This window comes from Cydia splendana, chromosome 15, assembly GCF_910591565.1.
Source record: "Cydia splendana chromosome 15, ilCydSple1.2, whole genome shotgun sequence".
Classification (NCBI taxonomy): domain Eukaryota; kingdom Metazoa; phylum Arthropoda; class Insecta; order Lepidoptera; family Tortricidae; genus Cydia; species Cydia splendana.
The window spans coordinates 9,568,376-9,816,257 of record NC_085974.1 but is presented as its reverse complement, the minus strand read 5'-3'; the positions used below and the strand labels follow the sequence as shown (position 1 = coordinate 9,816,257).

General features: G+C 37.7%; 17 protein-coding genes and 3 long non-coding RNA genes across 26 annotated transcripts; 10 read left to right on the top strand and 10 right to left on the bottom strand.

The window, feature by feature from the left end:
- Positions 1-8,279: 8,279 nt before the first annotated feature.
- LOC134797585 (2-hydroxyacyl-CoA lyase 1) lies at positions 8,280-23,578 on the top strand. 2 transcript variants are annotated; one of them, XM_063769869.1, is made up of 12 exons: positions 8,280-8,413; positions 8,592-8,701; positions 9,215-9,356; positions 10,779-10,936; positions 12,452-12,598; positions 13,821-14,040; positions 16,437-16,597; positions 17,398-17,583; positions 19,966-20,151; positions 20,847-20,949; positions 21,389-21,521; positions 22,953-23,578. In XM_063769869.1, the coding sequence occupies exons 2-12, from the start codon at positions 8,654-8,656 to the stop codon at positions 23,170-23,172; spliced, it is 1,704 nt and encodes a 567-aa protein (XP_063625939.1). In that variant the 5' UTR covers positions 8,280-8,413; positions 8,592-8,653; the 3' UTR covers positions 23,173-23,578. The 2 variants fall into 2 exon arrangements, with proteins under 2 accessions (XP_063625939.1, XP_063625938.1); XM_063769868.1 differs by lacking the exon at positions 8,280-8,413 and having other exon boundaries at positions 8,482-8,701.
- A 525-nt stretch (positions 23,579-24,103) lies between these two features.
- LOC134797584 (DNA-binding protein RFXANK-like) lies at positions 24,104-31,501 on the bottom strand. Its single transcript, XM_063769867.1, has 5 exons — positions 31,230-31,501; positions 30,961-31,153; positions 30,059-30,188; positions 24,987-25,134; positions 24,104-24,317 (listed from the first exon to the last, which is right to left on the bottom strand). Exons 1-5 carry the CDS (start codon positions 31,459-31,461, stop codon positions 24,268-24,270), a joined length of 753 nt encoding a protein of 250 aa, XP_063625937.1. The 5' UTR covers positions 31,462-31,501; the 3' UTR covers positions 24,104-24,267.
- A 2,954-nt stretch (positions 31,502-34,455) lies between these two features.
- Positions 34,456-38,661, top strand: LOC134797583 (uncharacterized). Its single transcript, XM_063769866.1, has 3 exons — positions 34,456-34,660; positions 35,353-35,422; positions 38,428-38,661. Exons 1-3 carry the CDS (start codon positions 34,569-34,571, stop codon positions 38,593-38,595), a joined length of 330 nt encoding a protein of 109 aa, XP_063625936.1. The 5' UTR covers positions 34,456-34,568; the 3' UTR covers positions 38,596-38,661.
- On the bottom strand, positions 38,657-79,925 carry LOC134797582 (EF-hand domain-containing protein D2 homolog). The gene is made up of 3 exons (XM_063769865.1): positions 79,667-79,925; positions 41,845-42,009; positions 38,657-39,376 (listed from the first exon to the last, which is right to left on the bottom strand). Exons 1-3 carry the CDS (start codon positions 79,834-79,836, stop codon positions 39,124-39,126), a joined length of 588 nt encoding a protein of 195 aa, XP_063625935.1. The 5' UTR covers positions 79,837-79,925; the 3' UTR covers positions 38,657-39,123.
- LOC134797332 (protein piccolo-like) lies at positions 53,670-57,308 on the bottom strand. The gene is made up of 3 exons (XM_063769554.1): positions 57,218-57,308; positions 55,770-56,853; positions 53,670-53,781 (listed from the first exon to the last, which is right to left on the bottom strand). Exons 1-2 carry the CDS (start codon positions 57,306-57,308, stop codon positions 55,784-55,786), a joined length of 1,161 nt encoding a protein of 386 aa, XP_063625624.1. The 3' UTR covers positions 53,670-53,781; positions 55,770-55,783.
- Positions 79,926-81,762: 1,837 nt separating the features above from the next.
- Positions 81,763-90,412, top strand: LOC134797617 (pickpocket protein 28-like). The gene is made up of 14 exons (XM_063769932.1): positions 81,763-81,932; positions 82,325-82,519; positions 82,796-82,925; positions 83,242-83,381; positions 83,689-83,794; positions 84,130-84,284; positions 85,982-86,099; positions 86,305-86,397; positions 87,316-87,455; positions 87,733-87,863; positions 88,135-88,194; positions 88,477-88,693; positions 89,198-89,371; positions 90,181-90,412. Exons 1-14 carry the CDS (start codon positions 81,916-81,918, stop codon positions 90,266-90,268), a joined length of 1,764 nt encoding a protein of 587 aa, XP_063626002.1. The 5' UTR covers positions 81,763-81,915; the 3' UTR covers positions 90,269-90,412.
- Positions 90,413-91,809: 1,397 nt separating this feature from the next.
- On the top strand, positions 91,810-100,607 carry LOC134797611 (inhibitor of growth protein 3). Of its 2 annotated transcripts, none has more exons than XM_063769925.1 (11): positions 91,810-92,012; positions 92,325-92,400; positions 92,481-92,674; positions 92,878-93,019; positions 94,040-94,139; positions 94,261-94,350; positions 95,627-95,738; positions 98,174-98,240; positions 98,746-98,844; positions 99,691-99,826; positions 100,405-100,607. In XM_063769925.1, exons 1-11 carry the CDS (start codon positions 91,985-91,987, stop codon positions 100,522-100,524), a joined length of 1,164 nt encoding a protein of 387 aa, XP_063625995.1. In that variant the 5' UTR covers positions 91,810-91,984; the 3' UTR covers positions 100,525-100,607. The 2 variants fall into 2 exon arrangements, with proteins under 2 accessions (XP_063625995.1, XP_063625994.1); XM_063769924.1 differs by having other exon boundaries at positions 91,811-92,012; positions 92,325-92,396; positions 92,477-92,674.
- A 3,498-nt stretch (positions 100,608-104,105) lies between these two features.
- LOC134797258 (uncharacterized) lies at positions 104,106-104,795 on the top strand. The gene is made up of 2 exons (XR_010145061.1): positions 104,106-104,567; positions 104,601-104,795. It is a non-coding gene; the product is annotated as an uncharacterized LOC134797258 (long non-coding RNA).
- A 750-nt stretch (positions 104,796-105,545) lies between these two features.
- On the top strand, positions 105,546-108,137 carry LOC134797548 (calcyclin-binding protein). Its single transcript, XM_063769836.1, has 5 exons — positions 105,546-105,739; positions 105,893-106,118; positions 106,696-106,902; positions 107,496-107,661; positions 107,958-108,137. Exons 1-5 carry the CDS (start codon positions 105,719-105,721, stop codon positions 108,055-108,057), a joined length of 720 nt encoding a protein of 239 aa, XP_063625906.1. The 5' UTR covers positions 105,546-105,718; the 3' UTR covers positions 108,058-108,137.
- Positions 108,138-108,226: 89 nt separating this feature from the next.
- On the bottom strand, positions 108,227-111,880 carry LOC134797518 (zinc finger CCCH domain-containing protein 13-like). The gene is made up of 3 exons (XM_063769764.1): positions 109,970-111,880; positions 108,876-109,669; positions 108,227-108,438 (listed from the first exon to the last, which is right to left on the bottom strand). The coding sequence occupies exons 1-3, from the start codon at positions 111,668-111,670 to the stop codon at positions 108,393-108,395; spliced, it is 2,541 nt and encodes an 846-aa protein (XP_063625834.1). The 5' UTR covers positions 111,671-111,880; the 3' UTR covers positions 108,227-108,392.
- A 4,621-nt stretch (positions 111,881-116,501) lies between these two features.
- Positions 116,502-123,172, bottom strand: LOC134797517 (large ribosomal subunit protein uL13). Its single transcript, XM_063769763.1, has 6 exons — positions 123,072-123,172; positions 122,575-122,705; positions 122,130-122,239; positions 117,790-117,935; positions 117,294-117,416; positions 116,502-116,626 (listed from the first exon to the last, which is right to left on the bottom strand). Exons 1-6 carry the CDS (start codon positions 123,090-123,092, stop codon positions 116,543-116,545), a joined length of 615 nt encoding a protein of 204 aa, XP_063625833.1. The 5' UTR covers positions 123,093-123,172; the 3' UTR covers positions 116,502-116,542.
- Positions 123,173-123,553: 381 nt separating this feature from the next.
- LOC134797515 (group XIIA secretory phospholipase A2) lies at positions 123,554-127,420 on the top strand. The gene is made up of 4 exons (XM_063769761.1): positions 123,554-123,904; positions 123,995-124,240; positions 124,644-125,164; positions 127,261-127,420. The coding sequence occupies exons 1-3, from the start codon at positions 123,673-123,675 to the stop codon at positions 124,787-124,789; spliced, it is 624 nt and encodes a 207-aa protein (XP_063625831.1). The 5' UTR covers positions 123,554-123,672; the 3' UTR covers positions 124,790-125,164; positions 127,261-127,420.
- LOC134797516 (myotrophin-like) lies at positions 127,415-130,526 on the bottom strand. Its single transcript, XM_063769762.1, has 4 exons — positions 130,354-130,526; positions 129,871-129,981; positions 127,965-128,048; positions 127,415-127,840 (listed from the first exon to the last, which is right to left on the bottom strand). The coding sequence occupies exons 1-4, from the start codon at positions 130,420-130,422 to the stop codon at positions 127,754-127,756; spliced, it is 351 nt and encodes a 116-aa protein (XP_063625832.1). The 5' UTR covers positions 130,423-130,526; the 3' UTR covers positions 127,415-127,753.
- Positions 130,527-138,341: 7,815 nt separating this feature from the next.
- LOC134797514 (serendipity locus protein alpha-like) lies at positions 138,342-145,077 on the top strand. Its single transcript, XM_063769760.1, has 9 exons — positions 138,342-138,466; positions 138,542-138,733; positions 138,858-139,109; positions 139,619-139,738; positions 140,176-140,563; positions 141,175-141,356; positions 141,793-141,985; positions 143,505-144,164; positions 144,604-145,077. Exons 1-9 carry the CDS (start codon positions 138,401-138,403, stop codon positions 144,900-144,902), a joined length of 2,352 nt encoding a protein of 783 aa, XP_063625830.1. The 5' UTR covers positions 138,342-138,400; the 3' UTR covers positions 144,903-145,077.
- Positions 145,078-150,117: 5,040 nt separating this feature from the next.
- Positions 150,118-165,343, top strand: LOC134797512 (neuropeptide-like precursor 1). 2 transcript variants are annotated; one of them, XM_063769758.1, is made up of 6 exons: positions 150,118-150,369; positions 159,658-159,753; positions 159,826-160,630; positions 160,717-160,867; positions 162,616-162,648; positions 164,029-165,343. In XM_063769758.1, the coding sequence occupies exons 2-6, from the start codon at positions 159,658-159,660 to the stop codon at positions 164,384-164,386; spliced, it is 1,443 nt and encodes a 480-aa protein (XP_063625828.1). In that variant the 5' UTR covers positions 150,118-150,369; the 3' UTR covers positions 164,387-165,343. The 2 variants fall into 2 exon arrangements, with proteins under 2 accessions (XP_063625828.1, XP_063625827.1); XM_063769757.1 differs by lacking the exon at positions 160,717-160,867 and having other exon boundaries at positions 150,122-150,369; positions 164,029-164,293.
- Positions 165,228-166,219, bottom strand: LOC134797513 (uncharacterized). Its single transcript, XR_010145092.1, has 2 exons — positions 166,123-166,219; positions 165,228-166,082 (listed from the first exon to the last, which is right to left on the bottom strand). It is a non-coding gene; the product is annotated as an uncharacterized LOC134797513 (long non-coding RNA).
- Positions 166,220-176,950: 10,731 nt separating this feature from the next.
- LOC134797257 (uncharacterized) lies at positions 176,951-178,074 on the bottom strand. Its single transcript, XR_010145060.1, has 2 exons — positions 177,885-178,074; positions 176,951-177,614 (listed from the first exon to the last, which is right to left on the bottom strand). It is a non-coding gene; the product is annotated as an uncharacterized LOC134797257 (long non-coding RNA).
- A 5,496-nt stretch (positions 178,075-183,570) lies between these two features.
- On the bottom strand, positions 183,571-184,562 carry LOC134797256 (uncharacterized). The gene is made up of 2 exons (XM_063769478.1): positions 184,416-184,562; positions 183,571-184,100 (listed from the first exon to the last, which is right to left on the bottom strand). The coding sequence occupies exons 1-2, from the start codon at positions 184,449-184,451 to the stop codon at positions 183,741-183,743; spliced, it is 396 nt and encodes a 131-aa protein (XP_063625548.1). The 5' UTR covers positions 184,452-184,562; the 3' UTR covers positions 183,571-183,740.
- Positions 184,563-196,554: 11,992 nt separating this feature from the next.
- On the top strand, positions 196,555-202,599 carry LOC134797359 (proline-rich protein 36-like). Its single transcript, XM_063769581.1, has 5 exons — positions 196,555-196,581; positions 198,097-198,999; positions 199,133-199,756; positions 199,793-202,426; positions 202,487-202,599. The coding sequence occupies exons 1-4, from the start codon at positions 196,555-196,557 to the stop codon at positions 202,415-202,417; spliced, it is 4,179 nt and encodes a 1,392-aa protein (XP_063625651.1). The 3' UTR covers positions 202,418-202,426; positions 202,487-202,599.
- A 956-nt stretch (positions 202,600-203,555) lies between these two features.
- On the bottom strand, positions 203,556-228,503 carry LOC134797542 (protein gooseberry-neuro-like). Of its 4 annotated transcripts, none has more exons than XM_063769823.1 (7): positions 227,700-228,503; positions 225,977-226,149; positions 221,220-221,357; positions 216,245-216,353; positions 210,592-210,791; positions 206,799-208,964; positions 203,556-203,725 (listed from the first exon to the last, which is right to left on the bottom strand). In XM_063769823.1, exons 1-6 carry the CDS (start codon positions 227,734-227,736, stop codon positions 208,254-208,256), a joined length of 1,368 nt encoding a protein of 455 aa, XP_063625893.1. In that variant the 5' UTR covers positions 227,737-228,503; the 3' UTR covers positions 203,556-203,725; positions 206,799-208,253. The 4 variants fall into 4 exon arrangements, with proteins under 4 accessions (XP_063625893.1, XP_063625891.1, XP_063625894.1 ...); XM_063769821.1 differs by having other exon boundaries at positions 203,558-203,725; positions 221,220-221,360; XM_063769824.1 differs by having other exon boundaries at positions 203,558-203,725; positions 221,220-221,360; positions 227,704-228,503.
- Between the last annotated feature and the right edge of the window lie 19,379 nt (positions 228,504-247,882).

Genomic DNA, 247,882 nt, shown 5'->3' with positions numbered 1-247,882 from the left:
GGCGTTTGTCGTTAACAGAAAAAATGAAAAATTATAAAGTAAAACCGGCGCCCGCCATTTTCACTTGAAATTTAGTTGTATCAAAATAATTATCTTAAATTGCAACTGTAAGAGTGTTATTGTATTAAATGAGTTATTGTGATTAATTTAGGCAATGTAAATCAACGCTGAACGTAGTTTATAGTGCTGAATAATAGATAATACCTATACAACATCATTCAAGTTCAAGGGAAAATTCGTAAATGTAAGTGTAATACTCATGTTACCAATATTTGTTTTATTGTGATTTTTTCGCAAATGTATTAAAAAACGTCGTTCAATGTACGTGTCAAAGTGTTATTATTTACTTGTCCCGTGTCTTTTATTCGCTTACGGCTCATAAAAGACATCTCGGGACTTGTAAATAATAACATACTTTCCACACTTGCATTGAAATGTGTTATTGCCACTCTTGTGGGCAAAATAGTACATTACTACAGAGGCCGGGACGAAAGGGGTTGCCGGCCGAAGACATATAGACGGCCGAGCGAAGCGAGGCCGCATAGGTCTGAGCGCGGGCAACCCCATTTCCCGCCGAGGTATGTATAGTGCTTTTCTCAAACATGCAATGAAATAAATAAAATAAAAAATCCACGAAACCCAAGTTTTATTTACAGAAAAAACTAAAAGTAAACTACACCCAAAATATAACCAACACGTACCTATATCATTATCACGCGTATGTTTTACACGAGTCGTGTATTTTTACTACCCGTATATTTTTATGTATCTTTGATTTTTTCGCCTTGTATCCGTCTGACTGTCGTTTTCGTCACATAAGTTTACATAGTCTTTCATGTTGATATCATGTTTCACATACATCGTTGCTTTATGCATGGAGTAAATAAGTATAATTTCCACAGTGTTGACGAGTTTGTAGTTACATTCATTTAAAATATGCCTCAAAACTGTTTCTAATAAACTGTAAGCCATTTTTCTTAGTTTCTCAAATAATAAAATTGCCATAAGCAACCATATACATACTTCGTCTTTGACTTGGCGGCAGAGGCAGCAAGTTATTAAAATCAATTCTGCTTACGCTGCCAATTCCAACACCTACGATTACAATTAATATTAATTTCATTATGTCGTCGGAACTCATATTAAAGTCAAAAAATCAACAACGCACCATAAATCCAATAAAACAGAATGAATATTTTTCAACTTTACCTCCATAACAATTTAAAAAATATAACTACGCGTGTTTGAGTAGACCTTTTTACCGCTAACGTTTAGATGAAATATTTTAAATGTTTTTATTTGTGTAGTTAAATTTATAATTTAAAATTATAAAATTATTGAATGTATTATTTATTAAGTTCATGTTGATTTTATACAAATAAAACTGCAAATTATAGCAAACATTGTTTTTTGTTTTTTTTTTATAGGCGTAGTGGCAGAGTGTCATTACGAACCATAAAGCAAATACTGCCTCTAGTTTTTTTTAATGGATGAATGCCACGATGCTGTGTCACAAATATCTGTGAAATGAAAATTAAAAAAGAGGACTTTGCCGGCCTAGGCCTGCAAGATGTGTATGAAATTCCATTAACGACCTTTTGTCCTAGCCGCACCTGAAACGTCATACTTCGCAGCCTATTATAAGGAACATAACATCAATATTTCATTGCATGTTTGAGAAAAGTAATTTTCCAGACAATTTTTAAAGAAAAAACAAAGAGACGAGCCTTTCCAAAATGGTGTGGTGAAAACGACGCCTACTAACGACTTACCAAATTAAGATTTTAAAACATTTATTTTTATCTTTAATATAGGTAGGTACCTACTCTTATCGGTAACTGTATATTTCGAAAGCCGCGCGCAACCGCGCATTGGTCGTTCCTCTCGCGTGATACTAAATCGAAAGGAGGAAAATATAAATAGGTATGTACATAATATATCATTTAAAAAACCCGCAAGTAACCTACTAACCCTTCAAAAAGAGACTTCTTACTGCAAGGCTTTACAGAAATCGTGTGGTGATCGTGTGGTGGAAGGTAGGGTAGAAGGGGATATTTGAACGTTAAGTCAGAAGGAAGAAAGTTCATATTATTTTTATGAGAAGTCGTAACATGCCGAACTTATTATGTATAATGATACCGGTCCCGGAGAACTAATACAGAGCGTCTGGGGGCCGATTTTTTGTGCCACTCTGCAGCGGCGCCACCATAATGAAAATCAATTAATTAAATGGTGAAATGATGTACCTGAAACGTACATCATGTACCTATTAGAAATGATATTAGCTATTTTTTAGGGTTCCGTACCTCAAAAGGAAAAAACGGAACCCTTATAGGATCACTCGTGCGTCTGTCTGTCTGTCCGTCTGTCACAGCTTATTTTCTCGGAAACTACTGGACCAATTTACTTGAAATTTGGTACACATATGTAAATTAGTGACCCAAAGATGCACATGTTTTTTTTATAATTTTAAAATACATAGGTTCGAAGTTATTTAAGAAAATAGCCAAAAAATTACCATTCCCCCCCGCTTTATCTCCGAAACTACTGGGTCTAAAATTTTGAAAAAAATTCACAAAGTAGTTCTTTACCTGTGGATGACAGGAAAACCTATTAGAAATGTGCAGTCAAGCGTGAGTCGGACTTATGTACGGAACCCTAGAAACGCGAGTCCGACTCGCACTTGGCCGGTTTTTTTCTTATGTAAATTCAATGCTGTTTATTACGTACGTATTGAAAATAATCATTATTATCATTAATTATTTATTTTATTTACTTACTTTCATTAATTCCGCGCCGCTGCAGCTTTTTTTTTAATTTCGAGTGGTCACCCCCTCACTCAAAAATCACCCCCCTGTAAAAGGTTTGTACGCACAAAATTTACGATAAGTAAGTAGGTAATTGTTTTGGCGTCAAGCAGTTAACCTTTTACCCCCTTATTCATAAAACTTTACGGGCCTGATTTAGTTAAATTATGTTTTATCCCTTTCTTACAAATACACAAGTCAAAGTGACCGATAAAGACAAATGATTATTAGCTAACCGAGGTTTGTAGCGCGTTTATGAATAAGGGGGTTAGTCCGTATTAGCGGCAACATACTTGCAATCATATTTAAAGCAACAACGCATCTCTGCAATAAGAATTACGGTTCGAAATCGAATAACTAGAAAGGAATGTCAAATGATTAAAGGGTTAATTAGATTGAACACACTGTGTAAATTTAATTTTGTTATACCACAGCTAAGGTTTATTATTGCGTTGTGCAGTGCAACTCGGTAAGAAAAACACGAAGTCAACTCAGCTACGGTAAAATGCAGGGTGCACAGAGTCACGCCCATCGGCTCTACAAAGAGCCACACAAGTTGACCTATCAACAGTGGGGAGACACTCCTGACTACGGTCGAACTCGGCTCCGTTTGGCTCGGCATTGCTCCGAGCAATTATTAGGGTTGGCACCACTTGCCTTCCTTTTGCGTGCACGACCACAGATAAGATAATCACTTGATTTTGACAACCCTAAATAGCCGAAAGGGATAGTGCCATATGTTAGAAAGGGATAGCATGATTCGACCCTGAACCGCTGTCAAACTTCGGGTTTGTAGGAAGTGTCCTTTCTGTACGGTCATAGAGAAATATAGTAAGAAGCAGGCCGCGTAGCCAAGATGCCAATCGCTTCCGCTCCGTAGCGATCGAAACGCAACTGTCACTGTCGCACTAATATGGAAGAGTGATAGAGAGACACAAAGCAATTCGATGGCGAAGAGCAAGCGATCGTCACCTTGGCTAGGCCGGCTGTACTGATAATTCCGCTACTCGATGCTAGATGTCGACTCCGAAAATAATAGTCGTTTTGGTACTAAAACTGATGTATGGAGTGAGCACTCTATGTATTTTTTTCTCTATGGTACAGTAGTACTATTATTTCTTCTGTGCTATCAATTATTTTCTTATTTCCTTTGATTCACTATTTGCATCGTCCTCCACTTCAATAGGTCAGGGTCTCAGGGTAAACTGGTCATTCCCATCTATTACTATATTAATATGTTGCCTTCGTAAAATGGCAATAGTTACACCTAAGTACTCGTAATAAATTATTTTGTGTATCCGGGTTTTATGAGTAAGTACCTAAGTCGTAATATAATATGACTTCGTCTGCGTGGAATTAGTGACAGCAGCTAAAGTAGATATAGCGCCTGGATAATGCTAATAGCAATCATTCAATTCGCGCATTGCTTACTTCAATTATTATGCAATGCATTAACTCTTTCAATTACACCCCCCCCCCCCCCCCCCCTTTGCAATCTCTTCAGGGATGACTTCTGACATAAAAACTATCCTATGTCCTTATGTCCTTATCCGGGAGTTAAACTATCTCTAATATCTCTATGCCAAAATTAAACTAAATCCGTTCAGCGGTTTAAGCGTGAAGAGGTAACAGGCAGACAGACAGACACACTTTCGCATTTATAATATTAGTATGGATTATATTATAAATGTAGCCTCACTGTTTAAGGCAAGCCCGTAGCAACAGCAACAGTCCCTAATCCTAGCTTTTTTCTTAGCCGTACCACTCCTGCCACTTTCGCATAGCCTTGTTAGATTATTTTTAATTGACCTTCTTATATAAAATTGTAATGCCCTTGATGTCCATTATCTAATGACTTTCCACGGCTTTTTACGTCTAGTCTTTTGTTTTTATGATTAAGGCAACGCATACAATTATAAAAAGGAAATTAGCATGACTCATGGATAATAAGATCGTCATTTTCTTTTGAATTTAACAAAGTTCGATTTAAGATTATTGATAAATAACCTTCCTTTCTTTTTTCCTTTTTTAAACTTTCAAGCAAAGAGCGTAAGTCCCATCTTAACCGTCGGCAGCGCACTTTAGAACCCCTCTGGTGTTGCGGTTGTCTATGGGCGACGGAAATCGCTTACCATCAGGCGATTCGTCTGCTCGTTTACCTCCTAGCCCTCCTATATCATAAAATAAATAAATAAACTTTCTTAATTTCCTAATCATGCTAAAAATACTGTGGTGATGTGGTTCCCGGAAGCGACACCCCGTGTGATAATCGCCGAGACCTTGTTATTATATTACGCCTGTCATTGTCATTTGTGCAAATTTGCGTACCCACATGTCAGAATAGAATAATATTTATTTACAGTACCTAATGCGATGTTTTAGGATTCCACAGCCAAACTAAAACGGAACCCTTAGAGTTTCCGCATGTTCGTCTGTCCGTGGCACTCCATAAGTCCATACACACACTACTCGTAGCTAAAAATGAAAAAATAACACATGAATAATAATCAATGTGTGATCCACCATCCAATAGGTATTTAGAAATAACTGAAAGATTTCTAAAATAGCTACTTATTGTGCTTCTAACTTTTGAGCCGGACATAAAAAATTATAACGAAATTAAAAAAAATATATAATAACCGATCATGTTCGTTCTTACGCCCGTATACCATACGCCTAGGCTTTTTTTATCGTATGAAAGTACGAACCCCTCCATTATGCGTAGTCTGACACGCACTTGGCATTTTTATAAGACGCACGCCATAGAACGTTGGACGCAAGACTCGATCTCGAGATTCTCGAGCCATCGCGTATCAAGCGTTATACTGTTTAACCATGGTTTAATTGGTTTAACCATGCGTAAACTGTTACTGCGTAGCGTACGAAACGCAACAACTGTCACTGTCGCACTATAGTTCGTTTTATTTAGCATTAGAAAGAACTTGAAAGAAGGTATTCGATCTTGCCATGTCTTTTAATTGAAAAACGCTTTTTAAAAATCAGTAACTATTACTTATGGAAGCAGAAGAATATAAATGATCGTATTAGATTAATAATTGTTACATATTTGCCGTAACTTATTTTTAAAATGTGTTTTTCAATTAAAAGACACATCAAGATTACTTATTTCAAATGCTAAAAAAAACGAACTATAGTTTGGAAAAGTGATAGAACCGTAATGGCTCCTCTACACGATGGGCCAACGCCGGCCAATCCAAGGGACGCATTTATGCGTTAGAGGGAGCAAGTGATATTGCTATCTCATTCTACCGCATGGCTGCGTCCCTTGGAGTGTCCGGCGTTGGCCCATCGTGTAGAGGAGCCATAACAGACTGCCGCACCGCACCGCGACCTTTGTGCGCCGCACGCATAAGTGAGAGCGAGAAAGAGGTTACTGTAGTAGTAGTAGTAGTAGTATAGTAGTGTGGTAGTCTGTTACGGTTAATAGAGAGACATGACTACGGTACGCTGCGGAGCGTTAACGATTGGCACGTTGGCAACGCGCCCTGATGGTCTAATCATGGTCTAATATGAAAAAAATCATGAAAATAGTGCTTAAAAAACTCAATCAAATCAAATTAAAACTAACTTGATCAGTTAAGCCGTTTATGAGTTATCGCTAAAAGTCTTCCCTTCTTATTTTAATTAAAAGCCTGGCAACCCTTATTTGTGACCGGATTTTCGCAGGCAACCCTATACTATTGTATTTGCAATAAAATTACCATCAGTTTGATGTATAATTCAAGCGTCATACAGATGAGTGCAATTATCGATATAAAATCACCTCTTTAAACACGGCAACCACATAATAGTGACCGGAAAAAGATAGGCAACTTAGATGATTTATGTTGTACAAGTTGTATATTTTCCATTGAAACTTATTTCGTTCGTCAGACAAATCGGTGAAATTTGCCGAAAAAAAATTTTTTTTTTTTAATTTATTAAAAATAGTCTTGACCATATTTCTTTAGGCCCCATTCGCACGACAGCTTAAAAAGCGTTGCGTTAAAACCCGACGTTGGCGCTTTTTTACCGTTTCCAATATTTGTGTTCATATGAACGCTTAAAAATCACTTGTGAGTCGTACTGCCTCGTACGCATCTCAGAAAAGCCATACTTTTTTGCTATTACTACATTTACTACTAATATAGCTAGAATATTTCAGGAATTTGTAAGCATAAGTTAACATTTTTAAGGTGAAACTAATAATAATTTTGACGATTGACACCAAAAATTGACACTTGACAGCCAACTGACAGCAGCGCCGGCGCTTTTTCAACGCTTGTGAGAACAGATACACGGATTTCCGTATGGTCTATTCAATTTGACGCCAACGCTCAACGCCGAAAATCGAACAGTGCTCGATAAAAAAGCGCCGCGCTTAAAAACCGCCTTCGTGTGAATGCATACATGGTTATCCATTTGTGTCATTCAAACGCTTTTTTAACGCGCGTTGAAAAAGCTGCCGTGCGAACGGGGCCTTAGGCAACCCTATTTATTTATGTTCTGGAACATATTTTGTTTCATATTTTCATAGTTTCATCCGTCAGACAAATTGGTGAAGGTCGACCATATATGTGGGATCTCCTACTATCAGCTACCAAGTTTCTGGATCCAGTAATAATAGTAATAGTACCTATTGTACCTGACACACTAACTAGAGAGATTTGGTTGTTACCCAAATAGTACAATGGACGTCAAATATAGTTATATGTTTTACAAGGGGGCAAAGTTGTTGTTTAACCGCTCGTGCTAATATTGATACTCGAAAAATGGAATCTTGAGCGTTGCGAGGGTTTCAAAGCACAATGTCTGATAAAGTCAGAAATATTGACGACCGGTCTGGCCTAGTGGATAGTGACCCTGTCTGCTAAGCCGATGGTCCTGGGTTCGAATCCCAGTAAGGGCATTTATTTGTGTGATGAACACTAATATTTGTTCCTGAGTCATGGTTGTTTTCTATGTATATAAGTATGTATTTATCTATACAAGTATGTATATCGTCGCCTAGTACCCATAGTACAAGCTTTGCTTAGTTTGGGGCTAGGTTTGATCTGTGTAAGATGTCCCCTAATATTTATTTATTTATTATTTATTTATTAACAAAGTGCGGCCCGCGTCAACTTACTCATCGTTAACTACGCTACTAAAACTACGCAAAAAAAGGTTACCGACCGCTGATTTAGAGTATAGAACACCTTAGCCTTACTACATTTTTTAAATGTTTTTTTTTTAGGATCCGAGGCCGTATCGCGAAAAACTAAAATCGAAATTTCTGTTTCTGTCTCTCTTTCACGCTATAATATATATAAGAGCAATAGAGAGGCAAATAACTAAATTTCGATTTCGGTTTTCGCGGTAAGTTCACTGCTGTCAAAGTGACAGTCTTCACAGTCTGACAGATATGATAACACTAACAATAAACTTGCCGATTCCGATACTGGTGATAAGACTGATAAGCTTAATTTAACAAACTAAGTTCAATTTTGATTAAATTCGTAGCATGATAATGTTGAGATAAGAAATAATATTATCCCACTACGCAGAGTTTATTATTGTCTGATACGCCGACCGGGTTGTAAATCGTATCGCTAGCGCTGTCAAAAGTAAGTTTGTTGTGACATGATTAAACTGTGATAATATAGCTTTTCACGACGTGTTGTTATTCCAATGTTATTCAGTTTAACGAGTGCTTTGTCATTTTGTTTTGGGTTACCTAAATATAGCGTGTGTTTTTGTACCGCTCCTTGGATTTTTTTTGTGAGTCTGTAAATATGTTTTTAGGTCGTCTAGCACAAGTTACTTTAAGAAAATCAATTCAGGTTTCCCCAAAGTTAAGCAGAAGTATGGTGACTGACGGGAATACTATATTAGCCGAAAGTTTAAAGAAACAGGTAAGTTTCAATGCCATTTTTTACTATTAATTTGTTATTTTACTAAGCTATTACTTATGAGGAAATCTTAAAGAAAGGTTAGTTTTGTCTTAACAATGGACTTTGTCCATAATCATAAAAAAAGTCGTGTTGTTTGTTACTAGGTAGTCATTCTTGTTATCAAGAAGTGTTACCTACATACCTATAATAAGCAAGTGTTCTTTCACTTAAATGCAACACATGATATAAAATTATTTTTTGATGTAAGTTCCTACTCTATACTTTATTATAAGTTAGTTAGTTATTACTTATTACGCAGTTTTAAAAATGAATCTAGCGTACTAGGTAGTATTCCATCATCTATAAGTATAATCAGTTCCTTTGAAAGCATTACTGGTGAATGAGACAAATAACTGTATTTAAAGCTACTTCAGAGGAAACCCACAGCAATTTGTTTTAATTCCACTGCAAAGACTAAAAACTAGTATAAAATCTACTGAGGAAGCAATTAATGTTATGTCTACGTAATTTCAGGGTGTAGAATATGTATTTGGTATTGTGGGTATACCCGTAATAGAGACCGCAATGGCGTTCCAAATGGCGGGGCTCAAGTATATTGGAATGCGCAATGAACAGGCTGCCGCTTATGCTGCACAGGCTATTGGATATCTCACAGGTACAAGATTTTGATTGAATGTGATTTCTAATGTTTTTTAAACCTTATCTATGTAAGAATTTCAAAGTTATCATAATTATTCATGATAATTAAAGATAGCCATTGATTGATTTAAACTGTATATTATTATCCAAAATATAATATTGTACTTAGTGGTGGGAAAATGCCGATGACAGGGTCGAGTGGAGAAAACGAGGGGAGGCCCTTGCCCAGCAGTGGGACACCAAAGTAGACTAATAAAATAAAAAAATCTTAGTTATGTTTCTAGAGTTAGTTACTTCTTTAACACATTCGACACCGCGTACCCGACTCTCGGGCACTCGTAAACTTTACTCAGATGCCGACATACCCGCTAGTCGGGCAAGAGCTATAAACCTACACGCGATGCCGAAGTGCCCGACAGGCGGGCAAGCATTGCATCTTCACTACCTCAGGGCTGCCACTGCCACTAACAGAAAAAATTGTAAGTCTTCTGATTATTATGTGGTCGAAAAGTTGGTACAGTTGATTATTATATTTTATTACTTCACTTTGTATTTTTATTTACTTTACCTAATGCGATTACAAAATAAAAATTCTTATTAGTTGGTTACGTGAAATTGCATACACGGGTATGTATCAGTAGGAGTTAGAATTAGGAGAAGAACAAAACGGGGAGCCTAAACAGATGAGACAGCAGATTTAATTTTATCCACGTACTTATACGAAAGTTACTTGGCACAGCCCTGAGCGTCCGCCGCTTGCCCGACTAGCGGGTTCGCGGCGTGCGGCATTGAGTTGCACGTCGTTGCCCGACTAGCGAGTACTGTCGGTTTCTGGGGTATTGTTTGAAATTTTGCCTGGTTGCGAAAGTGTTAAAGTCTTGCCGTCATGTACAGTCAGCTGCAGAGAGAGGTGACCCCCTGCATAAAAATTTGGGTGCAGGAGGGTCACCTCTCTTTGCAGCTGTCTGTACCTACATATTATCTTAGTTTGACTACAATTTCATGTCTCTCTCTCAATTGCTTAAAGGTTACCTGGAAGAGGCCCACATGTTGTACACATTTACTGTATTCTCTCTCTGTTATGTACCTACCTACTTGTTTTGTGCATTAGTGTTTACTACTACTACTACTATTATATGTATATTATTTATTAATTAGGTTGTTTCTGCTCATTAGACTATGTATGAATACTTACACAGTTCAGGCTTGCTTTACTACCAGAGGCAAAAGGCATGGCATGGTACAGGATATTTCTCATCTCATATTGATATTAAGAGATGAATTTTGGTATTGCATCTTTACAATAAAATAGTAAAATACATGTTAGAAACTTCCAAAGGATGCATTATTGGATGATAATTGATGAGAATATCTTTTGGGACTGCAGATAATTTTGATTGAACACCTTTTTTTAAATGTGAATAACTCTGATCTACAGGAAAGCCAGGAGTATGTCTGGCGGTGTCCGGTCCAGGACTGCTGCACTGTGTCGGTGGCATGGCCAACGCACAGGTGAATGCGTGGCCGATGCTGGTCATTGCTGGCTCCTGTGCAGAGGACCATGAGGGCATTGGAGGATTCCAGGAGTGGCCACAGGTATAATAAGTGTTCCATGAACAAAGTTTTGTACGGAATACTAAAAATGTAGTAAATGTACGAGTACTACATAGTAAAAACTGTATTTGATAGAAAATGTTTCAAGATTTTCTGTTTTTCTCCAAATCTTACAGAATAACAGGAATAATATCACTATTTTACAAAATAGGACCTATCCTCCTTAGGCCTAGAAGCAATTGTTTTGTTATTGAATATGGAACCCTTAGTTACATATTAAAAGTTCGGAATAGATTGTGGAATATGTTCAATAATTTGTATGCAGGGTCTTAGGAAGTTATGTGAGTGTTACACTAGGTACCTATCAAATATGCATATCAAGTTGATTTGTAAATTATTATTCACAATGACGGGACGTAATCGTGTAAAATTGAAAGTTTAAATCAGTGATTTGTAAATTAACCTTTAAACAGAACGATAATCGTGCCTTTAGGTGGTAACCAGAAGGACAGATATGATAAAGTATTTCTATAGTTATTGATTTAGATTAGTGTTATCTAATAGATAACATAATATTACACAATGAATGTACAAATGAGCAATGTTGGGAATATGTTTCGTATTTTAAATAGCATGGTATACTTTTATGCATGCAAACTGATAATCTAACTCAAATTACCTTTATAGGAATAATTTTCCACCTGATTTTGAACTTTATTTAAAAGTGATAGAGTTCAACTTTGCACCACCCTTTTATGCCTTATAAAGGGTTAAACCTTTATAGTTGAATGTTATCACAAACGTCGGACTATAGGGGGCAGTTTGAGGGCAAGGTAAGGTTTACAAAAAAATCTTAACTTACGAGTATTATAATGTACCTAGTATTTGTAACATAGTTAATTAAATTAGTTACCCGTTATCATTTATTCATCTTTAATGTGTAAATACTCTTTGAAGTGATGACTGGGTAGCCCACTGAAGTGGCCACTTAAAAAACAAATAAATAGCTGACATGCGTCATTATGACTGTTGTTCATACTTATATTTGGAATTTCACATTATAAATACTAGGTACCAAATACTAAGTACAAATACTGGAAAGTGAATCGATTGATTTGCGAACTTTACCTATCATTCTGACATGCCACGAAAATGCCCGCTGGAGTCCGACGTAATGAGTTATGTTAATGTCAGAAATATTTAGGCAAGCAAGAACTTTTCTTACTATAAGTGAGTGTAAGTTAAGTCTATAGGCAGCTTAAAGCTGATATGTGTACGTACATCAATGTCCACTTGTGTTTTGCAGTGAAATATATTATTTAGCAACACCATCAGCATCACAAACCACCATCACCACTTTTGATTGCAGATTTAAGAGTCACAAGAAGAAGAGTTACGCTCTCATTTTAAAACGACATGCAAATTTATAATCATTCGTTCAACAATCATTTAACATGAAATTTGGCAAATTATATGTCTGGCATTAGTTTCTTAACGTAGCGCCGCAGTATATGGGTACTGAACTCTTTTTCACTTGAATAATGTATGGCACCTCAGGTAGACTCGTCGCGGCTGTACTGCAAGTACGTAGCGCGGCCGCCGTCGGCGCGCCTCATCCCGCTGCACGTGGAGAAGGCCGTGCGCCTCGCCAGCGCCGGCCGGCCCGGCGCCGCCTACCTCGACATGCCCGGCACGCTGCTGCTGGTGAGTGTACATGTGTCAGGTGGACTCGCCTGTACAGTCAGTACGTATGCTCCGTCCACGTGGAGAAGGCCGTGCGCCTCGCCAGCGCCGGCCGGCCCGGCGCCGCCTACCTCGACATGCCCGGCACGCTGCTGCTGGTGAGTGTACATGTGTCAGGTGGACTCGCCTGTACAGTCAGTACGTATGCTCCGTCCACGTGGAGAAGGCCGTGCGCCTCGCCAGCGCCGGCCGGCCCGGCGCCGCCTACCTCGACATGCCCGGCACGCTGCTGCTGGTGAGTGTACATGTGTCAGGTGGACTCGCCTGTACAGTCAGTACGTATGCTCCGTCCACGTGGAGAAGGCCGTGCGCCTCGCTAGCGCCGGCCGGCCCGGCGCCGCCTACCTCGACATGCCCGGCACGCTGCTGCTGGTGAGTGTACATGTGTCAGGTGGACTCGCCTGTACAGTCAGTACGTATGCTCCGTCCACGTGGAGAAGGCCGTGCGCCTCGCCAGCGCCGGCCGGCCCGGCGCCGCCTACCTCGACATGCCCGGCACGCTGCTGCTGGTGAGTGTACATGTGTCAGGTGGACTCGCCTGTACAGTCAGTACGTATGCTCCGTCCACGTGGAGAAGGCCGTGCGCCTCGCCAGCGCCGGCCGGCCCGGCGCCGCCTGCCTCGACATGCCCGGCACCTTGCTTTTGGTAAGCTCTTAATTGCTGGAAACAGTAGAAACACATGTTGTGTTGTGTCAAGGAACTTCCTTCTAGACTGAACTTATCTGATATAAAAGCAGGTGTGCGAAACTCCTCCCTTCGGGCAAACTCGGCTCCGTTCGGCTCAGCATTCCTCCGAGCAATTATTAGGGTTGACACAACCTGACATCCCTTTGCGTGCACGACCACAGATAAGATAATGGCTTGAATTTTGACAACCCTAAATAGGCGAAAGGGATAGTTCCATATATTAGAAAGGGACAGCATGAATCGACCCTGAACCGCTGTCAAACTTCGGTTTTGTAGGAAGTTTCCTTTCTGTACGGTAGTACTATTATTTATTCTGTGATAAAAGACACTTTTATAGAAGCGTGCGTCGAAAAGTCAAAAGCCGGGATGATTAGAAGTGAAAGAACCACCACGATTTTCACGAATTATTGTAGAAATATCCAATCCTGGAACTTCTGCGTAGCATTTCTTTACCGAAAGGATAAGACATAATATTTCTATCACTTCTACTTTTAGAGCGAAGTTGAAGAAGAAAAAGTACCCGAACTCTACAACGCAGATCCCGTCAAGCTAGCCCACCCCGACCCGGCGTTAGTAGCTCGCGCGGCCGAGTTACTCGCCAAAGCTGAGCGACCTCTGGTCATCGTAGGCAAGGGAGCCGCCTACGCCCGAGCTGAGAACGCGCTACGAAAACTTGTGGCTGACACCGGGCTACCCTTCCTGCCTACTCCCATGGGTAAGTCACTAGTGAAGATAGCGGAGCTGTCAAATATCATTTTCATTTTTTCATTTCATTTCATTTAATCCATTGTTCTCATGCTCATCAGTACAATAGGTCTTACATTTTAGTCTTCGTAGGTGCATGACACCCTGCTAGGGTATACAATACAGGACATGTTACTTAATAACTAAACTTAATAACTAAATAAAATTTACAATTACAGTAATTATAATAGCAAAGTAAATGATTTAAACTTTAAAGTAATTATCATGCAATACTAGGTTTAAACTAAATTCAAACACTAGATTACCTACTTGATGTCAATTAATTTTATACAAAAAAGAAAATGTAAATGTATATGTTATTAATAAATTGATTGATTAATATTTGAGGAATATTTAATAGATAAGGCGTTCTACGCATTTGATGAATTTATGAATACAAACAATGTTATATGTGATTATTGAAATGAGATACTTATTATTGTTAATATAAAATAGACATAAGATGTAAATATGTATAATAAAATTGACATGTAACTTACGTTATGAATAAAGAAACTGAACTGAACTGAAACTGATTGAAAAAAATAATAATAATAATGTTTTATGTCATGTCATCTTCTAAAAATTCGTCTATGGTATAATAACATTTCTCGATAAGCATCTTCCTTAATTTATTTTTAAATAACTTAATGTCGCTTAATTGTTTAACAGTCTCGGGGATTTTATTCATTATGTGGACACATCGATAGAAGGGACCATTTTTAACTATGGCAAGCTTGCTAGGCGGTAAGATGATATGATTTTTTCGTCTACTCTCAGGTTTGAATACTTCCGTTCCGTTAAATAAATATGGGTGGTTCCTGACAAATACTGCTGCCTCCATAATATACATAGAGGGTAGTGTTAATATTTTATGGTCTCTAAAATGCTGTCGACAACTATTTGGAATGCGCGTATTGGTCAGAATGCGGACGCACTTTTTTTGCATAACAAATAGTTGGTGAGCATCGGTGCTCGCACCCCACAGGACTACGCCGTAACTCAGCCAGGCGTGCGCGTACGCATAATAAGCCGTCATGGCAGATTCTAAATTTGTATTTATTTTTAAAACACTAAGGGCATATACAAACTTTGCCAGTTTTGATTTTATATTTTGGATGTGCGATTTCCAGTTTATGCCGGAGTCTAGTTTAATGCCTAGTAATTTAAACTCAGTGACTTCTTCAATTGGGCTGTCATTGATATCTAAGTGCAAGTGCAACGGTTTCTTCTGAGTAGGTTTAAACTGAATTACTTTTGTCTTTGTTAGGTTAATGTCTAAATTGTGTTCATGTAGCCAGGTGGTGACCAGGCTAATGGTTTCTAGTAGGCGCGTGTTGCATTCCGCACTATCACCACAACTTAATAATATTGACACGTCGTCTGCAAACATAACGCACTGCGTATCAATATTTTTAGGTAAGTCGTTGATGTATGCTAAAAACAGCAGGCAACCGAGCACACTCCCCTGAGGTATGGAGCATGAGGTATGCCGCATTCGCGAAGTGATTATATGCGTTTATTCATCATAGTCATCTGTGTCATATTTAGTTGATTCTTATGCTCTAAATCAGCGGTCGGCAACCAGCGGCCGCAAGCCTCCCTGGCTATTTTGTATGTAATATTGACAAATGACAATGTCTGATAAAGTCATAAATATTAACAAAGTGCGTCCCGCGTCCACTTCGTTAACTGCTATGTGGCCCTTGGCTGCTAAAAGGTTGCCGACCGCTGCTCTAAATGCTCTGCTGAATCGGAATGTTACCGATACTGGGTTATACCTGCCTACTGCCATGGATTAGTCTCTAGCAAAGCAAGCAAATCAAAAGCAAAAAGCAAAATTTAGCAAAGCTAGTTGCAGGGTCGTACTACCCATTTACCCGCGAGAGCTTTAGTTATTGTTGGCAAGTGGTTGGCAAAGTTGCCGCCTATACTTATGCATAGGACACACTTGAAAAGTAACAACAGATTCTGGGTTGTCATTGCTAACTACTCCCATCGCTCTGCTCTGACACTAGTGAAGTTAACAAGGTCGGCTAAGTCGATTTTTTGACCCAAACTGAACGATCTGTAATACTTATAAATATTTGACTGTAATGAAAATAAATTATTTTACACCATGCATGAAATAAAGCACCAGAAGGATAATAGAAAAACGTAGACAGCAGTTATTTTTAGACACAATTTCTATTTTCAATACCCGTATAAAACTATAAAAGGTAATTTGATTGTGACGTCAAATGCTATGTGATGCTAGTGAAATTCCATAGTAGCAAAATCGTTTTGACAGTTCGAAAAAAGAAACTGATTTGACTAGTAGTCAAATACCCTATTGATAGAACTCACCCTAATGTTACCGTCCCTCAGGTAAAGGCGTAGTGCCGGACACCTCCGCGCAGTGCGTGTCCACCGCTCGCACACAAGCTCTTCTCAAAGCTGACGTCATACTACTGCTCGGCGCGCGGCTCAACTGGATGCTGCACTTCGGCCAAACCCCACGCTTCGACCCCAAAGTCAAAATCATTCAGGTACATATACATACATACATACATATAATCACGCCTATTTCCCGGAGGGGTAGGCAGAGACCACGGATTTCCACTTGCTACGATCCTGACATACCTCTTTCGCTTCCTTCACTTTCATAACATTCCTCATACACGCTCACCGGTTTAGGGTGGAAGGGTTGACCTGGCCTTTCTTCAGGTCTACCCCTTCCAAGTCCCACTTCCACTTCTCCCTTATACACTCTCTTTGTTAGCCTTCTTTCACTTATTCTTTCCACATGTCCAAACCATCTCAAGATACCTGTCTCAATTCAGGCATTCAATCATTATCTGTACCTAGGTGCAGTCGCCATCAGACATATCGGAGCGGCTAAGGTGCATTGTCAAGACTAACGCCTAAGTGCTAAGTGCTTCTTCAGATATTGTGAACACCTTGGCCGCTCCGATATATCTGATGGCGTCCCTACTTCAGTGTCCACTTCTGATAGTGGGTGTGACTGAGAATGCCCACGGTCCACTTATAGATTGTACTGTGTCAAATAAGGTATTTCAGTTAGAGGCGTCATAATTGGTATACTTCTGAAACACATTCAGTTAATAGAACTTCAGTGTCAATTCTTGAAAGCAATTTCACAGCTACAGAAATGCAAGGTCAGGAATGGTTCCAAAAAGTTAGAAAAATTCTCGGAGAATTCAGGAAAATTTCATAAAATATATAGTTTCCATTTTGGGAATAGAAAATTTTGTTAAGCCTCAGAAATTACTTCATGTGGAAATTTCACACATCAGTATTCACAGCTAAAAGACACATACACTTTTAGGTGGACATCAGCCCTGAAGAGTTCCACAACAGCGTGAAATCAGAAGTGGCAGTGCACTCGGACATCCAGCCGTTCGTGGAAGCGCTGTCGGCTAAACTGAAAGAGAAGAAGTGCTCGCTGTCTCCCTCGCACGCCTGGTGGCAGGCTCTTGCACAGAAGCAAAAGGCTAACACGGAGTTCGTCGCGGTAAGGATTTACTCCCTTATTCATAAACGCGCTACAAACCTCGATTAGCTAATAATCGTTTTTGTCTTTATCTGTCATTTTGACTTATGTATTTGTAAGAAAGGGATAAAACATAATTTAACTAAATCAGGCGCGTAAAGTTTTATGAATAAGGTTTAAACTCAATCATTTAGTCAGTTGTGATTTAAGTGATTGCACTTATGGCTATAGGTATTGACCTATAGCAAAAATTGCTAACGAGAAATTTATGAGATGAAAAATACAATGACATTGTCTTTGAAATTATGCTTAGGTATATCAATTATTGATATAACGTTTCCACGGATCGTCAAACAAGGATATGCTACCAAGTCGCAACTTCTCAAGCCTACTATGCTCGCGAACATCGAATTTTTTTCATCTCCCTCTCTAGAATACGCAATAATTCGAGCGATAGATAAGCAGATACTGAAATTTCGATGTTTACGGTAGGCCGCTTATTAAGGTTACTGTGTGAATATTGTGCGATGGGTGGTCGATGCGATAGTCCCATTAGGATATTAAAATAAAACATATAACCGTAATAACAATAACAATATATTTATATCATTTGCATAATGATTAAGTTATTTATAATTAATCTCAGAGAAAAAAGTAAACTAGATATGCACTTGAGAGTCTTTAGACTTATGGCTTCCTGAAGTTCCAACCTCTGCAGTCGCCTTATCCTTTTCCAATGCTTTTTTTTCCTTCAAAGTGGGTTCCACGTGCTCTTCAAATGACGAATGATTATTCTCCACCCACTCGACAAACTCCTTAGACAATTTCACAGCAATGCGTATCATCAGTTGACAGTCGATATCCCCTTTGTGTGCGTCTTCAGGCTTACATTTCAGCACTCTTTCGTATATGTCGATCAATTTGTAGCTTTTTGAAGGTTTATTTTTCTTTTCACCCCATGGAAATCCGTTATTTTTCTTTACTCTATCAGCCTTCGCCTGTCTTAGGTTTTCCAAGCGTTTTTTACTTCCTTCTAATGAATCATCTAGATTGGAATTAGCAAGTTGGACTGTGGTATTTTCTATGGCCGCATCAATACCTCCAGATTGCTTTTCTAATATGTCATAGAAGCCATAAAAGGTATCCGCACACATGACATCTTTTGAAAATTTCTTGCCTTTTAGATGTCTTTTTAATATCGGGAAATCAAAGTTGAACCCATTGTGAGCGATCAAATATACAGGCTCCGTTAAAATGCCAAGAAAGTTGTCTATTAACTCGAAACATTCGTCAAAAGATTTTTCTGGTTTCAGTTCGGCGATTTCGAAGCCTCCATTCAGTAGCTCTTCTAGGCCTGGGTTGAAGCAGAGCGTAAGTTTGAGTTGGACTCTTGGAACAGGAGGCGTGTTTTGATGCCCAAAGTCGTCGTCTTCGTTCAAAAACTCGTAAAATTCTCCGGAATCTATGAGGTTGTCTCTTCTGACCGCCGCCATGCTTAATTCTGTTATATATTTTATATTTTTGTCTTTGGGATCGTTGACAGTCCCTAAGTCCATGAATACGTACGTAGCGTTTGATGCCATTGTTTAAACTGATACTGTTTACAAGTTTTGCTGCGACCAGACTTGCAATACATAGACCATCTAAAGCGCTAAAAATAAAATAACAATCTTGTATATCAGAAAACATGTATCTGTTCGAAATTGAGACCTAGCCCATTGTGTTAGGGTTTAGAGTCGCACGGAGTTGGTATTGAGATATGGCCTTTTAGCTAAAAATATTGCAAATGAGGTCATCGTGCTATGCGTCATTCCCGCGAGTGGATCACCCGGGCAGTCAAGTACGCATGATAAGGTGTGTGTTTTGTTTTAGACCTTATGTCTGGGAAGAAGAGTTCAATATTGTATAAAAAAATTAAACTCGGCATGTATGCAGGAGGATAATGATTGCAAAATAATGTGAAAATATTGTAAAGCAACTACGGAAGCTAGTATTTTCAAAATCTTTATTTCATTCAATTCTTTACGAAATTACAAAGATTTGTTATTTTTTTTACCGGCACTATAAATAAGTTTAATGACAAAAAAATACTTTCTAGAATAATATATACCTAGGTATATAACCGCCGACTAGATGTATAACAAAACTCACAATCACTCCCCTTGATGGTATGGTAACGACCCATCGCCTTATCATTATCAGCATGGTTCCATATGTAACGTGTTACGCTCCGCTTGCTTTTACCTACCTGATTTCGCAATACATGATACAAATTTGCAACATATTGATAAAAATATTAAACAAGCTTTTCATAAACCACAATTTAATTTTATTCACGCAACGCAACTTTAAACACTTGTAGTATCTCAGTAAAGCGGCTTAAGCATATCATTTATTTCCCAGGCTCAAGCCAACGACGTGTCAACTCCACTAAACTACTTCGCGGTGTTCAAGGCGGTACAAGAAGCCATTCCCAAAGACTCCATCATCGTCAGCGAGGGCGCCAATACGATGGACATCGGGCGAGGCCTGCTGCTCAACGACTTGCCGCGGCATCGTCTCGATGCTGGCACCTTCGGCACCATGGGGGTACATCAACCAAAATTATTTCATCATCATCTTTTTTATGCTTCTTTCTTTATGTTTGGTAATACCAAAGAGAATTTAGACTAGAGCATCATCTTTTCGAGCGATGGCGCCATACCTTCGGCCTACTCTCGAGTAGATGGCGATAATTTTAATCAACCAAAATTCTTTCATAAATTTTTTTATGTTTTTCTTCTTTCTTTATGTTTGGTAATACCAAAGAGAATTTAGAATAGAGCATCATCTTTTCGAGCGATGGCGCTATACCTTTGGCCTAGTCTCGAGTAGATGATGATACTTTTTGACATTTAACAAATTTAACACACGTCGGCGTGGCGTTTTTAACCTTTTGAACGCCAAACGGCGCATCCATTTGCCGTGCCACTGACGCCAAGGGGTTAAAATTTAGTTTTGTGAATAAATAATGCCAACCTAAAAGTGGGGTGATTTTCAGTACATATTCATCAAAAAACGATCGACGTCAAATGCCGTCTTTGGCGCCGTTGTCACGATTTTGCGTTGACGTCAATTGCCGTCTGTGGCGTTCAAAAGGTTAAAGTGTTAATCATTTGTGTCGAAAGATGGCAGTAATTGCACTGACTACATAATTTACTTTGACAATATTCCTCCATTTCAAATTCTCTTTGGTAATACTGCTAGATTTATATGCCTTCAATAATCGAATGATGTTTTGTCAGGTGGGCCCCGGGTTCGCGGTGGCGGCGGCGCAGTGGTGCCGCGACCACTCGCCCGGCAAGCGCGTCGTCTGCGTCGAGGGTGACTCCGCCTTCGGCTTCTCGGGTCAGATGCTTTCCATATTGTACTAGATACTAACCAAGATTACATACTTAATTGAACTTTATGCCTTTTATAATAAGGTCCACCGATGGACAGTTAAGAGTTGCTATTTGTACGAATACGTCGTCAAAACTTACGTTTATTATTTATTGAAATTGCGTTATATGGGTAAACTGTATGTCACCCAGCAGCTGATGTTAGAAAATTCCAAAATTTACTTTGCAGTGCGATTCGAGGACTGGCCCCTTGAGCCTTAGGTATTTCAAGGCAGCAATGGCGACTTTCCTACAAAAATAGGACCCAATGACTTTAAACGGAAAATCATTGGGTAGCTTGCCCATCTAATCTTTTTTGTACGTAACATACAGGTCGAGGGAGTTTAGGTACTACTAATAGCAGATAAATTACACTGGGTCTTATAGATTTATTTAATACTGTGCAGGAATGGAAATCGAGACGATGTTCCGCTACAAGCTGCCCGTGATCATCATCATCGTCAACAATAACGGTATCTACAGCGGCTTCGACAAGGAGGTCATGGCCGACATCCAGTCTGGCGGCGACCCCGCGCAGACGTAAGTTCCAACGACCTAGAATAATTAGAAGAAGAGGAAACAACCAAACATTCTCCTAGACCAGGGGCTCCCAACCCCGGCCCGCGACGCGTTCCAATCCAGCCCGCCGACACCCAAAGCGAGGGCCCACTGTCCGGCCCGCGGGAGCCAGGCTCCAGGGGTTCAGCATTTTTTGAGAGTGGAACTGTTCCTAACAGCAGCAACCTGACACCCTCCTGGCCCGCGCGAAAGTTTCTGAGGGGCAATATGGCCCTCAGGTAAAAAAGTTTGGAGACCCCAGTCCTAGACCACAGTATAATAAAGAGTACTAACGTACAGTATGGACACTCCCTGCCTCCCGTTGGAAGTGCCGCCCACCCGCTCTCGGTTACCTCACAGTTACCGGCTGGCAAGGACGCAACGACGCGGTGCGCAGAGCGGAGGCCACGTAAAATATTCAAATATTAAACAAATATTTACAAAACCTATCAGATCACACTGAAAACAACACAATACCTATATGAACAAAAAATCATGTTTTCAACTTACGTAATATTTTGGTGGCCTGAATTTCCTTACAAAAATTTTGTTACTTCGTTTATACTGATTCAAAATAGGAAACTATTGTATAAATCGAGCTTAGATACCCACCTTACAACATAATACGATTCTTATTTCTTCCTAATTCGCGCAATGAGTTTTGAGTCATTGAGGTCATCGAACTTGACAACAAAATGGCGGAAACCCTAGCACGTCTTATCTCACTCACACAAGCATGGTACGCGTTCACCTACACGAACTTAGACTGTGTGCGTAGGAACGTGTTTGTTTCATACATTTGATCGCCAGTGTCCGGGGTGTGCCTAGACTGTGAACAGGTAGAAATATACAGGAGCAAAATACCTAGGGATTCCGTGCACACTGAAGGAGGCTGTTAGCAACCTGAAGACCTTGCTAGGTTTCGTGGAGGAGCTGGGGTGGTTAGAGTAGACTACCTCGTTTCACGCAAAATAGGCAGAGTTGATGTCGATTTGCTGAAAATGCCCAGAATAACTAACTAAACTAGAAGTTTGACTGGATCTCAAAAATCACCCCAAGTGTGTTGTGCCGCTAGTGAGTAAACTGTACAGTAGGCAGTTTGACAACGCCAAATATTGTAATGCCGCGCAAGAAATTTTGTCATTAAATTTATTTTAGCCAATCAATAATGAAATGCCTCGTGTATTAGGTATCTATATCGGCACCAGAGTTAAGGTCACGCACGCAACATGTCATAAACATACCTATAATGACAGAGGAATTATGCAATTGGACTTATTTTTCGTGAGTCGAACTACATATACCTAATACTTCTATGGGTTTTACTCACGTCACTATGCGCGATATGTTTTATACGAAATCTGCATCTGCAATTGGGTTATATATTGTCTCACGTTTATCTTGTTATTCCAGCACTCCGCCGACCGCGCTCAGCGTGCAAGTCCGCTACGAGAAGATGATGGAGATGTTCGGCGAGACGGGCCACCTGTGCCGGACCGTGCCGGAGATCCAGCAGGCCATCAAGGCCGCCGCCGCCGTCACCGACCGGCCCAGCATCATCAACATACTCATCAACCCCGCCAGCAGCAGGAAACCGCAGGCCTTCAACTGGCTTACGGAGTCTAAGCTGTAAACGTTCGAGGAAGACTGATAACTAACATACCTGCTGTAATAGGCACAAAGACCCATTGATTGTACTATACATATGTTACGTCTAAGAAATAAAAAACCGGCAAAGTGCGAGTCTGACTCGCGCACGAAGGGTTCCGTACCATTACGCAAAAAAGGGCAAAAAAATCACGTTGTATGAGAGCCCCATTTAAATATTTATTATATTCTGTTTTTAGTATTTGTTGTTATAGCGGCAACAGCAATACGTCATCTGTGAAAATTTCAACTGCCTAGATATCACGGTTCATGAGATACAGGCGTGACAGACAGACAGACGGACAGCGGAGTCTTAGTAATAGGGTCCCGTTTTTACCCTTGGGTACGGAACCCTAAAAATCGTGCCCACCAAGCTCCGCAAATTTTTCTTAAGTCTATATATATCTAGATATAACCGCAAATTTTTCTTAAGTCTATATATATCTAGATATATATAGACTTAAGAAAAATTTGCGGAGCTTGGTGGGCACGATTTTTAGGGTTCCGTACCCAAGGGTAAAAACGGGACCCTATTACTAAGACTCCGCTGTCCGTCTGTCTGTCTGTCACGCCTGTATCTACTACTAGTACGATCTATGAATCTTTGATAGCTAGTTATTCGCAAGCATGATGAAAACAGTATGTGTAATTATCCAATTTAATGCACGATTTATGGAATATCTGGGTTGGATATTAGAATTAAATATTGAAATCAGAAAATATTAATATAGTACTTTAGAATCACATGTGGTACGGCGTTTTGATACCATTTTTTACTGTAGTCACAAAGGTGGTTGTAAATTTTGTATAATATCTTTATTTTAGGAACAATGGTGCAATGTATATTTAGTTATGTTAAGAAAAACCATAGCTGTATTTTTATAATATTCATGACGTAATAAATCATATTTCAGCTGTAATTTAAAATCTTTTATTTCATAAAACATGATATCTGTATATATAATGAAGTAAATAGATACATTATTTATGTTACAAACTAAATCCCTGTATTTCTTCATTCAACTGTTAAAGCAAATGAATTGTGTGGATATTCCAACATAATTTGGTCTGGTTGGCATCTTCACATTTTGCTGAGACAACCAATTAAAAAGTTTTCTATCACAGTTTGTGCTGAAACAAAAGAAAATATTTTGTTAGATTAGCACGAGTATCACAATTCCATACAGTACATCGTTTTGAGAGATAAAATAGATAACTGAAAGAAATCCCTCTTAGGGATAAGTTCGCCTTTGTACTACGCATTTATGTTTTATCTGATGTAACCATTATTTCTTTCTCTTCGTACAATAAAGTGTTTATCATCTTCATCTTCATCATCTCAGCCATAAGACGTCCACTGCTGAACATAGGCCTCCCCCTTGGACCTCCATTCGTACCGGTTGGAAGCGACCCGCATCCAGCCTTCCGGCCTTAACAAGGTCGTCTGTCCATGTTAAGGCCGCCGGATGTAGTGTTTACTTACTTACTTAAAATATAACTGCTATGTAAATACGTCATTCATACGATAGGCCCCGTGCATGAATTATAGAGGGCAGCATAGGAGCTGTCAGATTTTTGGCGCGAGGCGTAAATGTGTCGTTTATGTTTCCGATGTAGCCCACAAGACTACTATGCACAAGGAAATGTACCGACGAGAACGATAGATGGTAGCACTTGCTTTAGCAATGTACATGTGCACATATGTTTCCGATTCAGGCCAAAGATGGCAGACCCTCCAACGCGCACGTATCATCATTAAGCAGTAGGCAAAAAATAATTTCAAAGATGAAAGTAACTTACCCAGTTTACTATTGTTAGTGGTGCTGAGGGTGTATGCATCTTGGTCGTAATCGTTAGTGAGAGTGAGGTCGGCCCCGCGGATCAGGAGCTCGTTGCAGGTGTAGGGGAAGTCTGCCGCTGCGGCGTACATCAGAGCAGTGCTGCCAGACTGAAAAATAACAGAAGCTTGGCTAGAGAACAATTGTAACGATGTTTTATCGGAACTGAAGCAAATAATATATTTTACATACATACACGCCTATTTCCCGAAGGGGTAGGCAGAGACCACAGATTTTCACTTGCTACGATCCTGACATACCTCTTTCGCTTCCTTCACTTTCATAACATTGCTCATACACGCTCGCCCTTCGAGCAACACGGAAGGGAGGCGGCAGTCGCACTATTTCCCCTCTGCCTAGGTACGAGATCAACTGATCTAGCGCGGGTAATAAAACTAGTTGCGCTCGGATTTTTCACTAGACCGAGTCCAGACGCGCGCGTAAACAAAGCAGCAGAAAAAATGCCTAATTGCTTGGTTTTTTGTCGTAAAAAGAGGTCGGAGACATCAAATTTACAAAAAGAAGGTGTTACATTTCACATATAATATTTTTTTTACATATCATACGTTTAATTACATTTAAACACAATTATTATATTTTAGTCTCATGTAATTGATGGATTTATCGATTTTGCTCGCCCAGTACGGGTTATTCCCACTAGTTACCACCAAGTTCTTACCAGTGGTAAGTACTCATTTTTAGATTTTTGCTTTTAGCCTGACGCCCTCTTGCCCCTTCGTCGTACTCAATTTAAGGTTATTTTATGTGATTTTAATTTTTTACACGTTCCTCATAAACATATTTTCCAAAAGAATAAAAGTTAAATACAAAAAAAGAAGTGTACGAATAGTACCTGATTCCCCTCTGGTAGAGTGTTATTACCATCCCGCTAGCGTGTGTTGCGATTGGAATGCGAGCCTATGCTGGTTAGTCCGAGCAATTAGCCCATCCGAAGCGAGCCCTAAGCGGTTTTAATAAGAACCATGCCCTTTAGTTATTTAGCCTGAGTACAAATAAAATTATGAATACCTACATATTCCAGGTTTGCGTCGTGTTATAATAGAACGAAATGAAGTAGCGGTAAATAATAAAACGAAATCAGTTCTGTCGGTTTTTGACTGATTTGTTTGTTCGTTTGTATAAATATGTAATTTAATTTACAGTTAATAAGATAAACTTAGTCCGGATAATAAGTGAATTTCTACTTAACTAGAATGAGACTCTTCTATTTTAGTTTTTACACTTATACCGGTAAAACTGTTTTAATATTTTTGATCACTTTTAAAGCAGTTTACTGAATCACTAACTGACACATAATTATTTATTACAGCACGCTACATTTATACTATACTATTTATACTGTTTTTATTAGTATTGAATTCTAACAATATTTTGGTGGTAACTACTGGGAATAAAAATTCCCAGTAGTTACCACCAAGCCGAGTTGGTGGTAACTAGTGGGATTTTTTTTCCCAGTAGTTACCAGTGGTAAAAGGTGGGAAAAAAAATCCCAGTAGTTACCACTGGTAAGAACTTGGTGGTAACCATGGTATAATAATATACTCCGCCTGGTACTCTATTCCGAGATTCGCATATGACCTAACTGACACGGGCCTACGTCATCATGCTGTTTACAGGTTCTCAAACTTTAAAATGTGGGAGAATTTTAACCAACGGTGAAAATTATTTTAACGGCATTAATTTTAAGTTATTCATGTAGAAACATAGTAAAATAAAACAAATCTAATGTATTAAATTAAACTTTATTTATCTATACAAGACAAACGTTTGAAAAACTAATTCACAGTTACACATTAATTAGCAAGCTTACGGCGTGAAAAGTTTGGAAAACACTGCGACTGCTGACACTGAGCGAGAAGGAAATAACAATTAACACGCGTTCGACAAGGATGACGGTCAGGGCATGAAGTTATCTAGATCCGAATTGTCAAATGTGACAGCGCTATCCTGTGTTGTCAGTAATGTAAACAGAATTACCCGAACGTCTGAAATTTCTGTCGTGAATCGGAAGATATTGCTAACGAATAATTAAAAATGACGTGTTATTGTAAAATTTAAGATAAAATACATATAAATGAAAATTATAAAATTATAAAGAAATATTTTAACTTATTAACCATAGGTATAATGTACCCATGTAACATGTTATGTTGAAATAAAGTGGCAATGTTATTGTGACGTAGGCCCGTGTCACTCTGGGAATAGAAGACCATGGTGGTAACTACCCAAGTAGCATTGCAAGCTGTATATAAGCTGTATTAAAGTTTATTTGTATACTATAAGCTGTACAGTTAGGCTGTACAAAGGCTGTATAAGCGCTTATACAGCCCTTATAAGTAAAAAAAGGGCCCAAATTATACAGCCTTTGGCGTTATTAGAGCTGTAGAGTAGCTGTATAAGCAATACATAAGCTGCATAATAGCTGCATTACAGCTATATTTCGGTGCAACAGGAAACCTTAACACTACAGATAATCTCTTATAAGTACGATATAAGAATATAAGTTTTAAATGAGTTATAAGAAAGAATTACAAGAGAATAATAATCATTTAAGAAACTAAAATGTCTTAATCTTGTTCATTCGTAATATAGTAATGGCGACAATAAAGTGTTATAGTGGATGGTAAAAGTAAAAGTAAATATTATACAGGACTTGAATGGAATATTACATTATTGGTAAGTGCGGATTATTATTTATTGTGAACGTGTGTATCTTTTCTGGTAAAATGTTTACGCGCCTGCAAAATAACAAAGAGACCATAAGGAAAATATCAAAAATCGATAAAGTTACTGTTTGTTTTTAAGGTTAGAGTATCAAACATATTTATAAATATTAATTCTAAGGCTAAACAATTTATTTTAGCTGGTAATCATAACACGGCGTTAATCTGCTAAATATTTGCAAGTATTTCTTTAATTATATTTACAAATTATTTATTTTAAAATGGCGACAATTTTTAAACAGCCTACAGGATAGTTGGAGAGCATTATAATCTTAGTAGCTGTGCTGTGTAATAAATGGAGTGTCTTTTACAGCTTTTGTAATTAAAACAGCTTTATAATAGAATATTTGTATTCGTTTGGCTGTATTTCGGTTCTCCGTACTTAAGTTATAATTCTCTTTAGAGATCCGTATAACAAATAAAAAACCTGTACTGTAACTGTCGTATATTCCTTTAGTTTTATAATACACTTATTTTCAGAAATCATTACACTACTATACTTATACGAGTGTAAAATTACGCCAAAAGATTGTTATAAGCGAGTCTATCAGTAATACAGAAAAAAGCTATACTATAGCTGCCATTTATTCATTTGGTTTTATAATACCCTTACAGACAGAAGTTATACAACTACTATTTTTATAGGAGAGTAAGATTACGCCATAAGAAATAGCTTTAAAACGGGGTTGACAGATACATTTGTACAGCTACAAGTGCCAAGTGATACTACAATACAGCCTGTATACAGCTTTTACGATAAAATTTGCTTGTAGTGTTTCACAACACTTAATGTTTTAAAACGGAGTTGACAGATACTTTTGTACAGCTAAAAGTGCCAAGTGCTACTACAATACAGCCTGTATTATACAGCTTTTACGATAGAATTAGCTTGTAGTCTCTCACAACACTTTTAGTTTTATAGTAGATTTTTTATATTCTGATAAAGCACCCCAAGCTTCCGCAGAATCCTTTATAATGATTTTATACAGCTTGAGCTGTATAATGTCTGTAAAGTACCTTTTATACAGCTTAAATCTTTTCTGACACTCTTATACGTCCCTTAAATCACTCTAAGTTCTTAATTGGCTGCTATATTGATGTTGCCGACACTTCCATGCTACTTGGGTAGTGGGAATAACCCGCCCAGTACAAATTGCGGATCGGTCGAGCGACAAATCCGACTTCTCATCTGTCAGAATACAATAAAATACTTCGACGAAAATGTGTTAGTGTGCGTGTTGTGACACTTGTGACTCGTCCGTACACAAAAAGAGATCGAGGTTTGCAAGATTTGTCTTTGACGTGTGTCATTTTTCGACGAAAATGTGTTAGTGTGCGTGTTGTGACACTTGTGACTCGTCCGTACACAAAAAGAGATCGAGGTTTGCAAGATTTGTCTTTGACGTGTGTCATTTTCTATGTATTTGTGTCGTCATTACAGATTGGATTTTGTATGTAAGTGTGTGAGAAGTGCGACTGTGTGCACCTTTCCCCCCGCAAAAAATGGCAGAAAGATTTGTACGGTAAGATATCGCTTGGGCCCCTCCCTTCCGATGTGTCGGAAGCCGGTGTTGCTCGAAGCGCTCGCCCATTTAGGGTGCTCTTGACCTGGTCTTTCTTGAGGATTTACCCTATCTGTTAAGAGAAAGGCCGCCGAGGTCTTTTAGCATAACATAACAGTAACACTCTTAACCAAAGAGTCACTTCGCGGACAAGACGCACGCAACCGGAGACACGTGGCGCGTGGCAAATCAAGGCCATTAAATACATTAACAATCCGCCGCCGATGCGTACGTCCAGATTCCAGGGCTATAACCGCGAAAATCGAAGTTCGCAAATTGCGGGCATGTTTCTCTGTCACTCTAATTACGCCTTCATTGGAGTAAAAGAGAAAGATCCCCGCAATTTGCGAATTTCGGTTTTCGCGGTAGCAGTATGTAGCTTTAGATTTTTGCAATAGCGTTTACAAGGTAGCTGTGTAGACAATGGAATACAAACTATTATCACTCATTTAACAACTAAATTTAGAGTTAAAAATTGTGTCACTACAAAAAAAAAGTTCATACTTTTTAATTTCACTATTTACTTACCTACCTACAAATTTTTATTCCCTACTTATTACTTCATATTTTTACATTTAAACCCTGGGCCCCAAAAAACATTTCAAGATTGATCTATGTTTAATAAAAAAATACAGATAGATACATTAACATTTCAGTAAAAGATAAAAAAAAATATAAATAACTCTATTGAAATATCTGTTTGAGTAAGTACATTATTAACTACTCACATCATCTTGGACATCGGCATCTGCTCCCTCATTCAACAGAAATTTTGCAATTTCATGGTGTCCTCCGGCGGCAGCCAAATGTAGTGCTGTCTCCCCTTCGGGCCCACGCATATTGACATTGGCCCCGCTCCTGCAATACATTTTAGGTTGAAAAATAAGAGTAGTTTGAGTTGGTCATTATCACTGAGTATGTGTTATCCATTCCCTAAAAATTATTTTTAATCTGATCGTATAATTATGAAACTCAGAATTTAATCTCTTGAATTTAAATATGGTTAACATAAAATTTTATTCATTTATTTAACATAAATTAATAAGCAATTAAAGTCAGGCATTATATCATATAGTAGCAATAAAAAACATACTACAACCTTTCTTCTGATAAAAATGTTTAAGAAATTCAAGCAGCTCATATGAGTAATAGCTACTTGATTAATAAAGTTTCCTGGATTGTTTTTTTTTTGGTTCAAATACATTTTCGTACTGGCCATAATGAAATTATATGTATTGAATAGCTAAAATGAACTTAACTAACAGATCAAGCTTAGTGTTTTAAAATTCAATAAAAAAATAACTATCCCTTCAAGTAACCGGAACCGGCTCCCTGACAATTACATCATTTAAATTAGAAATTTGATTAATTAAAATAAAATCGAAATTCCAACTCAAATATAATGATGTGTGCCACTTGATGGGTTATGTAAATTTTTCAATAACCTGCCATAAACTTTCTTTGTTTGAAAAGAACTATGTTTGTATATTTACCTAATCATATGTTATTGCATCAATGTATAGTTTCATCTTCTACACAAATTCTCCAATTGCCAAACAGCAAATTATAACATAAGAAAGTTAATTAAGTCAAATGAAAACAAACAAAGGGCATATAGACAAAGACTTACCAAACTAGGTCTTGACAGCTGTTGAGTTGGCCGTAGCTCGCGGCCCAGTGCAGCGCCGTGAGCCCGTGCTCGTCCGTGATGTCCACGTACGGCTCCAGCTTCACGTCCTCGCGCGTAATCTCGCCGCGCCCGGCCTTCGCGTGGAAGCTGCTGTCTGGCTGGGGCAGCTCCGTCACCCGCGCCTGCGTATTACCTGTCCGTACCACGTAAACATTAGAAACTTCTAGAAAAACTAAGTAAACTTACAAATATAAAGGAAATAAAGTTACCTCGTTGCAAATTGGTCAACGCAGTGCACTGAACGGATTTGTACGGCGTAAATGCACTTTTTCTGATGCCATTCAAATTAGGTGCCCATCGCTGGTAGCCTCCGCTTCCGCTCTTGCTACTGTCTTGGCTTCCGGAATCGAATTCGTATTTGTAACTGTCGGCATTGTCCTGTTTTTCTTGTTTGATATCAATATTTTTCCCATCGTATTTTATATAAACAGCTTCATCCATTTTTGTGTTGTTAATAATAAATGACAATGACGTGAAGTGATTGACAGCTGACAGTTTGAACTTTTTTTGGCGTGTTTGAGACATATTTCTAAACGATTGTTTAGACTATGTAGACGGACGTACCAAACTACAATATTGGTCCGCTCCGCATATCTGTATTTCGCTCACACTCCTGTGTTGCACCGTATGTCTGTACATACGGTGTAACACCTACCACTCGATCCAACAGGCCACGGACCGTATCAAGACACTTCGAAAAAATTAATATTTTTAAGTAGGTTTATTTTAATTTTAGTTTAGTTTTTAAATCTTTAATTCATAGTTAGTTTTAATGTTTTTTTTTTTATTATTACCAATTATACTCATTATAATTGATAAATACTTACACAAATAAATGTGTAATAGTAATTTCGAGCTGGCTGCCTGGCTAGGAACAAAATATTTTCTTGTCTATTATAATGTTGCTACAGTACAACATATGCCTGAAATTAAATATTATTTTAATACAGTACTTGTATATTTCCAATAAAGACAAATTCTTAATGAATACTTACACTATATTTATATTTATATATATATATATATATATATAATTGACATATATATATATATATATATATATATATGTCAATTAACGCAAATACAAATCGTTTAGATTGAATGAAATTATTTCATTTTTTCTCAGCCCTCTCAACCCCTCAACGAAGCAATTCTGATCCCTTGTTTTGAAAAATGGCTTGTTTGAGTTGTTTGTACACATATTTGAATGCTTAATCGATCCTAGTTTGTAATCACGAATAAGAATTATTTTAAGTTGGCCACATTTCGTCGGGTGACAAGCAAATGTCACTAACACCATTGAAATTATTGGACAAAAAACCGTGTTACAAGTGTAATAAAGTGCAATGTTACTTTAATTTTTTAGGGCGAGCGAAGCGAGCCCAATCATTTTTCGACAAACTATGCATTCTTGTGGTACACTTTACGGAAAAACTATCGCACTGATAGGTTTGAAATTTAACATAGTAATTTAAATTCACGTCTAGATGTGTTATCAAATATAAAAATATCATTTTATAAACCTAAAAGAATAAAAAAAAGAAATAACACTTTGTATTACTACTAGCGCCATCTGTTAGAAAAATTATGAATTAAAATTCGTGCTAATGTACTATAGTTCGTTTTTTTAGCATTAGAAATAAGGTAAACAATCTTGATGTGTCTTTTAATTGAAAAACACATTTTAAAAATAAGTTACAGCAAATATGTATCAATTATAAATATAATTCTTCTGCTTTTATAAGTAATAGTTACTGATTTTTAAAAAGCGTTTTTCAATTAAAAGACATGTCAAGATCGCTTACATTCTTTCAAGTTCTTTCTAATGCTAAAAAAACGATCAATATGTGCTAACAACGATGAATACAAAAAAGGGTTACAAATTTTGGATTCTGACCCATGTCGCTTCGCTCGGTTTGATTCCCAAAACACGCCGATATTTGTATTAACAAACTTCAGTGATTTAGGGCCGATACAGACGGACTACAACCCGACTGCAACTTGTATGGAAACTGCACGCCAATTGCAACGTCGGCGTGCAGTTCAACAAAATGACCCAGAACCCTGGCAGTACCTAGTGGAACTCAGGTTTGGTGCAACATAGGCACACGCTGTTTTAGTAATTCGACACGTCTTGATGAGCACTTGGGAGAGAAGTATGATAGAGCTGATGCTGAACCCTGGCTGTACCTAGCGGAACTCAGGTTTGGTGCAACATAGACACACACTGGGTTGGACATCCGACTCGTCGTGATGATCACTTGGTAGAGCAGTACCCAAGATAGCTGATGCTGAACCCTGGCAGTAGGTACCTAGTGGAGCTCGGGTTTAATACAACATATGCACACGCTGTTTTGGTCATCCGACTTGTCTTGATGAGCACTTAGGAGAGTAGTACTTAGATAGAGCTGATGCTGGACCCTGACTGTACCTAGTGGAACTCAGGTTTGGTGCAACATAGGCACACGCTGTTTTGGACGTCCGACTCGTCATGATGATCACTTGGTAGAATAGTACCCAAGATAGCTGATGCTGAACTCTGGCAGTACCTAGTGGAGCTCGGGTTTTAAATAATATAGGCACACGCTGTTTTGGTCATCCGACTCGTCTTTTTGAGCACTTAGGAGATACTCAAGATAGAGCTGTAGCTGAACCCTGGCAGTATTTAGTGGAACTCACGTTTGTTGCAATATATAGGCACACGCTGTTTTGGTCATCTCACTCGTCTTGATGAGCACTCAAGTGAGCAAATTAAACGTAAGTTTATGTGCGGAGCAGCATGATTACCGCCAGTAGGTGTCCAGACGGGATAGTTTTACGCTCAATTGTGTGGTGTGGACGCATAAATAAATTCAAGGACATTGGCTCGCTGACCCAACATTATGTAGGAAAGCCAGTCGGCTTCCTTACAAAAAGTACTGGGCGACCGTGTAGGATGTAATAAGCGCTTATGAAATTGTATATTACGTGTGGATGATATTGGCAATTTGATTTTGTCGTCTGGACACGTTTTAATGGACAACGTAAAAGCTGTAACAGACAGGCGTACCTGACAGCAACCGGGGTCCAGTTAGTATATTTCTTTCTCGCTCTCACTTATAGCTGCGTCCTTAACGGACTTATTACGTACCCACTCGATCGAACATGGAACAAGCCTCGGACTGGACCAAAGTCCGCGGTTACGTTTAGGTAGAAAAACTCCGCGAGCCCTTACAAAGCTCTGCTTTTTGCTAGTTGATAGTACTTAGTGATTTTTGCTTGTCACCCGACGATTTTATATGACGCTTTATTTAGGGGGTTTTATGAAAATTGAACTGGCAATAACAGTGAGTAACTTGCTCTATGGGTAGAACGCAAAATGTCAATGTCAAAAGTTCAAATTCAAAACAAACGATTTCCATGTATTGTAAATTGTAATAAAATAATAATCTGATCAAATTAGCGTTGTTGTAAATTGTTGTTTAGTTCGTTTACTGTTATTTTATTTATGAAAGCGATCGTTTATTAAGTTATTGATTCAATAAAATTAAAACAAATCGAATCTCACGATGTCAATAAAGTCCGCCGATACACTAACAAATAAGTTGCAGCAAGATCTCCTGAATGAGTTGGTAACAACAAATCATCTTCTGCAATTAATGTAAGTCGCTGTCTGCATATTATTGTTTAGCTAATTCCTTCATCGTGCAACGTAAATATTATTTTTTCTATGTTTGAATTCTACAACACATGCACTCTCCAGTGTTCTTTCAGTGAAACAATTTATTCATTATTTAAGGGGCTACCCCACGCCAATGACCTTCGATCTGAATCCCTTAGTTTTCTAATGTTTTTTGTAGCTTATTATATTAACAGCAACGGCTTTAGGCAATATAGTATCCCATATTTACTTCAAAGTTCATTGTCTTCGAGATATTTGGCATCAAAGTTGAACAATTTTAGGCTAAAAAACTGGTTTTCTGGCCATAACTTTCGTGTTAATTAGTTTAAAATTAAAACCATGGACACGTTTTTCGAGACGTCAAAAACAAACCCAAATATGTAAATTTCGTATATGTTAGATCCTTCACTACAAACTAGATACGAAAAGTGTTTTTTTAGACAATGTTTTAAAAATTCATAAAAAAATAAGTATTCATTTTTTTCAAAATCCGGTGGACAAAACTGGAGATAAAAGATTGAAAAACCGATAACCGTTTGTCTTATAATTCTATCTGTAGTGCAAAATAAGGAGATACAATTCAAAACTTGTCAAAAATTGATGAAAACCTTGGGTAGCCCCTTAAGTAGGTACGTACTAAGCGCTAAGGCATATTATGATATCTTTTCCAGCTCTCAAGAATTACAAGAGATCAAACAATTAACAAGACCTGATGGAGAATTTGAATCAAATGTTGCTAAGGTAAGTGTTATTTGTAAATAATTTGCTTTATTTAAGGCTTATTATGTCATGCAGCAGTATGGATGGTGATAAAAGTTACACATATTGAATGGAATTGAATTTACTTATAACTTTTCTGGGTAAAAATAGTTTTGTGTGATTAGATACTTCAGAAGTAAGTGAATCATAGATAGGAATCATCAATTCATAGTCATGGCAAATTTCGATCTCTAGCAGTATTAAGAGTTTAATAGGGATTTATTTTGTAGGCACTAGTGTTATCTTGGGGTCATTCCATAATAAACGCTACCAAGGGTTCAAAAATGAAAACTGGTTTAAGAAGTCAACACTAACCTATTTCCATAGAGAACATACCAAACCTTCATGTCAGAAAAAAAACCCCAAAAAAAATGTTTTTTTATGGTAGCTCCTGTACAAAAAAAAAATATTTTTTAATTTTTTCGCATTTAATCCTGTGATGTGGGGTGTCGTTGGATAGATCTTTCAAAATGAATATGTGTCACCATCAACCATTTTTTGATTAAGTGAATATTTTCGGAAATATTCGCATTGAAAGAAAATAATTATGATATCTTCGAGAAACTGTTTTTATTGTTAAGATTAATGTATTTTATAATAATTCAGCATTTATTACTTATGATTTTAATCGAATTTATTAAAAAGACAATAATTTCAATAAAAAGAGCCATAATTTCGTATAAATATGTCTTAATTTCGTACTCGTAACCACAGATTAATAAATAGTTACTACGTAACAGATACTTCATTCCCAAACAAAAGCAAAAATACCTACGCTATAATAGCCTACAGAACCTTAATAATAATACCTGCTGCTCAGGACAAGAAGAAATGTACCATAATTACGCGCACAAAGAGTCGAGACTGTGTTGCCCGCCGTTCGAGTCACGTGCCAACGCGTCTTCGTAAGAATGCGCTAGGGTTGTAGCTACCCTACCTATGATGATTATTGTAATAAAACGAATGTTGCGAATCAAATATGTTTTAGTTTTAATATAATGATTTATAATTTTTTCACTTCTCGGAATTCTCTGTTATTAAAATTTAATAAGTAGTTGAAAATATCCTAAATCGCGTAAATAATTTTAATAAATATTCAGGAGCAAAGCAACGGACAATCAACGGTTTTTAAAAGTTATAATACGGTGCTACCAGGCCGATTAATTATTACGTCGTCAAAGTTATTTAAAAATACTTTTTCTAACCCTTCAATATAATTATTAAACTTTCAGGTGGGACCTTTAGCCCGCCATAAAAAGAAGAATTTTTATTATAGGCTTTTTCCTTTGTTTTTTTGACTTTTTCACCCATCTACTGCACAATAATTACGTGGTTTCGGCATTTCGAAGCATAAGCGCGGGAAACGCGCGGTGCAATGCGGTGCGAGCGCTGAGGCGGGCGTTCGGCGGCCCTCTGTCGGTTGTATCGTCGACGATACGCCGAGCGGTAGGCATATAGCGCGTGGCCTTGAGCGTGTGACGGAGGCCTGTCGTAACACCCCAAAACGAACCATGAGTAACACCCGAAACAGGTAATTTATTTTATTAAAATTAAATAAAAAGTGATACTAAGTGTTACTTCAGTGTTTCAGTAGGCTATACCACAGATCATATAATACTAGTACTAGTCTTCGAGCAACACCGGCTTCCGACACATCGGAAGGGAGGGGCCCAAGCGATATCTCACCGTACAAATCTTTCTGCCATTTTTCGCGGGGGGAAAGGTGCACACAGTCGCACTTCTCACACGCTTACATACAAAATCCAATCTGTAATGACGACACAAATACATAGAAAATGACACACGTCAAAGACAAATCTTGCAAACCTCGATCTCTTTTTGTGTGCGGACGAGTGACAAGTGTCACAAGTGTCACAACACGCACACTAACACATTTTCGTTGAAGTATGTTATTGTATTCTGAGAGATGAGAAGTCGGATTTGTCGCTCGACCGATCCGCAATTTGTACTGAGCGAGCAAAATCGATAAATCCAACAATTACATGAGACTAAAATATAATAATTGTGTTTGAATGTAATTAAACGTATGATATGTAAAAAAAATATTACATGTGAAATGTAACACTTTCTTTTTGTAAATTTGATGTCCCCGACCTCTTTTTATAACAAAAAACCGAGCAAACAGGCATTTTTGTGCAGCAGTGTTCACGCGCGCGTCTGGACTCGGTCTAGTGAAAAATCCAAGTGCAACTAGTTTTATTACCCGCGCTAGATTAGATTGACGCGCTAATCTTGTACCTCGGCAGAGGGGAAATAGTGCGAATGCCGCCTCCCTTCCGTGTTGCTCGAAGAGTACTAGTACTAACTATTATTACTTGACATAAATAAAACTGGAGGTTACTTGACAAAATTCGCTAAATTATGCATTTTGGTACTGATGGTCAGAAGGTATAGGCCAATTCGCGTAACGCCCGAAACAGTAGTGATTCTCTCGTTATTGGTCTTATACTTTATAAATAAATAAAAATAAATGGTGGAATGACCCCTTGGTTTAAATAAAAAATTTAATAACTGAGCGTTGTTGATTCAGGGAACTATTTTGTATGAAATAAACACTAAACATTACTGACTAATACTCAGCCTTCTTGGTTAATCATGGACAGACAAACCTATAACAGGCAAAATTTACTACATACTTTTAGAATATATGTCTTCTGGCAAAAATAACTATAGATATATAAAACAGGTATGTTACTGTTGAAATGTTGTAGGGCAATATTCTAAAGTTTCACTGAGAACAGGTTCAGCCCCTAAATAGTTACTGGTTTTATGCTTTTGAAGTTGGAGATGGACGATAATATGCTGTACTCATACTAAAAGGCAGCTATAGTCTTCCAGAGTAGACTTTAACAACCTTTTAGTTTGAGGATAGCTGTAATTATAGGTATTATAACCGAATAAAATAAAGTAAAATAAAATACAAATTACTATGTTGCATTTCTCAGCATCTTGTACTTGCCTTTCAGAACACCACTCTAACAAAACTACTGGCCGATATGCATCATATTGATGTAGACAAGCTACCACCTGTTGCACGAATGCAAATAGACTTGAACCATCCTTCAAATCAAAACCAATCTTACGAGGAACATGACACATTTAGGAATAACTCCACAATGGAAGAAGATAAATAAAAACTACTTGAAAAAAAAATTAAGCAGAATTATTAGGGTAAGCATCAAATAAATGAGCCAATAATACTTAATAAGTTTTATTCAAACAACCTTAACACATAATTCATATACATCACTTTCAACCATCAATAAGTAAATTAAGTATAAAAAATCTTCTATGCTAATGTAAACATACAAGGCAACATGCAGACACATACCACATTATAAATATACTTTTCATCAAAACATTTATAATTAATTTTTTTACTACAGAACATTAACTTAATTAGGCATTGACATTGACACTTAATTTTACGCAGTTCTTAATACATAAATATTTAAGACTAACTATACTTAAATTGATCATTACAATCAATTTGTAGGTAAATAGTAAAGTTACATAAACCTTGAAAAAGCAACAGAAGTGTAGATACAATAGAATCTAAAATTCATCTAAACAAGACTTAGTAAATAGTTTGTAGATCTTCGAAGTTATAAGCCATGGTAACAGCTTACGGACTAGACATTGCTCAGTAATTTGGTGTTTTGTTAGTGTTGAAATAGGGCCGCTTTTTCCTTGAACTTGAGTCTCCGGGCGGCTTTTTCTTCTGCCTCTCTTCGTTTTTCTTCCTGCTCTTGGATTATTTCGTCGTGGAACTTGTTGGTCTTGGCCAGCTCCTCAATCTTGGCCTCGAAGAAGTTCTTGGCGCCGTTGACGCCGACCTGGTCGACGTCGATCTCGGTGAGCCGCGCGAGCGCCTCCAGCCCGGAGTTGTTCTCGAGCTCGCCCGCCCGCGCTTTCCTGAAACACCACACTTAATATTTAATATTTGAATAGGTACCTATAAAGTCTAAACTTAGGTGCTAGGACGTCACCTACGTCAAGTATCGCATAGACACTGCTTTGTCTAATTTACATACTAGGGGCTATTCATAAATTACGTCATTTCAAATTAGGGGGGGGGGGGGTCTCTGGACATCGGACGATGGTAGCATGACGTAGGAGGAAACGGGGTCATTCGAAGCATGATATTTGGATGATTTTAGGGGGGGGGGGGGGTCAAAAATCGACAAAAATCGATGACGTAATTTATGGACAGCCCCCTAGGTACACGCGGAAAAGGCCAATAAAATTGTAGATGGTAGCGTCCATGCGAAGAATAGAAAAAAACTTTAATTTCAATATTTTGTCTCAGAATGTCGCATCACGAAATTTGGCATGAGATAAAGGGTGGGTAATTCTCTAAAGAATTGTCCTAGTCTTTGTGTTTAGGTTACCTATCTACTCGTAATAGTAGGAGATCTCACATATATGGTCGACCTTCACCAATCTGTCTGACGGATGAAACTATGAAAATATGAAAGAAAATATGTTCCAGAACATAAATAAATAGGGGTGCCTAAAGAAATATGGTTAAGGCTACTTTTAAAACAAAGATTGAAAAAAAATTTTTTTCGTCAAATTTCACCGATTTGTCTGACGAACGAAATAAGTTTCAATGGAAAGTATAGAACTTGTACAACATAAACAAACTAGGTTTTGTGGTTGGTTACAAACAAAGTGAATATTTTAGGAAATAATCGCCTCGAAAGAAACAAAATGTGTGTGACAATTTTTTTTATCGTTTCAACCTTATAGTGTGGGGTGTCGTTGGATAGGCCATTCAAAATAAGTAGGGGGTCATTAAACAACATTTTTTGATAAAGTGAATCATTTCGGAAATAATCGTTTAGAAAAAAAAAAGGTTTTTCCTTCTAACTTTTGAACCATCGGTCCAAAAAATTTTAAAAATAATCATGAAAATAATGCCTAAAAAACTCATTCAAATAAAATTAAAACATACTTGATCAGTTAAGTCGTTTATGAGTTATCGCTAAAAGTCTTCCCTTCTTATTTTATTTAAAAGCCTGGCAAGCCTTATTTGTGACCGGATTTTCGCAGGCAACCCTATACCATTGTATTTGCAATAAAATTACCATCATTTTGATGTATAATTCAAGCGTCAGACAGATGAGTGCAATTATCGATATAAAATCACCTCTTTAAACACGGCAACCACATAATAGTGACCGGAAAAAGATAGGCAACCTAGTTGATTTATGTTGTACAAGTTGTATATACTTTCCATTGAAACTTATTTCGTTCGTCAGACAAATCAGTAAAATTTTACGAAAAAATTTTTTTTTTCAAAAATTTCTTTAAAATAGCCTTGACCATATTTCTTTAGGCAACCCTATTTATTTATGTTCTGGAACATATTTTCTTTCATAAAATATAAGTTTCATCCGTCAGACGTATTGGTGAAGGTCGACCATATATGTGGGATCTTAGACCATAAGTAAGTAAGTAATCATTATATTGTCAGATTGTGCATGACAGTTTACAGATGTTAATTCCTAATTCAGGACTTAATCATACCACCTATAGCAAAACAGGAATGAAACAAACGTAGCCTTTTTAGCATCACACAAGGAAGTTGCAGTACTACTTGGTCAAGTAACTACATAAGTTTGGTCAGCCACCATGACGTAAATGGGTACTTTAAATAGGCGATATTATTCATTCGTAACAAGTTTCCCTGTCAAGTATATAGGTAAGTGATAGCGTTCGAATGACAGCCAGCGTGTAGCACGCATACGAAACTACAACTAAATGTGCAAATGTGGTCCAATCCTTGACCGTTACATGAGCGATATGCGCTGTTATCTGTGACCTGCTTAACTTAACATCTTGGGTCTTATTCAGGTCAAGTTTACTAAGGAACTCTGAACTATGACGAACTGTGTTCTAATATAGCCCAGTACGGTTACCATCAGTTTGTCACTGACATAAACGCCGTCGAGAACGTAATTTACTTTCTATACATCTCGCTCGCACTCGCATATTAGTGCAAACGGCGTTTATGTCAGTGACAAACTGATGGTAACCGTACAGCTGTACTGTACGTCTACCATCAGTTTTTACATTGACATATACGCTCACGTCTACGTAACTTACTTTCTATGCATCTCGCTCGTACTCGCATATTAGTGCAAGCGAGATGTACAGAAAGTAAATTACGTAGACGTAAGCGTTATGTCAATGTCAAAACTGATGGTAGAGGCTCTGGGCTGTAATGTAAAGCGTAAAACAAAAGATAAAATCGATAGGTAGGTATATTTTTTTAGTCAAGAAAGGCTCTGAAAAATAAGGTTGGACTTCTTTCCTGCTGCTTCGGCATCGCTGCATAAGCTACTTGAAAGTTTAACGAAGTCGAAGGTAGGTATTACCTGTAGATAAGCATGAACTCCCTGAAGCTGATCTTGCTATCCTGGTCCTCGTCGACCTCAGCGATCATGGCCTTGAGCCCGAGGTGCGTCTGCGGCGCGCCGAGCCGCTCCATCATGCGCTTCACCTCTGTCAGGTCCAGGAACCCGTCGTGGCCTTCATCGAACCTGTAAAACAAAAGACAGCTGCTTAGAAATGTTTGGTTTATGACGGCGTATCTGATATTTAACCCTTAACCCTCTGAGCCTTAACCCTTATTCATAAACGCGCTACAAACCTCAATTAGCTAATAATCGTTTGCCTTTATCTGTCATTTTGACTTATAATACGTACTTTATTTTTTTATACTATTACTTAATAGGGCCTTAACTAAACTAGAAAGTTTACCTCTGGTCCTATACCTGACGTGATAAATTCTGTCCTTTTAGGTATTAAAAAAAATGTAAACAAACATAACCGCGTGACTCGGTTATTTAACTACTGAGATAAACATACCTACCTACCTGAGAAAAATACGCAAAATAACAGGCTACTATTAACTATATAACAGTATTGCAGCTACAGTAACATAATTATAAATGTCAGCGAAAGTAACGATCACCTATTCCTATATAATACAATATTACGCCTAAAAATACCCTCGCGTCGTGGTGCCATATTTTGTATCATTAAGATAATAGCCATTATCATCACGACGCCGACAACAGTGCCGTTAATAATGTAACGAAAAACCGTTACGTAATTATCTAATAAAAGAGCTACATTGTAGAAAGCGCCTTTGTCCCGTGAATACTAATTTTCTATATTGCAGCTTGTGTACGTGGCTAATAACGTCACACTTTCGCCCACTTCCCACGGTTCATCACGATCCACGTGAACCTGACATCTAGACTTGGCTTTGAACTGTTCATGTTAATTATATATCAACAGACTTACTTAAATTGTAAATACTGTAGCTGTAACTTCTGGCTAACACGAGCATTACCTTTTGCGGGTATGAATAAAGAAATTATCTATCTATCTACCTACCTCCCCCCTCCCCCATTGCCACAATCTCATACCCCGTTTCACTTTACGTAATTGTTCATGGTTTTTACTTTAATAAAATATCCTGCAATATTTATATTTATCGTACTATATTTAACAAAGTAGGTACTATATTTATCATTAATATTCTATTTACCTTGTGCCATGTTTACGTGTTTTGCCATAAAGTCCCTATAGACATTAACAACACCCCGTCTACCCGTCATTTCAATAAGGGTTGGGTCCAATTAACAAAATGTCTTGGTTGCACTGACGCGACAAACTAGAATTTTCGGCCCACCCATATTTAAGTTTTGTGTTTCAAGTACCGTAACAATTGGGTATAGTTGGCTGGCTCTTGCTCATAAATATGCGAAACACGGAGTTTTGGCTCGTTTTGTATCCATTCGGCCGGTAATATGAATGCTGAGTTTTTCCGACCGAAGCAAAATTGGTTCCAACTTATTCCAAAATGAGATCGTTAGTTAAACAATACCCTTCAACTTTCGGTTTAAGTATGTTTATAATATAATAACCAAATTGTACTGCGTGTATTTATATTTATTCTAGAAATATACATAAAATAATAATATCTTTATATTTGCTGCTGATAAATTGAATAATTTTGTGTGCGGTATGACCTGAGAGTAGGTACGTATGAGAAAGGTCACTGCGCAGGTCCCCTATTTCCTTTGCAATAAACAACGATTGTCGTATCTCCTGTGAATAATCCATTTTAAAATCTTGTTAGTGTCCCTAAGCCTAAATGATTGATGTAACATTGCGCCAAACTCAAAAAAAGACAAACGTCTCACCTCATCTGAACTCGTAAAAGATAATGTCGCACCATGTGGCTCACAGTTACATAATAACCCGAATGAGGGTGAATTTGGAGTATACACATATACATATATATGCGCGCTTTCTTGTTAGATCGAAGCCTACCATTCTCGAGTAGATATACACGAGAGAACATAAAAGTTTCTTTAACTTCCGGCTTTGGCTGTAACAACGCAATTTTCCGCCCTTGACCTCGGCCTTTAAGCTTTCTCGCAGGGGTGTGGATGTGGGAGGGCTTGAGAACCATTTTAAGGAAAACAGTTACCTCCAACTTTACCTACTCTATGTATATAATGATGCGGTGCGCGACATTTGATGGCGGGTAATGTCTTCAGAATAATGTCAAAGCAAAATTAGAACAACTTGAGTGTCAACTTACTAACTAGTAATAGTACACTGTACTAGTATACTTAGGTTCTATCCGAATTAAAGATGTAGATTTGAAGATGTTGTCATGTTTTTAGTCTGTGTCCCAACACTGCTACAACTAATAAAATTTTAATTTGTAGGTAACATAGCTAATTATGTAACAAAACTACAGGTGGATTTACTAATAAAAATTCAAACACGTTTCTAGGTAGGTAGCGTGTTCTAAGAATGAAAACCTAATAAAAATATAGATAACATAGCTACCTACATTGTTTCAAAGATTTTTACATGATCAAACGAACTTACCTGAAGTGAAGTTCGATCATAATTATCCTGTCTTCGCCGAAGAGATTTAATCATTTACTATGTAGTAGTAGCCTATGCTACGCGCAAACCCAATCGCACAAGTTTTAGCGTAGAGAGAGAGAAAAAACACGTTCCTTTCTCCCTCTACTATTCCACCCGGCGAATCCAACTGTCAACGTCATTCTTTTTAGAGCACGAAGAAGTAACAAGATATAACAACATTGATAATCAGGGAAAAAATGTACGGATTGCGACCGTCCTGGGTAGGGTGGGTAGTTAAATCTCTTCGGCGAAGACAGGATAATTATGATCGAACTTCACTTCAGGTAAGTTCGTTTGATCATGTAATTATCCTGTCTTCGTCCTTCGAGATTTAATCATTTACTATGTAGATGTTTAGAGAAAAATCAATGTTGTTAAATTAAATAAATAAATAAAAATTAACAATTATCATTTATTTATTTGTTCGTAAAGACCAACTTATAACAAATCAACATATTATATTATTCCACAATAATAATTATCAACTTATGATATTCTGACAAATAAACTTCTACTACAGTAATTATGGCTCTACTGTAATAATGAAGGATCAAGTAGGCTTGTTTCTGAATTAATTATAGGCCTATTATAAAAATTCGCAAAGACAGATGATCGCTCAGTCCAACCAGCTGACTTTCGAATGACATCGACACTTAGACCAGCGCGCGAGGCAGCCGAGGTTGAATGCGTGCCTCGTGCTGTGAGCGGTAAAAATGGAAGTGTCGATACCACTCTCTGTGAGGGTCTGCTTTATCCAACGCCCTAGACTTTGCGATGAAGCTGACCTGTATGGTTTCTTATAGGTTAGAATAAGGTGCTCCTCGGTATTTGATCGTAAAGATGATGTTACTAAGGCGTACTTTTGTAAAGTCGAAGCTGGGCAAATACCAGGTCGAGAGTGGAAAAAAGGTAAATTTAAAATTGGCTGAGCTCTGCCAATTGATGAGGTTTTAATTAAGTTAGTAATAGTAATAACGATTCGATCTTCAAAGACTTTTATATTTGACATTTTTATAAAGGATAACGTTTGCATTCTCTGCCCCGTTGCGAGAGCTAGCAACATGACTAACTTTTTAGACAATTGCTCTAAATTAATTGCATCGTTATCCATGTTTTCTAAGTAATTCAGAACCACGTTAACATCCCATGTACAAGCATACCGTGGAAATGATGGTTTTAACCGAAAGATCCCTTTGAAAAAACGTTTTAAACTTAAATCATCACTTATCTTATTTGAAGATATTAAAGAAATAGCCGACCGATGATTGTTTAGCGTGCCATACGACGACCCCCTTTGAAAACAATTCGTAAGAAATTCTAACAGAGATGATATTTTGAAATCATAAAAATCTACATTACTCTGAGAACAGAATTCCCACCACAAATTACTTCAAAAGTAGTAAATTGGTTCAATGTTAATAATTTATTGTTAAATGAGAAAAAGACTAAATGTATTAAGTTTGTCACTAGTAGTAACGTAAGGCATGTGCAAACAAGTGTCATTGTGAAGGATGAGGAATTGGAATTAGTTGATAGTACAGTTTTTCTTGGTATAACTTTAGATTCTAAACTCCAGTGGGGTCCCCATATTGCTACTCTTTCGAATAGACTGAGCTCTGCAGCTTTTGCAGTGAGCAAAATCCGTCAGTTAACTGACGTGAAAACAGCTCGATTAGTATATTTTAGTTACTTCCATAGCATTATGGCATATGGTATTTTACTGTGGGGCGGTGCTTCAGAGATAAATACCATTTTTGTTCTGCAGAAGAGGGCTATTCGAGCAATATACAAAATGAACCATAGAGACTCACTTAGAGATAAATTTAAGGAAATTGACATAATGACAGTGCACTGTCAATACATTTATGAGAATATTCTGTATGTACATAAAAATATTGTAAATTTTAGGAAAAATTGTGAAATTCATAATATTAATACTAGAAATAAACATAAGCTCGCAGTGCCCTTCACTCGGCTCCATAAAATTAAAAAATCATTCATGGGTAATTGTGTAAGATTTTATAATAAACTTCCAAACCATATTACTGAATTATCTATTAATAAATTTAAGAATTATGTAAAGCGTAAACTTATTTCTAAAGCTTATTATACCACACAAGACTACATGAATGATATTACAACGTGGGATTAATTGTTATTCGAAATGATTATTTATTTATTAGGTACATTTGATTATTGATGAGGAAATGGATATTCCGATGTAATACTATCTACTTCTTTTGTTACTTATGCTTTTTTTTGACATTTAGATTTTATTCTAGAAATTCTAGACTAGTATTTTTTTATACAATCTTTTTAATGTTTGACGATCCTTTTGTGAAATTCTTAGTGTTAAATTTGATATGTATAATAATCCAATTTTATTATGGAATAATATTAACATCAATAAATTGCTCTGATAATTAGATTAAGATTAATTACGATTCATAAGAGCTTGTTGCTAGGCCTACATGAATAAAGTATATTTTTGATTTGATTTGATTTGATTTAAGGCGCTCTTATACTCGAGTTTTACGTTTTCAAGGGGGTGAAGCAGACGCTTGGTAGAACGGGCAGGCGGGCGCCCCGCGCGGCGCACCGCACCATTCCCGCGCAGCACGTCTACGTCCTTATTCTGACGACATCGGTATTCTGAATTGTCAGTTCCGGGATTTTTAGTTCGGCAATTAATATTGAATAAGATTTATTAGTAAATTCGAATTTTGATGAGTACTTAATGAAATTAAAAACCGGACATGTGCGAGTCGGACTCGCCCACTGAGCCCACCGAGGGTTCCGTACTTTTTAGTATTTGTTGTTATAGCGGCAACAGAAATACATCATCTGTGAAAATTTCTAGCTATCACGGTTCGTGAGATACAGCCTGGTGACAGACGGACGGACGAACGGACGGACAGCGGAGTCTTACTAATAGGGTTCCGTTTTACCGTTTGGGTAGGGAACCCTAAACATGGTAGGTAAGACGGTGAGTGTACCTAAATAATTATTAATTATATACAATATGAGTGTATACTTGACTGATCATGTTTTTGTAAAAATCGATTTCGACTGGCAAAACATATTATTTTTTGGCAACGGGGTTTTTTAACCTAATTAGACCCCGCTGAATCCGAAATTGGTTGCTTGATCGAATTCTTGACTGGAAGTGAGATAGTTGATATTAAAGGTCCCTTTTTTTAGTTTTTCGTAAATAACTCTTAAACGGTGGCGCATAGCAAAAAATTTTTGTAAACATAAGTAATCTGCATAAAATTGCCTACAAGAAAGATTCCGTACAATTTTTCGCTAGGATCAATATTCAAAGAGATATTAAGGCGGGAAAGTTAATTATAATCACTTTCATAGCAAAAACAAATTTTACACAAATAATAAACATAGAATTTCCCACAAGAAACATGTAGCACACTTTTCGCTAGGATCAATATTTAAAAAGACAAAGCAGCCGGTAAGTCAATTATAATCAATTTTAAATTCCCTTTTTAGTTTTTTGTAAATAACTCGTAAACAGTGTCCCATAGCAAAATAGGTTTTTATGAATAAATAATCTTCATAAAATTTTCTGCAAAAAACATCTGAACACTTTTCTCTAGGATCAATATTTAAAACGATATTAAAGGAAGAAAGTTAATCACAATCAGTTCACAGGTCGCTTTTTTTTCGTAAAGAACTTGTAAACGGTGCCCGTTGCAAAAAAATATTATACATAAACTAGATGAAAACCCGGCTTCGCTCGGGTAAAATAAATAATAATAATAGATACTCATTTTGAATTGAGTAATTATTTACTTTTAGACTTCAAACCTTCATCATGGCGGTTACATACCTATCTCATCTCAGAAAACTTTAAATCCGTAACATACAGTTATAACTCTAAAAACTTACTATTTCGATATATCTAAAAACAAATATGTAATTAAAAAACCTAACCTAACCCACTTTTCTGGTAACAGTTCGGTTCTGTAAGGGTCGCAGTTCTAACCTAACCTAACCCACTTCTGGTTGCAGTTTGGTTCTATAAGGATTACAGCTCTAACCTGACCCACTGTTCTGATCGCAGATCGGTTCTGTAAAAGCCGCATTTATAACCTAACCCACTTTCCAATCTCAAAAGAGGGAACCCTTTTGTACCTACCCTTCATGGCACTAAAATAAAAGTACATATGGAAATTATGACTACGATTTCATTCTTTAATATTAAAGCCTGTCCGTTAAATATTAAATTCGATTACAAAAAAAAATAAACAAAAACTGGATAAGTGCGAGTCGGACTCGCCCACCGAGGAGGGTTCCGTACTTTTTAGTATACGGCAACAGAAATACATCATCTGTGAAAATTTCAACAGTCTAGCTATCACGGTTCATAAGATACAGCCTGGTGACAGACAGACAGATGGACAGTGGAGTAAACTGAAATAAAGGTTCCGTCACACAGGCGCGTTTTCCAGGCGGGGCGTGAGCGTTTTATATGAAAAAGCGGCGCGCCCCGCTCATGCGCCGCCCGCAAAACGCGCCTGTGTGACGGAGCCTTAAATGTCATATACTAAGAAAACCGGCTAAGTGCGAGTCGGACTCGCGCACGAAGGGTTCCATACTTTTTAGTATTTGTTCTTATAGCGGCAACAGAAATATATCATCTGTGAAAATTTCAACTGCCTAGCTACCTATCACGGTTCATGGGATACAGCCTGGTGACAGACAGACAGACGGACAGTGAAGTAAACTGAATAAATGTCATATACCTATTAAGAAAAACCGGCCAAGTGCGAGTCGGACTCGCGCACGCAAGGTTCCGTACCATTACGCACAAAACGGCAAAAAAATCACGTTTACTGCATGAGAGCCCCACTTTATTTATTTTATTCTGTTTTTAGTATTTGTTGTTATAGCGGCAACAGAAATACAATATCTGTGGCAATTTCAACCGTCTAGCTATCACGTTTCATGAGATACAACCTGATGACATACAGACGGACAGAGGAGTCTTAGTAATAGGGTCCCGTTTTTACCCTTCGGGTATGGAACCCTAATAAGAGTGTATAGATTTGTAACCCATCAGCAATGTAAGTCCCTTGGAGATGCAGAGATCTAGTCTAAAGTCCCACTTACCATCGGCACTAACAGCCTTGTATGCTTGTTTGCCACCAACATGGCATTTTAAAACATATGAATAAAAACTTACTCATTTCATTTGTCATATCCAGTCTAGCATTGGCCCCGGTTAAATATTTATTTAATTTTGTTTTTAGTATTTGTTGTTATAGCGGCAACATAAATACATCATTTGTGAAAATTTCTACTGTCTAGTTATCACGGTTCATGAGATCATGGTGACAGACAGACGGATGGACAGATGGACAGCGGAGCCTTAGTAATAGGGTCCCGTTATTACCCTTTGGGTATGGAACCCTAAAAAGTGATCATGGCCTCCAGTGCCCCAGGCTGGAATCGAACCGGCATCCCCTGCTATAGCAGCAGGTGCCTGTGCCATTCGGCCACCGGGCCCCAGCGGCATAGGTCGAATTTTTCCAAGTATATGCACTACTTACTGAAGGCTTATGGTGCCCCCTGGCCATCCCTGAGCCTAAATTAAATATTTTCTGAAAATAATTTGTTTTGTGTTAATAGGACAGTGAAGTCTTAGTCCCGTCCCATTGCCCTCCCCGTCCCGTCTCCCGGGGGGTCCCGTATTTACTTTATTTTGTGTACAGAACTCTAAAAATCAACCTTGTTTACTATGTACTAAGCTTCACTATGACTCTGAAATTTTAGCAGTATATTGTTTTAGTTGTCACCTGACTATTTATTAAAGTCAAACTCTGAAGTTGTTATTTACACTTTTATTTGAATAAGCATAAAATATATCTAATTATATATACTATCTATGTATATATCTTATTATCTTTTAACCTTATATTCAACTTACATTGTCTCCGGAGATCACTTATTAATAAATTAGCTTCATTCAATTCACTTTCCGATTCACTGATACGCCTCAAGTTTGATTCTTTGAAGCTAGTCTAAAGCATACATATCAAATATGTCCACCATACACTGTAGTTGTTCACACTGTTTTACACTGTCCATATAATCAGAGTGGAGTCAGCCGGTTCTTTAACTCGAGACTTTCTTTGAATTACTTTTGTGACTTCTTCTCACTTCACTTTCATCTCGCTCACTTATTAGTTTGTCATGCAAACTCCTTCAAGGTTGCTTTCCGTCCAGGTGGCTAGCAGTGCCATGTTTGAAGCCTTTCTGAAATTAAATACAACTTAGTAGACATATTCAATATAAAACGTTTGTCCGGTCTGGCCTAGTGCGTGGTGACCTTGCCTATGAAGCCAATGGTCTTGGGTTTGAATCATGGTAAGTGCATTTAATTGTATGATGAGCCCAGATATTTGTTCCCGAGTCATGGATGTTTTCTATGTATTTAAGTAGGTACTTCCAAAGAGACTGAGATTTGTGTAAGAATGTCCCTATAATATTTATTTTTATTTATTTGTCAAATATATTTAAAGTGTTGACACTACATACATAATACTGATTATAAGGTAATGTATGTAGGTGTAAACTATCTCATACGTTAAGTAAAGAGAAATTGGACGTTGCTCACGACGCTATAAGTTATGAACTTTGTAACATGTAATGCTAATGTGTCTCACATATGCAATACAATGAGAACTATTGTCTTATAAACTAACAAAATAATAAAACAAATACTTACTCGCCCAGGTTAAATCCAAATTTTAACATCCGTTAAACTTGTAACTTCGGTTTCTACAAAGGCTGGTAAGTACAAAACGTAATGTAAATCACTGTTTATCGTTATTTATACAATTTTTACACTTCAAACTACACATTTCAGGGTGATTTCAGGCCTAACTGATTTTATTTAGTTTAGATTTCAACATTTCAACACTCAATTATTCAACACAATGTAATGACGTTGACGTGACAGAAGACCGTTCGGAAACTCAAACTCCTCTTTAGAGCGCTTCAATGTCACAATAAATGGGATGGGTGCAAGATGAGATTGACGCCAATTTCTTTTCGGTCGATTTGATCATCCCGTCGACGCCTTTTTAGGCGTAATTAGAAAGAATGACAGAGATAATTTGCGAACTTCGGTGTTCGCGGTTACAATCCAGGTAACTAACATGCAACATATTCTGAACTGAATTCTGAACGCATCCATAGCTGTCAAATCTCAACCAACAAATTGAGCTTTTAGCATTGATAGTCGAAATTTTTTCACTTTTAAATGCAAAATACGCGACAATACGAATTTTGCGGATATATGTTGTCGATTCAAAAGTGTTATTTTTTTACGCTCTTTTGTTTGAGCATAATTTAATTTGTTTCTACCGTCAAAGCCGCTCGCGTTTATATATAAAGATATTGAACATAAAATTGTCCACAAAAAAGGTTTTGTACACTTTTTCGCTACGATCAATATTTAATGAGGTATCAAAGGGGGTAAGTTAATTATAATCAATTTCCAGGTCCCTATTTTAAGTTTATCGTAAATGACTCGTAAACGGTGGCTCATAGCAAAATAGGTTCTTAATGTTAATTAACCCCCCTTGGCTAAAAAGTGGCCTCCATGTTTAAAATTCATTTGTTTACGTAAGATGTCCGTCTTTGGGTCACGAATTTACATGTGTGTACCAAATTTCAACTTAATTGGTCCAGTACTTTTGAAGAAAATGGGCTGTGACAGACGGACAGACAGACAGACAGTCGCACGAGTGATCCTATAAGGGTTCCGTTTTTTCCTTTTGAGGTACGGGACCCTAAAAACTAAAAAAGTGACATGTGAATTGATTGTAATGAACTTTCTTCCTTTAATATCGTTTTAAATATTGATCCTAGAGAAAAGTGTTCAGATGTTTTTGCAGGAAATTTTATGTAGATTATTTATTCATAAAAACCTATTTTGTTATGGGACACCGTTTACGAGTTATTTACAAAAAACTAAAAAGAGACTTTAAAATTGATTGTAATTGACTTACCGGCTGCTTTGTCTTTTTAAATATTGATCCTAGCGAAAAGTGTGCTACATGTTTCTTGTGGGAAATTCTATGTTTATTATTTGTGTAAAATTTGTTTTTGCTATGAGTCATACTTTTCAAATTATTAACGAAAACATAAAAACAAGGAACCTTAGAATTTATTATAATTAACTTTCCCTCTTTATTATCTTTTTAAATATTGATCCCTGCTAAAATGTACTGACTCTTTTTTATTGAAAATTTTGTGTAGATTATTAATGTTTACAACATTTTTTTTATATTGGCCACCGTTTACGAGTTATTTACGAAAAACTAAAAAAAAGGGACCTTTATTATCAAATATCTCACTTCCAGTCAAGAATTCTATCAAGCAACCGGCAAATTCGGATTCAGCGGGGTCTAATTAGGTTAAAAACCCCGGTTGCCAAAAAGTAATATATTTTGCCAGAAGAAATCGATTTTTACAAAAATGTGACCAGTCTAAATTATTCAATTTGATTAATTTTATAGCCTTTTAAAATATGTTTACACAATTTATCAATCGTGACTGAATTCCGGATTGGTTAGATGGGTGTGTGCCTTTGCTGCCCAACTTGTTATAAAATGACAATATGACGGACGAATGTCTGAAATGTCACCGTATTTAAGAATTATTTTGCTTTTCTTCGTAAGTATGTTGAAAAACATTGTGTGTATAACATATTTGCATATTTATACTGTGATTACCCATTTTATGAAACGTCCGCTAAACTAGCACAGGTCCGACGCTGACAGTGGTCACGGGCGTACTGGCGTGAGGAATAGGCGCAAGGTATTGCCGCGTAAGGTGTAATTTAGTAGGCAAAATGTTGAATTCATCAAATGATGAATGAAAAATTTAACGTATCGATAAAAGGACAAGCAATAATGAAGATTTACTTAAAAGCTATCGACTGAAGTAAGTTTCATATACATTTTCGTCCTAGTACTTCTAACATAAGGAAATAAAGACAGTGTTAGGCATGTTTTCAACTTAAGATTCTATCGAGAAAATAATGAGCCGTCGTGTTTCTGACAAGCAATAACGTAGTTCAAGGACTGAAGTTATACATACTAGAAAATAATGCATGATATCCTTGTAAAAGTCTGTAAATATGGTGACAAAAAAGTGCATTTTACTACACACCGCGCCTTAAGGCTCGTCGTATACTGAATTCTAGTCTTCTCTGAAATTGAATTAAGCATGACCTCTAATGCCGTTTCAGGTACACATTGTCTACGGAACCCTTCCCGGATAACACACACGCTACCAGGGAAAGATGACGGTGTAGCGGGTGTGTTGATCTGAAAGGAGAAGAAAGGAGATATTTACTAGGTGGAAATATTATAGTTTCTTTGATACATAGAGACATGTAGAATGGGTACCACGGCTGAGATGGCCATTGTGGGACAACCACAATACCTGTTGCCTTGTCTGAAACGAGCTTTTTCAAGGTTTTTAAAATCAAGGCAAATGGAGGGAATGCGTAAAAATAAAATTGGGACCAATCAATTGTAAAAGCATCTATGTTATATGCAAAAGGATCTTTTTTCCAGGATATGTATAGGGCACACTTTGCATTTATGCGAGAGGCGAATAAATCTATGCCCGGTTCCCCAAAAAAAAGCACGATTCTATCGAATTCTTGCGAACCTAACTCCCATTCCGTGTCAATATTTATCTTTCTAGATTCGCTGTCGGCCTCGACATTAAGCGATGACTGAATATAGGAAGCAAAAATAAAAATGTTCCTTTCCTCGCACCAATTCCAAATTTCCCTAGTAATTTTGTTTAAATGTGGATACTGGACGCCACCCATTCTATTTATGTAAGAAATTGCTGTTGTGTTATCCACACGCAAAAGGATATCACATTCTTTTTTATTATTAGCGAAGGTCATAAGTCCGAAATAGGCTGCCAACAATTCCAGATAATTTATATGATTGATACATTCTGTGGCAGACCAATGACCGCCAGTTTTGTTAGTACCACATGCTGCACCCCAGCCTGTTGTGGAGGCGTCAGTGTAAATTTCAAGCTCATAGTTTTGATCTCTTATTGGATTACTGGCAACTAAAATATTATTCTTCCACCACAGAAGATCATCATGTAAATTGTCTGCAACTTCCATGAATGAATCATAATTTTCATTATTATTGAGTAAAGCTAAATACTTAGCTCTTTCCAGAGACTTTGTATGGAGCCATCCATATACAATTGCTGGGCACGCCGCGGTAATGGAACCCAAGATACGAGCAAAATCACGAATACGCATTCTACTTGATTTAATTAAAGAAATTATTTGTTGCAAAATTGTTTGTCTCTTTGTGTCTGGCAATTGTATAGACATGGTCTTAGAATCTAACAAGAAGCCCAAGAATTTGCAAGTGGTTTGGGGTACCAGATTAGACTTTTCGTAGTTGATAACGAAACCTAACCTAGTCAAGCAATTAATAGTAATTTTTGCATTTTCTAGGCAATCTATTGCAGAGTTTCCTAAACACAGTATATCATCCAGATATCTAACTGAGAGTAGACCTTGAGATCTTAAATATGTAGCAACAGGTTGTAAAATCTTTGTAAATATGTACGGTGCAGAACAGATTCCAAAAGGAAGAGAAACAAATTCAAATAACTTGTCTTCTAAATAGAACCGTAAAAACTTTGTGTGACTTTCATGTATAGGCACTAAAAAATATGCTTCCTTAAGATCTATATTAATCATGTGACAACTCGGAGACATTAGCTTAGTAGCTGTTCTCACATCTTCCATTTTGAAGTGTTCTGTACATATATACTTATTTAATTTCTTTAAGTTCAAAATAAATCTTTTGCTACCGTCACTCTTAGGGGCTGTCCATAAATTACGTCATCGATTTTTGACGATTTTGGACCCCCCCCCCCCCTATAATCATCCAAAAATCATGCTTCAAATGACCCCATTTCCTCCTACTTCATGCTACCGTCATCCGATGTCCAGACCCCCCCCCCCCTAATTTGAAATGACGTAATTTATGAATAGCCCCTTAGGGATTAGAAAAATATCAGATATAAATTGACCTGCTACAGGATTACAACGCCTTATAGCATTTATTTGCAATAAGTGTTGTATTTCCTTATTCATGTCAGTTAATTCGTTCGACGTAAATGAACGTCGTGGATAATCATAAATGTTTTGAACAGGTTTCACAATGAAAGGGATCTTATAGCCTGATACAGCAGATAGTATAAAATCATCATCCGTAATTAATTTCCATTCATTAAGAAAATATTTTATGCGCCCGCCATGTACCTGACATTGCGTAGTTAGGTCCGTCGACTGGTTGAGGAGCGCTGCGCAGGAGGAGGTGGTCGGCGTGTTGAAGGTGGAGGTGGAGGCTGACGGCGACTTGGAGGTGGCAGCGGCGGCGGAGCTGCTCGTCTGCGACCTTGGTATTGGTACTGGTATGCTGGGGCCGACATTGCTGTTCTCGGTCCACCGGATCGGTGTTGATACGTGTGGCCTCCCCGCTGATATCGCGTTCCTTGGGACATCGATGGACCTCTTCCATTTAAATTTGAAGCTGTTGACGGTGGTTGAATTAACTGTCCTGTCTTTTTTATGCCGCGAGAGTCCTTCACCAACTCACCCAATTTTTCTCCAAAAAGAAAGGTGTCTCTTTTTCTGTCTTTGAAAGGCTCCGCAAAGGATTTATCTATTAGCGGCATAATAACTGAGCGGCGGGTATCAGTTTCAGCATAATGAGAATCAGCTAACATAATGCCTGCATCATTGAGTGTGCGAATAATATTTGGGATATCTGGAGTTCGTTTCAATAGGCCAGTTAGTGCCTTGCCTAGCGCTGAAAGCGCTTTGCCAAGCTGGTCCTGCTTTGCGAGCAGTCTTTTATCTCTCAGCTTGCATGCCTCAGCCAACATGGCTCCAATTTCCGGGTTTAGAGATGGGCTTTTTGCTAGGGAAACGTTTTTAGGAAACGGGTACTTTTTCAAAAGTTCTTCTTTCTTTTCTTTTTTAAGCCCTTCCAACAAAAATTTTTGAAATCTTGCTGCTACATCGGTCTGCAAGTCATCACCAAATTCAACGGGATCCACTTCTACAATTCCCAGTTCTTGTAATAGACTAGGGTCAAAGTCACCTTCTGCAACATTGTCCTTCATCTCCTTGCCATCGCCACTTGTGTAACACGGGCTGTTGAATGCTGTGGTATCAGTAATCTCACTAGCATCATCAAATACGACATGCTCGTACGAATAATCGTCGTATTCAACATCGCGCGCTTGATGTTCTTCTGTGTTGGCGACATCTATTATATCCTCAGTTTCATTTGTTGTCTGTTGTCCATCATATAATATAGCCTCATTCTGCTCGGTATGTTCTGAAATCCGGGCGAAAAAATAAATAAATAAATACTCGTAGGCCGAATGAATACATTGGCCTTTATTCGAAGAATATCACAAATATATAGCGTATTTCCAATGAATGCAATGAAAATACTGAAATTTTATAAAACATGTAGCGACATGTAACGGTTTTTTGGAAAAAAAATGGGAAATGTCATCCGAAGAATACAACGGACGTAAATAGCGTATTTCCGATGAATACAACGGGAATACTTGGTTTTTATGAAATACTCGCCCGATGAATGCAACGGGTTTTAAAGAAACAAAAGATATCAGCTATAAATTGCGTATTTCCGATGAATGCAACGAAAATACTTTACTATGGAAAATTCAAATCACCTTCATTTTGTACATCTTGTTGATTTGGAGGTACATTTTCTGATTCTTCAACGCGTCGCTTACGCTTTGCTTCAAGTTTTTGTTCATACATTTTTAGTTTTCTCATCCATCTTTCTTCTTGAGACTCACCATGAGGTCGCTTCGACATGATTTCCTAGATTTTATTCTATGATTTTTTTGCACTTGTGCGAAAGCCGCGCGCGCACGGACAAGAATGACGTTGACAGTTGGATTCGCCGGGTGGAATAGTAGAGGGAGAAAGGAACGTGTTTTTTCTCTCTCTCTACGCTAAAACTTGTGCGATTGGGTTTGCGCGTAGCATAGGCTACTACTACATAGTAAATGATTAAATCTCGAAGGACGAAGACAGGATAATTTAAAACAAACTTGACTATAAATAATAGTCACATACGAGTAGGCGTTAATTACCATAACTACAAGTGCAACTCGACACATGTTAATGTAGGTAACACTAGCAGGTGTGTAGTGTCGGGTCAAAGTTGCAGTTTGTCTCACGACCCAAGGTGAGACCAAGGCGAACCAGTTTTGCCGGTGTTGCAGCTTACATTAGAAGTTATGCCTTTAGTTATGTATCATACACTCATACAGATCTGATGAACTCGCGAATTGATTATAATTAGATTTCATTTCAACGGTTAACTTTTAATTGTTATAGTTACTTTAACTATCCTAACCTAACCCTTAGTTAGGTTAGGTACCTACTTGCTCGCATTAGGTAGGTAGGTACGCAATATAAATGCTTTCTCCTATCCAGTTAATTTTACAAGCTTTTTATTAAGTAGGTATCTTTCTGTGGACTTTATACTTTTATGTCCTAAATATTTTTCAAAAATTAGGCAATTATTTTTATTTTATCGCAGTTATCGGATTAATCCGATTCCGATACCAATATCTGCATTAACCGATAAGTGCAAACATGAAATCAATATATTTGACATAAGTAAATGGATTACATTATTAGAATGCCGATCGATGAGTCGTACGTCTTCACCATTATTATATAATTGCCTTTGTTCTACATAACCTAGGTCAAACTACACACAGTAGGTTGAACAACTAGGTAGGTATAGTAGTACCGCATGGGAAATGCAGGGTAACATTAAAGTTTTAGGAATGCTTAATTGGAGCACGAAGTTCCACTTTGTAACCTACCCTAATAAATCGATCGATTTACAAGTATTACAACACAATTTTAAAAGTCCAACGAGTCAACCGAAATTACAACATTACGGTACAAGTGCGAAAAGTAGTTTCGCACGTGTATTGTAGAACGTTTTACAGTACATATTATATGGCCCTGTAAATTTTCGACATACGCACGTAATAGTTACCGCACTAGGGCGGTAAATTAGCACCATACCATATGTACTGTAAATATAATATGTTATATATATAGGTATATTATTATTTTTCCGTTTAATTAGCTTTCCTGTTGACGATAATCAAGGAAAATTGAGAAGAATTAAATTATAATTAGTATTTCTAGAATTAAAAAAACATTTTCAATAATTTTCTAGGATAAAAAGAAAATATCTCTTCGTATCTGTATGACCCAAAAGTACCTAATTAATTATAATTAGTACCGACTCATCCAATTAAGAAAGAGCAATTAGTGTGTAAATCATTATTTACTTTAAAACATTACTTTCCATATATGAATTAAAACTAACTAAACGTCTTAACGGCAAATATCTTTGGTGTTTAAATTCATTGTACCATTATCTAAATAGCTAATCAACACAATTACTTAATACTTAACAAACACATTCATTGTGGGCGGATTGTTTAAAATACTACCGCGGTTGTTTATCCTGTACGCTGTTTCCAGACAAAGCCTATTTGTTTTAGGCAGAAGTTTTATTTTACTTTTAAATAAACAGCCACTTACGCAATATGTTGCGAGACATTCCAGCTTCCTGGTTTTCTACTTCACCTGTCACAAACGGAGTCTGGTTTTTATTCTTCTTTGGTGATTTATTATTTTGGATTTCTTACTGTTGAGTAAATAATGAGATCAACAGTATGTGAATCTACAATAATAATTATACTTAATAAAGAGAATCTTAACCTTTTGAACGCCAAACGGCGCATCCATTTGCCGTGCCACTGACGCCACGGGGGTAAAATTTAGTTTTGTGAATAAATAATGCCAACCTAAAAGTGGGGTGTTTTTCAGTAGATTTTCATCAAAAAACGATCGACGTCAAATGCCACTTTGGCGTCGTTGTCACGATTTTGCGTTGACGTCAATTGCCGTCTGTGGCGTTCAAAAGGTTAAAATGAGTAGCAAAATCGATGGCTACAAAACGGCAACCTAGGCTACAAACAAACGACGACATAATTTAAAGTATAGCTTAATTGAGCTCAAAATTACACGTTTCTAACTTCGTGTAAATTACTATCAGAATCAACACAACATGTAAATTACTATGGAAAGTGCATTGCATCGATCATACGTCAAATGTAACAACATTTTCATTAAACGCTAACGGCACTTTAAGTTTAACTACTAGAAATTCTATTTAATCTTCTATTTCTATACGTAATTACCTATTTAATTATAACTACGTGACTCTGGAATGTATATTATTATCATTATAAAGTTTTTAACATTTATCTACGCGAACTGTGTTGAAAGCAGTAGATAATTGTTTAAATAAAACAGTTTATTTATATAGATACATCTAGAATCTAGCGCAGTTCCTCAAAGAGAATAAAATGTTTATAAATATAGCGAAGGCATTCGCTGCGGGAGATATTTTTGTTTACGCATTAGCGCGTGTTACTACTTCGGTTTGTATGCGGTTAGTATTATTTAGACATTCAGTTTGTCAATATAAACGATTCAATGTATTTCACTTATAATCTTTTTTATCCTTGTGTAAATATATAGCAGAGTTAATCGCCTTAATGGCTCACGGAGTCATGATGTGTTAAAAGTTTTAGATGATCGTGTTATGTTGTAGATTGTGTGTATATTTCTCCTTAGCTTTCATCTAGACTCGTATGTTGCGAGGGATTGGCCATTTATTGTTACGATCATGCCCTGCAAACTCGACAGAAAGCTAGTTAAAATTGTACAAGCTTTCTATTAATGTAACTGAGTACCTGTAGTTGAAGTAGGTAGGTAGGCATAGGTAGGTGTATCACTTTCAATACGTACACCACTTGACGGTGTGTTCTTAGGTATCTACAGAAAGTATGATCATTGCTGTCGTGTGGTGTGAGGTAGGTAATCCAACGTACATACACACATACATTCTTAGACGTACATTCTTATCGAGTCACCCTAAAATCATGGTATGCTTCAAATTTGGCTTGGCACCGACTTCAAACATATCAGTTGGTAACGCATATACTTAAAAACGGATAATATTTTATTTCATCCTTTTTGAAGTCGGTTTTCTTTTTTTTGTAAAAGTTTTTATAACCTATCTGTTTTAGACCTAAACCTATCAGATCACACTGAAAACAACACAATATCTATATGAACAAAAAATCATGTTTTCAACTTACGTAATATTTTGGTGGCCTGAATTTCCTTACAAAAATTTTGTTACGTCGTTTATACTGATTCAAAAAAATAGGAAACTATTGTATAAATCGAGCTTAGATACCCACCTTACAGCATAATATGATTCTTATTTCTTCCTAATTCGCGCATTGAGTTTTGGGTCATTGAGGTCATCGAACTTGTCAACAAAATGGCGAGAACCCTAGCACGTCTTATCTCACTGATCTGATGGTAACCGTACTGAAATCCGATCTCTCACCAAATAAGGTTATTTTTAACAGTTCTGTTCGAGCGCTATTTCAGATTCAAGTTCCCGGTAACCTGCATTGTAACGTGATTCTTGGAAATTGGGATTGAGTACTTATTTATTGTCAATTTGAACAGCACTATTTAACAATATGTTGCAGTAGTGAATAGCGATGAATTTTGTCGCATTGCGCTTGGCTGCATCAGACAGCAAGCAAATTCGACGCAGATTCGGCGACTAGTAGACTAATATATACTAGTACATATAACAGCCGAAATAATTAAATAATTATGTTTATAATAAATTTTCTGACATAGATAGTTGCTGTAAGGTACCTATATGTTATTTGAGGTCCATAGTCAACTAGGAACCCTTATAGTAAGGTGTATTCGGGTATTACCGAATGTCGGATAATTCCGAAATTTAGATGAAAATCACCCTTAATTCCATCATAATAAAAGTCTCTTTTCGGAATTATCCGACAGTTTTCGACATTCGGAATTACCCGAGTAAACCTTACTTACCTATTTTTAATTTTATAGCAGCTCGTGTCATCTTAAAATATAGAATGACAGAACATTGTATCTTGACCCTATTAGTTTAAATAACAATTATTAACGATACAAATATGATATTCTAACAGAGTTTCATTCATTTCTTAACATTCTCAGTTAGATGATTCATCTGTGTAATTTTAAATGGTAATTTTATGAACCCATAAAACTTGCAAAGGTGTTAACCGATGAATCAGTTCCTTCTTGCGAGTTACGAGACACATGTGACACCTTAGTCACTTATTCGCGTCATATTCCTTGACTAACGGCGAATACGACTAAACCTACTACTATGTATCATAGTAAACATTTTGCCCCACTTATTTTTTTCAATGACAAATTAAAACTAATTGTTCTTCAATTCAGCTCATTGATAGTTTGTATTGATATTGTATGTTGATTGGAAAAATCATACCTAAGCCATACCATAATTTTTCGAATATGATCATTATAGATAGAATTACCATACTTTACAATACACCTTTCACTACCCCAATTTTCCACGCTTAAATTCCGATTCAATTAATTTTTTACTTTTACTTAAATACCTTCTAATATTTGTATGGCGAAAGTTTCATCATACTCATTATTAATGTCATTACAAATAACGTAATCTGTTCTTAACTTAAATCGACTTGCATTTTCTGTAGGAAACAAGCTTGCAAGTTCGGAGCGTGTTTCATAAGCGAGCGGTCTCACATTTCGAGAGAGACTCCAATTCCAACTTCATTTAAACCATCGACAGACGAATACGCTTCATAATATTTGTTATGATGACAAATCGGGTCAGTGGCAGTAAACGGCATCGACACGCCTCACCATCGCCCCCGTCGTCGTTAATCCAATTCGCCTGCTGGTGGCAAATCACTCAAATCAGGTCATGTTTGAAGAAACGGCCGGGTCCACCAGCATTGGCTTTGCTGTTTGTGATGCCGAATTCGCACTAAATTTTCCCGTCCATGCGAGTTCAGTTTCGTGTTCGTGACAGTCAAAAATAATCAAATAAAGCTCTACTTTTTGGGTTTACGCTGCCTGCTGCTATGACAATAACGCTACATTATTTAAACTAAAATTATGGTAGTCTGTCCACTTAGAACATAACATTTTAAATAATTTTGTAGCTATAAGGTACCGTCTTTTGAATCATTTTTATCTATTCTCTACTATCGTATCATATTTGCTAATTTTGCTATAATAAAAAAAATGTTTATTTCGGACCAACATAATCCACAGGTGTGTTAGTAAAATGCATCTTAATAGCCTAAAGGTTAGTGTACACAAAGATCCTGATTTGCCTAATTTGCCAGACGTTAGCCATTCAGGCTAAATATAGTAGCAATCTCGGCAACCTTGTCTACCTGTTAGAGGTTAGACCGGAATCATTCATAAAACTCATCCTGATCCAGCCTCATCCACACGGTCAGCTATTAAGCCCTAGCGTTAGCCCAACATTAACTAAACGTTTTACTATAGGTATCGAGACTACATATGTTATCTTGAGTACAATTCTATCGCATGGGACCCTCGGGAAGCAAAATATACCATAATGGTCGAGCGCGTCCAACGTAAATTTGCTAGACATCTTTACAAAAGGTATTACGGATACTACCCATACTTATTTCCGTCATCCTTTGTATTGGGAATGGTAGGGTTAGAGTCTCTCGAGCTAAGGCGTAAGCAAACGCTTGCCTTACACTATTGTCTGCTTTTAAGAAATCGTATTGACAACCCATCCGTTCTGGAGCGTATGCGTATTTTTACCCCAGACAACTACATAGCTGCAGTAGGGCGTAGCGCACGTAGAGCCAGAAACCTTTTTGCATATCCAAATGTTCGCACCTATCACGGTTCAAACGCACCCACGTACCGAGCAATAGAATTACTAAATAACTTCATAGCTACAGTCCAAAACGCAGACATATTCGCAGACAAGTGGCCGTCCCTACAACGTAGTATCAGGATTTTTTTAAACTCTACCTATGTTATTTAATATCAGATTCTTTTTTTTATCTCTATGTAACTTAGTAATACATAATATGTATGTTCAATTATAAAGATAAGTGTGTAATACAATAAGTGTACCTACTAATTTTATGATACTGACTGATACTGACAACATATATGTACCTAATTAACAGTATAAGTGCCTTGGCTTGAGCTGTAAACTTATACATAGTGTTTGAATAAAGAATAAAGAATAATAAAGAATAAAGAATCTCTGCCAGTAGTGGCAGTACATAATTTATCGAGACAGATTTAGGTGCTATTTATTTTGTCCGAATCCGAACCTATCGCAACATCACAAGCATCTTTGCACCTTACATTACTGATTGAAGAAATAAAAACCGGAAATGCTACTCAATATTAAAGAGGCTAATTTATTACCAATGTTTTTTTTTTACTGCATAGTTAACGTTATGCGTTAATTTATTCGTGTTTACAGTTTACATCATTATATAAACACCATGAGCTTCAACAAGTTTCTTGCCAGCACGTAGCGAACTAAACACTCTCAAATATTCATATAATGAGCTAAGTGAAATTAGATACCTAATGTTATCTAATATATTTTTTAATTCAAATTCAAGATCGTAATATTCGTAATACACAATTTTATTATAATTTAGGTTTTTAAGTTGGTCGCATAAATTTCTGGAGCTATACGAAAAGGTCACACGAATTATAGCACCAAATTAGAAACCCAAACGAACAAAGCTCGTTCGTTATTCAACTTTATTTTATATTCTGTACCCGCAGGAAAACCTTTTGGTTTTTTTTATTGTTATTTAGTCCAGTTTCATCATCAGGGATCGACCGACCGGCGGCGGCGGCGGGAGATACGATATGGCGTCTACATCCTCCCCGGTAGCACGTAGATACCGATACTTGTGTGTGTGTGTATACTATAACATAACTGGTACCTAGTTATAGTACCTTTTACGAGTATGTTTCGCTATAGATAAATAAAAAAATAGCTTCGCATCTTACGCAGCTTAGCAAATCGGTACCTATCACTCAAAACCGAGAATGAAAGTACCGATGTTAATATCATATTGGTGGGGGTCATTTATACCCGTTAACCTTTAATGCAGAAATACTTGTTGAGCTATAAAGCACAGTTGTATGGAATTGCATTGCACGCTTACTTGGCACTGTATATAATATAATGTCATGTACCTATATTGTTTGTCACATATTGGATTCCGCGGGTTCCTAGTGTTACGTTACGTGGCTACATAATCCCATTGCGTACTGATTGCAAACTAATCGAACTTTATTAAAAAAGACTAGGAGCATACTTAGAATGGATCGTTTAAAAACTTTAAAAGATAAATTCGCCTGTGCTTTGTAAGCGTTTGGAAAACGCCCCTGGAAAGTGTCACTGTCAACGCGTGTGGCTGTTTACTACCATCGCTTTTGAAGAAATTACCGTTACGAACCAGCACAGTCACCTGCAATAATATGTTACTCTTCGAAGGCCGCAAAAATATGTGACACGCTCTTATGGCTCTACAAATAAGATCGTGTCAGATATTTTTGCCGCCTTCGTTGTGTAACATATATTATTATTGCAGGTGACTATATAAGTGTGATCCCCGATCACGATCACACATTTAGTTATGTTACGTTACGGATATCAAGGCCTCTCTACTAGTATTAGGCGACTTATGCGACGCGACACGCGACTGCTCAAGTGCTCAGAGTCGGTGGGAATAACAATCCGGTGCAGTATTGCCGCTGCATTTTGCAACACTGACACAATACGTCTGCGAATGCCTGCGAAACGGAGCGCTTTCCCAACCAACATGCTTATTGTTTCCTATTTATGAACCTTGGCTGGGTTTTTTACAAACTTGGAAACTGAAATGGCGTGGCGGCTAGATTTAATTAAGCTATTAAATTGTTTTTCGATTCCGGCCACTGTAACAATGACCGCAAGTGTATTACTCAATTTTGAGGAAGCTCAGAATAAATTCAATTGTTATAACAGGAAATAATGGATCATTGTGGCGTAAAGTCCTGGTTTTGATGTTTAATAGATGTTAATTTTATGTTAGAGGCAATGCGCAAAGCATTAATTGTTTGTATTTAATAATAATGTTGTACACGACTCCCTGACACTCAGGACTAGACGATAGCGAAAAACCACAGATATAGGAATGAAGTAGTATTATATGCTCTGAGCGAAAAACGTTACAAATCCCCAACACCCGCCTCTAAACGTGAGCCCAACCTATGTATAATGTATGTACCTAAGGGCTTTGACATAACGTATATAATTAATATAATAGATAGTGAGATTAACATACCATAAAGTTGCGTTGGGATGGGATAGCTTTCGGTCTTTTCGACAATCGCAAATATACTTATATATTTATGGTCAAATGTATGTAGGTATATCGTATTAGGCATGGTTTATGTATTTATTTATTTAAAAGTTGAAATTATCAAGGGATCACTAACAAATAATGCCTGCATTTAGTTTGGACTTTTTAGCTATATGCTTTAATAAATTAAAATTTACTTGTCTAAAATCCTGAGAAACGAATGTATCATGGTTACTATCGATGACGCTATTTTATGAATGACATTTCTTGTTTACCCGATATACAGTGCGATACGAGGTAGCCAATCTTATCGAATAGGAAGCCGTTAGTTACGTAGCTTAGGCCATTGTATCGTATCGACGAATTCTGCGTACCTGTGGCTTATCAATACTTGTAAATATGACATATATTTTCACTATCAAAATAATACATTAATGGTAATATTATTGTAATCGGACGCAGGATATTACAAAATATAGTGATATAATAATTAAATTACACGCTATATCATCGATTCGATGGAGATGTCAACTGTTGGGTCGCTTCCGCCCAGTAGTGGAATTCGAATTCGAAATTCACGAATTGTTCTTGCTTTGACATCACTCGCAGTGCATCTCGCTCGTACTCAATATGTTCAGTGGCGGATTTGCCCTAAGGCCCAGTAGGCCCGGGCCTAGGGCGGCAAAAAATTAGGGGCGGCAAATTGCGACAAAAAATTCGCTGATGATAACAAGAAATAACTTAAAATGTACTCAATATGATGGGTGCTGCGAAAAGGGCGGCTATAGGGCCTGGGGCCTAGGGCGCCAAAACTACAAATCCGCCACTGAAGATAGTCAAAATAAGATCAATTCGTAAAGTCCGAATGCCCAATTTGAGCGGAATTGATAATTTACCCACAAACAAATGGAGCGTTTCGATCAATTTAACGCCGACCGCGTATGGATGATTGAATGATTGTGGCTATAAGCGAAGTGCGAAAGTAAGGTCAACAGAATACGGCGGCATTGTGTCTAGACTTTTGCCAATTTAATTCGTGGCCTTTACTCGTATTTGTGCCCTATTGTATAATACTGCAGCTCTTTAGTTATTAAAACGTGGCTTATTCAGTTTACTTTAAAACTGCTTAGTAGCAGGAGATCTAAGGTCCACCACCTTGCATTTTGGAGACAAAGCAAACCGCTTGGAACAGGTGTTCCTGGGGGTGATCTGAGCTGATTAAGCCCGGTTGCCAAGAGGTTCCCCCCAGCTGGTGGGCAGGGGAGGGGGGGAAATAGTGCCTCCGGCGCGCCTCACTCTAAGCTTTATATCTGCATACATCTCGCAACTATATCAAATTTGGTGTCTTTTTCGTGTAATTCGAGGATGAAAAATTCATTTCTGTGACTAAATGTTCACTCACCCATACAAAAAATTCGAAAAACTCAAAATTCAAAAAAAATCTTTTAATTTTTTTTTCGTAAATCCTCTAAAAAATTTAAACTATGAGGATTTTCTCTAGAAAAAAAATACCTGTGAATAGCCCAGTTATCCTACTATACAGAATAGTAAACTTGTCAAACATTTTTTTTCATAACTCTGTTAAAAAAAAAAGTTTTGTGTCGCGCGGCGTACCTGCATTGTAAGAGCGGTATGCAGCGTTTAGGATTTTTAAGTATGTTTAGATGATTTCTGATAAGTTGTTATTCTTCTGGTTGTAGATTACATTAATAAATTACTTCTGGACGTGATATATATACAAATATAAATTAAATATATAAATAAAGATGTTGGGAAAACTTTCGCCAACAGAGTTAAGTATTACCCGACACAATAAAAAATATTGAAAGTGACCTGACATTCTACTCCGAATTAAAAAAATGGCTGACTAGAAATGCATTTTATGACATGTCAGAATATAATAATTATGATTTAATCGTAACTTAATTTAATATTTTATTTATTTGAATTGTATTGATAATTTTTATATTGTTTTATTTTATTTTAATGAATTGTAATTTAATTGAAATTGACCTAATTAATTAATAACCCTTTTGACATGTAAAGTTTGTAATTTTATGAATAAATGAATATGAATATGAATATTATAAATGTGATAAAATTAACATTATTATTTGTATGTCTTTTCCATATCTCGGGACCATGGGGTCCCGGACCTTTGGGAGGCGTACGTGGGGCCGAAGCCAACAGCGCAGAGGCCCTTTAAGGCACTTTAATCTAAAAGCAAGGAATACATGTGGTGGATACTATCCCCGAACGCACAATGTGATACATCCGGAGATGGTCCCCGCCAGGTGCAAAGACTATTGCAGTGCAGCACTTTTGTGCTGCGATGGGAACTAAGGTCATGGGCTATAGATTTGAAAGTTGGATGGACTGGATAATGGGCTATGGGAGAGACTAGCGGACATCTGCCGTGACAATCAGTCTCAAAATTGTAAATGACAGGTGGTTGGTGACTCGCCAACTCATTGAGTGGGCCCCGCAATGGCCGCACGCACAGTGCGACAACAGGGCAACACTTTGGAGTGGCTGTGAGGTTGTCGAGAGGTGAGTCTGCGGTAGCCAGATGCCGGTAATCCGTTCAGCAGGCCGCCGGCGTTATGACATTTTACACTTCCAACCTGGAGCATAGGTCCCGCTTTTGCTTCTCCATTCTGGCCGGCCAATCAAGGCAAGCACAGAGGCGAGGGCCAGATGACAGGGCCCTCTGGAATAGGGGTCCGCGGTGTCGCCACTCACCGTCAGCTCGCCACAAGCTGCCCCCGCGGGACATTATTATTATACTGTGGTGTTGTGGGCCTTTGAGTGTCGCATTGACCAGCATTGATCTATTGTGACGGCCCTTTAAGTTCATTACTAATGCCCGTTGCATCCAGAAAGTTCCAATTTCTTTGGGCCGTAATGTTTTGTACCTCATAGGGTTGCACTACGTGTCGCCTTAGGTAGGTACTTCTTGTTGACATTAGTAGTCCACAAGAACAGAGAATGTGCATTGCAGTCTCCTCTGACTCCTGACAGAACCTGCATGTTGCATCTTGTTTCTTCCCAATTTGAAACATATGTTTGTTCAACTTGCAATGTCCAGTCAGCATTCTGGTCACCGCGCAGGTTTTGTGCCTTTTGAGTCTTAAAAGCTCCTTAGCAGTTTTGCTGTTGAACCCTTTGATCAGAGCTTTCGAGTGTTCTTGTCCTTTAACGAACTTCCACCAATCGATTGCTCTCGTTTTTTCTAAGTTGCTGAGCAGAGAATATGCATCTCGTTTTGTGCTTCCACAGAAGGGTTCTGGGCCGACCAGGGGTGTGTCTGCGCCCTTTCTAGCAAGTTCGTCCGCTTCTTAGTTTCCGTTAATGTCGGAGTGCCCTGGTACCCATCTAAGTGTAACTTTGTTGGAGTAAGCCAGTGCATATAGGTTTGTTTTACAGTTCTGGACTAGTTTTGAGTTTGACTCAAGGGATTCTAGTGCCAGCGGAGCAGCCTGGCCACAGAACACCGCCTCTAGAAACCTAATATTGGCCATTTTGTTCCCGACGCAAATCACCAAACTGTGAGGTGCGGGAGGGGTGCTCACGGCGTTGCGATTGGTCGTTTTAAACATGGCGCGCTGACACGTGTAAATGTAGGGATGGGACATGTTCATTACAGGTAGTGGGTACTGCTACCAGTGACATCGAAATTTATTGTGGTAAAATTGTTACCAATTTAGTATACTTAGAGTAAACTTACTTAATAATTATACTTATTGATTAATTTAATATTTCATTAAGTAATTTAACAATGTACCTGAAATTTTTACTTAACATATTAGGGCATTTCTGTTTAAAGTACCCAGAACTTGAATTTTAAAGTTTAGAATTTTTATATTATTTCCACTCAGAATCGCAATCTCTTTCGATACGAGAAAAAAGTGTCGCCAAAATCTCATACAATTATTTTCTTTTGTCCGTTTTATTAAGGTCATAGAAGGTTGTATTGAAAACACATTCAAATGGACCAATAACATATGCCTATTACAAATCAACTCCGAGTTCTCTCGCACTTCTTTGAAGTTCATCATCAGGTCCATCTCGTGACATGAGACCTAACTGCTCACCTAGAGAATTCTAAAAAACCCATACAACATATGTCTATCACAAACCAACACCGAGTTCCCACGCACTTCTTAGAAGTTCATCATCAGGTCCATCTCGTGACATGAGACCTAACTGCTCACCTAGAGGATTCTAAAAAACCCATACAACATATGTCTATCACAAACCAACACCGAGTTCCCTCGCACTTCTTTGGAGTTCTGAAAAACCATCATCGTCACATCACTAGTCGAAAGGAAAAGGGATAGCGCATTGCATTTTCAAGTTGACGAAAAGGGACGGACATACTTCGCCTCTGCTTACTGACCAGTATTAAATGAACCCCGCGGACAAGAAACATTATTCAATGAAATAATGAATTTCGCTTTCCTGTGGGATGTTATTCCATCTGTTTTGTAAGTAGAAGTCTTAGATGACTTGCCACACCATTTTACGCTGCAATATCCCATGATTTCCCAATGAATTCAATAGTTAACGATTTATTTTCTTAGACTCGTGCACACTGCTAACAGGTCGTAACCTTGGGCGCAACTGATCGGAGCGGCGCGCGAACAATCTTATATTTGACCTATACACCATACGGGCGGTGACCGCGAGTCGTCCTATAAGCTCGGTCTATAGGGGTTGGTCTGTGAGCCTGGCTCTCTGAGTTGATGTAGATATGCTGGTGTCTTAGGTTTCTATCCAGGTTGATCTCCGCACATTTGTTGATGGCGAAGACTTCTGCCTGGAAGATTGAGGCCAGTGTGCCCATGCTGACGCTAGCTCTGAGCTTAGATCTCTCACCATAGATCCCACATCCTACATCATTGCCTTTCTTGGAACCATCTGTATACCAGATGTGGCTTCCCTCTTCGACGTACATTTGGTTGTTGACCCATTTGTCTCTAGGAGGTATATCTACTGTGTACAGTTTGGTGAGATGACATTTGGTGTGCGTGTCATCAGTGGGCATGCTAGGGGTTCTATTCGCGAAAACCCAGGCCTTTAGATTGGTTAATGCCTGAGAGCGCCATTTTTGCCTGTTTAGCGTGTATATTCTGTAGACGCACTGCTTGGCCTCCTTTTGCACCTGCAAGTGGAGTGGTATAATGTCCAGCAGTGCATCTAGGGCCGCTCCCGGTGTCGAGGAGTAGGCGCCTGTTACTGTTAAACAAGCCGTGCGTTGCAGGCTGTTTAGAGTATCTATTGCTGTCTTTTGGCTGGTTTTGTTACACCAGACTGCGGAGGCGTAGGTGACAATTGGCCTCACTACCGCTGTGTATAACCACATAGCAATTTGGGTCTTAAGGGGCATCTTGCTTGCCATTCGACAGCATGACCACATGGCCATTTTCGCTTTTTGTATAATGTTTCTCAGGTGAGGGTTCCAAGTCAACTTTTGGTCGAAGGTGACCCCTAGATACTTGACCTCTGCCGAGAACGGTATTATTTGTCCATTAAGTCTTGGTTTTGTGAGTTTATCGAGCTTCCGTTTCCTTGTGAATGGTTAAATGGCTATTACAGTCTTGCTCGGATTAATGGACAAGTCATTTTCTCTACACCATTTGAATATTGTGTTTAGAGCACCTTGCATTAGGTTGGATATTGTGTTGAGGCAAGGGCCTTTGACGATGACTACAAGGTCGTCGGCATATCCTTGTGTATCAAAGTCTTGGCCTGACATGATTGTAAGAAGTTGGTCCACTGCTAGGGTCCATAATAGTGGGGATAAAATGCCTCCTTGTAGGCACCCTTTAGTGGTATAAAATTCATGCTCTATATATAGTATTGATGGTCAGAGTGGCTACTCTGTTCGAGAGCATGCTATGTACCCATCTGGTGGTTTCGTCTACTCCCTCTAATTTCATACCATTGAGTATGGTCTTTGTGCGTATTGTCGAAAGCACCTTCAACATCAAGGAACGCACATAGAGCGGTTTGCTTTTCCTCTAGGGTTTTCTGCACCTTGTCAACCTGGTTGAAAATTATTTCGGCGACACGGCGGTTTTCAGTTGTGTCGCATGTTCCGGTGTAGGATTTGGTCTATGTTTGGGGACAGATTATAGCCCCTCAGCAACAGCCACCATGCCCTGCTGACTGGGGCTGGTCCAAACAACATGGTTATTGGGAGCCCATATGGACAAGCCTACCTGCGGCGGCTGCTGCTTGTTTAGATCTTAATCGTTGCCGCTGCAAAACAAAATGCGTAAGGAGGTGCAACTGCGTTAAAAAAACCTAAAATGCACAGTCCCATGGGCATGTAATGGCAATTACGAACAATATATATCTTATTTTAACCCGCATTTTTTGTCAAACATCTCCTATGTTAATTTTATCACATTTATAATACTTAACTCTATTAGCGAAAGTTTTTCCAACATCTTTATTTATATATTTAATTTATATATGTATATATATATCACGTCCAGAAGTCATTTATTAATGTAATCTACCACCAGAAGAATAACAACTTATCAGAAATCATCTAAACATACTTAAAAATCCTAAACGTTGCATACCGCTCTTACAATGCAGGTACGCCGCGCGACACAAAACATTTTTTTTTAACAGAGTTATGAAAAAAAATGTTTGACAAGTTTACTATTCTGTATAGTAGGATAACTGGGCTATTCACAGGTATTTTTTTTCTAGAGCAAATCCTCATAGTATACATTTTGTAGAGAATTTTGGAAAAAAAAAATCTAAAGATTTTTTTCGAATTTTGTGTTTTTCGAATTTTTTGTATGGGTGAGTGAAAATTTAATCACAGAAATGAATTCTAAATCCTCGAATTATACGAAAATGACACCAAACTTGATATATTTGCGAGATGTATGCAGATATTAAGCTTAGAGTGAGGCGCACCGGAGGCACTTTTCTCCCCCCTCCCCTGCCCACCTGCTGGGGGGAACCTCTTGGCAACCGGGCTTAATCAGCTCAGGTCACCCCCAGGAACACCTGTTCCAAGCGGTTTGCTTTGTCTCCAAAATGCAAGGTCCCCTTAGAAAACGGGACCTTAGATCTCCTGCTATAGGTATACATTATTTATGTATGAAAATCGTAAACCCACTTAGTGTAGTGGTTCTAGTTCAGTGCATAGTAAATCCTTGTAACAAAAAATGGAGGCAAAATAATTTAGTACATTTATAGGTAAGTACGTAATAAAAACAAGATGGTTAAAAGTATATTTGCTTGAGGTCACGTTGAGAGTAAGAAAAAGTAGTAGGTATTGTTTGCTTGACGACGGCCGGGCCGTTTAAAATCTCCATATACCTACTTATTTACCATACCTACATCTTTTTACCTGCATGTTTTAATTCATTATCATAATTCATAATACGATAGAATATTGCATGGCGATACTAAGTAAAGTTAAATAATTAATCAATTATCATTTGTATTCGCCTAGCGACGCCATACTAGTGCAAATAGACCATATCACCTTTGTAAGTAATGTGTTATATTAGGTGATTCAAAAGCTATCTGTTATTTATTGGTAAACGAAAAATAATAGACCTACGTCCACTGATAACGAAATGTACAAGTTGACCGATAGCAGTGAATCATTGTTGAGTCTCGCTCGACGCATTTTTACCGCAAACAAAGCGTCCTATAGGACATTTGTTATGATTAAGTTGAATGACTAATTTCAGAGTTGTTGTAAATGTCATTAAGGCGGTGAATGGTGATACATACACCAAGTTAATGACGTCAGGAAGTAGGCATAACCATGGCATAACATTATTTTATAGTACTCCGTCTTAGGAAACAATAAACTTGTCCGTCTGTATTTTCCGCTAGAAAGGAAGAGTGGCGAACGATTCTGAAATGGTACCTATTCAGAGTTAAGGCATTTTTCGTAAATTATGTAATATTGTATAAATAATAAAAAAGTTGAATATAAAAGTAACCTTAATTCATACAAAGCATATAAATCATATAGGTCCTACCTACACATTTAATACACGCCTGCAAACAGTTTATGTACCTACCTATTTCTCCGTTAGGTACATATATATTGTTAACAGTGGCGTAAATAATACAATATGTAGTAGGTATAGCAAAGCGGGCAAAATGCCACGGGTCCCTATCCCGATAGGGGCGCAATTTGACCTAGAGGCCGTGAGTATAAGCCTCTGTTGCCCCAATTGCAATGAATAAAATAGAAACATCCCAATAATATAGGTATGTTGTGATTGTTGTGACAATATTCGATTGATCGCTTATTTATGATAATCATGAATCAAAGCTCGAATTAAAATACTTACCTACTTATAACATAACTCACGCGTATTGGTGTCATTGGTGTCGATATGGTGGCGGAAGTATTTGAGCATGGAATTACGTCATACTTCCGTTTTAAATATTTGTATATACTTATATATAGGTAACTAAACGGTTTAATTTAACACATAAGAAGAGAGTTCCTAATCCTACACAAACATGATTTAAAAATGAGTAATTAGGACCTACCTGGTTAATTTGTTCAATATTAAAATCCTCGCATCAGTATATTTAACTGTGTATTGCATAATTATTATATATTTTTATTAAGTATATCTTTTCTATTTAAATAAAGTTTAAGTTTAGTCTTTTTTACTTTACATAAATATTATATGTATACTGAGTATAAGTAAATAGATATATAAGAACGAAAGCTTTGTTTGTTATTTTTTAATATCCAAAGAAAGGAAGTCTATCAGAAGAATTTGAATAATGTTCTCCATCAAGTCCGCCATTTGTAAATTTTTCTTTATTTGTGCAATAAAATTTAAATAAATAAATAAGTGCATCGTTAACGTAACATTGTAGTGAGAGTTGTATAAATGTGGTAATCTTATTAAATTTAATGACACTAATGTTACAGTGATGACAGAGTTTATTTCTGCTTCACCGCGAAACAATGAAATACTTACATACCTATAGGTACTAGGTACTTATAATGTGGAAGATAAACTAAAATGCCAACTACAACATGCAATGCCGAGCCCCGTAGAGGCCGACTCCGTGAAAGGATTTGCCGTGAAGTTCGCAACCGTGAGAATCCTGGATGGCAATAAGTTGGCTAATGAAAGTCAGTCAATTATTTATTCTCAGCTCAGCTCGTAAACAAAATAAGCCGCGTGAGTAAGCATGCTATTCATTCATTTTAGTCTCCCACGATGAGCGACATTTTGACTTACGCTGGTATTAAAATAAAATGACTAGCTAGAAATGTATAGGTTGATTGGATGTAACAGTACCACCGTATAGTTCTTTGCACCCCTGAAGTTGAGTGGAATTTAATATATAGGTATCTACGTAGGCATAAAACGCTGACAGCTTGACTAAGCACTAACTAGGAACTATTTTTTAGGATCCTAGCTAGGATGCTAGGTAAGATGGTTGAATTAAGTAAAGTGTGTAAGTTAAGTTTTTAAGCCACATTTTTGTCAAGCTCGAGTTCTGATGATGGGATCCATGAGGAATCGAGGGAACTCCTCAAATCTTAAAGGCATGCGTGTAGAGATTTTTGTATTTTTATCAGAAAATGAAGCATTTATCATTAAAAACTGTCGCATTTGATGAAGTGGAACTGCTGATGATGATCAGAACAGAACTCTTCAACGACGCATCGCATAGTACGAGTTTGGCGATTTCGATCTCGACTTGGTCTGGGACTGGGGCTGGGACTCGGACCCGGATCCAAACTCGGGCCCGGAGACCCGGACTTGGACTCGGACCCGGACCTAGAATCAAACCCGGAGTCGGACCTGGACCTGGATCCGGGCTCTTATCTGAACCTGAACCCGGACCTGGGCTTGGACCAGAAACTAGACCTGGACCTCGACCTGGACCTGGTCCTGGTTCTGGACCCGGACTCGGACCTTGACCCGGTTCGGTTGAGAAGTCGGTTTTTTTTCTATTAAAGATTATTACTTAATCTTTCCTTCCTTTAGGTTCTGTACCTATAGATAGAATTAATCACGCCAAAAAAATGTCTCCAAGCAAGTGTATATGTCGGCGGCCGATCGTAAGATCAGGCATATCGTGAAATTCCTAGGCATATCGTGAAACGTGAAAATCTTTGACTCCTTCCCTGAGTCGACGGAGCCCCGCTACGCTGGGCAGTTTGCCCTTCGGGCATCTGAAGCAACCTAACGAACCTATCCTACCTATCTATTGAGTTAATGTGACTATCGTCAAAACATTACACAGGAACATTACGATCTGCCTGATCGTATGATCGGCCTACGACATATACAACTAGATTCTGCTGAGCACAAATTAATTAATTAAAATTTAATGACGAGTTTAGTTTTTAAGAGCGCTCTTACAAGAAAAGTCGAAATAACGCAAAATTGATGATACTAGTCGACGAAATTCAGGACTTTGTGCTCATTATTAGAAATAATGAGTACTTGTTCCAGTAAAAGCGTCTTCTTATCTTTTTAAATATCGTTGTAAATATTAGAAAAAGGACTTATTAAATTAGTAATGATTTTTTTTCTGATGGTCGTTTCCGAAAAACCCCGTGAAGCACTGAATGGCAAGCTCTTATTTGGAAATGTTGAGAAGTTTACTCTGCTAAACCTGGCTACTTTCTATTACTAATACCCTGTACTTTAGGCATATCAAACGATATTTTTCCTACACACCTTTGAGAAAGAGAAAATCAAAGTAAAACGAACTCAATTTTCTCTCCGAAACAAGTGTCAATTCCTACGAAAATCTACTTAACATCGAAGTCATTTTCATACTCAAGCAATCTGCAACGTTTGCTTATACTGTTGGTATACATTAGTGTTTATGAAATTCTACTATAATTTTTTGGCAATTTTTTGAAAACTACTCTATATTACCGATGACGCGCGCTGCGCCAGCTCAGTGCCGCGGCAGAGCTTGTAGAGGCAGGACGTGTGTCGGTCGGCTCCGCACATTTTCAACGGCGACAACGAGATTTTTTATCATTGTGTGCGGCGGGCGCCGTGTAAAACGCTATACTGTGTGCGTGTAAACCGCAACGAGAGACTTTGATCCTAGCACTGTTTTTATAGTATTATAATTTATAATGGTACACTTTAATAAACTACCGGACAGGATTAAAAATATTTGAAACGACCTGACATTCTATATGTATTAATTTTGACTCAAGATAGTACTCAGGGTCTGATGATGGAGCCGGAAGGTGGTCACCGGTACCAATCAACCATGCAACTAAACCACTTCGTGTTTAGGCTCGTTTTATTCATCTCAACAAGATCTTTGACACAAGATAGTACTCATGGTCTGATGATGGAGCCGGAAGTTGGTCACCGGTACCAATCAACCATGCAACTAAACCACTTCGTGTTTGGGCTCGTTTGATTCGTCTCAACAAGATCTTTGACACAAGATAGTACTCAGGGTCTGATGATGGAGCCGGAAGGTGGTCACCGGTACCAATCAACCATGCAACTAAACCACTTCGTGTTTAGGCTTGTTTTATTCATCTCAACAAGATCTTTGACACAAGATAGTACTCAGGGTCTGATGATAGAGCCGGAAGGTGGTCACCGGTACCAATCAACCATGCAACTAAACCACTTCGTGTTTGGGCTCGTTTGATTCGCCTCAACAAGATCTTTGACACAAGATAGTACTCAAGGTCTAATGATGGAGCCGGAATGTGGTCACCGGTACCAATCAACCATGCAACTAAACCACTTCGTGTTTGGGCTCGTTTGATTCGTCTCAACAAGATCTTTGACACAAGATAGTACTCAGGGTCTGATGATGGAGCCGGAAAGTGGTCACCGGTACCAATCAACCATGCAACTAAACCACTTCGTGCTTGGGCTCGTTCGATTCGTCGCAACAAGATCTTTGACAAAAGTTAGTACTCAGAGTCTGATGATGGAGCTGGACTGTGGCCATGGGTACCAGTCTACCATGTAACTGAACCACTTCGTGTTTGGGCTCGTTTGATTCGTCGCAACAAGATCTTTGACACAAGATACTACTCAGGGTCTGATGATGGAGCTCGAAGGTGGCGATGGGTACCAGTCTATCACGTAACTGAACCACTTCGTGTTTGGGCTACGTGTTTGGGCTTCGTGTTTGGGCATCGTGTTTGGGCTTCGTGTTTGGTGTATCACCTAGTGTCAAAGATCTTGTTGAGACGAATCAAACGAGCCTAAACACGATGTGGTTTAGTTGCATGGTTGATTGGTAATGGTGACCACCTTCCAGCTCCATCATCAGACCCTGAGTACTGTCTTGTGTCAAAGATCTTGTTGAGACGAATCAAACGAGCCCAAACACGAAGTTGTTTAGTTACACGATAGACTGGTACCCGTGGCCACCTTCCAGCTCCATCATCAGACCCTGTGTATCTTCAGTGTCAAAGATGTTGTTGAGACGAATCAAACGAGCCCAAACACGAAGTGGTTTAGTTACATGATAGACTGATACCCGTGGCCACCTTCCAGCTCCATCATCAGACCTGTGTATCTTCAGTGTCAAAGATCTTGTTGAGACGAATCAAACGAGCCTAATCATGTTACTACATGGTTGATTGGTATCCGTGACCACCTTAATCATCATCATTATCATCAGATCCTCAATACTAGTTCGTTTTTAAACCCTCGTTGATACAAACTTTACAACCTATATAGGTACCAAATGCGAAACATGTAAATAAGCGAGTACCTATAATTTATTTCGAGTAATACTTATACCTTCATAAGTACGAGTATGGGGCTATTCATAAATTACGTCGTTTCAAATGGAAGGAGGGGGGGGGGGGGGGGGTCTGGACATCGGATGATGGTAGTATGACGTAGGAGGAAACAGAGTCATCCGAAGCATGATTTTTGGATGATTTGAGGGGTGGGGGGGTCAAAAATCGTCAAAAATAGATGAAAAATTAATTTATGAACACTGCACACACTTACATTTGCACTGCATTTAGTATTTTCGTACTTACCAAATAACAGTTTTAGGACTTTAAAAGTTAAGCACAGTTAGTGTTGTTATGGTTGATTTCAATATGCTTCGCGAAGGATCAAGAATGTTTAATCCATCATTGTAGTGCGAGTGTGGTAGAAGGGATCGGCATACTGAGCTCGCACGGCCTGCCGCAGCGCGTAAAATACCTAAACTCGCTCAACGCCGAAATGTAATAGCGCTCTTAAGGACAAGTGGGTTTTAAGTACGGTTCTTCCATAGGCCTACTTACATTTAACCAACGATCGCAGGTATCTTCCTCGTTACCTCCTTATCGTTCATAAGCATGCAATGCAATAGCATCGTGGTAAACAAGCTAAAGATACTGCTTTGTATCTCAGACTGTGCTATAAAATAAAGTAGCTGACTAACGAGAAATGCTTTATCGAGAAGTGCATTAACTTGTATACAAATAAAAAACAACTTGAAATTGCGGAATTGTGAAAATGATGAGGTACTTAGGTATTATTTTCAAATTATTTAAAAGCTTATTAAAAAAAGGCTTGGTATTATATGATCATTAAAATGCATAGGTACTCTATTACATACTTTAACAGAAAATGTTAACGTGTAAGATACTAAAAAAAAACGGACTACATTAAACTTGGAATCTCTTTCACTTTGGAAGGTCTGTAGCTAATTAAAATTCCTTAGTACCTACAATACTTATGTAAAAAGTAAAACAGTAAGTATGTGAACTAAGAAAAATGCAAATCGAGCCGGTCAGGACAACAAAACACTTACTTGTTGAAGGTCAACTCGTATTGTTTTATTTCTTTCCTGGAGAACTCGTGAAATTCCGTGTAGACATTGACGAATCTGTACTTGGGTTTGATTTCGAGTCCCTCCTCGAGTTTTTCGTTGATTTCTTGTCTCCGGGAGAGGATGCCGCTAAGTTCGTCGGTTGCCGCCATCGCGTGATATAGCGTGCGTGTTGATCGCGGGGTCGTGAGGCTGCGCTCTCTTGGGAGGCCGTGCTCGCACTGGGCCGGCTGCGGCGTATCTGTGCTCGCGAGCGCCCTCCGCGGCCGCGGGGGACGCTTCGCGCCACTCGAGCCCTAGATTTTAGCAACTACGTCATACGGTGGGCTGAAAATTGAACTTCATAGATTAGTACATTTTCTTGAAATATCTTTCATTGGATGTTATTATATCGCAAAATGCTACTTAGTTTTTTGGTTGGGGAAATATGTATATTTTTTAATGTAGGTATGGAGCATAAGGGGAAAATCAAATTGGGTTCTTTTTGAAAATAAAATCAGATCAGAATGCCTGCCATTATTACAACTAATTCGTTAATATTCGTTAATTGATATGTTAAAAAATACTGACTGACGCCATGCGACATTCCCATGGGATCTTTAAAAAAATGTGGACATTATCGGGGGCGAATAAGTAATTAAGTAATAACATGGAAAGTTAAACAAAATTAACAAAAATTATATTATTTATGATTGAGTTTAAACCTATCCTATACTTAAGTACTTATTACGATACATCTTTGTTCCTCCATTAATTAGGTACATCACACGTTTAGGGGGGAGAGGGAGTCAAGAAATGAGACATGTTGTGACAGGGGGAGGGGGAGTTACAAACTTCACAAAGTTTGTGATGTCACTTTAACTTATTGAAATTATTTAATTCGCATTACAGTTAAATAACAAGTTTTTGTAACGATAATCATTTTGATTTGTTTAATTTTCTTTCCTAATCGGTTTTGGGTGATAAAATTACTAATTTTTCTTTTATTTAAATACTTAATTAGATTTACCGATTTAGTTGAAAATTTTAAAAAAAAATGTGACGACACACTAGGGTCCAGGGGTTTGCCACATGTGACCAAGTGTGACAATGAGGGGGGGAGGGGTAAACAAACTTAGAAACTCGTGTGATGTAATTAATGGATGACTCCCTACCTCTAGGCACATAGCTTAATTTGTACAATATTTTTTTTGACCTTGAGCTTGCCTCTCTATGTTCAAAATAGGTTTCTATCGTAAAAATTGTGGTGAACAGACGCAATTTTGCCTGGCTTGAAAAACTGTTAGTTCTAGAGTACTATTATTTATTTTGTGGTTCTAGCAAAAAGTTCTCTATCTAATGAGCTGTAGGTACAGATGGTTGAGATAAATCAGAATAGTGTGCTGACAACTTTTCTTTTCGCTTCAACCCTATGGTCTATGGTGAGTGAACAGAGTATCATTGAAATTCATTGAATTAATTGCATATCTTTTAAAAAAATAGGGGTCTTCGGAAAATTACAAAACAATAAAATTTGAACCGTGATTAAAAATAGGTATGGAAAAATCACGAATTATTTAAAAAAAAATGGATTACCCGCTTTAAAAGGGAGGAGACTTCCTTTTGCTTCTCCGCTTATTGTAACTGACCTATAAGTAAAACCAACTGCAAAAGTGCGTGGCCACTTTTTGAATGAATTCCATCCATAATGTGTCCATGCACCTTTGCAGTTATACTATTATATACATGGCAGGTCTCGACATGCTCCCGGCCGGGTTGTTTACGTGAAAAAGAGGCATTAGATCCTGTAGCTGCCCTTTCTTTTCCTTCATATGAGGACGAAGAAAAAAATTGCGACTATACTCTGTATCTTTAGGTACTGAAATAAAAGTAAACAAATAATTTGTACATTTTCGGGTAGTTCTAACATCTATTGATTAACCAACCAAATAGAAAACCACTCAGTCACTTATTTTGATCGTGTAATGTTCATCTAACCTCAACTGGCTTAAGAAGCCATTTGAGGGTAGATTTTGTTTTGTTTTAATTACCTAAAGATACAGATTATATGTATGTGTCGTTGGGTGACACAGACATTTTCGCAACTAACGCTAAATGGCATGTTTAAATAATTCCATGAAAACGTTTCAATTTTCTAATTGTCAGCAATTCCTTCGGGACCTGTAATGATGAAATTCAACGCCAACTACGCCCATCGCACCACAGCCATTGGGTAGTAGCAATTCGACAGCATGAAGAGACACACGAGGTATATTTTGTATATTAATTAATAGTGGCATAAATTAGCAATATGTTGGGGTGTTTCTAAATAAAGAAAATAGTTCCGGATTTAAAGTGTCGATTGTTAAACAGATCGACTTAACAAGATATTGCAAATAAACAGCTGATCCTCAAAAAAAACATATTTATATCGGCCAAAATGTATAGAACAGTCTATTTTTTGAAGCCGAACAATATAATTTTTTAGTATCTTCATATTTTCTCGTTTTTATCCTTTTCCGCAGTGCACCTTATTTGATTAAAATCCAGTATTCCCCACAATTTAAAAAAGAAGGGGTTGGGATGCCATATAATTATGGAAGTGTTATCGTTATCGAATATAAATGTTTAATTGAATATTTAATATATTTTTTTTCTTAGAGCTGAAAGCGTTGGAGAAGCTCTGCCTAGTCTGCCTCCTGATTTAGAGAACAATAAAAAACTTGAATCTCCGAAGAAAAAACCAAAAAGAGGGAGAAATAATATAATAAAAGACTACCTTATAGACTACACATCCAACTCAAATCTACATGGCCTCAAGTACATTGGTGAGAAGGAAAGAACATTTGTGGAAAAGTAAGTCTCAGCATCATGCAAATTATATATATGACAACAAACAATTTGAAAGACCATTGTCTTCCCTATTTAACTGACAATCCATAACTTTATTGCAAAATCTTAAACACCAATGCACCGATAGCCAGTTAACACAATCACTGCGACACCGGGCCGAAAGACCTGATACAAAATATGGTTAATTACGAGTTAGGTACATAAATTGCCGGCACTAACGTAATGCTGTAGTGTTCTTAACACAAAGACTTGAATTTAAACTGCCTATTACCATTGTAGGGTGTTCTGGATATTCATGTTCACGTGCTGCGTGGTGCTGTGCGCCGGCCTCATACAGAAGGTGTACATCAAGTGGAATGAGAGCCCTGTCATCGTCAGCTTTGCAGAGAATCCGATGCCTGTTTGGAAGGTAAAGCAATCAAAGCATGCGTACACGTAAGTCATTTCATTAGTAGACCACTTTTCTTCAAAAGGATTTCTCAAATATTTTATTTCTTGAATATTTTTTGCTGTCCTATCCAGATTAATCGGGAAAGACTTTCTTTCTGTGTAACTATTGCATTTCTACTGCTACACTTCGCAAGAAGTAAAGTTAAAAAACAAGTAACATGCCTGAACAAAACCTACTCCGACCATTTTTTTAACCTCCAGTGTGAAGAATGAAAAAAAAGGACAGTACATAGTATTACCACAGTTAAGACTCAAAATATCTCTTTTATAAATAGATACCCTTTCCGGCTGTGACGGTGTGCTTCGAAACAAAAGCCCAGCAATCAAAATATAACTTTACAGAAGTCTATCACTTGTACCTCAACAATACAGGCAATGATACGTCAGGAAATACCACAGAACTCACCGATGAAGAGTAAGTAAATTTACCTAAGTATAAATTTGTAAAAAAAACCGCGTGATCTTTTATTAGAGATAGTTCGACTCAAACGCTTATCTTGAAGACCATTTATTTTTTACCCCCGTTCGATACGGATTTGATGCAAATTAACTCTAATAAGAGATTACATCTCTTCCTTTTCAGGACACATTCTGCTGATATATATTTCTGTGAGATACGTATGTTTGTTTCCCTGAGTTCCTTAACCCTAAGAGGGACAGCAAGATATAATATTATTGATCTTCAAATAAATAACCATTGTAATGTATATTTGGTATTTTAGAAAATTTGTCTTTGAATACGTCTCCATGGTCTGCGATTCACATCTATCACCCACAACTGGAAGGAAATATGGCAGTGGCGCGGACGCAGTCGATAAACTTAAAGAGGTAATGCTCGTGAATCTGTAATAGGTATGGTATACGATTTATAAAATCGTTAAATTAATGAAATTTCGACGGGTGGACTGTCAGCGGCACTGCATGGCGACCCTAAAGCGGTGCTAAATACCTTCTTGGTTTTTAATACCGGTTTGTAAAGTAAGGTATAAATAGTAATAATACAGATCTCATATTTTTATTGTAGATATTTTCGAGTTTTTACTTCGATATTCACTATAACGTTTCGATTTCCAAATAGCATAGATTCTAAATTCTATTCTAAAATACCTACAGCTGTGTCCTTTACTTGGGTACTTACTAAAATTAGTCGACTTTTTGTCCAGGTGTGCCCCAATATTACCGAATCCTTTTTTGGATGCAAATGGGAAAATATAAACAGAGATTATTGTTCAGATCTGTTCTCGCCTATTTTGACTGAGGAAGGAATATGTTACACGTTTAATACACTGGGAGCCGAGGAAATGTTACGATTGGATAAGTAAGTAACACATTACGGGCATCACGGGGTGTTTTTCATATTTTGGTGAGGTGAATATAAAGGGTCATGTCGCGAAAACATTTGGCTCTCCCATAGTATTATCATCTGGCATCTGGCAAAATGCGATGTGACCTGTGTATATTCACCTGGCAAAATATGATTGAGGGTTGAAAAAACAGCCTGTATACTGTCAACAAAATTAATTTTCCCCTAATATTTTTTGTGCAATGTATACAGGGTGGAAAGGCACGACGATCCTTTCCGGAAATGGGAGATAGTTTAGCCTAAGCTATATATTTTCTGCATAGAAACTATGTTAATATGGGAAACCGTTTCTAAATTATGGCCTTTTAAACATCCATGCAAAAAACTACTTTGTTCTAACCCTAACAGGTGACAGGGTCACTGAACTTACTTGTAAATAATCAGTATACGACAGGAAATTATGCTAATTTGTTGCCATCTAACCATTTTTAGGTCTGCTTACAACACGGTAAGAATCGTTACAGGATTTTCGCTTTCTTAGTGGTTCCACTTGTTCAATACTTGAATGAAGTAGTTATTTTATTGCTTAATATTAATAATATTATAAACCACAACATTGTTTACAACGACAGTTCAAATGGTGACATTGACAACCACTCAAAAGTACGCAATCGTTTTATAAATCGCTATGATTTCCTTGACTGATGAAAAGGTTTTAGTTTCTTAACACGTTTCACAAAATTATTTTCGAATAATTGGAAACTATCTAAAATAATAAAAAATTACAAGTAGGTTGTGTTAGATGCACCAAATGAACTTGCAAAAATGAAATACTAAGAATAAATCAAGAATAAATACTTCTTAAATACCAAACTAACAAACCTTCTTGCGTGGTAGGAAATAGACAAGACGTCTGATGTTTGAAATTAAATTTTCATTGAACTTTACTTTAATGTCATATTCTTCAAATAAAAATGCCGTTGTTAGATGCTCGTGGCTATTTAAATTTGTGGGGCTGTGTAAAAGATATGGTGTACCTACCAAACGGAATGTGAAACTGCGACGAAATGAGACAAAGGCTAATTGGTGCTTTCTGCGGAGGAAAAATGACGAAGAGCATACACTATCGCATGTGCATCGACATACTCGGGCACGGGCTGCGGCGGCGTTGTAAGACACGGAGACACATTTGAACACCGTATGTGAAGAGAAGATAGTGTTAAATATTGGCAAAAAGTAATTATCTAAGAAAGTAATAAAATTGTTTGTAATATTTTTGCATTCATTTGATTTATTTGACATTTATGCGCCATTCATACATCATTGCGATTCTGTCAACGATCGGAAAAAAGTGTAAAGTCCCGAGCTTTCCCGACTGAGATCCTTAATCTATAGCCGTGATGTGCACATGCTATTATAGGGTTGTCACCACAGTTAAAAAGTAGTAAATTTGCTATTTTTATTTATTACTCAATTAACGATTCTTACCATTACCAATCGTCTCTGTATCACTTAAACGACCTAATACTTCCGGGAAGGATCGTCGTGCCTTTCCACCCTGTATATCCTCCTGAGTCCCCCTTGTCATTATTGCAGTTTTGAATTTGGAACCTTTTTGTATTCCATTTTAATTCTAAATTCCATTTGGATTAAATCCTTTATAAGGGTCTCAGGAACTCGGGAGGCTATACATATTATTATGTGTTTTCAAGTTTACATCATGATTACGAATACCTACAAGAGGGAAACCCAAATCATACGACGACTTGGAGTTTGGAAAACGGGTACCCTGATGACACGCCGATAGTCACTTATCCTCATAGAGGCTCTGTAAGTACCTACGAGTAACACTACTATACTCTGCATTACTCACATATTAAGCGATACAAAAATACAATTTCATCTAATTGACTTATTGGCACCATGACATCGTATTTTAAAAGTAGGTAGGTACCATCCATCTACTACCCCCGATACACAAACATCTTACAAATTCATTTATGGATCAAAAATGTTCTCTATTTTCAAATTTTAGGGATATGGAGCTAAAGCCGGATTGACATTTATAATAAAAGCTTCAGAAGTAGACCTCGACTACCTTTGCAGAGGTCCAGTACAAGGGTTTAAGGTTTGTATCATTTATAGATATTACATAACTTTCACACTCTTTTATTGAGTTTAGTTTTTATATAAATTTATCTAAACTCTTGGCCGTAACAATCCGGATAGCATGGTATTAACCTGGTTCGTCCTTTTGCTGAGTTGGTTTATCCAACTACCCGCATTTTTGATTAATTCACTTTTACGTTAGAGTTGTTACTCGACTGACACACAACACTCATGAAATGTTAAATAGACATCATGTCAATTCCTAAAACAATTAAATATGTGGGGCAATTACTCGTATTCCGGACTATATCAAGTGCCATCCCATAGTTCAGTGGCTTTTGATTGCATTCTCTATGAGCAATACAAATGCTCGCAAAGATTCCAACCCGATTCTTTATTATGCGAAGTCATAAGAATCTTAATAAGGATTTTTTAATGTTATAGTAATTTTGCAGAAAGAACTAATAAAGAAAGAACTAATAAAATATTAAAGAGCTATAATATCTCTTATTTTCAGTATGCCCCACGTATGTTTTATCATTTGATCCCTTTTACCTGTTGCAATACAGTTCGGCTAGTTCGACAAGCAAGGGGACGGTATACATATATAGGTAGCTTGTTACTAAGTATTTATTTACTTGGTATATATGTACCTACTTACACATACACAAAATTAAATGTAGTGTTTTGTGACTGGCAGTGAGGGTTCGTCTTGCATAGGTAGGTACCTTAAAATTAACCTGTCAATACGGTGAATCTTTGTACATATACCTATCTAAATAGAAAGTAGAAAATGATTGCCTTTTATCAATAAAACATCTGAATCTGTGAACTCGCAACGTGCTTCGGGTACATCTTTGCTAACAGCCATGCTATACTTAGTGTGCTTAATGAATTATGATGATGATATTGATGATGAAGGATTGCTTTGTTTTAGATTCTTCTGCACAATCCAGCAGAGCTGCCGAGGTTGTCAGTGCAGTACTTCAGGGCCCCGTTGTCTCAGGAGGTCGTGGTATCGGTGAAACCTAAAATGATGACGACTTCCGATGGCTTATTGCCTTATAGTCCCAACATGCAAGTATTTAAGCACAACTCTCAGTATATGTATACTTACCTAAGTACCTAATACTTAATTGTCTATTGTGATAGTGTGAACTCTAGCTGTCTGCGCACCACGTGACTGAGTTGGGACAAATGGAAATGCTACTTACCTAGCTTCCCACTTGTGCCCACCCTGGACAGATGAGAATAGTTTCATTTTGTTGAACTCTGCCACACCTTAAACCACAACTTAGTCAACCGTATCAACTTTACTCCATCGTCTATGTATATAGATGTGTTTACTTTCCAGCCGAAAATGCTATTTCCCGAGCGAGCGTTACCTGCGGTACTTCCGCGTGTACACGCAGGCCAACTGCGAGATGGAGTGTCTCAGCAACTTCACCTACGCGCGCTGCGGCTGCGTGCACTTCGGCATGGTTTGTGAGTATAGTAATGATTTATGTATGAATTAGATTATTTCATACGGACTCAACTATAAAAAGCATAAGTATATGAAAGCTTTCTTGCGGTTACCACATACAGGCGCTAATTTTGAGGTACTGGTAAAATACTAGACTAGTCCGTTGCACCACGTAGTCATATTCTACATAATTTTGTAAGAACTATTTACAAGAGCCTGCGTGTATGCTTTTGTTATTTGTCGTTGTTTACTACACCTTTTAAAATTATACTAAGTAAATTTTATTTCTAGACGGTGAGAACATGACAGTATGCAGTGCTGGAAGCATCCAATGTGTGCAAAATGCTCAAAGTAAGTTAAACAAACGGTGTTCCAACAAAGTACCTATGAATGATGATGAAATTTACGTATAAAGCGTCGGTTAGCTGAGCGGGAAGGCTGGCTTCAAAGTTTAAACTCTGGACCGTACCAATAAGCTTCTCGGGTTTTCGGACATGGTTTCCAGTGAAAACAAAAACATGAAGACACCTGCATTTGCATGTATACAAATACAAAGAAGATCTAAAGTTTATTAAGTCCTTAAGCCAGATTACTGGTTCTAGAAACACTTGAATGTTCACCTCTTGGTTACAGAGGAGCTGGTAACAGTAGCCGCCATGAGTAGCCTGGAGAGAAACTCGGCAGACAACAGCAGCGTGATAGACGAAAACGCGCGCGATATCGCCATGCGCTGCATGTGTATGCCGGCGTGCACCTCCATCGAATACGAGGCGGAAACCTCGCAGGCAGACTTTGACTGGAGGGCGATATTCACCAGTTTCAAATCCGATATACCGCCGGAACTAGATGAGTACGTTTTTTGTTAAGATAATTGTAGAGCCCGGCTTTAATCTAAATCTACGTCTATGAGTCAGAGGTGAATGATTCGTTATATTTACAGTGGAAGGTATAAATATGTAGGTCTTTTACCGTCAACACAGGTCACCCTAGAAGCCTTAACTAACTTAGCTAATAACATCATTACGAAAACACATTGCGAAAACAACACTACATACTTACCTAAATACTCCAAAGCTAGTATAGTTATGGGGGTCCCTACTAAATTTTTTGATGGTTGAAAATTTCCCTTGTTAAATTTTAGAGCCGACTATAGCAACCAGCGCATGTATATACAATGCTGTACTAAAGTGGGTTACAGCATTAGTGTTTTAATAAGTGTCTACGCCTTGTGTATTGCATTATTAAAACCGATACTCAACATATTTTAAAGCGAGCAACAGTTTCTTAGCAACAACATTACCCTCTACATAAACAATCAATGCCAAAAATAATCAGTATTGTTATATTGTTACAGTACATACATGACACGTATCTTCATCTTCTTCAAAGAGGCGCAGTTCATCACGTCCCGCCGCTCGGAGCTGTACGGCCCCACGGACTTCCTCGCCAACTGCGGCGGCCTGCTCGGGCTGTTCATGGGCTTCTCCATTCTCAGCGTTGTTGAGATACTCTACTTCCTCAGTTTACGGTAGGCTAAAGTCGTAATAATAAAAGTTAGTACCTACTTCAAGTTAGGATTCTCGATAACATTTAGAGACGAAATTGGCACAATGACTAGGTTGGTTGAGCAAATATAGGTGTAACAGTTAACAGTAGCGATTATCCATGAATAAGATACCTTACAACCAAAGTCGCATTCTAATAAGTAGGTAAGTAGGTATTTGTGAATTTGTCAAGCAAAAGGTACTATACCACATTGTCACTTACCATAAGCACAAAATCTGCTTATATCTTTACAGGAATATTAACCTGTTAGGCTAGGCTGTTAGTTCTTATGGCAAGCAACAATGTGGTACTACGTTTTGCTTGAAAACGACACGTTTAAGCAATAAAAGTATTAATTAAGTCTAAATTTCAGAGTGATAAAGTTCTGAGCATAGTCAAAATGGTCATATCATAAGCCTAAGGGGCCAAATAGTTCAACTTTCAAGAGTGCCTATCTAATGATTTACTAAAACTGTTTGTAGGTAAATCAGATAAATACCTAGAGAATAAATAAGGATTAGTAAATCTACTCAAGGGAATTAAGTTAAAAACCTACACATAAATTATGGTTCCAACTGTCGAACACAAAAAGTTAATGGTTTGTTTCAGTTTGGGCTTAGATAGCTAAAGACATGTTTTTAGGGTTCCGTACCAAAAAGGTACAACGGGAACCCTTATGGTGCGACTCTGTCCGTCCGTCTGTCTGTCAGATTGCTAAATATCTCGAGAACTACTTGAACTATCGATTTTTTTTAATGATTGCATCCTCATTCTACAAAATATTTTTTTCAGGATAATATGCCTGTTTTGGAAAAGGCGAGCTCACAAACGCGTGGCGGATAAACCCATGACCAAACTGGAACATCCTTACATTGACTAGAAGTACTTACTAGGTGACTCACTATTTTGAACCTTCTTAAAATCGTTTGTGCACTGCTACCTACACTGAATTCAAGTTGAATGTTTGAACGAATAAGTATAAATGTATGTAGGTAAGTTGACATGTTTTAGTCCCGTTTATTTAAATACATAAGTACATGAAAATAGTGATAGTTTAAATCGATGCAACGATAATTTTGAAGCACAACGTAAATCGAAACAAAGCAGGCATCTAATCTAAATATTACTTTGATGTTCCATAATTATAATATTACATATATGTATTTTTGTAGCATAATATAGGTATTAAATAAATAAAACATGATTTATTAATTACACATTCTTTTATTTGTTCTAAACCGTGCTAACACCCCGAGATTTCTTCTTTGGCGCGTAGCCGATTCTATTATGGATTTCCTCCTGAGTCTTGGTTCCTGGACAAAGAGGTTTTATCGTGTCTTCCTGCATTTCTGCTGATGAAGAGTTACTGCTGCCCTGATCTCGTCGCATCGTTTCATATTCTTGTAAATCGTCAAGTTTTAAAGTAATTTCCGTCAACGGTCGTCGAATCATGTTTAACTGAGATCTAAAAAAAAACAAGTTGACTTAGGTACACACATACCTACAATAAGTTCAATAATGCTTAAGCTTTGGGTAGGTATTTGACGTTCAATATTAACACCTGCACTGCGTGGGCTATCAAAATCGTTGCAGACTTATCTTGGTCTAACCGAGTGTAATAAAATTATTTCCTTATAATATAAACCTATTCCCTTAAAACTATCGGGATGGCGTTTTATTAAGCGACTATTAAGATACGTTTATATTTCTGACATATGTGGTTGTTAGAAAGAGAGGCAAACAGCGAACTTGTAGCTTTATAAAACGCAAGTCTACCGGTTTGATTGGTAAAATAAAACGGTCCGGTAGTGTAAGCACAGCTTAAGTTTAAAATATATTTATGTATGGCAACACTAATAGTATCATTGTGTTGGTAGCATTGTGTAATGCCGTCTATAATCATGCTATAATCTATGGTTCACAAACACTAGTGAAGTGCATATATGTTTAAATTCTAGTATGTCGATATCGATATATTAATTATTACACATCAATTATTTATTTAAGACCCGTTAGAGAGTAATATGTCTAGCGGACCAAAAATAATCGCACTGTTATCTAGACTACACATTTAAACAATAAAAGTGCAACCTTCATATCCGTACATAATGTCCAGTCAACCTCAGAATCATTACGCTTGACCGCTTGGTTTGTAGGTTCATATCTTACTATGTATATAGTACGATATTAATTTTTATTACGGGAATAAAGTACTACGGCGGTAGACTTAGTTAAGGCAGAAATTATTTTTAATTATTGGAAGCTATTACAATAAGAATATAGCGACACAAATCTACAATAGATAAAAATGGATGAACCAACAAAACAAATTATTATTTAAGAAACGTAATTAAAGAATATAATACTGAACGTAGTCTATAGAATTCGGCACGGAGTCGACACTTCACTTCCCCACACTAATCTCTTCAAATGCGTAATAGTTCGCCATCTTGAATGACGAACTCAGTGACGTCGTTGTAGTTACACGTCAATCGTGCACATATTTCTTTTAATCACGGTTATAACAAGTTTATAATATAAGAAAACTTACCTAGAGTGTTGTTTAATTAATAAAATCTTTACAAATCCCACCAAAATGCTGTATTTAGAAGACTATTTGGAAAGTAAGTTGCCTTTGTTCTTTACGCCCTAAAATGACAGAAGCTTTTCCATTGGTTGGTAGCACTGTTAAGAAAAAAATATGGCTCTGGCGCTGGCGCGCAAAACAAAGTTATTTTAAGTTATTGTTTTATTATTTTTATTTAACTTACCTTATAACATAAGTAACGTAAGCTTAGTTTATACATAACGTTAATTAAATACTTAACGATGGTCTACACAAATAGAAAAGATTCGCAAAGTGCTTTGCAATATAAAATACTTTGGTAATACTATATTACATGATAATGCATTATAGTTATTTTATAATTTTACAGTGATCGAACATCTTCCTCAAGAATTGAGAGATCGATTTACAGAAATGCGTGAAATGGATTTATCCGTCCAAAGTAAGTACATAAATATATTCTTGATCATTTTACCACAATGTCAAAGTCTATGATTTTAACATGGTACATTTTTATTATAGATAGTATGGATACTCTGGAAAAACGGGTTCGGACTTTATTTGGTGGTTGTCGCAGAGGGGAAGTAGACACTGACCAGGCCAACACAGAGTTCTCAGATATAAAGAGAGGTTACAACAAGACTCTTGAAGAAGCTGATGAAAAAGTTGCATTAGCTAACCAGATGTCTGAACTAGTGGACCGTTATTTAAGACGACTAGGTGTGTATAATGTAAATCATACCATATTTAATTTGTAAATCTTAGTATCTTTTAATATGTTGAACACTGCACTTGTACCTTTCCATATTAAAATTGGTCATATGTGTCCGGCACGGCAGCAAAAGGCTTAAAAATGGTTACTAATACCAATTTGAGTTACTTGCAGTGCTGTTACTTCAATATGTTATAATTTTGACCAACAGACACAGAACTGCATAAATTCAAGTGTGAGCTTGAGGCGGACAATAAGGGGATCACAGAACTGTTGGAGAAGAGGTCACTGGAGCTCGACGTCAACACCAACCACACCAGCACATCCAACAACAACCATTACAAGGATAGCAGGTGACTATCAATTAAAGATAACTACTCTTTAGGGTAGGTGATCTTACTCCATAGTAAATTGGTTAGAGTCACACCAAGAAAAGTCTGCAGCGGATTTAATAGCCCACGCAGTGTAAGTGTTATTTATACGTCATAATTTCATAGAAGTTTGACGTCTAAAATGACACCGGCACTGCGTGGGCTATCAAAATCGCTGCAGACTTTTCACGGTCTGAGTTTAGGAGCACTTGCATTGCAGTCAAGTCGAAAAAGTAGGTTATAGTAGGTAGGTCATTGAAATGTTAAGGAATCTAAAGTAGAGACAGAGACTCGTATATTTTCAGGAGGGGCATTTCGTGCAAAAATAACTAACTGTTCAGTCACTGGTTTATCACAAATCATAAACCACTCTACTATGCCTTTGTGTCGTCAAAGTAATATTTAACTTTTTTTTTTGTAGATGTTACACTTTAGGTTTGTTACCTGGTAGTATAAGTGTTTTTGTTCATTAATTTAAGGGTTGGCAAGGAATTGCTAAGACTTTGCTTTATGTTATCAATAATGAAATGGATTTAAATCTTAAAAGATGTATGTGATACTGCAAAAAGAAAAAATATATACTTAATATAAAACTGATAAAAGAGAACACATTGAAGCCTAGGAGTTATGGTGTCTGCGCAAATACAGACACTGGTTTGTTCCAGCCCCGGGCACTGGAGTCCTTGGTCAGGTCTTCTTTCATTTCTTTATCTATCTATTAAGCCCTTTTATTCTGAGTTAGAGTATGTCTCTAAGCTCAGTGTGCCCCTTAGCAAAGGCCTCCTCTAGCTCTTTCCATTGGGGTCTGTTGTGGGCGACTCTTCCCCAGTTCAGGTCCCAATGAGTTTGAGTTCATCCTCCCATCTTGTTCGAGGTCTCCTCTGGCTCCGTGTGCAACCTCTTGGGTACCTATCCGTTACGATCTTGCTCCATTTTTCCTGCCTGTCTCTCAACATGTGGCCAGTCCATCTCATTTCTTTATCACACAAATATATCTGGCAGGTATCGGTTCCGCGAGAAGCGCCGCGACAGCTGGGGCTCGCGCGAGTCGCGCGCCGTGGCGGCCGGCAACTCCCTGTCTCGGACCGACACCGCTATACAAGTACATATATACCATATATAATTATTAAAAATATAATAAAATATGTATGACTTCTATTTTTTAAGTGTTCAAGAACAATATAATAAATATATTTTTTTATATAATAAATATTGTGTTACAGAACGCATTGGGTCGCGATTCGTATTCCTTGGGGCAAGCCACAAACGCTATAGCTGCAGCGGCTAGCCAGGCTATCGCGGCCACGCAACAGGTAATATTATTTTTCTGGTAATATTTATTATATGCTTGGTTACCTAGTTAGTATGTGTGGGTCAAATTTTGGAAGGTATATTAAAAGCACTGCCTGACAATTGAGATGAGATTGAGATGCCTATGAAAGACTATTGACGCAACTTTGATGATGATGCTTTTCCTGACCGATTTCGGCCCCAGCGACTGTGTGCTCTGGACTAGGCAATTTTTAGCTCGTATTATTAGAGTGTAGCTGATCCACTCTCTGATGCGCTCTTAGGTGGCTCACGTACCCTATCTTCTTGCTAAATACTCGAGCGCATTTTGGGCACGTCAGCACACCACCTACATAGTTGTAGGAAATTGAGGTTGGCGGCCGAGCCTTAAGCTCATCACGTTTTTTGTCGAGCTCACTGCGGCGTTCCGTCTCAAAAATGTTAACTCTATCATTAATGAGGCGCCGCCATTCGGGCCGCTGCGCTGCCTTCCGCTCCCAGTCAGAGGGCTCTAGTTGGCATCTCTTCATATGTCTTTTCAGAACATCCTTATATCGTAAGTACTGGCCACCGCTTTTACGCTTACCATTCTGGAGTTCTGAAAAGAAGATACGCTTCGCCACTCTGTCTTCTGACATCCGAGACACGTGCCCACACCACCGCAGCTGCCGCCTCATCAGATCAGATACACCTCAATGCCTCCGACATTTGCGCGCCTCAGGACGTTTGTGTTTCTGACCCGGTCCGTCCATTTGATATTCATAATATCTCGGAGGCATTTAAGGTGGAATCTGTCAAGTGTACGTATATGCTTACGGTAAAGGACCCATGTCTCAGATGCGTACAGCAGGTTCGGCAGCACCGTCATAGGAACTAACTGTTCAAACATCGTAAACTCGATAACTTTGGGTTTGTGAGAATAGTTTCGATAGTAGGAGCTTGTCATAAAAAAAACGTACGAAGCAGCGGGGCCGGCGGCCACGCTCGCCCCGCTGCCCGCCTGCGTCGAGTCCGCGGCTTTAAGACATTCACCGGTGAGCTACGGTCGTAGCCGATAACATGGGTTTCCCTGTATGTAGCTCTTTTTAGAGACAAAACGACAACGTGTCGTGATTAGGTCTGAATGGGTTAAGATATGTAAGCTAAGACAAAATAAATTTGATGTAGATGGCGCCATACCGATCCATAAATTATTTTGTTTTATTCATTTAGAGATCTAACAGCTATGACATTAACATAGTGGTAACTCTGTAAAAAGTTGAGTTTGACAATCCAGTGTGTACAAAACATATATTACAGATGCAGCAAGGGCGGCGCACGGCCGCCATGAAGAGCACGTACGAGGCGGTGGCCGGCGAGCTGCACGCGCACGCCGCGCACGCGCTGCACGACCACCACTCCCTCCACGCCGGTAGGTTGCTGAACTGTAGATACTGGCTGTTACTGTAGTAGTAGCAGACACTGCATGAAGAGCGGTGTAGCTGCACGACCACCACTCCCTCCACGCCGGTAGGTTGCTGAACTGTAGATACTGGCTGTTACTGTAGTAGTAACAGACACTGCATGAAGAGCACGGACGAAGCGGTGTAGCTGCACGACCACCACTCCCTCCACGCCGGTAGGTTGCTGAACTGTAGATACTGGCTGTTACTGTAGTAGTAGCAGACACTGCATGAAGAGCACGGACGAAGCGGTGTAGCTGCACGACCACCACTCCCTCCACGCCGGTAGGTTGCTGAACTGTAGATACTGGCTGTTACTGTAGTAGTAGCAGACACTGCATGAAGAGCGGTGTAGCTGCACGACCACCACTCCCTCCACGCCGGTAGGTTGCTGTACTGTAGATACTGGCTGCTACTGTAGTAGTAGCAGACACTGCATGAAGAGCACGGACGAGGCGGTGTAGCTGCACGACCACCACTCCCTCCACGCCGGTAGGTTGCTGAACTGTAGATACTGGCTGTTACTGTAGTAGTAGCAGACACTGCATGAAGAGCGGTGTAGCTGCACGACCACCACTCCCTCCACGCCGGTAGGTTGCTGTACTGTAGATACTGGCTGCTACTGTAGTAGTAGCAGACACTGCATGAAGAGCACGGTGTAGCTGCACGACCACCACTCCCTCCACGCCGGTAGGTTGCTGTACTGCACATACTGGCTGCTACTGTAGTAGTAGCAGACACGTACGGACGAAGCGGTGTAGCTGCACGACCACCACTCCCTCCACGCCGGTAGGTTGCTGAACTGTAGATACTGGCTGTTACTGTAGTAGTAGCAGACACTGCATGAAGAGCACGGACGAGGCGGTGTAGCTGCACGACCACCACTCCCTCCACGCCGGTAGGTTGCTGAACTGTAGATACTGGCTGTTACTGTAGTAGTAGCAGACACTGCATGAAGAGCACGGACGAAGCGGTGTAGCTGCACGACCACCACTCCCTCCACGCCGGTAGGTTGCTGAACTGTAGATACTGGCTGTTACTGTAGTAGTAGCAGACACTGCATGAAGAGCACGGACGAAGCGGTGTAGCTGCACGACCACCACTCCCTCCACGCCGGTAGGTTGCTGTACTGTAGATACTGGCTGCTACTGTAGTAGTAGCAGACACTGCATGAAGAGCACGGTGTAGCTGCACGACCACCACTCCCTCCACGCCGGTAGGTTGCTGTACTGCACATACTGGCTGCTACTGTAGTAGTAGCAGACACGTACGGACGAAGCGGTGTAGCTGCACGACCACCACTCCCTCCACGCCGGTAGGTTGCTGAACTGTAGATACTGGCTGCTACTGTAGTAGTAGCAGACACGTACGGACGAAGCGGTGTAGCTGCACGACCACCACTCCCTCCACGCCGGTAGGTTGCTGTACTGTAGATACTGGCTGTTACTGTAGTAGTAGCAGACACTGCATGAAGAGCACGGACGAGGCGGTGTAGCTGCACGACCACCACTCCCTCCACGCCGGTAGGTTGCTGTACTGTAGATACTGGCTGTTACTGTAGTAGTAGCAGACACTGCATGAAGAGCACGGACGAGGCGGTGTAGCTGCACGACCACCACTCCCTCCACGCCGGTAGGTTGCTGTACTGTAGATACTGGCTGTTACTGTAGTAGTAGCAGACACTGCATGAAGAGCACGGACGAGGCGGTGTAGCTGCACGACCACCACTCTCTCCACGCCGGTAGGTTGCTGTACTGTAGATACTGGGTGCTACTGTAGTAGTAGCAGACACTGCATGAAGAGCACGGACGAAGCGGTGTAGCTGCACGACCACCACTCCCTCCACGCCGGTAGGTTGCTGTACTGTAGATACTGGCTGTTACTGTAGTAGTAGCAGACACTGCATGAAGAGCACGGACGAAGCGGTGTAGCTGCACGACCACCACTCCCTCCACGCCGGTAGGTTGCTGTACTGTAGATACTGGCTGCTACTGTAGTAGTAGCAGACTGCATGAAGAGCACGGACGAGGCGGTGTAGCTGCACGACCACCACTCCCTCCACGCCGGTAGGTTGCTGTACAGTAGATACTGGCTGCTACTGTAGTAGTAGCAGACTGCATGAAGAGCACGTACGAGGCGGTGTAGCTGCACGACCACCACTCCCTCCACGCCGGTATGTTGCTGTTGCTTCTACCCCATAGACAACACAGACATGGAGTTATGAAGCGTTTACAAGCAGCACGAGCCCACCACATAGGTCCAATTTTAATTGTTACGATTTTAGCTGCCCAGGTAGAACCCTAAATATTAAGCTAATCTCAAGAACTGTCTTGTGCGATAAGCATATTGATTTTTCCTTTTTTTATTGAGGGACGTACAGTTTATATCTATACGATTGTTGCAGGTCACAGCGCGGCGCACGCGCACTCCAGCGCCGGCGCCGGCGCTTCCAACAAACGACACAAGCAAAAGTTAGTACTACAGCTAAGCAGCCTACAACTTCGGGAGTTTGGGTGTACCTACTCAATTTCCTTAGGGTGGTATTCCACCTGCCCTCATGTGTATTTGCGTCTCACATTTTGTTTAATGAGAGAGTGAGACGCAATGACACTGGACAAAGAAATGAGACAGGTGGAGTACCAACATTAGAACATTTTGCTTTTAGAACATATTTGACGATCCTTGGAAACTTCCCTCTATCCGTTTTGTTATTTCACGTCGGTTCTTTGCAGTAAGACAATGCCAAAGGACTGTGAAATTGAAATATGCTCGACGATCGAGATGGCCAAGAAAACCAACTTAAAATGCTGAGATTATATATCACAAATGCTCAAATACACCTACTTTGGAGTTACTACTTGGAATTAAATGAACAAACCTTACTTTATACCTGCAAATTTACCTCTAACTAAATTGCTGTAAAATACCGAATTTACAAAGAATAAATACTGACATGAATCACCGTTACCGTTACAGGAAAAGCTACAGTACGATGGCGCCCGCGGCGGCGTCCGCGGCGCACGCGCAGCACACGCTCGCGCCCGCCGCCAGCCGCTCCTCCTCGCCCACGCAAGTGTACGTACACTACACTTGCACCAGCTTCTTAGCTTACAATACTAACCCCAACACTTACCCCCTTAGGCCCACTTACACCATTCCACTAACGCGGGGTTAACCGGTTAAACCTGGCGTTACCATGGTTACCAGTACAATTTGACACTAGGTTAACGGTTTAACCGCTTAATCCCGGGTTAGTGGAATGGTGCAAGTGGGCCTTATTCATAAACGTCTACTAAAGTTGAAAAGCCGATAATAATCGTTTGTCCCTTTCCGACGTATTGGAATGATGAAAAGGGACAAACATTTATTATCGGCTTGTCAACTTTAGTCGACGTTTATGAATAGGGGGGGGGGTAAGTATCTATTTTAGTATATACTTGCGTTTAGTAGCAAATGTTGTATGAACTCGCACTAAGCATAAATCAATGTGTAAGCAGGGCCCAACTTTAGGTGGACATACTCGTACAGTCAACAACAGAGCTATGAATACAGGCAAAGTGCCAAAAATATGTATACACGACCTTAATGTACAGGCAATAAAGTACTGTATACATATTTTTGACACTTTGCCTGTATTCATAGCTCTGTTGTTGACTGTACACGTACTCGTTCTCGGTGTACAGTCAGCTGCAGAACTTGCTAAGCGGGCGAGGTGTTGAAAATTACCTTGACGCGCTCTTATTGTCTTAACAATAAAGTCACGTCAAGATCATTTTGAACACCTCGCCCGCTTAGCAACTATTGCTGCTGACTGTACATAGTAGGTCCTAAGGCTAAAGCCGCTAAGGCGTTACTTTCATTAGTGAAAACCCGACTGTACAAGCAGAGACTTTTTAAAATTAACTTTATGACTTGTTTCAGAATGAACAATGTTGTGAACAGCGTAGCGATCGAGGAGCCTATGGAGGAAGAATGGACCTACGATCCCAACGAGCCTCGCTACTGCATCTGCAACCAGGTCTCCTACGGGGACATGGTTGCCTGCGATAATCAAGACGTAAGACATTTCTACTTTCTAGCCCCCTTGCAATCTTTTAAACCCACTTTAACATATTCACTGGACACGCCAGATGTGTTCATTTTGTATTGGAAATGGGGTGCTTGGCACTGAAAGTGTTAACTGACTTCAAAAATAGGAGGATCTCAGTTGCTTGTAGTTCAATTGTCCCAATGTCATGCAGTTTTACGGGGGCTGCCGCTCTTGTTATCTAAAAGAGAGAAAAAAGCATTGATTTTAAGTCTACACTAGTTAACTTTTCTGGAACTACACAACATTTTCTAACATATGTAAGCCTGTAAAACCAAAGAAACGTAATTTACAGTAAAACTAAGCGGAAAAGCGTATTAAACGTTTTAGGGCCAGTTGCACCAACCCCAATTAACAGACTGATCAACGTCAAGCAGCAGAGAACTATGAAACTTTCCATACAATAAAATTTAGCGAACCCTAAAACGGTGACAGACGGTTTGGTGCAACCGACCCTTCAGTTAGGAAGAACAACGGAGTTGCTATGGGTGATCGACCCTCTCGCGATCATACTTTATTCCAATAGCCTGACAATTGATTTGTTTCAGTGTCCCTATGAATGGTTCCACTACCCATGTGTGGGCATCACGGCTCCGCCGAAAGGCAAGTGGTACTGCCCGCAATGCCAAACCAACATGCGACGCAACAGAGCACACCGCAAGAACTAAATAAACACTATACAAATATTCCATGCTTTGATCGTACTTGTGTCTGTAATCATGGTTACATCCAATAAATGTTCACTATTAATATTTTTTTTATTCATCTCAATATTGAACTTCAATTAACCCTTAAATGCATAGTGTTGCCAAATGTCTACAAAACATTAGACAGCTCACAGATAAAAAAAAAGGCTTACGTTCTTTAACGCACTTTTATACCAAACGTCGAGTAGTAGGGTGATGATTTAAGGGTTAAATTTACGCTATATTTTTAATGTATAAAAATTACATTCGTTTTAAGACGAAAAGTCGGAAAATCCAGAAGTTGATAATTTTTAGTAAGTATGTGATTTTGAACGGTGTTTTCGGGGTTTGTAATTAAACTTTATCATAGGTATATCACAAATAGTGTAAGTACCTTTCTAATGGTAGTAAAAAAATTCATATATCTAATACTGAAAATTACATATTTACATAAATATGATTTAGCCAATTCAACTTTTAACACTGATTTCGCAGTGAAAATCGAAGCTATATTTTTTTTTTACTATTTTTCCTAGAATCGGCATACAATTATGTGATACATATATTAATTTCGGGCAAAAAGAAAAAAATCATGCATTTAAGGGTTAATTGGTTTATGTAGATGCTACCCCTTCTTGCTATAGTAAATAGTTTGAACACTGTGAGCCTTATACTGAAAGCATAGATTTCTTGAGTGTGAGTCAATTATATGATAAAGTTACTAGAGTATTCTACCACCAAGGGCCGATTGCATAACAAACTACAACTAATATTACAAGCGGAACTCCTTTTCTAATTTCACTTATTAAATAAGGAGTTCCGCTTGTAATATTAGTTGTAGTTTGTTATGCAATCGGCCCCTGGTTATGGTTATATTTATTTACCCCCTTATTCATAAACGTGCTACAAACCTCAATTACTTAGCTAATAATCGTTTGTACTTATCTGTCATTTCGACTTGTGTAGATTTTTGTAAGAAAGGGATAAAAAATAAACTGAATCAGGCCCGTATAGTTTTATGCATATGGTTAAATAATTGTGTACAACAGATTTATTGGTAAAACATAGCTTAACCACCAGTCAAAAATACTACTGTTTCTACTCCAAATGTTATCATTTAAATCGACAATTCCCACTGGGTGCACTGAATTCTCTTGCTCTGTTTGGGTTCCCACGGCATTTGACTTTATGTTGTTCCTTCTTGTATATAACATCCAATACTTCAGGACTAATGTCTTCGAAACCTGAGACATGTTTAAACAGGGCCTCTGTTGACATGACCTTAACATTCTTGCTTTTAAAAAACTGTAATAAAATAAAATGCATTTATAATTATGTTCATTTTAAACTCATTTATTCAGAAGAGATGCTTAATTATATATATCTCCTGTCTGCCTGTTTATAATCATAAATATATAATATATATATATATATATATATATATATATATATATATATAAAATATAATATATATATATATATATATATATATGTATATATATATTATCTCTATTACGCGTAATTATAATGCTGGTGCGCCCATGATGCCAGCAGGCAATGACACCGTGCGAGCAGGACAGCAATATAATTATTCGCATGCAATAGAGGAACTTTTAAAATTCTTCAGTTATTGACAACTTCATACTTACTTTTGTAACAAAATAGCAATCTTTTATCAATTTTTTAGGAGCAGCTGGATCATGTGTCTCTACAGAATGTGACCATCCTACATAATATGGGTTGCCACGCCAAATCAAAATATTTTCAGCACATAATTTTCCATGTATAGACTGAAATCTGTAAAAGCCTTTCAGACCTGCTACTATTTTATGGTAAATATCTTCACAAAGATCTGCGGGATAGCTAACGAAATGATGAGCAGGTTCATTGCTTGATCCAACCATGCTCATAACTAAAATATTATTGTGGTAACACACAGGGTAAGGAACAGCATGTATCAAACAACGGCTTCTTAAGATGCTCATATTTTCAAATTCTCTCTTAGTTCGCTTATATATAGCTTTGTTTAAATTTTCATCATGGCTCAATTTGTATATCTTGACAGCTTTAAAAAATGATTGACAAAAAGAAGACATGAAGTGTTTAATATTAGTGTAACCAGCAGAAATAACAATAGAGCTTGTACCTTTCCCAACCACATCATGATATGGTCCTAAGGAACGCACATCTATTAGCTTCTCTAACAGAAGAGTTGTAGACTTATCCAATTTGTAATATGACGAGGGCAATTTTCTTTCCTCTTTCTCCTTTGAAACTATTTTTCTATAGGTATAATTCTTTTGCTCATCATATGTTACGGCCTTAAGACATTTTTGTCTTGGATTATTGAACTTAATGATAGGTTCAAATTGTTCCCAGTCTGAATCGTCTATGGTTTCTGTATCAGTTTCCTCTTCATCATGCATTGTATGAGTACCTTCTGCATCACATATATTTTCTCTTTCAGTTCTATACTGCACAATGCTTGCAAAATTAGCATCACTACTACAAACAGGATCCATGTTTTCCTGTGGCCTTATCTTTGGGAACAACTCAATATTTGTGCAAAAAAAACCTGCAGGCTCTTCAAGAAATCCAATTATTCGTCATCACAGGTGTATATATTTCTAATGCAACAGATTAAGTGGACGATCTACTAACTCAGTCACTCACTGTTATAAATCAAATACACTTATGTTAGTCACTCCTAACTCTCCTTAGCTTCGTACGTTGTAACTGCGTTGTAAATATATATTTACGTTAATTAAACTCGAGCTGTGCTATATAGTGTACAGTAAATATCCAAGACTGTTCCAAACCAACTTTATGTTCAACTTATAAATAAAAACAAATTAAAAGTGGGTTTTCTCGTGCGCCTATTTCACAATATTATACATAGAAGTTTTTCCTGTTGCAAAAAGTTTTACAATATAGGGGTCATCCATTAATTACGTCACACGAATTTCTAGGTTTTTTTACCCCTCCACCCCTCCTTGTCACACTTGGTCACATTTGGCAAACCCCTCCCCCCTGGTGTGACGTCACATTTCTTCAACGAAATCGGCAAATATTTATTTAATATTTTATCAAAATATTATTGATAAAAGATATATTAGTAATTTTATAACCCAAAACTGATTAAGAAATAAAATTAAACGAATAAAAACGATTATAGTTTCAAAACCTTGTTATTTAAATGATAATTAGCGTATAAAATAATTTAAATACATTATCGGTTACTGATGAAGTTAAAGTGACGTCACAAAGTTTATGACTCCCCCCTCCCCCTTGTCACAACATGTCACATTTTCTTGACCCCCTCCCTACTCTAAACGTACTTAATCTTCTATGTGTGCGTTGGCCTCCGGGAAAAAGTTGCGAGTAATAAAAATAAAAACATTTTTCTACAGCAACATTGCTCCCAACTCTGTAGGGCTACCGCCAATACCGAAAATCGTCAATTTCGGGCATTTTTCTCTGTCACTCTAATTACGCCTTCATTGGAGTAAAAGAGTAAGATCCCCGCAATTTGCGAATTTCGGTTTTCGCGGTAGCCCCTCTGATTTAAATTATCACGAATTTTATACAATATTAATCATAAAACGGGACTTAAAACGCTTAAAACTTAATTACATGCGATTAAGTTTTATAATGAATATTTGCTTCCAACTGTCTTTATCAATGTTCATAAAATATATGGAGGGTAGGTACGTCTACCCACCATAATAAAAAAATATATTTGTCAATGACTCTGTCCAACTGCTGTGGTTAAAGTTCATAACGAAAATTTTATTTATTAACTCTTTAAATAATACATACAACGTGTACCGCTACGTACCACTTAAGACTGTAAGTCTGTACCTACATGGATTACAGCAATGCACATAGAAAATGTGCTAAATGCGGAGCAACGGCTGTTGAAGCAGCCAGAGTGAAATTTACAACTTTAGTGGGTTCAGAAGGAACCGAGTCATAACGCATCTGGAAAGCGTATTAATTAACCGTGAAGAAATGTATGAATACAAGTTGGAAATCTGTGTAAAATGCCGTATGTAAAGTGTAGTGTATCTGTGTGTAAAGTGTAATAGGTAGGCATGCCTAATGTTATTTGTATAAAAGGTACTGAAAACTTTGTGAATGCGCTTTATTAATGTCTATTTTTTTATTAAGTTGCCAGTTGCCAGTTTTCAGTGTATATTTTTATATGTAAAACATTTTTTAATAAATAATATATATAATGTTATAAACATAAACATGCCTTTTATTTAAATCAATTGATAATACCACAAACAAGGGGTAATATTTGCATCTTGCATATATTTCGTGATATGAAGATAACAAATATGTTTATCAACAGAATTACTACCTACCAATACCCGCCAGGCTAAACCGGTTGTCAACTTTAGTTCCATTGGTACACAAAGACGGCGCCACTAGTATAAACGTATAAACGGTTGGGGACATTTTTTTGTATGGAGTTACCGTTCTTCTCCTAGTGAGTATTATATTCTTTGATACAGCCCCCTATTACTTTACCCAGCTAGAATCGTGTTAAATTAAACATAAAAAAAATATCACTTGCTCTTGCTTGATATTGCTGAGATAGCAATATCACTTGCTCCCTCTAAGGCATAAATCCGTCCCCCAGACTGGCCCACGCTGGCCCATTGTGTACAGGGGTCTTAATACTTCGACCGGCCAACCCCATTAGCGTTTGCGTCCGCACGGCCTGATTTGATCGGAAAACTTAATTAGATTGGCGAAAAATTGTCCCCGTCTGGACACGCCTTAATAAAATGTAATATATCTGCATGTTGCAAGTTCCAGTATTTTTTTTATAAAAGTAACAAAATAATTACTCAAAACTCTTTCTTATTTCAATAACAATATGGTTGAAATTGTTAATGTATACAACTTATATTTCTGCGCTTTGAAGTCTATTTTGACGTTTTCGGCGTTTTCCTTTCATTGAGTTTTGGAATGGTTTCTTTTGGGTTACGAACGGGCGGCATTTTTTCTAGCAATTTCGTGCGAGATATTTCAAGAAGCAATTATTGATTACAATAAACTGCAGTAAAGATCTGTCCCGGTAACTAACAACTTTATTAAGGGAACATTAGGTGAAGAAATTGTCTTTAGATAAGCTGTAGGATTGGCTGTAGGTCATCATTCCACAATGTCAGCGAAAATAACCGAGGTACGCATGTTTTCTAATAAACACACATTTTTCGTCATCGTTTTTATTATTTAAAAATCAAAACTAAAAAATAATAATAAAGAATAAGATACATTTAAAGACTTTATAAATCGCAATATAAACTGACTAAATATTTTCATTGTTTTACTACAGTTGAAGAGCGACATCGAAGAGCTAAATGATTTGCTGAAGCTTGCAAAACGCAAAAAAGTACAAGATGTACTGTCGCTCGAAATCCGGAAACTGGAAACTGAGTTGATCAGCTTGAAAGATAAAGAGAGCGAGAAGGCTGCTGCGGCAGCTGCTGATTCTGCTCCTACCACTTCTAACGCACCGTCTGGTTCACAGAAACGTTATCAAATTAAATTAAATGGATATGGTAAGTAAATAGTTTCAAGTAGTTTTTGTAGCTGCTTAACAACTTCATGTCATTATTCAACCTTAAATCACATCAAGTGCATTATCCTAAATAAGTAGAAAGGTACAGGTGTAGGTACCCACATTTTTGTATAAATGTGTATACCTACAGGTTCTAACATTATTCTTTGTAGGGTCAATTAAAAATTGTACCTTCAGATACTTGTCAATGTTTCAGGGTTCAAATTATTCGCTACCTAGTTTGAGCTTGAACAACAGTTTTCTGCTTTATTTATTATTATTTGTAAAAGTGATAGTCAATTGTAATAACTGATAATGCCTGTACCGATGTAGTGCATAATTATTTTCCTTCATATTTTCACAGAAGTGTCTTGCTATTTCAGCCAGTCACGGTCCAAAAAGTACTGAGGTTGACTGAAGTACACAGCTCTTTGAATATGACAACATCATGTTAAACTACTTTTATTTTAAAATATAAAGTAATTATGTGTTTTAAAATATGACAACATCAAGTTAAACTACTTTTATTTTAAAATATGACAACACCAAGTTAAACTACTTTTATGTTTGGCTTCCAGGTTGGGATCAATCTGAAAAGTATGTCAAAGTATTTGTGACCTTGAAAAATGTCCAGAACGTCCCGAAAGAGCAGGTGTACTGCAAGCTGACGGAGCACTCCATGGAGCTGCATGTGGACAACCTGGAGAACAAGGACTATGTGCTGGTGATCAACAAGCTGCTGGAGCCTATTGTTGTGGAAGACAGCCATTGGAAACAGAAAACAGGTTTGTAATGAAATAAATGAAACTGGAGCATTGTGAGGTACCTAGCCTAGAGATATTTAAAGAAAAATCTTGATGCTTTACTATACTATTGCACTGTTTCATTTTTAAGTTTTGATTGTATCATTTCATTGCCCCAGAGAGACTGGCAAGGAATTTTATCAACATATTCTGTACTGCACTAAATGAATTACTGATATTCAAAATTAGGTATGATCAATGAGGGTTTGTAAGTGGATATATGTTTTGTGGTGTTTTTTTAATGTTAATATTTAGATTGAAGATCACTGTCACTGAATAATGTACAGAGCAACTAATCTAAATTAATAAATATATGTTGGTCGCCTAAGTAGCAGTAATTATGAAGGTGAGCATCTTTTAAACCAAAGTTTGTAGGTTTGAATCCTGGCTAATACCTAGTAGCAATGAGTTTTCTAGATTTCTGTATGCTAAACAACTACACTGTGGCATACTCTTGGGCTTAGATTACTCAACAGTGCCCTGGTTCTCTTAGTGGGCTATGCCTAAAGCTAGGTAGGGAGATGATGTTGATGGTCTTAAGTATCTTAACTAATGAATGTTCTATTTTATTTTAGACATGGTGGTGATCTTCCTTGCAAAGGCTCAACCAAACGTAAAATGGTCACACATGACCAGCCTTGAGAAGAAAGCTGATGACCAACACAAGAACCGCTTCAAGACTGATGACATGATGGACAAGAAGGATCCACAGGAATCCATCATGAGTTTGATGAAAAACATGTAAGTTTATCTAATGCTCTTATAATGATACCTACTTTTTATCACACTTATTGCTTGTAAATGGTGTTGTTTACACATAGGCGATGTGGTCCGTAAATCCTAAATTTTGACCTGAGTAGGACTGTAAATGTACATCCGATATTAGGCAGAAGTTTTATTTTTTCCTCACCAGTGTGAAGAAGTGTAAAATCTAAGACTGGTATCTTTGGTAAAGGTTATTATTAACTTTCCCATACTCAAATTCCTATACACAAAGCAGATATTTGTAATTCATGATTTTTATTTATTGTTTTCAGGTACGAAACTGGCGATGATGAAATGAAGAGAATGATTTCCAAAGCTTGGTATGAAGGACAACAGAAGAAAAAGACAGGTATAGATTCAATGGAACTGTAGATCTCCAAGCAATATGATCGTTTTTAATTTCGATTTAGTTTTAAGGTTAATTAATAAAATCAATAATTAATAATTTCTAGATAATCTGCCGTTTTTTTGAGATTATCACCACTACAACCCTTATATTTTTCTTTCTCAGGCAGGGAATAGCTAAGGACGATATATACCTAAATAAAAAAATATTTAATAACGGACAATATATTTTAATGTTCTCTACATAATATGTTTGCATACATCAATTCACAACTATCTTGTCTGTAAGAACTATAGAACTACATAGGTACATTTAGCCATACTATCCTCTACTACTAATAAATATATTCTTGACGTGTTATTTAATCCACTTTGATGAGATGCTGAGGCGCCGGCCACCAAGATACCCTGAAATCATCCACATATTATTTTCAGTTTTCTTCCAGTTATTTAGAAGTTATATTTTCACAATTTAATGCATATTAGCCGCAGCTGATTGTTTTGCGGTCCTAACTTATATAATAATAAAAAAATCAAAAAAACAAACGAATAGCTAATATAGGTACCATAAATTGTGTTCAAATATTTTCCATAATATCAATATCCACACATGTATAGTGCTTACGTCAAATCATAGGATTAGTTGTCAAGCGGACCCCAGGCTCCCAAGAGCCGTGGCAAATGCCGGGATAACGAGAGGAAGAAGAAGAATATCAATATCCAGGGAGTTTGTATTGATTTGGAGATGGAATTGTATTTAACTTTCTGTTAGGAATGCATTTTATGCATTGAAAGTCAAACGTGATGTTTTATATTATCAAAATTGTACTGTTTCAAGTTCTTACCTGGTTTTCTTTTCGGCGCTCCCGCCCAACTGAATCAGCAGCCCGCAAATGTAAAGTCCTTGCAGTGTGTACAAAATGTACTGCCAGTTCATCATGGTTGTCTCATTCTCGGTTTGGGCGGTGTTCCTGGACATGCTCTGGAATTCTCGCTTTCTGGCAAACTCTGTGTCGAAGCTGTTTCGAGATTCAGTTTCCATATGTCGTCTTGCAAGGTTGTCTCTATCAAGGGTCCTTTGGGTGTCCCTCCGCGATTCTCGCTGAAAGGTGAAAATGCGCCTGTTTTCAAGCGAGTCGCGTTTGTCTTGACGTTCAATCGCACGATCAGATCCACGCCTCGTTTCTTCTGATCGGCGATCCAGCGTGAATGTTCTGGAATCTCGGTTCAAACGGCTTTCCATATAGCTTTCACGTCCCATTGATCGAATGTGTCTTTCTAGGCTACGAGTAGCTCTTCGGTTATTAGCTCGTTCATCTTCAGCTCGAGATACAATATTTCGAACCATGCGGCGGCTTTCAAGTGTCCTTTCCTGGATACGAGCATCCCTGTTATTATTTTGACTGTCCCGACGGGAATCAGTGACACGGTCAAGTGAACGAGTTTGCCTTTCAATGCCCTGAGTGTCCCGACGATAAGTAGCGCTTTCAATAGCTCGACCATGTTGACGGCCTTTCTCAGTTCGTTCAGTCCTAAATACAAGGACTCCATTACTTCGAGCATCTGTTCGAATGTCAGCGCTTTGAGTATTTCTTTGGTTTTCATCAGTGCGCCCAGATCTGAATGCTCGTATTCCAGCCTCTCGAGCATCCCGTCGACTTTCTTCCGTGCGCTCAGACCTGACTGATCGTGCTCCAACAATGCGAGCATCACGTCCGTTTCCGTCAGTGCGTTCTGCCCTGAATGCTCGCAGTTCAACATTGCTAGCATATCGACGGCTTTCGTCAGTTCGTTTGTCTCTGAATAGTTGAGAAATAACATTTCTAGCATCTCGTCTACTTTGCTCAGACCTTTCAACCCTGAATGATCGGACTCCAATGCTGCGTGCATCTCTCCGACTTTCTTCAGTGCGTTCTCTTTGTATGGCTGGGACTTTAACAGTGCGAGCATCACGTCGACTTTCGTCAGTGCGCTCAGTCCTGAATTCAGAGCGTTCAGTTGGGGACGATCGTGTTCCAACAGAGCGAGAATCTCGCTGGCTTCTAACAGCGCGTTCATTTCTGAATGCTCGGACCTCAAAATTTCGAGCGTCCCGTCCGCTCTCGTCAGATCGCTCAGTTCTAAAAGCTCGGATTCCAACGTTACGAGCTTCTTGTCGGTCTTCTTCAACGCGTTCAGTTCTTATAGTTTGGGATCGAACATTGCGAGTAAGCCGTCGATTTTCCTGTGATCGCTCTCTTGTGATTCGAGACATTCGGTGTTCACTCGACGGTTCTCGATCGTGAACGCAGGTTTCCACAGTGCGTTTGGCATTTAATTCAAAGATACGGAAATCCATTTCGGGATTTCGGATTGCCTTCCGTGTTTCCGCTGCACGAATATTATGAATGCTTTGTCGAGTTGCTGTTTCAATATTACGGTTTTCTAAAACTCGCTTTGAAAACTCTCTTCTGGAGTCCTTTCGATATTCAGTGCTTCGTTCTAGTGATGCCACCATGCTTCGAGCATTCCTTTGGTTTTCTGCAGCCATTTCACGCTTAAATATCCTGGACCTACTAAGTTCCTTTCGGATAACACGATCATCTACGGATCTTACTGCTCTCGCCAGTCTAGCTTCATTTTCGGTATCTCGGATTTCCCTTCGGGTGTCAGCAGATGGGGCTTGTTGAGCGTTTCTGCGAGTTTCTGAGATACGATCATCTAGAACTCTGCGGCTGGCAGAATCTCGGTTATTTCTTCGTTCAACTGTTAGTCGGATCTGAGAATCACGCTGTCTTTGTTCGACGACGAATCGCGACCCTTCATTGTCACTAGCTCGATTTACCCTATCGCCCGAGGTTGACGAGCTTATTTCCCTGCTGGAACGTCGGTTAAGAGTTTCACGGTCCGCATTGCGGTCCGGTTGAATTCTGGACACAGGACGCCGCGTGTCCATCTTTTGAACAGCCTCTCTCGCAATACGACCTTCTATCAAACTGCTTGCTCCATTATCTCTCGCTCGGTTGGTATCAAAACGTACTTCCCGATGTTCTCGAACTCGTTGCTTGTCTGCATTGATTCCATTGTCTCGGGTATCTCGTCGAGATTCCACTGAAATCCTTTCATTGAAGCGCTTGTTATCGTGTCTTTGAGAACGGTTTTCATCTACAGACAATCTGCTGTTCTCTCGGCGGCCAGAGAAGCGAGCTTGGTCGGATTCTTGCGCTGTTGAAAGGCGCTTACGTCGGATTTCTTGCTTCCGCTCGTCACGGTTACTGGAAACGGGACGTGTATTGCGAATTTCGCGGCGTAGGAGAGCGTCGTTTCCGATGCGATCGCTAGAAAACCTCGTCAACGTAATCCTCTCCCTTTCCACGGTATCAGCAAGCCGCCTGTCTGAAGATGAAGCGATACGAAGTGTTTCTTCCTTCACTCCATTACGGCGGAGCTGACGAATATCGTCCCTCTGGTTTAGGCGGCGATCTTCCACGGCAGGTTTGTTAAAGCGGTAAGTTCCATGAAAGTTGAGTTCCGGGTCGTGCACCGATGTCCGATAGTCACAGCGTTCCTGCCTTCCATTAACGAGGCCGCGCTCAGTGTACGAAGCAATCGGCTGGAATACCGCGACAAAGGCAAGAAGCAGTAGACACCCGTTATGCATAGTAACAGTAGCCCTTTTTGTATGGATTTCTTCCTTCGTGATGTAGTATAGAAGTGCTCCTTTGACGGTCGTCTTCTAACTGAATGTGGTAGAGCTGCTACCTCCTTTTATATTGCTGGAAAGCAGTCGCAAGCGTGAATTTCGATTAAGCGCTACAGTGCATTCAATTTTCATGGGCCGCCCACAGCATACGACAATGCTAAAACGAGTGGTTCAAACAATCTTGCTCCTCTCCTAGCTAGAATCCTAGGTATTCATAAATCCTTTTGGTCGGTAAGTACCTATAAAGTTAAGTTTCACTTAAAAGTGTACCATTTATTTTGGGTTATTTCTACTCAGAATCACGACTATCGATTTAAAAAGAAAAAAAATGTGTCTAAAAAAAATGACAGTTTTGTAACGCATTTTCACATACATTTTGTATGGACCGTTACAAAACTGACTCCCAAAATTTGTATGAAAAACTGGGGACACTTTTTTCTTTGTCTCATTCTATAGTAGGTACTCGTAATTCTGAGTATAAATAACCCAAAAGTTGCAAAACACGTTCTAGAATTACCGTTTGACGGAACAATATCTCGATAGGTATGTAAGTAGGTTTAAATGGAATATTGGTCAATCTTATACAAATCGACCTAACCCCACAGTAAGCTCAATAAGATTGATATTGTGGATATAGATGAATAGGTAGGTACTTAAATACATAGAAAACATCCAAAACTCGGAACATACAGTGTGTTTTTAATGACCTCAAATATTTTACGGTGTGAATACTTATAAGGTCACACAGAGCTGAGTAATTTTTACTATGGGACCAACCACGAACTCACGAAAAAAAATTGGCTGTTTCATACGTTTTGTTTGGTTGATCAAGGGTTGATCTGATGTTGATATTTTCTATGCGAGAGTCAATTTTTTTTTCGCGATTTCAGGATTTGTCCCATAGTAAGAGTTGCTATCAGTATGACCTATACAGGGTGACCTTAGCCATTGGACAAACCCTGAAATCCCACGTAGGGATACTTCTCAGAAATGATCTAACGGTAATATTTTTTTAATAGGGAATATTAGGCAAAGCTCTGCGTAGGTGGCACCTTTGTGGCACATACAGTAAACAAACCACATTGACACATGGCCTACCACGAAACAAGAAAATCGAAATTTCGTTATCTAATCTCTCTATCACTCTTGCATATTCTACCGGTAAAGAGGCAGATAACTAAATTTCGATTTTCGCGTTTACCGGTAGGCCCTTGTTAACAAACCGCCTTGATGCATCAATGTCATATTTTATTGTCTGTGAAAAATTGTCAAAAAGCAGTTTAAGGCACAGTATGTATAAGTTAGTCTATGAATTTACTGAGTCGGTAGTGCTGCACTCTGGCGGCAGAAAATTGCAGTAATATCCCCTATTAGAACAAAAGATAAAAAAATAAATTATCAAACAAAAGTTAATTCCAATAATCGTCAGCAAAAAAAAAAACATACTGTATTAATCATTGGCAGTGCTTTTGACAAATGTGCAGCAATGATGACATTTGTCAAAAGTCAGAATCTTATTAATGTCATAAATAAAAAAGATAATCAAAACGGTCGAAGAAGGTTTCATACTATTTATTATCTCAGTAGCTACTAACACATACAGGTTGCTCCAAAGTAAAAAAATCGTGATTTGTTTATTTCTTCGTAACCGCTACACCGATTGGTATGATACTTTGTATACTTGTTCTAAATAAATACCCTAATGCATATGTACATTTCGGCTTTGTCCAATGGCTAGGGACACCCTGTATATTCACACCGTAAATTATTGAAAATGAAAATTCTTTATTCGCATAAAATATGGTATAACAAGGGGTTATTGGAAAGATATTCCCGTACATAAACATATTTTAATGTTATCTTGAATTGCAGGTCACTAGGTACCTACTTAAAAAAAACATCTTGTTATGATCCTGTGCGAACGCAGAAATAAGTAAATGTTCTTACCAAGATTTGAACCCGGGACCTCGTAGGTATAGCAGCAGTATAGCTGCCTTCGTTGTAAACTTGGTTTTTGAAAACATAAGCAAGTATCAAGAAAACACGAGCCGCGCTACAACCCCTTGCATGTTATCGCCGGCCACAGCTGCGCGGGAAAATTTGTCGCCGCGTGTAAAATAATTATCTGATTGAACCCTCTCAAGCAATAAATGGAACTCTATAAATTGAAATCCTGTGACGTCAATGCGGCCATATTGCGTCGTATTTACTAACAAAGTATGTTATGAAAGTGCAAAATAATTAATCTCTAGTCTTAGTAGGTAAGTATAGTCACAAAATAAATAATACGTATATATGTAGTTCGTTTTTTAGCATTAGAAAGAAGGTAAACGATCTTGACATGTCTTTTAATTGAAAAACGCTTTTTAAAAATCAGTAATTATTACTTATGAAAGCAGAAGACTATAAGTGATTGTACTAGATTTCACAATTGTTACATATTTGCAGTGACTTATTTTTAAAACGTGTTTTTCAATTAAAAGACACATCAATATTGTTTACCTTTTTTCTAATGCTAAAAAAACGAACTATAGTACCCAAGGAATGCTGCACGTTTCGCTGAATCTGCTGAATTACATACAGAATCTATCTTTTTCTACAAGCTATAGGTAAGTTGATTAGGTATTTACAGTTAATATTGATAGTTTTTTAAATTCTCTTTTTTGAGTTGACTATACATATACCTAATGCCCATGCTTTTAAATAGGTATACTTACCTATTTTAATTTATTTTCACTACACCAGCTGGCTCTCATTGTTCTGTTTTGGGAATTTTTGTTATAAAAACGGCCCCTTAAATTTCTACATTTATGATCAGATTTTGTTGAAAATTGATATCAGTGTTCAAAATCGCTGAAAGAGTGAGTCAGCCATCTGGAATTTGTGCATTTTAATGATGGGGCCGTCTCGAGTACCTAATAAGAATCAAAGAGTAGCATAATACAGGGTGGCCAACTTAGAGGTACTTATACAACTTTTTTTTGCCGCCATTTTATTTTGGCGGTAAATATGACAGTTATTGCATGAAAATTAGTTTGTGTAGATACGGCAAATTTATTATGGAACGTTTTACGACGGAACAACGTGTCACACGGCACGAGTTACAATAGAAACATTAAAAATAACGTTTCCCGGTCGATTAATTTCGAGAAACGGTGACATTGACTGGCCCCCAAGATCGCCTGATTTAACAGCTCCTGACTTTTTTCTGTGGGGCTATCTAAAGGGACGTGTCTATGCTAATAGACCAACGAACCTTCAGCAATTAAAACAAAATATTCGAAACACTGTCGCTGAGATAACGCCAGAAATGTGTGAAAAAGTGATGAAAAACGCGATGAAAAGGGTTCGCATCTGCCATGCTGCTAGAGGTGGACATTTGTCTGACATTATTTTCCATGTGTAATTGCTGACCCTACATATTATATTTAACAAGGAATACTTAATATTTTTTGTTTTATAGAATAAAATTTCAAAAATAAAGTGTTTACCTCTTATTTGGCCACCCTGTATAAGGCAGTAGGCACCCTGTAACCCTTTGAACACCACGCCCAGTGGCGGATTTGCAGTCTTTGCCGCCCTAGGTCCCATAGCCGCCCCTTTCGCAGCACCCATCATATTGACTACATTTTATTTCTTTTTATCATAAGCCACAGACAAGACATCCTCCAGACTGAGCATAGTAGCTCTACGCCCTCTGCCACAATATACGGTAGTTTTACATCTTTTTCAAGTCGAAAGTGTCTTTGTGTGACGTCCGTGTCTTTGAACGGACCAATCACGGCACGGGACCTCGCTCACCTCGTCCCCCGCACCCCAGTATTTTTGGCAGCATCGGTTTCATGAAATAATTGCTCTAAACTCCGTCTAGAGGATTCCTAGTCTATGTCATAAGCGAACTTTTGGTCACAATTTGCCGCCCTAGGCCCGGGCCTACTGGGCCTTAGGGCAAATCCGCCAGCGACCACGCCTATCGTGTGCGGCGCGTCATCGTGAATCTTATCGGAATGTACGAAGGTTGATTATGGTCTGTAGCCGAGCCGCGCGTCAGTTGATGTCATTAGCGGTGAAAGGTTTAAACGCTTCACACAACTTACTAATTAGTAATTAAGTCGTCCTAACTAGCATACTAAAAAAATTAATCTTAAGGTATCGTCTTGGGTCGTCCCATTCGTTTTTCGTCAAGTTCTTAAATTAGTCCTATTCTGCTTTCATCACGCATTCTACATTGAAAGCCACCGACGATTGTGACGAATTTACTAGAAACAAAGATCTTCAAGAAAAGCGTCTCTGCTTTTAAACGCGCTTATACCTTTGCGATTTAGGATTCTGAATTAAGTAAGATATGTGAAGCGCTAGCGGTTCCTAATCTGGGGGTAAGACTGGTATTTTATGGGGGTGATAAGCTAATGAAAGACTTATGGAGGAGGGGTTACTGAAAAGGTTAGGAACCACTGTGCTAGAGTAATTTATATTTATATAGTTTTCAAATTGCTCTCTATGCGCTACTCGGATTAAATCCTGGATCACCCTAGGTATATTTTTTCTTGGGGTAGTAGAACCCTTGAGCGAGAGTCCTATCCACTCACATGATTGATATTTTTCAGTGACCTCTATTTTTACAATAAGGGTATCAGCTAAAAGTCAAAGGTGGGAAAAAAATTCCCAGTAGTTACCACTGGTAACAACTTGGTGGTAACTACTGGGAATAACCCGCTGGTAGCTACAGTTACCAAAAGCATGTGAGTGGTCGCACTTGGCCAATTTACTGAATGAAAGAAAATGACAGTTGGGCAACCAAAGGTTTATTTTTGTAAAATTGTCTTAATCCTAATTGTATCCATAGGATTGGATGACTGCCGTGAAAGGCGCTGTCGCCTTCGTGACCTTCGCGCCGGCGTCCTTGGTGATTTTCTGTAATAATACATTTATTATTAGCCTACAATCTAATGGGTTAAATTAGTATTAAATTAATAAGGAGATATCAGAATAAGTGTATTTTCATAACACATCAAATAATGTAGGTAAGTTAATAATCATCATTGGCACAGCTGCACATGTATGGTTGGAGTTATAGGTAATAAACTTTAAAATGAAAAGGCAACCATACTTTAGTTTATTACATTACACTAACAAGTTTAAAAAAATATATAGATTTCACCATGTTTCACTCATATGGTGTTAAAGATTGGAATTAACATTTTGACAACAATTTGATCCAAAAATTGTGTGTGATAAACTGAAAAGTTTGAAGGTTACATTTTTATGGAATAGGCTTTAGCATTATTGGCGCTATGGCATAGGTCTAACACATTCAGTGCCGAAAACCCGACTATCGGGTATTTTATGATTTCTTTCCCAGGCTGGATGACCCGATAGTCGGGATCGTGGTACTACTGCTTTATATGACGAAATTGTTGTGGCCTGGCGCGGACGTCTTGTTTGGCTGGGTGGCAATGCATGTGTTAAAATAATAAGCTCAGCATTGAAAGGGTTGAAGGCAATTATGTTCAGACAGTATCTATGCTCTAGTAACCTAATTCAACTATTTCTACAAGTGAACGAATAGCGGAATACACACCTTCAGCTTCCTTTCGTAGGCGACCTTGTGGACAGCCTTGAACTTTCTCTTGTCCTCAAGTTTGCGGACCACCTCGCGGTACTTCCAGCCGACCTCGTGTGACAGGCGTCCGACGTGACAGTACTGGAAATGGGGAAAATGTGTCAAAATTATTTCCAAAAATTATTATTAAAAAAATGTGTCACAATAGTCTCAGTATACTTAAAAGTTGACAACATAAGTTGCTTTCAGTCGCAAATTACCCAAGTAAAAACATCATTGAAACTGGAGACTAGCTTCCACATTTTCAGGAATAGTTGTTAGAAATGCTTACAATCAATCTCTTGTTCATTTTGGTGCTTATTCAGGTTCTTTGCAATAAACATCTCAACTTGAAAAAGGTATGTACTTGTTAACTATTTTAATTTTGTTCCATTACATAAACCCACCCTTCAACCTTCAAATTGAGCTTCGACCCATATACAAATAGATATAGGATGGGAGTTGTTTTACAAACCTTGCGGCCAGGCTTCAGGCAGAAGACGCGGAGGGCAGCGGGCACGACCACGCGGCGGCGGTTGTCGTAGGGCGGCGGGCAGCCGTCGTACGAACGCAGCCTCCTGAGCGCGTCCTTCCCGCGCTCCGTCTTGTGGGGGATCATTCCTGAACAATTATCATTAGTTAGTCTATGGACAGAGACTGGGCACTGCTGTAGGATTTTGTAAGGCTTCATATGTTGGATATTATCATTGACAGAATCAAATAATGTAGGTATGAATGTGAATAATCATTAAGAAATGGCTGGTGCAGCTTAGGGCTTCCAATACCGGGATCCCGGGATCCCGAAATACCGGGATCCCGTCTGTTTAAACAGATTTTTCAATACCGGTATTATTTAATGAAATACCGGGATCCCGGTATTTTCAAAAACAAGGAAAATGTGCCTATTATAACGTTTAAAATCTATTAAAATGGTCAAATTCGGCTGTATCAAGAAGATAACTTGCCAATTTAATTAAAGAAGATCATTTAATTGAAACAAGCATGGTATAATTAATAATATACTCCGCCTGGTACTCTATTCCCGTCTTTTCTAGGTCACCTAACTGACACAAGCCTACGTCATCATGCGACAGCGCTATATGATAATATGCGATAGCGCTATATATAGCGGCCATGTTATTGTGACGTAGGCCTGTGTCACTCTGGGAATAGAAGACCATGTTTTATTAGACCATGGAAACAAGATCTGTGCATATGCGTTAGATAAATATTTGGTGATGAATTCTGATGTTCAGGATATATTAAGGGGCTACCCCACGCGAATGACCTTCGATCTGAATCCCTTAGTTTTCTAATGTTTTTTGTAGCTTATTATATTAACAACAACAGCTTGAAGCAATATATATTGCAAAACGTAATTCAAGACCAAAAAAAGTAAGAAAATGTTGCCACTTTTTACTAGCGTGTCTTGTATTTATGCAAAAATAAGTATATAAAAACCGGCCAAGTGCGAGTCGGACTCGCGTTCCAAGGGTTCCGTATATTACACAATTTTTAACAATCAGTGCCGGATTAAGATATGTTGATGCCCTAAGGATTTCTAGGTGCCCCCTCTCCCTCGGGTCATCAAGATTACATTGATTTTTTGGTAAATTGAGAGAAGTTCATTGCCGCGTTACAGCTGAGAATGGAAATCAGTCACATCATTTTATCACGAAAATTGACAGTGCCGCAGCAGTAATGTTGCAACAGAGTACCTAATGCTGTTGCAGTCGCCACCCGAATGTCATCTTTATCATAGCTTAGAAAGTAACAGAAACGCGAGCGAAGCGAGCGCGGAAATTTTTCGATATAAAAACGCAATATGATAGACAGTTGTAAATTTTTACTTTTAGTATGGAAATCAGTCACATCATTTTATCACGGAAGTTGACAGTACTGCAGCAGTAACGTTGCAACAGAGTAATGTTGCTGCAGTCGCCACCCGAATGTCACCTTTATCATACCTTATAAAGTTATTGAAAACGCGAGCGAAGCGAGCACGAAATTTTTTCGATATACAAACGCAATTTTACTTTTAGTCCCAACCAGGCGCGAATCCAGGATTTCATACAGAGAAGGGATGGGACAGTTTTCTATCAGCTTAGCTTCGCATAGGGCTCGATATTTCTTAATAGGCTTCGATATTCGAGGTTGTTTTCATGCATAAAATATGCAAGAAAGCAGAGCTTGGAATTGAATTGGCGAAGTGTGAGAAAGGCAGTAGGCCTAGCTGCGAAAGAGGAAAGCTTGGATTTGGATCCACGCCCAAGTGTAATTAAGGCAGAAGGCCTCGCATAAGACCTAACGCCGAACCGCAAAAGAGTGGGTTGAAATCGAATCTATGCATGTAATCACGACTCTTCTACTGCTACCGATTGTTTCCCAAAGAATTACGCGCCATTATTTTTGCAAATTAGCTTTTGGACAGCTAAAAAAAATCGTGTGGTAAAAACGATGTGTCTGTCCCTAATTTTAAAATTTGTTCACCATTTTCAACCTGGCATTTTGGTGCCCCTCCTGAATGTGGTGCCCTAAGCACGTGCTTGTTTTGCTTATTGGTTACAAAGTCTTTATTAATTCAACCATTAAAGTCGACTAGTACAAAAATCTTTAAGCTAGCTCTCAATTTAACATTTTTTTTAAACATTATTTTTAATTTGACCTTACAATTTCTCGTAAGTAGGTAAGACCGTTAAATATTTAAAATGATTATCTTATCAGAAAATTATCACCAATTACTCTAAGAAAACTACTACTCTAAGTAATCCGGCACTGTTAACAATGTATTTTTTATGTGAAACGTGAGTGAAATCTCTTTAAAAAATCCGTAGGGGTCGGATTAAAAACTGTAATTAAGTCCGACTCACGCTTGACTGTACATTTCTAATAGGTTTTCCTGTCATCTATAGGTATAGACCTATTTTATGTATTTTTTTCAAAATTTTAGACCTAGTAGTTTCGGAGATAAGGGGGGGGGAATGGTCATTTTTTTCCTATTTTCTTTAATAACTTCTAAACTGTTGATTCGAAAATTATAAAAAAAAATTATTTGAAATCCTTACAATAAGCTCTTTCATTTGATATGTAACATGGTATAGTTTGAAAAATTTTTTTTTTCATTTTTTCATTTACCCCCCAAAAGTGGCCCCCATGTTTAAAATTCATTTGTTTACGTTACATGTCCGTATTCGGGTCACAAACTTACATATGTGTACCAAATTTCAACTTGATTGGTCCAGTAGTTCCGGAGAAAATCGGCTGTGACAGACGGACAGACAGACAGACAGACAGACAGACAGACAGACAGACGCACGAGTGATCCTATAAGGGTTCCGTTTTTTCCTTTTGAGGTACGGAACCCTAAAAAGAACTTTTATAAATCGCAGGCGTAAATTACTAATTAATTAATTATCTTAGCGTGATTATTTATCAAAAGGAATTTACTATTTTACAAACAAATTATTGCAATGGCAACATTGTCTTACTTTTTTTGGTCTTGAATTACGTTTTGCAGTTTAGTATCCTATATTTACTTCAAAGTTCATTGCCTTCGAGATATTTGGCATCAAATTTGAACAATTTTAGGCTAAAAACTGGTTTTCTGGCCATAACTTTTGTGTTAGTTTAAAATGAAAACCCTGGACACGTTTCTCGAGACGTCAAAGACGAACCCAAATATTTAGATTTCGTACATGTAATTGTAAGATTCTTCACTGCAAACTAGATAAGAAAAGTGTTTTTTTTTTTAGAAAAAATAGGAGATTCGATTCAAAACTTGTCAAAAATGTCGGGTAGCCCCTTAATATAATTAGTTCTTAAAATGTTATCAAAAAGTAGAAAGAAATTAATTGTAATGGCATACGAATTTTTGGTGCCAAAGAATATTTATTGGCTGACTATTAGGTTGAACTAAAAATGTGACTTGTGAAGTCAACAAGGCGGATAAAATAATTGCCAACCTGAAGGGTTCACATAATTATTGCAGATGGCGATTATTGTTTAATATCCTAAGCTAAGGACATATCTGGTGTAAAAGTGAGCCTTTTGACTATAAATGGCTTAAAAAAAGCAATTTTTTTAAGCCATTTCAAGTCAAGGGTGATCTATAAATAGATTTTTGACTGTCAAGTCAGTATAAATGTCTAATTTCCAATTATAATTAGAAATAAATCTTGAATTTCCTGTTATACAATAGGTATACCAAAACTATTTGGTAAGACAAAAACAAAGACAGCATCATTGAGAACCTGTTATACTTACTTGCAGATTTTTTGCAAGCAAATGTTCCTCTCCCACCGCAAAAATAAATATAACAAAACCACTACCAAAAGTACAAAACTTGACATGTGTTTTGCCTCTATAAATTTGGAATGATGTATTTACTATAAAATAGATCAGCCATTCTCTAAGTGTGTTCCGCGGAACCCTAGGGTTCCGCGGCACCCCTGCAGGGGTTCCGCAAGAATTTAGAACACTATGCTTTAGTCGCCTCGAAAAATTTTACTATGCAAAAAACACACTTCTAAAAACTATTGTTTTATTGTAGGGTTCCATCAAGTATTTCGCTTTCCAAAAGGGTTGAAAAAAGATTGAGAACCGCTGCAATAGATGGTTCAGTTGTTTTGAAAGCATGTGATCACCAAACTCTTTTATGGTCCACTTGGTTTAAACACTAAAATTGTGGAAAATTGTGCCTACTTGGTTCTTACATTTCACTAAACATATATTACACTAACTAATGAGCAGCAATAATAAATGGATCATACCTCTAGAAATTTCGACAATAATAGGTATCAATTGAAACATGCTTACCTCTGACAGTCTTCCACAGGATTTTGGAGGGAGCTCTGAAGTGGAATGGCCCACGAGCAGGGTTCACATTGCACCGCTTGCGCAGGAATGACATGAACTTCAACTTGTTCCTGTAAAATTATTAAAAAATTAGCATGGGTTTAAAAGATGATAATTTTTAAAGAAAATTCATAATTATCAGATTATTTAATTTAACAACATTTGTTTCAGTAAACATTCAGTCGCAAATTACCCAAAAGAATAACATCATATAAAGCAAATCATAAAATATCTTTAATATTTGTGTAGAGGCGAAAGTTTGAAGAGGGACAAGATGTGAGGTGAGACAAATCACATGTGCCAAGCTGACTTATCATAGAATTGATATTCATATTGCTGTACAAACGTATAATAAATAAAAGAACACGTTGAAATTTTACATAAAAAAAAAAGACTACAAGCTTACCTGAAGAAGTTGCCAGAGATGTTAAGTTGTTCGCAACGAACAACGACGACTTTGTTGCCCTCCAAGAGGACCTTAGCGATGACGGCGGCCAGGCGGCCGAGCAGATGGCCACGGCCATCGATCACAATGGCCTGGAATACCAAAACTTAGGTTATACCGCTGTTCTAGCGCTGACGTCCCAATACCTATAACCTCAAAATTTTATAAACCAAATTGTTCTCTCTTATAATTATTTCAATTTTAACACTTATAGCATTCTCCAAAATTAAAATAATATGCGAATATAGCTTTAAAATATAAAATAAATTGTCACAATACAAGTAAATGCCAAAAGCTCGCACGTGTATCCAAGTGTGGGCATTTTGTCTGGATTTTCACCCTTTAGCACTCCAGATCACAGATATAACACGCGAAACTGAATTACACGACAAAATAATTCGACATTTTGTGATATTAAACATAATACACCATTACTTTTCTAATTTTCGGGTTCTCACCTTATTGCTAAAGCCCGTCATTTTCACGAACACAACGGAAAAGAATATTTTTTTTAAACAATATGGCCACCGGATCTTCACGAAACCATAGACAAGTAGACATGAATCAAAGTAGGTGGAAGTATAGTTGGTCAAACCAAATTTGTCAGTAAATAAGAACAAAAACTATACTCATCGTTTTCTTTTGGGTGCTAGTACTAATGTAATATGTACAAAGATATACTGGGTCAAGCAGATCTTGTCAGTAGAAAAAGGCGGCAAATTTGAAAAATGTAGGCGCGAAAGGATATCGCCCCATAGAAAATTTTAATTTCGCGCCTTTTTCTACTGACAAGATTTGCTTGACCATCTATAGTATGATTCTCTCTGTCTATGTTTGAAATGAGACAGTCCTTTGACAAATTACATTTATCAGTCATATAGCTTATGACGCGTTTTTATTGATATCTCGAACAGCAATTTTGACGTAAGCCGATTCTTGACATTTTCGGCGAGAATATAAATAAATACTTCCCGTTGAAAATTACGTGTATTACTGAGAGTGGTCTAGTATTTTATTAAGTGGTATGATCAGATTTTTAACAGATTTACATCGGTAAAGATGGAGATCCCTTATAGGAAAATATTTATATACATATTAACCTTCGCAGCCTATGCATACACTGGTATAGGCTCGAGCATGTTACGGAATTTAAAAGATGCAGTATTGTCCGCTGAATCAGTTTTCGGAGACTTATTTCGCAATACTATCACGGTCGCTGAAAAGTTCAAATCATTGCACGAAATATTCGATGCAGCTGTGGAAGAGGAATGTATATTCTCATGTCCTGAAGGTAACCTAACAATTTTCGTCCAATATCATATTTTTTTGCTTAGTTATCTAATGACTATCTTTATTTACGCCCTTATTTCACCATTTTCAGGCCAAAAACCAGTCAGAAATAGAAATCATATTCCGAAGTCTGATGGCTGTGGTTCCCTTGGGTTTGAAATTTCGTCAGAATATTTGCCACTGGAGCAGATGACCAATTGCTGCAACACACACGACATCTGCTACGACACGTGCAACAGTGGCAAAGAAGTGTGTGATCTAGAATTCAAGAAATGTTTATACAATTACTGTGATTCTTACAAATCGGTGAATGTTGCCGGTGAAACAATAACTAAAGGTAACATGATAATAATATTTAAGCTATTATAAATTGCAGCATTTATAGATTTATAGTATGTGTAGTTTCGTAAAGACCAGAACATTGTATTTAAATAAGGTGTGTTCTCTGACATACATCTTATTATGCATTCACTTGGCATATATCCAAAATAACATTACACAAGTTTTTACAATTGTACAAATTATTTCATCAGGAATTTCATTGTTGTAAATTAATGTGTTACAATAATTTAAATGTGCAAAACTAATGCTGTTCTGTTCTCAAGAATATTATTCTCCATTTTGCATGAGCAGTAGTCTTAACTCAAGATTTTCTATACACATTGAAAACATGCTCTCAAAACTGCTGATATAACACTAAGGAAATCATATGATTATATGAAGTTTTCTTTATATTACAGGTTGTAAAGCAGCAGCTAAATTGCTCTTCACAGGCACACTGACCCTCGGCTGCAAGTCCTATCTGGATGCACAGAAAAATGCCTGCTACTGTCCACCTCCAAAGAACAAGTATAGAAAATATACAACAGGAGACGGAGAACTTTAGGTTATGGTGTACGTCAATTATTCATTATGCTATATATCATAATTTTAACTTAAGCTAGGTCAATAGTCTTATTGACAAAAATGTTGTATTTTACAGTCAGCTTAACCAATGAAAATATAAAGTAATTTGTAGTAGTAATTATTTTTATTGTTGATGGCTGTTTATTATTTTACCTTGCTAGCATCATTCTTATTTATTGTTGTATTTGTTATTTTATAAGTTGAAAGGAGACAGTTAAAATAAAAATGTAATTTATGTAACCTAATTAGGTTGTGAGGCTGCCAAATGTTGTTTAAGTCTTTAAATTTATAATTAATTGTAACAGGCATCAAGTTTAACTAAGACAAATTATAACATAACTTAAGACTGCAAAACGTAATTCAAGACCAAAAAAAGTAAGACAATGTTGCCACTGCAATCATTTGTTTGTAAAATAGTAAATTCCTTTTGTTAAATAATCACGCTAAGATAATTTATTTATTAGTAATTTTACTACTACGATTTATAAAAGTACTTTTATTTTCTTATTTTTACATATAAGACGCGCTAGTAAAAAGTGGCAACATTGTCTTACTTTTTTGGTCTTGAATAGATATGAGCGCCGATAGGCATTTAGCCGGCGGCGGCGCGCCGGTCAAAATCGGTCGGCGGCGGCGGCGAATCGGCGGCGTGGCCTTGAAACACCTTTGATTAATGAAAAAATAATTAAAACCAAAATTTTACCGAATTTACACGTTTTTACTGTAAGAAAGTTATAAAATAAGTGCATTTTTGAATTGCAAGCAAAATTTATTGAATAAAGGTACGAAAAAAGTTTTATATAGTATAAACGGTATCGAGCGGCATCAGAGGCGGTCTTAATCTTGGCGAGGCCCTGGCCGGAAGATCTTTGCGAGGCCCTTATCTATTGTGCTAAGGGGTCATCCATTAATTACGTCACACGAATTTCTAGGTTTTTTTACCCCTCCCCCCTCCTTGTCACACTTGGTCACATTTGGCAAGCCCCTCCCCCCTGGTGTGACGTCACATTTCTTCAACGAAATCGGCAAATATTTATTTAATATTTTATCAAAATATTTTTGACAAAAGAAATATTAGTAATTTTATAACCCAAACTGATTAAGAAATAAAATTAAACGAATAAAAACGATTCTCGTTTCAAAAACTTGTTATTTAAATGTATATTAGCGTATAAAATAATTTAAATAAATTTTCGATTACTGATGAAGTTAAAGTGACGTCACAAAGTTTGTGACTCCTCCTCCCCCTTGTCACACATGTCACATTTTCTTGACCCCCTCCCTCCCCCTAAACGTGTGATGTAATAAATGGATGACCCCTAAGTAAAAAGTAGCGGATTGACTGTATCAGGAAACATCTGGTCGACTGTCCAAAGAGCCGAAGTGAGGAAAATCAAGCTCCGTTATTAACCAATATCGACCCAACAAACCGGTTTATGTCAAAAAGTGAGGCCCAAGGCCGAGCTCCACCTAACACCGAAGACCAGATTCGGACGCCTTCTCATCCGAGGCCAGAGGCTGAGCTGCAGGTAAGCATACAGCTTAGAATCGAACGCCAAGTGTGAGCTTGGCTGACGGCCGAATGCGCGGAGTGCCGATTACGGCGCGCTTCTGTGCGAGGACGAAGGCCAAGCTGCAAGAGGGCAGAGCTTGGAATTGGTCCAGTGTAAGCAAGACCGAAGGCCGATAAAGACCGTGGCCACAGTGTTAAAGACCTCTGGGGCTCTCCTGTAGCTGCATTCGTGGGAGGCCAAAGGCCGTGCTGCAGTGGACCTAAGATTGGAGAAGAACCAAGCATTTTAAAGGCGAGGCCAAAAGTTACGCTCCAAACAGGGCCGAAAACTTGGAGGTCCAGATAGCGGCTTACTTCTATGCGAGCGATGCGAGGCCAAAGATTGGTCTGCGAGAGAGCAAAGCTTGAAATTTGAACAATGGCCAAGCTTAAAATGAGACCTGATTCCGTTTCCGATGCCTTCCGTGCAAAGCCAACGGCCGGACCTTTGGGCGTGAAAACGCTTAATATCTGAAATTAACCCCCTTTTACACCTTTTTAAGACATTTAAACCATGCTTGCAATAATTGAATTCGCGGTGAATGACGGATGAGCTAGCCAGCTGGCAAAATTAGTCATTTCGTTGCTCTAACACTAGTAGCGCGGTTACCAAACAGAAAAGTTTGAATTTACCATCGATATTTTAGAATTATATGGTCCTAAAATACCTTTTGAATGTCTATAAGCTATTCAGACTGGCGCCGTTAAAGATCTAAACTAGATAAAATATATATTATATGATTCTGAAAGTAGTAGTATCTAACAAGGTCACGCCGATGCCACGCCGATAGCGCAGCGTCGGCGGCGGCGGCGCGTAAATTTTGTCGGCGGCGGCGGCGCGCCGGCGCGGCGCTCATATCTAGTCTTGAATTACGTTTTGCAGTATAGTTGAGCAGTAGATCTGTGGCATTATTATTTAAGTGTTTGTGTGATAATGTTGTAGTGATTATTCTTTTGGTCTGGTTGATATTATTAGTTTATTCATGAAAATAATCATGCATGATGGAAGTGTTTGGGATTGAAATATTTTTGTACAGTTAATAAAAAGATTCATACATTTTTGCAGTTTATTGTTATAGCATTAAAAAATTACATCTTACTTTTTATCCTTGTGGAATATTATATCCTTAATATTAAATAATTTATTTTTAAATTTAGAGAACAGGCCTTCCCTACTGTATCTAACCAATACTAACTGGACGCACAATTAAAACATATGTATGTTATACGAACATATGTTGAGCTTATAAAAATAATTCTTGCAATCTAAATAAATGCATTTAAAAATAGTTCATATTACGGAGTTACTTCATTGTTCAACTGGAACTAGTGATAATATCTTAGTTTCCTATATTTGTGTGAGCTACACGGAGATACTTTGTGATCTAGATCCTATGTTAGCAATTCCTTGATCTCATCCTTTTCAGCGGCTTCTATGTATGGGGTTCCATCTGGGGTTTTTCCATCCTTTGAAGCACCCTGTAATGAAAAAGGGAAACATTATTCCATGTTGTAAAATATGATGCCTTTACGCAAATGTGTTCAGAGAGCTGGTTAAAAATTTCACATCAATCTACCAGGTTTGTTGTAATTTTAAACTTACATGTTTCAGCAATGTCTTTACACAATCGGTGTGGCCTTCCCATATGGCTGCCAATATCACAGATATACCATGTTTGTCAACCATCTGAAATTAGGTTTATGATGCTCATTAGACTGTAGTTTTAAAATTGTTTACCCAAGGGAAAAATACATAAATGGGTAAAAACAGATCCTAAGTATTGAACTTGTTGGATTTTAGCTATTTGAAAATATTATGAGATAATAATACAATTCTTGAACTGCAATATAAATTCAAATACTGAAACATTTAATAGTTGCCTGAACTACTTCAGTAGTAGCATTGTGGTTTTGATAACCATATGTGACGTTCCACGGGAAAAGGTACCTTATGAGGGTTTCTAGTTTCGGAGATATGAAATGTTTTGTAAAGAGGTGAAAAAATGCTCAATTTTTTTTTATTGTGTGATCTGAAACCTTAATGCGTAACGTTTGTTTACCTGTTTTTATTTTTGTTATAAGTTAGTTATAAGCCTAGTAATGTCGTCTCAGAGTTTAGTAGAAAAGGTACCTTATGGAAAAAAGATTGAAAATTCCCAAAAAAACTAGTCAATACGGGAAAAGAAGTTTGGTAGAGAACTGTATTAGCATTCTGCAAAACTAATTTGATAATTTCAGTTCTGGTTGGGGCGCCTCGCAAATATTATAACCGTACATAGACCGACATTACAAATCCAAGTAGCCTGCTGTTATACCAAAGTTACTCTCGTCAAGTCTTTCTTAACTAGAATAATCTTCATTTGGTTTGGTCGCATGCAGTAAATCAGCCATTGGTTGGTGCTGAAAAATGCCAATATCCGACGCATTACCTTATGGAATATCTGAGGTCATTGAACCTCAATGCCGCTTATCTTCAATAGCATCCGAAATATATTATTGATAGGAAATAGACGATTTATACCATCTTAACCCCAAAATATTATTAGTTTATCCTAACTGTTCCATCATCATCATGCCTCATCATGTAACTTAATCACAAGGTACCTTTTCATTACATACAAATTATTGGTCTTTTTTAAGATTATTATGACGAAGAACTAATTAAATTTGGGGCAGTTTAATGTAAATTAATATTTTCTATTCATAAAAGATAAACTGTAATATGACTGATATTTTGTAGTGATGTATTATTAGATTTATTTCCATAAGGTACCTTTTCGTAAATGTATGGAGCAAATACTGTTATTGTTATGTAAGTTTAAAGTGGCATAAGGGGTTTAATATAGTATTTAGTTGCGGTTTTAGGATTTATTTCATTTGAATGACAGAATTTCTTTCATATGTGCTCAGAAAAATTGATTGTGTGTCACATTAAAAGTAAAAATATTCAATTTTGTGATTTTATATGAAAAAGTCAGAAAATACATTTTCACCTCTAAATCGGTATTGTTTTTTGCTTAAACTGTCTGTCAGTGTCGTTTTCTAATAGATAAAATTTAAATCTTGAGAGCTCATTGCAATCAATCGTGAAAATTAAATAAAACTTTATTTTCAAGAGATTGGTTAGTATACACATAAATCAGTCGATATCAAAAGTTTCTATTTGCATTACAGAACAAGTCGCAATATTTTTTTAATCTCAGATATATAAGGTATTATTATTTGTAGTCAACTATGTAACTTACTTCAGGAACATAGTTTTTTAGGCGGCTAAACTTAAAACTTCTCTATCGTAAAGTTGCTCATTTCACAACATTATTTTCAAAAAATCATATCTCTGTAACTACGCAACCTAGAAGGTTGATCTTTTGTGTTATCGATAGCTTATTTATTGTAGATTACTGGGGTATGCATAACTCCATACCCGCCATAAGGTACCTTTGACCGTGGGACGTCACATATATTTATTTAGGAAACCACAAAGTAATTAAGGAAATTTATTCACATACATTGGGATCTGCCCCCTTATCCAGCAAGTAGTTCAGTACAGCTGTCTGTCCATAATCAGCCGCATAGTGTAGGGGTACTCGCCCGTCCAGCAGTGCATTTACATCTATTTTCTGAAATTAAAAAACAACAGTATTAGTACTTCAATGTAAATGAATTATTTTAGCTAGGTCTACATAACATATATTAATTTAGACAGTCATGATAGGACGTAGTAAATCTGTAAACAAAGTTACATCGCACATATCTAGGCAATGACAATTAAAGACAATTAAAATAATAATAACAAATTAGTGAACACCTGTTAAAAATGTTGTTTCTAGTATCATTTAGATACCATATGAGTAATATTTGAAAGTCGAGGGGGCTATCAACTATATATGTACATACACAGAAAGGCTTTCTCTTGCCATCACGTCTGACTGTGCAGATTCCAATAATCACAAGCAAAAACAAAGATTGCTTTCGTACAAAGATAGATTTACCTTGTTTTCTATAATGTCTTTCACTTGATCTATGTCGCCGTTTTTGATACCCCAAACTAATTCACTCATCTTGGCGTACTTTTATTGCAATATTTTGGTAAATAAAAATCTAAGATTTAACTTCAAAATTCCGGAATGCAATGGCGATGGTTCACGTCAAGTGACATCTGTCAGCAAAGCTAAAGCGATTTTTTAATTTTATTTAACAACTTGTTTAAGAAAATGGTTTAAACGCGTTTTAACTGTAGCAAGTGAGCCAGCTTTAATGTCAAGGGCTCCATAGACCTTACTACAAATCGCATGCGATTGTCAATACATAACGGCATTTGATTGATCGATTGAATCATAGATATAATAATATACAGAGATACCTTCCAAGCGAGCTCTCAGTGGGACCACCAAGGGCCCACGTTTTCTGTTCTCTTTCACGGCGCAGCAACTAGTATCATTTCTCTCTCCTCGCTCTTTTAAAAATGCCGTTTGTCAAAAAAGGACAACCATACTGTTGACAAGATGGACTTCAAATCAAGTGTTGCCTTTTTTGATGCGCCCAGGCTGTGTATGTTGCGTAAAAACGTATATGTGTGCTCTTTTAGGGATGTGAAAAGTCGATTTTAATCATATTATATATCGATAAACGCTACACAGCGGAACGAAATAGCGATTAATTGAAGCTTCAATATCTTCGTTAAACATGAACATAATTGAAATGCTAATGGATAATGAATATATTATAATATAATAATATAATTCAATTAATACGGAACACCTATTTTAGGAGGTATTTATGTATTTTAATTAAATATCTGAACTTTCCCGTGGTTCCCTGCTGGGGCGTGACTATAAAATTGTGATCTGATAACCACAATAAAGAATAAAAGCGTTTTTGTTCATTTTAGGTGCCGTTAAACCTTTGAAGTAAAATTAAGATTGCAAGAAATGTCGATAGTTTATCGATATGACTTTATCGACATGGCTACAGCAAGGTGGGCCTCATTGTTAATCGTACACTAAACAAAAGTGGCAACAGTGACAGCTCGCTGAGACACCGTCTCTATATATTATAAGTCTATGGGGACCACTTTTGTTTAGTGTACGATTAACAATGTGGAAACACCAAGGGCCCAACGTTTTCTGTTCTCTTTGACGGCGCAGCAACTAGTATCATTTCTCTCTCCTCGCTCTTTTAAAAATGCCGTTTGTCTAAAAAGGACAACCATACTGTTGACAAGATGGACTTCAAATCAAGTGTTGCCTTTTTTGATGCGCCCAGGCTGTGTATGTGTGCGTAAAACATTTCATCAAAAAAGGGCACGAAGAACTATTGACAGTACCAAATTACCAATTAGCGTCAATCTATTCAAGAAAAAATCAAAAACGGGGAGGGTCTTGCATATTAGTAAAAACAGGTCTAAAATACAAAGAGCTACCCGACATCACAAAACTGTCTGTATCCGGAGTACTTGAATGTTGTGCCATTGAGCTTCCATTACAAGAACTATAATAATTATTTGTGCATATAGACCACCAATAGATAGTAACTTAAGTACGTGTTATGAGATATTTGATAAAATTTTTAACAGTTAGTTTTAGCTTTATGTCGTTTTTAATTTGAATACTTTTATTTATAAGGTAGATACAAACATTAAAAATAAAATAAACTAACTTATCTATAAAATAAAACTAAATTAAAACTAAAAACTAATACTAAATAAAATAAAATTAAATAAAATTAAAATACGTCTAAGAAATTCCATAAGTACAGGGGTCTCGGCCCCGAGTATATTTTTATGCCATTTGGGGTTGAGACCCTTGGCCCGTGGGGTCCTAATGCCCTACAACTTTTTAAAGACCTTTCAAAAAGGCTTATCGATTTCACTGGTGACCGAAGAGCTGGCAGCTTTCTCGCTCAACGTATTAGCTTCGCAATACAGCGGGGAAATGCTGCCAGCGTCCTCGGCACCATGCCAAAGGGGCCCAATTTCTTAGACGTATTTTAATTTTATTTAATTTTATTTTATTTAGTATTAGTTTTTAGTTTTAATTTTTAAAAAAGTTTGCAGCAAACGAAATAAAAAAGTTATTATGCGCGGAGACTTTAATATGTATATTTTAAAGAAAACTAAGCTCTCAACAGATTTCGAAAATTTCTTGCTGAGTTATGATATTAGATTAGCACTAAACCAACCAACAAGGCCTGCGAGTCATGTCTAGATAATTTCTTGCATAACATAAAGAAGGGTCATAAGACTGCAGTCATTGATCTTGGTCTGTCGGATCACACGGCACAATTGCTGAAAGTTCCAGTAAAGGAAAAAAGATACATATAATCTTGGCGAACCACAAAACGTATATATTCGCAAGATAATTTAAATAAGTTCAAATGTAACCTAGAGAACTTGTCCTTCTCTGAAATCTACATCGCTGACGACCCCAACATTGCTTATAATTTTAAGCGATTATACGATCTTTATTTCCCACTCAAAACTATAACTATTACTGATACTGGAAAACCGAAATGGATTTCAAAAGGATTAAGAATTTGTGGGAAAAATCAAAGAAAATTACTCTGGCAATATAGACGTCACCCAACAGAAATAAATAAAACACTCTTAAGAAACTACTCAAAAATGTATAAAAAAATAATTAAATTAACTCAAACAACACAAAACAATCACGCAATAAATACAGCTAAAATAAATCAAAAGCAGCTTGGAAAGTCATTAACTCGTATAAATCGACTCGCCCTAAAAATTGCATTCAAACAATAAAGAAACACAACGAAATGATCACGGAGCCGCAACAGATTGCAGACACATTTAATGCCCACTTCATCGACAGAGACTCTCAACATATTTCGCTTAGTGCTACGACTAAACCTAACATAAAAAGTAAAACTCTAAATCAATATTTCTAGAGCCAACTACGCCAGACGAAGTTAAGACATTAATAAATTTACTTAATAACACCAACAGCGTCGGGTATGATAGTATTGCCACATGTGTAGTTAAATATGTGAACAACATTATAAACGAACACTTAAGTCACATAATTAATCTAGTCATCTATACGGGGATTTATCCTAACCAATTAAAAAAACAGTGATAAAACCCTTACATAAAAAAGGCGAAAAAGATTGTACACAAAACTATCGACCTTCATTCCAGTATTTTCAAAAAATTTTGAAAAGGTAATTTATAACCTGTGGCTCTAGTGAAAAAGGGTACAAGTCTTGGGCAGCGCAGGTGTAAAAGGGTGTAAGTCCCACGTAACACTTATGCCCTTTTACACCTAAGCCGCGGAAGACTTGTACCCTTTTTCACTAGGGCCACAGTTATCGTTTATATGCATATCTCAACAAATTGAATTTACTTAGAAGTGAATAAAAGGGATTTAGAAAAAATATAAGTAAGTATTAATATGGCTATATATGACCTTCTTAACATTGTAATGGAAAATGTTGATGAACGAAAGCCCGTTTGCGCTATTTTTACTGATATGACTCAAGCCTTTGACTATGTTAACCATGACCGACTATTATGCAAGCTTGAAATGTATGGTATTAGAGGTAATGCGCTAAATCTTATCGAATCTTACTTAAGAGAAAGGCCTCAATGTACTGAAATATCTAGAATCTGTACGAAGACAAAAACAGAACAAAAGTACTATTCGAGAGAGCAGTATGTCACACATGGAGTCCCACAGGGCAGTGTGCTTGGTCCCCTACTGTTCCTCGTTTATATTAATGACCTGCCAAATGACGTTGACTATCCAATGGTACTATTTGCTGACGACAGCACATCTATAATAAATTGCAATAGCCTGATTACATACGAAAATGACATTAATTCAGAATTAAATAATATTATAATGTGGTTAAATAATAATAATCTAATAATCAATCTTAAAAAGACTAATGTAATGCACTTCTACAATCGCATAAATCCTATTAATACTGATACAATTGACATAAACTATAAACATGACAAAATTGAAAATGTAGACACGACACGATTTTTAGGCTTATTAATAGATAGTCAACTTACCTGGAAACCTCATGTTGCTGAGATATGTCAACAACTAAACAAATCTGCTTATGCACTTTCTAAACTATCAAAAATAGTTAGTCAAGACACAGTTCTGTCGGCCTACCATGGACTTGTAGTCTCAAGACTCCGATATGGGATCATATTCTGGGGTAATTCAATCGATAGGGAAAATGTACTTATAGCCCAAAAACGGTGTGTAAGAGCAATGCGCGGGAAAAAACCCGGAGAAAGCAGTGTTCCGTTATTCAAAGTAATTAAAATTTTAACATTTCCGTGTATTTATATATTAGAAATAGCAGTATTTGTTAAATGCAACTCTAATTTGTTCGCTAAAGTCTCAGAGTACCGCAAATATCCAACGCGATCACAATATGACCAGAGGTTGCACAATGAGCAACGGAACACCACATTGATGCGAAAAAGCATTTTTGGAATGGCAACCAGAATATATAACAAAATTCCTGATTGTTTAAAATCATTACCAATATCACAATTTAAAAAACAACTGACTGCACTATTAATCGAAAAATGTTATTATAAAATAAATGAATATTTGAATGAAAATTAAATGTATGTATAAGTACATTTTATTTCTTAAGTGTATAATTATGTTCTAAATTCTAATGATTAATATTTAATTTACAACTTGTAAATTTTAAAATAATGCATGTTTTATGTTTATAAGTAGTATAGTATTTGTACGCCACTATTGGCAGAGCATGGTGAGACTACGAAACTGTAATGTAAGATCAATCAATGTACCTGTGTTTTCACAAATAAAGAATCTCTCTCTCTAAAAGCGAATATGTGTGCTCTTTTATTTAGGGATGTGAAAAGTCGATTTTAATCCTGTTATATATCGATAAACGCTACACAGCGGAACGAAATAGCGATTAATTGAAGCTTCAATACCTTCGTTAAACATAAACATAATTGAAATGCTAATGGATAATTAATATATTATAATGTAATAAAATAATTCAATTATTGCGGAACACATATTTTAGTAGGTATCTATTTATGTATTTTAATTAAATATCTGAACTTTCCCTTGGTTCCCTGCTGAGGCGTGACGATAAAATTGTGATCTGATAACCACAATAAAGAATAAAAGCATTTTTGATCATTTTAGGTATCGTTAAACCTTTGAAGTAAAATTAAAATTGCAAGAAATGTCGATAGTTTATCGATATGACTTTATCGACATGGCTACAGCAAGGTGGGCCTCATTGTTAATCGTACACTAAACAAAAGTGGCAACAGTGACAGCTCGCTGAGACGGGATCTCTATAATCTCTATATATTAAATCTATGGGAAACACCTTGCTGTAGCCATGTCGATAAAGTCATATCGATAAACTATCGACATTTCTTGCAATTTTAATTTTACTTCAAAGGTTTAACGATACCTAAAATGAACAAAAACGCTTTTATTCTTTATTGTGGTTATCAGATCACAATTTTATAGTCACGCCCCAGCAGGGAACCAAGGGAAAGTTCAGATATTGAATTAAAATACATAAATACCTACTAAAATAGGTGTTCCGCAATAATAAGTAGTCTCGGGCCCCTTCTGTTTTTAATTCTCCTGAACGACCTACCGACAGCACTAAGTCATTCATCGTGCCTCTTATTCGCGGATGACCTAAAATTGGCTATGCCAATTAACAGCAATCGAGACTTTTCCCTACTGCAACTTGACATAGACAAAGTTTGTACCTGGGCGCGTGACAATGGCTTATTCCTTAACAATGACAAATGCTCGGTTATCACATACACGCGAGCTCGACTCCCTTTAACCCATCCTTACGTCATAGAGGGCAAGCCTTTGAAACGCGTCAATGAAATTAAAGACTTAGGAACATGGTTTGATACTCAGCTCACATTTAATAACCACATTACAATAACCTGTAACGAAGCCCGCAGATGCCTGGGATTCGTCATGCGTCAAGCGAAGCTATTTAATAATAAGCATGCTATGACTGTACTCTATAACGCCTTCGTTCGAAGTAAACTCGAAACAAACGCAGTTATTTGGAGTCCCCATGAAAAACAGTACACGGTTCTAATAGAGAAAGTCCAAAAATCATTCATAAGGTTCCTCTTTAAGAAGTTATATGGCTTTTATCCCCTTCTTTATCCCACCCTATTCGTTTTAGGTATGGTAGATTATATATCCTTAGAGTCACGTAGAAATATGTACTTAATAAAATATTTTTTTCAATTAATTCGGGGACAAGTAACAAACCCACCATTATTACTACAAATAAGCCTGCGGGTTCCCCGTCTCTCCGCGAAACAGCTACGGCCCCGTAGCCGTGGTCTCTTTGCTGTACCTCCAGGTCGGACGCGCCTGCTTGCTACGTCCCCTCTTCACCAGGCTTTAACGTTGCTTAACAACATCTCGGACAGCGATAATGACCTAGATATTTTTTTCACGACGGAGTCTAAATTTCTAGGCGCATCAAATCGGTACATCGAATCAATCGTTACCACTAGCTCCATTACCTAATATGCTATAATAAGTATTCGCTGGAAATATTTGACATTGCTTATGTACGACTGACTTAATTTTAATTTTAATAAATTTCCCATATTGTGCTGCTTGACTTTACCCGAATTTGTATTTTTATGACTTTGTACTATAATTGTAATTCCTCGATTTATTTATATCCATGACATTTAATTAATTATTGCAATTCCTTGATTTATTTATATACATGACATTTAATTAATTATTGCAATCCCACGGTTTAATTATCCTTCAATGACATTTAATCAATTATTTTACTCCCTTGATTTCTTTTATGTAATAACGTCATACTCCTAATGTAATGTCAGTAATGTGTTATAGATTTAAATCGAATGTAGTTACTTATAATATATTCACTCACTTATTTATTCGAATAATGCATGTTGCTAGCTATTAAGTAATGTAATTCCAATTAGCACGTAAGGTTGAACTGTAAGTGTTAATTGTATGCAACAAATAAACAAATAAACAAATAAATAATTGAATTATTTTATTATATTATAATATATTCATTATCCATTAGCATTTCAATTATGTTTATGTTTAACGAAGATATTGAAGCTTCAATTAATCGCTGTTTCGTTCCGCTGTGTAGCGTTTATCGATATATAACTTCATTAAAATCGACTTTTCACATCCCTAAAAGAGCACACATATACATTTTTACGCACACATACACAACCTGGTGCTACCTAAAGTAGCTAACACACTATCGCACCGCACCAAGGTCATTGTGGGACGCACCCATAAGTAAGAGGGAGAAAGCGATATCTCTTTCTCGCTCTTACTTATGGGTGCGTCCCACAATGACCTTGGTGCGGTGCGATAGTGTGTTAGCTCCTTAAAAAGGGGACACCTGGATTTGAAGTCCATCTTGTCAACAGTATGGTTGTCCTTTTATGACAAGCGGCATTTTGAAAAGAGCAAGGAGAGAGAAATGATACTAGTTGTTGCGTCGTCAAAGAGAACAGACAGCGTTGGGGCCTTGGATTGAATTTATTTCACTAATAAGCTAAAAGCCGTTACACACATCCGCACCGCACCAAGGTCTCGGTGCGGTGCGGTAGTAAGTTATAGCTTTTAGTGCGGAGAATATCTGTCGCACGCGCGTATTATATTGCACTTCCGCTCGCACATTGACGTTGACGACCGGCGTCATGGGCGGGATAGCAGTATAATTACGCGCGTGTGATAGAGATAGGAACAGGCGGGCCAATTTACTAAATTTGACGTGCTTTACTTAGTGTCCTTACTTTACAAATCATATGCGATTTGTCGGAAGATCTATAGATTCAATTCTTCAATTTAATAAAATTTTGGGGGAAACTTGTATCGTCTGTATCAGTTTTAACTTTTTTGTGCTGGCAACTCAAAATAACCGATTGTCATTTTTGAAATTTCAGTAGTTTTGTTTTGTAGGTTTTGTAAGTTGTTTTCTCGTAAAGTTATTAACTAATTATACAAAATGGATCAGAATCTAGATTTTCTGCACATCCCACGGGATCCCCCGAATGCTTCAAAGTTTATTGTGGTATGATTTCTAAATAAAGTTATTGTTCACCATCATTAAATGACTTACTGAAACTCATTTAGTTTCCCTTTTTAGGATTTGTTATTTAGCAAGATATATCCATTAATAATTAGAATACGAACACGCTTACAAGCTGATACAGAACAAGAAGAGGAAGCCAGAAATATTCTAAATGTGTTTACTTTGTGCTGCAGTCAGATCAAGAAATGTGTACTTAACTTGTTTGATATCTTCAAACAAGAAAATCAAAAAGGAATATTGCTACAGGTTTGAATTCGAAATTTTGTTGTACTTGATTTTACCTAAGTTTTATTTTGACCGTATTGATAACAGGTAGATGAATTAATATCATGAATTATGAGATTTGTTGTTATAATGAAGTTTATTTTAGGAAAGTCGACAATGCACCATAGAGAGGTTATCTTGGTGTGTCAACAGACTTGTGGTGGTTGAAGACAAGTTAAAAGACTTGGCGCAGAATACTCAAAATGACAGTAGTTGTGAAGACTCTCCGTTCACAACTCCCATGTACTTTGTCAATTGGATGGATCATACTTTCGAGACTCTTTCTAAGCTGGCTGAAATTATTTACAAAACTGATTACAAAGAGAATGTTGAGCTGTATTTTGAATGGAAAATTGAAGTAAGTATCTTATTGACATCTTTGTACAAATAGGTATTTAATTATTATTGTGTTAACTTTACGTTTTTTTTGCTAGCCTATTAAGGCGTCCCACTGCTGGGCAAAGGCATCTCCCCTTGTCTTCCATGACTCCCGACTTTTCTTACATTAAAAAAAATATTTTCAAGTGAAACAAGGCACGCTTTGATTATTTTTGGATGGATGGTTTATCGGAACTTATTATGATAGTAAAGTAAAGGAAAACATTGTGAGGAAACTGGACTAATCCCAAAAGGGTATAGTTTCCCCTTTGTGTTGAAAGGTCAGATGGCAGTTACTTTTGTACAAACTAGTGCCTGTGCCAATTCTTGGGATTAGTTGCCTAGTGGTCACCAGGTTCCCATGAGCAACAAAAGGAAGATGGGTTGGTAAGATTAAGTATAGATTTAAAAATTGGATTACATTCAATAGATAGAATAGCTCTCAAGTTAATGATATTAGTCTGTGTAAGTATTATTATTTTATTACAGTTATTAGACTGCATGCGGGAGTTACACTCTGCCCTGGATGAGCTGCTGCTGTCTGCCATGACACTTTGCAAGTATTGCCTGCCGTCAGACCAGATAATAGTGAAAACTCGGTGTCAAGTGGTAAGTGGCCCATGTGACCAGTTGACCATACATACCTATTTCATTATATATGTTCAAAGTATGATAGAACATGTTTAAGAAGATTTTACAATGAGCTGATGTTTAATGAATAGAGTCTGTGCGGAAAGAGAACTCTTAAAATAAAAGAAAAAAAGTCATTTATTATTTAAGTAACAATTGATACTAATGTAATGAATGTAACTCTTGTTTGTTATCTTTTTACTGAACCCTTGAATTGGCAAAAAACGTGGCAGATCGTGAGTTCAAGCCTCCTCAAACGCCTCATAGTTCATTAGTGCTAATTATTCTGGTTCAAATGCAAAAACAAACAGTCAAAGATAATCTGATGTGTGATGTGTGTGTGTGTGTGCTGTGATCCGTTGCCAATTTAAGGGTAAAGGTGGTAGATGTCAACCTTAAATGTATTTTACTTGCAGGTCCTAAGAGAAGCTAAAGTTTTAATAAATGAAGTCATTGAAGGTGATACAGATGGAAAATTCACCGCCACATTAAACTCGCTGAAACTACCAATCTTGTCAACCAATGTAAATGTCTCAATTGATGTTCTGAAGGATGTCCTCTACGTTTTAGAGACAAACACAAACACTGCTTTGCTAGCACTAGTTGTTCACTGCTTTAGTAACAGTGCCTCCCCTGTTGACATATTGAAAGAACATTTTGTGAATACAGAAGGGTGTCCATGTCATGATTCTAGTGAGGATAATATTGTTGAAGATTGTGAATATGTAAAGGAGTTTGATCTCTACAGTGAGAGACTTTTGCAAATCGGGTCTTTTGCAGTATCTTGTTCTTCAGATCAGGAAAGTAAGTTATTATTATAAGATACATAGTTAATCTAATCATGTACTAAGTATTTTTTGATTAGGTATACAAGTGTTCTGTAATCAATAGTCTAAGAAAAAACTGTGCCCTTGTGAGTGAAGTAGATGGCGCTGTACGGCGCCATGTTTTGTAGTACCTAACTGAGTTATCAAACATAGGTAAAGATTAGACAACCTAAGTTACGACACATAATGTATGAAGCCGTACAGCGCCTTCTACATAAGCGTCAAATTCGTATCACGAATCCTAAATGTCTTTAGATTTTGCTTGGTCACTCCTTTTTTCCTCTTATACTCTATTCATCCCTAACTTTGCATGCTTTGCAGTCTTGAGGGAAATTCTAAATGTCAGCAATATTTTGCAATATAATGACATGACCTCACTACTAACCCCAACTGTTGAACAGAAAAAAACTATCGCAGGTAGCACACTGGATCCGCACGCTGTGTGATCGAGACAGCGCTATGCATGTATATAGCGATGTCCCGCTCGCTCACTGGAGCGACGTGTGAGATCGCATCAGTGAACCGCGATACTTCGGATCGATCCGGATCCAATGTGAAACCCCCTCTAGCCAGTTCAATATATTTCAGGAATTGTATCTTTAAGAAGCGGCCTGGCAAGTCTAGAAGCCCTGGACCCTCACCTGGTGCCGGCACTGATGGTGTCTCCCGGTAGTTGGCACGCCAGATTCCTCACTGACTCCTGGCGTAAGGAGGTACAGGATATAAAGGACAGTGTTTTCCTGATTGTGGACCCGGCTGCGTTTGCAGAGGTAAAACTTAATTTCTTGATGACTGCTGAGACAACAAGGCTAAAAAGTAACAAAGCAAAATAAGTCAGTCAGTAAGAACCAGAAAAATTATACTTATCACTTTCCTTTGGATGCTAGTACTAGCGTAAGACAAAGACAGTATGATTCTCTCTGTCGTTTGAAATGAAACAGTCCTGGGCCAAACTATAGTTTCATAAAGCGAGAAACCGCAATGGGCGTTCACCTTAATTATTTGACATACCTACCAAAGACATCTCCTGAGACATACTTAGGTGACGGGAAGATTCGAGAAAGATTTTCGCGGTAGTATAAAAAAAATCGAGTACTACCTTACCTACTACTAATACTACTGGCGCATTGGCTACCGTTTAAAGAAAATTCACCCCAGTAATTACTTAAATTCGACCTATTCTATCATGTTTTTGTTTACATTCAGAAATCAAAACAAATGATGCACCAGTCCCTGCTGCAACTCTTCAACACGAAGAAGTACGAAGGTAGCGTTGTGTGCAGTGTGATCAACCTGGGCGCCGTGGTCCGCGACTTTTTCGACGTCTACAAAGAACAGGAGCCTGAGGCGCTGTCTTGCCAAGAAGGTTTGCTGCTATTGCTGGCTGACTTGAACAAAGGTAAGTGTACTTAAGTATATTAATTTTTTAAAATATTTTTAAATACTTAGTTTAATTTTGCGTTAATTATTAACATTTTCTGCTCAATTGCGCTTTTTGTATCTAGACGAATAATTTTTATTTTTCTTCTTCCATGCGTTTCGTACGACGAAAAACAAACGTATATACGAGTAGTTAATTTAAATCTATAAATTCTTATTATTATCATTTCCTGTGATAATAATTAAAGAAAGACAGCAAAAAATACGATGCTTGTTTATATAGCTAAGTACCCGTTAATGGTTTAAAAAAACCATTAAGACTATTCTTAATACTTTAATTGTCACATTCTATGTAGCTATGTTTGTGAAATATGTCCACTGTAGTGTTGGAACTACTAAGATGATTTTGATAAATGAAATGTCGATTACAGTATGTTCGTTTATGGCCCATAAATTATGGGCCTGAGCGACATACACTATATTTCTAACATTTATATTAACCATTTGTAAACAGCTAGGAGGCCATATACCTACCTAGCTACCTACTTCTTAAAAAAATAGTAGTTAATAAGTTTTAATTTTAAAACTTGGAATTTCATCATTGTACCTACCTATAAACTTTTATAATTATTAATATCGCAATAAATACCAATATAATATACAAAATTTCTATTTAGTTAATATTTACCAGCTTAAATATCTCTTTAATTCACAGGTTCAATTTATATAACTCCGGAATTATTATGAGTCAAATAATTTTCATAATACACATTCAATTAGCGAAGTTATAATGATTTTGTCTAGTGCCTTATATCTACTTATTAAAGGTCGCGATAATAAGCAGCTTTGCATAGCTTATTTAGAGTAGCCCGAGGCTTATAGCAATTTATTCAGTATATTTAAGAATTCAATATTCATTAATTTCATCCTCATTTCAATAGGCAGGTACTTCGTACCTGGGAAGTAGATGCCTACTTATCACTTATCATATTGCTGAATATATATGCATCCAGTAATATGATAAATTCTCAACTGACCCTGTGTGGGTCTAATCTCGTTCGTTATAATAAAGTTTACGCATAGTCACTTAACTATATGTTAGCGATGGTCCGTAGCTTTTATATTGCATTCTAAACAAAACCGAACACAACTAATAAACCGTTTTTTGATATAAGTATTATTTTATTATTATACAGTTTACATTATACGATTTATACGGTACGATTTTTTTCGACTTTGTGTCCATTTGCGGCTACACTACACTATGTAAGTCTGTCATAGAAACAAAAATATAATTGAACTACACGGCTGCGGCTAGCTAATTAATGAAACTGGAGCCTAATTAATGGACTGTGTGTAATATGTGTGTGATTTCAATGTACAGGGACCAGTGAGCTGCGAAATTGCACGGAGAAATTATGAATGAATTCATTGATAAAGTCGACATGCACTTTTACGGCTAAATGGTACCTACCTACACTTATTTATCTGCCTATTCTAACAGCTGTGTCGTATTCTGTACGTATTTTTTTTCTTAGCTCTTCAGGAGTGCAAGGTGGTCAGCAACCTTCTCTGCTCAAAGGACGATTATTCGTATGACGTCAAAAAACCCACGCACAAAAAAGAGGTCTCTCTGGAGCAGCTTTTTAAACGTCTGAAACTACTGTACACACTGGTTAATAGGATAAACCAGTTGCTTCATCCAGACGATAATGATGACCAGTTCTTTAAATCGGAGATAGCAGACGAGCAGGCGACTATTCCGAATGCCACGTATACAATGAACCCTGTAATTGGCAACACGTATGTTAGCTCCCCAAAAAATATACCCTGTATGACACGCAGTGTATTTGCTAAAACTGCGAATATAAGAACACCAGCAAAAAGATACCCGTTGAAGAAATTAGTTAATCAAATTAAAGCTCAAAAATGTAACGAGCTAAATTTCTCAGTACAGCTCGACGCGATGTTTAACCTGTCTGAATTTGAAACTGACAAAAAGGAAAAAACTGAAGTTCACAAAAACTCGATTTTGTACAATTTCTCACCCAAAAAGAACAGGTCGTCGCTAAGAAAAATGGTTCTAAACAAATGTTATAACTTGAGTTCTGAGAAACAGTTGGAAAATAAAGGCTTAAAAAGCGAGGTGTTCTTCAAAGAGAGTCTCATGGACGACACAACAAGTTTACACATTTCAGGTGAGTTATTTATACTTATTTATTCTCACAAGCATGATAAACAAAGATATTAGGTAATTGGGTAAGATTTATGTACAAATCTGTGTAAACAAAGGTCTTGTTCGGTCATTGAAAACGTATTTAAGATTTTGCCATTATTACAGGGACTTACAAGGAGTTCAGTGGAGATTGACTGATACCTATCAATGAAAAAAGTTTTGTTATTCAGGCATTGTTTAGTAAAAACAGAAATAAGATTAAGTAGGTCTGATAGAACTGATGAAATTGGAATACATAGCTTTTTTTGACGAAAATATTTATATTTATCACACATTTATGAAATACATCTGAAAACGTCATATAACTCCAACTAAATAAAAAATAGCCAGAGCACAGATAAAAACAGTTCTAGCGACTTTTATTTAATTTAATTTATTGGATTTTGTTTTTTATTTTACAGAAATTCTAGAACAAATGCACGACATGACGAAACTTCTCTCCAAAACGAATTCGCGAGTCAATCGCACAGGGCCCATTTCAACAAGGAACACCAATCGAGATACATCACTATCGAAATACTTGCGCAACATACCGCCGAACGCCAGTACGCTAGAAGTGCGTTTGGACGACACTGAGGGAAATGTTACTAATGCTACAGTGCCATCCGACGTGTCAACGTTAGAGAGACTGAAGGATTTAAATCGTGTTGAGAACAAATTGACTAATCTTAAGCTATTGCATAGGGAAACTCGTTTGTAATTAAGGACATCGCCTATCCAACGAAATAGAGTAGGTATAATGAACGCGCCTCCATAGGGTTTACAATCCGGTTTCTTATCGTACGCAAAATACGTGGAGCGGTTTCAAATTCGGGATAATTACTTACATGCAAGTTAAATCCGGATTTTGCCGCATGAGGCAGGTACGCTGAAAGTTCGTTAGGATTAGGAATATTAGGATGAGTAGGGGAAAACTGAAGAAATTATTATACATGTTGTTTCCATTTTGAGTAGAGTGAAATATTTGAGTAAGTAAATCGACTTCAGAATAAATTTGCTAACCTGAAGTTTTGAGAATATATTATTTTCACATCAATTACATAAATTTAATCGTCAAAACTAGTATTTATTTAATTTAGTAGGTATATTGAGACTAGGTATAATGTATAAGTTTATTTTTAACTAAGCTTATAGGTATTAGGTATTATTGTAACGGATTACTACAAACTCATTAAACGAAATCAGGCAGCAAATCATTCTTCAGGAAATAAGATGCAACGCTTATATTTGTCAAACAGTTCCAAGTAAAGTGGTAGCCTGCGGCCCAGCTTTTGCCGTGTTGTTCGAGAGAGCGATCGTGCACAAACACAAAGAAAGGTCAGCCACGTTTCAACCGCGATACTTTTACATTGTCGCGAACGAGTACGACGCTGAAAAGTGAACTTTGAACTGTTCCTTTTTCAATCCCTTAGGTACTTGGGACATTTGGTTGATATTGTATCATTTAATTTTAAGTTAATCGTTATATAAAATAGCTTTAAGGATTTTTCAATCGTTAGTAAGAAAATGAATTCCGTCCGTATCGCGTGGTAGTTATATAAAATATTTTTTTATTGAATATTTTTACAATTAATTACTAAATATATTTTTTTGTACTAAAACCTTTAGTGTTTTCAATTCAATTAATATTTTTCAACATCCGAACAGGCCCGTTATAAACGTTTTTTTCCAGGTGTTACAGCCAAATTGTATTGTTCAACTAAAAAAAACCGGGCAAGTGCGAGTCGGACTCGCGCACGAAGGGTTCCGTACCATAATGCAAAAAAAAAAAACAAAAAAAAAGCAAAAAAAAAAACGGTCACCCATCCAAATACTGACCACTCCCGACGTTGCTTAACTTTGGTCAAAAATCACGTTTGTTGTATGGGAGCCCCATTTAAATCTTTATTTTATTCTGTTTTTAGTATTTGTTGTTATAGCGGCAACAGAAATACATCATCTGTGAAAATTTCAACTGTCTAGCTATCACGGTTCGTGAGATACAGCCTGGTGACAGACGGACGGACGGACGGACGGACGGACGGACGGACGGACGGACGGACGGACAGCGAAGTCTTAGTAATAGGGTCCCGTTTTACCCTTTGGGTACGGAACCCTAAAAACAGTAGTCCACCATCCCACCACCAGTAGTACCACTAAATTGAATTCTGAAAAACGCATCTCCGACTAAGGGTCTCCCCTGATATATCGACGCGCATTCGGCAAAAGCCGATAGGAAAAAGCTTTATGTCCACGCAATAAGAGCGAAAAAGTCGTCGTTCGGCTCGGCTCGCATCGGCCGGCGCCTGCCGACGCGTCGACGGCTTTTTCGCTCTTATTGCGTGGACATAAAAGCTTTTTCCTATCGGGTTTTGCCGATTCCGCGTCGACATATTTGGGGGAACCCTAAGTTTAACCCTTCACAAATTAGACGTTGCCATGAAATATTCCCTTTATGATTACTTACAACAAATAAGTTACTAAGGTCACAAGCTGATAATGATAATTTTTTAACTTACAACTTTTAACTTGTGATAATTCTCTTCGGATAATTCTAGACGTCTATGTCGTTAAAAAAGTTAACGCTGCAATGATTTTTTAAATGATATGTCAAAATGTGATGTATACGTATAGTAGATGTAGGTGATTAGTAAGAAGATCCGGCGTAACGGGTCCCTCTGCGGCCAATTTATTTGATTTGGAGCCGTGGGCCTCTGCGGCGGGTCGGCTGACGTTGACGTCAAAGGTCACTGCGGAATATCTGTTGCAAATGGTAAAGAAATATAAGTACCTAATAGGAAAACCTTTACAAAACCATACCTACATTCAAAATCATACATAAGAAGTGGTGTAGAAAAAAGTAGCAAATCATATTGATGAATACCTATATGTATATGAAAGACTAGCAAAGAGTTTTGATAATTTTTATTTTCAGTGTAAACAAAATTGACTGATTAATTTTAGTATGCATATACCTATGATAAAATGAAAACTTTTTGACAATTTTTCCATAATGATTGGCGGCCAAATGAACACAATGTGTTATGCTGTCGTAATCGCGGTAACAAATGTTTCTACAAACTACAAACACGTACGTATATTTTAGCCATTTATAGTTCCTGTCAGTCCCTCTAAGTACGCATCACTGTGGACAGTGTGGACTGGTATATTTAAATGTTCGGGGAACTTAACTTGACTCTAGTGAGGATTGGATTGTCTAAAATTTGCATAAGACGAGCAACTTTAGATTAATTAGTCCCTACTAAAGTGATATTATCCATACGTCTACGTACCCACCAATCCCATCATAAATGAGAAAAATACTATCTGTCTGTTAGTTACATCTTCTTAAACCGCCCAACCAATTTAGGTGAAAATTGGTATGGAGATAGTTTGAAGTACAGTAGAGTCCGGTTATAACGACGCCCAAGGGACCGCTGATATTACGTCGTACTAACCGGAAGTCGTACAAAACGAACTGCCAATTTTAATATATTTTATTTAATCAAAATAATTACATCATTTTGTATTTATTAATACTTATGCGATAATCGAAGAAAAAAAACATTTCTTTTAAAATATTTATTTACGTTAGTATTACGATACCTTGTCTTAAATGGAAAGACTTGTGTGTTTAGAAGAAGCCACTTTTCAAGGTACGCGTACTCACTCGTCATCCACAAATTACTCGAATCCCGTAAAACATAAAGTCGTAATTCTTGGGGATCTAATCAAGATGACGTTGTTTTATCACACAGTTCCTATGGCCACCTCCTGTGTCCATCATCAGATCAGCTCGAAGGTACTTACCTACCAAAATATGTATTGCATTGTCACCCAATACTTACATAATTATATATGTGAAGTTTAAGCTCAACTGAATAATGGGAATTGGGTTTTATTTAGTTTGCAAAATTACGAAAAGGCACATGACTATTTCATCTTGCTCCGTATAGGCAAAAGGGGGAGGGTAGTTGGATGCGCGGGACGGAGTAAGCTTCTTACCAACAATTTATTTGTAAAAACTACGTCGCTCGTCGTTGTAACCGGACTTGATGGACGGATTTTGAGTCAATTTCCGTCGTTAAAAGCGATCGGTCGTTATAAGCGGAGTCGTAATAAACGGCTGTGCTTTCATAGTAGCTTGTACTAAAACCAAACAAGTGCCTATACTTTCGTCGCTATAAGCGGTTGGTTGTTATATGCGGAGTCGTACTAACCGGACTCTACTGTACTTACACCTACGGTGAGAAAGAAAAAGTAATGAGACACATGGAACAATACTATTAAAGGTAGACGTCCACAGACCCGTATCGCAGCATCGCACGCATCAGACGGTGCGGATCAGTGGGACCCACTTGTGTGACTTTTTTTTACAAAGAATACTAAAATCCGTTGCGTTCGATACGTCCGATGCGGCCATGTGGACGTCTACCTGTATATAGTATCCTATTTCACCCTTCTAAATACGACGCCCATACGCCTCCTAAGCCGCTTAGACTTTACTGATGTCATTGTCAACAACCTTTAGTGAAATATACGTAAGTTAGGTAGACTCAGTGGTAGACTATTATCAAAATTCTATTAAGTTCACGGAAATGTTAGGTAAGTCGACATATCCGATTAGAAAAGTTAGCTCAAATGTACTAATGGGCGAGAAGGCACTTAACTTACCTAGTATGTACCTACCTATACAAACCTATGTAACATTTCCAATAAAAATGTAGGTATAGACCAGTGGTGGGCAAACTCTCTTCATGGGGGGCCAGAAAGTTTAGGAAATTCAAGTGGTGGGCCAGAATTGTAGCCAATATTTATTTTTATTTGTGATAATCGTGGGCCAATGCCATATAGCCCATATTCTGATTATTTCATACGACCGGCGGCGGGCCGGATGAAATCCATTCGCGGGCCGCAGATGGCCCGCGGGCCGTACTTTGCCCACTACTGGTATAGACTGTAATGTAACTTAGAGCTTAATGTTTTGCGGTCCGACTATCTGTTGTTTTTTTACCTTTATCGGTAATTCAGGACCATATCGCTAATTAATGTTACTAGCCGTTACTTAAGGCTTACCTATTATATCGTACCTAATAAATTCTCGCCATGATTTTGCAATTGAGAGCCATAAACAGTATTTGTATCGGAAAGCCGATAACACCAACAACCCCGTGACGTATTAGGTGCTAAGCTTTAATTCCGCCGAAAGCAATATCGCTTTATAACCGTAAACCGCTTAGGTGGCGATGGCGGCTATTTTCGACACAATCCAATGTCTGGCTGCGCGTGGTAGTGGATAGATATTTTGCTGAATCATAGAAAATATTTGTTGCTATTTGGTGTCTTTACTTAGAGACCAGACGTATAAGTCAGGATAGACGTATCGGACATACTTATGCTTCCATTTTATGGTTTAGAATTCTAAATGCTTGGCTTTATAAAAAAAATTGTAGAGGCATTAAAATAACTTAACTTTATGGTTTATGGTGCCGGTGACAGTGTTACTGATAGGTCATAAGTCATAACATATTACCTAATAGATAGATACCTAAAGATTTTATTCTTAAGAATAAAAGATAAAATTACCATTTAAGACTACTAACATTCCAAAAACTATAGTGGTTTATCGATTTGCACTGGACCGGATGAACATATAAGATTCTAATAATAAAAGCCGGTGAACCAGTGAACAACCGGTAATTATCAGGTTTATTATACTGAGCGCCTTACGTTTAGAGTTAGCAAAGATTTATTCTAAGTATTGTAAGATTATAAATTACCTTGTAATTTTTTTTAAATTCTTGTGTTTGAATTACGCTAAAATATATGTAAGTAAACAGAATAAGTTTGACGACAGTTTTTTTTGTATGGTTTATGAGCTCCAGCAGATTTATCAAGTATCTAGGCATATACCTGAGTGTTTAGGCATCGTTCGCTCACATTATAACTGCTTTTGAAATAACTCTTTGACCTTAAAAACCCATCAATTAGCAGTGCATAGGTTGTGGCTCCTCCTCTGAACAAAGCGCGTGCGCGAGTGACTTAGTCTGGTATAAAAGCTTTGGCGCGTCCAACTCGCCACCATTCCCGGAGTCCATATCTGCTGCGCCTGAAAACGGGCGGGAAACGCAAGATAACTTTCCAGAAGTTTTACAAAGTGCAGTGGCGGAGAATTTGAGTTTTTTAATGTGAGTATTAAGTTTATTTAACTTGTAAAGACAGAAGTTTACAAGTTGAGGCTATTAGCAATAGCGGTTTCTTTGGAGTTAAGTCGTAATTAAATAAGTTTGAGTTTGTGTGCTCATGAAATTTGAATTCCAAACAGATAATGCTTTGCTCATTAAAAGTTAATCCTCTAGCGGTCCACCATATACAAGGAAAATTGGCAATCAAATTTGAATCAATGGTATGAATCAAATCATGCTTAAATTAAAAATACGAAATATTATATTACTATTGTCACACGTAAGTATTACGGCCACTGCTTGTATGTAAAAACTTCATTTAGTTTAACCTTGTGTGTGGTTAAAATTTTAAACACAATTTGAACTTTTGAACTGGGTGTGGCTGCACATTTGTTTTGCACAATTGCACATATTTAATCGTAAGCTGACTATCTATCTACAGCTACTTAATTGGTCTAAAATTTTTGTGAAGTACCTAGGTAAGGTCAGGTGGGATAAGAGGAATTATGGGGGAAGGTGGACACTTGTAGGGAAAATAAACAGATACTTAAAGATAATAAAAACTAAATTAATTGCTAACACTAAAAATAAAGCTAATTCATAAATAAAATTAACTTAAAAATATTTTCGTAGAAGGACTTTTCTCATACAGAAACCGTATCTTACACCGAGAAAAATAAAGTATGTTTCCCTTACCCCACCTTACTAAATAAAATATGTAGTTGGCACCCTAAACAATTCTATTTGCAACGTAAATTCATAAACGATGTGAAAAACTCGTGCAAGCCATCCGTCTCTGGAATGATTTGCCTCTCAGCATACGACAAGCCGATACTAAGTTAACGTTCAAGCGCAAGCTGCGCAAGTATCTTTTTGAAAGTCTCATAATTAAATCATAGTAAATTAGGAGCAGGTATATATATATATATAGGTATATATATATATATATATACATATATATATATATATATATATATATATATATATATATATATATATATATATATATATATATATACAGGGTGTCCCAAACTTATGGGACATGAAGGGGAAGTACCTTAAATATCGTAGATAGTGTATTTTGCTCAAAGAACAGGCAGCGGACTCATTCAAATATTGGCGATTTGCGTTAGACAAGAGGGATCACATTTTGAGCATTTAATTAATTAATTTACAAAAAAATACCCACTTAATTGACTACGGCAGTTTCATGTATGTTTTAATATGATTAAAATAATTAATTTCACGTTGTTCCTTTCTTTTAAAATACAATGTTACTTAAGCAGAGTTATTATTTTTTAGCTATTCTTTCGATTGGCATCATAAAAGTAGGGTGATTTTTTTTTGACATTTGAGTCGGTTCGATTCCCAGACAAAGCAAGTAATTTTTAGAAAATCTATGAATGCAGAATGACTAACTTTTAAAAATAACATAAAGTCTTCTTTGAGCAAAATACACTATCTACGATATTTAAGGTACTTCCCCTTCATGTCCCATAAGTTTGGGACACCCTGTATATCATTATATATATAATTATTGTATACATATACGTATATATCGTTGTTGTATATATATTTATTTTATCTTCGTATTACATTTATATTTGTACCTATTAATTTTAAGCATCAAGTTTTAGTGTTTTTACATACCCCGCACCAACTATGCTTTTCTGTTTGGCCTAAAGGTTGACTGGTAGAGAATGCCGTGTAGCATTAAGTCCGCCTTTTGTCACTGTATATTTTTTACTGTGCAATAAAGTTTAAAAAAAAAAATAAAAAAATAAATAAAAACGTGTTTTGTGAAGTATTACTTACCTAAATAAAAATTTGTGCTAAACATAAAGTTATGGTAATTCGCTTTTTTTTCTATGCGATAGATATAAACTGCGGAAAAAGTTATGTTAATAAACTTTATTTTGACTTTCAGTTAAAATCGAACCATTAACCACATCTTTGTACAAAACCACCATTAATAAATAAATTAATCTTAATATTAATACGTATCTAATTCGCTCTCTTTTAAAAATTGGTAGTACAGTCGCATCAGATATATCGGAGCGGCCAAGGTGGTCAAAAATATCTGAACACGCACTCTAACGCCTTGACAACACAGGCGTGTTCATATTTGTGAGCACCTTGGCCGCTCCGATATATCTGATGGCGACTGTACCAGCAAAATAAATAAAAAATAAGTAAACACGCATGATGGTATTTTGTAGGTAATTTATAAAATATCGCTATTTTAATCTGCACTACTCGTTGTATTCTAATAGCCAGTTGCACCAACCACATGTGACAGACTGATCAACATCACTATGAAAATTCCTATACAATAAAATGTTGCGAACGCTTTAACGGACAGGCGGTTTGGTGCAACCGACCCTAAGAAATCTTTTTTTCCATAATTTAACAGCATATTACCCTTAACCCTAAAAGTCTCAATCCCGGACATTTACTGGTGATTTGCGCCATTTGCGCGTACAATTGCCCACTGGATGCTAAAGACTACCAGACAAGACCTAGAGGTCTCGTTACACACATATACAAATGTCTTACCTGGGCTTTGGGCTTAAAATTAAAGCGTATTTTAATTTATTGTAAGAAATCAACAGTCAATATTTACCATATGTTTTATATTTATTTTACTAAAATACTTATTCAGGGTGCATACGAAAACTTTTGTTCATATAATTGACCGTTTGATCGTTATCGTATGTTGGTGGGCTGATATTTTCCTCTACAGGTCGATCTCAACTGATTGTCGTTTAATTTCATGTGCAAGTTCGATAGTTACATTTTTTTAAATTCAGGTTTTGTTTTTTTTTTATGGTGGAGCCATGAGGAACTATTAATATAATTGCAAAATTTAGAGACTTTTAGCACGTTGCTCGTAAAGACGACTGACAACAGGGGATAGGTTCTTAACTGGCGACTACGTACGGGAAAGAGCCTTGGAAATACATCCTACAAGCTGTACTGACGGTATGCTTAGGATTGCAAAATAAAAGAACTAAAGACAGAAATTGAACGAAGATTCTTGTGATAGGTCTTTGAACCTGTAGAGAACACCTTTTAGCCATGCTAAATTATGATGAATAGCGCAACCAAAGGAGCAAAACTATTGTTTTTCACCTGAACTTATACGAAACTAATGATCTGGCTGACTAGTCTGCCGACTAATCCACCATTCGAGCGCCGATTAGTGGGCTAGTCGGCTAGTCGGCCAAATCAATAGTCGGTACATCACTACTTTCTACACTACCTAGTACACCTGCACCTCGTTTTTGATAATGTAGGTACAGTGTTTAATTAATCTCGCTGGGGAAACAATAAATTAAATATTTAAATAGTCTAATTTGATAATTTAATCGAAAATGAATATGCAAATAATATTATTTATTACGTGACAATTGGCTGTGCGAAAAATTTGTACTGTATGTTGTATAAATGTACCAGTATAATTATTATTAGGATCGATTGTGATCTAGTAATTAAACTTAAGAGCGAAGTTTTGAATTATTGGTAGATGATCAGTCCAAACTTCTACAACGTGGACAAAATTTGAAGTTGACGAGCTACAATGATTGTTTCGATGAAGACAAAAAGGAGCTCTGTTATTGTACCTACCGCTAGAATAAAAATAACATTTACTTAATAATATATGAATTATTGTACAGTTCGGTACTCTTGTTCTTGCGGCCCGCGGCCCGAAATCTTTAAGGGGCCCACTGATTAACAGTTCGCCGGACGATATCGGCCTGTCAGTTAGAACAAAATTTTGACAGTTCCGAACAACTGACAGGCCGATACCGTGCGGCGCACTGTTAATCAGTGGGCCCCTTAACGTAAAATCAGGACGCAAATTTAATTATGAAATACTTATAATTATGAAACTATTAATATGAAATAGTCTAACTCGGCAGTAAGAAAATGAAGCCCTTTTTAGGAAAATTTGTTTATGCCGAAAGTATAATCAAGGTAACCTGGATAAATAAAACCGAAATATAGGCCTGAGTAAACACCTGATAACCCTTGATCCCGATTTCAATTAAATATTATTTAGACAGCCGCAGAAGTGTCTGCAATTTTTACGCAATTTTAAGTTTATTTTTTCGCTCGGGCGTCGTTAATAAATAATAAATTTGTATTTATTTTAATATGTTTACCCAAGTGACGAAGAAGGAAAACGACGGGAAAGTTGTACACACTTTTATTTAGCTTCACTGCGTATATATGTAATATATGTGTGCTTCAAATCTGTATATGACATCTTATGTACACAGTTAACACTTAATAAATACCTACTTTACTTTATTTTACTTTGTAACTTTTAATATAAACCACTTCCTGGTATCTGATTCAGTTGAAAGGATATTTCCGTAATTCCGATGACAATGCAAGAATATACGAACATGTTCGTTTCGATGTAAAACATTAAAAAAAGGTTTAGGCTAGCTTGGGCAGAAATGCTTTCGTACTCATAAATGTCCGTCCAGCTGTTCTCTACATGTCGCATTTCTCAACCGGTTGTCGTAAAATTTTGTGAGGTGTAAAAATTATATAGATTTTTTTGTCGATTCAGTATTTGTAATTTTTTCAAATTGACGGATTAGGACTCGCAGGGTACAGATAGTATAAATATACATAGGTATCCCTATGTATATAATAGTGATATTTTCAAATATTAGGTTTTTCAACGTTATTAGAGTCAAACTTCATGTTATTGAGATTATATAGATAACAAAGATGGAAAAGGCCATCGATTGTAGCTTTATCTTTAGATTACAGTGACTTGCAACATACCTACTTGAATTGATGTTACCATATAGGTACCTAATGTAAAAATCTTTAATTTCTGTATCATCATCATCATCATCATCCTGTCCTACCCGGTTTCGGCCTCGGCGACTGGGTATTCACACTGGCTAGTGAGGGCGACGATCGTGAGTTCTCAGGTGGCTGGCTTTCTGTATAACAGCATAGGTAAGAAAGCCAGTAAAAATAGTAAAATAAAAATAAGTTTATATATTTTTATACAGTATTACCTGCTAGGATATATTATGCCTAGAGGTGTACAATATAGAAAATAAATTCATTTACACAGAGTAAATTAGAGAACATCCAAATCAAAGAAAATATTTGCGTTTGTCGCAAATTTATGGATTCGTAATAGTATTCGTACTTTAGAGTCTGCTTCGGAACGGAAGCAAGGACAGTAGAACGTTGTTGAAGAGGCAAGAAAGTAACCAATGGGTAATGGGTGGACGAGTTGGATTGAGGGCCGAGCCGTAAGAGGAGGTGTTCGAAAATAATTATTCAGATTTAAACCTCTTGGGGTTCAATGTCCTAGAGTTAGACCGAGGTAAGTCTGCGATAATTTTGATATCACACACAGTGCAATTGTTATTTATAGGTACGTCATAATTTCATAGTTTGACGTTTAAAATAACACTTGCACTGCGTGTGCTATCAAAATCGTTGCAGACTTATCTCGATCTGACTCTAATACTAGTACAAATTACCTCCAATGAAATTTAAATCTTAATTAAACAGACTTGTTTTTGTTTTGATACGTTCGATTTTAAACAGAACAAATTTAACTCTATTTTCTAATACCATTGATTCAAATTCGATTGCCAAAATTTTCCTCGTATGGTGGGCCGCTATAGAGGATAATTTAATGATTTTTCACATTAGGGAATATTAGGCAAAGCTCTGCGTAGGTGGCACCACTAGCACATACAGTAAACAAACCTCATTGACATCAATCATCATCAATGACACATCATGCGTCACTAGGTCAATCACATGGCCTACCGTGAAACACGACAATCGAAAGTTCGGTTTCTGCCTCTCTATCACTCTTGCTTATTCGATCGATAGAGAGGCATATAAAGAAATTTCGATAATCGCGTTTCGCGGTAGGCCACCTGTAAACAAACCGCCTTGGTGTATCAATGGCATAGTGAAAACTTGTCAAAAAACTGTTTAAGGCCTAGTGTATAAGTTACTCTATGGTTTACTAAACAAATTAGTGCTGCACTCTGGCGGCAGAACATTGCAGTAATACTCCCTATTGTATTTATCGTCTCAACGCTGAGGGGTAGGACAGTTTTTTTAACAATCATCAAACAATTGACTATCTGATAACGTTAAATATCATAGTACAGATTTATTGAACACACATACGCAACTTTTAACGAATAACCATAGACGGTTTGGTTCAAGAAAATAAAACGACTAAAAGTACATAAAATAACCCTTATACAAGAAAAATATTAGAGACTAGCTGTGCCCGCGGCTCCGCCCGCGTGGAATTCGGTCTGTGTCAGTAAGCGGCTAATTTCTAATCCTAATTTCTCTCCCTCTCCCCTGGAGGCGGAACTTGAAGTAAAGTTGACAGATGGATATGCTAGAGGACTGTAGTCCAGATAAAATATTTTACAGTTAGGTACCACTAAATAAAACTACACTCCAAAATCAATAGTTTTTTTCGCCCTTATTAAAATTTTACACGTGATTTTAACGACAGAGTATTAGGTGTATATCGGACGATACAGTAAGGTATACGCACGCGAGCGAAAGCGAAGCGGCCTGCCTGGCTAGAGCGCCACTCACCGTGGTCTTCTTCAGACTCCTGAGGAAGACCGCGTGCCGTTTGTAAACTCAATGCGTTGCGAGACTTTCGCGAATGATTCGATTTTTTTCGGGAAGGCATGTAAATAAGCATTTCTAGACCATGGTGCCCCCTCTCCCTAGGGTCATCAAGATTACATTGAAGTTTTTTGGTAAATTGAGTGACGTTCATTGCCGCATTACAGCTGAGAATGGAAATCAGTCACATCATTTTATCACGAAAATTGACAGTGCCGCAGCAGTACCTTTGCAACAGAGTACCTAATGCTGCTGCAGTCGCTATATCTTAGAATGTAATTGAAAACGCGAGCGAAGCGAGCGCGAAAAATTTTCGATATAAAAACGCAATTTGATAGACAGTTGTACATTTTTACTTTTAGTATGGAAATCAGACACATCATTTTATCACGAAAATTGACAGTGCTGCAGCAGTAACGTTGCAACAGAATAATGCTGCTGCAGTCGCCACCCGAATGTCACTTTTTTCATATCTTAGAAAGTAATTGATGCGATCCGATAATCGACGATGGCGGAGAAATCCAAAATCCAAACCACCGTATACTAGGTAATAGTTAGTAATCAATGAAATATGCCGCACGCCTGTTCTTATTTTAATTCTATGGATGTTAAAATTTGGAATTTTGCGGGGGGGGGGGGGGTTTGAACCCTCAAAACCCTCCCCCTGGCTACGCCCGTGGAAGACTTTATTCCTATATTTATATTATATTCCTATTCCATCTAACCTTAATATCCCAAGTAGCATTGCAAGCTGTATATAAGCTGTATTCTAGTTTATTTGTATACTATAAGCTGTACAGTTAGGCTGTACAAAGGCTGTATAAGCGCTTATACAACCCTTATAAGTTAAAAAAGGGCCCAAATTATACAGCCTTTCGCGTTATTAGAGCTGTAGAGTAGCTGTATAAGCAATACATAAGCTGCATAATAGCTGCATTACAGTTATATTTCGGTGTAACAGGAAACCTTAACACTACAGATAATCTCTTATAAGTACGATATAAGAATATAAGTTTTAAATGAGTTTTTAAAAAGAATTACAAGAGAAAAATAATCATTTAAGAAACTAAAATGGCTTAATCTTGTTAGTTCGTAATATAGTAATGGCGACAATAAAGTGTTATATAGTGGATGGTAAAAGTAAAAGTAAATATTATACAGGACTTGAGTGGAATATTATATTATTGGTAAGTGCCGATTATTATTTATTGTGAACCTGTGTATCTTTTCTGGCAAAATATTCACGCGCCTGCAAAATAACAAAGAAAGACCATAAGGAAAATATCAAAAATCGGTAAAGTTAGTGTTTATTTTTAAGGTTAGAATATCAAAAATATTTATAAATATTAATTCTAAGGCTAAAGTCAATTTATTTTAGCTGGTAATCATAACACGGTTAGTCTGCTAAATATTTGCAAGTATTTCTTTAATTATATTTACAAATAAGTTTTATTTTTCATTGTAAAATGGCGACAATTTTTAAACAGCCTACAGGATAGTTGGAGAGCATTATAATCTTAGTAGCTGTGCTGTGTAATAAATGGAGTGTCTTTTACAGCTTTTGTAATTAAAACAGCATTATAATAGATTATTTGTATTCGTTTGGCTGTATTTCGGTTCTCCGTACATAAGTTATAAATTTATAATTCTCTTTCGAGATCCGTATAACAAATAAAAAACCTGTACTGTAACTGTCATATATTCCTTTAGTTTTATAATACACTTATTTTCAGAAATCATTATACTACTATACTTATACGAGTGTAAAATCACGCCAAAAGATTGCTATAAGCGACTCTGTCAGTAATACAGAAAAAAGCTGTACTATAGCTGCCATTTATTCGTTTAGTTTTATAATACCCTTACAGACAGAAGTTATACAACTACTATTCTTATAGGAGACTAAAATTACGCCATAAGAAATAGCTTTAAAACGGGGTTGACAGATACATTTGTACAACTACAAGTGCCAAGTGATACTACAATACAGCCTGCATACAGCTTTTACGATAAAATTAGCTTGTAGTGTTTCACAACACTTAAAGTTTTAAAACGGAGTTGACAGATACTTTTGTACAGCTAAAAGTGCCAAGTGTTACTACAATACAGCCTGTATACAGCTTTTACGATAGAATTAGCTTGTAGTGTCTCACAACACTTTTAGTTTTATAGTAGATTTTTTATATTCTGATAAAGCACCCTATGCTTCCGCAGAATCCTTTATAATGATTTTATACAGCTTGAGCTGTATAACGTCTGTAAAATACCTTTTATACAGCTTAAATCTTTTCTGACACTCTTATACGTCCCTTAAATCACTCTAAGTTCTAAATTGGCTGGTATATTGATGTTGCCGACACTTCCATGCTACTTGGGATATAGTACGATTTATAAATTAGTCATATAAAAACTTATTAGAGATCATGTACTTTGAATATGAAGAAATTAATATATTAAGTTTCAGTTTTCCGTGTAAAATGAAATTAACGAAATGGAAACGATTTTGTGTAACTATGTGCGTATAAAGTTTTAAAAAAGTACGTCAAAGTCTTAAATGTTAATTAGCCTAATGTATAAAAATATACAAATAATGAATTACGTCGATTTAATTTAATTGTGTTTTATAACTGCAATCAGATGAGGGAATTTCGTGAGATGAGGACAGTAAGAAATCGCGGTTGCCTATTACTGGTTGCCGCGGTGGTTCTGGCCTTCTCTTCTTACATTGACCAGGTAAGATTTAAAATGATTGTGATAATTACACGTAATACAAGTTACTTAAATGTTACACGTTTAATTTGTCAGGTGGTGAGCATGCCCGCTTTGCCAGCTCCAAATCAATGGCCCACATTTCCCAGAAGAAATATAGCCGCTCTAGCTAGAGCAGGTTATTTGAGGGGAAGCTCCGCAGCTACTTTTAAAAGAAGTATTTCGACTTTAGCAAAAAATGGAATGCTTCCCACTTTTAGAGCACCGTATGATGAAGCCGACAAACAAGATGACGACGACGGAGACTCCCATGAGAAACGAAACTTGGCTTCAATAGCCCGATTGAGGAGCTACTCCGCCATGAAACGGAACATCCAGGCGCTGGCCAGAGATGGTGGTTATCGCGGAAGCGGGAGAGCTCAGTACAGTCAGCAAGCCGATAAGCGTAATGTAGCCGCCTTGGCTCGCAATGGGATGATACACCTGCACAAAAAGGACATGCCTGGTGGCGATGAATATTACTTCCCCTTTTATCAGAATCCTGTAGAGCCACCCTCCGACATCGACGCTAACGAAATATACGACTGGCAACAAATCGTAAATCCGGACATGTTCCCTCCCCTGTCACAAGTTTACAAACGGGGTGGTCCCATGCCTCAAAGTGAATATGAAAACCCCGATGAGAATGACTACGCTGGGTATGGAAATCCTTCTGAAATGGATGACAATTGGTATTTTAAACGAGGGTCTGTTGGCTTGCCGGTGTTGGGAATGTATAGGCCCACCATGGGAGACCAAAGTACCAGGACTAAAAGGTACATTCTTTCTCTCCCCGATGTCATTGATAGGAATGATATTCATGACTCCGAGGACACAGAAAATGAAGACAAACGATCCGTAGGTAAGTGTACATTAGACGAAGCATAAAAAATAATCTTTGAATTTATAGAGAGGTAATTTTGTGTGCCTTCATTACGTCTGTTACAGATGATGATGACGATGTGCGTGATAATTTTGCAAAGCGGCACATTGGGTCACTGGCCCGGTTAGGCTTACTACCGTCATTTAGGTTTTCAGGCGGACGCTATAGTAGGTCTGGCCGCGCTAGACTGCTATGGCCTAGTCAGGAATTGTACAGGTCTTGTGGAGTTCGGATCTAATAATAGCCGTCGATGTTACTAGTGTGTGTCATTGTCAATTTGATTCAGTAGTTATTTAGGACAGTTTTACAGCTTCAACGCTTTAAATAGGATTGGCGCTTAGTTTTAAGGATGATGATAGAGGCATGATAAATGTGTATTGAGTGCTGAAAGAAAAAGCGTTTTTTTTAAGGCAGTTCGCGACGAATCGGGCAAAAATAGTTATTTGTACAACAAGCGATCAAAGTTTGATATTTCTTCGAGTGCTTATTTTGAGTCCCGTGCAAGCGAAAGATTCTATAATAGATTCACGAGCGTAGCGAGTGAATCTAATTTAGAATCTTGAGCGTAGTAAGGGATTCAAAAGCGCACGAGATGTAAATAACTTTGATCTCGTGTAGTACACAAATTTTTTCACCCTAAGCAGTGAGAACATACCTAGAGGGACAGAGATAATAGAACCCAAGTATATCGAACTTGTATTAGACCCCGCATGTTGAAATGACATTTGACTATAATGGTCACTTGAATGTCATTTTGTCTCACTCAGTGAGCAAAATCGCATTTTGCTCACTGTTTTTAAGAAGCAAAGTACCCTTGTTCGAGCTGCTGAGGTGAAAAGGATTTTGTTACCACCTTGTATGTCGCCTATTTGAAAAGCGAATCAGACATCGTAAATTTCGTATTGTTATGTTTGGGCTATTTACCTTATTTACTTAGGTACACTAATTGATATAGGTACACAATTTAAAAAGGTTTTTTGTTTTGTTAACTCTCATTTCATTTTAATTAATATTTATAGGCTTACTAACTTTATATACTGACATTGCAACGAAAACAATACAAAATTTAAGATTTCTGTATATGGAAAATCATGTTATGGTGGCCACGTCACAATGTTTTCGAAGTCTCGAGCTGCCCAAAATATTGTGAAATAGCGTTTGTATACATGTTTAGGGAAGTATGTTTACAAGAAATGAGTGAGTTAAATCCTGGCAAATAGATAAATCGTGTTAGCGCATCGAGATAGTAAAGTTAAATTAATGTCGCATGATTGTTGACGTCATTAGAGCGTCGGGTGCCACTGTCGCTAATTAGTGACATTCATAGAGGGAAATGCAAAACTAAGTAGACTCATAGACTGGCATGGCGGTAGGAAACTGTTCTAATAGAGACTTTACTGGTCGATTTACTAAAGCTGACACTGAATTGGTTTATTATTGGCTCGCTTTACTATTAATCGCCCTCGTTATGTTTATCATAATTGTCTTTTCGATTAAATTTTAGCTAGGGATGCTAGTAACGTCACTAAATTCACTGTTTCAGGAAGAAAAACATGCAAAATGTAATTATGCCAAACTAAAAAAAAAGTAGTACCTACACCCGACATAGGGTGGGTTATTTTGTGTTTTATATGTGGAATGTGCAACTTGACATTTCCACTTAATTGGAGACGCCTTAATTATAGATAAATAATAACTAATTGAATTCGTGCCAGCTTTCGTAAATTTACCTGTAGGTACGAGCGTTACAATTAATGTTTAGTAGGTGACTGCAAATTTGTGTCGTTTTCAAGCAAAGTGTACCTTTGTGTCGGTTGACATTAAGGTGCTACTGCCATAAAGATGCTATTTGAAATAGCCCTTATCGACGACCGACCGTTGGTACTTTTTACATGAATACATATTTTACTGTTGATTGTTTTACCAAGTCGTGATACAATTACTTAACCAATATTATTTTTCAGGAAGCATTCCCATGACGAGAATTTCGGAATTAGGTATGTTATTAAAATGTTAAGAAACATTTATTATACAGGCTGATTCATGAGACGTGAGCAGGACTAATCCTGCACAATCAGTAACTGATAATTGATTGATCACTGTCGTATTTAGGTGAAACAACCACACTTTTTCTTATTTTTTAACTTTTTGGTGAGGGCAAATTTAATTCTCTACAATCATAGTCACCCTACAAGACCTAATTAATAAGCATAAAACCACTTTAACAGTAATGACAGCATTTTGATTACGAAGAAAATAAACTGTAAAACTTGAGTGAGATACGAGTTTTCAAAAGTAACCAGACCGTGATGACATTCAATTTGACACAGAATATCGGTAGTTTAGTATTCTAATTTTGACCATGCATGTCGTAAATAAATTAACTGTTTTTTTTTTCAACACGACTAGAAAATTAACGTTAACCTCACAAATACTGATACGAAACAGTTGCTTATAATTTACGAAATGCGCAGTGATAGTCCTGCTCACGTCTGCAGCGTTCCTGTGCTGGATTGCTATGCCCAATCTTTGCGCGACAAAGCTGCCTGCGCGAGGGTTACCTGTGGCCTCCCTTAGGCGTTGGCTGGGCGCCTCGTGGAGCCCCCTTGCCCCCTACAAAAATATTAATATCAGGGTATTGTTAGGGGGGTTAGGCCGCTATTTTAGGATAATTGAAAATAATTTTATGAATCCATCATCTACTTAAGTTTTATTTAATAACAAAACATAAACTATTATTAAAATTAAGTATAAACTAAATAAATTAAAACTAGCAATCCATCATTATCAAAAGCCACACTGGTTGCGGAATTTCGATTCTTGTTCACGCTAACTTTAGAAATATAATCCTTTCTCTATAAGCCATTTATTTGTAGAGAATTGGGCTATTTATATTATTCAGATATTTATTTCCGATTGAATGACTATTTAGTCACCTTTTCCTATAGACATATAATATTTAAGACATAAAATTCACCAGTTGGGATGCGAACAGGTTACCTGACGTAACCTGACAAGGCTGTTTGTGTTTTATAAAAATTGCAGCTTTAAACTAGTAGCACAGAATAAATAATAGTACTAGGTACAGAAGACTCACTCTCTAACAAAACGCGTCTGTTACGATCAGCACAGATGTGGCCGCTAGGTGGCGACAGCGCCACGCGCGGCTTATGGCTTTCCCCAAAATTGGTGTGGAACGGATGTACTTTTAGCTACCTGTAGCAAAGCGACGAAATCGCGGAGTGAGCCACGCCTGCTAGTAGGTAGTATAATGCAAATGTTGAAAAAAATATTTTCATTTTCCCAGTAATTCTTTACCCATTTGTCCATTTTACAGGTGGAAGTGACAGATAATTGAGTGAATTGTGTATTTACAGGCAATATATCCCTAGTGCCGAAGCTGAGCCAGATACAGACAACGCCGACGTACCGCCGCCGCCAGTACTTGCTCACACGCACCCGACCGGCCGCCTCCTCCACCGACCACTAGACAACGATGTGCCCAACGATGTGTCCAGCCCTTTGCCATCGCCCCCTAATACCCTAGAATCCTTCGCTAAGAACCGGTGGCAACCCAACACCAAGGAAGTCCCCAAGTTCTATTACTTTAGGTCACTCAAACTTCCCTATCACAACTCGGGCAAGCGATACCTGTTGCTGCCAGCCGTCGATAATATTCTCCTGAGGAAGAACTACCCCAACAGCAGTCTGCCGGGTCGACGCAAGAACCAGTAGCCATGTAACTGTCGGCTGAGCGGCGGCGCACGATAACTCATTTAATGCCTGACTAAACTACGGACAATATATCTAAATAGGTGTAGCTTGTATATTTAAGGGTAAAGATGGGGCTACGGCTAAAATAAGTATACACGACCTTATTGTCATAAAATGAAGGTCGAGTAAACGTATTTTCGGTACGTACCCTTGATTGTACCGCGTACGTGTGACTTATGCCATGTGACGGGTTTTTGAATGACTGTAAAAGGCAAGGTCAAGTTTTGCGATTCATATTTTTAAAGCTGACATAAGTAATATCTTTTCATCTTAGGTTGGGAAACAAGATTGGATTCAGCCCTTGTTCTTGAATGTACTGAATAAAGCATTTTCTATTGTGGATCGCATGTACATTAGGTACAATTGGGTGACTATTTAGATATATGTTTGAGGATTTCACCGTCTGCACAATACTACGGCATGTTACGATCAAATTAATCGTGGTATTCTTTCCGTTGTGTAGTGTAAATGGTTGAAGATATCCGTTATGGCAGACGCGCCTCATGCTCAAGCTGGAAAAACTAAAACAACTAAGGGTACCTTTTCCATCTAGTATTGTACCAATGGACTCAATTAATTGATGGGAACCAGTTAGATCAATTATATTTTAGGTACTAGATGATGAATAAATTCCTGTTTTTCCTGTAAGTTCTCTTAGCGGAATTTAACCTCTGTTGTTTATCAATAAAATGTTGCGTTTCCAATCCTTTCATAACTAAAATAATGTGTCCATATTTGTTTGAATTATTATTACCACTGCTTTATAGTTTTTATACATCGCAGGAACAAAGGATACCGGATATAGTATAGACAATAAATTTAATCTAAATGAAACACTATAATGTATCGATGTTAAATGTTGTTGTGACAATGAATTAATTAAGCATGGATATAAGTTTTAAATAGGCTAGTGATACTTAGGTTATATCGGACATTTTTACAAAACGACTTTGGCCAGTTTAACCTGTGACAGATATAGTTTAGCTAATCAAATAAGTTTATGTTGTCAATCACAATACAAGAATTGATAAAAAACGTAAAAAACATGATAGTCTTGACAATATAACAAATACGTAGTTTCTTAAATAAAAATAATAGCTATAAGGTTCTATTTACTGTCTGGTGTCTTCTTGCAGTTGTTATATAATAACAATGTTAATTAAAGAGCTTTTTTGATCTCTTACCGCTAATCGATATCAAGATTGTAAAACAATTCAAACCCAACATATCCATGTAGTTTAAAGTCTTACTTTTGTTAGGGAGACTAACTAGACTAGCTGTGTTTGACAAATAAATATAGAACATATATTGCTTTTCATAATTTAATAAGTTATGGAATTAAATGGGAAATTTCTACTAATAAAGATAATATAAGATACGTTGCCGTTGGTATTAAGACACCTGCTTAACAAAAAAAATGCGACGTATCTTTTCCTTTCTTTATTAATAAAAATGGAGCCTGTGATAAGAGAAAGGATTTCTTCGCGTGATTTCAGTACCTATTGAAAACCTTTAATAATATTTACTATAAACATTTACATGTTCTTGTAACGTTTCTTGGCTAAAAAAATTGACAATAATACGAACGAATGTGACCATAAGAACGATAATAACTTTTAAAATCATAATATTTTTACCGCAGGGTACCTAGTACTTTCTCCTGAATAGTAGGTATGAGGTACGAGTAACTATATCACTAATATTTTTAAAATGGATTTATAATAAGTATTCAATTTTACTGTCGTGTTTATTGTAAATAAATATAGACAACCGTGCCAAGATGTTGTTTTAATTTTAAAAATAAACCTGATTTAGCATGGATAAATAATAAAAATGAAAGTCATGTAACTATTTCGCCAATTTATGTATTAAAACAATTTACTCCCTATGAATTCTAATTACATTAACGAAATGTCGTTGACATTTTTCATCGAATATGAGGTTCAGGGCCAGGTTCTGAAAAAAACATTTTGAGTTATTTATTTGTATGAAAGGGATAATCATAATTTAATTAATTTAGGTTCGTAACATTTTATGAATAAGGGGGATAGAGTTCATTTATATTATTAGTAGGGGTAAGTACTGTACCTGATTTAACCAGTAGAGTTGGAACATAGTTCTCCAGGGAAGAAAGAGCACCGGCCGAGGTTGCAGTAGGGGAAGAAGCCGCGGCAGGCCTGAAGACGGCCGACGTTAGCGGAGCCGCAGGTCAACGCGGTGGTGCAGCTGGTGCAACGGGCGCCGGCCTGCGGGGAGAAAACTTATGAATTTTAAAAATAAGTATATGAGAAAATCGTTTTAAAATCGATGGGTGAAAAATTTTAAAAACAACTTCAAGGGTAACACGTAGCGATTGCAAATCCGTGAACATTTTTCAAATCCGGATTTACGGATTTTGGTTTGACCGAAATCCGAAGTTCGGATTCAATCCGGATTTTAAGAAAGGAATATGTGGCATAAAGGCAAAGTGAAACAAACAATCAAATTAAGTTGTTATTATTAAAAATAAAAAAACAGAATGCGTACACTGCTACGCCAATAACAAAATCTTTAAAAAACAATAAAAACAAAATACATACGTACACTCCCAAGTAACAAAAGGTTCTATAACTAAGGCATTTTATCACCAAACAGTGATATAGTAGGCCTATAATGGTAACCATTGTGACTGCTTGTACTATAAAGGTTTTTAACAAAGCGTTTTGTTTCTATAAGATTAAAGACCTTTTAAGTACTATAATTTAGCTCTTAGAACGCTTATAGGATCATACAAAAGAATCTTTAAAGTGCTGCACTGTAATAGACATGCAAAAAGCGATTATGGTACTATTTAATACTATAGACGACTTTACGGATGCTTTTATGTACCTATTTTGCACTAATAATGCGTCAAAGTAACTTTTATAGTACTAGTATTGTAGCAGTATCGTAAACACCATTAGAGGATCAATCTGCACTATAAAAGGACATTGCACGACCATTACGTAACGTTTTAGCTTTTTAAAAGCTCTCTTAACATCGCTATAAGGCTAGAAGAGTTCTCTAAAAGTCATGAAAGTTTTTCTATAGTGCTATATAGTACCATAAAAGTTACCTGGTACGTTGCTAAATAACTTAAATCGTAACTTAAAAAATGGCTGCTGTTTTCTGCCATAATAGCACATTAGCGGCACGGCTGGAGCCTATGTGTACTATAGCAGCCACAGTTGGAACAAGTCCTTATTTTATCAATTTTAATTTAATTAAAACATGAAAATTATGAGAGCGCATTGTCAAGTTTGAAATCAGCATAATGATACTATCGATACAATTATTTTCGCATGTACAATGTACCGGCATAGTAACGGTCCACAAATGCTTTTTAGTACATCCTTTTTATTACCTAAATACAAATGTCACTATAAGAAACAATGGCGAATGAACTTATTTAACACATTCAACACCAAGAACCCGACTGTCGGGTACACTGTTCGTAGCGACTACGCGCTACATACGACGAAACCGTGGCTACGCGCTACGAGCGTAACCCGTAGCACTTAGTGGTATTGAATGTGTTAATATTTTAGGCACCCACGACGCAAGTATGATAAAAAAGATCACTGGAATCGTTTACGGTGCAAAATAGCACTATAAACATGTTTCATTGGTTAATTTTATAATTCCAACTTGCGACATAAACGTTGCAGACAGCACTATTTTAGTACTAATGAGCGTTTCTCGTCACTTTTACATTTCAACCATAGAGCTGATTTATCACCGTGAGAGCCTTTATGTAATGTTTATAGAATAAATCAGTGATAAAACTAGGGCCTATCTGGGGTTTTGTAAACGTTTACAACACCATTTTCAATGAACCACGCCATGAATGTACAAGAAGGGCTACAGTACGGGAGGAATGGCGACGGATTGTGAAGCTTGCCACCGGCCCTGACATGACGACCACGACCACTCTGACAAGAGTGTGACGACAAAGAAGAAGACAACACCATTATAGTGCTAATCATGAACACTAATTAGCACGCTCCAAAACGTTCTCAGGACTTTTATAGTACCAAATTTTGTTACTTGAGCTGCTACGCCAATAAAAAAAGCGGACGCGGGGCAAGCATACAGGTGCGAGCGAGTGCGCGACGCGCAATGCCCGGCTGGCAATAGCTCTCCCGCGTTACCGCTTCATGTGCACCACTTTTTATTTCGCATTAGCATTAATTTTGAGCAAATTAGTACTGGTGGGAAAAAATCCGAAAAACCGGTTTTTTCTTTTCAAAATCCGAATTTTAAAACGGATTTTCAAACGCACCGAAATCCGGATTTTTGAACTTCGAATAATCCGGATTGCAATCACTAGTAACACGGAAAGAACATGTCTAGTCACTTTGTGTTCGCGATAACTCAAAATGTTGTATTTTGAGTTATCGCGGTTTAAAAGAAGCGATGGATGTAATTATAAATTAACCATATTATTTTCGTGTAAGTAAATATAGGTGTTTTTAAAGTGAGAAGAAAGGAGTTAAAATTATAGTTACAACGGTAACAGAAGTTGTACCTAATAGTTCATCGAGACTCGAGAGCTCTACATTTTGAGATTAAAATCTCATTTTCTTATTAAAGTGACTAAGACATGTTCTTTCCTCTTCATTTGTCTCTAACGAGATTCCAATTAGCGAGACAAGGCTCCCGCCTCCCGTTAACCTGCTCATTTGTTTTTGTTTGTGGGATGCTGGCAGTAATGTTACCTACTGCTGTATGCTACCTACCCAAGGCTTAGACCTTTGTGACGGCAGTGATGAACTTCATCATGTAACGTATGGCAGGCAATTCGGTGTAATATAATATCCGAGTGAAAAAATAAATAAACTAAAGACAAATAAAATAATACGGGACTGTCACATGACATATGTCAGTCCCGTATTGATTTATCAGGATTAAGGGGCCCACTGATTAACAGTCCGCCGGCCGGTATCGGCCTGTCAGTTGTTCGGAACTGTCAAAATTTTGTTCTAACTGACAGACCGATACCGTCCGGCGGACTGTTAATCAGTGGGCCCCATAAAGTGTCGGATGCGACATTCTACCCAGCGGGTAATGTAAAAGCGCTTTAAGCTTATGCTATAGCCCCTTTGTAAGCCTTCTCTACGTTTCGTTTGGAAATTTATGAGACTTATTTCTCTCTATCTGTACGAATTGTATTACATATGGTTGACTGGTAGATAATGTCATTAGGTACCTAAGTCCGCCATTTATACATTGTTGTAAATATTTTGTGCAATAAAGTTTAAATAAATAAATAACTTGCCTGCGTGGTATAGTTACAAGACACTAATGTCGAAGCCGGGCGGAAAAGGTTGAAGAAAAATCTGTCCTGATGGTCTTGCTCATGTTGTTCCGAGGAAGCATGGTCTGCAGATGAATCAGCAGCGTCAGCGGGTGGGCCCCCGGCTTCTTGTTCTCTGATACCTGGGAATTGGAATGGGGGGAATTGGAAAGTGGGTAGGAATGGGAAATGTGGAATGGGTATGCCGAAGAAACTATGCTGGCCACCGGAGCTGGTATCGTTTTGGCTCTGTGCTAGAGAAAGGTTGAGGGTCGCCTGAAAATATTATATACATATTTATAAAAAAAATATTACTAGTACTACACTATAGGTGTAAGTACATTAAAAACAAGGGTTTTTATTCTAACCTAGAAATTAATCTTATCTTTATCGATGTAGTTCGATCACATGTAATTTAGGTGTAGGTAGGTATCTACAATAATATGTACCTCTATATCTATGAATAACACTAGATTTATACAAAATATACCTATGATAGAAGGATCATATTTTCTTCTTGTGATAGCTAAATTATAATTACTTACTAATACAAGATATTTTAATCTGGAACGAAGAGGCGATCTTAAAGCTCGGGACACACTTATCCCACGTACGCAACGTATGCAATGCATTATGACATCTGAACCCTGAAATTTGTACGCTTAGAAACATACTTGTCATACGCAACGCAACGCAAGTACATATGTTTCTAAGCATACAAATTTCAGGGTTCAGATGTCATAATGCATTGCATAACGTTGCGTACGTGGGATAAGTGTGTCCCTGCCTTAAAACCTTGGTAAGATTCCTTATTATTCAAACTAAACTTACCACAATCGTGACCAGGACAGATAGTGGAATTTTCAACATGATTTTCCGAGTGCTTTGGACTGTTAGAGATATTCCTTGCCAATTACTCCACTGTGGCTGATTTTCAGCGGCTCTACATTATATACAGTTTCCATATAAAGGAGTTATGCTAATTAATCTGTAGGGATGTCGGTCTAGCGTGGGATTAAAATTAATGGAGTTTTCTCTTTAATCATCATTTCATTTTATATGTAACACAGTTGACGCTAACGAGAATTTAAATAATTTCGGGTTTGATAAATTCTGGTGCAAACAAGACAACTTACTGAACGGTCGGTTTCTACAAATAACAGACAAGGTTACGGCCAAAATTTACACGAGGCATATTTCCAATCAAAATTATCATGAGAGTAAACAGATCAGTGATACATTCTAGTACAATATTTGTTTTCGACATTCACTTACGAATTGTTTCGGAATGGAAGTTGGTTAGGTTAGGTTAGGTTATTGAATATTTATTTATTTAGCCTTTATTGCATAATACAGGAAAGTACAAATGGCATACTTAATGCCATAAGGCATACTCTACCAGTCAACTATTGGGCCAAACAGAAACTTACAATTGGTAATTGGTGTAATTAATATATTCATTCATTCATTAAAATGGCACCAATTCATAGAAACTTTGGGATAACAGGTGAATAGCCGTTTTCAACCCAAAACTTTCTATGTTAAAAAAAAGCAAATTCATATTTATCTATTTGTAAAATTAGATTTTTGATTCTAGAACAAAAATTAGGAGAGATTCAACGTTTCGAATAACATAAACATCGTGTTGCGTGGCTACCTGTTTAATAAGTTTCGAGTTATCTCGTTTAAACATTAAGTCATTTACGGTGTTCTGACTGTCAGCCCTATGCGGACATGAGCCTAGAGCAAACAGTGCTATACTCGTCTTCCTGTAAACAAGTTAGCACAGAAATGCTTTCATTTTGCGTGTTATGTCGCTCGAATACCTACTTCCGAACAATGATAACATACGAATCGTGAGTCGTGTTTGTTGACAATAGAATCTTAAACAATTAGGGACAGGCGAGGTAGTCTTTACAATTAAATGACGTTATCAATTGTTTAAATGCAGGGAAAGAAGCTAGACGACTCGTAAAATACTTATTGGAATAAACCTACGTAAAACAACTAACCACTACTAATTCTAACTAATACTGAGTAATGGTTGAAGCTTTGATCTCCAGTTTCATACGTTGTAGTTGATTCAGGTGCCCAAAAATATTATCCAAAATACCTGCCGTTTACTTTCACAATAATTAAGAAACTCACACTAGTCAGTGGAATGCTTGCTGTCCGTGGTTAACTTCATTTTAGCTATTAAACAATAAGTTTTTGGCAAAAAATTCATTTTTGGTACAAGCTTTTATCGCTGACTGTACTTTGCTTACGACAGACAACTAATACTCATCGAGACAATTCTAAAAACCCCTAACACAATTAGGTTGCGTTGTTTCATCACAGAGTTCCCATGGCCACCTCCTGTCTCCATCATCAGATCAGTTCGACAGTACCATATTATTGTATTGTCATCAGAACTACATACAGCTGCCAATTTTCATGACGCTACGATCCTTGGAAGATGTTTAAATTAGTTACCTTAGATTCCATTACAGTTAGTTACATACAGGTCGACCTAATAAAAGCTTGTTAAAATTGATTATGGGCCCAATTTCTTAGACGTATTTTAATTTTATTTTATTTATTAGTATTAGTATTAGTTTTTAGTTTTAATTTAGTTTTATTTTATAGATAAGTTAGTTTATTTTATTTTTAATGTTTGTATCTACCTTATAAAAATTGATTTAGTTTATATTTGTAAAACAATATTTTGGCAAATTGCGATGATGTAACAAAGTTGGATAGGTATTTATAATTATAACATAATCTTTTTCATCCCCTTATTAATTGGTGATTGGTCACCTTTTTCGTAAAAAATATACTTACCTATAGTTAGTTATTTAAAACTATCCTAGCGCCACGTGTTTTTCAAATTAAAGAGCTTTCTCTTGACCGGTTTAATTACTACTAAAATAATTTATTATATTTTTGTTATGTGGTATATGGGCGAATCACAAAAACAAACGTTCCTTATTAGGTTCCTCCTAAACTTTTAATCTTCTGCTTTCAAAAGCCCGATTGTCTCGGATGTGACGTACAAGATATTACATATACCTAAACAAGAATGCAAGCGAAGAAGTCCACCACCACTCCTCCACTGAAACCCACAACGAGTCATCCACTTAAAAAAACCCACTACGAGTCATTACTTAAAAACAAAAAAAAACCCACCACTAGTCATGCACTTATACCCGATAGGTTTGTGTCAAATCAAACAGATATCCAGCTTCAGTTGCCTCTCGTAAGATCATAGTAGTATCGTCGTATGATAAATAATCACGATGTCATTGTAATCTTTTAATATATCCGTTTGATATGGATAATGATTCACCCCGAAAATCCACAGCAGCATTTGGTATCAGTTGATAAAAGAAGATATAGATTTGTCTCATTCAATATATAAGTTAGATTCGTATCAAGCGACTTTAAATCAGGCGTGTGTTGCAATAGTGAAGGATTGACCATGGCCGCTCTCATCAAACTTAGTCTTTTTGTGGTAAGTGAACTTTGTTTATTTGACTCGACCTAAAATCAGTTTATTTAAATTTAGTTTGCAGTAGTAAATGGCATGATTGTAAATATGTATTTTTTGAAACCTGCAATTGTTTAAAGAATTAAATTATTAAATAGACGGCACTATTACGTAATAGGTACCTATCTTATTTATTTGTAATATACTTAATTATAATTAAAAACATTTAAGTGTATTGGATGCGTATTTTAATTGTAATAACTAATAACAGGATATGTATTCGATCTGGATTTGTTATGGATATGATCCCTCAGTGTCAATAGTGACGTTTCCTCAACAACAAATTCCGAACTCATAGGTAACCTACTATTACAATTAGAATACGCCTCCTGAAATCAGTGCCACGATTTCCCAGAATATCATGTGTTATTTAATAATTTCAGATTACCATAATCGCGATGGTTAACTCGCAGCGTGTCGTCGATATTCCCGTGGGTAGGCCTCCAAATTTGCCATGGATTCCACAATGGGTTGCGTGCGAATTCGAATACGGAATATATAAAAATGGTCCCACATGTAACGACTGCTACAGCACTTCGTACTGCACGCCTAAAGGGGGGATCTTGAGGAACTGCTTTGGATTGACACCTTACTGCGTTGATGGAAAATGTGCTGAAGAACCCAGTGCGGACTGCGCAGATGTTGAGACAGTCACTGACGTTTATTAAGGTCTGATAGTTTGATTGTTTATTAGGTTATGTACCTACCTATAATCAAATTTTGTAAATATATTAAAATAAATCATATAAATCAATTTCTCCTTTTAAAATTTGTTATCAGCCTCTCTCTTTTACCTTTGGAGCATTTAGTAACTGGAGATGTCATCACTGTCATTTTCTTTACGAAACAGTCTGCCGATTTTTGCGGTGGAGGAGAGACGTCAAATGTATTGCTATTTCTACATGATTTGCACGTAACGTACAAATAGCCATGTCAGTCCATACAAAAGTTTGCACAATTGTGCAAGTTTTTCGGCAGAGGGGTAAGCTCTTAATGGCCACTCCAGTTATTAAATGCTCTAAGCTTAAAAGCTTAATAGGGTAAACCCTATTAGCGATTATTTTTGCTGCAGAGAGTCCTCTTTCCGATTTTATGTCCTAATCTTCGTATGGTTCCCTAGCCTATTCCAAAGCAATTTATTGGGGGTGCGTCTTATAATAGATACCAACATTTGATATAATCTAATTTGAATATCATTCACAACATATAACACACGTTAGGGCTACCAACAAAAAATATATGTTTATAACATATACGGTAGAAATTCTATAAAATACTTCGTATATATTACTTACATATAAAGTTTGTATTGGCTAATTATTTTTTATATAACATTCATAACTTTTAGTAATTATTAGAAATGAAGATATTTGAAATAACTTATATATATATATATATATATATATATATATTATAACATAATAATTACATGACATGCGGGCGTGCCGCGGCAGCGGCCGGCGAAGCGCCAGAATAAAATTGGTCTATGATTTAATAACCTAACGGAATTTATTATTCATTTATGTTCTTAGATCTATGTAGTAACTGATATAGTTTTTGATCGTTCGACTATATAATTTTTATGAAATTTAACTTTTATTCAACATGAAATTATCTACATTGAATGTTATTTAAAAACAAATTAGCCATTTTAATATTATACAATTCTGGTTTTATACAATGCAAACCTTATATTATTCAAAATTATACAAGGTGAGCGTATATCTTGTGAATTTTATAATAATTTTTGGTAATATTAAATTACTTACCCATTTACTAGTTGTGGATTGCATCGGACGAAATCATCTCCAAAGTGCATAAATGCATTGAAAAAAATAAAACCACAATATCAGTATCAACCCCAAAAGTATTGAGTTATTGATATTATAAATCTATACCTAACTCAATGACAAGAAAAAAAGGTCCATGAAATGGCATCGGGATTTAGAAAACCTTTGATTCATATAGTTCGTAGCGTTGAGTGCCTAGAATCTCCCGTTCGCCGACGTGAAGTGACGTGTAAACCAATTTACCCGACTACTGAAGTCTGATGTCTATTGAAGTTTGACCCGATGATCTGTGATGTTAGGTTTCGTACACCACGCTAACTTTATTAATTTTATTTATTGTGTTGATTAAATAATTTTGCTTCCGAGTTAGAAAATTATTTAGGTAACTGGTACCTATCTTATGAGCAGGGATCGTAAATTTTCCAGCGTTTTTGGTGCACGAAGTGTTGTTAACGGAATTGGTATAAATAAATTCAACCCTAATGATTAATTAGCGTTAATTACGTTAATATTAACCTTAATTTACCATTTCAGTTGAAATTATCTATACCAATTCCGTTAACACCACTCTGCTGCACCAAAAATGCTGGAAAATGTACGATCACTGCTTATGAGACGATACGTAACTGCTATCTATGGTCGATGGGTGTTATCTATTGAGATATTTTACACTCTTATTCAATATAAGATAAGGATATACGTAGGTATATATTATGTATCAATTGGGTTTGCCACGAGATAAATCATACGTACCTGTACCTAGTTAAATATATTATCAATAAAATTCCAAGGTTTCAAATTCAAAACATCGAGCTATCAACAATACCTCGTGTGTCAATACGTAAAAAGTATTTTAGGATGATAAGTAATCCCGACGACTGAAAAATAGTTATACCTAGGTCTACCCTAAAAGTATAAAACTTTGCCCACCGCGTCACAGTTCAGTAAAACCGGTTATACAGATGCACTTTCTGAAGTGTATCTGTAACTACTTTTAAGTTATTTTCCTGAACTATGACGCAGTACCTGTTGATCCTTACTGTATTCTGACAGTCAACCGACGGCCACCCTGCGGGCATTTTTCAAATACTTTAGGGCGAGAGACACTTAGAGCACTTAACATCCTCGTTCTGTCTGACACGGGTGCTGTCAGCGTCGCGTACAATGCCGGAGAAGAATTCCCATTACTGCGCAATATCTGACTCTTGCAAATGTAACAACGGCCTTAATTGGATTCTTTCCACTGTCGTTCCAGTGTCTCATGTGAGGAAAACAGTTGATATACGATAAGTACCTACGGTTTATTCGATTTTAAGATACTCTTTTAACACACAGGAAACAAGTTCATTTTGATTTCGATCCACTGAAAACCAGCGGTGCTTGCTGGGGGAAATTGTCGAGTGGAGAATGAGGATCCTGTTTGACGTCTTTGACTTTGTGTTGTTTTATTTCCAATAAGACGTATAGTTGCGCGAGATTGAGATGCTTGTTAGGCGTGCTAGACATGACCGACGTATCCTATGTACAAATTACCTACCTACAGTTAAAAAAGTGTACCTAACGGTTAATGATATTAATTTGTATTAAGTGTGATGTTGAATACATGTTTTGTTTTTGATGTTATTACGGGAAATTTATCACGTTAATTTGTTGTCACGAATTTTCAATATTAAGCACTTTTGCAAACACCACTCATAGAGTACCTAGGTATGATAATATTCAGTAATTAAGGACCGATTTATATGTATTATTAATTTTGAGTTCATATTTTGCTACTAAACGCAAGTATTAGCAAGTGTATGAACTCTTACTTATAACATTAAATAATCAATGTATGATATAGGTATACCTAAATAGGCGCTTACCAGTTGTCAGTAATATTAAAACCAATATTTGTTGAATAACGTTTTTTATTATATTTTATAAATATTACATGAATCAATTAAATCCCTATAGTATAACGTTAAACAAACATACCTATATTATGCAGTCATATTCAAAAGATATACTTAGCCTGTCCAACAAATTTACATTAGAAAAAACACGCTGCCATCATCAAGACAAATATTCGTATATCACTGCCAAGGGAGTTGTTTGCAGATTAATACCTTTATTGTATAGGTAAACTAGTACTTCGGCTTTGAATGGCTCACTGCACTCGGTATAAATGCATCAACGAGTACTTATTATTATACCCCTTATAACCGTTGGAAACATTACAAACACAGCTTAAGCACAGCCTGCGCTAGGAATAGCGGAACAGCGACCGTTGTTGCAGTAGGGCCTGTACACACTAGGACAACCGATCACTTTTCCACCAATCGGTAGACAGATTAGACGAGTATTGCAGTCTTGGCAAGAATATTTCGGCGTCGTAGTTAGATCACAGGTAGTCCAGCTCACAACTCCTGAGTCTTCGTCGTCATCTTGTTCGGCCTGTCTCTTAACGCGGCCCTGATCTTCGTGTGCGCCTCCTTGAGATTCATGGGCACCTCCCTGCGATATATGAGGTCCTCCTTGAGCCGTTTGACCCAGTACTAAGCTGATGACGGCCAACTAAAAGAAACATATATATTAATACTAAATAGTTAGGTCAAATTGGGGACATTGTTGTTCATCGGTAACATCGTCTATTCGCCACCTGTTACAAAATATTGGGATTATTATAAAAGCTATGTCACGAAATACCAAAAAAAAAAAATAAGTCAAATTAGGTTCTAGACTCAGCGTACAGAACAAATAAACGTTGATCAGATTCTATTTATTTATAGCAATGAACAATATTTCGTTAATAAACCGAACAAATTATTTAAGAAAACAATTTACCAGCACTAGTAGACACGTAGCGTGTTTCAATATCGCCATGTCTACGTTTTATAGAGTACTTCGATGTCTTCGATGCAACTGAAGGTTTGCCATCGCTTTTATACTTCATATCTACTCGTTATCAGGACTCGATACATAGGCAACCTTGGATTTTCCGAGAGAAAAGTCAACAGTTTAGTGCGTCTAGTTTTCCGTTGGGGAAATTCTGTTATTGTTATGAAAACCTACTTTCTAATTTCAATATCTCAGTTTAAGTAAACAGCAGTTAAGTTGGGATTAGAGTCTAGTGTATTTTTAGAGCTCCGTACAAAACTTTGTTGACGGAACTCTTATTTATTAACTACTTTGGTCTTTTACAAATCGGTTAAATGCCTTTTTTATTAAAGTCAATTAGCCTCCCGGTATTGCAAATGTAAACTTCGTTATGAGGTTTTTAGAAATTTTATTTCGAAAGTAGTTAACAACGACAAGGTTATTTTCACCGCAGCAGCTCGTAAAGGCCCTCTTGATTGTTCAATAACCGACGAGAAAGTTGCATTTTATCCACACGACCGGCAACGTTATTTGATGCTGTTAATTTTGAGTTGTAATATCTGGTAGGATTGTGGTGATGATTTTGTATGATAAATATTTAATAACGTTCATTTGGATTTGACTTGTTTGATGTTTTACAGTTAGTATTTCCTCGGTGTGGTGAAAACAATTCTGTTTCACTAGGTGGCAAAATTTGTATAACGCTTAGTCTCAGTATGCTGTATTTTTAAACTTAGAGTTTAAAGTGTCTGTGTACTTGCCCTTATTGCCTGATTGAGTAGGTATAGATATTCAAATTATACTAATACCAAACCAACAAAATACGTCCACATCTAAAAGATTAGTAAAATCGAATTTGTATGGCAACTAAGCCAATACCTAATTATATAAGTTTTAAGATACCTATTGAATTCCATAATAACTCTTTCTAGAAATCTAAGCCGGTCTGTTAACACCGAGCTAATAGAAAACAATAGGTACCTATACCTATATTCTATTGACTAGGAAAACCCGCAGTTACCTCCGACCTGATAACAGCCAGATAGGAAGTATAAAAGCTATGCACAACATTCAGATGCATTCAATTCAGTACTCGGAAACATGTCGATTCTAAAGAACACTATTTGCCTCGTGGTCCTGGTAAGTACCAATTCCAGTAAGTTTTAGAATTCAAATTTAAACGTGCTTCGTATATTTGTAAACTATGGAACCTTCCGAAAATATGTGTGATCTTCAGTTAAGCTTCTAAATTGTAGACAAGTACCTATGACTTTTTTTACGTGGCTTTTTCGGTATTATGCCCACAAAACCATAGAATTTTGTTGTGATTAATACTGTTGCCTTAATAATTTAAGAAGGATCATTAAATTTAGCTTGAAACAGAGCGTTAATGATAGGTAAATAAAAATATAACCCATAATTAAGTATATTTTATTCTCTACAGTTTGCTTTCCTGAGTGTGGCTCTCGGCCAGTCAGCTCAAGGCGGACCCCACACGTCTCAAGGAGGACCACACCAAAACCAAGGCAGAGCCAAGCGCCAAGCCGACGAAGTGGAGGCCCAAGCCATTGTTAACTGGACTTCTTGCGATCCCGCCGTCACACCGAAGTACACATGTCAAGATTGCAATACTCGCCTCATCTGCTTGCCTATTGGCGGAAAAACAATTAGCTGCCCAAAAGTTTTCGCACCTTACTGTAATGAGGGATTTTGTTCCCCAGTACCTAGTGCCGATTGCCAATAATTGCTCCCCAGACAATTCCATCAAATTCCTATTAAGTATTTCTTGCAGCTCGGCATCCTAAAATTTGTTTATTAAAAGGCATTGTTCATCTTTTGTATATACTTTCAGAGAGTTATAATTTGATTGCTTGTGATTCATTATTTTGATTAACATTTAAAAGTTTATGTTTATTTTTAATAAAAATTGGCAGCAAATATTACTGGTTTGAATTTCCATGTATGTGTAAAGGGCACTGAAGCGTGAGTGGAATTAATCCAATTAAGTTCGATGGGCGGAACTTTTGTGCAAAGGTCAGCATGCAATATTGAGTGGTAATAAAAATATCCCTAATAAAGCATGTACTAGTTTACATCATTACATAAAGTTTTTCAGATTGTTGCCATTTCGTGACTATGCTTTGACAAACAGGAACACACAAAGGGCCGGTTGCACTAAATCGCCCAATCATATTTAACGTTAATCAGTTCGTTAATTTTGTCTGCTGCAACTCAACCTTGAGTGCCAGATTATAATATCTATAGGCACCTAGCAAAAGTTTTTGACACTGATGTTAAAATGTATGAATGGCGAGCGAACAGTAGGTAAAAACGGCAACATGGTATGGAAGGTATAATAGATACTCGTACCTGTACCTCACTAGTACCTACCTATAAATTAATTTAAGTGATCCGAAGTACTCACAGTAAGTATCTAACCCTACTCCAAAGTCCAAACTTAATTATAAGATTAATTAAAGATTGCGGAACGGGCTTGCAGCTGTATTATTATTCCGAACTTTTTCCATGTTTCAAAAGTTTTAACTTCTTATTCATTTAATTTCTAAGGCTTAGAATCTAAGCTCACGGGGCTCTGTATGTCATGTGGCAAGTGGCCGCGGATAGAATAATTTTCCCGTGTCGTCTTATGTCTAGATATTTAGTTACTTCACTTTAATTTTAATAAACTAAGAACTTAGCCAAAAGCTAGTTAGTTAATTATTTGTAAAAGAAAACTTTACGGCGTGCTGTTGTCGCTATAAAAACAAATTAAAATAAAATAACTTTTTTGTAGAAAAAATTAGCGCTACTCCCGACAAAAAACGTGATAGCACCTCAACGAAAATTAATAATAAGTTACCATTTGCTTGAAAACAACGCAAATACTTTTATGAAGGCGAACTAAATCAAGGAGTAATCGCGCGGTTACTTAATTGCCTGTAACTTGTAAGTGCTTGGCTGAACGCCGTAGCCTGCTGGCTACGATTCGTAGCAGAAACATTTCAAACACATGTGTTCAGCCCACTTTAGGTTACCCACAGCGCCCGTTACACTGTTACAACAATAACGCCTTGATTACAATGCAAGATGTTTTACAGGACCTAGCTGCATATTGTGAAAATAAATTGCTTTTGTATTCTATTTTCTGCAACGAAACAAGCGGTACACATTACACAATACGGATTCACATTTCTATAATACCTAAGTAATTACAGCACTACCGAATCTACAATAAGTCTACATACCAAAACATCATTCATTCCGGATGCTCATTGATTCGCCTAACATTGTTTGTCATAATATGAATTCGCATAACATAATTGTACATAACATTGAACAGGCATAATGATAAAAAAGCATAACACTCATTGCGCATAATAATACTTGACACATTATTATCTATAACTTTAACTGTCACAAAATGAATAAGCATAATTTTATAAAGCGAGCGAATTAGATGGATCAGGGCAAAACCCAAGTCGGCTTGGTTAGGTTCAGAAGGCTAAGGCGGGAGCGAAGGTCCCACCTTAGCCTTCGATGTTAGGATTTTTTCTAACAGTCCAATAAATAGATATATTCACATCCTAATTAACTCCTTAGATCTTATTAAATAAATAAAACAATATATACACAATTACATTTGTCGGTAGCTATAACTGGTAAATAGATCCTATACCTAGTACCTATAAATCGGTAGGATGTAGGATGGACAAAACCGTCCAAACTAACTAATTAAAAATATTTATAGGTCATCAATTGGCAATTAATTGAGCTAATGTAGGTAGCGTAGCGAAAAGTACTTATGTAAATACTAGCTTCTGCCTGCGAATTTGTCTGTGTGGAATGATAATGTTGATTGATAAAACCTATCCTATATCCTTCGTCGGGTCTCAAACTATCTCATCAATATATATATCAGTTCAGTGGTTTAAGCGTCCGTACACACAGACAGATCTACTTTCGCATTTATAATATTAGTAGGGCCATCTCTACTACATATATATTCCAAGCAAGTATCCATATACTTAGTTGGAATTTATATTAGCATTTCATCTTAGCAAATATCCCTCCTAGTTAAAGCATAGTTGTAAATAAATTGCGACCACCCCCGACTAGACTGGCAAAGTCCAAAAAACTGCTACACTCAATTGGTCCAAAGGTGTATAACCACAGATTAATAAATAGTTACTACGTAACAGATACTTCATTCCCAAACAAAAGCAAAAATACCTACGCTATAATAGCCTACAGAACCTTAATAATAATACCTGCTGCTTAGGACAAGAAGAAATGTACCATAATTACGCGTACAAAGAGTCGAGACTGTGTTGCCCCCCGTTCGAGTCACGTGCCGACGCGTCATCGTAAGAATGCGCTAGGGTTGTAGCTACTCTACCTATGATGATTATTGTAATAAAACGAATGTTGCGAATCAAATATGTTTTAGTTTTAATATAATGATTTATAATTTTTTCACTTCTCGGAATTCTCTGTTATTAAAATTTAATAAGTAGTTGAAAATATCCTAAATCGCGTAAATAATTTTAATAAATATGCAGGAGCAAAGCAACGGACAATCAACGGTTTTTAAAAGTTGTAATACGGTGCTACCAGGCCGATTAATTATTACGTCGTCAAAGTTATTTAAAAATACTTTTTCTAACCCTTCAATATAATTATTAAACTTTCAGGTGGGACCTTTAGCCCGCCATAAAAAGATGAATTTTTATTATAGGCTTTTTCCTTTGTTTTTTTGACTTTTTCACCCATCTACTGCACAATAATTACGTGGTTTCGGCATTTCGAAGCATAAGCGCGGGAAACGCGCGGTGCAATGCGGCGCGAGCGCTGAGGCGGGCGTTCGGCGGCCCTCTGGCGGTTGTATCGTCGACGATACGCCGAGCGGTAGGCATATAGCGCGTGGCCTTGAGCGAGTGACGGAGGCCTGGTATAACGCAATACCGGATGATATTAGAAATGCAAATAGTGGTAGGTCGTTCGAAAATAAACTAAAGGCAAAGTTAATTACGGATGCACTATATTCAGTAAAAGACTTCTTTCAGCCATCTGGAACCATCTGATTACTTGCCAAAGCCTAACACTAATATAAGGTATAATGATGATATACCACCAAATAATTAAATATAAGTTGTTAATGTTAAGATTGTTATTTATTTATTTTATTTTTATTTTAGACTTAATAAAAAAAAATACTAATAATTGACTTAAATCGATAATTAAAATTAATAATTTTAAATTAAATGGATAATAATAATAATTGACCCTAATTGAATAAAGAGAATAATAAATAAATGGATTATAATTTGAATTAAAAGTAGTATGTAAGTTAAAATAATTTGACCTAAAATAGTTAATAATTATGTTCTGTAAATGTTTTAATGTATGAAATAATAATGTGTGCTGTAACAGAAATAATGTGTTGACGTGTAAAATACTTATATTTTATCAATAAAAGTTCTGATTCTGATTCTGTGTAATAATGACGCAGTAGGTAAAGTAAATTGGAACAAAGTTCTGGTTTACTATGTAGTTAATCGTTACTGTTATCAACATTAATTGTGTATTTAGCCATGTACTTACAACAAATTTTAAAAATATCTCTATCTTTGAAATAAAAAATAAAATATACACAGAGATTAAAAATGAATTTTAATCAATAATACAAAAAGTAACACGTTTTTCAAGTGTTTAAGATGTAGTCCAGTTTAATCTGTTTGAGTATACTTGTTTACACATCAGTCGCAATACTCAGGTTGACATTCGTGACACATGTTTACTGGTGTCAAGTCAACTGGTGTTAAATTAGACTGTGGCAGGCACCGCCGACACCGGAGCGCACTCAGCAGAAGGCGTGGCCGTGCAGTTTCCGAGGTTGCAGTAAGGCAGGGTAGGGTCGGAGCAGGCGCGCTGGAGAGCACCAATCTTCGTGCATACAGACTTGGTCTTACAGTCTAGACAGGTGCTTCCGACGGTGGTGCAAGGGGTGAAGACGGGGAACCAGGGCGCGGAGGCGATCCACGGAGGGATGAAGGGGTTGGCAGCGGGGGCCCAACCAGGGGCAGCGGGCGCACCCCAACCAGGGGCTGCGGGCGCACCCCAACCGCCGGCAGCTGGCCAGCCTCCAGGGCCTCCACCCGCTGGCACAGCTGATGCAACTGCCACCTTTGAAAAAATTAATAATTTTTAATTTCATTTATCAAAAAATTACCTCTCGCAGATTCAAATGCTTCGCGTAATTCGCGTTAAATATTGCTGTAATGCTACTTAATAGGCGGGTACTTAAGTTCATTACGTTTTTGCTTCCGCCTTTTTGCCGTCACAATATTTACAATATTCGTTCCAGGGGCTTAAATCATGTCACAGCGTGATACCATTTCAAAAGAAATTTCATGCGATAGCGTAATCCATCTTATAAGATTATGATATGATTTATATTTTGGCCTTAAAATAAAGATTTTTTTACAACAATACACTTACCATAACACACAGGGCTAATACAATCTTAGAAACCATATTGATGATTTGTTTTCTTCGTGATGTGATCGTTCGTTCGTACTTTTGATACAACTAGTTGTAATGTCGGTGTTCAGTGCTCCTTGTCTTTTATACAGTCTATTATTTAATGAAAGGCTTAGCGCTAAACAACCCAATTAGATAGGAACATTCAGGTTTTACCAATGGAGATGAATAATGTTCAACATAGATAACGTCATTCTAGGTACCGATAGCAGCAACGTTAAAATCTATTTATTAATTATATCGGCCTAACTATATTGAAAATAAGGCATTACAAATGCTCCTACTGACCCTACTGTGGTATCCACAGAAATTTAGGGCTGATTTAGACGGCGCGCGAACTCGCATGCGATTTTAGTTACATTGCGGACTGTTGGTTACGTCCAATTCAACCGTCCTATCAAAAACTGCAATGTAATGAAACTCGCATGCGAGTTCTCGCATCGTCTAAATGAGCCCTTCATTAGCGTTCTAATATTCGAGTGGTCAAAATCGTTTCCGTCATGAGGGCAATCATGAGTTATGTGATGCAAGGCTTAAATTTAATATTGCGGGGTAATTTCAACTAATCGAAATACTCGTATCTTCCATGTTTTACATTATTACCTAGAGTCACACACACACAACAGACACGACATCTTTTTCGCTATCTGGACATATATGGCACTCTAGTTAATAATGTATTTCGGAATGGAATGGAATGGAATATATTTCGATTAGTTGAAATTAACCTTCAGTCGAAATTGCCCTCTGCACCTTATATAATTTTTGGCAAACCGCTAGTTCTCAGTTCGGGGCGAACTACTAGTTATTTAAATCACTGGTGCAATATTAACTTTGCAGACGCTACATTTGTCAGGCTTGTTTTTGCACTATTTTGTTGACATACCTATAAGTAGGGAAATTTTAAGCGAACTGTTTGTGCTGGGATTACTAACGGTGTATGGACAATTACAGGGGGCCTCGCCGCCATTTGGTGAAACCTACCTAATACCTAAATTGTTGCTATGGACTTTGCATTCCCACTTACTTTTTCCATGAAAAAAATGACGGAAATCGTTTCATAAATTTAACATTTTTGTTACAGTCGCCATCACATTTATTGGAGCGGCCGAAGTGCTCAAAAATAGCTGAACACGCACTCTAGCGCCTTGACAATATAGACAGTGCGGCACTGTGCGGCGCGGTGCTAGCATTTTTGTACTGAATATGCAGCCGCACACTGGTGGAATCCCGCCTTAACCCTCGTGCTTTGGAATCTTTTGCTTGCTCGGGTGCCAAGTAGTAGGTACAATATTAGCAGTGACTGCTAATTTAGCACTGCTAGTAGTTTAACAACAACCAACAACTTTGCTCTCTTGTAAAACCAATAACTTTCAGGTAATAGGCAGTTTACTTAATGTGTTGTATGCTATTCATATAGGTACCTACTTAGATTATTTTTCCTATAAGGCTACCCATAAGTAGTTCATGCTTATTAAACTGCAATTTTGTGGCAGTTCAGAAATTCAATTTAAATAATCCTGACTTTACTACTAGTAGTAATCGGGTTAGCGTTCCAATTCCTTTAAGTTATTACATCCAACACTAGAGACGACATTCTCAGATTAGGGAGTAAGTACGAGTAGGTATCCTGGTTAAGCCTAGCTAAGCTGCCAGCTCGCTGGACTGGATATCAGAATCTGCCTGTGTTCCTATCTGTTTGGGTTAAAAAATAATTAGATATTGTCTGATTTGCTGTGAAATATACAATTCTTAGAATTATATAATTATATTGATAGCAACCCTGCCCAAAAAAAGATATATTTATCTGATATTTACAATAAATAATTATCCTACTCCAATTTCTATACCTGAATGATAAAAACATGAAAATTATGGTACCATACATTTTTTTTATTACCTAATCTCACTGATCCCAACGTCACCACATCTGTATGATTAGTATGATTACAAAATGTAATTAATGATGGACATTAAAAATCAATTAAGTGTTGATATTTTTATCCTCTTATGCTGAAACAATTTTCAATATTTGGATACACCGTAGTCATGTCATATTCCAGAGATTATTTAATATTCGACCTTCACTGCACCCACATTCTTTCATTCTTCAATTAATTGTGGCAAGCTCTTAACTCTATTTGCTTTGATTTCGAAAATTGAACTTTAATTTATATGTAACTTGATCCGTTTTATGTTCACATGCGTTACAGGATGTACAGAATCAATTTCCATTTTGCAAATTTTATTGCTTCCTTCTTCCTTGTCCTGAAATAGGTTTTGATATTATAACGCTTTCGAGGAAACATGATTTATAAAGGCTTCCTGTGAAATGTAAAATTTTATAAATAGAAATATTATTGTCTCGTGCATTTTCCTGATACCATAGAGAAAAAAATACATAGATTGCTCACTCCATACATCAGTTTTGGTACCAAAAAGACTATTATTTTCATAGTCGACATCTAGGATCGAGTAGCGGAATTATCAGTACTTTAAGTAGCAGTAGTAGTACTGTCAAGTGACCATATATGTACCGCCGACCGGAAAGTCTTATGTTGTTGAGCATTAGACTTTCCGGTCGGTGCTATGTCTATTGTCACTTGATGTATGGAGTGATCACTCTTGTCTTACTATATTTCTCTATGCTGATACTATTTTTGCCTTTGTCTTCGTCTAATTTGTATCATAGTAGAAGAGCCAGCCGCAAATTTTCTAACCGACTTGATACCACGATGAAATGCACAATGGTTTCCCATAAAAGTGATGCTAAGTCCGAATTCGATAGTCTGCCACGGCGGAACTTGCCGAAAAAACGAAAAAGAAGGCTACTTCCGGTGCGAAAAAAGGGGGCTGATTTAACCCATCTGATACCGAAATAATAGTTATGGCAGCAGTTAGAAATTTACATGTAGACACAGAAAAGCGAAGTCTGCCAGTATTTTTTTTGCCGGAAGTGCTTGGCAGACGAAAAAATGTTTTTTAGTACTCCCGACTATCAGTATACACCACTAAAACTTAGAATTTCATTGGTTAAGTTGGTAATAAATGGCCCCAAAGGCAATAGGCGATGTTTGGGTATTTTTCCCAATCTTCGCCTATGGCATGCCTTGCCGCTAATACTTACTTTTCTGTGACTTACACATGTTAAGTCGTATCTCCTTGGAATGTGCTAATATACTATGAACCTTAACTACACCAGACTAGGCATATTTTTAAAAAACGGGGTAGTAGGCGAAGTTTGGTAACAGTCTGAAGTTGTTTTCATACATTTTCTATACTGAAGCTAGGGCTGTCAAAAATTAACCAACATGCCAAATAAAGGGGAGTAATGGTTTAAAAGTTAAAAAAAATATTATTATTAAAAAAATTGTATAATTGTTGCAAAATTGTTGTTATTATCGTAATTGACAGCAAATCAACCTTATTTACACAAAGTGAGGCATAAAAATACCTATTTGGTACCTACTCAACATCAGTAAGAGTAGAAATAAACATTTGCATATAGCGTAAACTAAAATAACCAAACATAAGATAATATTTCAATTTGGAAACAAGTAATGTTATCCACCAATGAATGTGGTACAATAAATTTGTCAACCCTAGGGGTAGGCGAAATTTGGCAACAAGATGGACGCAAAGTACCCTCACCAATGTTTTATCCAATTGTGACTTCTAAACGTAAGCTAGCCATTAAATAATAGTTTCATATGAAAAAGAAATAGTTATAGGATATAATCATGTAAAAAGTTTATCATTACCGGGTCCAAATCACCGTTTAAAACTGAAGTTAAAACACTGGTTCAAAAAAACGTGTCGTCGGTGTCACGAAAAAACCTCAATAAAGGTCAACTGTGTGAAGTTAGCCGCAGATTGTTCGAAGAATGTTGACACCCGTAAAAAATACTTTGTATTTAGCAGTTTTATGTAAGGCTTAGATTAGAAACATTTTGTTAATGGCAACTTATGTCAAACTAGGCGAAAATAGGTAGCGCAGGCAAAGATACGAAACTACGGTAGGTATAAACCCCAATTTTAGGAATATATAAGTCTGCCAAGGTTTTAGTAGTAGTAGTAGTAGTAGTAATCACTTTATTGTACACAACACAGGTTTACATAATATTTACAGAAATAAAGGTACAAAGGCGAACTTATCCCTGTAAGGGATCTCTTCCAGCTAACCTTCGAGTAGATGAGGGGAGAGTTCAAATTAGATAGACAAACTTACGGAATGCACAGTAACATTTTAAAAGTAAACTAACCAAAACGTCCAAAAGTAAATAAAATACATAAATAATATTATAAAATAAAATACATGCTACATACATAAATACTAAACATATATTACATATAATATAATTATATATATATATATATATATATATACAAGTGTCAACAAAAAAAATAAAATAAACATCAGTACTTAACCAAATCACGCTTGGTTGGAAAGCATAACTTTCTTCAAATTAGCCTTGAGTGACGCTACAGACTGGGACCGGGACTTGGGACTGGGTTTTTCCTGCCGAAACACCTTGGCAAACGAGATTATAAGCAAGATGACCATCGGTTACCGTACACTAACCCATCTGATACCACGATGAAACCAATTCCAGTCGGTAGGTATGAACCCTCATTTCAGGAATATATAAGTCTGCCAGGGCTTTTCCTGCCGAAACACTTTGGCAGACGAGATTATGTTAGCAAGGTGTACATCAATTACCCTACATCAACCCATCTGATACCATCATGAAACCAATTCCAGCCGGTAGGTATGAACCCCCATTTCAGGAATATATAAGTCTGCCAAGGCTTTTCCTGCCGAAACACATTGGCAGACGAGATTATAAGCAAGATGACCAACGGTTACCGTACACTAACCCATCTGATACCACGATGAAATCAATTCCAGTCGGTAGGTATGAACCCTCATTTCAGGAATATATAAGTCTGCCAGGGCTTTTCCTGCCGAAACACCTTGTAATTAAGGTATTTAAAACCGCAGTTCGCAGATCTACCTGCAGCAGTTCGCGCGCCGTCTAAATCAGCCCTTAGGTTCACCTTTTTTAACCATGACAGCGATTTTTGCAGTACCACTGTCACATTTTGATATGCTTGTAGATAGTACAATTTGAGTACATTTGTTTTGTATTCATTTCATTTGACCATTAAATTAACCATAAATATAGTGTGGTCATGCCAGGGAGTATCTACTCAGCACGACCACGACCTGTATGTCGCTATGCCAAAACCGTGCGAGTACATTTTTTAAAAACATAAGTACATAAAAGTACATTTCTTTTCATGAATATGTACCGCAAAAGAAATAATAAAATCATCCGTGGACGTGCTGTATAGTACCACACCTCTTGTCCCATTGCCTCCCTTAGCTAATACTAGTATTTTTAGGTCCATTTTCGAGACCCTCTCTCAAATACAAATTAATAATAAATAATTGGCCAAGCACGAAGTCAAGACTACGGTGTTCAGAGCACCGTTCCCTTTCTCTATACGCCTTACGCCTTACTAACTCTATGTGCTCTATTGTGAAAAAAAAACACAACGACAGTGAAGAACGGAATTCTTAATTTGAATTTTTTCAGATAAACTGCAATAAATAATAAATATGATTCTTACTGGGCACATTGAGATAGTCAATTGGTTGGAAAGCCTGTTCGAAATTTAAACTTATTTGCAATATAATAAGGTTGTATTTTGTAGATCTCTCTCATACTTATTGTAGTAGGCTATTCAGAAAAAAAAATATCCCACAAAAATAAGCAAGCACAATTAAACTTTGTATCAAAGACATAAGTCATAAATTTCAATGCCAAAGTTTTAACTAAGGATCTTTCTCGCTAAAACTACTTCCTAATATGAAATGACCAGTGTAAGCATCAGTTAGCTAGCCCTAAGCAACCAAAGATCAGGCTGCAGTTGAAAAACTAATAAAGATAAAGTTAAGCTGATAATTTTCCCGCCGTCTCCATGCTTCTTTAAGTTGGGTATTGACTGGTCAGCTGCCTGTTAGCTATAGTTTTCGCGAAAATCGCCAGGACAGAGGTGAAAATTTTTGTATGAAAACTTGCAACTTTAAATGCATTTTTTATCGAAACTATTGCACTCTAAAATGAAGTCAAAATCAGTGCATCGACTCAATTTTTTGCAAGCTTTCTAATGGTACCCCACACGATTCTTACAAATAAAAAAAAAATCAAGCTACCTCTCTCAACCCCCTAAATTTCCCCCTAAAATCAGAAATAAGCAGTTTTGACTTATTCACAGTGTTAGTGATGGTACTTGCCATAACTATTCCAAATTTTAGGTACCTACATCAAACGGTCTTTGAGAAAAACGCATTTAACCGATTTGCAAGACCGAAGTGATCCCATAAGAGCACCGTGAACAAAGTTTTGTACGGTGCTCTAAAAACGCTAAGTTACATGCCAGGTAGGTACATTCTATAATATAATATCGCATATAAAATTAATTAGATAGTACATTATTTGATATTATCTGATTATACACATTAAATCATAATAGTAAGACAATCAAACAGTGACTAGATAATTATATATGTTAGGGAGTTCATAGAACTCGTTTATGGAGTAAAATATTTGACTAAGAAGCCACTTGCGTATTATTACTGTTTATTTTTTAAACTTAGTACTTACGCAATCTATAAAAATCAATTCATAAAATCATTGAGCAACACCAAATTGCTCTCATCGGAATTTGTCCGCGAAACCCTACCATTTACGTCTGGGTATGGCTTTCTCGTTAAAAAAATATCCTGTATTATATTTTCAGTTGCCAAACGAATTCGGGCAGCCTATTCAATTCAATGACTCGCATAAAAACCTTTTCCTGGAACTCCTGGAACATGTTCATGTTCAATGCCTCGCACGCACGTGGAAAGCCTACCTTTGAATAGAAAATACCTCATTAATAGGTATGTTGTTTCCACTATATTCTATACGTATGTAAACCATGTACATATTTTGTGTTGATTTTTAAATTTGTTTTTACTTTTCATAAACTAAACATACATATGTAATTGTATTTATCAAGGGAGACAACTTGTTGTTGTGCTAATTCAGACCCGAGCAAATGGAAAATTCCAAAATTGAAATAAAAAAGTGGAATTTCGAGCAGTGTGCCCGGGGTTCAATTTTGCAACCTATAGTTAGACCCAGCTGCCTCTGCATCGATTTTGTGACAAAGTGTGGAAGTGCCATAATAAACGTCATATTTTTATGTATGCAAACACGTCCACACTTTTATTTATTGATTTACTAGCTGTTGCCCGCGACTTCGTCCGCGTGGACTACTTTTCCGCGTTACTTTTCTTGCATTCTAATAATATGCTCTTATACAACGATTCAAGTCCCGCACTTAAAAAAATGTTTGACGTTCATACAAACTTTCATCCCCTTTTTCACCACCTTAAGGGATGAATTTAGACAAACGCTGAAATTAGTTATCTTCTCTTTTAATGAAATAAGTTTTTACGAAATTAAATATTCCTAGCTTAAAATAAAACTTGACCCAATACAAATTTTCAACCCCCTTTTAACCCTTTTAAGGAATGAATTTTTAAAAACCCTGAAATTACTTTTTTTGTATTCTAATAATATGCCCTTATACAAAGATTGAAGTTCCGCACTCACAAAATATTTGATCTCCATACAAACTTTCAACCCCTTTCTCACGACCTTGGGGGATGAATTTTAATAAATGCTTAAATTCGTTTTCTTGTTTTGGAATTTAATACCTTTTTGCATAGTTTCAAGTTCCTAGCTTAAAATTAAATTTGCATCCCAAGACGAACTTTTATCCCCTTTTTAACCCCCTTAGGGGTTGAATTTCCAAAAACCTTGCAATTACTTTTTTCGTAATCGGCTATTATGCCTTTCTAAGAAGTTTCAAAGCATTTGTAATGGATTCAAACTTTAAACCCCCTTTTAACCCTTTTAGGCGATACATTTTACAAAACGCTGAAATTACTTTTCTTGCCTTCTAATAATATCCCCAAATACAAAGATTCAAGTCCCGCGTTCGAAAAAATGTTTGAAATCCATACAAACTTTCAACCCCCTTTTCACCACCTTAGGGGATGAATTTTCAAAAACGCTGGAATTAGTTTTCTTGTATTTTAATTTAATACCTTATTGCAAAGTTTCAAGTTCCTAGCTTAAAATAAAATTTGCACCCCAAGACGAACTTTCATCCCATTTGTAACCCCCCTTAGGGGTTGAATTTCCAAAAACGTTGCAATTACTTTTTTTTGTAATCGGCTGTTATGCCTTTCTAAGAAGTTTCAAAGCATTTGTAATGGATTCAAACTTTCAACCCCTTTTTATCCCTGTTAGAGGATGAATTTTACAAAACGCTGAAATTACTTTTCTTGTCTTCTAATAATATCCCCAAATACAAAGATTCAAGTCCCGCGCTCGAAAAAATGTTTGATATCCATACAAACTTTCAACCCCTTTTTCACCACCTTAGGGGATGAATTTTCAAAAACGCTGAAATTAGTTTTCTTATATTTTAATTTAATACCTTTTTACAAAGTTTCAAGTTCCTAGCTTAAAATAAAATTTGCACCCTATGTCGAAATTTCATCCCCTTTTTAACCCCCTTAGGGGTTAAATTTTCAAAAACCTGGCAATTACTTTTTTTTGTAATCGGCTATTATGCCTTTCTAAGAAGTTTCAAAGCATTTGTAATGGATTCAAACTTTCAACCCCTTTTTAACCCTGTTAGGGGATGAATTTTACAAAACGCTGTAATTACTTTTCTTGTCTTCTAATAATATCCCCAAATACAAAGATTCAAGTCCCGCGCTCGAAATAATTTTTGATATCCATACAAACTTTCAACCCCTTTTTCACCACCTTAAGGGATGAATTTTCAAAAACGCTGAAATTAGTTTTCGTGTATTTTAATAATATATCTTTTTACGAAGTTTCAAATTCCTAGCTTAAAATAAAACTTGAACCCCATACAAACTTTCATCCCCTTTTTAACCCCCTTAGGGGTTGAATTTCTCAAAATCGCTTCTTATCTCTTGTACACTTTATAAATGTAATCTGGTGTGAAAATTTCAACTTTCTATCTTTTGTAGTTTCGGCTCTGCGTTGATGAATCAGTCAGTCAGTCAGTCAGTCAGTCAGTCAGTCAGGACACTTGCATTTATATATATAGAAGATTTTATCTTTATTGCACAAGGAAAATACAAACGTACAAAAGTAGTTAATGCTACAAGCATTCTCTACCAGTCAACCTTCGGGCAAAGCAAATAACTTGTAGGCGGTGCAACATCATGTTACAACATTTTACATTGCATAGTCCGTGCAGAGTTAGCTTGGTCCAACTCTAGTTATCGCCTGACTGCGCAGGTTACAGTGTATCTAGTTAAATATTTGCTGACAAATTCTTTGAGCCACCGTCGTTACGCTCAGACGCGATAATCCACTATTATCTGAGTTGGCAAAAACAGGTACTGTAAACTAAGACTAGTAAGACTACGGCGCGATTCGTGAAATGAATTAGAGATTAACTAGATACGATAAAGTAAAGATAATATAACTTTGCTATTTCATATCTAGTGAATCTCTAATTCATTTCCCGAATCGACCGTAAGAACTAAAGTAACTACTTATTAAGTAAGTTCTAGTTGGTGTAGCTAGGGACGAACTTCTTCATCATTTCCTCATTTATTTTCTTAATTTCTTTGCTTATAAAGTGTGACTTTATGCTTCCCTAAGCCCTTTTGAAAGTTGTGAGAAGCCTTGCCACAAGGAAAATTTTGACTTTAGTTAAACAATAATTAACCTCTGCCAGTGACTTCATATTAAACATACTAAAGTTTGTATGATTAGTACTTAGTTGAATTTAGTATGAGAGTAGGTACTATATACATATAGTACTCTGTGATGTATTCCGAGGTGAAAAAATATTTAATGTCCTTTTCCAGGTTATGGAAATGGATATTTTAGGAAAATTTCACAAGAAACAAATGAAACTTTAATTTTGAAACGGGAAAATTTCGTATCCTATACAAAACTATGAAAAGTGTCTGAAATTTTTCCGGCGGCACATCAGTGGGTACTCCGACTTTCGACGCCAGTCTTCAATTCAAATTAACTACCACTACCAATTTCAAATATTGCTAGTTCAATTTGCCAAGCAAATAACAAACCATTATCTTTAAATAGCCACAAATGTGCGGTATGTTAATACACCGTTTCCTCTAACCGTTAATGAACAATTAAGAGAATATGCAAACAGTGTAATCTTAGAGATAAGTTTGGTTGGAGACACGTGACTTACTTACGTAATATGTATTTGTGACCTTGCCGTTTGGACAAAATAAGTAATAGTTTATATGTTTAAAGGGTAAGTGGTTTAGCATTGATCCTAGCCTTAACGAGGGTCTGGGTTCTCTTCAATTTGCTTATATTTCTTACATGACGCGAGCTTACAAACTAGAAATCACGTAGGTACGTGTTGTTTATAGCAATAAGTATAAGGGCGTAAAGTCTGAAAATAAACTTGATATATTTTGGATGCATGCTTTTATTGCTCTCTGTACATCTGTAAAAACATTTTGAAAAGTAAATCAATTGGTAACCGTACAGAGATAACAATTTTAAATTTTAAACTGGGTTTTCAATTGCCGTTACACCATAACTTCTTCAGCGCACATAAGACCCGTATTACGGTTGTTATTGTATTAGGGTACCTAGTATAATGAAGATTTGACAAATGAATGAACGATGTGTCAATAGTGTGTGATGTGTGTGTGTACATGTATCTAAGTGCCTGCCTAAATCTTTAATAATATTAAAATCTTTTTTTTAATGATAATTAATTATTAATTGCAATTTTTGACGAATATTGTTCCACCACGCTTCATTTGCAATGACTTGGCAATGGCAATGCGTCTTATAGGAATGTCATACTTGTCGTAGCACTTGGTATTCAGCGAGGACTGTTTTCTTTACAATACCTAGTCATGCCCCCTTACGTTCCCCTTACAAGGAATGAAGAAATATCATGGGAATTTAGTATGTTCTACGTTATTTGGTGCAAATAATTACAATGGCGGAATGGGAATCCCTCAAGCGTCATTAAATGCAGTGCAAATAAAACAGCGCTACTTTAGTAGCTAAATATTAGTTGACAGTAATTAAAAAATGTTGCTAATTAGCAAATTGATAATAATAATTGATTATTTAGATACTTTAGCGGCTAAATATTCGGATATTAGTAACCATGTCGGACACAATTTAACATTTCCATTTAAATACAGTCTTTCGCCTCCGCTTACTGAGAATATTTATTTATTTATTGAAACAGTCTTATAAAACATGTAAGTGAATTAGCTAAGAGCTAGGTTATCTTGTGACATATACCAATAGTTTCTTATATATATATAAACATTTTTTAATAAACCGAATACTATGAAATGCTATCTGATTAACAAATCATGAAATATTTAAACCTACTTTTATGAGTTATTGTTGAGCCATGTATCTAACAAGTAGGAATGAGCTTTTGAGGGTAGGGGGGGGGGGGGTCCAATTCAAAAAGTCCTTTAGATAATTTTTTCAGGTGTAAAATAGGCAAAACAGTCGACTTTTATGAATGCCTTACCATTTTTACTTAAAACTTTATTTACATAGTATATATTATTTATTTCCATACGTCATAACTGTCATCAGTCTAATCCCACAACTTCCTGTAGCAATAACATCTTATGGAAATATGCAAATATCCGGTTGTTTGCACAATCTAATTAGCGCTTTCTACCATTCATCTGCATTATTACGCGCGATAAACATACGAGTTGGTATAATGTTTGTTTTGAGTCAGGCGTCGCAGAACGTTAGTTTGAGTAAGGCTTCATTCGACACGACTTATCTCCAACCAGACTTTATCTCTCCTTATCTTCGCTAATTGCTAGACGAAGTATAAAAGCATGCATCTGTTATTTTGGAACAATTCTTACGAACGATCTCATATGAGACACAAGTATACTTAATTGTTAATATAACGAACGATATTTCGCATTGAAAGAAGTAAAACATCCAAGATGAGGATCATATATTTACTACTAATCGTAAGTTGAATTTAATTCTTTATTGTTTTTGGCAACAAGTGCGGTCAAGGAATTTAATTTCAGTACCATCTCGTCCCTTGTCACAGTGACAATATAGTATATGGCCACTAGCGACTTTCATAACAAGGTACGAAATAGTACGGAATTAAATTCTTTCCCCCTTATTCATAAACGCGCTACAAACCCAATTAACTAATAATCGTTTGTCTTTATCTGTCATTTTGACTTATGTATTTGTAAGAAAAGGATAAAACATAATTTAACTAAATCAGGCCCGTAATGTTTTATGAATAAGCAGGTTTGACTGTACATACCTATATTTTGATCTTATAATATAACTTCTTCTTCTACCTAGCGTTATCCCGGCCCACAGACAAGACATCCTCCAGACTGAGCATAGTAGCTCTACCCCCTCTGCCACAAATACGGTAGTTTTACTCCATTTTCGAGTCGAAAGTGTCTTTGTGTGACGTCCGTGTCTTTGAACGAACCAATCACGGCACGGTACCTCGCTCACCTCGTCCCCCGCACCCCCGTATTTTTGGCAGCATCGGTTTCATGAAATAATTGCTCTGAACTCCGTCTAGAGGATTCCTAGTCTATGTCCCGGCTTTTGCCAGGGTCCGCTTTCCTACTTGCTTTCCTCCACTTTGCGCGATCCTGGGCGTCGTCTCGTGTGAGCCCACAGATGTGAGCCCGTTTACGCTCATATCTGCTCTCACGACATCGCTTTTTTTGTGGGGTCGGGGGCCGTCAAGGGCGCTTATATAATACATATAACTTATAATAAAATAAGTTCATTGTTGTGAGATAACTAAGATTCTGGTAAAATCATATGTAGAAAAACCAACTTAATTAATAGTGAGTTATTCGATGCTGATGCGTTATTACTGTAAAGGCGCTGTCATTTTGCGTACTCCCTTACCTAAAGATGTAACATTTTAATAGGTGAATACTTTCACAGGCCTATTCGGATTTCGAGATAATCACAAGATCTTGAGACGATTTAGAGATCAACTAGATCTACATTAGATATCGACTAGATGTGACTTGGATATCTAAGGGCCACTTGCACCATCCCACTAACCCGGGGTTGACCGGTTAAACCATTAACCCAGTGTCAAATTGCACTGGTAACCATGGTAACTGCAGGTTTTACCGGTTAACCCCGGGTTAGTGGGATGGTGCAAGTGGCGCTAAAGTCATAACTTGTCGAAATCGTTCAAGCGGACCTCCAGAATCGCGGAAACGTCAAATTTGACATATCTATCTTACAAATATCTTTAAATTATCCGTATCGTAACTTGTTGAAGTCTAGTAGAAATCTAATTCATTTTCCGAATCGAGCCGTCATATCAGTTCTTATCACATTACAAGTAAATAGGCATTGGCAATGAAATATTTATTTTTACAATGTCGTCTTTTGGAGCCCAATTATTTGTATAGAGATTAATATGATATAAGATAATTGTAACTATGACAATATGATAACTCTTCTTGTTCATGTAATTGCAGGTAGCCGTCTGTGCGGTGAGTGCGAAATACTTACCTTACGAAACGAATCCACTTTCAAGGTCTCTATTATCACATGATGATGAATCATCGTCGTCTTCAGAGACTAAAGAAGATAATGAAATCGAAGTGGATTCTAGGGAAAGCAAGATTCAGGAAGAAAACCTGAAGAGACTAGAAAAAAATGAGAAGGAAAGAAGAAAGCATGAAGAGGAACAACTTGAGCGAGAGAGGAAATATCAGGAAAAACTAGCTGAACAACAGGAAAGGCAAGTTGAACACGAACGTAAGCAGCAAGAAAGACAAGCTGAACAGCAGCGTAGACAAGCCGAATACGAACGTAAACAACAAGAAAAGCAGGCTGAACGTGAACGCAAGGAGCAAGAACGTTTAGAAAAGGAAAAACGCAAACAAGAGGAAAGAGCTCGCAAAGAAGAAGAGAAAGCCCTGAAGGCCGAAAAGAAGCGGGCAGAAGAAGAACGTAAACGTCAGGAAAAGATTCAGAAACAAGTAGACAAATTAGAAAAGGAAACTCTTGAAAAAGAACAGGACTTCCAGGAAGCCATCGAATCAACTGAACAAGATGTCGACCTCGATGACATCTGGAAGATCTACGTTTACGAAAAGTATGGCTTAACAGGACTTAGCACCGGTCTTGAAAGGAAAGCTGCGCTCAGCCGATTCTTCACGGAAGAGCTGGGCCTGAATGCAAACAGCACTAAGAGCGAGAGGCGCCAAGCTATCACAAACTTTGTTCAGACCAAGATATACGAAGATGTTGCCGCGCTGACTGCCTGGAGGAACCATTTGGAATTATACTTGAACGCAATAACAGTCCAAGCTGTACGAGCGGAGCTAGAAGAGAAAGTTGAAAAACTCGAAAATAAGACGGCTTTATTGCAAACCGTAGCTGCACCCTGGACAACGATAGCACAGCAAGAAATCGATGAAAAGAAAACTTTACTTCAGTCTGTTGCTCAGCTGTTATCAAATCTTCTTCCAAACTGGGTGGCCACTGATTCGTCTGCAAATGGCGTAGCTGCTGGTGGTGCAGCTTCTGGACCAGCTGGTGCGGCCAACTCTGCCAACGCTGCTTCTGGCGCGCCTGGTGCTGGTAACTCTGCGAATGCTGCATCTAGTGCGGCTGGTGCTGCCAACTCTGCTGACGCTGCCTCTGGAGCGGCCGGTGCTGCCAACTCTGCCTCTGGTGCGGCTAGTGCTGCCAACTCTGCTGACGCTGCCTCTGGTGCGGCTGGTGCTGCCAACTCTGCCTCTGGTGCGGCTGGTGCTGCCAACTCTGCTTCTGGTGCGGCTGGTGCTCCCAACTCTGCTGACGCTGCCTCTGGAGCGGCCGGTGCTGCCAACTCTGCTTCTGGTGCAGATGGTGCCACCAACTCTGCTGACGCTGCCTCTGGTGCGGCTGGTGCTGCCAACTCTGCCTCTGGTGTGGCTGGAGCTGCCAACTCTGCCTCTGGTGCGGTTGGTGCTGCCAACTCTGCTGACGCTGCCTCTGGAGCGCACGGTGCTGCCAGCTCCGCCTCTGGTGCCTCTGGTGCTGCCAACTCTGCATCTGGTGCGGCTGGTCCGGCCAACTCTGCCTCTGGTCCGGCTGGTGGTGCCAGCTCTGCATCTGGTGCGGCTGGTGCTGCCAACTCTGCATCGGGTGCGGCTGGTGCTGCCAACTCTGCCTCTGGTGTAGCTGGTGCTGCCAACTCTGCTGACGCTGCCTCTGGTGCGGCTGGTGTTGCCAACTCTGCCTCTGGTGCGGCTGGTGCTGCCAACTCTGCCTCTGGTGTCGCTGGTACTGCCAACTCTGCTGACGCTGCCTCTGGTGCGCCTGGTGCTGCCAACTCTGCCTCTGGTGTGGCTGGTGCTGCCAACTCTGCTGACGCTGGCTCTGGAGTGGTTGGCGCTGCAAACTCTGCTGATGCTGCCCCTGCTGGCGCCGACTCCAATGCCCCTGCTGGCCCTGACGCTGCTGGCCCTGCTAGTTCAGACGCCGCTGCCCCTGCTGGCGCCGACGCCGCTGCTCCTGCTGGCCCTGACGCCGCTGCCCCTGCAAGCCCTAACGCCGCTGCCACTGCTGGCGCGAATGCCGCTGACCCCGCCGCCGCCGCAGCCCCGGCTGGCGCTGACGCTACTCAATCTACTAACGCTGCTGCTCCCGCTGGCGCTGACGCCTCTGACCCTGCTGGCGCGGATGCCGCTGCTCCCGCTACCCCGGCTGGCACTGACGCTGTTTCACCCGCTGGCGCTGACGCCGCTGCTCCTGCTAGTGCTGACGCTGCTCAGTCTGCTAACGCTGCTGCTCCCGTTGGCACTGACGCCTCTGCCGCCGCTGGCGCTGACGCTGCTGCCCCCGCTGACGCTGCTGCCCCCGCTGGCGCTGACGCTGCTGCCCCTGCTGGCGCTGACGTCGCTGCACCCGCTGCTCCCGCTGACGCCGCTACCCCGGCTGGCGCTGAAGCTGCTGCCCCGGCTGGCACTGACGCTGTTTCACCCGCTGGCACTGACGCCGCTGCTCCCGCTGACGCCGCTGCTCCCGCTGACGCCGCTGCTCCCGCTGACGCCGCTGCTCCCGCTGACGCCGCTGCTCCCGCTGACGCCGCTGCTCCCGCTGACGCCGCTGCTCCCGCTGACGCCGCTGCTCCCGCTGACGCCGCTGCTCCCGCTGACGCCGCTGCTCCCGCTGACGCAGCTGCTCCCGCTGACGCAGCTGCTCCCGCTGACGCAGCTGCTCCCGCTGACGCAGCTGCTCCCGCTGACGCAGCTGCTCCCGCTGACGCAGCTGCTCCCGCTGACGCAGCTGCTCCCGCTGACGCAGCTGCTCCCGCTGACGCCGCTGCTCCCGCTGACGCCGCTGCTCCCGCTGATGCTACTGCTTCCGCTGACGCCGCAGCTCCCGCTGACGCTACTGCTCCCGCTGACGCCGCAGCTCCCGCTGACGCTACTGCTCCCGCTGACGCCGCAGCTCCCGCTGACGCTACTGCTCCCGCTGACGCCGCAGCTCCCGCTGACGCCGCTGCTCCCGCTGATGCCGTTGCTCCCGCTGATGCCGCTGCTCCTGCTGACGCCGCTGCTCCCGCTGACGCCGCTTCTCCCGCTGATGCCTCTGCTCCCGCTGGCGCCGCTGCTCCCGCTGACGCCGCTTCTCCCGCTGACGCCGCTTCTCCCGCTGACGCCGCAGCTCCCGCTGACGCTACTGCTCCCGCTGATGCCGTTGCTACCGCTGACGCCGCTGCTCCCGCTGACGCCGCTGCTCCCGCTGACGCCGCTGCTCCCGCTGACGCCGCTGCTCCCGCTGATGCCGCTGCTCCTGCTGACGCCGCTGCTCCCGCTGACGCCGCTGCTCCCGCTGACGCCGCTGCTCCCGCTGACGCCGCTGCTCCCGCTGACGCCGCTGCTCCCGCTGACGCCGCTGCTCCCGCTGACGCCGCTGCTCCCGCTGACGCCGCTGCTCCCGTTGACGCCGTTGCTCCCGCTGACGCCGCTGCTCCCGCTGACGCCGCTGCTCCCGCTGACGCCGCTGCTCCCGCTGACGCAGCTGCTCCCGCTGACGCAGCTGCTCCCGCTGACGCAGCTGCTCCCGCTGACGCCGCTGCTTCCGTTGATGCCGCTGCTCCTGCTGACGCCGCTGCTCCCGCTGACGCCGCTGCTCCCGTTGACGCCGTTGCTCCCACTGACGCCGCTGCTCCCGTTGATGCTGCTGCTCCTGCTGACGCCGCTGCTCCCGCTGACGCCGCTGCTCCCGTTGACGCCGTTGCATCCGCTGACGCCGCTGCTCCCGCTGACGCCGCTGCTCCCGCTGACGCCGCTGCTCCCGCTGATGCCGCTGCTCCCGTTGACGCCGTTGCTCCCGCTGACGCCGCTGCTCCTGTTGATGCCGCTGCTCCTGCTGACGCTACTGTTCCCGCTGACGCCGCAGCTCCCGCTGACGCTACTGCTCCCGCTGACGCTACTGCTCCCGCTGACGCTAGTGCTCCCGCTGACGCTACTGCTCCCGCTGACGCTACTGCTCCCGCTGACGCTAGTGCTCCCGCTGACGCTACTGCTCCCGCTGACGCCGCTGCTCCCGCTGACGCCGTTGTTCCCGTTGGCGCTGACACGGTTATCCCGGCTGCCGGTGAGTCTGTCGATGCTGCGACTTCCGATGCAGCTGCTTCTGAGCCCGCTGCCATCACCGAAAATATTGTTGCTGGCGCTGATACCACTTCGGCACCTGAAGCTGCCGCTACAAATGACGCTGCCACCGAAGCTTCACCATCTGAAGGGTCCGGTGCTGAACCTGCTCCTAGCGCAGGTGTTGAAAATGCTGGCGGTGTAAACACCGAAGGTCCAGTGGAAATTCAAACTGAATCCGTTACATCTCAGCAAGCTGTTCAAGTGACGGAAGGACCTGTTGATGTAGTAACTGGGGCGCCTGTGGAGCAAAGCACGAATGAGGTTGTCAATTCTGAATCTCCGGTCACTTTGTTAGACATTCTTTCTGGACCAGTGACTGAGGCTATTGAGGCTGCGCCAGAGACGGCTGCGCCTGTTGAGGGTGTACAAACGATTGACGTTGTTCCCGTCCCAGTCGAACTGGGCGCGACTGTTGTTGAAATTACGCCACAGTGAAATTGAGCGCGGCGCGGAACATTGGCTCCGATTGTTACATATGTATATTGTTAATTAATGTAATAAATTAAAATGGTAGATTAGATGCAATTATTTATACAATTTTTATTTAGCATTTCATTTCTGCAACCCTTCCACAGAAAAATAATAAACAATTTTTAACAGTGGTTTATACTTAAATATTTAAAGTAGCCAATTACATATGTAAAAACCACACTTTGTTTATTGTTACCACTGTGGTTATCCAATACGATCAAATACTTAAATTGCAGTTGCAGGCGTCCATAGGCCATGGTGACTGCTTACCATCAGGCAAGCCATATGCTTGTTTGTCACCGATGTAGTATAAAAAAAACTTAAATAAGTCCATATACTCGTACTAGTATGTCATGAAAAGTTGATTAGTTATAATAACTTACGGTGCTTAATGCGCTCTCAGTTATGTATGGTAAGCATTTATGTTCATACCTAAACGAGTGTTTATAAGCGCAAAAATTTATGAATACCTACAGGATTAGAAGAAAAACCTTATATAAACTGAAGTAGTATATCCAGATATGTAAAAATATAAAGAGTAAACTGACGTTAAAGGGTGTATTTCTGAACCTATTTTTATGAACTACCTAGAATTAGACCAAGATAACTCTGCAACGACTTTGACAGCACAGACTGTGCAAGTGTAATTTAAACGTCATAATTACATATAAGTTTGACGATGGTTTGACGTTTAAAATAATACTTGCACAGTCTGGGCTATCTAAATCGCTGCAGACTTATCTTGGTCTTACTCTACCTACCTTACCTGTTTTAATTAAAAGTCATCTTCTGTAAATCATCATCACTAAATTAGTTATATTTATATATCAAGAACTTGTTTGTTTAAATACTGAATATTATCATTACCTAAGTAAATATTTTAAATACTTGTGACTGTGCTGGGAAATTCCGCGAAACGTCACATGACAATTGTAATATAGCAACAATTGCGTAGTTATTTATTATGTTATAGGTACTTCTAAAATTATTTTATTTATTTATTTATGTTTTGGAGATCCAACAGTTATTTATACAGCGTATCACAAATGAATAAGAGATGGAAAGCCAATTACAGGATCACACATGTAGCTACAGATTATTACATTCAAGTTTACTTAAATGAAAATTGTCGACGCTCGGACACAGCAACACACAAAATAATAGTAGTTTATGTGACTGCTACATAATGAGTGGCATTAAAATACGACTGTGGGTTTAAGAAACGAACGTTAGTGAGTTTCTTAATAGGATCACACGAGTGTTTTAATGCCTAATTATGTACAGTTACATACACTACTTTATCTAAACACATACTTAAAACTAACTAAAAGATAAACTGTACGTCAAATGGCGGTGAATGAAAACTTTTTTCACGCATGTCACACATCCGTAGTTTTTTTAAATTCCTAGACAAAAGAGTGAAGTCTCATGTCACTCGAGATCAAATATCGTGCGGTTTATATTTAAAAAACATACTAAATTGACGTTTCGTATCGATAACTGTTTTAATATCTACGGATACTAGAATAGAGACCTACTTGAGTTTTGACTGCTGTTCCAAATTTAAACTCATAACCTACAAAAATCTATAAGGTTATGTACATTAAACTTCGAGCAACACGGAAGGGAGGCGGCATTCGCACTATTTCCCCTCTGCCGAGGTACAAGATTAGCGCGTCAATCTAATCTAGCGCGGGTAATAAAACTAGTTGCACTTGGATTTTTCACTAGACCGAGTCCAGACGCGCGCGTGAACACTGCTGCACAAAAATGCCTGTCTGCTCGGTTTTTTGTTATAAAAAGAGGTCGGGGACATCAAATTTACAAAAAGAAAGTGTTACATTTCACATGTAATATTTTTTTTTACATATCATACGTTTAATTACATTCAAACACAATTATTATATTTTTCACCTCAGCAGCTCGAACAAGGCTACTTTGCTTCTTAATAACAGTGAGCAAAATGCGATTTTGCTCACTAAGTCATTTTGTCTCACTCAGTGAGCAAAATCGCATTTTGCTCACTGAGTGAAACAAAATGAGTGAGCAAAATCGCATTTTGCTCACTGAGTGAGACAAAATGTCATTCAAGTGACCTTTATAGTCAAATGTCATTTCAACATGCGGGGTCTAATAAAATTTCGATATACTTGGGTTCTATTATCTCTGTCCCTCTAGGTATGTTCTCACTGCTTAGGGTGAAAAATTTTGTGTACTACACGAGATCAAAGTTATTTACATCTCGTGCGCTTTTGAATCCCTTACTACGCTCAAGATTCTAAATTAGATTCACTCGCTACGCTCGTGAATCTATTATAGAATCTTTCGCTTGCACGGGACTCAAAATAAGCACTCGAAGAAATATCAAACTTTGATCTCTTGTTGTACAAATAACTATTAGTCTCATGTAATTGTTGGATTTATCGATTTTGCTCGCTCAGTACAAATTGCGGATCGGTTGAGCGACAAATCCGACTTCTCATCTCTCAGAATACAATAATATACTTCAACGAAAATGTGTTAGTGTGCGTGTTGTGACACTTGTCACTCGTCCGTACACAAAAAGAGATCGAGGTTTGCAAGATTTGTCTTTGACGTGTGTCATTTTCTATGTATTTGTGTCGTCATTACAGATTGGATTTTGTATGTAAGTGTGTGAGAAGTGCGACTGTGTGCACCTTTCCCCCCGCGAAAAATGGCAGAAAGATTTGTACGGTGAGATATCGCTTGGGCCCCTCCCTTCCGATGTGTCGGAAGCCGGTGTTGCTCGAAGACATTAAAGTACAAATTTTCCTACTACCACAGATAAGAAAGTTCTCATAGCAAAATTGGTTGTAATAAAGCTTGTCATTTCCTACGGTTTCTGAACGCATTATAGAGCACTAATGACATGTGTGTAGATAAAAGCTTTTTACAGTACATATTAAGTACAATCCAAAAATGATAATATTTTAAAAACACCTACAATCAGAAATGCAATAGAAAAGTAAACTAACAAAGATTGATTACACATGCTCAATCAAAACATTTTAGCGTCAGATAATGTTTAACCCAAGGTATCTTACAATTAAATATATCTATATCTAATTGGTTTGCCAGGTTGTTTAAAGCTCTACTCGCACGGAACAAGAAACTATTCTGTCTGTATTTGGACGATGAAAATTTTACGGAAATAGGAGGATAGTACCTTTTACAACGAGTGGGAGTATTAAAAGAGAGATTGGAAAGTAATTCAGGACTATCCACCAAACCAGTAGTGATACTAAGTAAATAAGTTATGTCAGCTATTTCCCGCCGTTTTTGAAGTGGTACTAAGTGATGTATTTTACAAATAGATAGATAGTTAGAGGAGCTATAAGGAGATTTAATTTTGAAACACAGAAATTTTATGAATTTACGTTGAATACGTTCAATTCTTTCAGTATATGTAGAATAGCAGGGATTCCATATTTGAGATGCATACTCCAGCTTGCTTCTGACTAATGAGCAATATAGCACTTTCAATGTTTTAGCTTGCTTAAAATGAGTGGAATTACGCATTATGAAGCCTAATGACCTATATATGCACTGCTTACTATACTATCAATATGCTTATCAAAAAGCAATTTGGAGTCTTGGGTGACTTCTAGATCCTTCATAAAGGGTATTTTGACAAGAGGTTGACCCTTAAGCCTGTAAGAAGTAACAATTGGGTTATATTTGCGCGAAAATGACATTGTGAAACATTTGAAAGGATTCAGGTCAAGCCCATTAGCTAGGCAGTACTCATCTAGACGTAACAAATCAGACTGTAAGAGACTTGACGTCTTTACTTTTATAAAAATTTTCATATCATCAGCAAAGCAGAGTAGGTTAGAGTATGTGAAACAATTCCCAATGTCATTAATAAAGATATTAAAAAGTAACGGACCCAGTAAAGATCCCTGGGGGACTCCACTTGGAACCGTTACCCACCCCGACATGTAATTGTTGATAACTACGGCCTGAGATCTATTATCAATATAGGATGTGAACCATCTCTATATATATTATACTTGTTTATACTATACTACATATATATATTTTACTTGTTTAGATTCTTGTCTTGTCTAGATTCTCCATACCTAAGTATATCCATATTTGTGGTTTCCAATTTGTGTAAACTGTGTAAACTGTCGTAAAGTTAGATGAATGAACCTTGTGCTGGCACTCTCGCTCTGCCGCTATCCCTGAGTCACTTATGTTGATTCGGATAGGAGGTAAGAGCACATGCTTTTCTACCTTAGAGATGGTTAAATTTACAAGGTTACATATAAGTGCTTGTAAAATTTCGCCTGGTACCGCTGTGATCCGAGTAGACTAGTGGTAGAGGTATCTGCTGCAAATGCAGAAGACTCTGGTTTATACGTTGAACCCAGCCCTGGGCACTGACCGCCTTTGTCAATGTTTTTGAAGTGAAAACTTCTTTAGCGGCACTGGGCAATTTTTGAGGTGGGGAAAAAATGATAAACTCGAGACAGCGTAAGGCAATCACGTGACCGTAAGGTTTAGATGGCCACTCATTTAGATGGCATTTAATTCAATAAAGAAAAACTCAATGACATTACATGAAAAAGGTTCTAATCTTGTACGGGTTGAAATTCGAGGATCTCACAGTTACATTCTAACTTTATATCACTCAAATATAATTCAATAAAGCTACATCTTGATGAAATCGCTAATAAAAGTGAACTCTAGTACTGGTGGATAAAACCCAAAATATAATGACCAAATATATTTAGATGCGAGGTCTGCAAGGTAACTTTACAATTTCTATTCGAATTTTAAACAATTAACGCTACAAATTTGAATTTCGAAATTTAAACAAGCTCACTGACCAGCACTTTCGGAACTAAAGTTTTTCAATAGAAAGGAGGATGGGTCAATTATTCATAGTGCTGCAGACATTTTGGACTAGTCATTGAGTTTTCACTTCTGCCGGCACTCCCGGAGTGCAACCCGTTGTTTTTTTTTTGTAGAGCTACACCAAGAAAAGTCTGCGACGGTTTTCATAGCACACGCTGTGTGCAAGTGTTGTTTTTTAAAACGTCAAACTTTTATGAAATTATGACGTATAAATAATACTTGCACTGCGTTTGCTATCAAAATCGTTGCAGACTTTTCTTGGTCTAACTCTACCTATATGACATCTTTTTCAGTTTATAAGCAGCCATGTAACAAACATTTCAAGCATACGTTTAGCTGATTACTCGTATACTCGCATTAGACTACCTAGTACCTAATAACTTCAATTTGAGTATGTATTTAAAAGTAAAATGAAAGACAACAGATAAGTAATTATTTTTATATTTTTTATGACTTCATTATTTAACTATTTATGTACAAATGTTTGGTATTAGGATAATTTACTAAATTAGGAATGCACAATAGAGGTAAATTCTCACAATTGATTTATGCCTAAACTTAAAATTTACACATAAATTAAATAAAATTAACAATCTAGCTTTATAAATGCTTAAAATACTTTGTCAAATCCAATACTTGTTTGCTACATTGGTAGGATTGGAGTAGTTGTGCTGGGTGAGAGGATCCGGGATGTTCGGGAAGGCGTACGGCTCGTTCATGTACTTGTACTCGCCGGACAGCCCCGACAGGCTCATGTTCAACGAGTTGTGTGACGGACTCCAATTAGAAGCCGGCGCGGGGCCGTCGGGCACCTTTGAATAATCAGCAGGTACTTTATAGTCGCTCGGTGGCAACGCTTTGCTATACTCCTCAGTCGGTTTGACGAAGCCATCCTCTCTAGGCTCGATTATTTCATCACTAGCTACTTTATCATCATCGTCTTTGGGCAAATAATTAACAGGCTTATTGTACACATCGTATCTTGCGTAGTCATTTCTTGGTACTCCTGGATCTAGTATTTGACTATGCGGTGATCCATTAGTACCGCCCACTAAGTGGCTAAACGTGGCCCCAGAAGTGCTAGGAAATGCGGCACTTTGGAATGCTTGGTTCAAATGTTGGGATTGCGCCATTAGTTGGTTGTAGTTGGCGTATTTCTGGTGATGCCAGGCGTCGGGATGTTGAGGGTGGTGCTGCGAGAGACTGGGTATGTCGCCGGCAGGGTACGGGCAGGGGATCTGCGGCATGGGTAGTGTCGAGTAGCCGGTTAAACTTGGAGCAGTGTTGGAGCCGGTGTGCTTCCGCAGTCGTGCTCGTCGGTTTGAGAACCATACCTGAAAGTAAGATAAATACTGCTTTACTTTCTTTGCGCAGATTTACACACTTTGATGAATATCAATTACTGCTATAAATGTCCCTTCTGATTTTTTTCGAATTTTTAATTATTGTAAGAGTTAGGAACATTTAAAACTTTGTTTGGAGTTTGTTTTGCATTTCTAAACTCTTACAATTATAAAAAAATCGATAATAGTCGAACGAAGGGGCATATCTATGGTCCATATATGTAAAATTGTGTAAACATAATTTCTATAATGTTAATATAGAGTGAGGAAAATGGGAACTATGTTTGTATGGAGAAATGGTGGTCCCCCTTCCTCTTAAAAGCGCCCAGTTAGGCCGCTTGTGCATATCCGTTGTTTTCATCGGACAACGGACTGTGTTATGTGTTATGTGATTACGTCCAGGTTTTTGTATGTGGCTACCGACAACTACATCTAAGAAAACTAGACATCGTCATCATCACCCAAGTGTCCTGTTAAAACAACGGACGTATTTTACAAGCGACCTAAGGTTATCATATCCTAGAGCCGATCAAGTTATTTATGTACATGTTAATGTTTAAGTGCTACGGGATTTACGACATCTTATTATAGGTATTGAAAAAAAATCTTAAGTACCTACTTATCCACCTAACGGGATGGCTTAACTCAAACTGTGTAAAGGTCCAAGAATCCATTCAAATAATATGGAATTTTAATAATTTTATTTTTCTGACGCAACTGAATTACTTAAAAGAAAAGATTTCATCAAATATGAATGCCTGAATTGAAAACATTGTCAAAGTATCTACTCGAGGAATTATCGCGAGACGTGTAGGCGTCGGTAAATACATATTTACGTGTATAGTGGCTACAACCGCACGGTGCGCGTTATAAATATCATATTTTGTCAACAAATTAATCAAATTATGTATTTGGTATCAATTAAAATTTGTTTACTTCGAACTCTGCCAGCTAGAAAATGTTAAGTGCTTGCCATGCTTAAATAGACATCAATCAAAGTAGTGATGCGGCAAATAATTTAGGCATTTCGCCACGTTTATAATAATTGTATTTACTTTTTTTAAACAGGCCTTTTCATAATGAAAAGTTTGGATGAATTTCTTTTAGGTAATCAAGCGATAAAAAATTGTGTAGGTACATCTATATTCCATTCCATTCTACTCACGAAAGCTGGCGCGTATTTCATATGTCAATTATGACATATCCGTACAAATCTCGCACCAGTTCCTTAATACACATCTATCGTTGCTTTATCTGTGGTATTTCTGGACCGAAATGTACGTCTGAGTATTGTGTGCGATGGAAGAGGCTCGTTCTACTCGTTATGCGTCCAGCTGCTCGCCCGCGAATGTCTAAGAGCACCTCTCCTTCTTCAACGTGAATTCTTGGTTTGACTGGTAAAGTCAGTCGTAATGAAGAAACGAACCTGTATTCTAGACTCAGTGAGGCCTGTCTCCTGAGCCAGCTCCTCCCGCGTGTACACGTCTGGGTATTGCGTGCGGTGGAAGGCTCGTTCTAAGGCGTCCAGCTGTTCGCCCGCGAATGTCTAAGAGCGCCTCCGCTTCTTCAACGTGAATTCTTGGTTTGACTTAAAGTCAGTCGTAATGAAGAAACGAACCTGTATTCTAGCCTCAGTGAGGCCTGTCTGCTGAGCTAGCTCCTCCCGCGTGTACACGTCCGGGTACTGCGTGCGGTGGAAGGCTCGTTCTAAGGCGTCCAGCTGTTCGCCCGTGAACGTCGTCCGAGAGCGCCGTTGCTTTCGCTTCAGCGTCAGTCCTGGCTCGGATTCAATGTCTGATGAGTCGGAGCCGCGACCTGCTGGAAAACAATGTAGGGTTAATTTAAAAATAAAAATTAAAGGAAGAAGTTTCCTATATACAATTAAGATGCCTTGCCCACTCCTATAAAGTATTACTTAAGGGGCCCACTGATTAACAGTCCGCCGGACGGTATCGGCCTGTCAGTTAGAACAAAATTTTGACAGTTCCGAACAACTGACAGGCCGATACCGGCCGGCGGACTGTTAATCAGTGGGCCCCTTTAGTATTAATTAACATCATAAAATTAAAATATTTTTAAGTGGAAAGCAGAGTCAAAGATATTTATTTATAAACAAATTAAATCCTATTATATAGCACTATTTATAGATCCTTAGATTCAAACACTATTCTTCGCGATGGGTTGCGAGAGTTTAAAGTTCCAGTGGACAAAATATGGGTTGAGTACATAATATAACATAATAAAAACTGTACGGAAAGTTTTAATGGAAGCAGTGAAGTGAGCTTACGTTAGTAAGAAATGGTTTAAGTTCCTACTATAAGTATTAGACATAATATATAGGACCAATAAATTAAAAGGACCTAATCTAAACCCGGCAATAAATTAGCTCGCGGCAATTTGTCTTCATCTGTTTTTTTAAACACGCGTTAGTTATTAATAAAGTGTTTTTTGTGAAAACCCACATCAGTTTTTAAATCGCCCAAATCAAGAACCGTCAGCTCGCGGGTCGGCCGATCTCATTTTATAAATCGGTAGCGGTATCCTACGGAAACAGATTAAAAAACATATGCAACAATACGCGGCTTTGCCCCAAAAACTGATTTTAAAGAATGCGGCTTATATTAAATAGCCTTTTGAAAGAAGTCAAAATTGAATGAGATCGAAAAAATAGGGGCTCAGTGTGGCACAAGGAACACCCAGAGCGGCGGCCGCTTTGTCGGCGCCTTTGCGTTTGGTGACATTTTGGCACCATTCAATATTTTGGTGTTGCGATTTGAATTTACGAGCCGCAAAACAAAAACGCGAGTTTTAATGTGACGCGGTCGAATTTAGGGTTAGCGATGATTGCCCTAAGGTTGTTTATGTTGTAAGTTTATACCACAAAATCTGTTGTTTTGAATTATTCATCTTATTCTGTTTTATGTTGTTGTACTTACATTTAAAATTACATAATTGGTTGTAGCTTGCAATGCGAAAAATTACAACCATTAATTACCAATACTTTTGTTTATGTTTTGACGATTACAACACGAATCTTGAATATTGACATTGCATTGTTGCATTATTAATATTACCTACTAGTTTTGCATTGCATTATTTTAGTAAGTAGTTTAAACATTTGAAATTTATTTAACTTAAATCTGCGTGAGTGAATAAAAAATTTGTTATAAGTATTGTCATTGCTTTTAGTGTAAGTTTCGTGACGCATTGGTTTAACTGTAATATCATGTAAACATTTTTATCAATAAAATAGTTTAAATTAATAAAATTAGTTATGATATCCTACCGTAATATTAATTAATGGACGTGTGCGTAAAATAAGTAGTAATACTTGTGTTTATTTACCTTCTTACGAATTAAAAAATCAACGCCATGCCTAAAGTTAATTCAAGTCTAAATTATAATTATTATAACTTGCATATATTATTTATGTATGTGACCATTCGTATCCTAAATAAATAATTCAAATAGGTTGAAGATACTATTGGAAAGCTAATCGTGAGAGCAATAGAACTGAAAATGCATAAATCAACGGTCGATCATAACGCGACGGAAATACACTATTAACGTCGTAGGTGTCGGAAGAGTCATTAAAGCACGAGGCAATATCTAACCACAAAAGCTGCGACACCGAATAAAAAACAACGCATTGTAATATAATGATTTACATTGCTCAAATTCTTCGCTGGCCCGCGAGACAGGGACAGATTTATTTGGAGTCTTTTTTGTTCCGAGTCCTGATCATAACGTATGAGATTAAAATGACTCTACTACGTATCGAAAACAAGTAATCGTTCACATCCATTAACGACTTTAAATCTCGGTCTTAAAGATCTTTATTGCTTGAAGAAAAAGCGCGTAGGAATATATGAGGGATTTTAATGTTCAAAGAAAGGCGAGAGGTTTATGGGAGCCCTGAATGTGGGAGAGGGCAGGATAAACTTTAGCGATTGCCGAAATATGACCCCGTGAAGAACGCCGGCTTGGCTCAAAGTCATAATTTGGGAGTTGAAAGAGCAGCGGCGGCGGTTTAACACCTTCATAATCTGGGTTCATTAAAGGGCCGGGCTGGCCTTTGTTTCAGCGGGTTGTTCAGAAAGTAACAGATGGTCGGATTAGCAGCCGCACTCGGGCCGCGCCGCGGCATGGTGGGCGTTTTTGGGTTTTATTGATATTTTTATGTGGTTTCTTAATTAGTAACCATTAGTTATACGTACGGCGTAGCGAAAAGGAAATGTTTGAATTTGGGATGAGTTATTTTTACACAGGTACTGAGTATTTAGGTACATTTTTATTCATATCTAAATTTACACCTGATTTACACTAACAAAATTTAATATTTGGTTAAATCGATTTGAGTGGATCATCTTGAAGAAGTCAATGATATTTTAAGGAAAACTAAAATATATTCGTACTCTTATTTGGTTGATATTTGAGGGCTACTCAGCCGGTTCTCTTTGTAGTTCGTCGTGTACTTCCGGAAAGGCTCGCGGCACTCTGGGAGGGCCCAATGAGTGATGTGATGAGACAAAATAGTGAATACAACCCGGCGTTATAAATGTCAGTCAAATAGATGTCACATTTAGGTACCTATGTGGTTAATTTCACACGAGTGGTTAGGACCAGTTGTACATTTGTCTACTTAGGCACTTATTTTTTAAAGCTCTTGGTAGTTTTGTATGTTTTTATTGGCTGTGTCAAGGTTTTACACTAGTCAATTCATACATTTTGTACACGGTTGTAGTTTCTATTAGGGAACGGGAACTATAAATGCGGGGAAAATTATTTATGAAACTTGTAACATTAAAAAATATAAAATGTCAATAGAGCGAGTCGATTTTCATTTCAAATTTTTACTGTGTAACCTAAAAATGCAATTACTGAACAAACATACTTTACGTGTAAGGGAGGTTCCCCAAAAATGCAATGAATACCCATGCCGCATTGCACCTTTCTAGTGCCTACTGCCTACTGATCACTGAGCTAAGCTGCGAATGGCCAGACAGACAGGCACACTTTTTATAAGCATTGAATAGTACTTAAAGCTTAAAAACACAAATAACAAGTGTAACACCAGTGTTTTAATCGGTTCATTATGTGTTTAAACAAAAGCAACCACAAAAATTTGGGATTTTGTGGTTAATTACAGTTTTAGTTTAGGTACCGTTCTAGATAGAGGAACGCATCTGGAGGTCAAGTACCTACCTATTATTCTAAATGGGTCCTCGATTTAACTGCAACGTCACAGGTGAACAAAAAGGCGTCATGTAATCTGTCTAAATGGGAATACATAAAGGCGTCATGGAGGTCCCACGATAATAGTCCGTCGCGGCCACCGCCTCGGCGACATTAGCCCCTAACGACCGCTGTTATTAAACAAATGCGAGATCTTATCCGACACTCTTTTGTTTCCCGTGAAAGTTACTTTATCTTTAAAACTTTAGATTACGACGACTTAGCGAGATAATGGAGAGCGAATGCGAAAGATTGTCATCAAATTTGATGACCGTATTTGTTTTACACACACACGGCACACGTGTAACTTTAAAGGATGAGTGGAAGACTCAATGCGAAAGATATTACGATTGAAAATTAACGATTAAAGTTTTAAGATGACATCCTATTTTATAGAAAGAAATATCGGAGTATTGTTAAGTAAATTCAAAGTTAAACATCCGTCCGCTATCATTTTCTTTCTAGCGAGGCGTTTAGAATTTATAATTGGATTTATATTGGAAACTGACAAGCACTCAGTCGATGCAGCAGATGCGCAAGACAAATTGACTGTCACACCACTTTGAACATGAATAAATACTACTAAGAGAGTCTCTTAAAGAGACACACGAAGTACATAGGTAATACATTAGATAACCTTAATGTGGAAGAAAATCAATTTCGCAACAATGTTATAATTTATGGACTCTACGACGAGGAGACAGCCGATTGGTTCATATCATATATGTATTATAGCAATCTATTTATAGGGTTTGAATATGAACCTAATGATCAAAGATACGCAATGGGCTTGGCCAACTATTAATGTCAGTCAAAAAAGTGCCGCAATGTTGCCTGTAAAACGCCGACCTGTTTGAAGCGGCGCATAAAACGCCGACAGGGAAAGCCCGACGCGACAGGTACGCCGGCGACTCAAAGGACAATCAAACTTGGTGACAAAATGAGTACAGAATAGCAACAATGGTTACAAACCAAAACATGTTATCTGGATTGTAGCGATTTCAGCACTATCGAGTGCGCTGCGGGCGAGCGCGGCGAGCTTTGTCGGCCCCTTGGCCGGCCCGCGCCAAACGAGACGCCTTTAGATGCCTCGAGAACAAACTCCAATATTTCAAACGCCAACAATGACGATGTGAGATTTGTGTGCGGAAATTGATTTTTTGACTCCGTGTGAAAGCTTTGACAAGTTGTAGCTATTAACGTGCAGAATAGTGTTTTTCTACATGGGAAGTTATTGTGCAACGTTTAGGGCGGTTGCGGTATAAGATTTGTTTTGTACGGAAGTGAGTTCACGTTAATATTTTTGGTAAACATTTGCAGGTCACAAGCATACCGTGGAAAAACATATGTGACGTTCCACGGCAAAAGGTACCTTATGGCGGCTGGCGCTTACGTCGCATAGCGCCGCAATAATATTGGAGCGACGCTAATAATAGCGTAAGCGCCAACCGCCATAAGGTACCTTTACCCGTGGGACGTCACATATTTAAAAACCTATACAAATAGAAATCTCTCGGGCTGTTACTGCACGACAGGTCGTTTGCAGCGAACTGCATTTGCTCATAAATTTTGTTTCTTACTGGTTTCTTGACATTTAATTTCAGTGAAAAATGTCAGCACACCGCCTCGACTTCGTTTTTACGAGTAGTGATCACTAAGTTTATAGTGTTGTTAAATGTTGTATGTTTACCCATAGATAAAAGAAGAATTGGATCAATATTATCACGGAGTACTAAACGATCTACTATCATTAAATGTGCTTAAAACGAAAACACACCAGTCAGTTACAATTATGGACGTAACCGATTTATTTTGTTAGACTATGACGTCAGCCACGAAAGCTGAAGACATTGGTTCAATCTAGTATCTATTTTCAATTTATAACAAATCATATTTTCTAAACAAGTGAAAAATAGAGTGCTATAAACTGTACAATGTACCTACATACAAGAAAATTAACCCTATAGTCCTTAATTTTTTGGGAATTGACATATTGTACCAATACTGCGTGATGAACAATGAAAGGGTTAACTGACCTCCAAGGATGCCGTCAATGCTGTAGTCCTTCTTGCCGTCAGGGTCGCGCGCGCCTCCGCGCAGCAGCCGCGAGATGGACGAGATGCTGGGCGGGTCCGACACGCCTTCCTGCAACCCATGACTTTGTTTTTACAAGGCGAAGTTGGCAACCCTGAATAAAATTAGTAATTGGTTGTCCTTTTTCAAATGGTTAACTCGCTAACCTTTTCATGATAAGACAAAAATACTACCAAAGCATAGAACTCCTCCTGCTTCTTTGCTATCCTGTATTATGACCAGTGATCGTTAATTTTCCAGCAATTTTGGTGCAGCATAGTAAAAATAAAGGATTTTCTTCAATTTTTTTCTAGGGAGAGGATTGGTTAAGGTTAATATTACTGTTATTAACCCTAATTATCTATTCCACCTAGAGTAGGGAATACAGATGCTTTTAACCAACAATGCTGCACCAAAATTGCTGGATAATTAACGATCACTGATTATGACAATCAATCAAAATATTCATAATAAGTTACAGATCAGGGGGCCGATTTTTGAGTTTCGACCGCTCGATTTCGTGTATTTCGTTCATTAATATCTCCAGTACCCGGCATTTAAATTCTACTAATAGAATTGAAAACGAGTGGTCAATGCCACTCGATTCCCAATTTCTATTGCTCGTATTTCAAAAATTTGCATTTCGCTGTTTTCCACCGATTTCCGAGTGACGAAATCGAACGCTCGAAATTCAAAAATCGGCCCCCAGAATCCTCAGAGTCATGTCAAAGTTGTAGTCACGGAAATTTAATTCTAAATGAGGTTATACATATAAACTTATTCAATTCACTTGCATTCCTAAACAATATATATGTATAATTTTATTATTTGGTCATTAATCTTATTTAAAGCACATATGTATACCTACTAGAGCAACATTTCTTCACTAGCCTAAGAAAAAGTTTTCTTTTCAATTTCAGAATCAGTTTTTCAGTCTAGGTGGATTGTTAATATGTTATGTATTTTTTTTCCAATTGGTTCCTACGTCTACATGCAGATGCACATAGTTGCTTATTACTCATCATTACCTTTCCCGCGATGTAATTATCTTGCTGTCGTCGTTTTTGTCAATTGCTCAATATAGCCAGCAAGAGGCGGACCGCCCATGGACTTACTGATTGTTTAAAAAAGTGCTATTCTAATTTTAAACTATTTCGCGACTGTTTTTGTCTTTCGACAAAAACAATTGCCGCACTTTGTATTTCTGTCATTGATGAAAAATCGCCTTTCGATAGAATTATACAATCAAATCAAAACTTTTAATGAAGTTTATACATATACAGGGTGGAACATTTCTAGGGACTGAGCTGAAAGGATAGTGTTATCTAAGTAATATACGATCGAGTTATTATAATCGTAGAGCTGGATTTAAAGGTAAAACAAAATCATTAAAATGAAATATTTTTAAATCAGTGACAACCCTACAAAGTTATTTACATTTCACATTGACACATGTCATGTATTCAGTAGGATCTACTTGCTAGCGTTGAAAAATACAGATTTTCGGACTAATAGTTTAACAAACTGTATCTCAAAAACGGTTAGAAATATTAACGTAATTAATAAGTGAATAATAATGTACGTAGCCTGAACAATTCCTAGTTTGCGTAAAAGTCCTTCGTTCTGTTCCACACCCGATATACGAATTCTCACGATAATAAAATAAAACGAGTTCACGCTAGATTCTATTTTAATATTTTGTGAAAGTAACGCATGTCAGTATGTTTGTATTCTTAAGTCAAACTAGCGCAAATTATCTAAAAGAGTTCTCTAATTACGCTTCATTTTAATCACTCCAAGATCTCTTCGGTAAATTTAGACTTCAGTAATGCTTAATTTTCTTGGGTTATGAGACGGAATACCTCGTTGAAATAAAAATAAATGTTCTGTTAGAGTTGTAGGCATCTATTATTATTCTACCAAAGTTAAAATGAAAATTGAGTTTAATTGCTAATGACTCACTCGCTTTTGTTCACGATGAAGATATGTTTAAGAGAAGGACGTAAGTTACTAATCCAATGCGTATAAGAGATTTTTGTCCTTGTGGAATAGAGACCCGTACAAAGCTCGCAAGTTTTTAAATTAAATTACAAAGAGGTAGGAAAACCTTTTTGCTTTGCCTTAATTTATTCTGAATGAATGTTGCTCTATGTTAAACAAGCAGGGATGTTTTAATTTAAAGGATTATAGCATACTGGACTTTAAAGGAATACCTAAATAAACATGTTACTAAGCAGGATAATGGGAGCACAAAGGGGACTGAAGCTTTGAAGTTATAAAAGTATGTAAATATGTTCCATGGGATTATAATACATATAATCTGGAATACTATCGTATTACCGTATCGTATACCGGTAAATATTTAAAAATACCTATATCATAGCAGTAAACACATAATTTTAAGGTGGATATGATAAAATGTCATCAAAGTTTTCTATAGTTCAGTTCAATAGTTTTTTGAGCATGCAATAAATAGCCACAATGTAAGAAACTTTACTTACCATTCGACACCCTTTATATTAAAGTAAAATTATACATTTTGCGTTTGCGTCAAATCCGGTAGTTCTGATTTTTTGCAGACTTGTTTATGATGTTGGCCCAATGAATAATCCAAGTTTGTGACCTCGAGCGCCGAACGCAACTTTGTCAAAAATCGAATAAACCACAATTTTTTTTAGATTTGGGCGATTATAACCCTAAAGTACTAGTTTTTGATAGTATCTTCCTAGGGCGTTTTTAAAGTAGACTAAATTTGCTACAATAAGACTCATGAATTGTCTCTGTACTACATCTAATATTTTCCGAGATAAAGCCTTTCAAAATGTATAATTTTTTCGACCTTGTATTCGTGGGCTAAGTAAGTGCAGTGATCGACCCCCCCAAAAACAGGGCTGATAAAGTTGCGTTCGGCGCTCGAAGTCACAAACTTGGATTATTCATTGGGCCAACATCATAAACAAGTCTGCAAAAAATCAGAACTACCGGATTTGACGCAAAAGAGCCAGGTTACAATATTCGACAATGTTACTGGATTATTACTAATAATTATTCTAATCACAACTGTTTGTAAAAATAGGTAAATATAGAATTTTCCTATATAAAAGTAAATAGTTTTCAGTTTTTGGGAAAATATCTAAAACAGACTAAGAGCAGCAGTGTTGTTTGAGTGTGCATAAACTAACATCCCTTCTGTCCTCTAGCTACCGACGAGTGTATACTGTATGTTCCGAAAATCATTATTTCCTAATTGCAGTTAATACCATTCGCATTATTTCTCACTTTATATTTTTGTCTTAATCTTCCTTTCCCTATAGCAACTTTAGTCATTCGCATATTTTTCCATTCTATTTTTTTTTGAAAAACTTATTTTCCCGGTATGTTTTGTAACCATTCGCATTATTTTCCATTCTATTTTTTTTTGAAAAACTTATTTTCCCGGTATGTTTTGTAACCATTCGCATTATTTTCCATACAATTTTTTTATGAATAGCTTAATATCCCTATATGTTTTATGACCAGCCGCATAATTAAATAAATAAATAATAAATATTCAAATATTTTTGTTAGCAAAGAAGTAATAGTAGTCGGTTCGTAAATTGATGATTAGTAAATACTCTAAGGTTGAAAACTAGTTGATTAGGCATAAACGTTTAAATAATCATAGACACTAGATAATAATCAATATTATAATTTTTAATATGCGGCCCTTGCCCATCTGCCGGCCCTAAAAATTCACAAAGGTTGGATCGAAATTTCGTCAGACATGCCACAAATGCCAGGCATCAAAAACTTTAATGAATACATGTCATCGCAATGGGTTCAAATAGAAATGATCCACATAGTATCGTGCTTTAAGCAGCGTCACCGAACGAACAACGTGACTGAGAGCTGGCACAAAAAGATTAATAATATCATTAGAAAAAATTCTAATATTTTATTAGTGCTCTCAGAACTGAAGGACGAGGCACAGGCAGTGGATTTCCAAGAGCTACAAAATGATGTTCGCCCTGATGTCTTTCGGAAAAGGGCTAAAAAATACATTGCAATGGACATGAAAATCGATAACATTGTTAATAATTTTCTGCTGGGAAAATATGACATTAAAAAAACCATCTTACTTTTGGCCTGCTTGAAGTATTAATATGCTTGTCAGTTAAGTTAATGAATACTGATTTTAACTTTCACAGTTGTCAGTCATATTTATGAAACATAATTTTTAAGAATAAAAAAAAAACATTCTTTAAGTTTCAATAAACGATATTAATTTATTCATATTTTTTTATTTATTTATTTATTTATATGAGCCTTCAGTGTTCCACTACTGGGCAAAGGCCTCCCTCCTCTCCTTTCAACCATCCTAATCTTGACCCGTCTAGATACATAGAATGGGAATAATGCGAATGGTTAAAAAACATATCCAGAAAATAAGCTACTAATAAATGCACAGAATGGGAAAATATGAAAACGGTTCAAAAACATATCGAGAAAATAAGCTACTAATAAATACATAGAATGGGTAAATATGAGAATGATTATAATTGCTATTGATAAATGAAGCTTACCAGAAAAATAAAAAGTGGAAAAAAATGAGAATGGTATTAACTGCCATTTAGGAAACTACAGTATACACTCGTTTTTCTAAAAGTAGAGTTCTTATATGTATTTTTGACGTATCTTAAAGTTCGAACTTTAAGATACGTCAAAAATTTGCTAAAGATACGATATATGGGTATATATGGATAGAATATCAGTGTCAAAAGTGACGTTTTTGTTTGTATCTTTAGCAAATTTTTCACGTATCTTAATGTACGAATCAGGCCGTAAGAAGAATTGTAACAAAAAAATTTGCGTTGATTTTAAAACGATATGAAACTCCCAATGAATATGCAGAGCCTTTGCAAATATTTAAATACCATAGTATGAATGGTAAATACGTACCTTTATCAATTTCTCCCGGATCTCCCAGGAGAATATCCCCGGATTCTGACGCTTGAGCTCCTCGATTCTCGCCTCTACCTCAGGAGTGGCGACGCGCGGTTTGGAGCCCCCAATCACGCCAGGCCTTATGGACCCGGTCTCCTAGACGAGACGCAAGTTTAGTTAGTCTTTTTAATCTTGGTAATTTTTAGACTTGGATTAATTAATGCGAGCGGAAAATTCAGGACTAATCAAGGTGACGCTTAAGGGTTCCCCCAAATATGTCGACGCGGAATCGGCAAAACCCGATAGGAAAAAGCTTTATGTCTACGCAATAAGAGCGAAAAAGTCGTTGTTCGGCTCGGCTCGCATCGGCCGGCACCTGCCGACGTGTCGACGGCTTTTTCGCGCTTATTGCGCGGACATAAAGCTGTTTCCTATCGGATTTTGCCGAATGCGCGTCGATATATCTGGGGAGACCCTAACTGTATAGTGCGCCGACTATGGATACATATATCCATATCCTCTATATGTATAAAATTCGTAGGACATGAAGTCAAAGCAAAGTAAGTGAAATACAAATAAAAATAACTAGGTACCTAAATGAAGAGTCAACTGCTACGCGTCGATTTGATGGCTTCAGGGCTTTTTTTAGTCTCTTGTTATATTTGGAATAGCAAAAGGTATCGACATGTTTCCGAAGTTTTCCTTCACATTAATGGTTTCACATTTGAGCGAAAAAATATTTTTGGAATAGGTTAGGGTTCATGCTACGATACTAACTTCATTAAATTCATGATTGATAGAAAAAATACTAGGTGTACGTTCTGGCATCATGTGACGATGATTACAGATGATTTTGCGCTTTAGAGACAGGTAAATTCGCGAAATTTATGCCTTCATAGTGTTCAAGGGTGAGCATTAAAATGATCGTAGATATCAAGCCGCGTTAATACAGTAGGTACCTATATTGTACTAGTCTGCGTTTTTGGCTGAAAATCCCCATGCCAGTGCGATAGCACTTAGCAGCATTAATTCTAACGCAAAACATATCGTAATTTTCTGGCTGGTTTGCGTGCGTTTAGAGTTCTACATACATATTAATGAACGAGGTAGTTACCAAAAGCTAATTTTCTCACAATAGTGGTAATAAACAGGCACTATCAAAGGTCGCAGCTTATACTCGCGGAGCGTGGCTAAACGCTTCCTGGGCGAAACAATCGCCATTATTGTGGTTTTGTGTTCCCCGTGGCAGCGTGGTGATGGTGAAACCTTCGGGGATCAATGGCGATTGTGTGACGGTTGACCAGCCGTGGAAATGCAAGGATTGAATCACAAGTTTAACCATTAGATGTATTTGAGCTAGTGAAATAAATCATGGTTTTCACTTAGCATAGGTTTGGTTTAATTATCCAAAACTTTCATCGTCTTATCACTTTTCCAGGCGCAACCAAAGGAAGTTGGTTAATTAACTTCATTACACTTAGCTTAACTTACTTAATATTACCTAACCTTGATTAACTCTTAACTTCATGAAAATAATTTTCCTGAAAAACTCGTTTTCTTTTTCCGCCATTTTCCTTTAGATTCAGTTTCCGAGATTATTTTATTAAGTAGGTAAGAAAAATTTCGTTATCTTCTTCTTTTCGTGTCGAGGTTCCTTTTTCTATACGATGATTAATTACGTTATGATTACATATTATATAAACTTCGATTTCGTTTAGTTGGATCTGAGTAATCATTTCTGGCAGTTTTTCGTCATTCCTAGAATTAAAATACTTTCACAGTTTTTAATAATTTTCCTCTCGTTTTTGGAAGTTTCCAAATTTACTCGTATATTGTAATTACGATACTAAAGCGTTATAATAACATACAATTTCAGGCACTTTGGTAAAATTATCTGGAATGAATATTATGTGGTCATATTTAATTGTCATTAGCCTAGCAGCTATCATTAACACTAGGTTTGTGGTCCAGTTGACTCATGTAACCTAAATCTATTTCATCAGTTCATCTTTTTGGAGGTTTGTTTACACTGCTGCGGTACGTGGTCTCTATTCTAGAACTTTTTGCCTCGTTGATTATCCATTTACGTAAGTGAATAGGTATGTTGCAAGTAGATAAATCTCAAAAGCAAAGGATTCGGTCCTCTACTTTCTAGAAGGTATCGTTGTTTATAGGCAAATAAGTAAACTTGTAACATAATGTCACAATATGTGTGTTGTAGTGTAATGTCATTTGTTAGGGGTTCTGAACGTCCTATTTCATCAGGAATCCAGCAAGCAACTGGCATGTGTCAAACATTCATCGAATAAACCGAATAAAAATTCCTAAAATTTCGTTTCTTTTAAAAAAGAGCAGGTATTTCCATATTATGTACATTATATTTTTAAATTTGTGAAATCTGGACATAAGCTTTTGCTCATAATTGCCCACGTAAGTTTATTTTTATATTCTTACATTCTGCTTATGTCAACAAAAATTCATGAGCCAAATGTAAGTCCTAACTGACAACATGACTGTATTGTCTCTACCGATTCAAAATGCATCATTGTGAAATGCCTACTTTGCCCCTCGCTAGGTATTTGGGCTCCAACAGTTTTTATGAATATCACAACCTCATTTAAGTGTTACAATATTATATTAGCAATGGTCTGCTTTAAATCGGCATACTAACATACCTACCACAATATAATATATTTCAAAAATAAATTAAATATCGAATTTTGGAGCAAAGAATTGTTCAGTCTTTTGATATAAAAAGCAAGAATGGGGTTTTTACTAGACATTTTAGTAAGTGTTGGATAAAAACCTCGTTCTGTGAAGTTCTTACCAATATGAAGTATAAGTAGCTTGGCTGTTACAATGCTTAGTAAAAATTTGGTGAAGATCAGTCCGCCAAAATAAAGTCGAATAAAGCCTCTGGGTATTAAGGTAAACGAACTGGTGCTCGACGCGGTCCCAGTACATGTCATCTTGAAACTTAAGTTATTGTCAATAGTAGTGACAGCAAGGTGTCATCTATTAGGCATTAGTATGTCGAGCACTAGTACGTTTCTACGTTTACCTTACATGAAATAGTCCTTTTTCATCAACATTGGCAAAGACTCGATAGATAGGGATGCCTAAAAGTAGATTAGAACGTTAAGAATGCTGAACAATTCTATTAATACTCAAAGGTTATATTTTGTATATCCTAAGTACATTGGAGGAATTTTCTTATACGCTGAAGGCTCTATTGGGCTTTAATATTCTTATATATAAAGGTCGTGACTTATTGCTAAAGGGCTTTTAGAAAAAAAGCTACTTTCTTGGGAGGGCTTGTACTGTATGTAATTATAAAGTGGATACTATGTAACACACTTTTCTATTTTACTTTAAATATGAGAATAAAGCACGTAACTGCATAGTAATAGTGCGTTACCGTTGAAATATTGTAACAAATACAAATTCCTAATAATTAAAAGGTTTGTAAAAAATGTATGGGTATAGTTTTTGCATTACTACATGCTTAATCATTTAAGGAAAACAATTCTTCTGGAAAACAAGCCTAATCACTCCTACAACAGATATTTAAAAAATCTGACCACACCCAGCGAGTACCTTTTGAGGAGTCGAGTCAGCCGTGCGAAACGCGCGACGTGAGAGCGAAAACAATTAAAAACCAATAGTTAGTTGCTGAATTATGTAGATGCTTCACTTCACTAGATCTAGAAATTACAAAACAAACATGCAAGTTTTAAAATAGTTTATTTGCTCTTATTTACAGCGATCATATTAAGGTGTAAATAGTTATGTTGATCAATCGAAGTGATCAGGGGCCGCACCATGATGTCCTTATTGCGATTCTGTTCTGAATCGCTAAAGCACGGAGCTATATAAGTTATATAGCTCCGTCTTTTAGGGATTCAGTTTAGGTCCTAAACAGAATCGCAATAAGGACATCATGGTAAAGCCCCTGAAGTAGGGTATTGTATTCATTTATTAATTTAAGTAAATAAGAAGGTACTTTATAAAAAAGTCGATCAATTCAAAAAAATCCTGACATTTTCGTGTTCCGTCCCCATTCCTGACAAAAGGCCAAAATTCCTGACATGTCCGGAAAATTCCTGTCATCTGGTAACCCTACCCTGAAGTGACCTATCATAATCGCCTGGCTCTGGTTATATTGACTTCGACCTTTATAAATGTACCTATATTACATGTTCGACCTACGTCCCCTACACGACATTTTAAATGCACCTACAACTACCTACATGTTATCTATTACGAACATTTTAATTGTGTAGGAGGGTTTGCTGCCTCGTCGTCGTCCCACATGACGATTTTACGATCTCTACCGAGTTTCACGTTGTACTTAGTAAATGCATTTGTTTTCTTTCAGTATCAATAGAGAGGAGGTAAAAAAAGAGATAGTTGAGATTACTCCAGGTGAAGTTTATTTACAAAAATGCCATTGCAATTTGAATCGTCTAGCCTAAACAGTAAAATCGATATTTGAACGGACAGTTATGTTTAAGATTTTAGCGCAATCTTAATTTACACGTTGCTCCACATTTTCCATATATTTGAGCAGGTGGAAAGATTTAATTAAGTGTTAGTATAATAAGCTACAAGAGAGCGTTTAGTTCTAGTGGGTTAACCTACGTTTTACGTTTTGGTTAACCATAATTTCCACGTTGCTACACAGTGTCCATATTAATTATTTGAGCAGGTGGTTGGTCAAAGATATTTTAAGAGGATAACTTGGTATTTCATCATACTATATTGATGCTCACCTGATACCTGTTGAGAATCTTGGAGACGCATCCGTGCGAGACGCGCAGCTGGCGCGAGATGACGCAGGGCCTAACGCCCGCCGCCGCCATCTCCACGATCTTCAGCCTAATGTGGTTGGGAAGCGGACGGCCGTTGATGAAGAGGCCTCCGAGCTGATTGACGCGTCCTTGCCCTGTGGGGATTGGTGGAAATGTAGCTGAAGTTCAAATTGTTTGATGATAAGAGAGAGAGAAAGAGAATCAGAAAGTAATATTAATAGGTCCCATATCGTGCACTGTGTTTGTTCTAACATAACATCTGTCCGAGCGCAACCCATTGATATTAATATTATATTGGCATCGTATTTTATAATCCTGAATTCTCCCTTAGTTTGGTGGTTCATTTGTTTTGTTGGTTATGAATAAGAGCAATTTATACGTATGATTGCACCTTTGTACCAAAAGCACTTTGTCGTTAACAGCGAAATAGTACCCTCCATTTGAAAACGGAAGGTACTATTTCGCTGAAAAATTGAACTGAAAAATCCATTAATTAGGAATTATTTTTTATAATAAGAGGAGTTAATCAGTATTGAGAAATTTATTTAAAACTTAAAGCAAAAATAACTTTTAAGTAGGTATAGCGGAATTTCTATACCTAGTAAAACACAAGTTGGTACTAAAGTACTTACAGATGTAGCAGTTTTGCAGTCTGAATAGAAGTCGTGATAATGTCATAAACATCACCAAGACACTAAAAATGTCAATCAAAGTCTTTACGAGTTTACCTAAGTAACTTGGTTTAAGTACTAGTGTTTATATGTAAGAAGGAAGGCTAAACGTAGGTATTTATTTATAACAGATGACTGAATGCAATAGACCTAATTTCATAGTCCTATCGAACACTTTATTTTACATAAGCATTAAAAATTGTATATCTAGAAAAACTAAGGTATGAGTAGGTATAAATAATATGAGCAGGTTGAAGCAAATGGAGTAATATACTTAGTTATTAAATAATCAATGTATGCTGAATTTGTATCGGTATATACTGCGTCGGAGCACTAAATGACGTGAAATGAAAACTGACGCAAACCTATACAATTTTATAAAATTCCTTAGCAAATAATCCTTCATTTTAAAATGTACTTAACCTTAAAAAGTACCTAAAGCTCGAAATAATAAAAAAATGTTATTTTTATTAAGTACCTAACTACTAAATTTTATGTCCACTTATTATATCTTATATTAAACTATAGTATACAAAATATTAAGATAATAACAGGTAGGTAGTCCATGAAAATAGCTACAGGCGTTTATATTACAAAATACGAATAACTTTTTGTTTTGATAACTATTGATCTATAATTGTTAGTAGGTACACATTAACCTAATGTTACTAAAACCTAAAAGTAAATGTTAGTAAATGCTAACTAAATTAAAACAATATCTACCTACGCAAAGTTTACCCGGAATCATTGTTACTCTAATTAAATACTCTAACAATAAATAAAGTGTTGTTTTAAGCACCTATCTACAGTTTTCAGGCAAAAGTAACCACTTTGATGGTTGACATTAAAGCGCTATATTGCCTTAGAAACAATCGACAAAGCTGTACCTTTTGCTTAATTCGTCACTTGTCAACGCTAATAAAGCCAAGAATAAAGTTTCTCTATCAGTGAATAAAGGGTAATGATACTAATGATATCTAAAGTTATTAATAGATACTAAAATATACCCTTACCTACCCACACATCCATACCATTTTGGTGGCGTTCCATAATGGTATGTCAGAGTCAGAACAGTTCCATAGGCGACGAATCAGGCACTAACCGTGTTCTAGTTCAGGCACTTCCCGCACAGAGCCGGCACTCGCGGGTCATCGTTCAAATCAACATCCAACCGCAGCACAATTAGCTTTCAACAAAAAATACTAAAGCTCCGTACCATGAAAACATTAGCACCGTAAAAACGTCACAAATTGATAAATATCTGTTTACATTAAATTAACCGAACGAGATCGAAACACATAATTCAAATTGATTATCGTCCATTTGTATTTACATAATTAAAACGACATGTTTAATTAATTACGCTGTCATAAATATTGTGATCGAAATAAATAGTAGGTATTCGAGTCAGCGGACGCGTTCGTTTGTAGACGTCTGTCTTATTCGACTATTTAGACATGAAGCCTATCAGACGGAGTTTTTTTGGTTTGAAAAAAAGATCGATAGATCGCGTTATCTTTTTTTTCTGCGCGTGAGTGCAGTAGAGGAGGTTGTGTTGGACTGAGAGTGCCGCTGTGTTAGTACGGACGGGGTGTAGCGCGCTGGTGTGAGTGAGCTTCGCCTCAGAGGCTCTAGTCGGTGTTTCGTGGCACACTGTTCGTGTATAGAGGGGTCTTTACTGTGTGAGTGAGTGCACGATACACTCCCACTTGTACAAATGTCAAGTGTGTAGTAAACCCATGTGCCGAGAAATTTGGGACACCATAGCTGTCATGTCTGCCGGTGTATTCGTTTACTTAATATTTGTTACGAACATTTATAATTCATTAATTACATATAATATTATTTGTTTAACGGCAAGTAAAAGCAAAAAATAAATTTATTAGCATTATAATAAAATATAGCTTTAAAATAATCTTATTAGCTAGAATCATAGTAGTTATTTTAAATAAGAATGAGTAGATTGATCAGTGGATCAAGTAGGTAGTTAGGATAGTGATCCTAACTATGTACTTATTACATTTCATCATACTTTAAAAATCTATAATAGCAAAACCCAAAAATAATATTTTCAGTAGGTGCTGAAACAATGTCAAATATTTGTCACCCGAGTATTGTACCAAAACAGACTCTTGCGCCGCTGGAGGGGCGAGTTCTGCCCACTCACCGAGCGCGCAACTACAGAAATAGCTGCGTCTCCCTCTAGCTAGTATAGTTTTAAAAACGCCGGTCGCTTTGTCTTGGTTTTCCCAACATCATAAATATTTAGAGTTAAGTTTTCAATGTGATCAATTTAACTTTCTTTACTGACAGTATACTTCTCGTTTAATTATAGTTTTTAGTATGTTCAAGTTATGGTTTTAGTTTAGTTGGATTTTTATTAACTTTAAGACTAAATATCTATGTAATACTAATAATAAATAAATACTCGAGAATACTGCCTCTGTTTCAGGCTCTTGAACCTACCATCACCGTGTCGGAGCAGCGATTATCGGATCAGGTGCGCGTCATTCAGCGGCTAAAGCGCTTGGATGACGCGACACTTGATCGGCTTCGCCAGGAGGCTCTCTCTGCTCGCGCGGACTCCACCTCGGTTCGGGATCTGCCCGCCACGTCGCCGGATCCGGTGCCCGCACCCGACCTGGCACCGGCGGCGGCACGGGTTGATTTCTGTACCGACGAGGGGGACTTCGCGAGTCAGAATGTGAGTACAACTGCTAATGAGCAACTGAGGAGGACTTTGGAAGAGGCGATTACGCAGTATCGCGCCACAACCAACTCTAGGCCCCGATTACCACGTCTGCCTATGAATAGACGCAATCTAGCGCTCATGGGAGCCCTAAACGCTTTACTAGACCCACATCTGCGGACTAGTAAAGATTTAGATGATACGCACTCGATCATGTACTGCGGAGCCATCGCGGCGTGCCGTGTTGCTCGCGTCAAGTTCCCGGACGCTGAACGTGCACCTAGGACCGCCGGAGGTGTCCCTGCATGGCAAGTGCGGATCGAGCGACGTATCAGCTCGTTTAGGACTCTCATCGCAAAGCTGATCTGCTTCAGGGAGGGCAACAATCGCCCCCGAGTAATGCGCTTTGTGAACCAGGCGTTCGCGGGGACGGATATCAGGCCCCGCGACTACATGGCCAATGTCACAGAGCGCATCGACTTTCTAAAGCAGAAAGTCTATGCATGGGCAAACCGTATTCGCCGCTACAGAGAGCGTGTGGATCGATTTCAGCAGAATCGCCTTTTTCAAAGTGACCAAAGGAAGGTGTACCGAAAGTGGGAGGAAACCAACCTTCGTACGCCCGACACGCAGCCGCCGGATGTTACTGCCATGACCGACTTCTGGCGTAGCATCTGGTCGGTGCCTGTCGGACACACCGAGGGGGGTTGGATGAGTGTTGTCGAACGTGAGTGCGAGTCCATCGAACCTATGGGGGCAGTCACCATCAGCCCCGATGACGTCAGTTGTGCCATCCGCACGGCCCAGAACTGGAAAAGTCCTGGGCCGGATGGATTGCACAACTTCTGGCTAAAGTGGTTCCGATGCTCGCACTCGCGCTTGGCAGCACAATTTCAACAAGCCCTCGAGCTTGGTTCTCTCCCACCTTCCTTAACAACTGGTGTCACCTTTCTGCTCTATAAGTCCGGTAGTACCACGGAAGCGAAGAACTACAGACCCATTACATGCTTGCCTACACTCTACAAGCTCCTTACATCCATTTTGAGAGCAAAAATCAACGCGCACATTATCGCAAACAATATTCTGGCTTCCGCTCAAAATGGATGTCGGGTTGGGTCCCGTGGTACTAAAGAGCTCCTCCTCATAGACATGACCATTTGCCAACAAATCCGGCGGAACAAGGGGGCCCTCTCAGCCGCTTGGATTGACTACAAGAAGGCCTATGATTCGGTGCCTCACTCATGGTTGGGGAGGGTCTTAGAGCTGTATAAAGTTGATGCAGCTTTGAGAGCCTTCCTAAGCGCGTGTATGAGACAGTGGACCACAGTCCTTCGTCAACCAGGAGGCGGAGATGACCGCCCTGGCCCGCAGGATTTTATAAGGATTAAGCGAGGAATCTTTCAGGGCGACAGTCTGAGTCCCCTGTGGTTCTGCCTAGCTTTGAATCCCCTCAGCACCCTGCTGAAGGATTTGGGACTAGGTTGCCGGCTTCGGAGAGAGGGTGTAGTCATTTCTCACCTTCTGTACATGGATGACCTCAAATTATTTGCACCAAATAGCCAAGACTTGTTGGAGCTACTGAAAACCACGGACGTCTTCAGTAGTGCCATCCACATGGAGTTTGGTGTCGATAAATGTGCGGTTATGCATGTACAGCGGGGGAAGGTTGTAAATTCAACAAATTTACAACTCTCTGAGACAATGTCTTTCAGATCTATCTCTGAATCAGAAACCTATAAATACCTTGGTATGTCACAGTCGTTGGGTATTGAGGACGAGGGTATTAGACGGTCGGTGAAGGAGCGCTTTTTCAGTCGGCTCACAAAAGTCCTTAACAGTCTTTTGTCAGGAGGCAACAAAGTGCGCGCCTTCAACGCCTGGGTAATGCCCCTACTCACATACTCCTTTGGCATACTAAGGTGGACTCAGACCGAGCTGGACGCCCTGGATCGGAGGGTCCGGTCACTGCTCACCACACATCGCATGCTACACCCACGCTCGTCAGTTATGAGATTGTACATCCCACGGAAGTGTGGAGGCCGAGGCTTCCTAAACGCCAAGGATCTCCACAACCGCGAGGTGTACAATCTCAGGAATTATTTCCTTAACAACGAGTGTGGGATGCATCGTGATGTGGTGGCAGTAGACAGGAACCTCACGCCGCTCTCCTTGGCAAACGAGAACTGGCGCAAACCTGTGGTACTAAGTACTGCGGATCGCAAGGCGGCATGGGAGAGTAAGGTGCTACACGGGCGGTTCTACAAGGCCCTCACGGGGCCCGATGTGGACCTGCTCGCGTCGGTGAACTGGTTACGATTCGGGGACCTCTTCGGAGAAACCGAGGGTTTTGCCTGTGCAATTGCGGACGAAGTGATGATGACGAACAACTATCGGAAATATATCCTGAAGGACGGTACGGTCGACATTTGTCGGGCATGCCGCCGTCCCGGAGAGTCACTCAGGCATATCATTTCCGGTTGTTCTCATCTTGCTAACGGCGAGTACTTGCACAGACATAATCTCGTAGCCAGAATTATTCACCAGCAACTTGCTCTTCTATATGGCCTTGTGGACCGCGAAGTACCGTACTACAAGTACTTACCTGCGCCTGTTCTCGAGAATGGTCATGCCACGCTCTATTGGGATCGATCTATCATCACAGACAGGACTATTGTAGCCAATAAGCCTGACATTGTGATAATAGATCGATCGCAACGTCGGGCCGTGCTCGTTGACATCACCATCCCCCATGATGAGAATCTCGTGAAGGCCGAGAAGGACAAGTCCAGTAAGTACCTAGACTTGGCTCACGAGATAACCGCCATGTGGGATGTTGATTCGACGATCATTGTCCCGATAGTCGTTTCAGTGAACGGTCTAATAGCGAAGAGTCTCGACCAACATCTTGAGAGACTCTCGCTAGGTGGTTGGATCAAGGGTCAGATGCAGAAGGCGGTGATCTTGGACACGGCGCGGATAGTCCGCCGGTTCCTCTCTCTGCAGCCCTGACCACCGGTAGCTTGGGCCTTGCCCCGCTGCTGGCGGTACCCTAGGTTAGGTTTTTTATAATGTGTTTATATGTTTTTTTTTTATCGTTTTGTAAGTGTTTTTATATTTTACTTTTATATTCATATTATAAAAACCCTAACTTAAGACGAAAAATAAATAAAGAGAATAATAAATACAATTACTTCTTTAAATCATAGGATTAAAATTACCAATAAAATAAATAAATAATATATTCGCGTGTTTTTTTTTTGTTTCAAAGGAAAATACTATTGTACGAATTTTATTGAAGTGGCAACCTCGTGGTAGATTGCGAGTCCATACCTACTTGAAGTCGCGCTTGATGTATGGCGTCGCGCGCGAGAACCCAGCTCATGCTAGACCGCCTGCATTGCAAACAATACACGTAGGATTATTTCTTACAATTATCTAATTAACACGATACAGTTTTATCTGTTTTGTTTTCTTAAAGGACTCTTTGTTTTTGGAAGTTGGTTAAAAATACCCACCAGGCAGCCACCAGACAGTCACATGAGCCAGAAAACGAATCGAATCACAATTAATTCTTCAAAATTGGCTCAGAATATTCTCTACCGTTGTGGTCAGATCAAAAGCATATGCTGTAAATAATTGGAATAAATCTATTCTATTCATGGCTGACAGGCTGTAACCCAGGTCGTTTCAGTGAAATATAAGAACAGATAAAATGGAGCAAGTGCAAGAACTACACTAGAAATACAAGTAGTAGGTAAGTAAAGGTATAGAAAACTTATCAGGCCGCGTAGCCAACATGCCTATCGCTTACGCTCCATAGCAATCGAAATTGAACTGACACTGTTGCACTAATATGGAAGAGCGATAGAGAGACACAATGCGTTTCGTTGTTGAAGCGATAGCGATTGACACCTTGGCTAAGCCGGCGACAGAGTACTACGTTACTAATTACTTTTTTATAAACATTATTGTTTTACGTATGCCGACTGATGATCCAATGAGAGCTTATTTTCAAATTCTTCATGGATATGTAATAGTTTGATATAGTCACGACTTCTATGAAAAAATACTCTAATTAGTAAGTTGGCAGATATAATAAGAATATCAAAGCTTTCTTGAGAACAATAGTTCTAAGAATAACGTTTGCCGCTCGCGGACAATAACGGGCTGCCGCGCACAAATCGTAATTTGGACGGTGGCGTTGGCCACTGACGATGGAAAATCGTCTTTAATCTACCTTAATTAATTTATTCCAAATAGAATCGGCCTCCCAAAGAGTCGTCAAAGCATTCAATTTTGCATTGACTTGGCAATTTACACGGCACAATAATTTGTAACAGTACTATTTCGGTTTACTGTTTTTTGCCCCCGGACTATTACGTACCACTAGTTAGGATGAGAACGTTTTCTCACGGTTGGGAAAGCAAATAATCCAGTTCGTTATTAAATTCAGGAAATTGACTATCGAGTTACTAATTTTGAATGAAGTTAATCACTTGTAACGGGACATTTAATAGCTGTAGGCATCAGATTTTCGTGGAAAGAAAAATTTTGATGACAAAGTTTTTATGAGTTTTTAAGGTCTTGGAAAATAATCAAGTATCAAAGAACTAGTTAATAATAATAACGACGAGCTGGGTAGTGCTTGTGTTTTCAGTTCGAGCTAAAATTTGATAAACTTTCATTTTTCCTATCACTGACAGAAAATTCGGGCGTAATTGAATTTCTCAACGGTCGTGAGATAGACTTCTTGTAACACTGGTAGCATCGGACTTATCAATGGATTCCACGGAATGAAATGCTATTGTAAGCGATCCATCATTCCGAAATGATCTAATAGATGCACTTGAGGCAATAAAAGTTGAATACTTAAGTCCTATTATTAAGAACGAAGTTTCTTTGGCAGGTAAGGAATGTGGTTTTTATGCAGTTGGGCCTACGTCCGAGGCTATCAATGAAGTTCACCATAGTATTTGTGTTAAGTCATCGCATTTTAATGAACCGTCGATGACATGCTGTACGAGTAATAGACTCGGAGTTATTCTTTTTAGCGCCGAATTTTTTCTTCTACCCTGTACTATGCTTGGGATGTGGCGGAGATCAGGACCTACTAAAAAAGTGTCTGTCCAGTTTTTACAATTTATTTTTTAGCATGCATTCTAGCGGGTATCCTGTTGCTTTTCAGTTTCCTCTTTTAATTTATCCCTCAATGTGGTCAGTCTTTGATACGTGAAGCTTTGGTAAATTAGTTCTAGGAGCGGGAAAGGGTTGCTCACATTCCTTTTGGGTAACCATTATATATCGGCTTCGAGGCGATAGTTAGAAACTATGTATTTTGTGGGATTCATTACAATTTGAATTCGATCTATTCAGTGGTAGAACAGCAGTATTTTGTTGATTAAGCTGCCAAAGTCTAGAGTATCTAGGTTACGAACTTACGTCTAAACAATTTCAATCTTAGAGTTAGAACTTCGAAGATTGGTTTAATTTTCTATGCATGTATAACATGTCTATTGTGAATGAGAAAGTGATGTATATAATATATATGTGTAAGTTTGTCAAAATCGTTAATTTTACCAAAATAAATAATTCGTTATTATGTAATAGGTCATGTGGTTCTAATTTTTTTCTCTCCATCGCTCTCCGTTGGATGCGGTCTAGAGGGAATAAGCTGGTATTGTGGTGACCCTGCCCACAGATGCCCACGGCACTCTGTCAAATGTCCTTTTTGTATGCTGCACTTTTCCAACCTGCTTGTTGAAGCCGCTTCGCCCCATAGTCGACCGGAAGCCGAGGTCACTCGAGCGACAAGCTCGTTACCCCTCCCACTCCCGATTCATTTCCTCACTTTTTTCCACGAATTTTAAATCTCATTTACTATCAATGTTGTTTCTCACAGATTCGAACCAATAAAAAAAGTTTGGTTCGGCTACCGAATTGCGGCAGGATGACTTGCTTTTGTAACATATTTTAAAATTTGATCGACTTTGAGGGAAACTAGCCTTTCATTTGAGTTGACTTATGGAAACCTTAGGCAAAACGACGCGATTTAAAACAAAGGGGGATTTAAAAATTCAGTTTTTACGTCAAAACACCTAGTACTTATATGTACCTAAACATAGGTACTTTAGTATTTAAAAAGTAGGTAAGGTTTGTCATCAAGGTTATGTGTATGACTTGTTAGAGCAGTAAAGTTCTCGATATTTTGGTGGAGGTAGTAGATACGTGAATATAATTAAGATATAGGTATGTCGTAAAACTTTTATAATGATAAAGGATATGACAAAAGGTCACGCTTGGGTTGGGACGGTATTTATCACAAAAACTTGGGTGTGTTTTTATGTCATCTCCGCAGACTCTGGAATTTCTAATTTCCGGTTAAATGTTCTATGTTTAGAAGAAGGTCACTGGGCAGTATATTTAAGCCATCTACTTGTACTTTCATTTTGTATTTCATATACATATTATTTGCCCAGATAGATTTTATGCTCATTTGCACAAAACCCTAATCTTATTGTATACTTACCTACACATTTTAATTATATGGCTTGTATCAGTAATGTTTACGTTACGTTGAAGTTAATTTTTCAATTGCAAGTAATACACACATGAATATATACGCACGTACGTCCGCATTCTTCATTGTGAAACTTAGTGACAAATTGTGGGTGGATGAACAAGGTACGAAACACAATTCAAAGGTATTGAAGTTTTATCTCTATGTGCTTGGCAACATGAAAAAAACAATGAATGAAACAAAGTAATATCGATTACTTGTGAAATACATAGGCAATACAAAAAAAACATACCAATAATGGTAACTTATCCCTGGGATAAGACACAAAAAGTTTTGGTGATTTATAAACCTGAATGATTCTCATTAAAAACTTAATCACAAGTAGAATAAACTAAATCCAACGACGTGGGTCAGATCTCTATAGCGGCGATCAGAGTATCGGGATCGGGACAAGAACAATCACGGATACGTCTACAGCACGTAATGAGTTTGTATACGCATAAAAAGAGTTCTATCGGTCGGTTGGTCCTTTGTTAAATAAATTAGTTTCGGTGTCTACCAAATTACGCCGTGGACCTATCTATATGTACATCACATTCGATCTTGGCAGGAAAATATGCTCTACCTATTATATTACTTTGAATACATTAACATACTTTAAGATCGTTTAACAAAACGGAGTTGAAACAATAGCACATCATACATCTTTGTAAGCAGCTTTTGGGAATACTAGTAGCCGAATACTATTTGTTTTCATTGATTTATTCATGGTCAGGCCGGAGATACAAGGCGCCGACAAACACAGTCCTTTTGAAACAACGTCTCGTACGAATTGGTAATGAGTATGTGAAACGCAACTAAATAACAAGTCACGTACTTTTACCTAAAGTGAAACTGAACAATTGTTCAGAAGATGAAAATTTTGGAATGGCGCTGGATTGTCGTCAAATGTTTTTACTGTTAACAGTTTCATCACGGTTTAGGTGTTCTTGCTTCATAGTTACAGATTCAGCTTCTATCATAAAAATATAGTGCATTTCGTGATAAGGGCTTGTGATAAATTGGCTGTTTCATATGGCGTTCATTAGAAGCGTGCAAAATGCGGTCCGTTGCGCGCGATAACTTGACCGATAACACTTTTATCGCTTTAAATATTACCTATTTGCGAATCCCTGCCCGCCTTTTACTATACAAACAGAAATAAAAAAGAAATGAACGTATTATCGTCAATATTTATTGCCAATTCAAATTCTTAATTATGAATCAGGTCAAATCTGGTACGAAAATAATAAATAAAGAGATCGTTCCAAAACTAGAAAAAGATATACCTACAGCTACAACATATATTATTGAAGTCACATATACCTATGTGTAATACCAAAGTGGAGTATTTATCTTGATGCGCCCCGCATAATGTAGGGCGTATATACAGGATGGTTACTTATCTATTTTATATGTGTCAATAAAATTGTATAATGTCACATACTCAAATATCGTTTCATTTATATGAACATTAATGTTTGTGGCGATATAGTACATTACTACAGAGGCCGGGACGAAAGGGGTTGCCGGCCGAAGACATATAGACGGCCGAGCGAAGCGAGGCCGGATAGGTCTGAGCGCGGGCAACCCCATTTCCCGCCGAGGTATGTATAGTGCTTTTCTCAAACATGCAATGAAATAAATAAAATAAAAAATCCACGAAACCCTAATTTTATTTATAGAAAAAACTAAAAGTAAAGTACACCCAAAATATAACCAACACGTACCTATATTATTATCACGCGTATGTTTTACACGAGTCGTGTATTTTTACTACCCGTATATTTTCATGTATCTTTGATTTTTTCGCCTTGTATCCGTCTGACTGTCGTTTTCGTCACATAAGTTTACATAGTCTTTCATGTTAATATCATGTTTCACATACATCGTTGCTTTATGCACGGAGTAAATAAGTATAATTTCCACAGTGTTGACGAATTTGTAGTTACATTCATTTAAAATATGCCACAAAACTGTTTCTAATAAACTGTAAGCCATTTTTCTTAATTTCTCAAATAATAAAATTGCCATAAGCAACCATATACATACTTCGTCTTTGACTTGGCGGCAGAGGCAGCAAGTTATTAAAATCAATTCTGCTTACGCTGCCAATTCCAACGCCTAAATTACAATTAATATTAATTTCATTATTTCGTCGGAACTCATATTAAAGTCAAAAAATCAACAACGCACCATAAATCCAATAAAACAGAACGAATATTTTTCTACTTTACCTCCATAACAATTTAAAAAATATAACTACGCGTGTTTGAGTAGACCTTTTTACCGCTAACGTTTAGATGAATTAATATTTTAAATGTTTTTATTTGTGTAGTTAAATTTATAATTTAAAATTATAAAATTATAGAATGTATTATTTATTGAGTTAATGTTGATTTTATACAAATAAAACTGCAATTTTTTTTTTTTATAGGCGTAGTGGCAGAGTATCATTACGAACCATAAAGCAAATACTGCCTCTAGTTTTTTTTAATGGATGAATGCCACGATGGTGTGTCACAAATATCTGTGAAATGAAAATTAAAAAAGAGGACTTTGCCGGCCTAGGCCTGCAAGATGTGTATGAAATTCCATTAACGACCTTTTGTCCTAGCCGCACCTGAAACGTCATACTTCGCAGCCTATTATAAGGAACATAACATCAATATTTCATTGCATGTTTGAGAAAATAAAATATAGTCAAGCTATTAAATTTCAGCGTCGGTTATATACCTATTTGGACCAGAGTTATTCAAAACAAAGTAGGGTAATGCGTTTCGAAACAATTATTTAGCATCTTCATATTAATCTCCAGTTTTATCCAAACCTTAATTAATTTTGTAATTTCAAACACGATAGAAAACATTTTTCAAAATACATTAGTAAGTAGGTATCTCATATTTAATTTTGAAGTAGCGTCATCAACGTAGAAGGTACTATAGTCAGTTTTAACTGATTAATTGAAACAAGAACACAAATCCATATTATTAGGAATCAGATGAAAAAAAAACGTACGAAACAATCAACAAATTTATTTTTACGAATAAAATTACAAAATAGGTCTTAATTAGGTGTCCTAGATCTAACACTAAGCTACGAATATTGGTGTATCGACCGATCCCTATCAAGCGCGATGCCGAAGTGGGTGAGTGTCCGTTGCTCCGGAGTGACTTCCACCTCCCCTCCTCATGCCGGCGCGTGGTGGCGCGATGTGACGTCAGCTTGGCGAACAGGACAGACGATCGTGTCTTTTCACTCCCTCCTAGGGCTCATGGGAAGGCCTCGATAATACGGCCGTTCCTGACTGCGAGACGACCTCGGCCGCTCCATCTTCTAGAGGACTGTTGTCATCATTACTTCTTGGCTGAAAAGGATAAAAACAAAAATATCAGCCATTGAGCATAAGTAGAGTACAAGTTCACTTAGTTCTTTCAAAATCTTGCATGATAATGTTCGTGCGCACTAAAACACCATGATGCAAGATAACCTTTCACATGTGCACTCACTCTTTCTTCGTCAAATGTAATACATGACATTAATTCAATCATACTTCAATTCATACGTCCGCTGTCACACTTCTACGTACGTTCATTAACAAATACCTACAGGCCTCAAAACAAATCTATACCATGGTCTGCCGCGACCATACGTCGCATAGTCTACCTGCGAGACTCTGCCAGCCGTTCATAGCATTACAAATACCTAATTGCCATCTGCCGCGACCCTAAGGTCGCACTGCCACTGACCAGAGTGCAGTCTGCCGGCCAAATTACACGTACATACGATGAAATGTGATCACACTGCCATACAACTGATTGATGCAGTCTGCCAGGCCTGAGCCCACACTGCAACCCAATAGGTGCAGTCTGCCGGCCAACAAGCACCAGGTACCGTAATCTGTCTTGAACAAATTCACTGCAACGCGTCTCACGAATGCAGTGTCCCGGCCAGAAAACCGTTTTACGTAGTCCGCCGTGACCTTCTGCAATAATAAAGAGGCAAAAATAAATTAGGCGAACAATAGTTAACTCACTTTCACAATGCGTTGCGCGCGTCCTGGGAGTCAACTCTTCGTGCCACAGATTAAAGAGCGCAGTACCTACAGAGGTAAGTATTAGCATCTATTCCCACGAGCCATTTGAGAGGTGATAGATTTGTTGTAACATTTTTAATCACATTGAGAATAAGTTGGACTCGCCATAGAGCATCGGACCACTTGGCGCCTTTGTTATTTGTTTCTACCGTAATCTAGTTCTGAACCGTACCGTACGTCAATAATGCTCCACCTGACCATTTTGTGGTGCATTTCAGGCGTAATGAAATGCGTTTTACAACCTAATGGAAGCTATCAAACAAACTATTACATACTTTCAAACATTCGTGTTCGATCATTAGATAACTATAAGAAAAGGTGTGCCAAACAACGACATTGCATTTGAAAATGCATGTTTTAACTGATCGGTATGTTGTCGATACAATGAATCGAAAAGTCATAATATATTTGAAGAATGCATCCACGACTACAAGGACATATTCTTGTATCCAATTGAAAGATTTTGTGAATAGCCCGCAATATATCGATCGGCGAAAGTAATCAGCTAGGCCTAAAAACCGACCAACTTGTTAAACATTTGATGGATCTTTCTAGGACTCGGCCGTACCTGACCTACTAATAATTTGTCCTAAATATTCAATCTCTGTAACAAAAAAAATTACAAACTTTTGTTTTAGGTAACGTCTCTAACACCTGACACAACAGGGATAAACCTTCATCTACAGTTTCGGACAAAATCAACACGTCGATGTGAACAAGGACCTTTCCACTCTCGATATATGGCTTCATTGTTTCCGAAATGATCTTTTATTGTTAAACAATCAGGTGCATTTGTCAGTTCATAAGGCACCTTGAAGTACTCGAAATGCCTGATGATTCAGGATTTATATTTGTGGAACCCTGGTAGCCATATCGACACTAATAAATAAAATACTTGAATTTACCTATTTGGTCTCAACACGCTGCTTCGCAAAACAGCGTTCAGCACTATGACCATTCTTATGACAATAAGAACAGGTAATGGGAGACCTATTATTTGATGTCGGTGTCTGTGGTGCTGCCACATTCGTATGATTCGAATCTGTACTAGTTCCGGCCGTAGGTACGCTACGATTGGTGCTATTAGTCGAAGCATTTTCTACTTTCGGACTTTCAAAATTGCAGTTATTACGCTTGTGACCTACACCGCCACAACTAAAACATTTCGGTCTATTGTCCGGCCTACTATACTCGCGTTTACTTGAGTTTGAGTTCATAGGTTTGCGGGCAGGATCGTGGGATGAAACATGGGACTCGTTTCTAGGCTTTGCAAACACTGACAAAAAATCAACAATTTGTTTAGGATTAAGCTTTGCGTTTGTGGCAGCCGCTTTGATCTGCGAATCTGAAATGCCTCTGATTACTATAGCCGTTTTAAGATCGTCCGACAAACCGGTAACAATATTTAAGCGCAACAGTGAACGGCGCGCATATTCCGCGTATGTTGGAAAATCCTTCGAATCCGTACGCATAACGTTATATAGAACGGTTGCCACATCGATGTTTTGTGGGCAGAGTGAACGAAATTCAACTTTAAAATTACTCCAGGTGCGATCGTTAGTTACCCAATCATTGAGCCATGAACGCGCGTCTCCCTTTAAACAATTAGCAATACGCGACAAACACTCATTATCAGCCCAACGATTTCGTTCACGAGCGCGGTCTACCTCAGCACACCAAACATCAAAGTCATGAATTTGTGGATCGAAATTTGAAACATAATAATGGTTCGGCCTTACTTGTAATAACGACGAAAGCGTTCCCACGATCCTCTCCGTTACCTCGTCGAAGGGTGTATCACCGCGTGGGGTTGCAGCAGACATCGGGGTCTTTTCTGTCGCTGCCGGACTACCAATGCTACCATCGACCGCCGGACCCAGCACGCTTGCGGGTAAAGTCACGCCTACCAACGGCGGCGCAGCGGCAGCTGGGAGCGGCAGTGGTGGCGTTATTGCCCGCTGTGAATCAGAACCAGAAACAAAACAACCGCTTGGAATCGACGACGGCGGGCGCGACGTTGAAGACGTGGACCCTAATTTAGCCTCGATTTTTCTTATTTTTTCTAAAATCGTATCTAGTAGCAAATCATCTCTATCCTTTCTACTCTTACTACGTTTGCGTTTACGACTGGATGATTTTTCCGACATTTTAAATAAGCAATCGAAAAAGCAACACTAATAAAAATCAAATATAACGCGGGTACGTTCACGGTAAAAACGGTTGAAAAGATTTAAATTTACCAACGCAATAATCGACGCGATAGTAAACAAGCACTAAGTTCTAATTCGATATGCACAAGAATATATCGATACGCAATCTCCTAGGCAAGCAACGATAAGCAAAAGCAGCAATCGAAAAAATTTTTAAAACATATCACGCCTTTATACAAAGTGGGTAATTTAATAGTACATTGTGTATTAAGGGCGGGAAATAAGAAATTACGAACGAGTGTCAATTTTAAGCCCGACGCGAAGCGAGGGCTTAAAATGTTCACGAGTTCGGAATTTCTTTACCGCCCGTGGCACACACAATGTTTTTCATCACACTTGTAAGGAAAAAAAGGAGAATTAATAAAAACAAACTTCTGTATAAAACACTTTTCCGCCCTAGGGCGAAAATTTCAATTTCCCGCCCGCAAGCCCTACGTGTAAATAAGTGTTTTTCATCACACTTGCTCGGAAAAGATTTTTTCCGCCCTAGGGCGAAAAATTCAATTTCCCGCCCGCAAGCCCTACGTGTAAATACATCTTTTCCGAGCAAGTGTGATGAAAAAACTATTACGATTCACGAAAGTACAAAAATTACTTAAAACACCATTGTAGGCTTAGCAAAAGCAAAGAAGCGAGTTAAAATTCATATGCACCAAATAAAAAGTAATAAGCGCACAGCAAACGCACAACAAGTTAACGGAAATCAATTTTAAATTTTAAACGAAAAAGGAACTAGTCGGATGCCACTCGCGTAAATTTCCTATCCCACTATCTGATATTAGGAATCAGATGAAAAAAAAAACGTACGAAACAATCAACAAATTTATTTTTACGAATAAAATTACAAAATAGGTCTTAATTAGGTGTCCTAGATCTAACACTAAGCTACGAATATTGGTGTATCGACCGATCCCTATCAAGCGCGATGCCGAAGTGGGTGAGTGTCCGTTGCTCCGGAGTGACTTCCACCTCCCCTCCTCATGCCGGCGCGTGGTGGCGCGATGTGACGTCAGCTTGGCGAACAGGACAGACGATCGTGTCTTTTCACTCCCTCCTAGGGCTCATGGGAAGGCCTCGATAATAATATAGTAAATTAAATTCATCCTGTTTATATTTTGAATAGTCTGATCTACATCGAACCGGATAGTGCAGAATTGCTTATCTACTTAAGAGTAAAACTTACACATTTAAAATTATAATTTATAGCGGTTGGTTGGCTCAACATATTTTAACATTTGTTTAGGTACTTACCAACCTACCTAGCCATAATTATATTTTTGGTAAATGTAGGAAATCCGAAAAGTACCAGTGAATAGGGAAGTACCAATGGGATTCTTCGAATTATTGTATTCTACAAAATTTAATTTGATGTTTACCGGTTGCTTTTCGGTAAAGGAAAACATCGTGAGGGAACCGCAACCCCATAGGTCTAGTTTCGGGGTCCTCTGGGTTCGAAGTTCAACAGGTGATTATTGAAAACGAAAAGACATCAAATTTTCATAACATTTCACCATTTTCAAAACATTTTAAAATATTCAAAACGTTTACACCATTTGACATATGTAGTTTTTAAAAACAGTGATTATTTTATCGAAAGAGGTTTTACCAGCTCTATATAGAATCTGTCGAAGATTGCAGCTGACTTGCATTGCCGCGTTATTCACTTCTTTAATTAACTATCAAACCAGAGGCACTCTCGATTAAAGCCCGGCTACCCGACTTTGTGCCCATGCGGCGAGTACCTGTCGCTGTCGCATTCGATTACATTATGATTGTTCAAAATGTACCACAAATCAAAATGAACCCTATATCTTTGTAAACAAAGCCTAATAAGCAAGATTTTTCCAAACCTTAAGCATTTATAAGGGACTAAAAGAGACCTTATGGTCATATAAATTAGGAAGTGGAGAGATTGTAGGCGACTGGCTGTCTCGACTTTGTATGTTTTTATGTACGTGTTCGTAATGAGTTCGAATTTGAGAGAATCCCGGTTTATACAAAAAAATCTTCATAACTACTTAGTTACTTATGAAAGTATTATATTGGTATGAATTTTATTAGTTGACGCAATTTTCATATTGTGACTTAATAAAGTGAGATAACATCTGTACAAAGTGTGTCTGTAAATATTGTACTACATATTTTAAATTATGTAAAATTATATATTGTTCATTTAATTTACACCTGTATTTATAGAAAAGTATTACGAAAATAGGTTTTTTTTATTAAATACTAAGTAAATGTACCTATATAACGATACAAATGTCTTAAGGAAAATTATGAAAATACAGATTAAACCTACCGGTTTCTACGAACGATCGAATTTAGTACCCTAAATACCTAAGTACTTGTCGATACTTACATATTTGTGAATAATCTCTTTAAGTACCTACCTACCTACCTACCAATATTTCATACATAGACGCATGAGTGCGATTCTTTAGTTTCCAAAACTGAAAACTTCGACTACTTCTTTTCATTTTCCTTTGCCCGTTTTGTAACGTTCATTGCACAGAATGGTCTCAAACAATCGCCTGGGACTTTTCCAAATTAGTTATAGTTTTCTAGAAACAGGCAGATATATAGTTTTCTAAATTTAAACCTTTATAATTATGCGTGTATATTTACATCCGTAAATAATTAATCAATTTAATCATACACCTTGGCCATTGCCCCTTTACATAATAAACATATATTTTTTATAAAATTATTTAATACTTCTGACCAAAGCTATCGTTTTGTAGAATTGAAAAAACAATCGCTGACTTGTCCCAAAATATGTCAGAGCACATCTTTATAGTGAAACATGCTAATAAATGTCGGCATTTCATCGCACACAGTAATTAAACTCGAGTCAAATGCCCTCTAGTTGATTACCCGTCCTATTTCAGAGTTGAGTCTTTGATTAAGAACTTTGGTGGAGGTTACAGCGGATGGAATTTAATTACATACATAATTATTATATTTGAATGAGGTTAATTTTGTGGAAAGCAAATGAGTCCAAATGGTGTTTGATGTAATAAAACGTTCATTTTCGTAGCCTTGTTCAAACTTTGGAACTTTGACTTATCAAAATCATGTTAACTGTAAGTTAGTCTTTGTAAATAATCCGGTTAGATCCGGTTACGTTTTATTTCTTCAGATCACACACAACCAAATTGGGATACTTATTTATGGTAGCATCTGTAGGTTGATACCTCGATTTTAAAATCATGTCAATTGATATCTGTAATTTTAAAAATTGAGCATTGATATGTTAGCATATTGTTATGTTAAAATTAATATTTCAAACTAAAAAACTGTTGTATTATTTAATAAAATCAAATGAACTCGATGGTTTATTTCGTAATTTACAGCCAGAAACGAAACCTACCTACTTGAATTATAACTCAGACGGCAACGTCACAACAATTGATGTCTCGAATGTAATCAAGTCAACCATCAATAATAATGTACTCCACATGTAATAACATTCAGAGCGTACACCAAGCGACAAATCAAAATAAACAAGACGCATTCTACTGAACAGGTGCAAGAAAGAAAATCAAGGTGAGGCTCGCACTCGTAGACTAATACGATATCTCGGTACTATGGAAGGAGTTTGTTTTATATGACCTTAGGCTTATATATGTTATGGACAAAGTGCTGAGATATGGTTAAATATGTACTGCCTGGGTGATATGTCTAGACGATGTGTTACTGGTAAAATTTGTCAAATCAATCAAGTTCACACTTCTTATTTATTTTATTTATTAACAATATACAAAACAATTTCTTGGTACTTACTTCATTTTTAACGTCTTTGATAAAATGAATCAGGTAATAACTATTGATTATATTGTGTTTTATCCATGCAGAGAAGAGTGACTTTTTATTTGTTACATATATTTGTTAGGTGTGAAAACTATACTTAAGTATATAAAAAAATGTTGACTGGTTAGTTCCGAGATTATTATTTGAGAAACTTTTTAGACGACATAGTTATTAAGGTTACGTTACGTTTCAGGAATTTCTCAAATAAAAATCTTGAAACTAACCTTACTCATGATGCATCTATTCAACACTACCACGGCAACATCACATAGCTAAGTATTAAATAAGCTCACCGAGACCCGGCATCCAGGTGAAAAACAGTGCAAAAACCGAACGCAGTCGCCATTATAGCTTATAACTCAATCAGACGCCGGCCGCGGCACGACAGGAATTTTACACTTTTTCTTCCCGCTGCCACAACGAACATATCACCCCGCAAGTAATACAGCCAGCCATTAACTAGCAACGAAACTGATGAAGAAAATTCCTCGCATTTCTTAACTATTATTGTCAGTAAAAGACGGTAATCTCAAGATTGCTACGTCATTTTATTTGCGAATAAAAATGCTAAGAATTTTAAAAACAAGTCCAGTAAGATTTGGTCTCTCACTTCGAGGGATTCTTGTTGATTGCCATCACATATTTTGTACGTTTGGGATATAACAATGTAAAGTAGAATTGTCCTGTATTTGGACATAATATGTCATGTCAGCGTTAGTGCCAATCAAATCAGTACATTACGGATAGTAAAAATATCGCTTTCCGGGCTTCGGATATTTTTCTGAATACTACAAAGATTCGACAAAACACCAAATCAAAGAAGGGTAGGTATGTATAATTAAACCCCACGCTACCTCAGTTAAGCGTAATTTCCTTAGGTCTAAGTAGAAGTCCGTGGGCGTGTGCGCGCATACATGAGGTGATTAATCACACCTGCTACTGTTCTCCTGATGACCATTGTTCCATCTAATGAAGGCATGAGATGAGTTTGGTATCTGATTCAATTTAAAACTTGTACGCTTTTTTTCTATTACCTACTCTAGGTTAAAATACTAATCAAAGAAAAAAACATCGTTGTTTATTAATTTTACAAATTTTACATAAAATAAAAGTAAATTAAATGTGATTTTACAGGTAAGTACCTATAGGTAATATTATTGATGTTTAATTAAATTCGTCATTCTCGGGATTGAAGATTGGCTTCTCATCTGATTGAACAGGAAAATATTGCCAGAAAACATTTTTTAATCAAGTTTTTATTAATAACGTCAATTTTGTCAACTTGATGACTTGGGGTCTATAATAAATGTCAAACTGTAGCTACCTTCATTTAATACTACCCATTTCGAAGAAAAAATGGGAATACGTGTTGTTTGTTTTTATTTCACGGATGAGGTTATTAGAGTGATATTTTTTACATACTTCAAAATATCCTGTTCTCAATTCATCAGTGCGAAAACAAGATTGCACAAAAACGTCGATGGATAAAGGCGGGGCCAGTCTTACGGATATATGTGCGTCGAAACAGTTTTGACAGCCGGCTGAAATGACGGTCATTACAATGTCGTTGACATCATTTTGTCCATCTTCGAATCGTGTGCCGCGACCGCAGAGCAAACAGCTTGACTGTACTGTGGTCGGCTCCTGCGCATGCTTTATTAATTTCGTAATGTAAGTGTCTGCTCTTTAGGTTGTATGGCATTCATTTTTGAACAAATTATAAGTTTTAGCTATTCTGGGGTCTAACTGTATTAAACACTGTATTTCGTGGGTTTGCTACCACTTGGACTTTGAATTAACCGAACCGGCATCTTTGTAATTTGGATAAGAGT

Coding starts and splice junctions, on each gene's coding strand:
- LOC134797516 (XM_063769762.1), bottom strand. CDS start 130,422: ATGAGTGAATTAGTTTGGGGTATCAAAAACGGCGACATAGATCAAGTG. Junction 129,982..130,353: donor AAGACATTATAGAAAACAAG/GTAAATCTATCT, acceptor TTTTAATTTCAG/AAAATAGATGTAAATGCACT. Junction 128,049..129,870: donor ATAAGGGGGCAGATCCCAAT/GTATGTGAATAA, acceptor ACCTAATTTCAG/ATGGTTGACAAACATGGTAT.
- LOC134797517 (XM_063769763.1), bottom strand. CDS start 123,092: ATGACGGGCTTTAGCAATAAG. Junction 122,706..123,071: donor TGACGGGCTTTAGCAATAAG/GTGAGAACCCGA, acceptor TTGGTATTCCAG/GCCATTGTGATCGATGGCCG. Junction 117,417..117,789: donor GCCTGAAGCCTGGCCGCAAG/GTTTGTAAAACA, acceptor CCCCATTTCCAG/TACTGTCACGTCGGACGCCT.
- LOC134797256 (XM_063769478.1), bottom strand. CDS start 184,451: ATGGTTTCTAAGATTGTATTAGCCCTGTGTGTTATG. Junction 184,101..184,415: donor TATTAGCCCTGTGTGTTATG/GTAAGTGTATTG, acceptor ATTTTTTCAAAG/GTGGCAGTTGCATCAGCTGT.
- LOC134797514 (XM_063769760.1), top strand. CDS start 138,401: ATGGATCAGAATCTAGATTTTCTGCACATCCCACGGGATCCCCCGAAT. Junction 138,467..138,541: donor ATGCTTCAAAGTTTATTGTG/GTATGATTTCTA, acceptor TTCCCTTTTTAG/GATTTGTTATTTAGCAAGAT. Junction 139,739..140,175: donor TGAAAACTCGGTGTCAAGTG/GTAAGTGGCCCA, acceptor TTTTACTTGCAG/GTCCTAAGAGAAGCTAAAGT.
- LOC134797332 (XM_063769554.1), bottom strand. CDS start 57,308: ATGTATGAACAAAAACTTGAAGCAAAGCGTAAGCGACGCGTTGAAGAA. Junction 56,854..57,217: donor ACAAGATGTACAAAATGAAG/GTGATTTGAATT, acceptor CCCGGATTTCAG/AACATACCGAGCAGAATGAG.
- LOC134797512 (XM_063769758.1), top strand. CDS start 159,658: ATGAGGGAATTTCGTGAGATGAGGACAGTAAGAAATCGCGGTTGCCTA. Junction 160,631..160,716: donor TGAAGACAAACGATCCGTAG/GTAAGTGTACAT, acceptor CGTCTGTTACAG/ATGATGATGACGATGTGCGT. Junction 160,868..162,615: donor CCTAGTCAGGAATTGTACAG/GTCTTGTGGAGT, acceptor ATTATTTTTCAG/GAAGCATTCCCATGACGAGA.
- LOC134797359 (XM_063769581.1), top strand. CDS start 196,555: ATGAGGATCATATATTTACTACTAATC. Junction 196,582..198,096: donor TCATATATTTACTACTAATC/GTAAGTTGAATT, acceptor ATGTAATTGCAG/GTAGCCGTCTGTGCGGTGAG. Junction 199,757..199,792: donor TGCTGCCAACTCTGCATCGG/GTGCGGCTGGTG, acceptor CCTCTGGTGTAG/CTGGTGCTGCCAACTCTGCT.
- LOC134797582 (XM_063769865.1), bottom strand. CDS start 79,836: ATGGCGGCAACCGACGAACTTAGCGGCATCCTCTCCCGGAGACAAGAA. Junction 42,010..79,666: donor TACGAGTTGACCTTCAACAA/GTAAGTGTTTTG, acceptor TTTGTTTTACAG/GTTCGATGAAGGCCACGACG. Junction 39,377..41,844: donor GAGTTCATGCTTATCTACAG/GTAATACCTACC, acceptor GTGGTGTTTCAG/GAAAGCGCGGGCGGGCGAGC.
- LOC134797518 (XM_063769764.1), bottom strand. CDS start 111,670: ATGCATAACGGGTGTCTACTGCTTCTTGCCTTTGTCGCGGTATTCCAG. Junction 109,670..109,969: donor GTCGACGTGATGCTCGCACT/GTTAAAGTCCCA, acceptor GATGCTCGAGAG/GCTGGAATACGAGCATTCAG. Junction 108,439..108,875: donor AGCGCCGAAAAGAAAACCAG/GTAAGAACTTGA, acceptor GGATGATTTCAG/GGTATCTTGGTGGCCGGCGC.
- LOC134797584 (XM_063769867.1), bottom strand. CDS start 31,461: ATGGATGAAGCTGTTTATATAAAATACGATGGGAAAAATATTGATATC. Junction 31,154..31,229: donor GTTGACCAATTTGCAACGAG/GTAACTTTATTT, acceptor TGGTACGGACAG/GTAATACGCAGGCGCGGGTG. Junction 25,135..30,058: donor ATGCCGATGTCCAAGATGAT/GTGAGTAGTTAA, acceptor GTTATTTTTCAG/TCTGGCAGCACTGCTCTGAT.
- LOC134797585 (XM_063769868.1), top strand. CDS start 8,582: ATGTTTTTAGGTCGTCTAGCACAAGTTACTTTAAGAAAATCAATTCAG. Junction 9,357..10,778: donor GGCTATTGGATATCTCACAG/GTACAAGATTTT, acceptor TCTGATCTACAG/GAAAGCCAGGAGTATGTCTG. Junction 16,598..17,397: donor CCAAAGTCAAAATCATTCAG/GTACATATACAT, acceptor ATACACTTTTAG/GTGGACATCAGCCCTGAAGA.
- LOC134797515 (XM_063769761.1), top strand. CDS start 123,673: ATGGAGATCCCTTATAGGAAAATATTTATATACATATTAACCTTCGCA. Junction 123,905..123,994: donor TATATTCTCATGTCCTGAAG/GTAACCTAACAA, acceptor CACCATTTTCAG/GCCAAAAACCAGTCAGAAAT. Junction 124,241..124,643: donor CGGTGAAACAATAACTAAAG/GTAACATGATAA, acceptor TTTATATTACAG/GTTGTAAAGCAGCAGCTAAA.
- LOC134797611 (XM_063769925.1), top strand. CDS start 91,985: ATGCTGTATTTAGAAGACTATTTGGAAA. Junction 94,140..94,260: donor GGACCGACACCGCTATACAA/GTACATATATAC, acceptor ATTGTGTTACAG/AACGCATTGGGTCGCGATTC. Junction 94,351..95,626: donor CTATCGCGGCCACGCAACAG/GTAATATTATTT, acceptor CATATATTACAG/ATGCAGCAAGGGCGGCGCAC.
- LOC134797548 (XM_063769836.1), top strand. CDS start 105,719: ATGTCAGCGAAAATAACCGAG. Junction 105,740..105,892: donor TGTCAGCGAAAATAACCGAG/GTACGCATGTTT, acceptor GTTTTACTACAG/TTGAAGAGCGACATCGAAGA. Junction 106,903..107,495: donor CCATTGGAAACAGAAAACAG/GTTTGTAATGAA, acceptor ATTTTATTTTAG/ACATGGTGGTGATCTTCCTT.
- LOC134797617 (XM_063769932.1), top strand. Junction 84,285..85,981: donor GAAATGTTACGATTGGATAA/GTAAGTAACACA, acceptor TGTGTTTTCAAG/TTTACATCATGATTACGAAT. Junction 87,864..88,134: donor CGTGCACTTCGGCATGGTTT/GTGAGTATAGTA, acceptor TTTTATTTCTAG/ACGGTGAGAACATGACAGTA.
- LOC134797583 (XM_063769866.1), top strand. CDS start 34,569: ATGTCAATAAAGTCCGCCGATACACTAACAAATAAGTTGCAGCAAGAT. Junction 34,661..35,352: donor AATCATCTTCTGCAATTAAT/GTAAGTCGCTGT, acceptor TATCTTTTCCAG/CTCTCAAGAATTACAAGAGA. Junction 35,423..38,427: donor TTGAATCAAATGTTGCTAAG/GTAAGTGTTATT, acceptor CTTGCCTTTCAG/AACACCACTCTAACAAAACT.
- LOC134797542 (XM_063769821.1), bottom strand. CDS start 227,736: ATGGAACGCCACCAAAATGGTATGGATGTGTGGGTAG. Junction 210,792..216,244: donor CATTGACGGCATCCTTGGAG/GTCAGTTAACCC, acceptor ATTGTTTTCCAG/CAGGTCGCGGCTCCGACTCA. Junction 208,965..210,591: donor TCACTGAGGCTAGAATACAG/GTTCGTTTCTTC, acceptor TCTTACTTTCAG/GTATGGTTCTCAAACCGACG.